This window comes from Centroberyx gerrardi, chromosome 24 (genome assembly GCF_048128805.1).
Source record: "Centroberyx gerrardi isolate f3 chromosome 24, fCenGer3.hap1.cur.20231027, whole genome shotgun sequence".
Lineage (NCBI taxonomy): Eukaryota > Metazoa > Chordata > Actinopteri > Beryciformes > Berycidae > Centroberyx > Centroberyx gerrardi.
Genome location: NC_136020.1, coordinates 11,280,137 through 11,530,652, shown reverse-complemented (window position 1 = coordinate 11,530,652; position 250,516 = coordinate 11,280,137). Strand labels below are relative to the sequence as shown.

Below are 250,516 nucleotides of genomic sequence, written 5' to 3'. Positions count from 1 at the left end.
TAATGTTTGTTTATATTTTAAGTGTGATGGAACCTAACTTGTTACAGTTCTCCACCACTTTTGCGATCTCACTACAGCCTGGCACATTGAGTTTAACCTGGTTTTAGTGTGCAGTTACTTGTTAATTGCAATTGTGGGGAGGTTAAATATTTTGTTTTTCATTCAGATTTACCTAAATGAACCTGTTGCAGTCATGTTGTATACTATAATTTAACTGGTACAAGTGACAGTGTAAGTGTTCAAGTAACTAATAGGTACATAGGTACAGTCAAATTTTTAAATAAACCTTTTTGTCCCTAGGTACAGTGACAGTAATGGGAACAGCCGGGTGCCCAGCCCTAGCCCCACCCCCAGCGTGTCAATGTCCAATCAGAGAGCGCCGCGGCCGGTGTCACTCACAGTGCCCTCGCTACCGGGCAAAGACAGCACTTCACTGTCTCACGGCAGCGCAGGCAGTCTGGTGGAGGCGGTGAGTGTGTGTGTGTGTGTGTGTGTGTGTGTGTATCAGAGCTGGGTCAAATACTATTTCCACATAATTCTCAGCATTTGGTTCATACTACTGGGAGTGTTGCAGTCCCTGATACTATAAGTGCCAGAAAGTTTAGACAGTTGCACAAAAGTATTTAGTACACCTTCAGTAATAGACAATTTACCTGAACTGCCTTCATGCAGAACCTCATCCATCCAAACACACTAAAACAAACTCTAAGAATATTTGCAAATATAACAGTCAGATTTGGTGTGTATGTATGTGTCTGCAGGGTGGAGAAGGTTACTTTCTCACTGTACACTGTTACAGATAGCAGCTTTCTTGTGTAAATTTGTATTCAGTGATTTTGTCCTAAACTCAGTAACATCCTTTAACCCTTTATCCCTCTCTCCCTCAATCCCTGCCTACATTTCTCCTTCTTTCGCTCCTTGCCCTCTTCGTGCCTCCTTTCTCTCCCTCTTTCCCTTCATTTCTGTGTATGTGCCTCTCTTGCTCCCTCCTTTCCTGTCCATCCATTCCTCTCTTTCCCTTTCTCCCCGACCCCCTCCTTCCCTCCCTCCCTCCCTCCCTCCACTCTCCAGGTGCTAATATCGGAGGGCTTGGGCCGTTTCGCCCAGGACCCGTCCTTCATCGAGGCGACCAAAGCCGAGCTGGCCGACGCCTGCGACATGACCATCGAGGAGATGGAGCACGCCGCCGACAACATCCTCAACGGCAACACCACCTCGAACGCCACCCCCAACACCTCCTCCACCTCCCAGCACAGCCCCAACGGCAACCTCCTCCCCTTCCACACAGCAGCAGCAACAAACAGGGACCGAGTGGCCGGCCTGAGTCCCAGCGAGGACGAGGGAGAGGCGGGAGGGGGCGGAGCCTCCGTCCACGGGCCCTCCTCGCTGGAGGAGCGGCAGGAGCTGCTGGGAGGAGGAGGGAGAGGGGCAGAGGAGGAGGAAGAGGGAGGGGGGAGGGAGGAGGGGCATCACAGAGGCTCGGTCGTGATTGGCGGAGGGCGGCAGAGGAACAGCGGGCTATTGGAGGACGAGGATATGGAGTGCGTGACGAGTTTGTAGGGGTCGGCTCGACGGATTTGATTGGCCGACCGGCCCCTCTGACATCATCATCAGAGACTGACACTTGTCAGCGCTGGGTGACAACGCCGTGGCTGGCTCTGTCTGTCCCCAACCCTCACACACACACACACACACACACACATTGTCTGCCTCTCTGCCAGATGTAACCTTTCTGGACAATGGCGGCCAGTGACACAAACTTAAATACCTGACCTGATTATGATGATTTTATTGGTTTATATGGGTGTGTGTGTCTGAATGTTTGGGAGTTTGCGTAGTACAGTATATCACACTATACACTATATGAGTGTATGCTTGTATGTGTGTGATCTATGATTCTCTCTATTTGTGTGTGTACGTGTGTGCTTGTGTGTGTGTTCTCCACACGTGTCTGAGTGTGTCTCTAAAGTGCCTCACAGTTTTATCATGTCCTCAAAGTGTGAAGAGCAGAGTAGTGGAGTGAAGCAAAAAAGACGAGAGAAAAGAGAGTTAAAGGAAAAATAGAACGGAAAAAACAGAAGCAGGAAGTCTGATTGTTTTTGCAGTTTGGAGAAACATGGTGTGTTTATTGTTTTCATTTCTTACTGTATGTCTACCTTGGTTTTGTTATTGTTGTTTGTCTGGCCGCCATGGAAGCCGGGTAGGGGACAGCAGACCAGCTTCGAGGGGGGGTCAGTTAAGGATTCAATTCTGACCACACCCACTCGAGGTCAAAGGTCAACTCCTCTTTCTTGGTTCACTGATGATGAAGCGCTGTATTGAGTAAACAGGGGCAAGGAAAACCCTGTTTGAAATCTCATTTCTCCTCCTCTTCCAAAGCTGGGAACCTTGGAGCACAGCCCTGCCAGCCTGGGGGTAGGCTTAAGCTGACAGACCGCCCCTAGCCAAGGGGGGAAGGATTTGAGGGACGGACCAGCAGCCACAACAGGGCTGCTGTAGGGGGGCCACTGACAGAGACACTTTCTAGCCAACGGGAAGCCGGCCAGCTCTTCATCCGCTGGCCGATAAGAAGCCGGCGAGAGACGAACTAACCTCGTCAGTCACCTTGACCCGGCTTCGCCTCCTGCACCACTTTTCCTCCGCTGGCCACGCCCACTTCCTGCACCAAACAGGAAGTGGGAGGAGCATTTGGTGGCTAAGCAGAGACAGCGAGCCCCCTTTTCTGCCTCATACCTCGCCGTTCCTCACTCCTCCCTCTCTCCTTCCTCCCTCATCTTTGGTTATTCCACCCATCCCTCTCCTTCCATCGCTGGGTTGAATTCATTTTTGCTTTTCAGCCCTCCGGGAGGCGTGCGTTGAACAGGGCGAAAGAGACGGAGGGTGGAGGACAGAAGGGGTGTAACAGATTGAAAGAAAAAAAAAGACTCCGGATCTACAAAGGATCTGTCTGTCAATCAACCTCACTTCCTTCTCCAAGACCCTCCTCTTCCTCTCAGCGTGGAATCCTATTGGATAACAACCACACACTCTCTCTACAGACCACGCCCACTATGTATTTAACAGTTCAGTATTGTGCAAAACTGGCTAGCCATGACTATTTTGTTTTATATTCATGATGTTATTGGTTTAATTTATCCTTGATTTGTTTGCACAATCGGGGTGCTGGTCCTATAAATGTATTTTTGCTCGGTTTATTTTAGGAGAATTTTAAGAAGTTTTAAGTATCGAAGCCTGTGCGAGCAGGGCGTAGTGTTTGCGTGCGAGTGTGTATACTATATTTGTGTGTGTGTGTGCGTATGTATGTGTGTGTGTCTGCGTTTTAGTACAGGATGTATGTATGAGCGTGTGAGATAGTGTGTGTATCTAAAAGGGGGTCTCTCTCTCTATCAGTATGCACCTTTTACAGATTGTATCTATTTATTTATTTATTTTTCCCAGAAGAGAAAAAAATGTGTGTGTGAGCGTGTGCGTTTGTACGTGTGTATGCCTGTATTCGAGTGCGTGGGGAATTACGTATTCTAAAAAGCAGATTTTAAGCCTAGACAGTAAATTAAGGTAGCATTATAAGTATGGTGTTGTGTGTGTGCGTGTGTGAGTGTGTGCGTGTGTGCGTGCATGTGTGTGTGTGTGTGTGTGCGTGATAATGGGCCTCCTTAACACAGGGTTACCATGGACAGGCATGCTTCCAAAGCTTTGTGTTTCCTTTAGCACGGTTTTTACTTTTTAGCCAAGCTGCAAAGTCAAAAACCACTCTATCTTCAAACATCAGTTATCACAGGAAAGTATCTTCTTTTGTCTCTATTTAGAAGTAGAGTTAGGCATAAGGTCTCCAGTGAGGTTGCGGCGGTTTACAGCGGTGATGAGTTTCGGCGTTGCAGCTCGGCCAGAAGGTAACAAGCCTTTGGCAACTGCTGCTTCTTTTTTCTTTATGGCGGATGGTCGCTCTGAGTGGTAGAAATACCGAGGTCACACTGCCATAGTGACGCTTCGTGAACGAGTCGGAGGGTGGCGCCCTGATCTACAAGCTCGGCTACAACACACTGTACACACACGATTTCACCATTTAATCAGTTCAAACTTCAAATGACCTATTAGGGCTGGTGGACAGACACTTTAAGACTTGACTGAAATAAATCTCTCCGTCTGAGGTCTGCTCACATCACAAAATGTTTTGATTTATTATCATAGTTGGAGCTAAACTGTAAGGATTTTTTGGAAGATTTCTCCAAGTTGTCAAAGACAGGCGTTGAGGGTGTATGTTGAGAGTGTATGTTTGGTTTATGTGGTAAATACACCACAACACAGATATTCCAGTTATAATTCTATTTAATTGAAAACATCTACCTGAAAACTTAAATGACGTTATTCCTACGAATGTTCCCCTTTTCATCAATATGTGACTCAGTATGTGCAAATTTTCATGAAATTGTCCAGAATCGTAGGAATAACATGTGAGTGTGAGTTTTGCTGCAGACATTTCCCAGCGCCGGGTCACGGCTGTACACAGGTCCATGGAGTATAGACTCCTGTTTTTTGGGGTATTTAGAGCGCACTCACCAGTCAGACCAATTACCTCTGTAAGATGGTGGCTCACAGTCAGCCCACCTCCACCTCCACCTCCACCTCCTCCTCCTCCTCCTCCTCCCCACAGCAGCATGCCACTGCACCACTTCTTTCCTCAGTCCGCTGCAAGGCGAGAAAGAAGACCCAGTTTCAGTCTAAACATTTAAAGGGCACCCGCTCTTGGGAATAGCAGTAGTTTTCAAACGTTGAATATTCTTTTGTAGTTGTGAAATGGGTGAATTCAGCTCACTGAGCCCGAAGGTACGGCACATTCCCTGCATGTGATATCATTTGTCAGCAAAACTCCCAAACCCGCTTATTACATTTCTGAGGGGAGTAATGGTTGATGATTGACAAGATGTGATAATTATTTGGTGAATGTGATAAATTATTGGATATAGATCACAAAACTATGAGCTTAGAGGGAACTGAAGACCTGGACACTCCCCTGGTGTAATTTGTTTTCTTTCTTTTCTCTTTTTTTTTTTTTTTTTTTTTTGGTAGATATGGCTTCCAAATAGATTTCTGACAATTTTTGTTTGATCTTTGCTCTCCATTATAATGATAAAAACTACCATGTGGACTCACTTAGGACAAGGTATGGCCACACTATATATATACAAATATACCTGCCATAGCCAAGGTGTGGTACTCAGGCCTCAGTACATTACACAGCTGTTTCACTTTGATGTTGCATCTTCCCTAAAAACCATTCACTTGGTCCTGATGACATCACTACCACATCATTGATAGCAATGCTCAATGGCCAAATTTATCAAAAGACGTGTTTAATGGAATTTTATACTGAAATCTTTCAATTCAGCTCTTATAGATGTCATGTGACACGTGACATAATATTAGCCATTGAAATTTTTTTGAAAGTGTTGCCTCCACCAATCACAGTCAGCCAAGTCAACTGAACTCTAGGATAGTACTGAAAGTTGGAAAGGAGTTCTGTAAGAAAGTCAATTTATGCCCTTACAAAGTAAAGAAACGACTTTTTAATAACCTTCTGTCTCATTTGTTAGTATGAAAAGAATCCACGTGTTATTGCTATGGCCTTGCACCGTTTTTGAGAATGAACTCTCTCTAAAATCGAAATTTAAAATCTCTGAAACGCTCTGGATTCCAATCCAGAGATACTGTCACATCAAAACACCCGCTAGTTTTCACTCTCATCTCCCGTTCACAGGGCTAAATACAAAGCTGTTGTTATTACACTACTACATTTTCAGCAGAGCAGGGTTTTGGCAGGGAAGGATATGCATGTACACACTGCCATACAGTGCATCCTGTGCCAGTAACAGACTTCTGACATTAATATGCAAACTACATGTGGACGTTGAGTGTGTATTCAGTGGCAGTGCTATTGTTTTGTGGTCATGGTCACACTGCAGGCCCAAAAAACTGTGGTTTTTACATTTTAGTCTGTTATTTTTCTTTTCCAGGAACCTTTAAGATCATAGAAAAAAACAAATGGTCACCATTTCTCCCTCAGTTACGCTGAAGTATAAGTCTACATTTTAAGAAGTCAGTTCCTCTCTCAGTATGGTAAAGGATGTATTTGTGTCTGTGCAGTGCAGGATCTGGTTTCAGTGCTGATATAGGTCTAAGGTACTCATCATTGTTTCCACACTTTGTTGGTTTAGTCAGGATTGCCTCTCAAAGTTTAAGGAACCCAGACTTTAGAAGATAGTAGACTTTCTGAGCATTAACTTTCCAATTAGGCCTATTTAAACTGATTCACTAGATCTTAAATCCCAAGTCATGATTAGAAACAGTAGCTCCAGCTAGGCACCTAAATGGTAAAGTAGTTTTTATATCCAAGTTGGAACCAGTGAGTGTTTCAACTTCCTACCAACCTATTTTGTTGATCAACCAATATTGCAGCAAGTGTGACTAAAGTGATAGTCGATTGTTGTCAATTTCGACGATGATATGATATTACAGTTTCTTCAACACTGTATTTATTTCCATCACAGGATGCTGTTTGAATCTCCCTATTTGCAGGAAGCTAATATTGAATTGCTCTGATTACTCTGAACTTTGCCAGTGTGAAGTTAAGATGGGAAGGTTTCCACAAGGTCGTATAGCAGATGGACTTTCTCAACAGTAAATTTGCCATCAAGGCTTTATGATGCATAACTGATGCTCATGAAAACATTCATAAATGTTTTACTGAAGTTATGTTGTTGGGTCTTAATGTTGTTACCACAACATTAAGACCCATTACCACCTCCAACCCTCAGAGAGTACAAAGCTGGTGAATAAGATAAATAACACACACACACACACACACACACACACACACACACACACTTACAAACATACAACACTACGTTCAGTTTATATCCTTTTCTTGTGTGTCACAGCTCCAGTTTGCAGACAGTTTGTGGCAGTTACTTGTTGTCCTTGCTAGTAGACATCCAGTTTACTTACTTTGGGGATGCAGAATTGCGCATGTGAAAGCAGCTCATACAGACAGGACACTACACACACACACACACACACACACACAAAGAGTAACCCTGTCAGTGTATGCATATCAGAGGTGCCAACCCAGGTTTAGCTGTGCGATCATACTGTGAGGCTCTGTGGTTTTTCAAAGATGCTGGTGAGAGATTCAGAGGCCTGTGGCGCCCCCATGTGGAGTGGAGCAGCATTGCAGTTTCTTTATGCTCTGTAGGTTAGCATGGACTGTGAGGTGTTGTAGTATATTATGGTGTGAGTGGGTGTGTTTCCTGCATCCCACAAGATATGCAAAAACAATGCAATAACTATGACTGTATACAAGGTTCCTGAAGTAAATATAATACTTGTGAAAAGTGAAAAAAAATCATAAAGATCTGTTTTTGTTTTTTTTTTCTGTTTGTTTTTAAAAGTAAACTCAGTGGTTTCAGCCCCAGTGAAACCTAACATACTTGAAACCAGGTGCATTGCAGTGCAGTACAGTAAAGATGTATTTATTTATCTCTCGTGCCAGAGTGTTGGATCTACATGGACAGTCAAAAGTGTGTATTGAGACAGTGAGCTGAAGTTGGTGTTTTTTCTTCTTACAGCTTGAGACAGCAGCAAAAACGACTAACTTTAACTCCCTGCCCCAGCACTTATTGGCTGTATCTTTTTCTCTCTTGTTTATTTCGAGTTACAGTTTTCTAAATGGATTGAGCTACCTGGGTGTACCATCAGTATTGCATGAGGTTCACATTTTGACATTTCAGTGTGCCAAGTTTTGCGGTTGTTTTGATCGTTTTTTTATCAGGTAAAGTATCATATCACATTTTGACATTATGACAGAGTAGCTGTTTCTAGTTTAGTGTATATAACAACTTTATTCCTTCTCTAGGGGAAGCATTTTGACTGTGGGCAGCAGTGGCAGAGCTTTGGAAGGTGATTTTGCATATCTTGTGTCCATGTGGCTCCTGGTTCATGATCTGACTTTTGACCCTGAGCGGCACAGAGCTTCTCTTTTTATGATAGTCTAGTCATAGGTTTAACAACATCAAACTGTTTTTTATTCCCCTGCTGCGCCAGCTGTGTCACAAAGGGTTACAGATCAGATTTTCTTTCCCTTCCTACATGCAGCCATAGTCTCTCTTTAGCCTTTCCTCATTTTCTCTTCAACTTCTACCCTTTCCTCTTCCTGACATGGGCAAGACAGACCAGTGGGAATGATTTGTATGTAACGGACAGGATTGAATTACTCATAATTATAAGTGTAATGTCTGTTATAATGCAGGTATACAGAGTGCACTCACTTACCAGCTGATCAGCTCAATGACAATTGACTTACACACACTTGTGAATCCCCATCCAGTCCCTACCACATAGTTTCTGTAAACCAGATATAAGCATTTATATTTTATTATTGTTAGCCTACTATGTTAGCCATGCTAACACATTTGGCTGTCTCCGCTGCCAACAGACTGCAAACTGTTAGGAACTGATAACTTTGCATTGCGACTAGGCATTAAGAGAAACTGATAGCAATGCTAGGCAGTTAGCACTCTCATGGGCCATGTGAATCTACACACACACACCCACACACACACACACTTTCTCGGCGTGTGTTGATGCTCAGATTACATTAACTCACTACCATCCTAAACAGAGCATGACACTAATTTCAAACTTTTGACACCCAGCTAGAGGGGCTTGTGGACTCTGAGTTTCAATGGATTTAAACTCTAAATTCAGTTTAGAAGATGCAGTTCAAATCAGCTGCAATTGTAACTTGACCCAGATTTAGCTGGTGCCTTGTGCTTATTTCAAACCTTGGTCATATTGCCACACCCAGGAGTCCAGCAGTGTTTAGGTTTGAAGCAGAGCTAGAGAACATTAGGCCTGATTTCTGTGTGACCGATTTCTGTCGGACGACAATCTAGTTGGCGGTTGAGGACAATGTGTTTCTGGGAGGAACAGAGCGGCTTTTTGGATTGTGTAAGGATCTTGGATGTGACGAGGTAGATGGATCCTAGAATGTTTTTGGGGGGTCGTTCAAGGTTTTTGATGGTGTTTGGCTTTCAGGGTGGTATAAGTTCTGAGGTGGTGAATTATGTATCCAAGTAACTGATAATGTTTTATGTGCATGGGTTTCACTCTCCAAGGGTATAAAGTATTGGTCCTATGTGAATGATAATATCTTTTGTCTCACCACTAGCCGATGATTGTATATTTTTATATACCGTATATAGCAAAATATATATGAATATATAGTATTTAATCCACAGAATGTTAGGATAAGGAAAAGGCAGGACACTTCTTTGGGAATGTATTTAGTGAAATGAAAATATGTTATGACTGTAAGTCAATATGAATTTATTGAACTATGTCCCACTTTACTGACTATATTTTTGGCCAAAAAGGACCAACAGGGAATAATGTAGTGACATTACTGAGGAGGAGACATTGGATATTTTAGCTGATGGCATGTAACAGATGAGCTTGTAGGACTTTTCAGAGACAGGCTTTCCAGTCCGTAAAATATGGCTGGGCTGGTCAGAACTGGCTTTTCCAAAAATCCAACCAGAATAATAGAAAGCATACTCCCTGGTGTATCTTGTCTTATCTGGTGTATCATGGTGATCATTGTTCAGTTTTTGAGAGATGGTTGTGGATGTCCAGTCTATGAGAGAGTCTGCTCTATCCATTCCACTCCTGTTGTTATGTTACCAAACATAGAAAACAATAGAGTCTCCAGATTCTGGTTGATAATCTGCCAGTTTACCAGCCACCAGCTAAATAATGGTAAGAGGGTGTTTATGTCCCACCTTGATTGCCGCTGTTCAGTTTTAAGCAACAGAGAGATCTTAGTTCTAACAAGCTATAGCAAAAGCTGCATATCAAAAGAAACTGAAACTACGCATAGATTTATGAATTGTTTTGTGTTTTGTGAGTCGGTGGAGAGAAGTTGAACTACCAGCAGCCTATCAGTGCAGGTCAGAGGCTGGACATTGTCTAATTGTAGCACTGAGAGACTCGTCTCTCTTTCACTAGTCCTACATCAGTGATACACACACACACACACACATATACACATTCACAAACACACACGCACATGTTGTTTGGGAGCTACTAAAGACATCTAACCAAAAATTCAACCTATGAAGGACTAGATCTCTCTATGCTTTGAGCCATGTAAATCATGTAGCTTCTACTTTTTCTTCCAAAAAAGGATTTGGATGACTTGAACTACATCGTTTTAGAGAATTTCTGATTGGACGCAGACAGGGAAGTAGTAGCTGGGCAGCTGGCCAATTAGATAAATTGTTCAGCATTGAGACCCAAGTTGATTTTGTCAGGCTGCATTTACGCTGCAGGCTCAAATCTGATTTTCTTCTGCTATATGGCAACTTAGTTGAATCTCAACAGCATCAAATTAAATTCCATGTGTTTTTCCATGTTTATACAGCAATGAGAGGATCAAATCATTGTTTTATCAGATAGATTTACAAATGGGACGGCTCATCAGAAGCCCTTTGTGGCACAAATCGGATCTTTTTATGGATATCTGAACAGGTTAAATTCATATTCCATGTGATTTCATCTTTACAATAAGAGGATCACATCTGAGCCACAAAGGGATAAAAACTCTGATTTTATGTCTGTGTGGAAGAAATAAGATTTGAGCTGCTCAGTATACACTCTCAAAAAGCATGTCGTTTTCAACACACATTGTAACACACATTTACATGCGTTATTAACATTTGTTGTGTTAAAAAGTAACAGAACTGTGTGTTTTCCTAAACTAGACAGCAGGACGTGTTGAAAGTGTCTCATCCTTCTTTAAGAGTGCAACTGAAGCATCACAGACTGAGAGCAGGCAGGTTGGCAGGAGTCTTGTTATTTTTCCTGTCCAGGTCGGATCACTCAAAGATTTCCTCATGTAGATCTACCATAGTTGCAACAGATGTATGTTATATTTTCTTGTAAAGTGAATTGTTTGTCGATCATCGTTTGATCCTGACAGAAATATTTTAAGATGACTATTTTGAATATAGATTTTATTTTCTTTTTTTCTAGGTAAATTCAGCATAGCCTGTTGTAGGACTCTAATTAAAGATATGAATTCCCTTTTCTGGAGAAACAAGAGCGCATCACCTCTTTGTTTTGCTGATGTACAGATATTATTTTGACGTCGACGCGTTATCGACGCTGACGAATGCATTTCGGAAATGGAAAAGGAAGTGAAAGAGGGAATCAATTATAAAAAATAAGAATACATATTACAAATGTTTTCTATTTTAGATATTCTATATAGAAAAACTATATCGACATTATAAGATATCAAATGGCAATTTGGAGTTGGATACTGCAGCCTGTAGGATGATTAACATTCAAAGAAATGATTTTCTTTTAAAAGGAAGATGCCCTGATCAGGTTTCTAGGTGCCATGCTGTGAGTTGTATTAAACTCTACATGCGCTGGCATTGTCTATTTTAGGACCGGAGGACAAAAGCCTCACTGGTTTTTACCATCAGCTGAATGCTTCCCTGCAGTTTATAGTTCACTATTGATAAGTTTCCTTTGCATGCAGATTTGCCTTTGTCTGTGTTTTGTGCCGGTGCATAAGCAGGATTTTAGGAGTAACAGAACACATGCAATGGGATTACAATAATCTAACTACAAGATGAAAGTGACTGTGGTCCGTTACATTTCATAACATAGAGACACATTACAGATACTTTTGGAAAATGAGGCATTTACTAGCTGGATTATGATCAGGTAACCAGGCAATAGATTGTGAGATGATGGATAAAAGCTTTGTTTTATTATCAGTAATCGTTGTTGACAATGCACCATGAACACAATTATTCCATTTACAGCCTGTAAACTGGAATAAATTGTTTGACATCATATCGTATGGATTTTAGAGGCAAAGTCATTCAAATGTCACTGAAAGTAATTCGATTACATCGTGAAGTTTGTGTAATCCTGTGGATTATGCTACCGATTACTATTATAAAATGGTGATCAGTAATCCGATATGTTTTGAATGTAGCCTTACCAACCCTTTGCATAAAGTACTGTACTTACTTTGCTGAAGTACCGGTTCATCGCAACACAGACTTCCTATAGGATGTTCATGCATGGAAAGTTCCATTGATGCATGCAAAGTCTTCACGCCTCACCTCTGAACTCTTGGGAAGATTTGATTTGCTCACTGCAGAGACTGCTGGTGGTGAACAGAAGGGGATAAAAGGGGCGACACTTCCCCCTCCATCCATTTTCGACACAAAAATATATTTTACATCCCCTCTGATAACTATCAAATGCATCTCCCTTTTTATATTTGAACAAATTTTCCCGGGGTGGTGAGCCCAGAAATGAACCACTTAGATGAGATGCACTTGTCCAATAGGTACATAGATATAGAAATAACAGATAGGATAGCTAGATAAAAACCCACCCGTTGTGTAGCAGCACCTACAGCAGCACCTCTCTATGTGAACATTCAGGACGACTGTTAGTTTTGTCATGCCTTCTATTTATCATTCTTTCTTCATCATTATCACTGATATGCAGAGGCGGCGATATGAATCAAAACATGTAGAGGAGATCCCTGTTTGCACATATAAGAATACCACAAGTTGGACGCATAGATCTTTGGCTCTCTTTGCCCACAGCTTGTCGATTAGCCATTGAGGAGAGGAATTTGATCCCTGCAGTTTTCAGTGTCAGCAGTCCTGTTGCTACGGACCTGGTGATTCTATACCAGCTAGAGTTTCTCATGTTTGGCAGCGTCCCGCCATTGCTGCGTATCCTCAGCCAACACTTCTCAGTTGTAGAGATGTTGCAGCAACATGGCATCTGTGGTACGAACTCTCCATCAGTGGTTCTGGCTTTACCGACTCAGCGGCTCGTCCTCCATTTTCAGTACTTTCTGCTCGGAGTGGACCGAACGTCTCTGTCTCCCTGCATCCGCTTCTTCCCTGTAGTTTTATAAAATAAGAGCTACTACATGTTGCACCATGAATGATCATTGTTTCTACGCTGTTGTCCCTCAAACAATAGGATGCTGTGTCATTCATGTTAGCGTTCTACCATATCTGAAATAACCACACTAAATATGTGGAAGTTATATTTAGACTGTTGGTTTATGTTTGGACATGTTTCGGAGTCTTTAGCAGCCCTTTGTGGAAGAAGATTAGATGTTGGAGATCTAGCTAGCTTTCCAGCGATCTCGTTTTTGACTATGATTTCTACAGACGTGAAAGATCTGAATTGAACTCTTTGCTGGCACAAATCAGATCTCCGCATGGTCATCAAAACTGGGAAAAGTTGGATTCCAAGTGGTTTCTTTCTTGTTTAGACGGCCACGAGGAGATCACAGCCATGCCACAAAGAGTTCAAAACAAAGAGGTCTTGTATGTCTGTGTAAATGCAGCTTTAATGAATGAGTTGGCCCATTTCAGAGCATCAGACTCTTAGGTAAAGAGCGGTTGTTGTGCACACTGTCAGTGTTTCTTCCAAGACTTATTTCTTGCTGGTGTGGAAAGGCCTCTTCAACAGCCTGCACGACACTAAAACTCTCCACTGAAACCAAGAGTAGACTATGTTTGATTCAACGGCAGGATACACAGCTCGTTGCGAAGGCTTTTGTGTTCCGTACCGGGTAAACTTGTTCATAGTTTTAGTTCACTACTCATGCAAAGTGTTAAAGGGCCGCTGACAGGATTGAGCTGTTGTGTTGTTGTTTTTTTCCATTGGAGAAAAGCCTGTTAATCCTCAAGTTTATTTTTTGGAGAGAGATATTCACACAGAGACCAACAACCTATTTGTTGTAATATTAGTAGTGGCGCTACTGTTAAATGTAGTATTTAATAACAGCACTATTTATGGTCAAAAAATGAACTAGAGTGTGTTATTGTGCTTATGGTAGCTTTGGAGGCAGGTGGCCATTTTGTAACTGAGTTCGTTCATATAAGCCACTTCCCCTCCGCCATGTGAGGGATTCCATTGGTTCTGAGGTTGCTAAGTGACACTGGCCCGACCTCATTTGGTTTCCTCAGTTACCTTGTCTCCTTGGTGACGACTGCATGGTCTCACGGTTGACACACCTTTTCTTCTTCTTCTTCTTCTTCTTCTTCTTCTTCTTCTTCTCTTTCTTTTTCTAAAGGAAAATCCTTTCTTTTTTCCGTTTGTTCATTCGTTTCATTTTAGATTTTAGAAAGGGAAAGAATACAAATGAAATAAATCAGAATATTAATTCAATCACTTTTCTACTCCTATTTTCAATAAAAAGTGAAATGAAAAATCAAACAAAAAGTTGATTTGTAAATAGGTGATGTACAGTTTGTATCTGTAACTTGTCAGTCTGTCATTGGTGACAGAGTCTGTCTTGCTTATAACGCACGCTACCAGTAAATAAAAAAGGAAAAAGTATATTTAGACTGTATGGTCCCTTGAAAGCAAGTTTTAAATTAATCTCTGATGTATATTCCTGTAACATTGCATTTTTATCTGAGGAATGATGTTATTAAAAAATTGCAAATAAATTGCATTTCCTACAGCTGTGGTTTTTGCTTCCCTTTTATGTCTGTAATCCATTAGAGGTTCTCTACCTGTGTAGATATTTCATGTCTGGGTGAGGGTTAATGTTAGGGTTGGGCTTAGAATCAGGTCAGGGTTAGGCTGGACATCGCTCCAGGCTGTACGTTTTTGCTGTTTTTGTAAGGAGACCATTTGTTCTTCTTTATGCTGTCAAATTTTAATTTGTCTTATTGATGTCATCTTGTGAACACGTATTCCATTGCAGTGTTAAATAGCCTACAGCCCAGTAAAGTCTGGTCATTATCTTCTTGTTAGTTCATCTTGTTAGTCTTATCTATTAGTTAGTCCATATAACACACAGGGAGGTTGCCGCCACAACTCCGTAGCAGCCTTCTCCAGAACAACTGAAGTCCGTGGGGTCTGGTTCTTCAGAGTTCCAAAAAGAGCAAAAAAATATCCATAAAACGACTCCATACAGCTTGTGCAGCATAATCCAAGTCTTAAGAAGTCAAGCAATCATACTGTGAGTCAGATATTTACACAATTATTTAGCGCAATCTTCTTTCTTTAACCACTTTAACTCTTCCTGTTCTGTTCACAGGCACAACAGGACGTGGTTATTAACTCTGAAACTGATCTGACGTCTCCACGGTGAAGTCTGATGAAATATGATTCACAGGCGTAACTTAAGACAGCAAGAGAATGTGGGAGAGAAAGTTTGTGTGTGTGACAGGCAACACCTATACCACAAATATTACCCTCACCATCAATCATTAACCAGACATCAGCTACAGCCATAGACTTGAGGCTTAAGGCTGAACAGGTTCTTTGTTCTTAGATTAGTAGATCTAATTATTTGCTGTGAAGAGGAAGAACAGAGGTGAGTAACTTCATAATTTTCATCTCATTCACTTTGCTTTTTATCAGTTATTCGCCTTAATGCCAGTTTTCTAAATATTTTGTTTTCTATTTATTTTCTATTTATTATGTTTTATTCATTTATTATTTTCAACCATTTTTTTAGCCAAACAGGTTGCTCAATAATAATAACAAGAATTCAAGTGTAGTTTAGTCATAGTCATGCAGTTTACATGTCCAGTGTACTGTGGTATGGTAATGCAGTTCAGGTTTACATGTTTTAGTGTAACTGTAGGCTATGCAACAGGCACAGAGCTAATGTGATGTCTGTCACTGAAGTAATAAAGTCGCAGGAAAGGAGGAAGTAGGAAAATGTGGCAACGCTGAAAAGACCTATTTCTGTCTGTTTGTTCCTCTTGCTTGAAAGCCTGGTATTTTTTGTGTGATCAATGAAATTATTTAATTAAACAATGTATAAGAGCCTTTCTCCAATTTTGTTTACACAGATACATAAAAATCTGATTTTTATTGTTCTTTGGCACAGGTGTGATTTCCCTGCCTAAAAAAAAAAGTGATTCCTGTTTTTCCCTGGTTAGACAGCCATGAGAAGATCTGATCTGTGCCCCAAATAGTTTAAAATCACATATTTTGTGCCTGTGTAAATCAAACCAAAAATTATCCTACACACTCGTCACCAATAGATGTATATATGTATGTTTTTAGCCTTGTTATTTTAAAATTTAAATTAAGGGGCCATCCATTTATAATGCACTGTATGCACACATACCTATTTTCATTATTGCATGAATGTAATGTCTGTCTGTTGATCTGAATCAACCCATCCAGGTAGTTCCCATGGTGACGTGGAGACAGCAGAGGAGGGTCTTCCTGGTCCTGGCTCTGCTGGTCTCTCTGATGGGAGTTGTAGTTTTCTTCACTCAGCAGCACTGGACAACAGATGAGCTGGTGAGTCACTGCAGTGGAACAGGGGAAAGGTGTATAGCTAGATTCAGGGAAACTGATTCACCAGGTCTCACCAGGAACAATAGAGTGACCAGGATCGCAAATTGCCATTGATTGTATTGGAGGAAGGGTTACAGCTGGGGGGAGGAAAGTTCTTTAAGCAAAGTTTTGATCAAACAGGAGAAAGTTGCAGTAGTGGCCCGACACACACTCATGCACATCTAATACAGGAATTGTATGTAGTGAGTAAATCACCTCAGTAATAACTTTTACCGTTCATAATATACAGACATGATCATATTTGAGGTTTTATGTTTCATTGTCACAAATAATGGTTCAAAAGTGGGTAGTAGACCACAGTTCATTGGTGTGCCGCCACCTTGGACCAAGAGCGGTTTTGAGTCCTAAAACCCGGAAGTGAGTACGCATTTTTGAGCCGTGGGTTCCCTAGGCTGAAAAGTTATTACGATTTGAATGGGGTTTTGGTTAAAAGCCTGAAAATAAGGTCTGTGGTTAAGACAAGCTTAAGAAAGATTTAACATTTCGTTCTGTGAGATAAAATAAACCATTAAACATCCCTTTCGTGAATTTTGAAGGTTTTATGCGCCCTAATACAGTAAGCTGCTAACAAATGGCTGTTTTAGAAACTGAACTGCAATGGGTTTGTCACACAATAACACGTCATAAAGCAGAATATTTACAGATTTATATTTTTTTACAATAGTAGTTTCTTAAACTGTAGGTTTTTGAATTTGCTAGCGTGCTAGCTTGCCTGAAGCTGAAGCTTTGTGTTTGTGATGTTGGAGGAATGCAACCTCTGCTGTAGTTTATTTTTTTCACAGGTTAGCCTAGCATTAGCTTTTTACTAACATGGATTAGGTTCAGGTTCAGGTTACTTTATTTGTACCCGTAGGTAGATTTGGTTTGCAGTAGAGAGTCATCCATCTTGACACACATTTTAGAAACAACACAAACAGTAGACAAACATAATAAAAGTAGGCTCAAAGTTCCAAATCACTAAACCACTAAAACTAAAAGATAAAATAAATAAATAAATAAACATCATCTGTGCAATGTTGCTACGACTTGTTAATCTGAGTGACGGCTGCTGGAACAAAGCTATTTTTATACCACTTTGTTCTGCACTTTGGGACGATAAACCTTTGTCCAGAAGGAAGAAGCTGAAATTCACTGTGCAGAGGGTGGGAGTCGTCATTTAAGATCGAGTCAGTTATCCGCTGTAACTGTCTGGTGTACAGGGACGCTGGGTTAAGCTGTGACTCACCAATCAGCCAACTAGACCATTTCACAATCTGATTCAGAGAGTTTCTGTTCTTTAAAGATAGGTTTCCAAACCATGACACCAAAGAAAAAGATAAAATCAATTCAATAAAAGCACGATAGAATAAGGTCATCATGGTTTTATCGATGTGGAAATAGGACAGTTTCCTCAAACAAAACAAACGCTGGTGCCCCTTTTTGCACACGGCTTCACAATTTTCTTCAGTGTTCAGTTTTGAGTCAATAATTGTCCCAAGATATTTGTAAAATTGCACACATTCCACTGTCTGGCCCTTAATGGATGTGACTTCATGTGTGTGGGCATGTCTTCTAAAATCAATTATCATGTCTTTTGTCTTAGATATGTTTAATTGAAGATAGGACTCCTCACACCACTTGACAAAGTCGTCGATGACCGGGCCGTGGCAGGTGTCGTTGTCCTGGAGCCGACTAACAATAACAGAGTCATCTGCATACTTTAAGATGGTCCTATTTTCACACCTGCTCTGACACATATTTGTGTAGAGGATAAATAATAGGGGCGAAAGCACACATCCTTGTGGGGAGCCAGTTGAGGCGCAAACTTGGTCGGACAGAATTCCATTTACCCTCACTCTTTGTGTCCTATTAGTTAAAAAGTCAAGGATCCAGCCCACAAGATTGTTACTCAAATCAAATTGTTCTAAAAGTTCTATATTTTAACCTGCTGGTTAAAATATGGGGTTGAATTGTGTTAAAAGCAGAGGAAAAATCAACAAATAGAAGTCTAGGATGAGACCCATTTCCCTCCAAGTGTTTAACAAGTAAGTTAAGCAAAGTGACTGTGGCATCCTCTACTCCTCTGTGTGGCCTATAAGCAAACTGCATGGGATCAAGTGCATTGATCCCATGCAGTTTTGCATTGATTGCAGTGATTACAATTATGCTTTAAAATTAATGAAAGCAGTGTTGATTTGTCAAAATTATCTCATATAACAAAATGTATGACAAGACATTGACAAGACAGGCCTGCGTTAAACACAGAGCTTATTTTTGGCATCAGTCCAAAACAACATTCAAAAACCCACTGAAGTTATAGTGCAGCTGCTGCCAGCGAACCATGGCAGAGCTGACTTCCGCACTGTTGGCCTACTGAAACTCTACTATACTCTATTGACTCTTGTGTTAATATTACTTGTGGTTAGTGGCAGTGATTGACAGACTTGACTTTTGTGTTACTCCTGATGGTGGAGGTGACTACAGGTTCTTGGGACTTGCATACCAAAAATGTCATGTGTGATGTGACAAGAAACAGCTACAGTACAATGACTGTGAGAACAACCTGCTGATGCAACATTAAAGTGCCATTAAGTAATCTATGAGCTTTATCAACCACTGGCTGTCAGAGACCAAGACTTGCAACAGCATGATTTCTGGCACAGCTTACGGTGGCCTGTGATTGACACAATTAATAAAGTCACATTTTCACAATAGAGGAGTAAGCTAGTTAACCACAGCAGAGATCTAATAAGCGGGCACATACAATCTACTGGCAGTGTTGTGGGCTTGAATCAACCCCGCCCCTCTCTCTCCTTCGTGGTCTCAGTGACTCCTCCCTCTGTTCTCCCTCTCGAAACCTCCAGTCCAGGGAGCGGTGTGGTGTGAAGGTCGGCTCCCACCCCTTCACCCCCATTCACGGCTCCAAAACATCACTGCTCAACGCCTTCCATGAGCACCGGGCGGCCAAGGCCAGCGTCCGCCTGCTCGCCATCGTGTGGCGGGAAGAGGACAAACAGCGGAGTCGCTGCGTCTTCTGCTGCCATAACGACGGCCGTCTGGTTACCGTGGCAGCAGAACGTAACACCCACCCCTCCCACTACTTCTTCCCCTACAGCACAGGGGACTTCCTGTGTCAGATACCTGACGGCTGCCGACCCAGGTACCACACACTCTCAGTTGACCTTTTTGAATACGAGCTACCTGGTGACCTGCCACACTGTCGGAAAAACATTTCTGGCTCTGTGATGGAAAGACAAGCTTTAAACAAATGATTAATGTGAGATGCTATGCCATTTGTAGTCTAGCTCTTAGTCTTCTAATGTACAGTAGGCATAACAGTAAATGCTGGCAGTAGAATAAGTGCATAAGAGGTGGAAAACGTACTCCAATCCCGCCAAATCAGCCATCTGCTATTGGCTGGTCTTTGAAATGTCACCACCTGTTTACTCTATAGAAGGTGACATCACCTGGCAAAAAGACCAGCCAATAGCAGATGGCTGATTTGGCTGGATTTGAGTACGTTTTCCACCTCTTATGCCAGGCCGGGCCAAGGCCAGTTCACTACCCTACTTTTCACCATTAGGTGTCAGGCTTCACCACAGATTTGGGTGGGGTTTGGTTACCCTTAAAGTAAAAGTAGCAATACCATAATGGAAAAATGCTTCATTAAAAGTAAAAGTTCTGCATTCAATAATTTACTTAGGTAAAAGTATAGAAGTATTAGCAGTAAAATGTACTGTCGTAGTGGATTTTCTTCTCTCTTCCACTTCAGGTTCGAGGAGCTGAACACAGAACGAATGAGAATTTCCTTTGCTTTATTCTTCAGATAACAGAGTACACGATACAACTGATTATGTGAAGGGTCTGACCAAGAATTCTCATCTTCAGGTTCTTTTCTATCTTCTAACCCCCCTTCACACAATGCTCCACCTAGAAGGATAGACTGCTTCCAAACTTTACCTAATGTGGCTCTCTAATTGGTCTAACTGTCGGAATATGGTCAGTGCGTCAATCCATCTATTGGTGATGGAAAGCACCAGCTGTTTTGTACCTCAGGGCCGAAACTAGGAGCCTTCCTCCCTAATTCCTGGATCATTTTGTCCTTGATATGAATGCTCTTCTGCGTGCAATATTGGATACAACCTCACTTTCTGGCAATAACAATCCCATTATTCTCGCTTGTCTGTGAGAAACTTACTGGCATGAGCTGGTATCAAAGGCCTCTTTCTCTCTACTCTCTTCTTACTGTGCATAGTACATGTATGTGTGCTGTCTGATCAAAGGAATGTGCAAATATATATTTCTCTTTGATTATATTGATTAAGTATATATTATGCATTGACTATAAAGATAACATTATTTCCTTCAACAGTACTTAAGTATCAAACGTAAAAGTACTCATTGTGAAGAACAGTCCCTTTCAGAGTGTTAAATTATTGATGCATTAAGCTGTGAGAAGTGTTTTAATGTTGTAGATCTAACTACTCCATATACTGTTGGGGAGTTTAAACTCTAACAATGCATCATATTTTATGAGCTTATTGTATGTTTTGCATGTAAAACCTTATTCTGCAAAGTAACTAGTAAGTACAGCCATCACATAAATGTAGTAGTGGAGTAAAAAGTATAGTAGTAGTATAGTAGTGTCATTGTTCCCCATGAGCCCTTCTACCAGCGGATGTGAATGTGTGTAACAGGGTGTGGATGGGAGATAACAGTGGTGAAGTGTCAAGATATCCTGGATAAATCACTCTTATCTTCAAGAGCAGAAAAACAAAGGAAATGTAAGAAAAGATAAAAACATTATGTGTGATGTGGGTGTGTGGCGTTTTGGTCTATTTATCCAGGTTAGGTTGACACAGAACACATGGTGCTTTTTAGTAAAGCCGTACAGTCTTACAGTTACACATGCGCACCTTAGAGATAACCAGTACATGATTGATTGATTGATTGATTGATTGATTACAGTTAAAGTAGTTTGTCAAATAGAATCCACTTTTTCTGAAACATATCTCAAATCTTTTATAAAAGTTGGGGGTTCAGCATCTAGATAGCCTAGTAGTTGAAGAAAATAAACCCAGGAACATGGTCAACCAGTCAGGGTGTTTAACAGGTGTCATTTGAAGGGCTACATATTGCTACAATTTATTTATGTGCAAACAAAGCAAAGTGCAGTAAATGTAACCAGTGATTGTTTTATTCAAATTCAGGTAAATTGATGTATTCAGTCACACTTTAGCTAAAATCTATTTTTTAAACACTTGATCTTTTGCTTTTACAATTGCAACGCCATTTCCCTGTTTTCGTGTCTGTGAACCCATATCTAAGATGAGTGTATTATAGGAAATAATGTTTTCTGACACTGAAACTTAACAGGTACGCAGGGCTGCTGTCTGAAGGCGTGGAGCAGAATGACATCACCGTCCTGCCTGTCCTGAACCAGGCTGAACGCCGCTCCAGTTTCCCTCTGAACTTCACTGTGTGCCTGTCCACCATGTTTAATCACTATGACAATGTGCTTCAGTTCATCCAGGTTAGTGACATTACATCTATTTAATGCATATTATTATACATCACACTACATGATATAAAGTTGAGCAATAACTAGCTCTTTCTTTTATTTGATTTCATATTTCCAATTTGCAGCCATTTTGTTTTAGCCGTTTGGTTTCCCTCCTAAGCATTTCGTTAAAATCAACCAAATGATTAGCCAAATAATTCGCATTTTTACATTTTTATTTCCAGGCAATGGAGCTGTATCGCCTCCTAGGGGCTCAGAGGGTCATTGTCTATAAGAGCAGCTGCTCCCCTGCCATGGAGGAGGTGCTGCGTTACTACAGCAACCAGGTACAGTAACTATAGCAACCAGAGTAGCTGTTTAGTCTCTTGAGCTTGCTATGCCACATGTGACAGTGGACACACTGACATTTCCATTAATAATCACAACCAACCATAGTCTACAGAAAACTTCAATCATTATGTTTGGAACTTCAAGTTAGAAATAATTAATTAGGAACTTGGATAGATGTGTACACCAGGACCATTAAACTTATTGTCGGTAACCCATCTGTCACAGATATATTAGTGAGTAGACTGAACACCAACTGCTGTTTATGTTCAAGTTATTTAATAACCAATTAGTCATAAAACTGAAGCTTTGAGCAGGATATGATTGGGTCTTGTCTGTGACATCATTCAGCCAGGTTTCAGATTTTGCCTCAGCCAAGCAATAGTTACCTCAGATCCTGTGTATTGGTAATAATCAAAGACTTAAGAGAAAATTGCAAGATTAGTGCCATTTTATAATGCCTTCCAGCTCTTATGGCTCTGTGGCACATGTATTAAACTCAAGGCCTCGAGCTGGATCAGCCTGCTACAGATTTGGTCCTGCCCATGTGTTTGTGCATTGACTTCTACTGATGATCGAGGCTTTTTCTACTGTTGCGTCAGAGCATCAGCTAAACGGCCTTAATGTAATGTGAAACACCGTCCCAGGTGGGTCTGGTTGAGGTGCTGTCCTGGCCGATTGACACCCACTTCAAGGTATCATCCAGCTGGCTGCCCTCCCTGTCGCCTGGTGACCTGCACTACTACGGCCAGATACCTGCCAACAACGACTGTGTGTACAGATACATGTACCAGACCAGATACCTGTTCATGCATGACGCAGACGAAGTCATACTGCCCACAGGTAGCTGTGTGTGTCTGTGTGTGTGACAGAGAGACAAACACACACTGTGTTGCACATAAGAGAGAGAGAGTGTGGGTGAGAGTGTGTTTGGGATAAAGATGGTGGTGTGCATAATAATTCCATTGTAAATTATGTTATGTTATGCTATGTTATGTTGTATTATATTGTTGTATTTCAGGTAGTGACAGCTGGGCAGAGCTCCTGTCCACACTGGAGAGCAAACATGGAGAAAACGTCAACTTCTACTTTGCCAACAACATCTTCCCTATTGAAGAAAAGGAGAAAGACAGCAGGTTAGGAAGAAAGGAGTGAATGTGTTACTGAGTGAATGAATTAATTACAACTTGTAGTACAGGCTGTAGTTGACAAAAACGTCTCCCTCCAGCAAACAAAAGGAAGCAATGAAATAACAATAATAATCATAATCATCATCATCTGAAAGAAAAGGGATAAAACAAGCGTACAAACAAACAATCAGCTATAATTGGAGATTTGTGCTGTGACTCCCTGAACACTCATATCTCCTTAAACCCCAAAATTCAGAAACCATATTGGACTCAACAAACCAACAAATTACCAATATTACGACATAAAGAGAGCAGAAACAAACAGAAAGAAAGAACATTAAAAAACCTGCTGTACCCTCCAGGTTTGATGTAGCAGAGTGGGCGGGGCTTCCTGGGGTCAACTTCCTGCTCCATGTGCTGAAGGAGCCAGGTGACGCGGGCTTCACCACAGGGAAGCTGGTGGTAAACCCCCGCAGCGTCCTGCAGATGGAGGTCCACGCCGTCCAGCTGCACAACCCAGGAGGAGGCACAGTGAAGGTCAGGAGGAGGCTGGCAGGCTGTTTGCTTCTGATTTCATAGAGTCTGGGAACAAACAATGAAAATCACAAAGAAATTGCAGTGAAAAGTTTGGTTTTGACTGACTCTTCTTTGACTAAAGTGAGAAATGTGCGCCATCCAAAGACATAAAGATGCATTTTCCATTTTGTATGTGTGTGTGTGTGTGTGTGTGTGTGTGTGTGTGCGTGTGTGTGTGTGTGTGTTCATTCAATATTTCATTTAGAATTGCTTATTTGGGTTTATTTGTGTTTGTTGGTTTACTTGCTTTCTGTTTGATTTAATTATTTTCTTATTTCTTTTTACCTTCTTTCTTATTGCAGTAATTCATTTATTTCATTTTATTCCATAGATTGGCCCAGAGCTGGGACAGCTTTACCACATGCGGCGGCAGAAGAACACGGCACTGAAGAGGAGTGATCTGGTCAGGGACGAGGGTCTGCTGAGGTTCGCCCCGCGATTGGTGGAACAAGTCAACGTTGCCCTGAGCAACATGAAGCTGCCCAGCAAAGACCTTTTGATCGGTGAACTGGAGGAGGGGAATTGAATTGCTGGGATTTCTAATCAGTCTGAAAACAAGCCAATCTCGCTTTTCTGATGTTAAATCTCAGATAACATCCCTGCCCACAGCCGACTCTCAATCCAGCCACGACTTGTTTTCCATTTACAAGTTTCAAACCTACTTGTGGTCTGAGATACTGTCAAACTTCACAGAAAGCAGAGCTCTCTCCACAAATGCAACATACACTGAATGTAGAAAACAATAGGGTCACTTCCTCTTTTCATGAAGTGCACTGATGAGGTGAATCCAGGTAAAAGCCACTATCCCTTATTGATTTCCCTTATTAAATCTATACCAATCACAAAGCGATGCAGATGAGCTACAGAAGGATTTTTAAGCTTTGAGACAAGTGAGATGTAGATTGTGCAAAAGGGGCTGCAACTCAATATCAGGAAGATGTAACTAATATTTTGTACATTCAGTGCATTTGTGCAATACAGGCATTGTATCTGTTATGCAAGAATTGCAAATCTGTCTGTGATCTCAAACCGAGATCCCAGACAGCCTCACTATTGATAGTTGAACAACTAGGTATGGTTCTACTTTTCTTCCATCAACCTCCTCCACATTGCCAGTCTGATTGACCAAATCCATCTAACAATTTGCTGATGATGTTGGAGTTTATCACTTAGCTTCAGGGAGATGCTGCAGATGTTGCAGATGCCGCAGACTACAGATGCTACAGATTACAGATTCTGCAGATTACAGATGCTGCAGATTACAGATGCTGCAGATGCTACAGATGCTGCAATGAAAATCCAGACTTCCTGCTAAACATGACTTTGACAGAGACCTGATGAAAGCCCTGTCCTACCTGGTGACGTTTTACAGTTGGCTGAGGCCCAACAACAGAATGCTTTGCACGTTGTCATATGCATGAACCTCTGGTAGATTACTTTAGTACAATTTTCTTGTTGTTTCTCTGTTGGGTCCAGTCATGCTGTTCTTCTGATGAACATATTATCTTTACTTACAGATGGAGAAAAATACTTCATATACAGGCTCTCATCTTATTCTAAATTGCAAATGCATGGGTTTTGTATTTTCCAATTAAAGAAAGTATTCAAGCCAAATGAACAAACAAAATCCTATTTTGCTGCTCAGTTAAGGTAAAAAGTGCCAATAACTCAGCTCATATCAGCTTCATGGAACAACAAAGGACTGGATTGGCTAGAAAGTACAGATCTGTTGTTTTAGGTCATCCTATGCATGTTTACCTCCAGCCACTAATAAACTGATCCACATCATCTATTGATGCTTTCATTCTTACCGTTGAATAGTATCAGCATATAAACAGTCACATCACTGAACTTTCACATTGGTTCATATCAGGAAATACATTTGGCCAGAAGTTCTTTATGTTCATTTTATATTCATTTTTTCTGTTTTCTCATTGTAAGGATCACTTATTAAAAAACCAAACTAAAAATGAACCAGTACTTAGTCAGCAATGAACAAAATTAAATCGAGTACAAATTAATAAGACAAGAAACAGAAATGAAGGCTAAACTGACAAATGAATGCAAAGGATTATTTTTGATTTGACTGTGATTTATTTGTATGATGATGATGCTGAGAGGCAGAGTGATGGGTGGTGATATTAAAGGTGGGGGGTGATGATATTGATAGTGTGGTGATGGTGATGAAAGTATTGATGCTGGTAGTCTTAGTATTGGTGGGAAGGGGTAACTGGATTATTTCCTCCTCCTCCTCCACCTCTTTTCTTCCTCCTACCCCTCTTTCTCCTCCTTTTCCTCCCTCTCCTCTTCCTGCTTCATCTCTTCTTATGATGATGTTGCTGAACAAGAATAAACAGTCAGTTTCTTTAGGAATCTAAGCAAAAATAAAAACTGGCTAAATCACCGAACGACAGCTTCACACAACTACAAGCAGCGCGTACAACTTTATTCAAGCGTTCCTGAGCCAAATGTTGTTATGTTTCATTAGCCTCACTGTCACTGCTGTAATGTCTCAACTTTGGAGACACCACTCTTGAATATTGTTCATTTTACATCTCGTGTGCCACAAAAACAGGCCGAGGAGGCGAGGCTTCACGAAAGGGGAAAGGACTTAACTTTCACATCAAGTGGACCAGAGTTTCATCTGCACCAGGGTTGTTTTGCAGAGTCTATTTACCTGGGTCGACCTTTTCACATTGACAGCTGGCCTGCGTATTTCTTGGGTCACTAGTTTCACCATCAATTAAAAGGCGGCTATGGCTACAAGCTTGGGCTCTAAACTTACAAAGCCTCACAGCTTTTCTAATGTACAAAGTTTTACTGTTTGCACCGATGTAAACCTCAAACGTACTCTAGTCCCATCTTCTGTTTTCTCTGATTCTAGTCCAGACTGAATACTAGTATTGATACTTGTTAAATAATTTTGCAGCCGACTTGCAGTAATTGTATAACCTTCAACAATATCAGCAGAGAAACCTCTAATACTGTAATTGCACGAAGACAAGATTCCTGATTTATGTAACTAAATATGTGGGCCCACTACTCAATGCTTGGTGGGATAACACTAACCCTTCAGCCCATTGTCACAGATTTAATACAGTTTATATGCTGTTTTCACTAATATGTTTATGGATTGCTTTAGATCACTTAACTGTTAAGAAATACATTATTTTTCACATAGCAGGAGTGCTTATAATTTTGCTCACAATTATGGTTCTCAAAGGAACTTAGATGTGGCATTTGGGGGAAAAGACTGGAATTACATGGCAAAACAGCACTATAATAACATAATTACATAATATCTAAAACAGAGAAATTAGCCTAAAACAAAATTCACATCTTACTAAAATGATCTAAATTCAATATTTGTAATGTAAATAGCTGGAACCCAAAGAAACCAAACCTTGGTTGAACTTTTACAACATAGAAAGCAAACAATGTTGGAGCTTTTACATTAAAATGACCTTTAATTCTTTCATTTATAAAAGTGATAACTGTTCTGCACCAGACAACTGTGTGTGTGTGTCATTAAACTACCCCACAAAGGCAAAAGGCAGTGACTTCCAGTTCTGGCCAACAATGAGATTGTCATTTTTAATTTGTTGTAGACATGCTTTATCATTTGGGAAAACATGTTGTCACCACAAAGCTGTGTGAGGGAAAATAAGGGGTTAATATTACTGTAATTGCAAAACGTAATGGAGAAACCAAAGCAAACCTGAGGAACTTCATTTGTTTTAATTTGCATTTGTTTCTAATTAACAAACACTGCAAAATTGAACATTTGTTTGTAGCGACTACAGAATACTTGACTCCAACAATCTGAGGTGGTGAACATCTCCAAAGATTTGAATGAAGGAAGAAGTTTGCTCTGATTATGCAGATCACATCCCAACAAAGGAAATTACTTCAATATTTTCCAATTGCTTTTTATTTTCTACCGGTTTTCTGCAAACATGGAAGGGTAACATCTCTGAATTTGAATGACAGCGAAAACTCCACATTATGTGTCAGGTTGGTGAGTCGTCAAATGTCTTTTCAAATTACCCTGCTGGGAGAATTCCTTGCCACAGTTCGGACACTTGAACGGTTTCACCCCGTCGTGGCAGAGCGTGTGTCTCTTGAGGCAGTTCAGAGTGAGGAAGCGCTTGGGGCACTGGGGGCAGGGGTACGGACGCTCGCCCGTGTGAGAGCGAATGTGAACGTTTAGGTGGCTCTTGCTGGAGAAACCCTTCCCGCAGTGGGTGCAGGTGTAGGGCGTCTCCCCCGTGTGAGAGCGGGTGTGCAGCAGCAGCTCTCCCGAGGACAGAAACGACTTCCCGCACGTGGTGCACAGGTAGTTCCTCTCCCCTCTGTGCATCAGCATGTGCCGTACGATGCCCACTTTGCTGAAGCGCTTCCCGCAGACCGCACACAGGTGGTTGGGGCCCTCGGCGTGCTTGCGCTCGTGCTGCTTGAGCGAATAGGTGCACAGGAATCCTCTGTTGCACTGGGCGCACGCGAATATCCGTCCTCTCTTGTGGAGCCTCTGGTGCTGGTAGTAGCCGGACTTGCTGGTGAACCCCTTCTCACACTGGCTGCAGTGGTACGGGAGGGTGTGCAGCCTCTGGTGGGTCTTCAGCTGATTCGGAAGCTCAAACACCTTTTCACACTTTGGGCATTTGGTCTCCTCCTCTGTGAAGTTCTTGTTCACTGGTCGCGTGCTCAGAAACCTCCTGTCTTCCCCCGTGGGCTCTTTCCGCTTGCGTTGCTCCTTCTTGTTTTCCGAATTGCCTTTCTTCTGTTTGCGTTCCCTCTTCTTTTCGATTGTGTCTTTCTGTTTGCGATCCCCGTTTTTCTGTGAGCCGCTTTTCCGTTTGTGTCCTTTCTTATTTTCAATGATCAAGTCTTTCTTTTTTTGCTCAGTCCTTCCACTGGCTTTTCTCACAGATTCCTTTTTCTTAAGGGGAGCTCTCGTCCGGTGCTCCCTCTGGATGTGCTCTTGGACCCTCCTCTTTATTCGGTGAGCAAATGGACACTGAGGACAGATGAATAAACTGGACAGATGACCTGGGAACAGCAGGCAGCGCAGCATGTTGGTATGACAGATCGACTGTAGTGTTCACAATATTATCCAAACAGACAGAATTATGGATGAAGACTAATGATGTCTTTGGAGAAATTACCAGTGCCCAATCATATGTTTCATATCAACATTTTCAATTGGATCATTACTTTTCTTCAGACACCCAAGCTAGCTAGTTATTTGCAGTTTTGTCTAACCTGATTTCTTTGTTGGCGACCAGTCGTCACTAGCGATGTCCGAGCTTTGACTCGAGTCTTCATCTTCTGAGTCCCGCACTGCCAGTCTCTCTTCCTCATCGTTATAATCATCATCCTCACTGTACAGCTCAGAGTATTTCTCCACTCCCAGTTCCGGAGGGAGGGCCAGTGTGGAGAGGATGATGTCTTTCCGGCTGCATGAAGGACCTATAATAGAAGAAGAAATATACATTTTACATATCTGGCTTTTAGACGATGCATTTATCCAGGAAGACTAACAATGAGTGCAACAGTAGAAAAAATCTGCCTTACTTTGTCGAAAGAAAGAAAGAAAGAAAGAAAGAAAGAAAGCACCTTGTTCCTTTACACATACATGCAACTGCATCAGTCATGACTTATTCCTTTTGTCTCGTGGCAGATCCTCCTCTGTGAGAGAAAACGATCTGCCCAGTCTCTGTGAAACTCACGGGTGCTGAGAGTCCCTAGCTGTCTGTGGTGAAGCAGCAGAGTCTTCAGGGCAAAGGGGTCAGACAGATGCCGGCCGAAATCTTCTGCTACACCGGCTGTTTCAGCCAGCCATGCTGCTGTCTGAGGCGCAGAGGGAAGACCAAAGAGATGCAGCTTGACAAGAGAGACTCCAAATTTGATTCTTCTAGTGCAGATGGTGGTGATGCAACAGAATACTAGGAATAATGGCACTATGTCGCGATTTCCACATTTAATAATCACAGAATTGGGCAATATTGAAACATTTTGTGTCATTTATTTGTGATGGAAAATAGTCAAGATGTTTATATTAGTACTATAGAAAAAAGTAAAACAAAATAATTTTGTTCACCAAACAATTGAGACATTTTACATAATAAGCAGGATTATCATTTTAGCCTTAATCGTGCAGCTCATATTAGGAAGTGAAAATGTTCAACCACAGTAAAACCAAATGAGAGATTTATTATTTTTCCCATTTTCTGACATTTCCGTCTCAGTACCTGTGTGTAGTCTGGCGCTGGCAGCAGCTGCTCCAGCCTGGACAGGAACTCAGACACCAGCTGCTGCAGCGTTTGGTCGTAGGCAGAGCCGTAGTTTGTTGGGAAAACCTCCTACAGAAACAGTCAGAGAGTCTTGGTAAACAGCAACAACACTTGGCATTTAAATTATCAGCACATGCTGCTATGGTTACCCAACAGACAGGAAACTTCACCGCTGTTGTCGATTAAAAACTGTAACTCCACTTTTGCTTCTGTCACATTTTAGTCTACCACCCACCCACATGTTTGGATCTAGTTAAAAACTGGTAGGTAAGTTTTAGGATGAATTTGGGGTCTTTAAAGGATGAGCTCCTGAAATTCATATAAATCCATTAACATCAACAATCTATCATCCTTGATTAATAAAACAGGTCTATTTTCCTACTCCTTGATCTTTTGGAGATATTCATTTCTCACAGACAGAAGAGCGAAATAGACTCACTTGGAAGAAGTATTCCTTTTCAAACGGAACATCCAGCAACTTCTGAACCAGATTAGAAAAGTTGGTGTAAGCCTTCAGGACTTCAGTGCTGGTCTGTCAAGAGGTGCAGAAAATCAGCAAGGATGGGAAAGGTTACATTTACATTACATTTCACATTTTAGGTGTTTAGCTCTTGCTTTTATCCACAGAAACTTACACACACACACACACACACACACACACACACACACACACACACACAGGAGTGTAAGGGTCAAAACCACCACCACCAACATTCAAAGTGTAATCCATTACTCATTACTACCATAATAAATAGATTAACCGATAATGAAAATAATTGTTGTATCTGTAATCTGATTGCTGTTATTTTTGTGATTAACTTTTTGGAATCAGATTACAGTAATGACATTACATATAATTACATTTGCATGACTGTGAGAGCACCTCAGATTTTCAAGTCTGTGGATCATTCCTCCATATGGAGCAGCTGTGAATGTGGAGCTTCAGATTTGTTGAGGAGACCCACCTGCCGGTGAGTGGAGCTCAGGTCAGCGCTGCAGGCTTGGATTTTATCCAGGTGGCTCTGGATGGTCTGCAGGTTGGCCAGACCGTCACTACGACACAACTCCAGAACCAGCTGCAACAGAGCAGAGGTGGGAGACTCAGCTCAGGAGAGCAGGAAACACCAGGGAAAACTGTGACTCCCATTACAGATATAAAATGATCTCCACTGCAAGAGACCAAAATTAGGAACCGACACTAAAAATACCCCCAAACGCCACTGCCTCCAACACCAAAACTACAATATATCATCCTGATGCACATGAGAGCAAATCAAGGTGGGAAGGAAAGAAAGGAAAATTAAGGTGATGCACTTAAGATTTTTTAGACAGCAAAAGATAAACATCTTAATGGAAAGTATCCCAAGAGTCATTGAGACAAAGGGATACAGTGAAGGCTGTTTCACTGCTAAAACAAACATAAAAACATTATCGATTCGTAGCCCTTGCAAGATGCACACTTTTCTCAAAGATTTCGTGTAAAAGTGAAATTTGTTACTGTGCAAAAAAATCTAACTTTATACTATTTTATCAGTGCATCCTTAAATCAATATAAGCACCACTACATTTACAAAAGGCGAATATTTGCCAGCAATATTAGTGCAGGGTTATATCTGCTTGAACCTGCAGTTAATAGTACCAGTCTCTTTCTGGCAATGCCAAGCTGCGATAGCAATATGAAACTATCGATTCGTACCATTTTGCAGTTACTTAACAGAGCTGACCGCCAGATATGTTAAAGTTGACACAGAAGCAAAAGAAAATCACATCTCAGATCAATTGCTCACCTTTGCCCTCAGTCCCAGGACGAGTTCAGCTCTCTGACTGGAGCTCAGAAGCTCTGGAACGATCTCCGTCACCACGCTGATAAACTCCACCAGCTTGTCATACTGCATCACATTGCGCTGCTGGGCTACTTGCCACATGAAAGCAGACATAAGACGCACCGGGGGAACCAGGAGATGTAGGGAGGGCAGAGGAAGAGGGGAACCTGGCAAGGAGATGGGAGACAAGATTATTACAAAAACAAATCTTAAATGGATTTCTGTTGATCAGGGAGATGGTGCATGCAATTACTACCATATTCCCATCATGTTTTTCACTTGTGGCTAAAGAAAGATTGGTAGCTGTATTTAAAAACGATTTTCATTAACAAGCTGATTAACAAGTTCTCACTCATTGTATTGTTGTACTTAAATATTCCTGTTCATTGGCACACCCTAGCCACTTGCAGACAGATTCATTGATACACTTACAAAACTTGTTGAAAATTACTGTCTACGTTGGACAATGTTTGTGTTCTGTAACAGGCTGGGAAAGGCAGTTTTACAGATTACAGTCCTTGTGCCCTGCTTTCTAACTTAGGAAAACTTGTTCCTGTTCATACCTGTCCCAGAAAGCAGAGGTGGCATATCTGAATTATGTTTTAGGGCCAATTTAACATTAATAACCTATGTGCATTGGGAGCTAGGCTCAGTAATCAGACTCGTGTCAGAGGATGGCTACAATACAAACAGCTGCCTAGGTTAGTTAGGACAACGCATTAGTTATAACGTAACGTTAGTAGCTAAATGGTTACTATTCTGTAGGCAATTTGTCCACGTCCCAAGTTTTCTCTCAAATGTACAGTAACCAAGGTAATAGTGATGCATTTTATTATCTTCTCAAACAAGGAGAACACCTGCTTGGTCTCTTGCTACCTCGAGTCTCCACCATAAATACAGCTAGCAGTTAGCCAGCTTCGTCAGTTAGCTTTTAGCTTTGTAGATAGACAAATAATTGCACAAACCTTCGCTTTTCCACACGGTTTCCATCGTATAAAAACGTCCTATACATTTAACGTAAATATCACTTATTCATCTCACAGAGTTAAAACATTCCCTCTTTGAACTGAGTAAAGGAAGAAACATTAAGAACTTCCGGGTTGGACACGGATGTTTTGTATCCCACCGTTCTTTGCGTGCTTAACTTCAAAATAAAAGTTTTGTTTTTTTCGTTGTTTTTTGCAAAAATCGCTGATCAAAATTAGCACGGGAACCTACTGATTAAAATCGTGTGGAAAATATAGATGTAGAAGAGGTACAAAGGGGGACATACTGAGAAGAATAGGAGAGGAAAGTGCACGAGAGGACAGAAGAGGAGAGAAGGAGAGCAATTAAGTGAGAGGAGATTATATTCAAATTAGCTGTATTTCACAGTAGAGGAAACCAGGTAATGTTCCCTGTAAAATCACCACGGTTACTGTCACTGTGTCCATAAGGACCACACACACACATACACACACACGCACACGCACACGCACACACACACACACACACACACACACACACACACACACACACTTCATACAAAATGGGAGGTGCATCTTTATGCCTTTAGATGGCGCACATTTCTCACTTTTGTCAGAGAAGAGAGTCAGTCAAAACCAAACTTTTCTCTGCAGTTTCAGTCTCATTCTCATTGTTTGTTTCCAGATTCTATGAAATCTCTCTGTAGACGAGCCAGATAGATAGCAGCCAGATGGCAAATGTGCACAAATCATTCTCAGATCTGGTTGAGAGTCCAAGTCCATTTCTGGAAATGGTGGATACCACATTTTAGAACAAAGCCCTTCATTTCCTAGGCTGGATAAATGCGTAACAGAAGCATTTGGATAGGTGCAATAGATTGATGTAAGTGAGAGGTTCAGGAGCGACCTACTCAACCAGCTGATGGATGATGGTTTCCCAGCTCCATCCCCTCCATCTCTGCCTTATTCCTTATCTCTCTTGCCTCCACCTCACCCTCTCTCCTTCTCCTCCTCCTCCTCCTCCTCATGTGTTTTCCTCAACTCTAACTAGGTTTCACTTTTAGCCGCCTTCCCTTTCTGGATTGTGAGAGCCTCTACTTCCTTTTCAAGTTTCTGACACAGTTCCTGGGTTTTATTTTTATCCGTCTCAGGCCTGAAGATGGTCAACTTTTCAGTCTTTATCCAGGAGCAGAAACTCCATCTTACTCTGTGTGAGCTTTTATCTTAACAATTCAGCCTTTTGCTTGTTTGATTTCTTTAAATGATTGATTTCTTCAAAGATTTCCATCACCTCATATTCTTGATTTTCTTATCCAGATGCTTTTGTTTTTCCTCCACATTCTTAGTTCAAATAATCTCATAAAGTTGGTTTTATTTCACTTTCCTCCCCTTTGTCTTTCTTTTTCAAATTCTTTGTCCTTCTCATCAAGGTATCATCTTTGCATCTCTGACTTCAGTTTAGGGTGTACACTTTATTAATCTCTCCACTCTCCCTATGCTCCTGGTCATTTCTTGGGTGGTGATGGAGAGCTGGAGGCTGAATATTGTGGGCTGCCAGCCTTTCTCTCCATCACAGAGGACAGAAACAATGGGTTGCTCTTTATTCATTTGGCTCTTCTGTGGAAAGAAAGTTGAAGTGAAAGCGTGTTGAGTACTTACCCTTATAGTCACACCTTTTCTGTTCAGACATTATGTTTTTGGTTAACTGTATCAGGCTTCTCTAACGTCCTAGCCCCTTCACCACACACTCCAATGATAGCATGATTGCAGCTTTGTGGTTGTTCTTGATTTATTTGTAATTAAAATAAAGACTGAGCTTCTCATCTCTGCTACTTAATATTCTAGAGAATAAAGATAATTTTCCAGGAGCCTGGACAGAAATGTACAATTTTCATCCTTGATTACCACAATTTAAAATTTTTTAAATTCTGATTGGTTGATTGTATGTATGCAAATTTCAGTAAACCATTAGGAGGAGAGGGCAAGTAGCAAGCGGCTAGGCCAACTTGAAATAGAACTAACCTGTTGCATATTGCATGCGCTTAAATCATAGGAATCATAAACAGAGCTTTCCAAACTTTTTCATGAAAAGGACCCCCAAATATGAGGCTTTAGACCACCAGACCAGCATTTGATAAAGGTTTTGTCCCGGCAACTCAAATCTGAGATTTTGGTTGTCTACTGCAGGTGGGATAAGAATGAAACCTCTGGTCACTTTAGGCATTCTTGCATATTCTCTCATTGTGTAAATTTCTAGTGAATAAAATAACAGTGAAATTAAACGATTCCTAATGTTGCTGGGCACCCTCGACCCCCCCCCCCCCCCCCCCCCTGAAGGACCCCTGGGGTTGTGTTTGGGAGCCAGTGCTCCAGGCGGTGTCATATGAACATGGTAAGACACGAGACAATAGTAACACACCCAGTGAGTTTACACGCCCACCTCCAGACAGCTCGGGCGGCAGCCAACTCAATCCAAGCGCAGTCAATCGCTGTCGTGTCGGCTCAAGTATTACAAGGAAACCCCCCGCTCCTGATGTGATCATCATGCTGACGTCTCTCCGGTTTTGCTTTAGCATGGATAACTTTTTTAGATAGTGCTCTGAAAGGCAGCTTACACATTTGTGCGCAAAACAAATTTGGATAATTTGAGTAACAGGTTTGGAGAGCCTACTCGTCGCCATGGGAAGAAGACGCAGAGCCGTAGCTGAGCATGACGAGGACTTCACCTTTGTCAGTCCAATTGTCAAGTACCTACTCTTCATATTTAATTTGATATTTTGGGTGAGTATTCTTCAGCCATAAAAAGAATGAGTGAAAAGCGGATCTCATACGCGTGGGAACCTTATTTTCCATTCTGTGGCCAGGTTAATCATTTATTTGTCTTGGCAGCCAGTAACCAACCCTAAACTACCTGTTGAGAATAAAAAGAAATCCAGGAGTCCAGTGACCTTTTATAGTCAGCAGTCTGTGTTTCCTATTTGTGTTAAATTGTGTCTGCTGTACCAGCTGGACTACTGCATGGTCTGATTTAGCTGTAATTAGACGGGTGTTTTACTACAAGTTCAGTGTCAAAGAAGAAGGAAGCAGGAGAAGGGAAGTGAACGCCTGGCCCGCATGCAGACCTGACACTCCAGGTGCTTGCTGCTCACACATTGGACAATAGCCAAGTTTTATCATTGGTTTGCAACACAGGAATTTGTAGTTGTGAATATATGGTTATTTTTTCATCACAGAGCGTCTATTTTTTACCGAGCTTAGAGGCTGTTTGGCTCAGTCTTGTTCACACTCATTACAATAACAATGCATAAAAGCCGTAGACTCGGTAGACAAAACTCCATTGAGTTTTTTAGGCACCATACACTGTACTTTATGCCAATCCACTTTCACCGGTCCCTTTCATGGCCTATGCAGTTGCCAAGGGACACAAAGTTTCATTGATTCATATGCTGATGGGGCCACGCAGAGTTGTGTGAGAAGTGGGCCCCCACTCCAGATAGTTTAGTTTTCTGTGGCTAAGGGAAACATGGTGCCTGTGCAGCAGATTTTACAGTTAGTGAAATATGTTACTTTTGTTCCTCAAACAAGCTTTGGTGAACACTGCAGGTTATTACAGTGGATTATTACTATACTGTGTCTCCCGTAACACTATAGGATGTTAACAACTATAAACAAATGTTAAAAAGTAACTGCAAAGCGTAGCTGCTGGTTGTAAACTATGCAAAGTTCACACCATTGGGTTTGCTTTGTGTCAGGTGCTTGGGGACCATAACCTCATCTGCTCTAAGGGGATTTTTGACTTAAAACCTTTTTAGATCAGGCCTGTTCTTGCAGATTGAGCTTTGCATTGTTGGGGTTTAGTGCAGTATGAGGAGACTTTGCCATGGAGTTATGCTTGGAGGGTTGTAATGCTTTCTGGGGCGGCAGAAACCACAAAGCAAATAACACAGAGAAACTGAGAACTACAAAATGCTGAGTTTAAACAAACTGGAGGCTGGCAGGAATGAGGAAACAAACAGAATAGGGGCAGGATGTGAGGTTTTGGGGTTTGTGCTGTGCTCTATTTTCCCCACTGCAGTACATGCTCAGTTAAAAAAAAAAGTGTTGCATTTGTTCACACAGCGTGATATCTGACACTTCATGAAGTCTGCATGTCCCATAGTCTTCTGTCTTTACTTTCACATTAACGTCTACAGTGGAACAAGTGGCACCATCTTTGAAACTAACCCGTATGAGTGCATCACAGTGTGTCCAGTCTGTGAGCGTGCCTGTTGGCCCTGTACAGACAGGATAAGACCGTGTAAAAACTTGAAGCTATTCAAGGTGGAATGTATTGTTGTCATTTTTTTTGTTGCCTCTGGCTATAGTGGGTTTTGTCAGAAAGACACACCAAAGATTCCTACATGTTTTGTGGTGCTTTTGTGATCTAGACTAAAATCCTGAGAAATGTCATGGAATTTTTTTTTGATGATTTTGTTGATTCACCACGTCTGGTGAGTTGATGCAACGATGACTCATTAACCAACAAGTATCAGTGTCAGTATCAGTTGTGTAACCGAAGCGTTACCAATGAATCAGTCTGGATCTATACAATCTATGTCTTTAACTGAGTTAGTTTTAGCTGTAGCATAACTCTTCACTAGACTGTTTACTCATTTCAAGAATAAAACGCTTGCAGACATGTAGACCACAAAGCCACAGAATCAGATTACACCCATTTCACTATCTTTCTGTCGATTATGTAACAAAAAAAACAAAAACACTGTTTGCTTCAGGTGTCTCGTCTGGTTTGTTCCAGCAGCAGTTCCCTCCCAAGAAGGTGCAGCAGCGCCTGTTGTAACTGGATCCATTTGATTTGGGGAGGGAAGAGTATTGCTGAGGGCTCCCTATTATTCTATTGAGACTGAGCTTGGATCTCCCTGAGTGGAGAGGAGTGCTGAGTGAAAAGGTCTTTTTCTAACACTGCCACAGTAAGCAGTTTGACTCCTACTGGGTCATGTTTGACAAGTTCAAGGTGGATTCTTTCTGATCTTGACTGTATATTTTAAACTTTTGCTTTGATTTGATCGGTGCTAGCATCTTTATCTTCTTTATGACTCACATTTCTGCAAATATCCAAGCATGCCTGCCTCACATTGCTGTAACTTACATATCATGATGAAGTGTTCTGGGAAAAGCCGCCACTCCCCAGACAAGTATGAACACAGAATAAATAAAGGTTTCCTAAAGTGGGAGAACTCATCATAGTGTTTTTCCACTCATTATCCCATCTGTGATATTTTGAAACACACAATACCTGCTTAAAGTGAAAATAAAAAAGTTGTCTTTTTCTTCCCTCCTTCAGTTGATCGCCCTGGTGATGGTGTCGATCGGCGTGTACGCCCGCATGACGAAGCATGCAGGTAAATGATCCTCCATTGATGGGATACAGTCATTCCTCACATTCGGTGTGAGAGGCTGGGAGTATCGAGTGTCACGACCATCCTTGTGTTGTGGCTTTGTGCTTCCATAAAGCGTCCTTCAATAGGCCGAAGCTTTCAGCAACATGCTTTCAGCAACGTGTTGTCAGCAACATGTTGTCAGCAACATGCCTTTAGCAGACCGGTAACACAACATCCAAGGTCTGCATTGTTCATGCTTTAGTCCAGAAAATGAAATGTAAGAAATGCAAAAAGGGTAAAGTAATTCCACTTGCAGGCACTGTTTGTAGCATTTGAAATTCTCTCTCTACTTAGTATGAGAGAGTCAGAGAGGCTTTAAAAAACTCCTTCATAAATGTTTTGTGTTAATGCTTCAGAGGATGAATTGTGTCCCTGAAAGAGAAGCCAGCCTGGCTCAGTTCACACCAGTCTTTACCCTCTCTGTCCCTCTTCACTTCAGAGGCAGCCTTGGCCTGTCTGTCGGTGGACCCCGCCATGCTGCTGATGATCGTGGGGGTCCTCATGTTCCTCCTCACCTTCTGTGGCTGTGTGGGCTCCCTGCGGGAAAACATCTGCCTCCTGCAGACGGTCAGTCAGCAGTCTGCAAACAATTTTTCTAGTTGTCTATTTTTTCCATTGTCTCTCTAGTGGAGGTCCGTGTCCAAGCCCTCTTAGGTTTCTTACTTTTCCTGCACGTTTCTCTAAAGTCTCATTCATTCACTGATTTATTCATTTATCCATTCACTGAGTCGCAACAGGGTCCTTTCCTTAACAGGCAGAATTCATCCTCTGAAACATTAACACTAAACAGATTAAACATTGCAGTGTTTTTGAAAGTGTACCCATCTCTCTTTTTCCACCCAGTTCTGTATCTGTCTGACGGTGATCTTCATACTCCAGCTGACTGCTGGTATCCTGGGCTTCATCTTCTCAGATAAGGTAATGTATCAATATTACTACAACAGTGAGATTCTCTTTTTTAATGGGCTTCAATAACAGTGTTTTGATCAAGACTGCAGTATTTTTGGATTTGATAAGTGAGGCTGCTTCTGATTGATTGATTGCCTGAACACAGACATGTCCATTGAAAATACCCTTGAAAAAGTTGATTCTCATTGAATAATTGAGAGGCCATACTGACCACTAAAATTTAATGTTATTTTTACATTATAAATCATAGTCCAAATTGCATATCCTGAAATACACTTACATAGGCTGGGCTTTATACAGGGTTTTTTTCTCCCAGCAGTTTAATGTAATGGTGAAACTACTAATAAATGGTTTGCTTTGGGCCCTTTTTGCTTAATAAGTATGAAGGGAGAAATGAGAGGATTGCCAAAGAGCGCCCTCTGCTGTTCTGTCTGTTGAATCAAATCAGAGTGTTTGCTCACAGACAGATTTGTTAGACTTAACTTGATTTTGTTTGTTTAAAGGCATGAAGAGCTTGAGAATGGATTGGATTTCTGGGGTTATTATAGGGCAATAACAAAGACAGCTTTATTTTAATTTGTCACCAAATCACCACAAAAGATTACCAATAGGTTGATGTGTCTTTCTCACTGATTGCACTGATTTGACAACTGTGTCTATACATACAGTCTATACATTGTATATGTTGTGTATCTTTTTATACTGAAATGACTTTTCTGTATTCTGCCAAGGCACGGGATAAAGTGAGTGAGATCATCAACAACGCCATTGTCCATTACAGAGATGACATTGATCTACAAAACCTTATTGACTTTGGTCAGAAAGAGGTATGGATTTTCTCCAAATACAGACTCTGTGTGTGTGTTTGTTTGTTTAATTGACATCCTGATATTCTAAGATTCATGTCATACTGTCGTACATATTTTACAAATACCAGAGCTGTTTTTATATTTACATATGTCTAGCATATCTTCTAATTTGCTCCTCCCCAAATGCCTATTTGTGTGCTTAGTTCAACTGCTGTGGTGGTGTGACCTACACTGACTGGTCCCACAACATGTACTTCAACTGCACCCCCGACAACCCCAGCAGAGAGCGCTGCTCTGTCCCCTTCTCCTGCTGTCTCATATCCAAAGATGAGGTCCAGCCTTTTTGTCTTCTTCAGAAAGTAGAAGTGATACTTCCAAAGTAAACATGTTGGTTTTGCTGATAGCTTGCATACAACATACTAGAGTGTGTTTGGATGGCTTCATACTCAACCGTCAGTATTTTCAAAGGAAATGTGTGTGTGTGTGTGTGTGTGTGTGTGTGTGTGTGTGTGTGTGTGTGTGTGTGTGTTGTACATGTCTATGTGCTTGTGCAGGCAGTTATCAACACCATGTGTGGGCGGAGCATGCAGGAAAAGGAATACCTCAAAGCTGGAGCCTTCATCCACACCAATGGCTGCATAGACAAGCTGGTTAACTGGATCCACAGCAACCTGTTCCTATTGGGAGGCATTGCCTTGGGGCTGGCCATACCACAGGTAGGATGTAGCAGACAACATACACACCAACACACACTTTCTGTTCACGCCTATAAGGGCAGTGGTGGCCTAAAGGTTAGAGAAGCGAGCTTGTGACCAGAAGGTCGTCGGTTCAATCCCCCGGACCGGCAGGATAAATCTGGGTGGGGAAAGTGAAAAGCAGCGCTTGCCCCTCCCTCATTACCACCACTGAGGTGCCCTTGAGCATGGCCCTTAACCCCAACCGCTCCAGTGGAGCTGCTCAGTGGCCAGCAGATCAGACTGTGGTTGTACTGATCAGCTTCCAGGTGTGAATGTGATCAGGGCGTTCCTGAAAAAGAGAGCATTGCTCTCAGTGAAACTCCCCTGAATAAAGGTTAAAAAAAAAATAAAAATAAGAGTCATATGCACTAATAAACCAAATGAAGAAGGATTACAGCTAAGTTCTGCTGCTTTAGCACCAACAAAAGCATGTTTATTTGTCCTGGAGCTCCCAGACTTCAGTCTGCACACAGTGGAGGTACCTGATTCAGCTTTACCCCAGGTTGTTCATAAACCAATCATTACATTAAGACAACTTTTCTGATGTCTTAGACTTGTCTCAGTCTTGTGATGATTTTGACTCAGACTTGTCTTTTGACTCGGACTTGTCTTGGTCTTGGCCCCTATTGGATGTTGACTCGATTTCTTGTTCTGTCTATCCAAAGATTTTCAAAAATCAGTTTTCTCCACCTGGTCCACGTTCATTAATTTTCTCCCCAGTATTACAAAAAATATTGGTCTGGTATGTAATGGTCCTCAAACTTCTTTGCACTGATTAGTCAAAATCCTGTGCTAGTTGGATGTTGAAGCTCCTGCAGACAGATCCACATATCTGTTGATCCTTATGAAGCTCCTTAAGCATTATTTTTACATTTGGAAAGAATTGTACACAGTTTATTGCCTATTTTGGTCTTGGTCTTGAATAGGATTTAACTTGCTCTGGGTCTTGGTCTCTTGGTCTCAAACTGCTTTGGTCCTGGTGTTGACTCGTACTCGACTTGACCTGGTCTTGGAACTGACTTGGACTAAGGTGGTCTTGACTAACCGCTGTTGCTGACGCCTCTGTCTTGTGCTTCCTCTTCCGCAGCTGGTTGGGATCCTCCTGTCTCAGATTCTGATCAACCAGATTAAAGACCAGATCGAGCTCCAGAACTACAACCAGTTGCACCGCTCCGACCCCTGGAACTGACCCAGACCGGATCTAACCAGATTCTGACAGACCGGACCAGAAATCTGGTGTCACCACTAGCTGTGGATAGATGAGTTGAGTCGTTCTTGCCTCTATACCACTCTTCCTGACATGAGCAGTCACTCTCCGTCCCACCTGGATTTAAAATACCAGGATTAGTGTTAAGAGCACATGGACAGACCAATAATGTTCGTTTAAATCGATGCGTGGAGGTGGAAGTGTGCACACACTGAGGAAACAGGTGGAAAAGTGAGAAGCAGCTCTGCCTGTAGGACTCTATCCCCCTCTGTTGGACATAGAGCAGGCTTGCATTTACCAAGAGGCCTTATTTTTTCATCCTTGTCTTGCTCAGACCCAAGCCTGGTGAAGAGGTGGTTTGGTGCTCAAGATCTTATCTGATCTTTAAATATGGACCGCACTATGTCTACAATAAGTCAGTTTGTTTTTCTACTGCTCCTTTCTTCACCACAGATGCTAAATGGGACTGGGAACTCATGAGTGTCTGTGCCCCTTGCTTCAGCTGCATCAATATTACAGAAGGCATTAACCAACTGACAAGGGAAAGCAACTTTCCGATATCACTTGATTTAATAAAATGAAATAAAATAAATAATCAGGCAGAATGACCTATGCATGCTCAATAATGTCGCTTCATGGCTGCTAACAGGTGTGGGAAATACTTGTGACACATTTGCTGGAATTTATTTCAGAGATGATTTGTATTTATATTCAGCGTTAAGGTTTTTCGTTACAGTGACTGTTCTCATATTCTAAAATGTATTATTTTTCACTGTAGCTGAAATACCTATTTCAAAGAAAAGGTAGACCTACATTCCTTAATATGAAGAAAGCCTTTTGGATTTTGGAGCATTGCACGTACGCAACTTGGTATCTAGTTTTTTGTATTTTCACAGGTCTACACATTAAAATAAATATTTACCTCTGGGTCCCAAAAATGCCCTGTATCCCTGTTACATAGCCTAATGATTTCAAGGTGTTTGGTTTGACAATAACTGTAACAATAATGTTTACACTGGTGATTTGACTCTCTATAACATGGCTACGAAATATGGTAGTTTGTTTTGTTACAGATCTTTGATGAAAACACCCAGTTTTTAGAATTAGAAAACCACTTTGGTGTGTGAAACCAGTAAAACATCTGTGTCAAAATGTTTCTATTTTTCTATTTTCACATACCATATGTGAGTGTGTATATGTATGTACTGTACATAATAGGTATGTATGTGTGTGCATGTATGACATGTGTAAGTTGGTTTAAATTGTTTGGACTCCCATACTGTAATTTTTGCAGCACATACAAGATGTATCCACCAATGTAATACCACAAACAAGTGAAAGCAGGTTTTTTGGAGGTTTTTTTTGGGTATGTTAGCTGTTTATAATGTAATGGGTGAAACTGAATCGAGGCATTTGAACGTACTGTCTGTTGTGAATGAAAAATGACAGTTTTATGCACAATTTATGGTTCTGTAGAGCAGTTTCTCCTGTTGTCGAGTGTGTTTTGGTGTGTGTGTGTGTGTGTGTGTGTGTGTGTGTGTGTGTGTGTGTGTGTGTGTGTGGGAGAGAGAGAGAGATTTGGCCTGGGCTGCGTTGCTCTGTGTGTGGTCCCTGGTTTTGCCTCTGACTCACTCAGGCAGCCATGTTGCTGTGGGCTTTAAGGAGGCCCAGACAGACGCACAGAGGAGGGAGCAGAGTTAACCCAGTGGCACATTCAAGACAGCAGAGGAGAAACAAAAGCATCTGCAGCCATACAAATACCTCAAGTGCACCATCCAATTAATTTGATAACAACAGCACCCCAGGGGGATTTGACGCGTTTGAAAAATGTTTCTTCTGTTGATTTGGTATCTTTACATAGAGCAGAGCATTCAAATAAACTTTACATAAACGTCAAATAATGTAACTGTGTTTGTTTTGTGTTCCATGTGTGTTATTGCCTGTGTTGGCAGTTATGCTTCTGTTAAGTATTCCTGAAGCCACCTTAACCAGGAGAGAGGAAGCCCATGTCCATTATGAATGTCCCAAAGGAAACTGATTTAACATAGTATTTGAGTTAACTGTACCCTCCATACACACACATACACCAACATCTACCACTGCTATTGTATAAATATGTAATACGTTTTTAAAACTCCATGTAAAACCATAGCCTTACAGAATCATCGCTAAAGCTTGGGATATTCCCAGTGAAGCAGTTGCAAATCAGAAAGTGGCTATGACCACCAGTTATAATCAAAAGCCATTTATCATTTCAGAAAAGACTTAATTTCTGATTTTTTTCCCCTAGAAACCCCATCCTCATTTAACTTACATCTGTTTGATACTACTTAACTATGGTGTATACTATGTATCTTCATTATAAAGATTTATGTCAGCCTAAAAAGGTGGGTCTGGTCCGCTAATAAAAAGCGGGTGAAACTGAATTTAGGTTTACATCTGGGTGTTCTGTTGTTAAGTATAGGGACAAACTGTTCTTCCCAAACTGCACCTATGAACGCTACTGGCAGCTACACTCACTTCACATGTACAGTATGTGTATGTTGTATTCAAACAGGGGTGAAAAGCACATAATAGATGGTGAAGGCAGAATGGTAAATGAGCAGCAGCAGTCAGTTTTCCCAGTGATGCACAGGAGAAACAACTTGTTTTGAGATATAATTTGGAGTTTGATTGATATTAATAAATAAGAGCTGAGTTAATGGGAGCTGTTGGCTATATATTGTTTTGGTGAGGCAGTGGTTCCCCAAATAGGGTCCGGCACCACTGGGGGTCCACAACAAAATGAGAAATATTTTAATTTCACTCCCTACAAGTTGACACAATGAAAGAATGTAAGCTATGAGAATGACAGGTATATGAGTCAGTACAACGTCATATCCAACAACAAAGTTCTTCTGAGCTGGGGTCAAATCTTATCTCACAGGGGTGTGTGATCTATTTGGGGGTCCTTGATATGAGGAGCTTTGGGAAACCCTGCTATAAGGCACATTCTTCCACTTGAAGAGGGGGATGGGAGGGGAGGTTTTGTTTCTCTGGCTCTCCCCCACCATGTGCATACCAGAGACAGAAAAAACAACCAGACACAGGACTGCAAGTCACAGGAACACAACAAACACTGCAAAAGCCTTCATCAGAAACTCCACCGGGGATCTCTGAAGCAGAAAAACTTTTTTGGACACGTAGAAAGATATAGGATCATTTATCATCTTTTTTCTGCAAGCAAAAAGGGGGCTATGGAGAAGGGGGTGGTGCAACTGAGCTAGAGATCCTATTACAGAGATCCAGACTTTTTCATGGCAAGTTTTTTGGAGGTGGGGGGAGGGCGAATCTGTAACTTTCTCGGCCTGATTTCTTTTTCATACCCAGCTTAAACGCTTCAAAGGAATACTTTGCATGGCTTTAGGTTGATTATCACTTTTTGTTTCATTCGAAGACAGTTTGGGGCAGCCGGAGTGTGGATAATGAAGGGATTCAGAAGGATCCATCAAGGGTCGGACGAGAAGTGCAAAATAAAAAAGTTTGGGAGGACTGCGTGAAAGCGTTGAAAAGCCCTACAGCTTCTCCTGACCATGTCGCGTTTGGAAACATATTTGGAAACCAAGGAAGATAACCTCTCTGGGTTTCTTGGATAGCTGGATTTTGAAGCGCTAGAATACAAAGTATCGTTTTTTTTTGGGCACCAAGTTGCACAGTTGAATCTCTCTCCCAAGATGTCTTCCCAGGGTCGGAGCCCCATTGTTGGAGTTTACGGGATGCTTTTCGTCTGGGCTGCCTGGCTCGCGGGCTGCGAGGCGGTGCTGTCTCCAAACGGGACCATATTCGATGATATCTGCAAGAAAACGACGACATGTGAGGTGCTAAAATACAACACATGTCTGGGATCGCCTTTACCTTACACACACACGTCCCTGGTCCTGGCCGAGGACTCCAGCACCCAAGAAGAGGCTTTTGAGAAGTTGACCATGTGGTCTGGTAAGCTTTTATGGGTTAAATAACGGGCTACAAGATGCTTTATCTAACACTAAGTTATCCTATAATCCTATAGGAATACTGTACAACAATCACAGACACATTATAAGTCCCAATAGGAATATTATAGTGATGCCATAGGAGGCAAAAAAAAAATACCATAAAGTTCAATAAGGTCACTAAATTCACTATAGAATATCACAGGACACACTGTAAGTCCCTATAGGAATATTATAGGAATACTAAAGTGATAATTTAGGAGATAGAAAAATACAATAAAGTGGTCTATAAGCTCACTATACATTCACTATAGAGTATCACACACATACTATAGGAATAGTATAGGATATATATACCATAGGAAATAAATGTACCACATCATATGATAAGGTACATGTCACTATTATTAGAATTTAAGAATAGAAGTCAAATAGCAATATGAACCATAACTTTTTCACTATTTAATCTGCAAAAAAAAGAAAATGTGTGGCACAGTTGGTTGATAAATGATTTATATTGGTATGTTTTTTAAATCACTAAAATAGTCTTTATAGATTGTTTATATTGCTTCATGTGATAATGAAGATAATTGGTATAACAATGGACTGTCAATGATGAGCAGTTTGGGACAGTTGGATGAGAAGTCTGAAGTTCTGTCAGGACTGTGGGAAGAGAAGCTCAACAGGAAACAGTGGTTAAAAGCCATTAAAGACAACAAAAGGAATCACTCATAGGTGTTAGCGGGCAACAATAGAAGTGTCTCACTAATAAAGGTGTTAGATATTCAGCTAAAGCTCTTTCACATGCATAAGTGCTCATTAATGGCCTGTCAGTCTGCAGCTCACTGCATCAGAGGCGTCATTATTACATCAAGCATTAAACTACAGACCCGTGTTTGATGACATTTTGTCCCATGGAGCCCCATCTGAGAAGATTTCTATTGTTGGATATTATTTAGTATAGAACTGTCTATACTGGCTACTGTGGATATGTGAAATGTGTGATCCATCCTTATGCATTCTCCCACTGTGCTCACTTCTAGGGAGTGAAATAATAGTCAATTGAAATGATTTTTCATTTTGCTGGGGAACCCCCTGGAACCCTGCTAGGCCCCCTGGAGGTCCAAGGAACCCACTTTGAGAGCCAGTGGTCAATTGTACAGTACACAAAACATTTTAGGCAACTCGGCCAACAGTACCCACAGAGCTGACTCAGCACTGTGGCTTAAATCACAAAGGAACATCTTACTGCCCTGGAAATTTTGAATACATTTTGGACCCTGTGTCTGACTTTGTTGCTGGGAACGTTGCTTCTACATTGCCCAAACAATTGCCTGGTGTATCACCACTGGATGAATCCTCATGAATACATTACAGTTATGGATATTCTAATGCTGGCTTTACACAATGCAACTTTTGTGCAATTAGTTCCAGGTTGCAAATTAAACTTACAGTTGTCTGAACATTCCAAATGATGATACAAACCATGATTTCCATTGGATGGCTTGACTGTGGAACTCCAACACAACTAAGTTGCATGGAACTGAAGTTGCATTCAAGTTGCACCATGTAAAGCCAGCCTAACAACATTTCACAAAATCCACCTTTATCAGGCCTATTCACCAAATATGTCAGGATACTAGAATATATTAAAAGTCCTTGTCCTTGCTACTATCATCCTCATATACCAGTAGTTAGATAATGGTAATGGAGAGATGATCATAATCAATCATAATCATCATCAAAATGACAAATCTATACTGTGTTGTCCCCCATCTGTCATAACTACTTTCTATGTGTCAAGATATTTAACTGTGTGTCTCTACCTTCCAGGTTTGTCGAATCATTAGATAATGATGATGATGATCGCCATGTTTTGTTGCCCATCATTCATGGCTAATTTATTCTATGTGTCAGGATATTTAACTGACTGTTTGTACTTTCCAGGTTTGCGTAATGCTCCTCGCTGTTGGTCGGTCATCCAGCCCTTGCTCTGTGCCGTCTACATGCCCAAATGTGAGAACGGGCGAGTGGAGCTGCCCAGCCAGAGTCTGTGTATGGCCACGCGTCGGCCCTGTAGCATCGTGGACCGGGAGAGAGGATGGCCCAACTTCCTCAAGTGTGAGGACAAGGACAAATTCCCCATGGGCTGCTCGGTATGCTCCAGCATGCTTCATTGTTATATAATGTCATGTGACACTTTATTGATCCATGTAGGGAAATTCTCTTGCCGCTTTCCCCCCTCTAGGCAGGTCAGAGGTCAGGGTCAGATACAGGACAGTGACTCTGGTGGGGTTCAGTGTCTTGCTCAAGGACACTTCAGCAGGGTGGATGCTTGCCAACATGGGGGACTTGAACCCGGGTCATCCCATTAAAGGATGGTCTCTCTAACCACTAGGCCACTCTGGCGCCTTTTATTAATTTGTTCATTTGTTTTGGTAGAGTAGGACTCACCAAAATTGTTTATCCATTCTATCCTCCTTTTTGTGTTGTACTGAGTTTAGGTTAGTGTTACAAGGGGGATACAAAGGCAGATCTGCATTAGATTCTTAAAGTTGTTTTTTAGAGGATGTATGCTGCCTCTAAAACATTTCTCAACAGGTACCATTACATAAACTGAGTTTATATGTTGCCCGAGGAGCTAAACCTGAATTATAAACTCACCCATCCCCTCCTGTCCTCCACAGAACGAGGTGCAGAAGCTGAAGTTCAACACATCTGGCCAGTGTGAAGCCCCCCTGGTCAAGACGGACATCCAGTCCAGTTGGTACAAGGACGTGGAGGGCTGCGGCATCCAGTGTGACAACCCCCTGTTCACTGAGGAGGAGCACTCCGACATGCACGCCTACATCGCCTACTTCGGCTCCATCACCCTCCTCTGTACCTTCTTCACTCTGGTGAGCCTTTTGACAAAACTACAATACCCATACTTCCATGTGTTCACTATTGAAAACGGTATGGTTAGGTTAGAATGTCAGGTGATTTCAATATTTAGGTATGAAGGCAATATCTCTGCTGTTACACGTCATCAATTTGTTGCGGCCTAGTCCTTACAGTCTTGAACGGATATTTAACTGCAACACATACGATCTACTTTGGTAATGATGCAGGTTCAGTCGGCTCTTTACTTGTTTTTAGTTCTTGTATATATGAAGAGATTCACTACAAAATGAGATTTGAGAAATGGGTAAATATCAAAAAGATGTGCCTTTTTTCCAAAATGGATATATATTGTTTCAGAATGACACCCTTCTCATTCAGGAGTGCACCATGGATCTATCATGGATCCTTATGTTTTTTTATTCCTCTTTTGACCACCGTCTCTCCTGTTACAGGCCACGTTTCTCGCCGACTGGAAGAACTCCAACCGCTACCCAGCCGTCATTCTCTTCTACATCAACGCCTGTTTCTTCGTGGGCAGTATCGGCTGGCTGGCCCAGTTCCTGGATGGAGCGCGCAAGGAGATTGTGTGCAAGAGTGACAACACCATGCGACTTGGGGAGCCATCGTAAGTGAGGGGGAGATTATATTACATCAGGGTTCATTTGGTTTCAACAAGTTTGAAAATGTTAATTGTTTTCTATCGCTGCCATGTCACCATTTGTTATAGAACAAATGTATGGGTCTCAGTTTTTCTGTTTATTGATTCACTGCTAAGTTTAGGATTTTAATCATTCCTTCCTTCCTTGCTTCCTTCCTTCCTTCCTTCCTGTCATGTCTCTCAGCAAATAACTTATCCTCCCTTTCTCCTTTGGTCTGGCTTGTGCTTGGGAACAAAAAAAGCCAGACAAAAGCAGGAAACTGTAGTCTCCCACTAGAAATAAATGATGATTGCCAAAAAGAAAATTAAAGCCCTGAGAAATGACTCCCCTGCCTCCTCATCCTCCGCAGGTCTTCAGAGACGCTGTCGTGTGTCACCATCTTCATCATCGTTTACTACTCCCTGATGTCGGGTGTGATCTGGTTCGTCATGCTCACCTACGCCTGGCACACGTCCTTCAAGGCCCTGGGCACCACCCACCAGCCGCTTTCTGGCCGCACCTCCTACTTCCACATGGTCACCTGGTCCGTCCCCTTCGTCCTCACTGTGGCCATCCTGGCTATCGCCGAGGTACGACGCATGGAGCTTCACACATTCTCTGAGACAGTGGGCCTGCCTTCAGAAAAAACATTGACATTTTCCTATATTTGAAGAGGGCATTCCCTCTCCTTGCTGACAAAATGTTTTCCTATCATGAGAAGAGATGAATACATACTCGAGCTTTAATACTCTGTTGTTGTTTTCAATTGGACTTTTCTCACGTCCACAGGTGGATGGAGACTCAGTGAGTGGCATCTGTTTCGTGGGCTACAAAAACTATCGATACCGCGCTGGGTTTGTGCTGGCACCCATTGGAGTGGTGCTTGTTGTCGGTGGCTACTTCCTCATTCGAGGTGAGTACCTTTTAGCTTAGCTAGAGACTAATGACATGCATACAGTAGGTAGTTTGCCTCAGTACACAGGTGTTCTACCTGCAAGTCAAGTGCCTCAGTGCCTTGGAAATTCAATTCAAACTCTGATATCCAAAGAGAACTGATTCTTTGTGATACCAGATTAGTGCTCCTTGAATATTTCAGTGTTCATCCTCACAGTCAGTCACACCAACATATTAATTATGTATATTCCTCTTTTTAGGGGTCATGACTTTGTTTTCCATTAAGAGTAACCACCCAGGACTTTTGAGCGAGAAAGCCGCCAGCAAAATCAACGAGACAATGCTGAGACTCGGTATGTTCTGTGATCTGCTTTTCACAACCCCTTCAGCCTGGAATCTTTTGACCATCAGTATGAAAGGGTTGAACTTATCATTCTTATCATGTGGTCACTCGATTTCCACGTATCATACAACAGTATTTCATAACTTCTCAGGATTTTTCTCCCTTTCTGTATGAAGATGATTGGGAGTGAAGTGTCTGAAACTTCTCATTCAAACTGTCGATCTGTTTCTCTTTGTCAGGTATATTTGGATTCCTTGCTTTTGGCTTTGTCTTCATCACCTTTGGCTGCCACTTCTACGACTTCTTCAACCAGGCCGAATGGGAGAGGAGCTTCAGAGAATATGTGCTGTAGGTTTTTTTTTCTCATATACGTTCCATTGCTCTAACAAATAATTCAGTGGCAAACAGAGCTAAGTGTGTGTAGGATCTGAACATCAAGTACACTCACTGAAGGTGGCGGAAACCATCCTTGGTTTACTATAAGGTAAAGCTTTTTGCTCCAACCCAGCCTGAACACACACACACACACACACACACACACACACACTCACACACAATCATGTCTTAATAAAAGTTTACACCTGCCTGCCTTAGAACTAATTCATGCCTAAGAACTTAAATTACAGCTCTCCCTTCAGTTCACCTTCACTATCAAGTACACAGAAATCCACAAACTGATGCTGTTGAGATTCCAAACCGCTGCTTAACCGCTCAACTTGCAGCAGTGAATGCAGCCCTATTTCCCCACTGTGTTGACACTGGCTGGACTGGAATTAATTTCACCTCAGAAATGTAAACCTCTCCTTCCTGCCCTAACAAGTAAAAGACTTGCTTATTCCACAAACCCAGCATTTGAATATACCTTGGTTGTGTGACTAGCGGGTGTGAGAGGCACATATGCCACGCTCCAGTGGTAGGCTGATCGTCTCTGTGATATTTTTGAACAGGTGCGAAGCCAATGTGACGATCGCTTCTCAGACCAACAAGCCCATCCCAGAATGCACCATTAAGAACCGGCCCAGCCTCATGGTGGAGAAAATCAACCTGTTCTCCATGTTTGGGACTGGAATCGCTATGAGTACCTGGGTGTGGACCAAAGCCACCATCCTCATCTGGAAACGCACCTGGTGCAAGTAAGAGAACATAGAATGAACATTCAGTATCATATGAACATAAAATACACAGTCTTCTTCAGCTATGGATTTTTTAGCTCTTATTCTTCTTCTTCTTCTTCATTCTGTATTTAATGAGATTAATGAGACTTTTTCCTGCCCTGCCCCTCTATCTCTTTTCGTTGCTAGTATGTCTGTTGTAGCTGCAAGCCTGTCCACCTCCATATATGGTTTTGAAGATCTGATAACAATGTGGATTTGTGCATCAGACCTGTCACTTAATGTGCCTAAAACAAATTTTCCTGTAGACTTTCTGAGGACAAAAACTGCACTGATCAAGCAAAGTTTCCATGCCAAACTCTGTGTCTGTGATAAACTATGACGAGGGATTTTCTCCCAGATCATTTGAATGTGTGGAAAAGCCTGACTGGGGCAAAAATCTGGTCAAAATCCTGTAGTGTGCAGCCAGCCTACGCAGATATGAGTGTTAACCTTAGTTCTGTAACAGCGCTCACAAGGGCTCACTGTGACTCGGATTTGACTCACAGGAATTTGTTTCCTTTCAGTGTTGAAAAAAACAGAAATTCAGCTGCTGGTAATTACAGTGTTCACTTTAGGCCTAAGAAGACTAATCCAGAGCAACTTAACATGAGGGAGCAGGTAGGGGTTCAACATCTTGCCTAAGGACACTTCAGCACATGGCTGTTGATGGCATCGAACCTGTGACTTTTCAGTTGTGTGATGGTCTCTCTAAACATTAGTTTATCAGTATCAGTCAGGCTGTTGTCTGGCTGTGCTTCTCAGAAACATTCAGCTGTTTCACCCTCCTGTTTTCCTCTAGGAATACACTATCTGAAATATCTGCAGCATATTACCGGTGGTTTCTCTTCTTGTACCCGTTAACCTACTTTATGTTCCTGTGCACAGGATTATTGGCCGTAGTGACGATGAACCCAAAAGGATAAAGAAGAGCAAGATGATTGCCAAGGCCTTCTCGAAGCGCAAGGAGCTCCACAAAGACCCGGAGAAGGAGCTGTCGTTCAGCATGCACACTGTGTCCCATGACGGCCCAGTGGGTGAGTGTTATAGGGCCAGCTTCATAGAGAAGTTGAAAATAACTCTTAGTCTGTTTTAACTTGCTTGGAATACAATGGTGATTCAGATAGAGCAGTAAGACACAGGGAAGTACACTATATTGACTTTCCAGTACTTTGCTGTATCTGTGTGAACACTCACTGTATAGTCCTGCGTAGCAACAGCCAGCCCATGTGGTGCTGAAGTAGAATAAAACAAACCATAAAAGTATTTTCAGTTCCAGTATAAGCCATGTCTGGTGTGTGTGCATAGTCCCACCCTGTGGTAAAGAACTGATACTGCAAACAATCCAATTTGGATGATTCATAGTCAACATCATTCCTCATATTACTATCTTTATCATACAATATAGCAAATGTTTCTCTACTTCACCCCCATGTTAAGCCTTTTTGGTGTTCAATGATATATTTTCAAAAGACATGGTGCCAAGTGTTCTGACGTAATTATTTACTGCTTTTGTGAACCACTGAGCAATATTTTCTCTTTGCGTTTAAGATTGGGTTGAATGGCTTTTCCATAAGCTTTTTTGTGGCCAGAAAGCTTACAGAGCAAGGGACAATTGTTATGTCTGCAGCTAAGAACTGAACGACAGATTCCTCTGCTCGTGTAAGCAGTGAGGCTGCTGTGGCTAGCGTGCTTGTTTTCCTTGGAGCGGCTCAGTGTGACTGCAGCACCGCGGGGGTGCCATTAACAGTATGTTGTATTTAAGCTATCCTTAGATGTTTCTAAATGGAGAGTTTGCGGTTTTCCTCTTCTCATTCGTAGCTGGAATCAATTTTGACTTGAATGAGGCATCCAATGACATGTCGTCGGCCTGGGCGCAGCATGTGACTAAGATGGTGGCCAGGCGAGGTGCCATCCTGCCACAGGACATCTCTGTTACCCCCACAGGGACACCAGGTGAGAGCTGGAAGCTGCCGCTGTTATGCTGCATTTACTGCCATGAATGCTGTGCAGAACACTTGAATATTAAGGCATCTTATAAATGCAAGAAAGTGCAATCTTATCTTATCTTCTCTTGTACACTTCCAAGGGAGTCTACTGGGTAAAACCCTTTCCTTCCTTCCTTCCATCTGTCTTTCCATCTTCTCTTTCAATTCTCCCCTTCTCTCCATCAGAGGACAGCAGGAACATGGATGTGTGCCATTTTCATGTTGTTAATTACCATTTCCCCCTCTTTCCTCCCCAGTGCCTCCCCCAGAGGAGAGGAACAAGCTGTGGATGGTGGAGGCCGAGATCTCACCGGAGATGATCAAGAGGAAAAAGAAGAAGAAGAAGAGGAAGAAGGAGGTGCGTCCCATGGAGGAGCTGGTGGACCACCAGGGCTACCGGCGGCGTGAGTTTGGCGCCAGCTCCGTGCCCCGCCTGCCCAAACTGCCCTGCCACCCCAGCCTGGTGGCCAACCTGAGAGACCAGCAGAGGCAACAGCACGAGCCGGAGGAGGACGTCCTGCCGGGGTCCTACCCAGATTTCCGACCCTCGCACCCCCTGCCCCGCGAGGAGAGATGCCCCTACCCGTCCTACCAGAGCAGCCGGAACCACCAGGGCCTCAGCGACCGCCCCGAGGATCTGGGCCTGGGCCCCCGCTGCCCCCCGTCGGTTCCCTCCTGGCAGCCCGGCGGATACTCTCGTTACCCCGGGCAAGTGGATCTGACCCACGTGGCACGAGTACCGGCGGGCCGGAGGGCAGGGTTCGGACCCATCCACTCCCGGACCAATCTAATGGAGGCGGAGCTTATGGATGCTGACTCGGACTTCTAAGACCGTGGCTGCATTGCATTCTGGGTGTTGCTTTGTGGTACACAGACTGTAAGCTAGAAAAAAGTGCTGGATACTTTCAAACACTTACGAAGGTGCACCCTTCCCCAATGCCCAGTGGTCAAGATGGAACCAAGCCGGTCAGTTCTGTTTGGTTTTTTTAGAAAAAGGGAAGGGCTAAAGGAAAAAATGTCACATTGTAAATAAGTTAATGAAAAAGATATTTTTTATACGTTTTATGTGTCCAATAAAGTTTCATAGGCAACTCCGTGATGACAAAACAAATGAGGCAGCTAAAATCTTCATGGCTTGAAACAATAGACATTATTCTGCAACCCCTCTATCTGTCATGTTCAGCAGCAGGAATCGTCTCGGCTCTGCTTGCCACAACATTGATCCCTTTAAGACAGCTGGTGTAGTCTGTGGCTGTCGGACAAGGTTACTCATCAGCCAAGGATGGATCACTAAATAACCGCATGTACTCTTGAACCACAGTCTAGTTGTGTTTGCAGGGGCTTTTAATGATTTGTTTTAGCCTCCTTAGGTGTCAGTTGGATTGGGATTACCTCACAGGACAATACACTGAGAGCCAGAACATTTTGAATTGTCCTAATGCAGTAAACCCCACCCATGTGATAAATCATGGTTAAAATAAACATTAAAACTACTTGCAAATACGGTTTGACCCACCACCATTTAGCCGATAATTATTTGTGTTTGTGTACAGTTAACCTGAGGTACTAGCCTTATCCCCTTTGCTCTATTAATACTAATATTTGTGTTATGTTGTTAAAAGAGATGTGGCCTGCAACCAGAAATGGCTTGTGACACACACCGGAGGCCAGGAAGTAGTAAAGAAAAATGTTTGATGTACATGAGAAAGTTATGAAAACAAAAAGCTTCACTTCCTTATTTCGCTCACACCAATTGCTTTGATTTACCTCAAACACAGCGTTCACACTAAACAGAATAACCCAAATTAATTGCATTTTTTTTTTTTTTGCCTGGCCTTCCTTTGCTTAGACATTTTTGGCATGAGCAAAGTAATAATGACATGATTTTGTTAAATCAGCCAATAATATGTCGAACTAAAATACACACTAATTATTTGTATACACTCTATTGCCTGGTGCAATAAACCAACAGCTAGTTTATTTTACCTGGAGATAAAAATATATAGCAGCTTTCATAGACTGAATTGAATGGAATGGCAGTCCTTTTTCAATGGGTTCTCCTTGTATGTTTTAGTCTGACTTTTCCCTGTGTACAATTATTTTTAAAAGGGTTATTTTTATACAGCAGTATTTCTACTTTCTGTTTTTATTCTGTTGTACATATTTAAGGTAAACTTGGCTTCATATGTGTGTCCTGTTCTGCTCAGTCCAGTTGAGTCTTTTCTGTGATGTACTTTACCCTATGATGGGGTTAAATGTTTGTTTTTCTCCCCTCAGTTTTTTTAGTATTTCCAATCTGCTTCTTGATTTCTGTCTTTCTAAATGTGTGTGTATATAGGCTGTTTATAGTTATCTCAGTAAGGTATCGTTTGTACAGATTTCTGTATCCAATCACTTGATTACTCTGCTGAGATGATAAAGAAAAGGGAAGAGTCAACTGCTATGAAAAGTCACGCTGTAAATGTACCTATGCTGTAACCAAAACTTCACCTAGTATTACCATGTCATGTTACACTCACCATGGAGCAATGATGCTGAAGTAGACTGTGATAGTCCATAGCTAACACAAATTAGTTTGTCTTAAGTGCCTACTTATTGATGTGCGATGTGTATGAGAGAGGATTATTTATGTAATTATTTAGTCTTCTTTGTTAAGCCGGCTGTACAGCACTGCTATGAAATGAACACTGTAGTATTAGAGATTCATATATTTGGAGTTTTGCACCATAAGAATAGACTATAGCTGTTATCCACCCAACAAGATGACGTTCAAAGAGTATTAAGAGATGAAATAGAGATTGCTTTGGAAATTCGATATTACCAAACTACACTTAGTAGTCATTTTTAAAATATTGAAATACATGCCCTTGGTAAAGCTGTTTACGTCTGTTTGGTTGACTGAAAACAAATCCCTCCTTGTCTTTTATGCCTTAAAAAGTAGGTATAAATTCTGTTTTTGTAAGCTGTCAAAAGAATTGATGGTCTTTTAAAGGCAGTTTGGTTTTCTCTGTCGTCTCCCAACTGTGGAAGAATAATTTCTGTCACTTTTTACTGTGCAGCTGTACTTTTGTATATGTAAATAAAAAGTAATCATACAGTTTTTGTGTCATTGTTTCTCATTTACATTATGAAATGACCTGACTGGTGACATTGATAATGTTGCAAAAAATCATCATGATTTTCTAGTTTTGGTCAATAAATCACATGACAGTCTACAGAGATACGACAAGTCACTGTAGTTATACTAAATATCCAGTAGCACTTCACACTTTTTATTGGTCTTTCTATGTTTCTTTTATTCTGTACAATCCCTTTACACTTTTTAAAACTGACAAGCATAATCACATTTTAATTTGAACATTTTAACCTTTACAAAAAATTATCAATCATCAATAATGTTCGTATAATATTCCTATGGAGACTTATGTGTCTGTGGTTCTCAGTGGTGAGTATATCAAACTTTATGGGAGCCTATTATTTTTTTTTGTATCTCCTATGGTATCACTGTAATATTCCTGTAAGATATTAAAGGCGACATAATTCATAGTTTTGTTGTGATGTTTGTATAGCATCCCTCTAAAAAATTTTATAGGATTACTATTGTTCTTTTTCGTAAGGAATTGATGGACATAAAACACACAGTGACAACAAAGTTAGTCCAAGAGTTTCTATGAAGAATTTATTTTTGCGGTTGCGGTTTTTACTGTGAGTGGATTACAAAAGGAAAGTTGGATTAAAGTTAAAATCTTGAGAAATAGATCCTAACGGTGCAGAAAAAAATCCATATTAACAAGTGAGTAGGCTATTTTTTCTCCAAAACAAAAAATCTGTCACTTGTTTCCAAGGCAAATCAAATAGTTTTTTTTTGTTTGTTTCAAGATATTTCAAGATATTGTTTCTTGAAACAATATCTTGAAATATATTGACTGGATATGAGACTAACTGACTGGTTAAGCTCGATAGTTTTTGCAGTGTAGTCGTTTTTCTTTCAATCTCCCAGCATGCCGTAGTAAACCCCCACCAATGGATGAATGGCAGACTTTATAACCGTGATGAGGCCACGCGCACAGCTGGTGCACGAGCGACACTAGCTGACAAACAGAGAAATGTCCCACAGGAAGACTAATGGGATGCCAGGTGAGCCGGAAAACCTGCGGAGGAGGTCCACGGCGGACAACACAGGTGAGACTAAAATATTCAACTTTTCTTCATGTTCTCATCAACCTTACACATGGCTTAGTGCGTTATCTCCTCTGTAAAATACTATGATAATACGTTTCCTTACTCGGGCACTTTCCCTAGGTTTCGTAGAAGCAAACAGGCGTCAGTCGGCTTGTTTATATCTTTAATTAAATTAGCTTAATCATGCTTCATCAAAATCACCTGCGTTGCGAGGGTGTCCGAGTTTACTCTGTCCGTAAATTACCTCTCACTAGGACTTTGTAGCTAATTCTCCAAGTAGGCCTAAAATGTTTTTTTTAAAAGATCATAAGCCTTTTAAAAGTCATTAAGCACACAATGTTTTTAGTATGGAGACATATAGCCTTACATGCAGGGAAGTAGTGGAGGGTAAATCCACCTTTTTATCTGTGGAATATTGTTGACCCCTCCTTTTTGGCCCGACAAAAATTTTTGACCTATATTCAGAGTATAGCCTACAACATAATTGCTTATGTGTACTGTCAAACTGATGTTAGTCATATGAGGATCGTGTCCTTTTTAAAGCAAAAGCATGAATTAATTATTTTCTGGAAATATAATGGCGTTCTGTTTATATTGGTGGTGATTTTCCTTATGATGATCACCAACCTACATGCGAGTTTGATGGTCTTTCTCATAAGGGAGAAAGCTCCCTCCCTAAAGTTTAACTCTTAGGTTTATAATTTATAATAACACAATTTCGTTGTACTTGTACACTACAATGACAATAAAAGGAAATCTTGAATCTTGAAACAATCAAACAATAGCAATGAGTTGAGCAACCACTGATCGTCCTTGTCCTTCCCTCTCCTCAGCCAGTTCCTCCTAACTCTCCACATATTATGATTTTCATGATTTAATGGCAATGTCGCACAGTGGTCCGATTTCCTGGAATTCATACGTTTTTGAGGAGATAAGGTTTTAAGGTCACTACCCAAATGGATTAAAAATGTTGTAGCAGGCGGCATCGAACAACCTTTTCCCCTGGTTTATTCCAAATTCAGTTAAATGCTTGAAAGTCACTACTCCTCAGTCTGTAAGTCAACTACCTGGAATAGAAAATCCTATCCATTGCTTTAAAGCTTTTTTTTATTTAATCTCCTTTATCAAACTTTTGCACAATGGAGAGTGACGGAGATGGAGAGTGACAGGTAAGATGGGTTGGTGGTTGTGAGTACATGGTACATACACCTTAACCCACTCACCACCCAGCATGCTTCTATTTTTGAAGGATTAAAGGGAACAGCACATTCCACCAAGTTCCATAATGCGTATGCGTTGTAATCCATTGATAATGTGATCAGTCACGACAGACAGAGCATCAGAAGGCCTGATGCTCAGTTGACAGAGGGGGGATAGGGGGAACATGTTGCATGACTGTCAGAAGGTTTTTGTTAGTCACAGACGTTTCCTCGGGACAGCTAGAGGCTCTGGATGTCAACACACACGCCTTGAGTGAAATGTGACCATTTTACTTGGGTCAGCAATGTTTGTTTTGTTTAATATGGGACACCTTGTATATAGTCCAAAACATTATGGGCCAGAAAGTGAGTTTTGAGACCTGCCGAAGTAATCGTTGAGTCATTGGTATTGCTCAACAACCCTATAAGTCATTTCGTGCCAATTTTACTTAATGCACCTTTTTAAATCTGTAACTTGGATCTGATTTATTCCAAATCAAAGGAACTCTGTTCTCCATAACATTCCCATCTTCAGAGAACCAAGCGGATCCTGAGCAGCATCAGCGGTTTTCACGGCGACCGTTCCAAAGTGACAGGCTCTGTGTCGGCCCCCACCTCCCAGACCTGGCTGTGGCAGAGACCCCTTCCCCGGACGCTTCACACCACTTCTGCCACTACACACCAAAGTGTCTCCTCGCTGTTCATAGAGGTGAGGCCGCACACAGCCAGCTCTCCTCTACATACAAAGTTAACCTCTGTCCATGGAAATCAGCTGCTGGCTTGATATTCTTCTTATAGATTCTAGTTATACACTGTAAAAAATGCCCACCTCAAGTTGTTCAGTATTGACTCCTCGTTTGTCTTAAAATGAGTGGAAAAACTCAGCCAGTGAGGTTAGATAATCACTTGTTTCCAGTACAGTTTCACTTGTTTCAGGAATTTTCTAGAAACAAGTGAAATTGTATTGGAAACAAGTGAAATTGTCTCACCCCATTTGCACCCCCTTTTTTTCCACTTGTTGAAAAATATCAGGCTCAGCTATCAGAGTCAGGCTTAAGACTTGTTTAGATGTTCTGTGAGTTATGAGCTCACAAGATCAAGGCAAATGTCATCCCATAACTTTATAAATTCCCTTGACTGAGATGATTTAAAAGAAAACTTTTTTTGAATAGTTGAACATTTGATTGTTTTTTTCATAATCAAAGATGTTTAATATGGCCGGGGTAAGCGATTATCTAGAATTATGGAATAAATGAAGATCAGTATCCCTTGCTGTTAAACACGGTTGAGTGCCTGCATAGGAACCTGGCTTGGATATTAGAGGAAAGTGTGAGAGCAGGGATCATCAACCGCTCATCTGTAGATTGTTCTATCCCAGACTCGCCCCTCTTTCTGTCATGAGGAACAGCTTTAACAGTTGTGATCTTCACAGGCGGACAGTCCGGTACCCCGGCCCGGTCCACTCTGTCCCGGTTCGGAGAAGAGGGTTGGCATGAAGGCAGCACCAAGACCACGATCAGAGCTGAGAATGAGGTGGAGGCCAACAGGGAGGCCAACAACTACAAGGTACCACTTCTGCTTAGTCCAGATTCTCCTCTACACCATATACTGTAATATCTGCTGATGAATCGACTTCTAATAGGAAACTGAACAGATTTCAATTTGATTTTCATCTATTACTAGCCTAGCATGATGGACAAGTTACATTTAACCCCAAGGAAACAGCTTTAAAATATATAAATGGTGCAGTCATTATAATTTTTATACAATTCTTATTGTCTTTTAACTGTAAGACAACATAGTTTTTAAATGTATAATATTCTGACTACATTTATCTCCCTATTCAACTTGAAGTTGTCATCGTATAAAATGGTATCAAATCATATTGTGTGTGTTCATTCTGCTTGATGTAACATAACTGATGCATACATAAACTCTTTATTCCCTTCAGTTTGGCTTCAGAAAGTGGAAGGGCAATGTGACGGAGAGGCCCATCAAGGACAGGTCGGACATTGTCAAAGAGCTTTACTCTGATCTGAACACTGTTAAGCCTCAAGCAGGTCCGTCTCTTTTCTTTCCCTCCTCTCCATTTAGTTCAGTTTCAAAGGAGACGCATACTCATTCAGACAAGAATTGCCCAAGTAATAGAATTTGATCCTTGTCTTTTAAAGATCATCTTCTCCCACCACAGTTGGATCATAGCCTAATTACATTTATTTTTGTTATTTCTCCTCTGTTTCAGGCTCTGTGATCACCTGTGGGAACATAGCTTATGTGTTTTTATTTGGATGGTGGATCTCTCTAATCTACTTCCTAATTTGTCCTGTGATGTTTCTCACAATCTGCGGTGCCCCTTATGGTAGGCATTCTTTAAAATCCTTTTAAAAACCTGCACAGCTCAAAGTATTCAGAGTTTCATCTCTGAAATGTGCAATCTGATACCGTTTTGTTTTCCCAGGGAAACTGTGTTGGAAGATGACCTGTTACTTTATGTGGCCATTTGGAAAGTCAATAGAGAAGGTAATAAGACATATGGTATCTAATACAGTATATTTTCAGCTAGTTTTTCATGACCTGGGATACCTTCAATATTTAGGTCCCACAGACAGTGAGTGTATTCATTTGCACATTAATCTGGCAGTATTATTTGGGATACTTGAGTATTCCATTAAAGAGTTGATGCATGTAACCGCCATATCCTGTTTACAATGGCTATTATAAGCGCAAATTCCAATTTTGCAGAACTAATAACTGGGATATGTTGATATCAGCTGGTAATACTGAGGCATATTAACACATTATCCTGCTTGTTGCAGTCTGTTGTGTTGCAGTTCCCATTGTAACATTTAGAATATTCTGTGTATTCATGTATACAGGGATACTTGTGATCAAGAATAAAGATTGATATAAATGGCCTATCCCAAATATACCTTCAGCTGGAATACTGAGCGCATGTGGGTCATGATTTTCTTTCTCTCCTCCTGTCCCTCGGTGTGGTCAGGCCAGCGACGCAGGGAAGAAGTGCTGTGTCAAGTTCCCAAACTGTGAGGCGATCCCCGAGGAGAGGGACACCGAGGTCAGCAAGGACCTCTCCAGGGTTAAGGAGACCACTCCCCTTCTGGTGTCTTCACCTGTCCCCATTGAGATCCCCGTCCCAGAACCCCCCTCAAAAAAATCTTCACCACACTGGGTGAGGAAATCAGAATCACTTCATTCACTTGCAATGAAATGTCTTGTGTGGCACTAGTGCAGATGGATGTTGACTTACAAAGTATCATCGCACATACCGACACATAGGACTTCACATGTAACCAGCTGGATTTGAGTCAACAGCAAAATATGATGCTAAACTGACCGGTTGTGTTTAATTAAATGGCAAGACTGCCTCTGCCTAGCACCACCTACATTGATACAGATATTAAATTCACAGTTTCGCTGAAACAGTCTTGATTGATTAATAATAATAAACTTTAGTCGTACAACACTTTAAAAAATGTTACAAAGTGCTGCACAAATGATAAACAATCAAATTACACAACCAGAAAGATTGACTATTACCCCTTTGACCCATGACCCAGGAATATTATGGTATGCTGATCTGGTGGAGGTGTCACCTCAACATGGGTAAAACACTGAGTTTTTACACAGAGCGGAGTAGAGTTTGACCGGGTCTCAACCCTCTTGACCAGGGCTTTTGAGGGTTTGACTTAACCGGGTCAACTCGTTCACACTGATGGTTGACCTGTTTATTTTCCAGATCACTAGTCTGGTGTGAAAAGTGTTTGTGGATAGTGAGAGTCATGAGAACATTAATGGATTTAAAGGGATTTCTAGTTTCTAACTCATCCTTTTTTAATTTTTTGCTGCTGTCTGTGTGTTTTGGTTCATTGTGTGGCTGTTGTCCCTGTCCCATACAGTGTCGCTTCAACACCTATGTGTGGCTGGTGCTGGGCTACCCTCTGCTGGCTGTGGTGCACTCCCTGGCCTGTGTGCTCTCCTGGCTGCTGGTCTTCACCATCCCTGTGGCCAAGATGAACGCTCGCACCCTGGGCACCATCCTCCTCATGGCACCAGAGGACGTCCAGATCCACAAACTGGAAAAGGTACATGGAAACCTCCTGAAATGTCAGTGGTTAGTAAATGTCAAGGCAAGAGAAATGACAAGTGTGCAATTATTTTCCTTTTTTATTAGCTGCACTTGTCAAACCACCAGCCCTAAAGTTTTTATACTGTCTGCTTGTCATAGCCCCCTACTTGACTATTGTAGTGTGCGACTGAAGCACTCTCTGCAGCACCCCACTTGTTCTGTCGTTGATGGCACTCTAGTTTACTATTGCAGTCTGTGGTGAACAGTCCAATAAGAAGCCAATCTAATTGGAGTGTCTGCTGTAACTTTTGTTGTTACTTAAACTTCATCAGGAAATTGCAGCCTGAGGTGTTCTTTGTTCTCTTTTGCAGACCCATGGGTGTGAGACCAGGGTGGTCCTATGCTGTTACCGAGCTTTCAATGTGTATTACTACAAATACACTGTCCAGGGAATCAACATCTTCGCTCTCAGTATCCTTGTTGGCCCGCTGGGGAACAGATGACTGGGAGGCATGTCAGTGGCTTGTAAGAAAGAAGCAAAGAGATTTAAAGGGAGAAGATCCAATCTGCTAGGCTCAGCTGTGACACCATTGGAATGCATTGCAGTAAATTGTACTCACAACATGAATCATGGGGTTGTTGTGGGGATAGTGTCTGTCTGGTCACAGATCCAAAAATGGATGGGTGTAATGCAAATGAAAAATCCATATCGGCCAATATCTCTAAATGACACACTTCTCTAATAGTTTCAGCAACAAGTGTGCAACTGGCTGCACCTCCTACAATGACCAGCAGGAGTCAGACAATCCCCCATAGTCTTGTCAAAGTCTATGTTCTTAAAAAAGCTAAGATAAACTGAAGCCATTTAGCCTCCTGCTTGAGTAATATGGCATGTTCCATCTCCAGACAGACATGATTTTGAACAAGCTCTTTGTTTCTGTCATTGTGCACTACAGATCTCCATCATGACTTATAAATTCACTGTCATCCTGGTCAGTGTTTCCTAATCTGTATTGGTCTGTCTATTGGCTGTGCTGTTGTCCTTAAGTCTGTGTTCCCTGCAGACCTGCTTCCCTTGGTGTTGGTCACTCTGATCATTGGCTACACAGACAGAGGCCACCGTTATTTCAGCGTGGAGGCAAAGTTCGCCACGGCCATCTCTTCCATCATCCCTCTCTCCTACTATATTGGCATGGGTATTGCCAGGTAAAGAGTTTTTTGTTTTGTGACATACTACTTATTAAGGAGATGGCGGTCAGATACTCTGCAAAACCTGAAATCGATATTTCATAGCATACCTCTAGTAGTTTCATGATGTATGTACTTTGAAACTACAGGAAGTTTTGACATGTTTTTTTAACCCTGACACTTGAGATGGTGAGAGGTCTGTGTAGTGCTGAGTCTGTTCTTGGTCTGTGCGTATCCCCGCAGCATTGCAGCACAGAGTAACTTTGCGGTGGGAGCGGTGGTGAATGCGACCTTTGGCTCCATCACAGAGATGACGTTCTACATCACGGCCCTGCTGCAGGGCCACCGTGCCGCCAGCAAGTGTTACGAGGAGATTGTGAAAGCTGCACTCACTGGGACCTTGCTGGGGTGCATACTGTTCATACCTGTGAGTGTCTGAGGAGGACAGACAGACAACACACACATCAGTTAACATTCAACATTAACAAGGAACATCCCAAAGTTTGTCATAGATACACAAGGACCATCCAGGTACTTATGGCACGTTCACATCATATCACATTTGCCGTAAATTTCAAGCTGCCGACAAGGAATAACCATTCACATCAGCCTCCTAGTGGTAATTACAAGGACATGAGGGATTTTTTTTTTGTAGGCTCCAACATCTTCCACTTGGGTCACAATTGCGGAAGTGTGTCAAATCAGGCGCCAATCATGGCAACTCATCCCTGAAATGGGTCAACAGATGCTCATACACATGCACTCACCTCTTGTTGACTGTGTGTGTATGTGTGTTTCTGTCGTCTGCCCAGGGTATCTGTATGATCATCGGGGGCATTAAGCACAGGGAGCAGCGATTTAACAGCCGTTCAGCAGGGGTGAGCTCAGCCTTGCTCTTCATATCCATAGGAGGTATGTATGGCAGCTCCCTTCTCACATACACACCTAAACCATAATGCCTCAATTAATAGATTCATAAAGCTTTCCACCTATCCACGTTCTGTAATACTGTCCCCAGGTGTGTTTGCTCCCACCCTCTTCTCGAAGACCTTTGGTAATCTGATGTGTGAGAGCTGCACCAACACCCCGGGCAACGTCAGCGCACCCTTCGTCTGCAAGGACTGTCACTACGACACGGTGGGTCACAACTTTCCCTGTGACTTCCAGCTTATCGGAGAGACAGCGAACGATCTTGTGTGAATCCAGAGGCAACGTGCTTCCCGAGCGTGTTGTCACAGACGAGAGCGAGCGACAAAGCAGCCTTGTTTGTTCAATGCTGGGCCTTGAACTAATTTGAGAACATGTAGTTTTATTCCAGATTTAAACGACACAATGGACTGACAGGGGACCAGCAGTCTAGAACAATAGTGCGATTCACGTGTGCCGCGTTTTCTCTCCGCTCCATTGCTTTGATGTTTGTATCGACACAGTTCAGTCGTTCCCACCATAGAGATTAAAACTTCATGGGTCCCGCAGCTGCCAGACATTCCGGTTGTTGCCAGGGAAACATGATTGTTTTATGGCTGTTGTCTTAACCTTATATAATGTATAAACCTTGGCAGTGAGCACCTGTATGATCTTCTATTTTTTCCCGTCATTCTTTGTTTTTAACAGAGTCAAACTGACCCGCATTTGGTTCTGTCCCATATTGAGTAAGTACAGCTGATACCTGCATTAGATTTGTTTTATTTTGCAGCAGATTCCCAAAGTAATTGGCTCAGCAAAATGCAGCAAAGGACCAGAACAGTGTCTCAGTAGTTATTTGATGTCTTTGTGTGTCTCCAGGCCCCTGGTGTACACCATCTCCGTCATGCTGCCTGCCGCGTATCTGATCGGCCTCATCTTCACACTGAAGACCCACTCCCACATCTATGATATCCATATCAGCGACGGCCACGGGGGCCATGGACACGGTCAGTGCCCACATGAGGGCGCCATCACCTACCACCCCAATAGTGAGGTCACTGTTGGCCATCTGGTCACGGACTACACATCCATTAATGCCAGCATTATCACCACCAGCCACTGGGGAACAGGTGTGTGTGTGGTGAGAAGCTGTGTGCATGCGGTGTTCTCATGCATGCCGGAGTGAATAAGCTGTAAGTGAAGGAACGAGTTTTGAGTTTGTGCCTGTGGCCTGCTTGTTACCTTATTGTGTTTGTGCATGCGAGTGAGAAAAGGAAAGCCATTCCCTTGCTGTGAGGTAAGTTGTAAATTTGTGCCTGTGCATGCTTGTCAGCTTTGATGGGGTGCATGTAAATATATTCTGCATGTAAGGGTGAATAACAAAGTGTGGGAACATAAAGTAAAGTTCAGACTTTCTGAATGGATGTAGGTGGAGGAGGGAGGGAGAGAGACTTTCCCAACAGTGAGGTAAGTTGTAAATTTGTGCCTGTGCTTGCTCGTCCGCTTATTGTGTGTGTGTGTGTGTTGCCAGGAGGCCACCATGTAGTCCACTGGTCCCGCTGGAGGGCTTTGGCCGTGCTGATTGTCGCCACCCTGCTGATGGCTGCCTGTGCCGACCTCACCACTGAGAACATCCAGCCCATCATAGCCCATTCCTCCGTCTCCCAGGTACTCTAAACCTGTTTAATCTTCAAAAAGGAAGGAAAAAAGATTTCATGGGCCCTCGATTCAAGACCATCTTGGCATATTAAGGAACCCTTCTATTCAAGTAGAAATTTAAAAATGCCCAAATTGGGAGTTGAGATATTCATGTAACACCAGGGAAAAGAGGTGCCTTTTTGAATACACTGTGTGCAACAAGAGGAGTAAGACGAAATACAATATTTATGTAACCTCACTACACCTGACGTGTGTAGAGAGAAAAACTGCCAAGAAAACCACCTGAGCTCAGCAGCTCATTCCTAAGGTATTTGCTAGGCTTGACAGGCTTGAGTCTTCCTCAGTCGGTGTGTTTCATTGTATTGAAAGATGTCCCTGTCCCCTCTGCTGCAGTACTTCATCGGTGTCACAGTGTTGGCCATGGTGCCCGAGCTTCCTGAGATTGTCAACGGGATCCAGTTTGCACTGCAGAACAATATCAGCCTGAGGTACGAGCCACTGAATTGCTGTCCAATTTATTATTAGTCTATGGGATTTATGGTAAGAACACAATGCTGTGTAAGTGCTTGATGAAAATCTACCAAATGCATCATGTACTTAAAAGGTATAATAGCGCAATTTACAACTTGCACATTTGTACATGTATTCTTACACATTTGTAAGTAAGTTATCTATTGTAGAGATTTTCATCTAGCACGTATTCAGCATTATTGTGTCCCTACAGTAGTTTTCCCATAGGCTAATACCAAGGTCAATACACAGGAATCAGGCCATTGTAAAGTCAAGTGTTTATGAAATTTTAACTTGTATAAATGTTTGTCTTCAGCCTTGAAGTGGGCAGTTGTATAGCTGTGCAGGTCTGCATGATTCAGATTCCCCTGCTCATCCTCTTCAACGCATTCTACGTGAGTTAAAACGTACATCAATGAAGCAGATTTTTGTAGCTTTTTATTTTTTGTGTAATGGAATTGTTTCTCTCATGACTTGGCTGACTTTTCCAGGATGTGGGATTCGTGCTCGTCTTCAGTGATATCCACCTCTGGGCCAGCATCTTCAGTGTCATTGTGGTCAACTACATCTTCATGGATGGAAAATGTGACTACTTTCAGGGTGAGTAATGATGCAGAGATTTCCCCACAGCAGAAACGGACATCATCACTTCCCAGGGACGAGCAGAGAATCCTAAATGCGTTTAGCAAAAAAGGCTGCTTTTATTAAAATGTCATACAATCAGCATTATCTCCACTTATCCATTCAAACCATGCAGATACATGAAGTAGCAAGTAAAAGAGGACATGTGCCTGTGGCCTTGTTTTGTAGTCTGGCTGATGTATAGCCCCAGTCATGATAGATACTTCCTATTGGCCACAATTATAATGCGTTCTGTTTTGTGTGCAGGTACTGCTCTGGTGGTCGTCTACCTTATCCTCTTGGCCCTCTACTTCTTCGCTCCTTCACCACGTTCTTGTTGATCTGCTGGTGAAAGTGGAATCATGAAGTCCTACAATTCCTTGCCACTATACAGAAGCCTCAGTTGATTTAATATACTGGAATATCTTCAAGTGATGTGGATTATACATTACTAGTGCCACACAAGTCATCGATCAAACTGGTCCAAGTTTTGAAATGTCTGTGGATCCCTAGATGAACTGCAGTTTGCTTCTGTGAATATAAGCTGATACTGGATGGTGTTTTTGTGTATTTAGAAACGAGATTCAGAGCACTGGCTGTGTCCTACAAAAAAGAGCCTCAAATCTTTTATTGGCAGTATTTTTGCACTTGCATTGTAATGTCAATCTGCGCTATTTATTTTTGTACTTGTGCATCATGGGAAGTGCTGAAAAAAAGATTGAATGTTTTGTAATTTGGTAAAGATGGGTATGAATTATTGTAATAGGTTGTTTACAATGGTTATATTGTAATAAATGCATCAATTTATAAAACTTGTCATTTGCTGTTGTTTTTGTGAAATAAGAATCTCAACCAGTACTCCACTACCTACACAAACTCTATTTTGTAGCTTAAAAACTTGGCTGTCTGTGAGAAGAACTGAGTTAAATTTGATCTTGATTGTTGCTGCATTTTGATTGTGCCTCTAACTTATCTCACCTGTACCTCATTGGCATTTTTTGGCTGCATTACCATAACAGAAATGGCATGCACATGTGATCAGACTCATCTAGTCAGCATTCTCAGAAAGTGGGTTTAAGTGTCTAAAAGTTGTAAGCAATCCAACAATAATCCTTTGTATGCAGCACATTTCATGCGATAATGTCAACAGAATCTAAAGAAATCAAACTTGAATTAGGATTTTCATTCCATAATATGGCATGCCAGATTATTAGACAAGCAAAGGGAAAAGTGAAACAGAAAAAGCTATTTACAGTACACTTTTATTGACTGAACTCAAACACAACATTCACATACACAGGTCAACATTTTAGTGGTCGCCTTAAAACTATTTGTCACAAAGTAAAGATTTGATGGAGTCCATATAAAACGAGGATCATGACCATGCAACTAGTAGATTGTTATGCAGAACATAAAAAAGGGGGCAAGGTAAAGAAGTAAGTGCAGGCAAATTCATGCATTCGTGGGAAGCATCATTAATCAAATTGGCAAAATCCCATCCTGACCCTGAATCCAAGGTCCCACCTGACCTCTCACACCAGATTGAAATCACTCTTTGTTCACACAAGGTGCAACAATATTTGGCATCAGTTATATATTCATGAATCAAACACCGTGTGAACTGTATTGATCACATTACCATGACACTCTGTATAAGAGAATTCAAATTGCTTTTAGGATTAATCCTCAAAAGTAAACATACTGTTGTGGTAATTCATCCTTACAGCGATATCACTACCAGTGTTCCTAGGCTTAATATGCTGCACCCTGTCCTGTAGCGCACCTCTGTCTGGCCATTCACAGGCAGTGAATTAGGATACAAAATTGCAATTTTTGCCAACAGTATGCTGACTGATTACATATAATGGTAGCATAGTTAAAAGTGACAGCAGAATGTAAATGGTTAAAACATTCACTACTGTTAGTCTTATGGGAATGGCAGAGTCATATAATACATGAAAACATTGAAATATTTTTCTAGTGAACTTCATGTCTGTTTAAACATGCAAAGATCTTTTACTGCCTAAATTGGTGATATTTCAACATCATTAAAAGTCTGGAAAAGGCACTGCATCATAGAAACAAATGTTTGTATAAGCCCGCTACTAAAGCAACTCCCCTGCAAAAGCATTAATTTCCATTTGATCAACAGAGATGGAGTAAAAGTTTGAACAGAATTAGATTAGTCTTTATTTGAATAAAAGCATTTTAAAGTAATTTTTAGGAGCACCAAATTCACAGTGATGTATGGTTTGGTTTACAAATGAGAACTGCAAGCAAACACAGGATGAAAATTAAGTTACTTGTACTGTTTTGAATAAAGCATTATTGATGCATTAGTTAGCCACCTTTGATTTTTTTTTTTTTTTTTTGCAGAAGATTCCCCAGCAGACAATAAGCTGTAACATTGTGTATCAAGGAAAATACTGGAAATGTAATGGTGCAGGATTAGGCAAAACCAGCATTTGACTTTTCTTCACACACTAATGAAGAGCATACAGGTGGAACCAGCAAATGAGACAAGCGTTATCAACCTTAAGCATTTCACTTTTTAGACTGATAAACCACTAGTCTGGTCACCAATGCTTGGACTTAATTCCAGCCTCATGGTGCATCTATTGAAAAATAAATCCCTACAAGTATGCAAGACAGAGTGTGCAAACAGCAATATCTGATGGTGAAAACACACCAAGAAACTGCTTTAGTCCTTCAAATAAATATGCATGCAGCTTTCCTTTGAAACAGCATTCTTAAAAGTGGTAAAGAAGGCTGATAAAAAAAAATGGGTGAGGAAAGAGTCTTTGTTACAAACATGACGTGGTGAAATAAAGTATTTCCAGGAGTCACAGTTTGGAGGATGGGAAGGGGGGATTCATACCTTGCTGATGCAAAGGCAACTTGTTGTAGGGGATAATGGTGGCAGGGTGGTTTGAGTAAAATCCATAAAACATTCCACATTTACTTTCTTTATAATCATCATAAGTGCAAACAAATAAGAACAAAAACAACAAAAAAGGCATCCCATTGTTTTTGGTTTTAAGGCGGGGCTACGTTAGGCGGGGGAAGGAGAGGGCATTTTCCCGAGAAATGAATCCTGTGCTGTCAGACGTCGTGTCCTCCCGTCCCGGCCCAGCCCTTCCCATCCATTCATCTGTCCCTCCTCCACTGTGCGGCCTATTTCAAGCGTTCAATGAGTTCCTGTGTGAGGCCCAGGTTGAGCAGCTGCATGGTGGGGAGTGAGGTGAGGTGGGGGAAGGCCTTGAGGAGCCTCTCCCAGCACAGCTCCAGCAGGCTGGGCACAGCCAGCCAGATCTTAAACAGAGAGCCAGTCCTCTTGTTCTCGTGGATGTTCACCACGCCGCCATGGATGTACATGCAGCCGGCCTGAAGAGGGAGGGAGGGAGGGAAAGAGGAGGGAGAGAGAGAGACAGTGATGCATACATGAGTATTACTTCAGAAATTAACAGGGGGCTCAGGGCAAAAAGTGCCCCCGATAATTATAGGAGTAACCTTTTTTGCATTTAACCCTGTTCACATTTTATTTCACTGACTTGTCAAATATTCACATGTGAATGCGATAACTGTCCCCCATGGGCCACCGTAGGCGATTTGTTGGAGCCTATGACTGAGGGATTCTTTCCAGTGCATTCTGGTCAAGAAAACTGGAGCGATTTCAAAACAAGAAAACAACCGAGCATGCAGCCTGAGACTGTAGAAAATGTTGGCACCACAACAGCCAGCAGTAGGAGAAAATGCCGACCAACACAAACCACTGCGTCAACAAAAAAAACAAACAGTATCATAAAAAACGTAATAGTCAAGAGGGGGAAGATGGACTGGTTGGGGACAGAGAGAGGAAAACAGCACCATTCTCTTCTGTAACGCCTGCTCACATGTTTCCAGCAGTGGGAAAGAAGTGGGACGTGTGGTATCATATGATTTAAGATTTTTTTTAAAAACTTACTGGCACAAATTCAGTGTTTATTTGCCAATATGCAATGCAAATGTATTATTTAATAGCTCAATAAAATTGCCCCCAAAAAGGAGCAAAATGCCCCTAAAAAAACAATCAAAATCAGATGAAGGGGGCAAAAAATGCTCTCTGAAAAAAGGTAATTTCTTCTTCTGATTGGCAATCATGTCATTTTTCTTCATTTTGCTACTAATTACAAAACATAAAAAAGGAAGAACTTTGGCTGGTCAGGACTCAGTGTCCTTGAGAAAGACTGACTTTGACCTCTGACCTCCTTGTGTAGGGAGGCAACACATTAAATTCATTAAAGAAGAAAAGGTGTACAGGAGGACTGCGAAATTAAGCCTACTATCATTTCTTAAAGAATGTCATGAGTTCAGATTTAGACTTAGATTTAATTACTTTCATTTAATTTCCTTGCTGTGTACATACTGAGGCTTGTTGCCACTGGCATGAAAACAGCCACTGGCCACGGCAATATTGCTATTCCAGACTATACATAGGCATTTGGACGGAGACACAGAGTGACCATAAAGGGTAGTGTTGCACTAACCGGGGTGACAGCAGCACAGTGGAAGTAGGCAGGCTCAGGCATCACCGCCGGTAGTTTACTCCACTGGAACGACTGCAGGTTGATCTTCCACAGATCAGCTAATATCAGCTCCCCGTTGTAGCCTCCACAGATAAAGACATCTACAACAGAGAAGAAGAAAGGGTCAGAAACATGGAGTTGTTGCCGTTAGCTGGCCAGGAATTGGCTCGTTTTAAATCAACAAAGTAATGAAGGTTTCACAGATGAGGGTGTGATACCAAAGGTCAGCGGTACTTTATCTTTGAACTAGTATAAAAACAAAGGGATAAAAGAATAGTTATAGTTATGAAGTGATAATGATAGCACAGCACTATTTGCTTGGGTACAGAAAATTCTCACCATTTCGTATTTGCACACAGCTATGACATCTTCTAGGAGCAGGATATCCTGTCAAAGTCATGGAGGTTTTAGAACAGTTTGCAATGAGAAAGCCATCAGAAGAACAACAGGCTTAACAGATCATGTGGTGCAACATACAGACCTATTTTGTCATGAGGTTTAGTTGTAATCTCCTCCCAGGAATTGGTCTCCAGATTGTAAGCATGTATCTATAAAAAACATAAGCCGGTAACAAAGACTATACTTAGCATCAGTGAAACCTCTCATCATTGTCTTACCCTCATGGCCTACCTGCACAGTAATTAGCAGTCTACATATACATGAACACTCCTACTCATTATAAGTGAGTGTTTTGCGTAGTGATCAAGATGGATTTGGCTTGTGTACAAGAAGAAACTAATGTAAATAGTAATAGACGCAGTTGATGAATATCAAATCACTGTTCAAATGACTGTAGACATTTTTGTTCCCTTTAAAATGTTCTCCATTTCATTCACTGCAATATACTTACAGACGTGCAAGGGAGGACAAATAGAACATTTAGACTAGCTATTGCTTCAGTTGTCATGAAAAATGACAATGATCAAGGTGCTCATTTTTCTCAGAGGCTTTCTTGGAACGTTCTCATCTGGCACACAAATTTGGTACTTAGTTTAATTTGATGTAAGTCTGGTGATAAGTGGTATGTTACCTTGTCCAGAGGGTAAGATGTCCAGGATGTTCCTCCTCCCAGAATGTAGATCCTCTGTCCGTCGTGTGCTATTTCATGCCTGTACCTGTGACACACACACAACACAGCACAACACCACGTCACTTCCCATCTTTAAGGAGTGGAAGGCCCATTTCTTCAGTGTTCCTACACATTTTCACTGCCACATTAAGAGCGTCAGTCTTCATACTCATATTCCACAATGCATAGCTACTCACTGAAACACAAAGAAATCTGTTTCAGGTCCTGTGTATACCTCTACTGTTGTGTCACTCGTTCATAAAAAAACACAGATCACACCACTTTTGTTGGACCATTATCAGGTGTTTGTACTAGACTGAAAAGCTCCCTAGCATGGTCTAATCCTACCGTTCCTCAGGCAGGTCGTGGGGGGGGTTGTTGGGCTTGAGGTGGATCCACTCTCTGGTGGTCAGGTCCAGCCTGTGCAGGTCTGTACTGTAGATGTAACCCGTCGTCCCTCCAAACACGTACAGGAAGCCGTTTATAATGGCCATTGCCTGGAGGAGGGAAGATAAATGGCAGTAATATGAAATGGCAGTCTAATAAATGACAGCTCTATTAAATCAGAGTTAAAACGTTGGTGTATCCAGTAACTGCATTTTGAAAACCTCATCCAAGTTATAAACAATAATGACAAGAGTCTAATTTCCATGAGAAATGATTGGAAGTGGTGTGCCCAAAAGGCCTGAAGACTCGACAGAATTACATCCTTCTATTAACCAGAAGAAAATGAGTCATTAGAGCACAGACATCTGACATTATAACCAATAAGACTGCGGATTCCTGGGGCTACCTGTCCATAGATTCTGTTGGGCTTCTTCCCCCGACAGTTGAGCAGTGACCATCGCTTGTACTTCACGTTGCAAACGTGAACGTCATTCCCGTTATTTTCACCAAAGGGGATGCCGGTGCCGCCAAAAACCAGCAGGTTGTTGCCGTGCAAAACAGCTGAAGGGACACAGGGAAAAAACATTATAGTCGTTGATGCTTTCACAGATTCACTATAATCCCTTTGTCCTATGAACTAACCAAGGCAGACCTGCACACTGAACATTGCGAGTTTAAAATTAGTGATCCCCACAGCCATCTTGGGACAAATTCTCACATATTTTAGGCTAATATGGCTATATTGATGGTATGGCCACTTTGGCACCATCACCTAAGCCTGACATGTAATGCCTTCTGTAAACAAGAGTCATCTTTTACATGCACTTAGCTGCAGTGGCTCCCTACAACTGGAATATTGCCCCCACACAGCTAAAAAAATGTACATGCAATGAAAATTCATCATCTGCAAATAACAGTTACAACTGTCCATGTATGATGATAGAAATATCCAAGTAAGAAATTATCCTGAAATTGTCCCAGAACTGCACCTTGGTTCAAATTAACCCTACCTCCCTACGTCTACAAAAAAAAAAATGTACAACACTGAATTTATTAAAATGTTCAGAACTATTGGAGATATGATGGTTCACCTGACATGGAGGCCAGCTCCGTGGGCATGTAGCCCTCTGTGCGGATCTGCTGCCAGGATCCCGTGGCAAAATGGTACCGCCAAAGCTCCCTGAACAGCGGGTAGTCCTCGTTCTCTGAGCCACCTGACTCGTCGTAGTCCGGGTTGTACCCTCCGAACACATACAGGTTCGTGTTGTCGGCGACACAGCGATGCCCGCTGCGGGCAGGAGGGGCACGATGACCTGGGGAGGGGGGAACAGCGTTACAAAGATAACAGAGAGATAACAGCAGCATGCTAACGGAGAAACTGTATGGGTAGAATATGACGGGAGCATGGAAGCATGTTTGACCACTCCTGTGTTCTGTGCTGCTATTGATCTACAGAGACTACAATAAATATACGTCATTTAAAGGCTAATTCCAAGTGTTAAGCCAGGCCAGGGAGGTGATGTCTGTGGGGCTTTGTGAATGTTTTTGACTACTCCTGAACTGGTAGCCTATTTACAACTGGAGCAGAACAATAAGAATATTTTGACAAGCTTGCAAAGGCTCATCATTTATTGAGGACAACTCAAAGATATGGAGCACATCTTTTAAAAGGGCATGCTGGGAGCACAGGGCTAACTTCCCTCTCCATTAAAGAGAGATTACAAGAGCCAAAAGACTCCTGCCTACACATGCAATCACAGAATCTCTCTTATTATTTAAAAAAAGAGTTCCTTTTGTATTCCTGATCACATCTCTGACTATGCTACAAAACTCACTCACTTACATGGGTTGGACCAATTCGATTTGCGAACCACAGATACCCTGTTACACAGCATCAAGATAAACTGGCCACATAAAACCCTGTCCTATCCCTGTCTAATACAAGCCAGTCAAAAGACACGATAAGCTCAATTGAAGTCAAAATATCTTTGGTTGTGTGTAGATTCACTCTGGACTATGAAAAGCTGGCTCAACCTGAATGAACTAGGCAAGTTTATCCAGTTTAGGGCTTTTCAGAACATTGGAATCATCCTAGCTGCCCGATTCTTTTTAAAAAGTGGTCAAAGAGGAAGCTAGGTTTGGACTTGTTCATCTCGGCCAGCTCTGGGCCCAGCTGCTCCGGTGACAGAGCTCATACTCTTGTGATAGCATTTTTTATTGCATTGTGTTCTGTACCCAGTTAGGTCTTATCAGAGAGCCTTCCATCTGCTGGTGGATGAAAAGCGCATACTGAAGAGTGACCAATAAAACCTTGGCAACGGGTCTGTCCTCCTTATAATCTATAAAGCCTATGTAGTGCAATACAAAATCAGATGCCTCTTTGACACCTTCTAAAAAGACAGCAGAGAAAGCAGCCTATTCTCAAGACACATCATACAGTGCAGTTAGTCATTTCAGTCACACTGAAGAGGCTACATTATCTGTCTCCTTATCATTTAGGCCCATTCACTGATATTCACAATATGATTAGCAAGGCTGACAGTATTACCGTGACTTATAAGGAATGTTATGCAAATAGCTGAGAATAAAACACCACCATGTGAGATGCCAAGATGTTTGGCCTTAGGGTTTAGCAGGTTTCTATCAGCATGCACAAGATGACAGAATACAGAGCACATTCAGCTGAACACTAATAATGCACCTTTGTTTAATGTACTAAGAATAGCACTGAGGCCGACCTACAATCCAGCCCCAATGTTTCAGGTAACCCCTGCATTTTTAATAATCAGGATTTATAATGGATTGGGAAAGTGTAGCAACCAAGGGGAACAGAAGGAGACAGAGCGGGGGAATGTAGCAGACCCAGCATCCACACTAATGCAAATCTGATGCCAGTAAAAGTGCAAATTAGTGAGTTAATCAACTTGGTTGTAATCTACACAATTACCATTGTCTCAATTACATGTTTTATAGTCACAATTACTTAATCAAATGGTTTAGAATCACAGTAGACCTTAATTCACTGTCACGCTGCTATCTTGGATCAGACCAGCTAAGCTACAATCGACTCTCATGTTATTATGTTGTTAATGTCATGTTAAAACTTCTGGTTGGTGAGCTGACTACAAGCTTGTGGGACTCCACCAACATGGCAGGTGCAAATTACAGTAGAATGGTAGGTTGCGAGAACACAGAAGTCATTACGAAATTTGTCTCAAGGCTGCCCTTCATACATCTCTTTCTTATGCAGGCTATACCTGGTTTCAACTCAATGCAATTTGTGACTATTAGGTATGATTATAAAAGCTCTGTTTTTAAAGGGATTGTTCAGGATTTTTAGTAGTTACCCCTATTGATCTTTAATCAAGCCACCTCCAACCCACCAGTTTTTGTTCGGCAACTGTCAATGCATTCAATGGGGTATAAGACCATCTATTTACACCTATGGTAGTGTACGGAATGGCTTGAATGAATATTAAGAGTAACAGTCTCATTTTCTCAGAATGAACACACATGAACACACACTTCTGAAAATCCTAAGTCTTTCCTTCAATAAGCAGAAGTCCAATGTTGGCAAAAAGAGAATCAGTTGCTGATCTATAAAACAAAGGCTGCCTAAAACTGAACTATAAGGCTTATTAGGGCGTCCAGTATGCCAGCCAAGTGGCAACCCAAAATGAGAAAAGTCACACACACGCAACAGCTAAGTAAATCTTCCTGTCCAGTTCTATGTCTATGCCAGTCGCAGGAACCTGAGTTGGACTATGGGAAACATAGTCAAACCACCACAATACTACCTGAAGCCCCAGTTGTGGATGGGCTTGATGTGTAACAACTGTAAGACTGAATGTGTGAAAACACAAAAACAAAACGGGATCTCAAAAAATGGATGTACTCATACTAGTGTTGGTTGGTGAACTGATAACAGGCCACAATAGAATTATCTGTATTGGAGACATTAAGATCTGATACCAAGAGCCACATGGAACATGTCAGAAATCAAAGCAAACATGATTTCCTGACTTTTTCCACACATGTTGGATTATATCTCTCAATCATTTCGGTCATATGTTTCCAAACTGCTGTCTTAGATGTAAATAATGGATAGCATCAGTAGGCTGCTTGTGTGTCAGCTGTAGAGTAATGGGAAAGTGGAGATTCCAGCAAAACTTGCAGATCTGAGAACATACCTGTCCATTTCATGCACCTTGTTTGTGGGTGAAGCTGTACCAGCATAGCTTTTCAGCCGGTAGAGTACTGGCAGTAAAAAGTATCATCTACTCAGGACATGATATGTAGAAACCCATGCTTGCTTACAGGCTGATGAACTGACAACTATCCTATTAAAAGTGTCATCCACATGTCTTTTGCTACAGCTATAAATTTATAGAAAATTGGCTACAGTAGCATGGACGCTCTCTCTCACTCACTTTTTTTTTTTGCAAACTCTATTTATATTCTGAACTGTCAAGAACCGAGCAGACTAACTTACAGTTATTCGGCCCATTTTAACCACACGCTTTCCCCACCTGAAATAGCACAGATTGTGTGGGGTCAAGCCATAAGAGTTAGCTGGCTGTATAAAAGACAACATGTTACAAATGATGAAACAGCATGTTAAACAGTTTTGCACTTTCCAAAACATCCCTTTAGCTAGGTTATGCTTGCTAACAAGCTACCAAAAGGTAGACAAGCAGGTTTTCTTGGATGTTGCTAGCTCAAGTGTCTTGCTAATCAATGTCACTAGTAAGGGCAACGTTTAAATGAATACAATGTAAAGCTGCTGTTGTGTGTGGATCCGATCTCAATCGTGCAATGATTATTTGCTTGGTTTAATGTGACAACGTTAACTTAATAGCTAGTTAGCGTAGCTAGCATGTCTTGCTAATGTTGTTGACCGACCTGCTAACGTTACACCGAGCGGCGGCCTGCCTGTCAGCCTCTCGAATTTATTCAGCTGGTCTGGACTGCGAGCACCTTCAGCGTCCGACATCGTCTCCCCGTTACAATCCAGTCCTGGGAAATGTTACATAAAATGAAAGCAAAATCTTCTAAAGTGCTGATAAAACATTATAAATCATTACTCATCTCATTCAGTTAAGGCCATTCACAAATTTTCCCCCCCGGCCGAAAATGGACCAATCAGAAGGCTTGTTATTGGTGCGTAGCGGTACGTAGCGTCAGGAGAGCTGGGCGGGGCCGTGCGTGTCTCCACAACAACAACAACAACAACACATCCCAAAGTGGGGTCCCCAGCAAACTGAAGAATAGTTTGCTCTCATATTTATTTCATTTTTGAAGATGAGGCAGTAAGAGAATGATATAGAAAATTCACTGCACTGCTCTCACCTACTACTACTTGCCTACTACCAGCCTACTCCTACTACCACCTACTACTAGTCTACTCCTCCTCCTCCTCCTCACTACTACTATTACTACTACTACTACTACTACTACTACTACTACTACTACTAATAATAATAATAATAATAATAATAATAATAATAAACAAAGTTACAAAGTGCCATGATACAAATATCAAACAATCAAGAAAGTTGATGCATTTAAAATGTTTTAGCCTTAGTGAAACTTATTTACAAAATTAAATCATACCTGTTATCTCACCAGTAGGAGAACAACTGTCCACTTTGGTTGGGAGATGATGGGTGTCATTCAGAGAAAACCTTTACTAAATGGGGACTAGAGTCTTAAACATCTCCACTTGTGGGTCCTTGGCATGAAAAGGTTAGGGAGCCCCTGCCTTACATCATTTAGTGTGAACCTCTGAGACTTGGTGTGACACGCTTCCTGGTGACACACTCCCTTGTGTTACATTTCATCTGAAATACATGAAAGTTGCTCCCTACACAGAGACACTCATTAGCTCTGTCTGACAAAAGGACTGGAGGAAAATTGCTTAATTGGCATTGGATGTGCAAAACTGACAATCAAAATGAGTGATATAATTTGATCTTTGTAAATTTAGCGTGAGCAAACTTCACACCATTATAATGAAACCCTATAAAATGTAAGATGATAATTCCCACATTTGTGGCATCATCTTGCACAAAGTAGGTCTGCACAATTAAATCACAATTCCAAAGGGAAATGTGATACGAGTTGAAGCAACAAACTCAAACTGAATTCTTATTTCAATATAGCTTGGCCAAATAAAACCAGGTCTTGCATGAGCAAAAGTTGCTTATTCTATACAATCTGCAATTTCACCCATTTATCCATGGGATACATATTAAAGTTTCATTTTATCTAATTAACTGTTTCCACCTCTGTACTAGTGAGCTGGTTTCACTTGGTAGAGATTAAATAATTAATGATAATATTGGAGAATGATCATTTGTCAACATTGTAAACACAAGGTAGGATACACTACTTGTATATCACTGGCCAGTCTACAATGCACACAAGTTTTTCAAAATGAAACATGTCAGTGATTGATGTCAGTTTTGCGGTTGGAACCTTTTTACTTTGTCATTTTGGTATATGGTCGGATGCCATTTTTTTGGTAGGAATTTTTGTTTTTTTATTTTGGGTGTACTGTGGTTGGTATGCTTGGATTTAATGTTTGTGTTTGGAACTGTTTTTTATTTTGGATGTCATTATGGTTGGATGCCATTTTGGTTATTTTGGTTGGTGTGGTTGGAACTTACTTTTTATATTGAATGTCATTTTTATGAGTTCAGGTGGGATTCAGCCCCAGGTAATCATGGACAGGGTCTCTTTTTCCCCAAAAAGTAATTTCATAGCATATTCATGGCTATATGGGCCTATGCAAGATGCCATATCTTGTAGAATGTCACTCTATATATAATTCCACGAGTTGGCCTAATTTGATACAAAACTTGTTGTTCTATAGGCTACATACCAATAGCTATTAACTATTCTGTATTTCAAAAGTGACAAATTTAGACTTTTAATTTGATAGCAAAAGCTAACTGGGTATTTTTCTGGCTATCTCTGGTTGGCATGATGCAGCTACACCCAGTCACCCTGCAGAGCAGCCCCGTCATTATACTGTAAAATCCAACTGAGCATAATAGAGGAGGGTGAAAACAATGAGCCAACAGGTTTGGCTGGTACTAGCTGGAAGCCAGTTGATGCCATTCATGAATTGAACTGAGAATGAATGGCAAATTCCAATTCAATTCCTAGAGTTGGAGTTTGAACTGCACCCAGCTCTAAGGAAACAGAATTGGAATGACAGGCAATAGAACTGAACTCTATTCAATTCCATTAAATTGAATGCCACTTCTAAGAGAGGTTGTCCTGACTGCCCAATGCGCATTGGAACGGGATGAGGATCAGCACAATATAATACTGTCTCTGGGTCAGAGAGCATGGCTCTCTCCTGGAGAAGGGTGGCATGTCAGGTGGGGTGAGAAACTAACAGAGAGCTGAGCTGCAAAGCAAAGCTCTCTATTCACCCGCCAGTCTTTGTTCTGGTCCTCTATATCCAGCTATATGGTCAGAAGCTCGGGGTAGGACAGACAGAATGAGATCATGGGAACAAGCGGCCGAAATTAGGTTTCTTCAAAGCCCCCCGCCCCCCAAAGGCAGATTGTAATTCAAAACTCAGTGAAAGTCATCATAGGTATTTGCTTTCATTTGACTCAGGGACCTTCAATTCTTATATTTACCACATCCAATCATATAATAAGCCACAGCAGATTTCTTCTGTCTGTCTCTGCATGCTGTGGTCCCCGGTCAGTGTGCTGTGGAGTGGGTCTGGTAGGTCTGGTAAAGCGGAACCCCAGTGGGCTGTGCACCGGGTTTATTTTCCAGGGGGGAGACTTTCAATTCAGAACCGATCATGGCGACTCTCGGCAGCAGTCGTGGAGATCGTCTCAGCAACTCTAACCATCAAAAGTCTTCTTTCGCCTCGCCAGAGAAAGTCCGAGAACTTCTCAATGAAGGAGTGTCTTCCGCAGACAGCAAATCTAATAGGTGCGTTTTTGAATAATCGCGTACGATTTATTTGATTTAACACGGGGTGAAGAACAACTTGCTGTTAGCTAGTTAGTTAGCCACTTAGCTTCACAGCTCTGCTACTTTAGCCGCCTCCAACCAGTGTAATCTGAAGAGGGGCAAGTCTCCACAGATCACCAGAGTTTGTAACGCAGACAGGAGTTTGCTTGCCTCTATTTCATTCTGTAGTTTGCATATGATCCGTGCCTTTTTCATTTTTTTTTTGCAATCTACCCTACAGGTTTGTTATGGTAGTGGTCGTTACATAAGCAGTTCTGCACACAGAGCCGTAAATACAGATAAAGCGGGTGGGGGGCGCAAAAGATAGAAGCATTGCATCGTGGCACTTTGTTACTAAGTTCTTGTGTACTTATGCAATTGATATTGTCCACTTTGTGCTGAGATGGAGCTGCTTTCCATTCATTCTCATTCTTCATTCTGCTGCATAAAGTTGCATTCAGACGGAGGATAACCCACTGCTTTACGGAGTTGGGAGCGTGATTACTTGAAATTCCTCTTTCCGCTAAAAACTCCAACCCCTTTCCCCTGTCACTTCATCAATAGAAGTAGGCAGGTCTGCACTAGGCAGGTCTGCACTAGGCAGGTCTGCACTAGGCAGGTCTGCACTAGGCCTTCCTGCCTAGCTGTGCAGATAGCACAGTACACAGAAAGTCAGCTGATCACAACTATTTAACCAGTCAATTGTCAAGCCAAACAGAATGCAAACTGAATGTGTTGATGTTTTATATGAATTTCAGTTTTCAAGGGGATTTGAAAGTTGTGGAACCAAACAGCATTGCTCAAGCACCTTGTGAGGCAACCAACAAAGAAGCCTTTTTCTCAAGAGTGGAGTCCTATTCAATATCCTTTACTCACTGTGACACAGCACAGACTGTCGTGTTCATTCTTAAATTGTAACAGTGCACATAACCTGTATAATAACCTGTAATGGCAACACTTGCACTATGTTCCTGTTATTTCTTATTATATAGCAGATGATATGAAACTTAAATGATCTCTGTGGGGAAAATGGGCTAAGTAATGATGAATATTATCCTATTGTTGTCTGTCTGAGTGAAACTTTCCTTAGCGCAGCACTGTTTGCGATGGGCAGGAAAGCCCCGCACGCTCTCCCCTCTGAGGTGTGCCAGATATGGCTGGATCAACGTAGGCTGTGATATGCTCAAGTGCTCCAGTTGCCAGGCTTTCCTCTGTGCATCACTGCAACCGACTTTGGACTTCGAAAAATGTGAGCAAAACCGGCTGAAAGACCAATGTCAAAGCCAGGGCAAACATTAATTTGGCAGGGCTAGGCCGATACTGTCATTGCCAAACATTAAAGGTCACCATCTCTTTTCATATAGATGAATCCCGCATTGCAGAGATATCAAGGCAGCTGCAGACGCAGCATGAGAAGTTTTGTCCTTGGCCTGACTTCCCATGTCCAGGTAAGAGCAACAGTTTTTTTTGTTGCATGCTTAAGAACAAAACATGAACTTTAATGTGATCAAGTCATTTCAGCTGGATGAAGATTTTAGTTGTGTGTGTTACACATGGTGGTTACATGTGAAGGCTGCTGTTGTTTCAGAGCGGTTCTGGCTGGTCCCTGCCTCTGAGCCCTCAGCACTGCTTACTGCCTTCTTGGATCGCTTCCAGAGCGCCTGTCTCCTTGAACAGCAGCTGCCTGCCATGAAGCCAGAGCAGCTCAAATCCATGGTGAGGCAGGAAAACAGTCTGGTTCTTCTTCTAATTCCCTTTTTGAAAATTGTCAGAAACACTTCCTCAAAACAAATAATAACAATAAACTTTATGTCACTTTTGTAAAAACAAGAGTTTACAAAGTGCTTAACAGAGCGCAATAGAAGTAAGGCACAAAAGACAAACAGTAAATTAACATCATGAAAAACAATTACTTAAAAGCAAGCCTGTAGAAATGCATCTTGAAAAAACATAACAAACTTTTATGTGTGGATGTATACAACTCTCAGAAAGACAACTGTGCACATGTAATTAGTAGTCGTTGTTTCCTTGCAGTCTTTGACTGAGGATGTCATCAGCGTTGTGCTGCAGCTGATCGAGGAAGAGCAGAAGAAACAGGGCGGCACTCCGTCTTCTGAACCTTTGGCCGTCCAGGTGGCTGCATGCATCGTTTCTCTCTGTGGCTGGGCTGCTAGGTGAGATGCAACTCCTCTTTTGTTACACTCAACTCCTCCTAAGTTTTTGTCTGGTTTTATGTAACATTTACCAATGCACATGATTTGATGACACTATCCTTTGTGCCATAATCCAAGGTAAGCATTCATACAGAAGCCCAATTCAGATGTCAAAAGAATGATGTATGTATGGTTTACTAGCTGCATATAGGAAAAGTGGAATAAAAGGACAGAGGAGGCAATTCATAAACTGATGGAAACATGGTACAAATAATACAGCATCACCCAAACATCATGCCTGATCCATGGGTCTCCTTTGTGTCTTCTCAGCCCGTCTCTGCGCGCCATGAACCTGCCCATCCTCACCTGCTCCTACTGCATGCGCAAGGTGGGCTTGTGGAACTTCTACCAGATGGAGGGAACGGGAGGCGAGGTAGACGCCTTTCCAAATACTCTAAGCCCCTCTGCCCAGACGCCGGGTCCCGCCTCAGCAGCCACACAGGAAGCCCAGGGGGACCGGTCTGCCTCCGCCTCACCCACTCCTGCCACAGCCCCCTGCCGCATGAAGCTGAGGAGCCAGGACACCAGCCGCTCTGATCAGGTGAGCCTTGAGGAAATGCAGGTTCACCATGTTCATGTACAACAATGGTCGGTGAAATCTTCAAACCAAAAACTTCTCGGCCGCATCCTCACTTCTGCTGTTGTGTCCTACAGGGTGAGGGCACGTCGTCCCCCCTGGTGCTGCGCGCCCGCAGCAGAGACTCCCCCAGCCCCAGCGAAGAGCTGCCCAGTCCCCTGACCAGGGGCAAGAGGAATGCGACCCGGGGCCGAGGACAGGGGGACAGTTCAGTGGCTGATGGGACAGCCAGCCCCCAACACACTCCCAAACGCCTGCGCCTCTCATCAGCTGGCGGTCCTGTAAGAACTGGCTGCCTTTACTGCTGTTTTTACACCTTTTATTATGATCAGTGATTTTGTGTTTGAACTCAGGGCACAACCTAGCCCCTAAATGCTTTGACAGTAATGTATATGATTTGAATGTTTGCATTCAAGACCATGCTGTTTAACCTAAATGTTCCCCCTAGTTAATCTCAAAGAGGATCTCGCGTTGCATATTTGCAGGAGCTTTTACCAACGTCCTGCTTCTCTGTTACTTCAGGACGGCCCTCTGCACCGGAATGCATTCGACCCGCTCGCCCAGCACAGAGACTGGTGCCCCTGGGTCAATGTGGGGAAAGAGAACGCTAATCCAGGAGCCATCCCCTTACTGGATGGCGACTACGCACTGCATCAGCAGGGCTGGAAGGCTGCTCTGGACCTCCTCATGCCCATGAAGAAGAACTCCAACACAGGGGAACGCAGTCCGGCACAGGCAAGTCCTAAGTTCTGATCTTGGTTTTTCAGATTTATTAGATAATGTTTCTGATACAAGAAAGCCTCCTCAGCAAGAATAATCTAATCATATCATCCTAATAAAAACTAATGTGTAGTAATACATATTCTAAATTACAAATTTGTGTGATAGTGTAAGTATATACTATACATTTTGGGCATAATGACAGACAGCTTGTGCAGATCACCCAGTTTCAACAGTACCTGTTAATGAACTAGAGCTTTAGGATCTAGTGTTTTACTCTTTCGAAGACACCCTACCATTTAGTCCTGCATCTTTCATTCTTTAAGCATTATCTGACTTTTCTCTGTTCTCTCTCCCCTTCCAGGGCCCTCATGCCAAGTCTAAAAGGGTGTTTGCTATATTCCGTCAGTGGCAGGTATCCTCTCCATCTCAGTAGACTCTGTTTCTACCCCAAGAGCGTCGCAGCACTCTGAACTGACTCATCCTCTTCTTTGTGGTACCGAGTTTGTAGAACCACCGACAAGGAGTGTCATATTGATGTTTGTCTCCCATCCCTTTAAGTCGTGTTTACAGCCAAAATGTTTCTGGAGGGAAGGGAATTTGATGGTGTGTTTAGTCAAAAGGATGATTGTCGTTTCTGTGAACAATGAAATATGTGAAGGTTGCCTGTGTGGCGTTTGGAAAACATTTGAATTCTGCTGCATGGATGGATATTGGGATGTGCACCTACCAGGGGATGTCTAGGCCTCGCATCATGTGGATTAATAGACAGATGTCACACATAGAACACATCTGAGCATATGAAATGGGCCACAGGCAAGGCATCTACTATTAACCTCACACGAAGTCTGCTTGGGGAATCCTTCACAAGATCACGAGGGTCTGGAATGGATTTCTATGAAATACAAGAGACGAGGAAACCCTGATCATGAGAACGGGCCAAATGGCTTGACACTGGAAAGGCAATGTTTACCTTCAATGTATGTTGAGTCATTTGAGGGAAGGGTAAACATTAACTTCAATTTAGCAAAAACTGTGAGGATGACCTTTTTGTGTGTACTATTTGTGCGTTTTTCTAGACTGCATTTACACATGTAACTACAGGTTGTACAACCTTTGAACTAAATTGTTAAAAGGCAATTTAGTTATGAGTCCTTTTTAGGGAAAAAAAAGTCCTTTTGGAGTGGTGGTATTTTTTTTTGTTAATGCTAATATCATAGGTATCGCAGGCAGGTAGAACCATGTGCCATGGATCTCCAAACATGCTTTGGATTACAATCCGGTTGTCTGTAAATCCATTTTGCCTTCCTGTGACTTCTCATAGCTAACACAGTCCCCTCTATCATGCATGTGCTTTCATCTCCTTAGAATATCCTAAGGGGTTTTAATAAAAAACACTTTTTTGAAAGTTTCTTTTTCACTCCGCATTTTGTTCTTCTGCATTCTTTTAAATATGAAAAATAATAAAGGATAAATTGGAAATGTTCTCTGAAATGATTGTATTGTCAATTAAAGGAATGTATTTTCAGAGGCTTGAACTAATCAGCTTGGCTCTTGATGCAAGTGTTTTGCTACTTACTGTTGCAGCTTACACAATGGCCATGACTTCTCAGAGGTTGCTCAGTGGTTTCACATTGGTGTTACTTGGGGTCACCTCATTTATTCCATTGGCAGTGGACTGTTGCCTTCCAGCACCCACTGGCAGCCATTTTGTTGTCTTTAAAACAGCATCTGCACCTCTCACTGTAGAGAGGGCTGGCAGTTACATCAAAACTATGTTCCTGAGAATTCCCCATTTTGTATAAATGACTGTTAAGCTGGCTCCACTGACTCTAGCCTCATAACTGTTGATAATAGTGAGGAGAAAAAAACATTGCTCGTATGAAAGCAGCTACGAGCCTGTCCTTGGAGCAATGGTGTATTTATAGCCACGGCTGTGCGCTTGAAAACATTCTCTTGATTAGGTCCCATTTGTATCTTGTTATACTGGAGATTTCATCTTCACTTCAGTCTGTTTCAGCTACTTAACAGTGTGAGAGAAAGGATCAACCCTAGTTCCTTCTCTTTCCTAAAAACAGATTCTACATCTACAAGTGTGATAATTTAAGTGCAGCAGAAAGTGAGTGCTGTACATGCTGAAGCTGGTGTGCCCTCCCCTCCTACTGTTGGTATGGCTGACAGAATCTGCTTTTTAAAGGACTGTCAGCGGTAGCCAGCCATTTGGGGGTCTGCCCTGCCATCCAACATCTGTGAGCGTCACGTATCCCTGGGGGAGAACAGGGGAACAGGCAAGATCTGGATTGAGCCACACAGCCACAATATTGAGAGGGTAACTTTCTGAAGTGTTCAAGTGAAAACCCTGGAAGAATGTGTCTTTCCCCACTCTCCTTTCAGTGCTTGTTGCTGTTGAAAAGGAGATCTCACAAAGGGGAAAATTATCATTAATTAATTTTCTTGGGTGTTTGAATGTTTGGGGGGTTTGCTGAGTTTATTGTACTGGCAAGATAAGGAGAGAAACAGTAGTCCATTGGATCCACAGAAAATGAAGCCCACTCTTGTCTTTTTGACCCTGTGTATGTGTAGGTTAGTAAGATAGACTGGCTTGCAGAGGGCCAGGGGCAAAGAGGTGAGACATCAAGCTGGCTAATGCAGCATTATGGAATATTCCAGCTCTAGAGATGACACAAAACACCTCATAAGAATTATCTTTTTGATGACCATTGAGAAAACACCTAAGATTTGTATTACAGTTTTAAAACAATTCTTCAAATAGACAATTGCAGTATAATTGATGTCAAATGACAACACAACAAAATATCAAAACTACAATTACACTACAAAAATGGCCATTTATGGTGACGTTTGGTCGCACATATATGACGTCGTCCGCGGAGGGATCGCAGCTTGTCAGAGCGCTGAGAGACAGTGAACAGCAGAGGTCTAACGTTAGCTCAGCTACTGATCAGGACAGAGAGGCATTGAACTGTGGAGACATTTCGCTGTAAACATTTTTGAAAGCAAATGTTAACTTTCGGATAGTACAGTTAGCTAGACTATCTAGCGTTTGAGGGGCTAGCTATCAGTTTACTTATCGGTGTTCTACGGTGGAATAGCAAAAATGTCGTCTCCAAGTCCGGGTAAAAGGCGAATGGATACCGATGTGGTGAAACTGTATCCTTTCTGAACATAAACAACAGTCTCAATCGCTGTCTAGTTAGCTATGTGCTGGTAGATTTGGAAATGTGATATGAGCAAAACATATTCTCTGATGTCTCTAATTTGCCTTGCAGGTGTTTGGTAACCCGACGTTTTTACAGCTTTAATTGTCAGTGCCTGGTATTTTATGTAAACAATATTTTGCTAGCAAAGCCTACTGTTAGCTATTTCTGTCCTGCTCAGCTCACAGCGGACCTTTAGTCGCTGATTGGGACAGTTGCATTAGCTAATCAAATCGGTCCCGTGTCCTTTCAACATTTTTCCAACTCTGTATTTTTGGTAACATTCACGTTAGCTGGCTAGCTTGCTGTGCATAGTCGAAAATGACTGCAACAGCCGATTCCCCTTTTCCTGGAATGTCTTTCATCTTGTTGCACCACGAATTTTACAGATCTGGCAGCGGTAGGCGAATTTAAAAGACATTATGGCAATTCAGTTTCTTTGTCCAGCCTGTTGTTGTCAGGGGAGTTAGTCACACTGGCCCCTTTACACGTTGACAGAGCTTGTTTACATAACGTAAGGCTAACTGAAAATGCTGCTGCCTTTGTTCTCTAAGACACATTGGCAGAAACGTTAACATTAGAGCAGTATGTATAGCGTCCTGAGGCTTGGCTTTGCTTTGTAACCTTAGTAAGGCTTTGAAATTGGGTTGTTGCATCTGCCACTTGAAATGTACCTTGTCACGCAGCTGAGCTGGCTGGCTAGTCTGCTGGTTAATTTCAACATCAAAATGGCCACCTGATCTGTGTATCTCACTGTATTTTAATGTCTGCAGGCAGATATATGGATGGGTAACTAGTATAATTTTAGAGTGTTGTATTCTGTTGTTTCATAAGTACTGAAAATGGAAAGTGACAGCAGGTGTCACGAACATGCATTGTCCTTTTCACTGTGGAATGCTCTACTTTACATGCATAATAGCCTACATCTAGTGTGTTCCCTTTTCAAGTCATTGCCATTACTGTTTACTTTTGTGTTTGGGATATTTTTTGTTCAAGTTCACTTAGGGCTGACCGAGGGAGTTCTAAAAATGAATCATAGTGACACATTTTCAATCCCTGCAATGTTCTAGAAGAGCAGTATGAACAAGTTGTTTTGTTTTTGTCCCAGCACAGTGGAAACCAGCTTAATGATTGGGTAGTCTGTTACTAGCCGGAAACCACAAGAGGGAGGGACTTAAAACAGCTGATGGGACGGCAGTAGCGCTTAGTCAAATATGGGGCTAGAACTGGGGTGGTCAAAACAAACCAAAAACAAGGCGAAGTTGGCTCAAAAAGGTCAACATAATGGTTGAAAAGTTGGAAAACCTTGACAGTTACTTTGTTTTTGAGAAACCCCTCTCTCAGTTGTTTTTACTTAAAAGTAGACCTATCCTACTTGACTTGTGCATTTTTGACCCAGTATTTCATAGTGCATAGTACTTCATACCATCACATTATAATTGGAACTGTAATGTCATTTTATTGTTAGCCTGTACTTTTGAGCCTGCATGTGGCTACAATATGTGACATACACATTGACAAGAAGGCCTCAGCCCTATATTTGTATGGCAATGGTCTGAACTCTTTGCAACATTTAATGAAATAGTCATGGAGAAGGCATTGGGAGTGCTGTGTTACACTAAGACTGTATACAGTGTCTGTCTGTGTGTCATCCACTTTCTAGCTACTATTCTGTTGTTATTTTGGCCTGCTGCCTAAGGCATTTGTGTAACGTCTGCTAGCTAGCAACAGTGCTTGTTTGAGCAAGTTTATGCTCCCCCCTACTCCACTCTACTTCCATGTAGGCTATGGCAGCCATGACAAAGTGCAGCAGACAGACAAGAGTGATTGCAACACATACACTCGCTCTCTCGTGCACACACACACACACAGCCCTGCAGCACTGGGGGTAGTCTCCTCAGCTAAACCCCCACTCTCTCCTGAAGCTCTCACTCACTGACAGGCGAGAGCAGGTTTGCTGAGTGCCACCTGCTCAGTTATGTGTGTTTAAAGCTACCATGGGTAGACAAGTGTTGAGAAAGACGGCTATGTGTGTGCACATGTGTTTGCATGTAGGTCTATAGGATGGAGATTTGACTGGGCTACATAAGTGAGCTCACTGTTGACTACTTGTTGGGTTGAGGGAAGGAGGGCTCTGGGTTACTGGCCTGGGCAGCAGTTCCTTCCTTCTGTATGTGTCCCTGGAGCAAAACTAGCAGTAACAACCTCCTCTCTGTGCTCCCTGTCCCTGCGTCTCCCCCCGGTGTAACCAAAACCCGAAACTCACACCGGCTTTTAGACAGGAGCAGCTCCTCTCTTATGGGCTGACACTGAGAGCCCTCACGCATTAATTTGCTGCGGCCACCGGAGAGCTGAGAATCTAGAGCGGGGCCCATTAGGGAATTCATGAAAATGAATGTTAGAATGACCTCGGCATGTAGTATCACTGGGTTTAAGCTTCATCCTAAGCCAGGTAGAAGGATGGCAACCTGCCTTGGACACCAAGTGTACAATCCCTATATTTGCATGGCAATGGTCTGAACTCTGCAGCATTTAATGAAGTAGTCATGGAGAAGGCATTGGAAGTGTTGTGTTACACTAAGACTGTACACACAGTGTCTATCTGTGCGTCCTCCACGCTCGCCATCTCCCGCCCCCACTTTGCAAACTTACAGTCTTAAGTGGCAAGGGACATCTTGTTTATTAGGCCAGTTCCTGCCAAACTGTAGGCCTAAACCGCCTTAAATCATATTTATTCTTTAGCGGCCTGCATACCTTTTCAATGTTGCTCTTTAGTCATGTTCTTGGACATGGTACTTAAATTTTGGAACATGATGTTCTTAGTTGAGTATGTTGTTTCCAAAAGCTTTACATTCAGGTTATTGTGTGGGGTTGACTGCAGGTATCGTGTAGGTAGTTGTGCTGTTATTCTCATTTATTCATTATAGGCCTACTCTCTTTACAAATGCTATTGAGTAGTAAGCTCCTGGAATTTGAGCACAGGTAGATTACAAAAGCCTAGGCCTATTGTGAGTGCTAACACAAGCCCTGATAGTATCTGTGACACAAGGCCTATGGATTGTAAAGCACAGAATGGGATAGAAATGGAAAACGTGTAGGATTGTCTGTACGACAGTTTGAAGATTTAGAGGCAGCTTATACAAAGAGGATTCATATAGTCTTGAAAAACCTGAAAAATGTAAGAAATTTATGTACAACTGAGTATTTTGTATATGGTGTTTCTGAGGCCATCAAAGTGATACATTTCTAAAAAGTTATCTTAGGTTTTTCATGGAAGTCTGTTGATAATTGTTTTGCTTCCCTCAACCAGTCAATTGTTGTTGACTGGTTGAACTTGACTTGCTTGTCACCTTTTAAAGGAATGCCCAAATTTCCTGATTACATTACTACTGATGTAGTTATATTTAGAGCTTGGGGCATTCAAATCAGTAATTTATCAAAAAATGCAGTGTTTCACATGGCCACTGCTAAATGTAGGTCATGGAGATTGTGCTTTACGCCATATGAAAGTCAAGGCATTTGATTATCCAAAATGTATAGGCACCCTGCAACAAGACTAAGGAGAACTAAAGAGTTATTAACATAACATCAAGGGACAGAGTGAGGGTTTGAGACTTCCTGTCAAATCAATGAACCAGCTTTGCTCAGCCCTTTGAAGCAGCACTATTGAACCATAGCCTACTTTGGTCATTGTTGAGGCCGTTTTTCTCATGAAGCTCTTATCTTTTTAATGGCGTGGGCCTGAAGACTTGAGGTGAGCGTTTGTTCATAGATGAAAGCTCATTACATCAGAGGGCATGTTGAGACATTTTTTTAATGTAAACTAAACTGCTTCTCAGCTGAGCTGTTGAGGTTTCCAGTTGCTGCCCGAAGGCCTAAAAGTGATTGGATAGCAGTTCTGTGAAGCATGGCACCAGTGAATTATATGGGAGATGGGTGGGGGGGGTTGTTGGGAGGGGTTTTGCATGCTTCATCGGGCCCAGTATCCATCATAATACCTGGCATCACCACCAGTGTATATGGCTCTTCATCCTTTTTTCCCCAAATCAGCATCTTTGGGTGAGAAGGGCATGTTGTGTATCACATCTGTACCTTTGTGTATCGCAGATTTTTTTTTAAAGGAACCTTTGATATTTTTTTCCTGAAGTGACTGTTGAAGCAGCACTTGGGTTTCGGTGAGCCTGATTTTATTTAGCTGTCCACAGCAGGGGGGTAGGCTGGTAGGGGCAATGTCCACCTCCTTCCTGCTTATTAGACCGTCCTCCCCCACTCCCTTCCCCACTACAACCCTCCACCCTCCCTGAGTGGAATACCAATCCTGGGCTTTATCTGCTCTCGGCTTGGCGTTTCGGCCCTATTGTGCGCTTGTAGCCTGACATCCGGACAGCATCAGCAGCGAAGTCTTTTGTCTTTCCCGTTTACAGGAGCCCCTGTGACCTCCACCTCCCGCTGCTGTGTCAGACCATGTCACACAGTCACAGGCAGCTAATCTGCACCCAGCTCTATTATTGCAGGGCTGAACCAACTGGACGCAGTTGACTGTAGGGAAGGAGCCAGCCAGTTCTCTGCCTGCTCCTGACTGAGAGATGGATTGAATGAATAGGAGCATGTTGAACCCGTGATGAGAATGGGGAAAGCTCTGGTCTGGTGATACAGCTGCATAAACTAACAGTATGCTATGTTATTGTGGTCTAATAGAAGGAACTTCATAGTAGTAGGTGCATACAAGCTGTCATGGTACTTGGAGGTTACAGATAATCTGCTAGCAATGGTACCACTTAGTAATTCTTACCATTTTACAGTATGTTGACAACAGATAAGTAAAGGTCACATGATGAACAAAAATATAAAATAGATGTTTAGATTTGGTTCACCAACAATCAAACATATCAAAAGTTCCTTATATAATATGTGGTTTTGATGGGATGACAATTACAGGAGACTGGTGTTTCAATGGGAATCTATGACAGGAGACGGGTGTTTAATGCAATAGGGTTTTTTTTTCTCCACTTAGCCCTGGCTAGGTAGGTATAGACCATACTGTTGACCCTGAAACCCAGATATCGCTTTCTGGTCCATGTTCATTGTGGCTCATGGTTAATATTTAATCTGTAGTAAGAAGCTCAAACACTGACTTCGGTTATCTAGGGAATTGCCCACCTACTGTACATACTGACAGTGTGGAATAATCAGGGCTAAACTAACTAATATATTGTTTTACTGTACTTCTCATGAAGCTAGATTATGGCCGGATGATTTTGGCAGAAATATGTTATTTTTCATAACGATATTTGACTGTATTTGGTTGTTCTAATACAAGGGGCACTTTATGAAAAGAACTTGAGTGTATATCAACACAAGTTCTTCTATTTTCAGGTTGTTTGCCCTTTACACTTTGCTACAAAAGAAGGAAAACTGACAGACACTGAATGTACAAAATATTAGTTACATCTTCCTAATATTGAGTTGCAGCCCCTTGTGCACAATCCACATCTCAAATGTCTCAAAGCTTAAAAATCCTTCTGTAACTCGTCTGCATCACTTTATCTCCTCCTTTGTGATTGGTATAGATTTAATAAGAAAAATCAACAAGGGATAATGGCTTTTACCTGGATTCACCTCATCAGTGCACAAAAGTTAGTGCCCCTACTATTTGTACATTCAGTGTGTATATATGAAAACAGCCAAATATATTTGGTATAAAATATAAATATGTTGTTGACAATGGTTTTGTAACAATGTATACCTTTGTGTGGATCTTTACTGTTATACTTAAAAATATGGTATATCATCCAGCCCTAACCAAGATCCTGCACTTTTTCCATTCATTTGCCCATGAATGACCATAAGGTAACCTAGTAAATTATGGGTGAGGCCCATTATAGTTGGGGGGCCCCCACCTTGATTGACAGTCCTGTTTTTCGGGGTCCAGGAGCAAGGCGTTCTGACAGTAGGAGATTTGAGGCCCTCACTGTTAATCCCACAGTGCAAACAGTGAAGCTTCCTGTACGCATGGCTGAGTTCTCTCAGAAAAACAGATGGACTGAAGTTCCTCTCTTTGTTTCGCGTGATTCTTTTTTTTTCTGGCACTGGAGAGCTCAGCCTGCCTGTGTCGCTCACGTGCACTGCTGCTCCTATGTAAAAAACCTTAAGAAGTGGCAATGGACCAGCTACACATTTGATTATATGATGGAGTATAGGCCTATCACATTGAATCCAGCCCTCTGAAATCTATCTATCTTACTATAAGCTCAGCTTCTCAAATGGTATCAGCTAATAGCCTAGATATGAAGCAAAAAGAGGCCTTATCGTGAGTGGAACCTACACTTAGTCAGTCCTATCCACACCCTATACTTGGCTCTATCTGACGATCTGCCTCTTTGTGTCTCTCGTCTGTATCAGCTTGATAGAAGCAGCCCTGTGCGTGTGTGTGTGTGTGGTTCACACTCTACTCAAAACCTAGGTTTGTCTACCACAGTGGCAGCTTTGTCAACATTCGAGTGCTGAAATTCAGTGCCCCTCTTTTTTTTTTTTTTTCTTACAACAGACAGCCAAGCTTGTTGTCGTCTCGTCTGTTTGCAGATTTGCTCATTAGACAATTGCCTGGGATTCAGGCCATTGTTTCTCCTGCCCTGGCTCAATATCAGAGTTTTCATGATCATTAATGATCATATCCTGTATACACACACACACACACACACACATGCACACACAGTGCTGTTGCTGTAAATAGACTGTTGATTTAGTGAAGGGTTGAGAGGAGGAGCAGCTCAGGGATTCATGTTTGATTGCGGTGGGTGGGCTCTCATCTCTCACCAGAGAAGACAAAGAACTCACCCTGTGCCGTACTGTACTGCTCCAGCTCCCATCCAGCGAGGTAGCCAGCAGCTAGCTTGGTATATGTAGGCCTCTCTCTAGTGGGAACCAGATCTGCATTGCAATGTGGTTATGATGTTCTTGGTTATCTGTGGAGCATTGAGCTGTTTGTTTTGTTTCATTCTCTTTTGCTTTTAGAGCAGGCGTAGAAAATGCACATATTCAGTGCAAGTGCATATTGAAATGAAAATGAAAATCATGGATTGTGAAGACAGCTTTATTCATATGCATTGTCAGCTGTTATTATAGTGTTAGTTCAAAAGGCTCATCCTAAGGTGCAGGGGCAGATGGTGTGTGTCTGTGTTTTGTGTTTTTTGTCTGTTACTCATCTCTAGATGAGGTGAGAAATGTAGTCTGTCAGTGTTTTGAATGAGAATGGGAAATGTACACAGGTTCAACACGTTAGACTGGCTATTGAAATGAATACATAGACATAAGCTTTACATAAGCTACTTCCTCTACTATTGCATTGCAAGGTAACAGACGTATATTCCAGTTGATGGCACAACCTCTCTCGTCATATCAAATGTTTCATAAAATTTCAGATGTTTACCCTTCATTTTCAAAGTGGAATGTGAAACTGAAGTATTCATAGACTTATCTTCCGTCCACCGCCCAGTGAGTGCAGTATGTACTTAGCAGCTAAAAGGCATTTACATTTGGATTTCAGTGAGTCAGACCTTTGGGGCCATATGTCCATTGATATGTAAAACATGCTGTGAGGTTTTCTTTTAGCGCAGGCCGCACACACTGGCACCCAGTCCTCCATCAGTATTCAAACACTTAATGTGTCAGGAGGAGCTGGATGCTTCCAGAACAGACAGTCTGAACTCAGCTTTACCAATCTTGAAATGTTGAAAGGAGAGGTTCATTAGTTATGATTCAACATTATGAACATATTATCTGACTACTGCAAAGGGGCATACTTTCGCTGCTATGCTTTTCTGAAATGCATCTGAATGCGTGACCCGTCCAAAGTACAGAGTGTTACCATTAAACAGCCATACATTCTTTTACAGTGTTTTGCTGTAAGGAGATGAGATCAGAGCAGGAAACTAATCTACTTGATTTCATCTAACTGACACAATGGCAAGTAGTTCCCTAAACTGACTCTTTCACCAGCCAAATATAACCTGTCAGAGAAGCTGGTAGAGTAGAGGAGATTAGCAGCCAAAATTCTCCAGCATTTGGCCCGTGGTCATTTCCCACCCAGGATAAGAATAGAATGGGGAATAGCAGCAGCCCAATGCCAAATGACAGTTTAGCAGGTTTCTGCAAGTCTCAGTATGATAAGATTACTATTTTGTGGAGGGTTATTTTATATTGTATAGAATACTCTCTACTTAGCCTAAACTTTTTTTTTAGCTATAGCCTACATTTCTTTTTGGCCTACTTCAGTTGTTGTCATCAAACTGAGCTCCAAGGCAAAACAAAAGCTATGTTGCATTTCTCAATATAGTATATATAGCCTAGGCCTTGCTACTGTAGTTTTTTGACCTTAGGAACTTGTGAGTGACCATTTGAAAATCTAAACTGCTAAAAATACAGCCTGTAGAAAACCAGCCAACTATGATGTCATATACCAGACTTTAAATTACCCACAAGGTTTATTTTCCCTTTGCTTGCTTGGGTTGTTTATTTTTCACCCAAGAAATTCTGTATTTCTTCAACTGCAGTCCAGTTCATTTACTAGTTGTGAGGAAATAAGTTAGGATGAAAGAGATGACCTTACTCTATGTGTTCTTAGTAGCAAGCACAGGTTATTTGTTTATTTTATTTGTTTATTTATTTATTTATTTATAAGGACAACACACATTAATCAACATTTCTGTAAATGTGCCAGACAGTGTTAGCCAGCTGGCTAATTTTCAACTGCAGTCCTTTTGACGAGATGTTTTAAAACCTATAAAGTGATAAAATTTACAGAACGAAGACAGCAAGACGCCATAGAGACTAGGGATGCACCGATACCGATACTGGTATCGGTATCGGTAAAAAACACCATTTCGGCACATATAGCCATGCAAGCAACACGAAGCAACAACACACAGCCAAGCAATACTGACCACGACCAACTTTTGATACATGCAGACATGCAGAGCAGCAATAACCAGTAAACATAAATATAATACAGCAATCATTATGTTGATCTTGATAAAATGTTACCAAATTATTAATAAAATACTAGTAGATATTCCATACATACCTAAGCCATGCAAAGCTGGCCGCCTGGCAACGGACATGGGACAAGTTAGCAGCAGGTTCAGATCTTGTAGATCTGTTGTTTGAAGTTTTCTGCTTAATAAAAGTACGAAGTGGTGGAGGAGCCTTGCCATTTAGGATCTTAAACATCAGGCAGGTGTCAGTGTATTTCATTAGATTTTCCCAGCTAAGGATGTCATATTTGCCAAGAATATTGCAGTGATGGGAATTATTGGGTTTTCTGTCTAACACTTTGAGAGCTTGCTTATAAAGAGAGAGAATGGGCTTCAGTGTTGTACCTTTTGCTTGAGTCCAGCTTGTCATACAGTATTGTGAGGTGATGGGCCTTGTAGCCTTTTTTGAAAATCTTGACTTGATGGCTGCAAGTCCCAAAGCCTGCTGAACCCTCCATAAAGTTTGTTGTGGACAAAGTTGCAGACACTAGATGAGGTAGTTTTTCTAGGTCTATTCATAATGTGGATCTGCATAGGTCTTTGTAACCATGAGTTGTATCAGGACTATGCTAGCCTAGTCTCTGAAGGATTAGGCCACTCCTCATGGCTAATTCATTTGTTTTGGTTCCACATAGAACAATCACATGTGCTTAATCTGTTTACAAGTACACTATTTGTGTTGTACTGGGGGCTATTAAGACCCTAGCGTCCCTGAGCTAGAGGGGACAGAGTGGAGAGCCAGCACACGTTCCTCCCCCGAGGCGTGGGCAGGAAAAAGGGGAAGTGAGAACAGCTGGTGAAGGGCTGCAGGCCTGTTACTGTCCTACCGCTCCACCTGCATTCACTTATCGGAGCGGGCCAGGCCAGTCATGGACAGCCGGGGCCCCCACGCCTCTGAGGAGAGCTGAGAACAACCAGCCCATACATTGACAGGGAAGAAACTAGGCTAAGGAGCGGTGGCTGTTACAGTGCCTGTCAGAATCAGATTTGGATCCATGAATAACTGGAAGCATTAGCGTCTTAATTATGAGAGTCCAGTACAGTGAAGGGTACCACAATTCCCAAATCAGTCAGGCAAACATGCAGTTAAACTCCTTATTACTGCACTGTAACCAAGGCAGCAACTGCCATAGCTCTGCTCTATCATCGGCCGCCACCCGTCTGTAAAGAGCACTAAGCAGACATTTGTGAACTTTGAATCCTGTGAGGCAGCCTATTAAGTGAAGCAGGTTTGATGATTAGCTACCTTTTTAGCCGTCATGTTTTTTTTCATAGTATTCCATTTTCAGCCTCTAGTTAAATAGGGCTTGCAAGACTAATGACATTTTGTCGCTGATTTCGGTTGATCTTACTTTGTAATAGCCCTGAAGACTTCTTCCGTAGCCTAGTTTTTACTTCAGTTTTCAGCCAGCGTAAAGCTTCACTAACCTGCTGGGCTGCACTCTTCTATTCAGTGAGAGCTAGAATTTACGCCTAGGTCAGATCGAAACACGGTTCATATCTTGCCCAATGAGAGCAGTTCACACTAAATGGCCGGTCTGCTGGCTGTCCTGTCTGGAATCTGTTGACACTACACGGCAGGGCAAAGTTGGGGCGTCACACACATGAAAACGAGGGATCACGCACTACCCTGATTTTGTCATTCAAAAACATTTTCCCATTCCTTCAGGACAGTTCAGTGTCACTGAAGGAATGTTCATAATAGATGTTGATACTTTATTGTGTCATGGTAGAGAAGTTTCAGTCTACATTTACATTACAACTGTATTTTGAAGTGGCAGTGTTACAAGGATAACATTGAGGAATTTTGACTTCATTCACTTAATTTGTAAATACATACTTGTATGGATTGATCCAGGCATGTCGCCATTTTATACCATTTAATGAGATTTATTCCTCCAAATAAATTTGTGTAGCAACTTATCAAGAGTGTAGCAAGTGGAGCTGCAGATCTCTACTGATGTAAACTATCTACATGAGTGGGAGTTGTTGGTGACTTCTCTTCTGGTGCATTCTCTTTTTCTTCCCCCTTGAGCTAAACTCCCATTGGATGTTGTCAGTGCCACTCAGTCAGATTTCAGTCTTGGTGAGTCTTGCACCGCTTCACACTACACGAACCTGGCCATACTGGGAGTGACAAAATCAAACACATTTTGTTGTGGGGCTCCGACTGGTCTGGGGTTATTGGGAGGGCCAGAGTCTCCAGACTTGAGCCCGTTCTCACAACAGGATAATCTGCATGACCTTAGGAGTGAGCTGGGGATGGGGGCACTCCTGTCAGTCAGGATGGTCCATTCGGGCTTTGAATCTGCATTAAAATCATCTAGTATGACCCGGCCTTAATGAGCAATAAAAGAAAGCAAACAGCGGGGAGACAAAAGCTAGTCTCACAGTATTAGGGGGAGAATGAGAGAGATGGAGAGAAGGAGAGTGTTGGAGTGGGTCAGTGGGGTTGGCTGGAGACGGCTGCAGGGAGAACGATGTTTGTTTGGCATGGAGCTGATTAAATCACGCTCTCACAGCAACTGCCTTTCTATCTCTCTCTCTCTCTCTGCCTGCTGTGGCCTGTACCCAGGATGGTTGCCGTGCTACACTAGCAGCCTGTGTTCCCAGACTGTTTAGTATAGTGGAGGTCACACACTAATCCTGCTTGGCACGGTGCAGTACGCTAATACACACGAAATCGGATGCGCACACAAACACATGCACACAGACACAGGCACACACCAGAACCTTGTGCACACCTGTAGAGATAGAGGTGTATGTATGCTGGCAGAGGCTGCCTACGAGCAAGCTCGATTACACTCACACAGCTATGCACACACATTGACCAAAATTGTATGTGCATCCAACCACATGTGTACCCGAAATCCCTTTTTTTCCTCTGTCTCTCTCTTTCAATAAGGCCCCATATCAGAGAGTGGGCATTGGGCCCATCATGTGAGGAAGAAGAAGAAAGAACAGCATTGTTGGTGGTTTGGTGGTAGGGTGCTGGTATAGAGTTTGCCGCCTGCTCCATTATTGTATTTCAGATGTAGTAGGCCTCTTTCTGCTCTTCTTTTTGCATAATGGAGTTTATGCTCTCATAAATATAAGCCTTATTTCTCTCTCTCTCTCTCTCTCTCTTTTTGGCAATGCATCTTAGTATGTGCATTTCTTTTGGTACTCAAAGCATGTGTCTCTTTTGGTGGAGGAAACCTACTCCATTGCTCTCACCCCGAGGACTGCTGCTATATTTCCTGCCTTTCATCTGCAAGGCCTTTGATTGTACATGGTGGCCAGAGTGTGTGTTTGTGTGTGTGTGTGTGTGTGTGTGTGTGTGTGTGTGTGTGTGTGTGTGTGAGAGTGAGAGAGAGGTTGATGCTTCATAGTTCCTCATCTGTAATAGAAGATTCACGCTTAAAACAGGTTACTGTTACTGTGTTTCAGTGTTTACAGTGTTTTTGTTGCCCTTACCAGGTAAATTGACAGCCAGCAAAGTTACATCATCCAATTCCTATATACTTTCAAATTTCATCTCACACCACATTATCTCTATCCAAGGCTGCACGACTGCTGAGGGCAAACACAGTTCCGCAAGTGAGAGACTTGCTGTCAGCGTGCAGTCGGCCCAATGTAGGCAGTCTCACCTCTCTGAGACAGTGTTGTATTCCCTGTTGGCAGTAGGTAGCCTAAATATTTGCCTTGCTGTTAAAGCAGACCAGTTTGTAGCCTCATCCCATTGACCAGTGAATAGACCTATCCCTTTTTTCCATTGAGAGAGGATGGAGAATTCAACCGCCCTGTGCTTACCCTCTGGCCACTAGTGCACTATTTTATGCTAACTGCTGCCTACACTGATTTCAGTCATGTATAATAGACATTCACATGTGCGCACGTACACACACACACACACACACACACACACACACACACGCAGGCCAAGTCACCATCATGGGCTGTTGCCTGCGGTCCACAGCAATGATGTCATTCACATCCACAGATCTGCCTGTGAGGCTGGATCAGCATTCACCAGGCTGAACTCTTTCTCTCATTTTCTCTGCATCACTATCTCTCTACCGCTCTTTCATCATCACTCTGTCCATGTTTCTTTCACCTCACTGTTTGTCAGCCCTCTCTGTCATCTTCTCGTGCGCTTGCTTACTCCCCTGCTTCATCGCTCTCACTGGCTGTGTGGTTGGCTGACCTTATTGTGCCCTCTCTTTTTATATTCCTCTTTCCCCCTGGCTTTGGGGTCACTGACTATTAATGACAGTGTTTCCCATGCAGACTTCTTTTCTGCACCACAATATAAGACAGGCTCACCACAAATACATTTCCCAATCTGATAAAAAAAACAAAAACACATTAACACTGACTATTAATGACAGTCCTTTTCACTGCTGAGTTCTGCAAATGACTGTAAAACCCAAGGGAAATGCTGAATGTGATCCTCTGCTAGCCTGTTGCCTAGCACTCTCCATCTCTTTGGTATTCTTTGACTTACTGCCTCTCCCTTTATTTATCCCTAATCGGCCTAGACGCTCCATACCTTAACTTGAAAAGGTTTGACTTAAAGCTGGCGGATTCAGCAGGTGGTCAGTGTGTTGTATGCTGAGAAATAAAGGGTCTAGTCTGGCCTGCTGTGTCAATTTGGTGCTTTTTAATCCGGTTTTTATGTGCCCAAGACATAGGGCTGCACCATGTTGTCTAAAAATTGTACAGCAAATTCTTTGTGCCGACAGTTGTTGTGATACATGTGGGCACAGCTTTTTCCACCCCGTCTTTTTAACTTGGAAACATGCAAAATAGATGATAAAAAATAAGATGTTAATGCACAAAAAATTCACTTTGTTGTGAACTGGAATTTGCAGTAGTCAGTATTGAGGGTTTTTGATTCATTATATCGTCCTGCTGGGAGGTTTGATCAGAGGATGGTTTTGAGCTTGCCTTCCCTCTCCCTGTCTCCCTCTTCTTTCTTTTCAATTATAGTGCATTCACTTCACCAAGTCAACAGCTACTGAAGAAATGTTCAAGTGTAGTTGACGCCACATTGTTTGACACAGTGCTGTTTATGATGAACCATCATGTTTGTTTTCCCTACTTAGCAAGCGGTTGGTCAGGACAGGATATTTTGAGCCTGGGTCAGACAGGGATAGTGGCCTGAATGGGCCAAAAGGAAAACAAGATATGTCTAGACCACACCCGAAAAGGTTTTTCACTGCATATTTTTACACTCGAGACTTTGGATTTGCATTACAAACTCAGGAATCAGGGTAACATTGACCTTAGCCCTGGGCTAAATTTGTCTAGTTCCAGAGCTAAGTTGGCACTGACTTCTCAGAGCGCACCACCAAAACTTAGCCCCAAGTGTGTTGTGAAAAGGAGGGAGGAGGGCTGTTGCCTGCCCTAGACTGAGAAAGAGGCATCTTAGAAGCTTTGGCTCCAGGACCATCACAGAGCAGAACAGGACGTAATGATACAATTCTGTATACATTTGACCAAGTCTAATATTTGGTTATATTCACATGTTCTTGAAGAGGTTGACTTGTAGACTGAAAAGGAGTTGTCCGGAACTTTTTTTATCCTATCCTAACAGTGCTGTTTACATTACAAACACTGTAAATGCAAACAAACCTTTTACTGTGTCAACATACATGTAAAACTAATGGTGAGCTGGCTAACACTGTCTGTCCCCAGAGTCTCTTCAATCCAATAAATCACGATATGAAGAAAGTCAGTGGTGGGGAAATGGCTTGTCCACAGGGAACCATATTGCTGTTACAGTTTGGGGCTTAAAATAAACATGGCTGTGTTTATGGGAGATGTAGCTATAAGGATGTGTGTGTTTGTTCTTCTGGATTGATTGGGCTCTGTGCATCAGATTATATGTGTGCGTGAAGGGATATTATTGACCTAGTGCTATCCAGATTATGACTTATCTATACTAATCCTAGGTGGGGGGATGGACAGACGAAGACTGGAGTAATGCAGCGAGTGGGGAACAAATTAACACATATCCTCGACCAAGACACTTCTGTTAGAAGTTGTTCGTTGAATTGTCCTGAAACTTCTTGGTACAGTTGAATCCTGGTTAGGTGACAATGAGTGTGTTTACATGCACATTAATATTCAGAATATGAGCCTTACCAGGTCTTAGTCAGGATATGGCGTTTACATGCAATGATCAGTAACCAGTTTTTTCATTTACCTGTATACATGGAGATAGTCTAATGTTCTATAGTTTTCCCGCTGTGTTCATTAGTGGGATGCTATTTTGATGCTTGTGACTCTATGGAAACAGTGTTTGCGCTGTTCACCAAACCCAACAATAAATAGGATGTAGTGTTTACATGCCAGAATATACCGGTTAATATCAACATATCCCAGATAGCATATTAAGGCTTTCATATTTGGGATGTGAGCTTATCCTAGTTATTGTAAGCGGGATATAGCGCCAACTCATAAACAGAAGAATATCCTGAATATGAATGAAACGCACCCAATGTAATGCAATTGCTGGCTTCTTATGATGATGAAAAAAAATGTATCTTTCTTTTGGCAAATGCAAGCCTATCTAACCACTGTTCTCAACTCAAGTTTGACACTTTCTAACAACAAAAAATTGTGTAGTCCTACAATACAACAGCTCCTGGTAAATTGGTATGTAATAAGTGTGTCCTGCTCATCAGGTTTTGTGACAATCTGCATATCTCCTCTCCCCCTCTGTGTGTTTGACTGGCTGGAGGGCTGTTTTGTCAGCTACCCTCTCTCACCCCATCATCCACTCCATCAAACAGTTGGAGGTTTACAAGCTGTAGCAGGAACTCTTTTCTGTCTTAACAGACCTGCCAAACTCCTTCAGACTGGGAGCGAGCAGCTGTTGACAGTGACTTGTATTTATTTGCTGGGTGGGAGGAATGAGTGCTTGGCTCCTCGGGCCTCCCTGTATCAATCGAGGCCAGTGGGTCAGAACATGAAGGTGTCATGACGGCATGAAAGATGGCCAGCGTCCCATAAGAGTGAATTCATTGCGGTGGGATTGGCCTCACTAAAGACAAAGACGAGAGGGTGTTGATGTTTACATCCAAGCCAAAGAGAGTGTTGGTCTTTATGCTAAAGACTGTGAGTAATGCGTGCGTGTGTGTGTGTGTGTGTGTGTGTGTGTGTGCTCACATCTACTGTTGTAGTTGTTGCTGCTATACTTAACTCTTCTTTATCCGCACAAGTTAACTAAGAGCTCATTGAATAGCCTGGGGGTGTGTTTGTGAGGAGGGTGGGGTGGGTGGATGAGTGTGTATTTGCGAGGTTGGGGTGGGGTTACGCACAGTCCTGCCACAGTCTTGCACTGTTGGCTCCTGAACACAGTTGTGTGTTGAGTGTCATCTGCACTTAAATGTGTTTAAAAGTTGATGCTTGTTGTGTGCAACTTACTTGTTCACATTATTATAATGTTAACAGTATGTGAGAAGTCAGCTGGTGCTCTACAAGGTACTCTGTCACAGCTCTTTCTTCTCTCACATGATCTCACGGTGGTCACAGGACACTAAGGCCCTGACCTTTGCACTCTTTACTATTGGTTGCTTGTAATTTTGGTGATCTAGGAGTAGGAAATGTAACTTTTTCTACTATTGCAGTCAATGTAAGCCTGTCTGGATAAGTGTGTCAGCTAAACGCCTAAAATGTAAATTAAAAAATGTCTCATTTGGCATAGGTAGCCTACCCATGTCAGTATGGCTGGTGTCAATTAGCCTGCAGCAGGATCACTGTTGATTCATCCCTTTAATAACGTATGCCCACCCCCCACTCGCTGCTGTCCTCTATCACATACAACACACACACGTTCCATCCCATCCCCCTCTTGGGGATTGCTGCCCTCTCTTACATGACCATACACACATTCCCTCACACACCAGTGATTTTCCCTTATTGGTTAGGTACACAGATGCCCTTACACGAAGGACAGAACTGGATAAGCTGCAGAATGTAAACATTATGTATATAGTCTAATGTGGATGGGGCTTTTCTTTAAGCACTGGAGTCTCCCCATTATGCGTAGGCTAGTTGGTGTTTTGCTAGCATGCTTCAGGTAAGCATTAAGTACTCCTGTTAGTGTTCATTCATTCTGCCTTGGCCTTTTTTTTGAAAGACCCTCAAGATGCCTCCTTGACTCAAACACGAGTCAGAACAGAGAAGATCCTCTTCTTTCTGACAATGACACATTTCCTGGGTGAAGCTAGGGATTCATTCTGCCCTTCGCAGATTCAGCCGGAGCTTAAAATAACCTCCAGTTTGGTTTAACCCTTTGAGGGTCAGTGCCACTGCTAATGGGATACACACTCAATCAGGATTGACAAGCCAGCTGCTACACTGTGTGGCTCGGAAAACACACATTTTTATCCTTTCTCTCGTTCTTTGTGTCTCGTGTTCTGCATTTACCGCATTCTATCAAAGTCTTTTGCACTCGTTTGATGATTCTTTCCGTCTCTGTGTCTTATTCGTGTTCACTTTTTCTCTCTCCGTGTCCCAGTCTCTCTGCTTTCTGTTTTTTATTTCCCATACTTTTTCCTCTGCTCTCATACACTGGAGGATAATCTCTGTGATGAGCTCTACGTATACTAGAGTGGGGATGGAGAATGATAAGGGCTAGGGTAGAGCATATCCACATAGCCATAATGTTGGATTTAGCCATGTGGTTCTTTGAATAAAAGAAAATACGCATGCTTGAGGGTCTGTGATTATTGTAATTATGTCTGTAACTGGAGTAGCTGCCATTTTAAATGGGCAGGAACAGAGGAAAACGCTTACCGATTATTCACCCATCTCACAGGGGAAAACATCTCCTATGGCAGATGTTTGGGGGAAATGCAAATTCTCTAAAGCTCAGCCTGTTTGGAGGTTTGGAAGTGAATCACATTAGGAAGATAAACACAAAAATGAACACAAAGTTATAAACAGTTGGGCCAGGCGCGCCTTAATATCCAGCGTTTGTTTTTATTTTCAAAGTCCCAAGATTCTTGCACCCTATTAAAATGTGTTGGGAATCTGTGTTGCTTGAGTCATGTGCAATTCAAGTGTTATTATCACTCACTCACACTGCAGATGACAGCCTAGCATCTGTACATTTGCATGGTGTCAGTTACTCAATCTTCTGGAGTGTGCTACATAGAGATAGTCAAATCCAAGCAATTTTGAAAGCCTTTCCTTGACCAATCCCATGTAGAGCGCAAGGCTGCAGCTGAATATTCTCAGCTTGCAACTGAAGTAGTCAGAAAATTGCTTTAGGTTAACAGTTTTACATTTTCAAGAAAATTATGTTCTACCGATCGCATGATAAGGGAGTTTAAAAACAAGACTGCCATCTAAGTGCAGAGAAGCGTTGCAAAAATATGAAATGGATATGAGGTTATAGATTGAATATCAAGGCTAGGCAGTTTGCAAAAGTGTTGCTGGAAATTTACCTTGGTTACACAAGATAACTCATCATTTTTTTAAATGTGGGTTAAACAGAAATTGACATCTCATTAACCTCTTACCATGTATTTAAGTTTCTAAGCAACTTTGAAAACTATTTTGGAGTTTGAGCATAAGCATATCGCAGTGAAATAACATGCACGTTTGTTGACATGCCCTGTTAGACCACTGTTCTACTGGCTGGATTATTACAGATGGATTCGCAGTTGTTTGGAAATGAGCTACTCTAGTCTGGCAGAGACATCTGAGATGATTTAATCTTGAATACGAGTGAGTTATTCCCCCTAATGTATAATCTTGCAGCATATAAACTCCGCCATTGATAAGTATTGAGATGTGAGCAACGTAAGATATTAGATTAACCACTTTATGAATGAGGTGGTTAATGGCATCAGTGGTCCCAAAGTGGGATCAGAAGCTTGATAAATACATGCCATACATGCTATTTTTCACATGTTTTATTCTCATAGGTTGGACTACAGCCAAGCTAGAGAGCATATTGTGTTTGTTAGGAGTATGGGTTATTGTGTAAATTAGCAGAACATCAGGCCCTCAGTGTGAGGACACAGCCTCTTCTGCTGAGTTGCTCAGTGGGGACCTTCGTTTCGTGCTCCCTCTCTCAAAATGCTAGCACACAAAAGTCCCAATCAGGGGTGGGCAATATGTGCAACGCTAAGCCTCAATATCTTCTTTGGCATGACTGTTTTGTTCTTGCAGAGCAAATGCAATCTAGAAAAGAGCTGAGAGAGAATGTTTCAGAGATGTGGAGATTCCTTTTTCCCTGCTTTCCCTTCCACTGTTTCCTTCTATTTTGTGTTGTTCTGATCCACTTGTGTGTGCGTGTGTGTGTGTGTGTGTGCGTGCATGCATTTTTGGGTGTGCAATCACTGAAACTTCACATTCAGAGTGGGGATGTTTGTTGTTGTGTATTTGTAGGCAGTACAGTGTCCTTCATCGGTGTGCAGAATGAATAATCCGCATGCAGCTAATGAGCATCGTTGAAGCTGATTCTTCTGAATGTTCTGCAGGAGATTGGGGGCCGGTGCAGAATCCCAGCGGAATTTCCCTGCATTGATTAGTTTTCATTATCTGTCAAAAGCGATCATTTCTCTCTTTAGTCCTCATAACTGTGTATGATGTGAAAGGGAATGAGACGGGGTTTGGGGGGGAGAGAGGGAGAGACGGAGAGGAGGTCAGATTCTGCTCTCGTCTTCGTCTTCCTTGTAACAAAGCACGCGGCGATGTGTCAGGCTGGAAACAACAGAACGTGAATTATCATTCCAGAAAGGTCAAATTGTTTTGAGACCCGAAATATTAGCCATGAATTATTTATCATTTTAGTACCACAGATCATGTAGTGTGTGTGTGTGTGTGTGTGTGTGTGTGTATGATCATATATGTACTTGTGAAGCCAAACTGCAGTTGTCCTTAACAGCCACGCAGCATTGAGAGCAAGCATGAAGTCACCATCCTCAGCGGACTCAATGAATTTGTAGTCAAGTTTTTTGGACCACCAGGAAGTAAGTGTTTCTCTTTTCTGTTCCTTTTTTTCCTGACACATAAAACAAAGTTTCCTAATTCAGTGGTGAATCCTCATTGGGCTAATGTGTCCCAGAAAGTGGCCCTAGGATCTAGGCCTGGGATATGCTTTGACCCTGGTTCCTCGGAACATGAAACATAGTAACATTTATTCGTGCGTCCTCCATTTGGGATCTCGAAAGTTCTCCTTTTCATTCCCCTTTCCTGAGCAAATAAACATTTTGAATCTATGCCTGTAAGACCAGATTCACATTACTGTAAAGGAGTAAGATGTCTGAACATATCTGAGGTCGAGTCAAACTCCCGACAGAGCGTGAAGCGACAGTGAGAGCTGTCCTGAGCAGCCAGCGGAGGAATCTCAGTCATTCTCCTGTTTGGAACATACAGAGGGCTTCACGAGGGCAGGCAGGGACATAAAGTGGATTAAAACCAGGCCCGAGGCAACGAGTGTGAAGCGGAGTGGAGCCAGGCTTGAGGGGAAGTTGGATGAGGACGACGGCCTCCTCAGCAGGAAATACTTCTTACTGACGCTGCTCACAACATCTGTTGCACCGAAGCCACTGCTACTTACACATCAATAAAGAAAGGAAGTGGGTGTTTGCCCTGTTTATGATGCCTCGACACTGTGTTCAGCGCGAGCACACTCTGTAGGAGTGTGTGTGTGTGTGTGTGTGTGTGTGTGCGTGCATATGGGAGTGTATGCGTGCTGCCGCCGTCTGTCCTCAACAAGTGTCAGTGTTTTAGTGTCTATGTGCTGTCCAGTTCCAGTACGGCACACGCAGCTCCAGTTACACACAGCTATTCTGGGAGAGCACCCCCCCCCCCCCCCCCCCCCCCCCCCCCCACTCACACACACACACACACACACACACACACAATCACATCCTCTTTGATGTCACTATATTACACCAATTGATTTGGAAGTAAAGAAGTCTGCAAAGCCCTGGGCTGAAATACATTACTGCATAGAATCAAAGAAAATGGGAGGGGTGGAGGACTGATGGTGGTGGTGGTGGTGGTGGTGGTGGTGATGGTGATGGGGGAGCAGTAGCTCATTTCTCAAGTGCCCAGCTCTCCGTTGTGTTTCTCAGCAGTGGAGAAACGAGTGAAGAAAATTGCTACAATCCTACAGTGTCCAAACCCATAGGAGTGCATAAAGGATGGAATATGATGCTGAATGGAATGAAAGTCTCCCTTCTGTCTTCAAGTGTGTTCTCTCTGTCTTTGTCTCGTCACGTCCAGCGCCGTACGAGGGAGGCGTGTGGAAGGTGCGAGTAGATCTTCCCGACAAATACCCTTTCAAATCGCCATCAATAGGTAGGGGCGCTCTCACTGTGCATGCAGGCGTACAAGCTAACATTTTCTGTTTTTACTTCACTCTTACGCTGTTCTCATCTTTGCTTTCCTTTTTTTCTTTTTTTCAGGATTCATGAATAAGATTTTTCATCCCAACATTGATGAAGCGTAAGTTGACCCCAGTCATAGTTTTGAAGTGTCAATTTTTTGATTGGGTTTCCATTATTTTGGGACTGTATAGCCAAGAACTGACAGAAAGTATTTGTCATAAACATTAGAAATCAATTTACACTATTGGTGCACAACACGAATATGAAGGCCTAGCTCACCAAAGCTCATCTAATTAGCTGCTGTCATGTCATATTGTGGAGTCTTAGTTCAACCCATTTGCCAACACAATGCATACATTCTTTATTTCATCTCTTCGCCCTCTGCTAGGGACACCCAAGGGCAGCACTCTCCCAAGGACGTATGCCTTCTTTTGTTGTTTTATTCCCCCTCACAGTTAAATAGTGAGGGGCCTTACTGGATTTAGAGGCCAGAATAGGAATCTGAACACAATAATCTCTCAGAGCCCCTCTTGAAAATGCGACATTCGCATTTGACATGTGAACATGTGTTTCACGCAGGATATATTTTGGATTGAACCTTGCCCCCCTCCCCCCCCTCCCCCCCCTAACACCCCCTTCTCCCATACCCCCAGAATAATTTTTCTTGAATCTTAATTGCATTGTCAATGGTAGTTGCAGTGGGTGTGTATAGGTGTTTAGAGGGGGCTTGTGCCGTCACCTGCTGCAATTTATCGAGCTGCCTTGGCATAGACACACACACACACTAATTCCCTCTTACCTCCCCTCCCCCTTGCCCTTCTACCTCTATTTTCTTGTCCGGTTCCCAGGTCAGGGACAGTGTGCTTAGATGTCATCAACCAGACATGGACAGCCCTTTACGGTGAGTGTGTGTGTGTGTGTGTGTGTGTGTGTATGGGGGGGAGATGGAGCATAAACACAATGCATATCATACTCTTTCCATATACTGTTTCTGTGTGATTATGTGTGAAGAAGTGGAAACGGGGCCATCGGCGCCAAAAAGGTGAACTAGTCACTGCTGGCCCCTGGCTAGCGGGTGTTGTAGCATTAGACAATGGGACAGTAGTGGCCCTAATCTACTTACTAGGGGGTGAAGTGAACACTAACGAGGTAATACCCTGAGCCAGCAAGGTCAGAAAACATTCACCCCGACAGGAATGATTTACTGTGTGTCAGCTGAGAGAGAGAGAGAGAGAGAGAGAGAGAGAGAGGGGGGGGGGGGGGGGCATGCTCTCATACTCGCAATGGCAGTGAGTGTCCTTACTGTTTCTCACCCAGTTGCTCTTCTCGCTCTCTTCTCACTGTCACTGCTTCTCTCTCGCTCTCGCTCTCGCTCTCTCTCTCTCGCTCTCCGCCTCCCCATGCCCTCCCCCCTGTACATTTCCCCATTAATTTCTCATTACAGCCCCTCCACATGGCTAAGATAGCTGTTGAGCAATATAAATGGCTTTATGGTGATATCCCTAACAGATGTTTCAGCAGCCCACCCTATTTATTTTCACTGGTATTCACAGATATGACCTGGAGGAGCATGTAAAAGCCCTAAATGGTATTTAATTAACTTGATACTAAATTAACTCACCGATTCAAGCGCTTTTATATGAAAGGGAATGGATTTTCTAATTGGACTATCATTAATGTTATCAAGTTCCCAGATCCAGAGTTCGTTCTGCAGCCATGTGAGGTAGCTTGCTCTCTTCTCCTCTAAAATCAAATCAGACCCTTTTGAGTAGCTAATCTTTCCTTTTTATTTTAGCTTTGTTTGTACTTTTGTAGAATACAGAAGGTTTAGTTTTGTGGAGTGGAATCAGGTTGGGAAAATGCATTGAGAGAATAGGCCAATCAGCCAAGCATTGTCTGCATTTGGTCTCTGCAGGCAGAGAGAACAAATGCAACTGATTAAATCATCAAAACATGATAATACAATGGACGATAGGGAAGTGTTTGTTTGCCCTACTTGAATGGACCCAACAGTGACACCCAGGAGACAGGAGCAGAATTGCAGGTTTTTCTTGTAGGCCTCAGCTTGGAGAGAAAGCAAGGCCTGCTAGCACAGAGCTAGTGAAAGGGATTAGTGTAGTCACTCTTCATCAGGCTGAGGATTTTACATTTTAAGTCTGGTACCTAGTACATATACCAAGCATCTTTGACGCCTTTGTATGGTCTTCACTGACTGACATCTGTGTAAATTGATTATGAGCATCAGCGGTGCACTGGAACAGCTTTCATTTGGCAGATTAGCAGAGGCGGCACAGTGTTTGATGAAATTAGAAATATCATTGGCAAAATATGAGGTGAGATTTTCTCCATCAGGTCCTGTCAGATTAATGGTTACGTTTGTATAGGACCAAGAAGCGGTGGTCTGGAACTAAATATCTATAACTGTTAGATTGTTATTTCACTGTCTGATTAAATGTAGTGAAGTTGGTACGAGTGATATTCTGTCGTCTTCCTCCCCAGATCTGACCAACATCTTTGAGTCGTTCCTGCCCCAGCTGCTGGCCTACCCAAACCCCATCGACCCCCTGAATGGAGACGCAGCCGCCATGTACCTCCACCGGCCAGAGGAGTACAAACAGAAAATCAAAGGTTCAGCTCGATTCCATCCTGTTTTGGTGTATTTAGATCACGTAATTTTGCAATTGGAGAATAGCGTTTACTTTGTCCAACAAAGGATTAAAAGTAGTTCTGATTAGCATATCACACCAAGCAGTTAAACTGAGAATCAGTGGGGTTTTTTGAAGATGATCTCTTTGTAGTTTAATTCCTGGAGGCACCAGTCTCTCACAGTGGTGTGACGTCTAGTCTTGGTTTACGTCCAGGATGCCTGCCCCCCTCTGCCCTTGTTTATTGTGATATTATATGCGATTGTGTTAAGGACAAAATTACATTGTACGGTAGATTTCATGTTTGTTATGGTACAGTCGTCTGTAATGGATATCACTGCTTTTGGCCATAGACTGCTCTTCCGCTCTTTGATGTCATGTACTTTTCATTGTTCGCACCTATTTTGTGTGTGTGTGTGTGTGTGTGTGTCTGTCTTTGTATCCTCTGGGTGTTTTGCTTCTCCCAGTATCCCCTGGGTGAGCTCTTTGTACTCCTCCCAACCTGTGAAGTTATGTGACGCAGCCATGCTCTCTTTCTGTCTCTCACTCACTGTCTGTTTTCTTCTTTCTTTCTCTCTCTCTCTGCTTTGTTGTCTCTCTCTCTCTCTCTCTCTCTCTCTCTCTCTCTCTCTCTCTCTCTCTCTCTCTCTCTCTCTCTCTCTCTCTCTCTCTCTCTCTCTCTCTCCGTCTTTCTTTCTCTCGCTCTCTCTCCACAGAGTACATCCAGAAATATGCAACAGAGGAGGCTCTGAAGGAGCAGGAAGAGGGGGCCGGCGACTCTTCGTCTGAAAGCTCCATGTCTGATTTCTCAGAAGACGAGGCCCAGGACATGGAGTTGTAGTGATAGGAGGGCCCCCCCCGCCCCTCCTCCCCCAGCCCGCCTCCTCCTTTAACCCCCACAGAGACTATATTTGATTTCCTAACCATGAGAAAGCAGACTTATAATATTCATATTTAAACAAGTTGATTTTTTTTTATTATTATTATTACTACTAAACAAGGATTTTTATGGATATCTAGCCTTTGGTGTATATGACAGACACCCCTCCCATTCTATAGCCGTTTCTCCCTACCCAAATGTCGCGGTTGCTTTCACACTCTGTCCCCTCCATCCCTCCCTTTTTAAGGTGTGTGTGGTCATGTAGTAGTAGCCGGGATCTCTCCCCATGAATGTCTCATTTTTGTTTTCACTCAGATTTGCTTCTTTAAAAAAATAACTGTCCATTTTTGACCTGGACCTTATTTTCCCATCGTTTTCCATCATACTGATCGATTCTGACCAAAATCTCGTCAATTGCTTCACTATAGAGCTGTTTAGGTCTTGCTTGCTTGGGTGTACAGCTCTCCAATACAGTCCTATAGAGCCAATAGACACTCAGAAAATCAACCCCAAAAGCTCCCATTGTATGTCTTTTTCAGCACATCGATCGCTCGCCCTGTAATGAGACATGTCAGTAAAAAGATGTAAATGAAAATTATCTCATGCTTTTCTTGCACACTTTAGATGCTACCTTGGCTATTGCTGTAGCACTTCTGTGTTTACTCTTTGCCAGCTGGCTGCAACTGTCTGTCTAAATGCGCCGCTGTGTAAAGTAGTGCAAAATGCATTAAACCAAAAATTAAATACATGTCATTAAAATAAGTGTCAATATGGTGAAAAAGACATGCTTTAGGGGCTTTTAGGGAGGATTTTGGGAGCATTCTTTGCCCCTATAGCACTGTATTAGAGAGTAGCACACCCAGGCAAACAAGACAAGTACCTCTATAGTGAGGCAGTTGTACAGATTTCAGTCAGAATCATTTGGTGTGATAGAAATTGGTAAGAAAATAGAGTCCAGGTTGAAAATGGCGGGGATTATGCTTTAACCATGTGATCATATTAATTTCACAGTTCATGCAGCTGGCACTGGTTTCCAGTGAGGAGGCTGCTCAAGCACGTGAGCATCAAGCTTTCTCATTGGACTGGCCAGTTTGTGGGCAGGACGGCATTCTCCTGTGCTCACATATTACACCCCTGTTATTAAAACAAATTGTTACTTGTGTGATTGGTCAGGAACAATCGTCCAGGCCGAGAGCTGAAACATTATTGGTTCAGGTGACTGTGAATTCAGTATAATAGCAACATTGAAATGGTCATACGGTTAATAAGCAAATACGAGTGAAAATGAAAATGAGCGATTCATGGTGTTGGAATCAGGCTAGCGTAGTAGCGGTCCTCCTCACATTCCGCTGTTAGCTGGAGTTGGCTCCGACGCATGCCCTTCACACTGGTCTGACCTGTGGTATGTAACCCCACTGCATCGACTGGACTCCCAGACTGCTGTCTGCCTGCCAGGATTAAAGGGGGGGAGCTCCCATCCTTTTCACATGATCACTATTTTGAAGAAGATGACAAAATAGAGCATCACACAAGTCGTCACAGTTACGCTTGTGGCAATTTTTGTTGAGGGAAATTAATTTGAAATTCATTTTGGGCATACAGATTTGACTTGCGTCATTTGCTCTTGATTCAACGTGGCGGGTTATGAAGTTTAAGTCCAAGATATGTGGAAAGAGAAGGCAATCGCAGCTTTGATTTTGACAATTTTTTCCTATTTGTTTCCTGTTGTACTTCTCACTTTTCACCTGATGGGGGATCGACACGTTTGGGGTTTTTTGTGTACAGCATCTACCTTGTACAGTGATACGACACCTCTCTTTAAAGCCTCATGAAACTCCAAGTGTTGAAACTGAAACACTGACCAAGTGTTGCTTGTTTGAGGCTAGTATGGCAGTCAAGCTACCTAGGAAACCTTGAAATGTACATCACCTTCTTTTTACTTCATAGATAGCAGTAATACTCACTGGTTGCTTTGCGGCAGATTGCGGATCCCGAGTGAGAGATTGAAAAACTGAATCGCACCTGTTGTGTCAAGGCAGATTTGGAAGAGATCATCTCACCACCTCTGATCTCAACTCCCTCATGCAGCAGTGTCTTCTGTGCCTCATCACAAAAGGAAGGTGACCATTGAAGGAGTCCCAAAAACCATGTTTCCAAAAAGCCATGAAGGTCAAAAGAAAATGGAAAAGCACAGTGTTTTTACCCAACCTCCTTTTTCTTCTCCTCTCCCTGCATTTTGACCTTGTAGAATATGTGATTTGGCATCTGAATATTTTTTTTTCTCAACATTACTCTGTACAGATTAGGGGTTCGACCTAGGGTTGAGTTGCGTTGGGCTTTACTGAGCTAACGTAGGATTGGTAGAGGCTTTTGTGGCTTGGGTTTGAAAGACATGAGTTTGGTTGTATCTTGCATAGTGATTAACTTTTTCACTCCAAAAGGTATTGCAAGGGAGGAAATCATGCTAACATTTGTTGAACTTGCTAAACTGTGTTTTTGACATGATGTCAGCTTAGTTAGTTTTTGCTGGGTGGTGACTTCAACTAAACAACACATGATATATGGCTGTATTACAGATAGACTTAGGTAGTTTGATATAATTATCTGATAAGGCATTCATTGTTCATCTGATTTTTAGTTAGCGTCTGTTGCGTGGTAAATGTAAGATACTCCATAGACATACCTGCTTGTCCTCTTCTTGCAGATTCAGAGTTGTACAGATGAGTGTGAGTGATTTCAAACTAGGGCGACATTTGACCTGTAGTGAGCCTGATAGATCTAAATGTGTGTAGAAATCAAACGTTTGGTTCAGCCCCATACAATAGATTGGATTGTCTCCAAAGGCATAAGTTAGTCAAATGCTGTACTCATAACATCACCACTTTGGAATAGGGATTACCCCGCTTTAGTTTGTTTTTAATTTCCAGTATTTAACTGAACAGTTTGACTGTTTAAAGCTGCAGGATAATCATTTCTCTCTACTGGCCCGAGGGAGATTTGGGTGTTAACTAGGTGTTAGCTTTCAACAGGATGCAGCATTTTTAATTGGTGCAGGGAGAAAATTACAAATTCAGTACAATTAACTAACTATTGTGATATTATAGACATGTGTTCTAGGCGGTATATTGCCATCTGAATGTTTTACATGTGTTCAAAGTGGCTGTGGTGTGAGGCCTGTGATCCACATCTACCCACACACAGAATGGAGCCTGCGAAGCTGTACGCAGAGTCCTGGTCTCACAATTGACTTGTGCTTTTCTCCCAAGCTGCCTATATGTGTATTTATTCATTAAAGAGAAACGCATTTCTTTTCTGTTTTTAATCTCAATCATCAAGCGCCACTGTTATAAAAAGGTGTAAGTTATGGTTCGGCTAAATTGTCACACTGAGGATAATCTGATCTTGAGTTTTTTGTTTTAAGTATTCAGATTGGAATTATTTTTTGTTTTACATTTATGCAGTATTGTACTTGAGTGCTGAAAATATACAAGTTGAGAAATGTAATAAAAAAGCACATTTGCTTATGATGCAGTGGTGCAAGAGGGAACAAATTATACTTTGGTCTTTTTCAAAAAGAGGACTCTTGTGTTTGGGTAAAATCATAGTTTTGTTTTTCAGCAGTGTGCATCCACTAGGCAATAAATTGATGATATACTCAGCTGCAGCCTGGTGTTGCTATGGTAAACATTATGGCTAACTGGTCTTTTCAGTTGCCCCCCCCCCCCCTTCCTTTTTATTCAAACTTATCCAATGGCAAGAGAAATATTTATAGCCTTTGTGTTTTTGGTTTGTTTTTAACTCTCGAGGACTAAAGAAATGTCCAATAAACCAGTGAATGAGTATGCTTCCGTTGCAACTTTGATTCTAAATTATTTTTGAAAAAGTGTGGAAAAGCCTGTTTATTCATACTTTCATTTCATTTCCTTTTGGCTTTCTTCCCTCCCCTCCTCTTCTGTTATAAGACCATAGGCTTACAGATCCGATGTCTTTACTACCCACAGTTTTAAACACTGACCCCAGTCGACCTGTGTTCACGTGTTGCGAGATCTGGGATTTCCGGGGCCCTCCACTTCTAACTGTAAACCTGCAGAGAAAGTACAGTACAGAACAGAGCCATAAGCCCCTCGACCTTCCTCACACACTCCCACCACACCCTGCTGGATACAATGAGGACGAACTGAACGGACTGCTCCACTATCCATCCAGAGAGAGGACGTCCAGGGCCCGTTCTCCCTTTTATCAGCACAGCTGCAGAGAGCCAGCACCCTAATCCCGTAGTATCACCTCCCCCCATGTGTTGGCTGTATCTCCCTGTGCACTTGCATGCTTCTGGTGTGGAGTTGAGGCTCGCTCGGTGCACACCTCCCATTCTGTCTTTGTGCTTGTGTGGATTTGTGCCCCGTGCCGGCCTACTGTTGCCACTAGGGGGCTTAGCAGGCACACACACAGCATGGAAAATGGCTGTTTTTTATAGTAATTATGTATTTGGTACCTAGTGTGTGATACTTGAGGGTTTAAAAAAAATCAAAAGGTTTATTTTTGTTTTTAAAATCCGTCCTTGGTCTTATTTTTATCTCCCTCTTTCCCCTCTCCTTCTCTCCTCCCTTTATTTTTTTTTTCTTTGCATTGTGAAGTGGGCATGCTTGTCAAAAGGACAAATGCTCTCTATTAATAGGCTTATAACCTCTTAAATAGTTGTGTATAAAATAAACTGTTATAACTTCTTTTTTAATAAAACATTAAATGTGTATAAATGGTCTTTGTCTGAGTTTGATGGTTTCGACTTGTCTTTATCTAGCTTTCTTGCAGTTTAGGGATTTTGGGCTAAAAGGAGCTTTTGTACTGAAATGCTCAATAAAGCAACATGCAGCTAAACCCAGTGATTATGAGTCTACTCTTGAGCAGCAGCAATTACTTCTACTAATCCCTCGGTTGTTCAGTGTAACAAACCAATTGTAATGTGCAAAAAAGTCATTTTATTTCATACTAGCTTTATTGGTGTAGGAGTTGTGCTTGTGCAGGAATGGTGAGAGGAGCCCAGGGTGTTTCTGTCAGGCTTGAGAAATTAACTGGTACTTGAGTCTGGAACAAAATATCTTACCCAGGGAATTAAACTTGTTTTTAAATGTATTAAATCAGTATCAAGAAGACTGACCAGGACTTATCATCCAAACAGTTGAGAGAAAACCTCTCACACTACTAGTGAATTAATGATCTGACTTATAGAGTATGGGTTACTTTCCACACCATACTAAATAAAGTAAAGGAAATATTAGATAGATTGTATATAAAAACATGTTAAGTACAGCCACTCAGACGAATCCCTCACTAGCCAAGCCTTTCCCTGTAGTAGCAGCAGTACCACAAGGTGTCAGTATGGCCTTACATTCCTCTCTCCCCGTCTGTCTACCTCCATGTCTCAGTCAGCTTATACAATATGGGCCACTGTCTCACATAGGATCCCTGTGAGTGCTGTGAAACTCGAGAATGAGGTTAGTACCCTGGGCCTTCAAGTCTGAAATGGTGGTGATGAATGACTCCACCAGTCCAGAGACACAGCACTCTATACTGAGCTTTCCTCCAGAGCCAATGCTTTATGCTATTTTCTTTGCCATGAATTCATGTAGAAGCTGTTTATTGTAGACGTATGGAATCAGGCAGCCATTTAGAGCCCCAGTTGCAATTTATATGTAACCAGGGAAGTGCTGGTAAAAGCTCAGATCAGTTCAAGTTTGGGTCAACAACCTAACCGCCTCTTAACCCTTCAGAGTGTTGGTTGGGTTTATCCAGCATTGCATAAGTCTTGTATACTTTAGTGATCCATGCCAGATTTGCTAAGCATCTGAGGTACTGACTGGGGTTTTATGTCGGAGGGGACATTGGACTTTGTCAGATTAACCTTGCTATGAGGGCAGCCTCGACATGCAATGATGGATGCAATTTCACCACTGACCCAGATGAGGGTGCCACTCCATCCTCCTCTATCCCCAACTCAAACCCCTCTGTATAATCACAGCGGGAGAAAAATAAATGCTGTGACATAAGGCTGTTTAATCCCCTCTCCTCTAAAAAAAAAAAAATGTATTCTCTCACGCAGCAATCTGCTCTCTCTTCATGCCCCTTTTCGTTTCACATAGACTTGCTCTCCGGTTTGATATTTCTCAGATTCTTTTTGAGAAATATCATCATTGCGACCTGGCCAGAAAGAGAGAGAAGGAGTGAAAGAGAGATGATCTTGGTCTTCTGCAGAAGCTTTGGTCTTGTGCAATTAATATAGTCAAAGCCAAGTCATGTTTGAGCTGTTTGGATGAATAATAATTGTATTATTGTGAGCTGAGGAAACTATTAGAATAGAATAAATGTTGAATCTGTCTGTCCCATCTAGTATCTCTCGCTCTGTCTCTGTCTCTCTCTCTCTCTCTCTCTCTCACACACACACACACACACACACACACACCTCTCTGTGTCTCTGAGTGTACATCCTGTCCCGGCCCACATGCTGCAGCGTGTCCAGATCGGAGCCCCAGAGGGTCTTCAGCCCGGCCAGGAATGTCAGTCAGGTTGTCGATCACCTGCGTCTGTCTGCCAACCGCAGGCCTGCAGAACGAGGAAGAGGATTCTGCGGAACAGAGCTGGCTCTGTGCACACACATGTAAAGCTATTTGCCTACACTGAGTCACTGTACTGCAGGCCCTGTCCTCAGTGCTGGGGACTGTGGGAATGAATCGTATAGGGCATGTGGGTGACAGCTGCCATTTTGCAGCAGCCATTTTGCATCCCTTCTGATGAGGGTTCGGTTTGATCCATCAGTGATAGCACTAATGACTGACAACTCATCTCCCTCTCTGTGCGCTCCATTTCAAGTCCCACAGTCGAGCACCATTGTTCACAGCAGACTCTTTCAGCTGCGGCAACCCACCCCTCTGTTTCCAGCCTCTCTCCCCTTCTCCTGCATCAGGGGAGGAGGAGATGGAGGGAGGGGAAGAGGAGGAGGAGATGGAGGGAGGAGAGGGAGGAGAGGAAGAGGCTATCTGTCTCTTCGCAGTCCTGACCTCCAGAAGTCCAGCAACCTGAGATCCTCAATGAAATATTTAGAGCTTCTGCTTTATCCGCAGTGCGTTGGTCAACGCAAACTGCGGGCCTCCATGACGTAATGCCAAAGCCATACAGCAGCCGTCTGATTGGTCGGTGCAGAGCAGAGTGGTCAGGTGACCTGTGCCGCTGTGGCCTTTTAAGGCATTACAATGCCCCGAGGCTCCACATTAGGCTCATGGGCTGTCTGCTGCAAGTTATGATCAATCACTATTGGCTGTGGTATTTTCCATAGCAAAGCTTTTAGCAGTGCATCTGCCTTAGGAGTGGATTCTTTAATGAAGACTCTATATAGTCCACAGTATGGTCGTCCTAGAAGAAATAGAAGTATAGGCCTACTTCTTTCACATTTTCCCACTTATCTTGTTTTATGGTATGAGGCCTCCACAGTTCCACAATGCAATGTTTCATAAATTCACGCTCAATGTGCAGCAGAAAATTTCAATGAGGGATTTTACTCTGAATGCACAAATCTTTTGGTGTTGTCTTCAGGTGGAGCTTAAAGGGGCCTTTTATTGGAATTCAACTTTTCTTCTATTTATATACATTTATGATCAAAGATGCTTAATGAAGACATTGTTAAAATCTTGTTTGAGTGGTTACATTTTAAGTTACTGCATTTTCAAAAAATCTGTCCTTTTTTCCAGGCAGTTTCAGACTAACTCCAGTCAACTCATCACAACTGGACTTGGTGTCAAGCCAGTTTACAGCATTTGAACTGACACACCCACTGACATGTCTCCACTCAGCAGGTTTGCCTCATTTGGATTAGAGGAGCTGGTGTTGTCAGCCAATCAGGGTCCGGTATTTTGACTGTTCTGCGTGTGAAGATAGAATTCAAATACGTTCAAGAAATACCCTTTTAACCAAACTACATTTATTTGCAACATTATTCTTGTCCTGAGCCATAGTAAATTTGAAAACCAAATCATGAAAACTGAACTGTATGGCATCTTTAAAGATCATTTATGTATTTTTTCCTGCTGGTTCATGAGGGTGTGGATTCCTCACTCTGCCATCCAGCATGCTGCAGCAGGACTGAGGCCTCCTGAGTTGCCACCCAGATGATGACCTCTGAACCCCCCACTCTTTTCCCTCCCTATACCTGGCTGCCGGTCAGCAGGCTGGAGCTGGCCGGTCCGTCCAGACTGAGATGCCAGCCAATCTGGGTGAAGCAACACCGACACGCAGGCTGTGTGTTGGGTTTCTCAGGCTGGGGCTGGGTGGCAGGCAGTGGGCTCGCTCAGGTTACAAGCTCTGTTTCACTGGCACAGTGGGGGAGGGGGAGGGGGAGGAGGGGGGCTGTACAATGATCCCTGGGTCTTTACTAATAGATGACCCACTGATTAACATGGCCCCCTGCAACAGGGTGCAGAGCAGGAGCAGAAGAGGCGCTGGTTTGTATGGACACAATCACAGGAGGGGAGTGTGGAGAGAGAGAGAGAGAGAGAGAGAGGGAGAGAGAGAGAGAGAGAGAGAGAGAGAGAGAGTAATATTTTGCAATTCAGATTAAAAACGGCATGTACTAACTAATTAATTAGCATGTATATAGTAGAGAATTAATTAGTGTTAAAAAACTAGTCACTGATTTTAAATTTGAGTGATATTCGTAAAATTATGATTTTTCATTCTATCTTTTCTTTATTCAGTGATTAATTGGTAATTTGTGGACTATCTGTTCACTTTTGATATAAAGGATCCCAATTAAAATTTTGGATATAAATTATGTTACACCCATATGTTTCATACAAGTTCCCAAAAATATCTATAGAATTACCTACATCACAAATGTACCACACCTATTTCAAGATTTAGTATCTATGCAAAAGCCCATCAGCGTAGTATTAGCCTTATTTCAGAATCTTTTTATGTCTATCTTCTGTGCTTTTTATTTTCCCTCAGTGATGCTGTTGCAGGAGCGGAGCTCCCTGAATAATCCTGTTCAATAATAATAATCAGAAAAAAACCCATTCCAATGTTGGATCAAACTTGCTATTTCATATCAAGAAGGCTATCATTTAAATTTTGTCCACTGAAATCAGTTCCACTTAGCCCGTTTGATTCAATATATTTTTTTTAATGTCTTATTTGATTTATTTTCTTATTTTTATTCATCTTTTTATTTTTATTTTGTCGCAATATAAGTCCAATATTAAGAATAATCCACGAATGGACCAATAATTTAAACTAGCCTGATGTGAATATTTATTTGTAGGCTAAGTTTTGATTAAACTATATTCCTATCTGTTTTGTTATTCATAAGCACTCTTCAATGTAAAATAAGCTTGTTTTGGTGCTTCATTTTTTTCAAAAGTATTGGCAACAGATTGTTTGGATTTATGATGGGACCGGGTTAAGAGGTCTTTCTCTGCATCTTCATTTTGAGATAACACTGATCCAAACCTGATCCTTTTAGCATCCTCAATAAAATGTTCCCTATTGTTAGCATTTTGCCTTTCATTTGGAGCAGTAGACTAAATCTTAGCGCATTATTATTTCATCCAGTGTCCTATCACATAGCCTGGATCCCCTGCACAGGAGCCGCGGTGCTACAAACGCACACCGTCCATCTGATCCCTCTGCTGGCAGCTGCTTCATCTGGATCCGGGCGCGACAGCACCGGGCCAAATGAGTATTTTAAATATTCATCGAGGGCTACTCATCTCCTATACACGCCCGCCTCTCACACAGATGATCCGCGGCTCGGGTTTCAGCTTTTCCAGGTGGAAACTAAGTCGAGGTTTGGAGAGCTGCGGGCTCCGGCTCTCCACGCTGACCGGCGCGACGAGTCACCGCGGATTGATTTCACTGTCGCTATTCACTGTGAAAGGAGTGTAACCAAACCCATTCACATCACCTCTAAATATTAGACGAGTTTTGTCCACCTAGTTATCTGCCTAATTATCAACAGCAGGTAAATGGACTCTGGCGGGCCATCGGAGAGGAGCATGGGTAGAAGTCGGCCTCATATATTAGGCGTCCAAAGGTGAATAGGAGCCATACCTTGGGCTCTCCCTCCAGCGGGGGCCCCTCTGGTGCTGCGCAGCTCTGCGTAAAACCCGAGGAGAGCTTTGGGCTTCGGGCTGGGCCTGTAATGGAGGATGAAGAGCCACACTGAGGCCCCCGGGGGCCCGGAGAGCTGCTGCTGCCTGCCGGGACAAGACGCGCCAGGCCTCCATCTCATCCCCACCTCAGGTTGTATGGTTTTAAGTATATAGTGTTTGGTGACAGAATATAGAACTGAAGAAAGTAGCCAAAACGCGTAGATCAAACCCCAATAAAGACCATCGGAAAGGAGAGTAACACTGTTTGATTCCGTTGGCAACCTGCTTTTCTGATGTGGCAGGCGACAAAAGTCCTACACTGCATTTCGGTGTGGCATAGCAAAGGTATTCTGCCTGCTTCGGACAGGAAATGTTACGCAATCCAGCACTGCATGGAGTAACCACCGCAGGCTTTATATATGAAATGCAGCATTTGAGTGGTTGATAATCATTGGCCATCTGGACGTGGTCATTTGATCCTGCAGCATTTCAACCCAAGAACTGCAGCCTCAACAGCATCAGCCGGCTCAAACTAATCCTGGTGGATGGGGGCTGGGAAGATGCGCCAACAGTGTATCTATATACTGGGTTTAATCTCTGGAAATGCAGCACTAGTCTATATTGTATTGATCATTAGTGAGTAGCCTAATGCTCTATATGTAGGCTGCTCCAGCAGTATTTGTTCTATTCTTTTTTTGTTCTGCTATTTGTTGGATGGAGAAAGCAAAGAACCCACCAGGGGAAATCAGAGGTCCATAAAGACCAATTAAAACTGCGGAATAGAGGAAAATAATTTTTGTCTTGGGATATAGGCCTAACCTATGTAGCAATAGTTCATTTTCCCCTAGCAGCTTTGATCTCTCTCTCTCTCTCTCTCTCTCTCTCTCTCTCTCTCTCTCTCTCTCTCTCTCTCTCTGCAGGTGGTACCAAGGTAAACTCTAATCCTCCTCCAGACATTGACCTGTACAGAAACCACGGGCCTGCAGGCCTCCGTTTGCGTGTGAAGGCCTTTTGCTTTTCCTGCAGTAAGAAGAACCTTAGTGATCCTTCCTTAAATTTTAGAAGGATACAACCATCACAGCAAATCTGCAAGCCGCTATAGGAATATTTTACCATAGATAAAAATATCATAAAATAAAATAAAGGTCACTATAAACTCACTACACATTATAAATCCATATGGGAATATTGTAGGAATATTATAGGCCTAGTTAAACAGAGAGTGAAAATACAATGAGGTCCTAAATTCACTAGCCTACTGAAAACGTTTTACGTTTTAGTTAACGCCAATGTTTTATTTCCGTTTAACCTCTTTAATGGGCCGAATTTACATTAAATGTTTAAAATGATTTATTGTGGAAATCATGCCTAATGTGAATGTCCCAACCCGAGAAAATCGTCTGTCTTGTTAGCTGGACCAATTGACTAAAGAGGGGGTTGGTCCAAATTATTCGCCAGGAAATCGTTTAATCCGGAGAGACAAAACCAATCCTCATCTGCTCAGCCTGCAACAGTCCCGGGTTAAAACAGCACCGCTCTTAAGGTGGCCTCGCCTCCAGAGAGATCCACCTTAAAGGGGAAAGACGCCCCGGCACCTGAGGCCGGGAACACCGCAGAACAGGAGACACAGAGGCGGCTTGGATTACTGCTCTGGTCCGGGGTAAGATGCTTACAAACTAATTATCTTTCCCACTGGGCAAATCCTCGGACTTGCAGCCCAAACCAGTAGAGGAAACTGGTGGAGGGAGACTGGACTGGACAGGAGGCTGTTTGGTTCCCGTTTACCACAGGCGGTGGAAAACCCTCCGCTGTCAGAAAAAAAGGTGCACGATGGAACCCTTTGAACCTTTTGGGTCTGTGCCTTTAAAGGGGTATGCTGTAGTTTTGTGACTAGGGCACATTTTACTATTTAAAAGGTCGAGGATCAATTCCCACTGCGGTCATCATGCACTTATGGTACTGAAATGCACTTGGGTCAAATTGGCCTACAAATTGTTTAAATATGCATGCAGGTCCGCCACTGTACCATTAGTAACTGTGTATTTAAAGGTAAAAAAAAAAAAAAAAAAGGCACACCGGTGTACATTTTGAAGCTGCTGGGGCTGTAACTTCATTTGGAGACTCTGCTGTAACCTGCTGTTGTCCCGCCGCACCTCTGCGGCTCTGCACCTTTAAAAAGGTAGACCGCCGCACCTTTCCTTCTGACAGTGTGGAGCTGGCCGTGCAGGTAAAAGGGAAGGCGGTTGAGTTTGGAGAGAGAGGGAACCAGTAGGAGAGAGGAGAGGAGACGAGAGCAGAAGAGAAGAGAAGAGGGCTGAAATTGACATTTGATACTCAGGAAGTTCAGGACGGGCTTGGATTTCTTTTGTTTCATTGTAATTCTGCAGTGCCGCTGCGGGCAGCGCAGACCGGAGGCTTGTGTCGGTTCAATACAACTTTAATAGTGGAAAAGCGTAATGATAATAATAGGTTAAGGACTATAATATCTGCCGGGTGCGACTTCAGTCCAGTTTGTAGCTTATCAACCTAAAATATGACGCACGACGATGGATCGAGGACGGGGTATGAACTACATTTTACATTTTTAGCTTTAGTTAGGCTGTTAGTTATAGAAGTTTTTTTTATAGATTATAAACCATCCTCAAGGAAAGCACGGAAAGCTGCGCATCAAGAGGTAGGCTGAGCAATCAGATTTCATAAAATAGGCTATTTCCCAAAATAACAAAATATGACTGTGGTTAATCCTCGATGCCATGGCTCATTCATCCTGACTAAATAGGTCTCTAGACCTAGATTTGGGGATTTGGTGAAAATAAGAACAAATTTAAATGCAACAGTCTACAGGCCTTGGTCTTGTGAATCTTATCCAATGCAGAATCGTACTTTTCTTTTTCTTTTTTTTATCATCTTCTGGCTTGTTCTATAAAGTAGCCCGATCAGGTTGAATTTGGTCGAATAAAAAAATAAATCAAAAGAAACGAATTGCAACATTACAACATTGAATTAATTTCGCTACACTTAACACTATTATTTAAACGAAGTTGTGGCCATTTTAATGTCAGTTATTCCGGATTAACGCTGCAGGTCTATTAGACGGTGGCAGGTGTAGTCTTATAAACCCATTGCACCTGCTCATGTGTTTCTACATTTTACTTCAGTAAATAGCAGGTTTTAGCAGCCTAAGCCTATAGGATGAATGCTGATTACCGTGTCTTGTAATTTTCTTTTCATTTCGACAGAAAAGAATTAAGATGAAATAACTGAACCTGCCACATAATGATTATTATCATTCTTCCCATAAGAAAAAGAACTACAGTAATCCTATAATGTATTTTAGAAGGATATATCACAGAAACTCTAAGTTCTTATTATAGGAATATTCTAGAGATGCCATTGGAGATACATTAAAAAAAAAAAAAAAAAAAGCCTATATAAAATACGATAAGGTCACTATAAACTCACTATTGAGAACCACAGACGCAGAAAGTCTCTATAGAATACTGTAGGAATATTATAGTGATAGCATAGAAGATTAAAAAACATGAAGCTTGATAAGGTCACTGTAAACTAACTATGTAGAAACCACAGACAGACTATTAGTCCCCATCGGAATATTATGGGACTATCGTAGTGTTTTTTTCAGTTGGGTTTTTCTTTATTCAGGCCTGTTCCTCTTTAAACCAGGCACGGCCAGGTCAGATATTTCAGGTCGCACGAGAACAGTCTATATAGTGGGTTTGGCTCATCCTGCAGGACTTACAGGAGTGATAAATCCTCCTGAAATAACCGTGAAGTTGAGGACTTGTAGACTCCCTATTCAGACAAATGCGATTAACTGAAGGGGCTTTGGAGTTGCCTCTGAGGTTAAATTAACGATGGCTGACCAGAGACAAAAGGCACCCCGAGGCATGCGATGTCCTTTCAACAGGATCAAATGTGTTGGTAAATTCACATGCTGCTTCATGGTGAGGGGGGAATGGTTAGTAGCTACTAAACCTAACGAAAAACCACTTTAATATTCCTATAGGGATTTATAATGCATCTGCGGTACTCAGTAGTGAGTTTCTAGTGACAAATACTTTATAGTATTTTACTTTCTTTGGTATCACTATAAAATTCCTATAGGATATTTGTATAAAATCCGTTTAAAATTGATCAATGGGTTACTATAGTTCTTTTTGAGGGGATTGATCAAATCGAGAGCCATATTTTGACATTGTCTATCGAAGATAAACATTTAATGAAAATGTATAAACTACTAAAATACAACAGTTTTTACACAGATAATATAAATTCCTAAATTATCATCGTGAAAATAAGGTCCGGCTTATATAAGGCTAATTGCAGGTGGTTTTTATATTTTGACAGCTGGCCCTGATGGCACAGCAGAACAAGAGTTTGTGTGTCATCTATTAACCAGATAATTACCCATAGAAAACGATTATTTACAGAGGGATCAAATAGAAGTAGCACAGTAGGCCTGCTAATTCTGTCAGTCATATTTGCTATAGTGGCCTTATTGTATAGAGGAACAATCATTCACTAATATATACCTAATCTCATCTCTCAGAATAAATACATAACTGGAATCTAACCAAGTAAAACATATTACTGGAGTAAACTAGAATTTTTCACCCAGAAATAATGCACTTTGTATTGCCTTTGTGTTATTGACATGGATCATGTCATGATCTTAAGTCATGACATATTGCAAAAATCCCAAAGATTTTGATTCCTTCTTAACTCATTAAGTTATGGAAAAACAAGACACAGTCAAACCTTAAAGAGCACAGGTTCTTTTCAACTTGGCTTTTTAGTGGTATTGATTTCTCCAGGAAATGGCAATGGGAGTCTTGCTCAGGGAGCCATTTGGGCGTCTGAGGAATCACTTAGTACATGGTTTGATCGCTGGAATCAATGGGAGCTCGGTGCTGCAGGGCCAGGGTGAGGGAGCTAATGGCTGAATCAAGGGTGGGGCTGCTGGGCCTGCAGGACAGGCAGCACAGAGACCAGGACCTTGTCTTCAGCGCAAAGATGCTTTTCACTACTGAAGGTTACTATTCAGCTGCAGTATCATTTGTATAGAATTATTATTTATACTGAGTCAAGAATATGATCTAAGAAGGAAAGTGGCAGGATTAGATTTTTGGTAGTTCTTGTATGATTTGCCTTGCATGCTTGTTGGTGAGACATTTGAAATGGTAAAATTGCCACAATGTCCAAATCTCAGTATGATGGCAGCCATTTTCTTGGGTGTGTAGTTTATGTAGTAGTGAGAGAAATGCCTGTGATCCACTGGCTCTCTATCAACACAAAGACATCATGTTAAATAATACTTCAGCTTCCACTGAGCTTATACATTCAGTGGGTTAGCTTCAAATGAATTAGTGCACAACAAAAGCCTGCAAGTTGGCTGTTTATTTTACTTGTGTAGAGTTGCATATTTTCATATGCTTCAAACTGGTTAAGCGACAGACAAGAGAAGAGAGATTCAAGCAGTTTAACACAAAAGGTTTTCACTGGCCATAAAACGTGAAATTAAGACATCTAAATCAATTGATCTTTTCAGTAAATATGAAATTTTGCAGAATTGGTTTAGATAAAAAGCATTTGGTTTGCTCCCCTAAAAACATCTCCTCCCCTACATTTGTCCTTTACATTTCTATTCTAATCTGTAAAGATGAAATGAGCCCAGTCTTCACTTGCTGGGTAGAGAAGGTATCCTGAGCAGGAGGTTAAGTAGCTGTGGCGCGTCGCTCATCATTCTGGCATGAAGAACATCGATGGGTCAATGTAACAACTGCTAATCTGCTCAGTGGAGCCAATTAAGAGGTCAAGTTTAGGGTGTCATTCTATAGACAGTGTCAAGGGGGGGTGGGGGGGAGAGCAGGGACGGGGCCTAAAGAGATTACCTATAAACCATAAGGGTTCTCCAGGACCACCAGTCTGTCTACCAGCCTTATGCTCAGACATCTTCTTAGACAGAGGGTGAGCATTGATGGCTTTAATAATGATTGGTTCCTCATTGTGTCTTTATATGTAATTCATACGTAGTAATTTGTTGGTAAATTGGGTGTATTTTTTTATCAGTTGCATTCAGCATTTGCCCAATGGAAAGCCATTTTAAGAATGCAGTATGAATGAAATATAGCATAATTGACTGTATTCCTGTTTTCATCAATTTGTCTTAGTGAGGATAATTGTTGAAACTCGGTCTCTTTGGTCTGGGTTTTAATTTGTCCCATTTTGCTGGGAGTGCAGGAAAATGAACCAGTGATGCTTTAGATTTAAAGTGTTTTAGTCGCCCAAACAAATCGCCAAAATCCAATAAAGATAGCAAAATGCATAAAGTCAGATGTTTGATGCAGGATGAGTAGGCAAGATCTCAGGACTTTGGCCAAGGCCTTTTTGGATTCCGGCATGCTTGTACTGTATTGCAGAATAATCTTGCAAGTCCTTCTTGCTGTGTTGTTGTGACAACTAAACTGAAAATATTCAACTGGAAGATCATTTCCATTATAGTTGAAATGACTTCATGTGTTTAGAATCGTATTACTTGCTTATTAACATGTACTAATGGCTAAATAGTTCTTGCGTATAGTTTCATTAGATTTTAAATCCTAACCATCCTTTTCCTAGAAATCTAAAGAAGGCAGTGTAGGTGATTAGCAGTAAATAATTAGACGAGGATGTTTGCTCATTCCTAGAATTGCCTGGACTTATAGTTAGTGTGGAGACACGCTAGCCTTTGACCTGTTACTCAATGGCTGGATCAATCCACTGCAGTGCGGTGCGTCCCGGGCTAAGCTGCGTCACTGCAACAGTGTGGACGTATCGATGGCCATGGACGCTCCTTTCCCCGGTCCAGATCATTTCTCCACATGCTCCCACCTCTCTTCCACTCCTCCTCTCTCTTTTTCTCTCGCTTTCTGCTCTCCTCTGTTGGGTCGGTGGTCTAGTCTGCGTAGTTTGGCTTCGCTGGGCTGACTGTCCTGACAGGCTGGCGTAGGTGTTGGGGTGATGATGACTCCTGTTCTGTGTATGGCACTGGTAGAATTCACTGTGAAAGCTCACTATCAGTGAATTACCATAGGGCCATAAACAGAGCAGAGAAAGAACCACTTGATGATGCCCGTCCATAGCGGCTTACTGTCTGTGCCTCCCTCTCCTGTCCTGTGCTTGTGGGTGGGGTGAATGTGATGTAATGGCTCTGGTGTGGTTGCATGAGCTGAGCTGCACACCTCTCTCTGGGTACTTCGACATCTCTCTGGCCTGATGTGTCTCTGTACCAACGGCTGCCCGAACCGCTCCTCTTCTTTGCCCATTTTGGCACTAGCACATTTTTGCTTCTGTATATATACTTTGAGCAATTATGTGTAGTGCCAATATAGGACAAGATAGACTTCCATCGCTCTTGTATCGCCTTGGATTGCAGTCGTCGCTGTACTAGCACCGCCTCAACATTACTTGGTGTCTGACAGTTGGGGGTTGCTCATGATTGATCCTTGCGTTTTCCTTGCTCCCCCTTGTAGGTCATTTTCTATTTCCAGTTGTCCTGCACAATGTAATCTGAACCTCATTATCTGATTGGACGAAGAGAAAATTCAATAGATGTGGACCACTTTTTAAAGACATTCTGCTGACTGTTCCTGTGCTACAGTCTCATATACCACTCTGTCTCAAACCACGGTCCAGGAAGATGCTTTCAGCAGGACAGAGCCAAACACTCCTGAGTCCAGTGAGTGCATGATAAAACAATCAGCTGGCTCTTCCCTTGTTTGTCTCTCTGTACACATTTCTGTGAAGATAACTACCCTTGCTTACCATTTCAAACTCAGATTCATGCCGTCTCATCCTAGTGAGTTCCTTGTATCAGTCTGTACAACCCACAACCAACAGTGCTTTTGATTCAGATGTGCCTGAAGTGGCCAAGCAGCTCTCTGGCGGTGTTTGGCAATGGTAGAACTCACACTGGTGAGGTAGATGGATCCGGTGGTTCTAGACTTGCCAACTACTGCCTGAGAGCGTCCACCAGCTGAGCCCAGTGCACAGGAGAAACCAGCCTTTCAGTCTCAAGAGAAGAAACCAAGTGAAGAAACCTCCAAGGGCATTTAGTCAGTGAGTGAGTGGCTGTTGGTGGTGAAGGGTGGGGTGAGACTTTGTGTTCCCCCCCTGCGCACCCCAGTCTCAAAGCTCCAGTGGCTCTTTAAAGGACATAGAACATACCAGACTGTGGTCAAACTACACTGGTTTCAACTGCACCGCATACTAGTTCATCCAGGTCTGGTGTATACTGGTATATGCATACGCTGAATGTACAAAATGTTCGGGTCACTTTGTCTTTTCATGAAGTACACTGATGAGGTGAATCCAGGTAAAAACCATTATCCCTTATTGATTTCCCTTATTAAATCTATACCAATCACAAAGGAGGAGATGTAGATAAAGAGAAGCAGATGAGTTAGAGAAGGGTTTTTAAGCTTTGAGACAGCTTTGAGATGTAGCTTGTGCAAAAGGGGCTGCAACTCAATATCAGGAAGATGTAACTAATATTTTATGCATTCAGTGTAATGTTTGGCATGACATGCCTTCTCCCCTGATGTCATGCGGTGTCTATTTGTATGGTATATTAAAAGGCCGGTATATACAAGGCGTCTTTTGGGTACCATCCCCAGAAACAAGAAACAAAATGAGACCCAAGGTCAAAAATGTTTTGAAATGATTCCTGAAACAAGAGTTTTGAATGTAATCAATGCAAAAAGCCTGTCAGCACTGCCCAAAAGGCTGTTTTGTGTGTCACTGCCTTACAGCATAGTGCGTGTTGACCTTCCTCCGACTCCAACCTGGACAACATAACCTGTTAGTGTTTATGCATTCAAAGGGCAACAGACTGATGGCTCATAGTTTATGGTTATATTATGGTGATGTGGATTCTTCTGTTGATCAGTCAATGAAGTGAACGGACAGTGATTCACCAGTGTCCAGACTTGTTCAATCTGAGACTAAAGCGTCTTATTCTACCAATTCACTTGTCATCAGGTTTGACAAGCTGCATTAGATAAGTAAGTGCAGTTCCGCAGTGTGAGCCTGCACACTCAGTGGTCAGCCCCAGGTATAAAGGGTCACCTATTCTGCCTTCACCAACCAACAGGGGGTGCCTCTCTCGGCTCCGTGGCATAATTGGCAAACCGTGTGGTGTCATCTTACCCTCCTCTTTCAATGCGGCCTTTTTCCCTTCCTCCCTTCCCAAACGTGCTTGGGGAAAAGGGTGGGGAGTGAGCGAGTCTTTCTCAGATGCCGGTTTGGTTTGCTGTAACAGTCCATCGACAGTATGGCTCGGAAAGCTGCTACATACTGAGCTCCATATATCTGGGTCAGGGTCTGTTAATGTAGGTGACAGGGGGATCTGGGGATTAAAACCTCTTTATCTGCCTTTGCATAAATCCTGCTTTATAGCCTACACTTCAGCTTTGGCTAATATGATTTGTATTGTTACTAGTTTGCCCCCCCAGGCTAGCTATATTTGATCTGCGTGGACGTTGTCACCAGACCCGTACAGAGGCTTTTTTTTGCTTTTGTATGGGTGGGCCATTAAAATAGAAAGAGAACGTAAGTGATGAGATTGTGGCGATACACAGTGAGACTAGCTGACATAAAGGAGCTCAGCTCAAGCTGTTATTCACTAGACAACTGATTCAGGTTGACTGAGCTCTGTGGTTGCGTCTCATATTGCAGAACATGTCACGCACATATGACATGCATAGTGTTATTAGCACATGCATGTGCCTGGGTTTTGATAATGTGAATGTAACTGGTGAACAGGCTTTCACTTTGTACTGTATGTGCACCTGTTGACCTGTTATTGCTCAAATGACATGTTGTTTTATCATACAAATCCACATATCTGTGATGCAAATAAATACTTTCAAAAGACCGATCCATTGTGTCAGACTCCCTGTAACGATCTTCTCTGCAGCAAAGTGCATTGTGGGATAACCCTTGTCAATGCGAGGCCTTCTCCAGATGGGCCAAGCATCTCAGGTTACACCGCATTTTTCAGCCCCCTCCACCCCCTCCACCCCCCACTCCCCCTATCCCACAGCCCCCCTGGCCCCTTTCTCCATCTCTCTCTCTCTCTCTCTCTCACACACACACACACACACACACACACACAGAGTTTCCTGGGTGGGTAGAGTCGGGCTGAGACAGTGCTGTGCCTGTGTTCTAATGCAGGCTGCAGAGCATTAGTGAAATGAGATTAAGTCTCATCGTTCTTACGCAGTGTCTGGGCTGGAGGTGGGCAGAGGTGTGAGTTGGGAAGGTGAGGATGCCATTATTAGACCGTTATGGGAGAGGCAGCTTCATCAGCAACCTGTCTGGTGATGATAAGAAACAGAACAGGCATCGGGGGAAACTCTGTATGGGGCCCAGATGTCTTCATCTAGCTTTAGATTTAACATTCTCTTTTTTGTTGTTTTTTTATGATGTATTTATATTATTTTCCACAGTGGGAGAGTAGAGAGGGAGACAGATTCAGAAGAGAAGGCTTGGTTCTAGACCAGTGGGGGCAGACGTGGTTTAATGTTGAATTTATTTTGCAAATGTTTAGCCGGTGAAAGATAGATAGAAAGTATTCATCTCTAAGAAACATCAGTTAAATTTGGTGGGTTACAGAGCCCATCTCCTTGTGTGAGGGTTCTCAACCCGTGGCTCCAACCCCACGCCAAGGACGAGGGGTAGGAGATTATCTCCTGTTGGAGCAAGCGGGGGCTTGGGCTCCAAGCAGTGTGTGCATATGTGTGTGTGTGTGTGCCCGTGTGTGTGTGTGTGTGTGTGTGTGTGCGGGGGTGTAGGGCCTGGGATGCACGTATTAAGAAACGATTAGTGGAGATTAAAGCTCTGCCCTAGAGTCTGCCTGCACGACTCCAGGCAACAAGAATGACCCATCCCTCCCTTCCCACCCTGCAGCCCCCTGTGGAGCCTGGCACTGAAGCCCAGGGTAGAGCCTCGTCCGCCGGCCGGGAGAATCAATAGCACTGCCTCCCCTCTGCCCAGTGATCTTCCTCCAATAAAGATATTGCCCCAGGACAGAGTGCGAGCAGCCACACTGCAGCCTGACTGCCTGGACTGGATGTTTTTAAAGGCATCCAATCAGGTTCAAAGTCGCTTGATGGAAGGAGTGTGAGTGCGGTGATGTAACGTGTAACACAGTGTCAGCTGCAGTGAAGCACACGCTGTCGCTCTTCAGTAGCACGGCTGCTAGGCCTAGATGGAGGCCGATGCAGGTGAACTACTCAACCAATAACAGAATGCTTATTCCACCACCAGATTTCAGCAATGACTCCAGTGTCACATGACATCTGTTTCCGGGAGCGTGTGCAGCCTGCAGCCGCTACTGCAGGCCAGGGAACCATGTGTCGAGTAACAGGAGCTCTCTGCTTCCCAGGGACCTCGTAGTTAAAAAAGGTTCTTTGACACTGTGATTCCATAATGATCATTTTAAAGAATGTGATAAAAAAAAAAGGAGAAAAGCTACATTTCACCTTGAATAATGACAGAAATTATTTTTGGTTTGAGAAAATCAATTTAAGGGGCTAATTTTGGCACAGTTTTGGCTTCAACTCTGGATTTGGCCATAAGCACAACATTCTGAGAATAACAGACACTTTCAGTTGCTTGAAGAAACTTTTATAAATGAGGCCTTAGACTTCCAGGTCCAGTCCCAAGGCTGGCACTATATGGATCTGCCCACATGCCCACATGCTGGATTGGCCCCATGCTGCAGCCCATTAGCTGATCACAGAGTGTCTGCAGGGTTCTGCAAGTTACATTTGGAGCTTTTTAAGGCCTTTTTAACGAGAAAGAAAAATGTGAACAGTGACACCTATCCCAAAATGCTATACTGTATATCCAGTTTAGGAAAAAATTGGAGAATCTACTAGGTTAAAGTGTTGTCATTTTGTCAGCCAAGGATTTAAGTTATCTTTTAAACTGCCCCATACCTATCATTTTGTGTTATCATTTTGCAAGTGTAGGTCATACTGTTTCCAAATGAGATCTCATTTTGGAAGGAAACTCTTCAAACGCAGATTGATTTCTCACTAGAAAAGTAGCGTACCAAAAAATACATTAAAAAGTATTAGTATTAGTATTTCAGTCCTTGCAAAACTTTGAATAACTCAATTGAAGGCATTGAGGGCCCATTACATCTGCACCACCTCACTGGCCAGGCTTTACATCACTTTAAAACAAGTCCTTTCCTTTTTGAACCTGTGCCATTCCGCCAGTAGAGTGGGCCGACAGCGGTGTCTAGTCACGCTAACTCAATTGAGTTCAGCTTTTAAGAAACAGCTGAAAGGTTTCACTGCACTTTGCGTAAGTGTGGCTGAGCGGATGGATGGTGCAGGGAGACAGAGATGGAGGAGGGAGAGGAGCAGGCCTGCTTCCAAGAAAGCACGCTAATAAGGCCTTGTTAATCTGGAGTGACAGTGTGACGTGCTCGTCTGCCACGCACCTACAGCACCCCACCCCACCCCGCCAGCTGCTGGGACAAAATTAAATAGACACCGACACACACCCATATACGCAAACACACGCCGCGCTCCCTGAACCTTCCTCCAGCACAAACGAGGGGTCCCATCTGAAAATAACAGGGGTCGACATAAAACAAGAGGGGAAATGGGATCTTTTCATCTGTGTGAATGCAACCTGCTTCCGCTTTAATCTGGAGGAAGAGCGGGATATACACTGACGCCTGACAGATTAAGGCCTGAACGTCTCTCTCTCTGTTCCACTCCGCAACAGAAGGGCCCCGCTAGCAAATCCCAGGCTTTAAAGCAGGGGGAGGGGCGGGCCCACACAGCTTATGATGTAATCAGGGCCCTGTCTGTCACGGCAGGAGAGGGGAGGGGTTGAGGGGGTGGGGGGGTGTAGAGGAGAGTGTGGAGGTCATTGGGGTTTGTGGAAACTACATCATTAAGGGGCTAACTGCTCAGAAATGAGGCAAAACTCAAAAAGGGAGAAGACTGAAAAGTTGTATAAAATATATTCTAATAACAAAGAGAGGGACAGTGTGATAGGTGAACAGCAGCCATTTTATTGGGATTTTTTTTAAATACAGGAGTTTGGTGAGATTCAAACCAATTGTCATGACAGCTGTGAAGTCAGATGGTTCTTGGCAAGCAACGTTTTTTTTGTCCTACGATTTGAAGAAATGTTTCACTTCCCAAATACACATTCCTGTCAATATACAACCTATTTCCCGTGACTTACAAAAGGATGCAGACCACCCGGTCCTACAAGTGACATACAAAGGAGTTCATGTTTAAAAAATAATATACCAAGGGGTGCTCCTATCCATGCACGGTAAATCAACGGACCTGGTAGACAAAATGGCCGCTTCGAGAAGCCAGCTCAGCAATCCAGCAGTATAAAACACCTTGATGTATATCCTGAGTCTTCACAAATCTTGGCATGTGCGTGGACTACAGTAAAACAGCACAGGGGAAAACCACACAACAAGACAAGTCATTCAAAGTAATATTTCGTTGGGGGAAATTTCTAATCTGAGAAATGTCTGGGAGTGTCTACAGCTTGGATGCCGCTCCATAGGCGAGGACAGTTCCAGGTGAGGAGAGGTGGAAACAGTGAAATGGAGAACAGGGATCCAGGTTATGGGAAACAAGAGAGTGATTTGTGGCTATGGCACTGAATTGGTAAATGTGTTCTACAAAAACAGAAAGGGTCAAGCGCACAGACGGTAACAAAATGTCAGGACAGTGATAGGTGCAGGGTAAAGCAGTGGTGGCTTTCCTCCCGGGCTTTTTGGTTCATCTCTATTTTAACGAAAAGGTTAATCGTAAAGAAATAAATACTAAATACTCTAACCTTTGTAACACAATTGTCAACATCACAGAGCTAAAAAAAAATAAAAAAAATGCAGCTAAATAAAAAAACAAAAAAAACAAAAAAAACCCTTCAACAAAAGCAATATCTTTACATAGTAAACACGATGCATTGATAAATCTGTCACTTTTATTTCCCCTGATGATGTACATCTAAAAATATATTTTACATTGTACACAGCGTGATGTTTTGGAGAACGGCGGGGAAAACCCCCCTGCTCCGTCCCGGGTCGCTTCAGGGGACTAAATGTCACTGCTCAAGGGTCACGACCTCCACCGCCTGGCCGTCCAGCGTGACAGTGTTATCGATGCGCGTGGCAACAGGTGCCATGGCAACCTGGACGGGCCGGTTACCCTGGGCAAGGCTGGTCACTACCGTCTGGTACATGCTGACTGGGATCTGGACCAGACCTGAGGAGAAGAGGGGGAACATGTTGGGTTTACACACACACAAAACTATCTATATACTGCCTGTACAGGCCCTTCTCACATCGTCATGGTAACAGCTTCCGTGTTGAGAAACTGGTGCATTACATCTTCCTGTTGCCAGCTCTGGCCTTCACTAAATCGCTCCACAACCTGCACAAAATGAACATTGGTGAAGTATAAAGACTTGCTGACCTGTTTTCATTGACTCCTGAACCTAAACTAGAGAAAGGCTACAAGTTCTTCACCTAAAGTTCCCTCTTCCATTATATAGGCTTCAGTTTCTCCTCGTCTGCTAGTAACCATTAGTAACCTAGTAGTAGTAGTAGTAGTAGTAGCTAGTAACCATTTTGTTGTTTTTGTTGTCTTTGTTGGATTGGTTTGTCAAGAAGTCCCAAAAAGAAATTTGCCACAGGAAGTTGTGATGCACCGGTTTCTCAACATGGAAGGTGTTACCATGACGACGTGAAAAGGGCCTAATTATGGCTAAATGCCAAACAAGGGTCAACATCAATGGACTATATTTGATTATCTCAATTATTGTAATATCGCAATATGTTTCATACAGTTGTTATTTTGTGAACAAAAACCTTCATCTTATTCAAAGCTTGTGGGTTGAGCATGCAGAACAGTTACGGGGAGTAAGAGTGCCAACAAATACTCCAACAGATACTTGAACTGCTTGTTTGCCTTCATGTGTGAGAGAGACGGCGGCCTGCAGGCGGTGGAGTCCAGGTAGTTGTGTGCGACAGGGAGGCAGCCATGTTACAGAGACGGCATTTCTGAACAATGGTCCGATTGAACCTCAGCCCCTCGCTTCCCCCGTGCCCAGCTGTGTGTGTGTGTGTGTGTGTGTGTGTGTGAGTGTGTGTGTCTCTGCCTGGGGATTACTGCTGCAGTCACGTGGGCCTCTGCCCCACCCTACAAGCTGTCACAGTGTCACAGGCAAGGCAAGAAGGTCAGAGTAGGGGATGGCGGTGGCTCATGCCTGCTTCCATTTGCTGTGAGCTAAGATGCGGTACTTTATTTGCACTTAACACACATCATCACCCGTGGAACCCTTTCAAATATATAACTAAAGACGAAGGTCTGTTGCAGCGTTCGAATAACACTTGGTAGCCGCAGTCTATGTGAATAATATGTTTTTTAAAGATGTAGAAGTGAAAAAAAGAAAAAGAAATAAATGATGCATCTTCATTATTATACATCCCATGTCAGGCCCCTTCGTCAGGTTAGCTTGTAATTGTTGGCCCTCTAACGCAGGCTCTTGCTAAGCCCACTTGCCAGTGCTTGGTGACAGGGTTAAGTTGTGCTGATGCAGGTAATTGTGCCGGCAGTGATTATGGAGGAGGGCTTAGGGAGCGGGGCATGGGCCTGGCATAGCGAGGTACGGACACAGCACAGTTACTGAGTGAAGTGCCTCACCCGGCCTCTCAAACATCATTACTAAGACATTAAGGGCCGTGCCTGGTGTGGCCGTGTGTGTATGTGTGTGTGTGTGTCTGCATGCCTGTGTCAGTGAAGGGTCTCTACACAAGCCAATCAGCGGCGTCTGGGCCAGCGCACTTCAAACGCTGCTCTCCACTCCTCTGTAGCACTATAGTGATTAGCTAAGGTCAATAGTGAGGAGCAGGACTGGCTTTGGCAGCTTCACTGGCTGTTGAAGAGAGCTACTGCAGCCGAATGCCTCGCTCATTATGGCTTGGCGAGCAAGGTTTCAAACCACAAAGGCTGCGGCTTTAGATTTAAATAACTTTAATTTACATTTGGATAATAAACTCATCATCACTGTAGTCTACTACCATGCAAATACAGACTGCCACACTCTACCTATGTTTTACCTTGTCCTTTCTTTTATGGGAGTAAAATTGTTCAGTCAATGTAGATATTTGAAGGATAACCATTTAGGCGAAGAGCATCTGCTAGGGTTAAATGCAAAGCAGTGATTGGAAACAAGAGGCCATATTGTGGTTTAATGCTAAGACTAGTCGGAGAAAAGGGTTCTGATGCCCATTTCTTCAACTGTAGATGCAATACTAGCTAATCAGCTTTGGTGCTTAAATACATGCTTCACTTCTGTGCCGTTCATCCTACTAATGCAGGGTACGGACAATGAGAGGAGGTGGTGTGTGTGTGTGTGTGTGTGTGTGTGAGAGAGAGAGAGAGAGAGCATACATACAGGGATGTACATATGCTTGTTTGAAGAAGGTCTTTATTCATGTATATGATTGTTAGTGTGTGAGTGTGCATGTGTATGGACGAGCAGGAGAACCTGGCCCAGTGCGCTGACAGCTGGCCCAGTGATTAGACCATGGACTGATAATGGAGTGGATCAAAGCTCTTTATGAGGGGCCCTTGGGGACCTGCTCATACCCCTAGGCTAGTGTACTGTGAGTGTGTGTGTGTGTGTCCCACTATAGGATGGTATTGAACAGAAGAGATCAGAAAGAAGAAAAAGATTGACAGCTTGACGATATGTGTGTGTGTGTGTATCCAGGCTGTCTGCCTATAGGTATACACTGTCCGTTTGGGCTATTACTTGATACTACCTGTCTCTTTATGTTTGTTAACCTAACAAAGTCATTAATTCTTACCATTTTACAGTATGATGACGGAGACAAAAGTCTTGACTATCATTGTGAAAGAAAAATGCTCAATAGGAGTGGGTGATTTGGCTCACAGATGATATATAAATGTGGTTTTGATGGAATCTACAAATTGGTGTGTATCCCAATAGTGTGTTTTTCCTGCTTAGTTTCACCTCTCAGTCTGTCTACCTACATTCTACATTTGGCAATCAGTCAATCATCAGTTGAGTAGCTGTGCCAGCAGGTCTGAGTCCCACCCTGCGGATACTGACCGAACATGTGCTTATAATGGCTGCTGACGCTGGCCAACAAGCATGTGAGGCTGTCATACAAACTGCAGGCTTGGGACTGGGATCCGATCCCAATAGACCGGCACTGTCACATCAGGACATGCAGGGCGCACGCAAAAGGTTGACAGCGGGGTCATGCAGCTAACGTATCATTAAAAGAAGGGAGAGTATTGCTACGAGATACACACACAAACACACACCATCTGTCACACCGGCACAGAGTAGATTAGAGTGTAACGAGCTCACCGGCCACGACACACTGGTACCGGAGTAACCAGGGAAGCTTACACCCAATAACGCAAATTAGAAATGCCATTGGTTAGTGAACACAGACAAATGCCAATTAGTAAGGATGCGGTGTTAACACGAAGCCAAATTAACTTCTTGATAAAAGCATTCGGTTGTCTGTTACTGTATTTCCCTCTGTAGTTACTCACAACAGATACAATCCTTCACAGATATTCCTAACTCTGTCTTGAATGGTAATTTGAGTCTCAAACTGCTTAAATAGGAGGAAATAGATAGATGTCCCAAAGCGAACGGTCTTCAACGTTTTATGATTTGCATATTCATCCTCTCCACCAGTTGATTTGAATACCATATAGAAAAATGATCTGGACAGGAGTTCACCATGTATCACAGTGCAAAGAAACTAGTCCAATTGATTGAGAAAAAGGAAACTGTCTCATAATGACCCAATGACATGGATTTACCAAGTACCATCAACTGGAAAAGAGTTTTGAAAGAGAAGTGCTCATCCTGATTGATTGATCCAAAGATTTGGATTATTTCCCTCTACTCTTTGGGGAATTTGGTATCGTTCTAATTCTCTCTCCCTCCTACTTTGCCAGCCATGGCTGGGATTTCATCTGTGCTATTTTGTGTCATGACAAGGTGTTTAGTAGCCCAACATGGCGGCTGTTAATGACAGTGGTTTTCCTCATAGCCACATAGTGAATTCAACAGCTAAACAAGCTGAGAAAATTGGATGAACTATCCTGTCAAAGCACTATTTCATATTGGTAGTTCATTTATGTTTTTTAACATGCATACAGGTAGTTATGGAAATCTCTTGTTTTAATCTCTTAAACCAACCTAAACCAGCACAAACTGCATTGCAATAACAGCACTGACAAATAACTGTCAGACACTGTCAGTCACAATGTCATGATGACATCCACTAAGTGAAATGTCACATGGACAACTGGGGCCTGTACTACGAAGCAGGATTTGGGGTTAGCGAGCTAGCTTTGGGTTTAACCCTGGCTTTTCGGTCTCACGAAGGTGGTTCATTTTTAACTGGGGTAGATCACCATGGTAACTTATGCTGCACGGCTAACCTGCTCCGGAGCAGGTTCAGTTCAGGGTATCGGATCAAAACGTATGAAAGGCCCGCCTTCTGACCAATCAGCTCTCTGGAAACAGGGAGTCACCATTCCTACAGGACCCCGATATGGACAAATATACAAATGAAAATCCCAATAAAAAACTGAAAACTGTTATTTTTGAATTAACAGACAGTAAGAAGTGCTGTTCGCAGGGCGACGTGTTTACAGACCAGTAGAATCACGTTGTTTTCCATGATAACTTATTATATCGGGGATATAGCAGGTAGGCTACTTAATTGACTATTATTAATGGATTAAAGTTACTGTTGCATATATTAATTGCGCTGACTTTATTTAATTGAATTCCCAACAGTGTTTGGTTCAATGTCGGCTATTCATATTCCATTACCGCAGCCCCGAAGAACAAGAGACCGACTTTATGAATAGAAAATCTTTTTACAGCCTCAATGTGTCCACAAACTATTTTCTATAACTATCTGTTCTTTCATGTGAACGCGCTCATAGCTGTTAGGTAAATCCTGGGTTGACAGAGCCAGTTGATAACCAGCTACGTGAGACCGGTTATCTGGATCCCCAACGTTAGGTTTAGTGAAGCCGGCTAACTCAAACATACGCTGACTTTGTTGAACTTGCTTCGTAGTATAGGCCCCTGGTTTTGAATATTGTTGATACCTGCACCTCTGTCTGAAACATCAAGAACTATGCAGTCATTTGCTGTCATTCATTATCTAAATACTGTGTCATGGGTGGTGTATTGACATGTGTGGTGTCTCAGTGTTCGGTGTGTTTAGCACAGTGTTATGGAGGATATGTACCTGTGGCGTCCTGTACCCCGGCCAGTGCCCCAACAGCAGCTGCCGTCTCTCCTGCCAGCACAATCTGCCCTCCGCCTTGTAGAGTGGCCTCTGCCAACGTCGCTACAGCATGGGCTGCTGCCTCACTGCAACACACACACACACACACACACACACACACACACACATACGTTAGATACAGTGTAGCGTATGTACAAATAGAGGCAAATATACATTTTATATGTACACAGTTTAGAATGAAAACACATCAAGTCTTGCATCAGTGAATGCAGACAAATCTAGCATCATGTACACATTCAACTCTTAGACACAATCTCTGCTACAAAGTTGAAAACCACACACACACACACACACACACACACACACACACACACACACACACACACACACACACACGGTCTAGTTATTAGAGAGATGTGGGGTGAAGGGGCAGGAGTGTATGAGCTATAAGAAGCTTTTCTAGTCTGGTCTTATGGAGAAGCTGTCACATCTCCCCAGTGGCCAGGTGCTAAGGGCCTAACAAAGCAGTTTCATTAACCAGATCTATCCAGCAGAATTACCACTAGCCTATTGCCACACCTTCAACTTCAGTATGAACTAATTGAATTGTTCACAGCTTAGCTGATAATCACATCTCAGATAGAAATAGAGACAGACAGATAAGGAGGGGGGAGCTGAGTGAGTGCAGACAGACAGACAGCAGAGAGTTATGGTGCATCCACATTGTGGCGGGATGCGGCGAACTCCATGTTCATTGTTCAGTAGAACGATGGAAAACTCTGCCAGCACTGGCAGAAAATGCTGCCTACTGAGCCTTGATGACTGAAGTTGCATTTTGCAAATTTTTGCCTTTTATCAGCAAAAACAAACTGGGTGTTGAGAAATCTAGCAATGCAAGACAATGCTCTAGCATTGCAGCAAAGTAGCCAACGTTAGCAGTGTTACCCAATCGATTTTATAGCCATTATTCCGTTTAGCATTAAAGATTTTGCGCCATAAAGCTATAATTCTGTATATATCTGTATTGCAGAATTTGCCATGCGAACCATATTTAATAATTTCTGCAAAATATAACCTGGTAGACAGTTTGAAATGAAATGTCAAAAATGAATCAATCAATGAACGTGAAATGGTTCAACCTCTGCAAGGAGAAGGCTTCTACAGATGTGTTTTGCAGTTCGCCATTGCAGGTGAATTTTGGGTCACAATGTGAATGCAGCAGAAGAGATAGCAAGACAGAAAGAAGCTCTTTTCCCCTCCGGAGCGAGGCAAACAGAGACAGAATGTTCCGGAGCCTGCAGAGCCGAGAGCCCAGAGTAACCAGAGGTAAACAGCAGGGGGGGGGGGGGAGGGGGGACTCAGGTGGGTGCAGGTAACAAGCCCCCCTGGGACACTCCCATACACTACTGAGATTACTGCCTTGACGTTGCTGCAGTGAAACAACAGCTAGCATCTCAATATCTCAGGGAGTCTGCTTGATGAAACATCCAGTTAAATTAAAGACTTTTTAAGACCTTTGATGGCAGTTAGAAAGGTCAACTTCTGAATGCATCTGAAAAATGTGAAAATCCAAACTGGAGACCAGGAGCCTCCAACCGTGTGCCATGGAGGGCTGAGAGTCTGCAGGTTTGTATTCCAACCAAACGCTACACCAGGTGGTTTTCACTGAGTAGCACATCTTCAACTAGAGAGGAGAACTAACCAGTGAAATTACCTGATGTAGTGTTCGGTCGGAATGAAAACCTGCGTACTCTCTCTCTCTCTGCGTACCATGGCACATGGATCTGAATACAGGTCTGTGTGACTGGGCAACAGCGCACCAACAAACATTTTTAACACCTCTAAAACTGAAGACTTGAAATGCTACATGCAACTGTATTCAAGACCTTTTAAGGCACTGAGTCTAGACTGAAGACATTTGAAGACTTTAAGGATCTGCAGACAGCCTGTTGCTGAAGTGCAATATATTGTAGCTTCACTTCTCAAGAAGCTAGCTGGTTGCAAGATGACACAAAATTATTTTGAATATAAGAGTTCAAAAGACTTGTTAGTTAGTTAGTTAGTTTTTTTAGATTTTACTTTCAGAACTTCACTGACTTAGTCACACTACTCAGCAATCAGCAAGCACTTAGCACCTTCACTAGCCTTGTTATTTTGATCAACAAAATGATGCTAGGCAGTTAGCACATGCAGATAGTTGGCTGACAACCAATTTATTGGTTGCGCACCTTGCGCCCCGCCTCTATAAAAGCTACAGGCTAATTAATTAGGTGCTGAAGCAGGGAGAGAGGTAGTTTCCCTCGAGGGCCTGCAGTGACCTGCCCCGACAGTTGTCCCACTTCCATTTGTTAGAGCTGCCTGTGCAATTATGGACTCCTACCACGCTACACAGTGTTTGCTGGCTCCGCCATTAGTAACTGAAGACCGCTGGGGATTGTGTCGGTGAAGGCTACACACAACATGCTAAATGTACACATCCAGTTTGTACGTTGTGGTGAGTGATCAGTGTTGTCATATGGACAGGTCCTTAATAATTACACTCCATAGCTATAACAACAAGGAGTCAGGAAAATGGTGGAAGCAATTCTGCAGAGACCGCTTAATGCTACCACTGATGCTTTCCTCGCCTGAGTAAAATACCATTAACTGTCCAATCTCTGTTTCACCTCTCTTACACATTGTGGGGAGGAGCAACATTTATGACCTGAGGACACGAGGCAAACAAGATCTACTCAGTATACATTATACTGGTGTATTTATGTTCTCATTAACATTCAGGGCAGGGGTCGGGCCCAAAGGGTGTCATGTGCTGTGCTTGGGTTCATCAGACTAAAACAAGCTGCTCTTAAATATACACATGCACAAAATCATGAATATTCATTCATAACATTTTCATATTATGGACACATTTCTACTCTCTCCTTCACCAAACCACCCATCTTACTAAGCCTACCTTAATGTAACACCTATTTGAAATTCTCTTTTCCAGAGAAAATTTCCGCCCAACATCCTGATCCAACCGGGAATACTTAGAATTATGCCCACTTTAAAACCCCAAATCCCCCCACAACTTGACAAATAACATCTTCCTCCCTCTCCCCTGCACCGGCATCACCTGTTGAGGGCCATGGTGACGGTGGCTCCGGGCTGGATCTCCTGGGAGGCGGCGACAGCGGCCTCAGCCAGGGACGCTACGGCCTGGGTGGCCTCTGAGGCCTGGGTGGTTTGGATGGTCATCTCCCCGCTCTGCAGGGTGGCCCAGTTCTGCTCCACCTGCGGAGGAAACGGGTGGAGAACAAAGAACAGGTAAGAAAGAGGTAAGAAGTGAAAGAGGTAAGAAAAGAGGTAAGTAAGATGCAAGAAAGAGGGAAAGAAGAGTGTGAGAGAGATGGATGTGTGACAAAGAGTAAAGAAGAGTGAAACAGGATGAGATAAAATGAGAGATGCAAGACAATTTTGTATGAACTGTAGTTGCTGCACCTTGCATGGAATGCAGCACTCTGCACTTCAAAGTCTGTACTCCATACTTTGTGCTCTTTCCATTTATACTATGCATGATAATTGTCAATGTGTTTGCAGTTTTTACATCCAATGTGTGTTTTTTTTTTTATGCCCTTCAGGCAAGACAAATTCCCTTTAGAGCAATAAAGATTCATACATTCATTCAAAAGGTAGTACAAGAAAAATAAGCCCAGGCAAGTAAGACAGAATGGCAGCAAGATAAGAGCAAGCAAAGAGGAAATTGTAAACTAGAGAGCAAGAACAAAAAACAGAAGACATGGGTGGAAAAGGCCATTTTTACACTACGTCAGATGTTTGTTGCAAAAACGGGTGCTGAGGTCCTGTCACAAACACTTGTCGTAGCCTACGGTAAGAGGGAAATGTAGCTCTGTTGCTTACAGTAATCTGTGGCAATGACGTTGTTGGTATCACACGACACATCATCTGATGAGGAGTAAAGAGAATTTCATATTTCATATTGTGTATGGTGTGAATGTGCATCACAAAATACTGTCATTCTCCACTTAAAACGTAAAATGCTCACTTCTTTAAAAAAAAAAAAGAAGAGAAATACAGGGTTTAACACTCATATTCTTCACTTCTGCAATCTGGATTCATCCATCACCATGCCTAGTATTTATACTGTAGTAATGTCACATCTATCACACTAGCAAATCCTATTTACTGCTGCTATAGCCATAGTGTAAAAACTCCATTTCACAATGCTTAGAGAAGTGGGAGAACAAGTCTGTGCTATTATCAATCACATCAACTACGATGTCCAAAACACTTTACGTATACATACAAGTAGGCAATAGTGACAATATGTGCAGTCTTCAATGTAGAAAAATGACAATTTGTTACATGTATCAATTTTAATACTTACAAGAATGGAGTAATAGTTGATTTAGGATTTACCACTACAGTTAGGATAACAAGGTGTACAGTACATATGGCACTCATTTTGAGAAAGTGTTGTGTTGCAGTATGAATTGCTGATCAAGGTGTGTGCATATGAACATACAGAGTATGTGGTGCAAAAATCTTTAGATGTGCATGTTGGTGAGTGTGTGTGTGTGTGTTTGCATTTTCTACCTCTCCATCAGTCACGGTAGAGTAGTTGACCTGTGCCACCGTCACGCCAGGCAGCTCTGAGGCATCTGCCAGGGTGGCAACCGTGTGCCCTGTGCCCACCTGAGGGAGAGGTGGGGTTCAGGAACACAGAAAACGAAGCAGAGAACATGAAAACATAAAAACAACAAAACAAAAGACCTGTCATATACACATTCTCATATAGTCTTTTTGATTTGGAAGGAAGCTCCTTGGACATTTTTACATAATGGGCAAAACGTACCTGGATGAGCGACACTGTTCCGTCAGGGTTGTTGATGGTCTGTACCACGGTCTGTGAGGGCACAAGGTGGGCGATGCCCTGGGTGGTGGTCAGGTGGTGCTGGGTGTTGGTTACCGTGGTTACCTGCTGGTCCTCAAAAGCGTACAACAGGTCCTCGCGGCCATGCTGCTTGTAGCAGTTCTTCACGATGGTCCGCAGCGCCTGCGTCCATGACACCTGGTGAGATAGAAATAGGAGTTGATACGCCAGATAATTCTACAGATTGTTTATATGGATGATTGACATAGGATATGGTACACAAAAATCAAGTGAAGCAACAACCTTGGAAGACATAACGAGCCAAATTCTCCACTTGCCCATTGGCCAAGGAAATGTTTGGCTAGTGGCTAACTAAGAAAGCTTAGAACAGAAATTTGAATAAGGTGACAACATTCAAATTTCAAAACAGTATTTCCCTATGAGGATGAATAAAGTGTCACATCATTAGATTATTATGTGTCTCACCCTCTGTTTCTGCTCCTCTGTGCGGACGTCGCTGCGGACGTTGGCCCAGGGAATGTCCTCTGGCCACCAAATTGGCTTGCAGCTCTCCTTGCCCCAGCCGGGCTTCCCTCGGCCCGTCGAGTACTTCAGCATCTCTGGGATGAACGCTCGCAGCTGGGCCTGGGGAGGGGGGAGAGACGGAGAGGGGAAAGAAGCAAGAGGTGATACAGACACCGAAATTCCAAAGTAGAGTGCTGCAGTCTTTCTGCAGTCAGTAACACACCCGCACACTAACACACACACACACACACACGCGCCCTTGAGCAGCAGGAGGTGTGTATTGATCAGGTACCTGCTGCTGGTGCTGAGGTGGTCAGGGCCCACAAATAGAAACAGGCTTTCTAAAAGGAGAACAAGCCGCTCATGTCTATTAACAGACCAATCTATGGCTGTGGCTCCAGCCTGACCTAACAGACAGACACCGCTGGAACATCAAAGGTGATCTGACACGTCTCAGTGGTCGTCAACTTATCCTACCAAAGGCTCGAATACACTCAGAACAGGTACTAATAAGGACAAGCTGGTCAATATTGTTAAAAAGAAAATCAATGTCAAACAAAAACATTTCATTAACTTATGTTATATTATGGATTTCTGTAGAAACCCAAGTCATTATTTCATTATTGTGTATTGATTGAATGAATCAGTGCTTGTCCCCTATATTTAAGTGGAGTGTACCATTCATGAACCATAAAAGTGAGGCAGACGGAGCTCTTCAGTGAAGGTCATTAGAACCAAAGATTGTAATAAGAAGACAATTGTGTGCTGATTGCTCTGTCCGCCATATTGCATGAGAGGCCTCCAGAATTTTGGGGTGAGAGGGTGGAGAGGGGTGGGGTGGGGGGTCTAATCTGAATTGGCTCTCTGCTATGGCCCACCCACCGGCTAAAATGCACGCACACACTTCAAGGTGCGAACGCAGTCGCACGCATATCCACTCACCTGCTTTGGGAAAAGTGCACGCACGTATAATTCTAGCGCACAAACACTTGCAGGACATGCACACACGCACTCACACTCACAGGCTGGGGTGGGGTTTAGTGCCAATGTCCTCAGTGTCCTGGTAATATGCAAGCATCACCGGGGGATTATATTGCACAATGAGGCACTGCAGCGTCTGCCTGCCTTGACATCACGGGCTAAATTTGGTTCCGGGAGAAATAAATCCCCCCGCCGCCACCCCCCCCCACCCCAAGCCCCCTTTTCTGACACACGCACACCACATACACACTTTCCCAGTGCATTACACTCAGAGATGGGACAAAATGGTTCTTGATAGAAAATGGATGGACAATAACTTATTACACCTGGTTTGGAAATACAAAAACTACTGGAAGCATCAATGGAGTGAAAAAACGCGAAGGGCAGTGGAGTTCACTTCAGGCAACACTGGCCTAGTGCCACAACTACTTGGATTAGCCACAGAACGAAGACATGGTAGCAACAAGATGCTCGCCTTTCCACCTGCGGCTGGTCCATGTGTAGGATGTATGTGGATGTATACGTGCAAGGGCAGATGGCCTAATTACAGTGGCTGGAGAGTTAAGTGGCATGTTGTCCTCACACCCACCACCCTACCCCCAATCCTAATCCTCCACGCGATGGTCCAATCAGCATCTAGTAAGGCAGCTATGTTACCGGGTCCCTGGCCCTGACACGGCCTGCTAGGGGGTAATTATGGGCTCAGGCTAGCCCGGGATCACCTGCTACAGCTGCTCCATATCCTGGGTTGGCCCGGGACACTGCTCGGGTCACCACACCCGGCCAGCGCAACCTCACCTGGGATAGCTCTGTCATGGACTCCCCGCAAACCCTGGATGTCTGCGTAGAAGATAACAGAGCCCGCCCCCCACGCCCATATACAGACCAGGAGAAGCTTCTTTGAAATACATTATAAGTAGCTCCCACTCCATATAAAGCCCTCCATTTCCTGCCCAATTCCAAGGGTGATCAACCTTTCCCAGAGGGATTGGACGGCATCTTGTCTAAACAAATGGCACACACATACCTCTAAAAACCCCAACCCCCACACCTTTCCACCCAGCTTGGCAGAGTTAAGTGAGGCAACAGGTTACTCCTGCTAATCTCATCCTCCAATCTACAGAAAAACAAACGGCCGGTTGCTTCCTGGTTCAAACCAACACCTGCCCTCGGAGGACCCGTCTGGCCCCGGGATTGGCTCCCGGGCTCCCGGGGCTGAGCGCGGTCTCCGAGGGCCACTGTCATGCTGACTGCTCTGATGATGATCCAATGAATGCGTCAGCAGCGCTGGGATGGCGGAGTAAACAAGCCGGCATCCCCTGGGAGGAGAGAGGGCGAGGGCTGCCACCGGTGCTAATGTTGCAGTGAGAGGCCTACCCAGAGAAATCTACTGTTCACTCCCCCTCACTGCTCCGCGGTACCACACCCTGCCTGGTAAAGAGAGACGTTAAGCTCGTTTTAAAATTCACTTGCTATCTACTTATCTGCCGTACGCCTGGACTCCATTTTTGACCTAATGGTGATGCAACTCTTCATCATCGACATGAACTCATTTTAAAGTAATGACCACTGTGTAAAAATGCATGCGCCAAACTGATCATATGACATTGGTGGCACACAAAAATAGCTAAAACCGAGCATTTGACCTTGATGCATATAGTTAGCTAAGCTCTTGCTCACACTCAATAAAAAACACAATCTCAAGGGGGGATTTTGATTTTTTGCCCACTGGTGCCCTCTGCTGGGAATGTTCACATTTTGAACATAGTATATTCACAGATTTGAATATCTACAAACTGATAGTCGTATCTTGGTGAAAATCTTTGTGGAAACCGAAGGAGGTCTATGTAGGCAAGCAGAGCTGTGAGTATAAAAGCACACCCACTTGTTTTCAAAATTTGCCTGTATTTGTCTGGTAGCCGGTGCCGATTTTCCACACCAAGCCCGACCTCACCTGGGTCATCTTGTCCACAGAGACGGGGATGCCGTCAATGGTGAGGGGGGGCAGCTCTGAGGCCAGCTCTCCCCCAGGAGGGGCGTGTTCAGCCAGGGCGTTCTCCAGGTCCTCCAGCATCATACTCTTATACTTCCTCACCTGCGACAGAGAAGGAACATACAGTATAGTTTGGATTATGGCAAGTGGAGGCGGCGCACTTAGGAGAGAATGGCGCCCAAGCAAAGAGGGGACAAGGACACGGCAAGCAACAATGCAGCAAATTCACAATCAAGGAAATCTAAATATAAATCTAAGGTGCATACTTATGAGTAAAAAGAAAAACACTTTGTAGAGGCATACACTGTGTGCAAAGGCTCTCTTTCTTTTTATAGCAACAGAACCCAAAGAAAGGAATATGAAAGACATTTTGCCATTCCTTTGCTGGGTAAAAATTATTTGACACAACTTTAAAAAACTGCAGTTGTTTGTGATGAATAAAATCAGTCCTTCTATTACAAATAAAAATATAAAATATATAACATTTATTTTTTGAAACCCATTCATTCTAGTTGAGATAATTCTTTCAAAACTGGAAGTGGCATTGCCAAGAATGCAGTAGCACACTGATGTTGCAGACATTAAGAGAGGCAAGGTCATTTCATCATGCAGCAATTAGTTAAGTGGCCGACTGTGTTCAAGACACTGAACCCGGCTGACTGTAGCACTCACCACATTCTCCAGAGGGGCGGCACCAAACACCTTGAACACAGGGTTGGGTTTGGAGGGAGAGATGCACAGCACTATGGCCTGCTGGCCCACTCTGGTGGTGTACTCATCCAGCGTGGCTCGCAGTTTCCTGTATACACACACCACCATTTACTTACCACTTCAGAATAAAAGCCACAAAATACAACACTGAGTACGAAGTGGTGCGACTAAGTTTCAGAATAAACAACAATCGCAGGTGCTGAAAATGATATTTTATGTCACTGTAGCTGCTGAAGGACTATACAATTCAGGAGAGGTTTGTTTCTAGCTCACCTGAGCAGACGAGTCTGCTGCCTCTTGCGGATGGAGGGGTTGGATTCAAAGATATGGGGCCTCTTTCTTTTCTTACCGGTTGCCACGGCAGCAGCAGCTGCCATGCCCACTGGCCCTAAGAGGAGAGAGAAACAACAGGTTTGTCTGTTCACAGCACTACAGGCTGGTAATCTGAATGAGCAACATAGTTTTAGGTTATGTTTGAATGCTGTTATTGCCCCTTTTTTGTTTTCTGTTCTAAATTGTGCTTAGAATAGTTCTCTTAAATGCTTCATCATGATTTATATGGTTATTACTCTAGTGTCTCTGCAGATAAATTTGAATTGAAAAAGTGAGGTTTAAAATGGAGCTGGACCAGAGGAGAAACTGTGGCCCATTGGCACCATTTGCCTCCATGTCAACTCAGCTTCAAAGGGAAAAGGAAATAATGTTGTCTGTTAACTGAGGAAAGAGGGGAGTACGGAACATGGACTTGAAAACTGTGTGGACAGGAGACAACGCAGTAGAGGAACACAGCCTCTGCTAAGAAGTCCACTGGCACCATCTGTTGGTCAGTTATAAGCATTACACCGACCTCACTGACCTGTTTTATCTGCAGAATAACTCGCCACAGAGATAAGATTAGAACATAATCTGTGAAAATAACTGCAGGAGGTCCAGGACTAAGGACAGAGAGTACTCACAACCCTAATTTCCCCCCCAGTGAGTGTGGCAGCTGTGATCTTGCTGCAGTGGTTTTCTTGGAATGTCATGTTTGGAAGAGATACATATCATCCCAGTTGTAGGTGCAGGATCTCTTTGGAATTGTAGAATTGAAGAAGATACACATTTTCCCCACAAGTGAAACAAAGCAACAGGTTTCTTTTGAACAGAATGAAAGAGAATAAAAATGTGCATGTATTTCATGTTTTGTGAAAAACTCCCTCGGGCAAAATATTCCACTCCCATTTGTTTGGAACAACCGAATACTCAGTTCCTCCCCGTTGGCTGGACTGACCTGCGGCGGCCAGGTGGGCGGTGACCTCGTCGGTGCCAGCTGAGTTGAGGATGTCCGTGTCGTCATAGGGATCGTCATCCGGAGAGGAAGTGGAGTCTTCTTCAGCGCTCATCATGGTTGTCTCCGTGAAGGTGGCCACATGCACCTATATACAGTATCATACAATAGTTAGTTCCGGTCGAGTCATTTGATTGGAGTGCCGATATACAGTATAACAGCACTGGGACGTTTTGCTATATGTATCACTCCGCTTTACATGTGTTTTAATATGAACAGTTTATGTGTTGCTTGGCAACACCAGAGACAAAGAAAATACAAAAATCAAAATCTGTTGTCTCAAATTACCATTACTTGATAAATATCTTATTATTATCTTTCGCCTACAACTGAATCACAGCTGTGCTGATATACAGTATAATATAATAGCACTCCCTCTCGTGTAATAACAAAAAAAAAAAATTATTAATGTTATTCTTATAATTGCAGAAACATTTAGGTAAGAGTTTATAGTTAACAAGACACGCATTTAGTAACTTCAACCACAGCAGGCTGGGAAAAACACAAGCCACCAGCCAAGTGCTGGCTGGTAGAATAGCTAAAGCGGCTAGTGAATTACGGGATTTACTAGCCACAGGTCTGTTTGTGCTAAGGAGGGTGATAGCGACGTCCTTCATCCTCCCTGGTTACAACTGTCTAGTTTTTTTGTGGTCACTATAGTTAGAAGGGAACCTGCTGGACCTGTTGGCTGACGGCGTGTGCCTCGATGGTGGTCATGTGTTCTGTCTGGTGAATGGTGTGATCCTCCATTACCTGCCACCTAGTCTAGACTGCTGGGTCCACGGTACACTGACTGAGGAGAGACAAACAGAGAGATGCAGCAGAATATAGTTACAAGAAATGTTTTGACCCCGTCTTGTCCCAGTAATATTCCACTATTTCCGTCATGCAGCGTTTTCACCACGCAAATACAGAACTCCTATGGGCAGAATTCCTGATGTGTGGACTAGATACATTTACAGATGTTTGCAGTTACCAATCTACAATTACAGCATGTACACAGGATGTGCAAAATGTGCACTGCCTAGCTGTTAATGATATCTACTATTACTGCAAGATGTGCTTGCAATCAAACAGCAACAACCAATCATACTGGTTGCACATACTCAGTCTTACAAAAATGTGTAGGGAAGCCTAACTGGAATGCCAATAAAGCTGGGTCAGATCATAATATATGGAGAGACAATGTTTCTGAAAACAGAACATGCTAGGTACCACATCTGTACAGACACTGCATCTATTTTGCCTAATTATGTAGACTTGTGTGCACAATAAAATTCATGGAACAGATGAGAGACCTTCAGACTCAAGGAATTGAAGAGAAAACCAGACAGCGGCATCATTCACACTCCCATGTTTACAGTAGGTTCTGGTGCAGCAGTGCACAATATTGGTTATGCATTGTCCTTACTACTGCCCAAAAATAGAGTAGATATGATTGTCTATCAACAGTGTGTAGATATGCCAGTTAGCAAATGCAATTTGTTCTTTCAGCCACTCTGTCATCAGTCCTTTGGGCTTATAGTCTGGGGAAACTGATAGCAGCACTACTGATCTGCCACTAGAGGGCGTCACATTGCATCATTATGAAGCTATATTTGGAGTAGCATAATTGTAACCCAAACATGTTGATGTTCATTTTTTCCCTTTATTATGTGTTCATTCATGTCTCACAACAGATGAGAAGAGAGATGACCTGTGCTTTCAAATCCTGGCAGTAAAAAAAAAATCTACTATGTAAAGCCCCTGCAATTATGAATAAAAACGAGCAGCATTCTGGATAAACTTGTTAGGGAGAGTCAAAATGCAATTGTGGTCTGAGCAGGTGCAAAAGTTTGCATGTACAATGGCAAGTTGCAACAAGCAGTCTGGTGCATCTGTGTCTGGAGAGGGCTGATACTCTGATGAAGGGGTGAAACATTCATTCATTCAAAAGGTGAAAATTAAGTGGCTCATTTATACACCAAGGTCCAACTAGACACTTTATTGTGACTTTCACATACATTATGCTTTGTCCATCTGTAAATCCACGACTCAATCTGAATAAGACAGTAAAGATAAGGATACAATGCTAAGCAAAGGACTACCTGAAAACAGCTTTTTATATGAAATTAACCCTGGGGCAGATTATCCCCAGTGGGGATAAAAGATAAATTGGCGCGGTAAATTAGAGCACTAAACTCTGAAAGGCTGCACCACTTCGGGCCTGTGGGCAGCTGATTCATTCATTACATGCATTTATATTATTATAAATTAATAACATTTAAGAAGTTTAGTCCCATTAAGACTATAATTATACATCTCTTTTTCAAGGGAGACCTGACCAGGAGCAACATCATGACAAACCATCAAAACAGTTACAACAACGCATGGAGTCAAAATCCAGTCATTAACTGCAGACAAGAGACAGGTCCATTTGCATCCCATATAACGTTACTCTGGATATCACCAGCACCAGCTACTTGGGCTGGATGCTAATCAATGCATATGACTGACAAACGGCACACGCCTGGGCCATATCCATAGTTTAACATTGCCTCCCTAAATCATTTAGTAAGCTGGCAAAGCTGCCAGTATTAAATAGGTAGTGCATTAGCTGGTGTAACGTTAACTGACTGGCCGGTTGGCTGGCAATGGTTGGCCAGCTGAGCTAAGCTAGCAATGCCCTACATTTGGCTAATTAGCTAGCTAGCTAAGCGTCTGACGGTGTAGCTTTAGTTATCTGAATGGGGTGTAACTATTATCAGAAGCAGCAATTGTTTCTTGGTGTCCGTAATCGAACATTAATTCATAGAATGTGCATTGAAAGTGAAACCCTGGAAACGCAGCAGCTAGCATGTAACGTTAATCCGCGCAATATCAGACAAACAGAGCGCAACAACAGGCCCAGCGGCCTGCGTCTCTCCCCCCGCTATTCTGCTATATCTGAGCTTGTTGTCGATACGCGCCTAGAATATGATTGCCCTAAAAAGCCCGGTATCTATCAAACCCTGCTCCAGTCAACACCTAAACAATCTGCATCTTTCACCCCAATGCTGCCGGGTTCGATGATGCGGCTGCGCCGGGGCTGAAATAGATGGAGATTGCGCGGTAGGGCACTAACCTCAGAGCGGCTGCGCTACTTCGGGCCTGCGCCGTACAGAGGGGCTGGGAGCCGAGCTCTAATGGACGACAGAGAGGAACCAGCAGGAAACACAGCACACTCAGCGCGCACACAATACTGATCTGCACCAGTGCTGCCTTCAGGTGCTCCTCCTAAACGCCAACCATTCGAGTTTCAGAAGTTGTAAATAATATTTATTGTGCATTTTGAGGTGCTTTTGGTCGGAAATATAATAGAAACACTGAACAAAAGTGCTTTTCTTGGTGGCCGTTGTTTTATTTGCTTTATTTTATTAGTTGGTACGGCTGCTTTGTACTGACGCAACAGAATGTTCAGTGCAAAGTGTACATCAGGCATGTAAACTATGTTTTAATTATTTATTTCTAATTATTATTATTATTATTATTTATTAGCCAAGGGTTGTATATTTTTTGCGGAAATATGAACTAAATCTAGGCTAAATACTATTTGAAGTTGTCTCTTCCCAAGAGGACAACGGAGGCCCTATATGTATGACAAAAATACATAACTAGAAGCTAAACAAAGACTGAAAATAGAAATACAATACTAATGATTATTTACATAAAATGTAAAACAATAACGGATAATAATAAAATACATCACTTTTACCATCAGTTGTTGGCACAGTTTCCATGCTTTCAATCCACTACACATCACATCTAGACAGCTCTGGTGTCAGAAAATTCCCACTTTTCCGGTCATAGTGTAGGCTATGTGCCACTTTGTGGGATCCAGTTGGATCATTCATCTGCCGCTCTATATAGTGTTTCATATTTCCGACAGCATTTGAAGGCCCCACAAGAGCTGCCAAACCACGCCCCTTTTCAGTTACACAGTTCTAAATTTGCCAACCTGAAGTTTTCTCTCTAATGGGTTACATCCATCAAAAGCAACAAAATAGTTTAAGGCTATTTACGCAATGACAGTAAAGGACAACAATTCTTCAAAATGTAATCAAACTGAATAGACCTGTTCAGTTACAGAATTAAGAGCATTTTTTGGTTCTGTTTTTCTGTTCTGAAGTTAATTTGTTATGCTAGTGCTTTGCTTTTGATACGTTTATTTACTGGGACATCATCACTTTGATCCTAGATCAGAACAAGCTTTCCAAGCTACCTCAATTAGCAACACCTGTGTCATATGGGCTCACTGGGCTGCTTCCCACTAGAACTGGTTGACTTCTTTAAGAGGTTAGTGGACTGTAAAATGATTTTTACATGTTTTATTTGGTGTGGTAGACCATAGCTGCATCAATTTTCCTTTTAGTATTTCTAGTCAAAAAGTTAACATTGTGCAAACAAACCATGGATAGGCCATGTTCAGTGGGGACCATCAGGCAACAAGGCTAGGCAGACCTAGCTTGACCTGTGTGGGGCAGTATGTTTAGAAGGCAGCAGCTACAGTAGGTTAGGGCAGTGAACTTGTTTTTAGCATAAACACGCAACCACTAAAAGATAAAAGCCTCCTGTTGGCCTTCAGCTCTTTGAACTGTCTAAATCTGTCTCTTTGTTTATAGGCCAAAATTTGTGCAAGGGGTGTCAGGGACAGTTGGAAAGTTAGTAACAATCTCAGCATATCACTGCCATTTGCTTACAATCTTAGCCAATTTAGGCTACTCTGTACTGTATATACTGCCTTTAAAGGGGAATACCACTCAATTTCAGCATTCATAAATCATCCCTCTCTCTTAGGTCATTTTGGTCTGTATTACAATTTACAATTTTAGTAAACATTGCTGTAAGCAAAAAAGAGGGACACCTCCCCTCTGCCCCCAAACACACATATAGACATGGGTGAAAAGTATTTGAAAGTAAATTTAGTATTTGTTTTTCCTGTGATTGACAGATTGCCTGTTACTTACTATCTTTGTACTCCAAACAGGTAAAAAGAAAGTTAAGGATTATTTGCAACTACTGATGATGCCATACTGGTGAAAAGCTCAGTGGTCAATTGCAATAACATGGAAAAACTGACTGAAGACCGAAAGGGTGAAAAGATAAGTTTCTCATGATATGGTGTAGACCTACACCTTACAGTTGAGAATGGATAGCAGCACTACTGTAGTATGAACCTTACTGGGAGTCACAAGTTTAAATGCTGTAGCACAGGACACCACAAAGGTAACATGCCTTAAGGGGGCAGCCTTGCATTACAAATCACTCTTGGAGCTCAGCCTCTCAAGTCTGTCATAACAGGAGATGGCAGTAAAGCATCGTTGATGGCGACTCTCTGCAGGTGCCCTGGCGTGTATTCAAGATGATGGATGTTTTACATTAGTGTGTGGTGACAGCAGCTTATGTTTGTGTCTCACTAAATGTCAGCAAGTATCATATTCAAAAAGCTGGCAGGAGAGCTACAGAGTGTGACTCTGCATTTTACAGCTTCCATACTGTGTAACTGACCTTCACTCCACTGTCTCACACCCTGCCTCTGTCTCCCTGTGGGACACGTGAAGAGGGGATGTCGTGTTATTATCAGTGGTGTAATGGTGGCTGTAATGCTACATGGTGCGCCCTATATGTTCAGAGAAGCAGATGGATGTTCTTCATGCCTGCTATCCACATTACTGACAGAATGCTGTTGAGGGTTTGAGAGGAATTTGTTGGTTTTGCTTTGCTGAAATCCGATTTTGGGAGAACAGTATTTTACCAGGCTTGATATTGGCATGAACTGATATAAGCAGTCATACAGAATGCCAGGATTTACCTTTTCGCATTTTGTGCATTTGGCACTTTTGGCTGATAGTGGTGACCTATTCTTGACAGATTCATGGAGGATGGATGTATTGGTATAGCAGCCTCACATCCAGATGTGTAGGTTGTTTTTGGCACAGTATTAGCCACACAGTCGGCGCTAGATTTAGTATTTTTAAGTGTCTTGCTCAAGGGCATTGCAGTGGTTGTGTAACATCTCAGTCTTGTCAGTATTTTCTCAGTGTTTTGTAGCCGACAGGTGCCGGTGTGATGCAGCCGGAGTGAAAGGCTTGAGACTGTTAATGAACCAAGGTCCTATTATTTGTTCCTTTTTCTGCTTTCTCCTCCACGGGCTATGGTTGGGTATAGATAAGGCTTACAGCCTGGGGGTCTGGAATCAATAATGTCTGTAATTGGTGAGGTGGAAGTGAGGATAATTGAAGGTAATTGTCTGGACAGTCACAAGCCTCGGAGAGAGGTCAGGACAAAGGAGAGAAGGAAGGAGAACTGGTGGGGGTGGGGTAGAACATTTCTTCCCACAACCCCTCTGTGTCTTGGTCTGTCTTACTGTTTAAAGCTGCACTAGGCAAGATTTTTATGTAAACATCTTTTATGTAAAAACCACAAAATGATGATTTCTATGGTGTTGAAATTAAAACTTTTCAAACGGTTACTTCTCGCTACCATTTGGAGCCGCCAATGTACAAAGTTGCCTTAAATGTAGACTCTGGTCTGTAGTTTATTTATCTGTTGGTCTGTTGCTGTAATTGTGTCTGTGTTAACTCTCTAGAGTTTGCCGTAAATCTTAAGTCAACCTTCATCTATGCAATATTTTTCTGAGCGACTTCCATCATCCTCAAACTGTGGCCACATTTTTTTTAAAACCTCAATGCAGTACCAGCCTGCTTCTCATTCACTCACACGTTCACAACAGTAGAACCACAGCCTTCTACTGTTGGCCACTAAGGAGCAACAGTAGTAAATAAGGGAGGGAGCAGCTTTACCCATTCAATTTCTCCGCCCAAATCCTTCCCAGTCAGTCAGGATTTAAACAGCCGACTCTCTGTCCACTCTCCTAACCACTAGGGTACTACCGCTTAAAAGCAAGCCGCTTGTTGTGAGAGATGCTGTGAAGATGTTAACAGTAACTGGATAACTGGCCTGGTGAGCATTTCTTTGATATCCATACCTGCCTTAGGTCCGTACTGTGTGCGCAGTGAACAGGTGATGTTTCAAAGAATACAAAGAATACTGATTTCTACCCATTCCTCCGAAGAAGCTTCCAAAACCCACGATGGTCTCTGAGTTCAAAGCCTGCTATCTCTCTTGGTAGTTCCCTTTTTTTTTTACCAGGCTTTTGAGGAGCAGCTAGGGTGCAGTATTCTCTGTGATCAGCAGGGGGCACTGCAGCACCACGCATTCAACCAAAACCAAACTGATGTAGAAACTTTATGGCAACTCTGCAGAGTCATGCTCGCTGAATGATATGACACATTCATTCATATTTCACTCCAAGAATAGTCGGAGATTATTTCCATCTAGGAGCTCGGAGCAAAATACGCCCAAGATGTATGCTGTGTTATCTTACTGTGGATATATCTGAAATAGAGGTATATCTTGCAGTTGAATTTACTGTCTGTTAGCCTACATCTGCATTTATTTTGTGTTACCGAATAATTTAGCGAAAGGTGCATCGCGTGAAACCAGTGAAAGCTACCAAACCATGGCATATCTGTGTTGTGTGGGACATGACCACTTGTGCGTGTGTGTGTGTGTGTCTGTGTGTGTACACTGTACAAGATACTATGTGTGTACTGTACAAAATACATTGTAGTGTTATACTCTAGGTGTGAGTTCTAAGATTGAGGAAATAGTGTTCGTTTTGCTTCAATAGAAATTGGGATACAAGAACGAGTTTCATAATAGAGAGCTGATTACATGACTGAACAGCATTTTTCCTACACACTTTATGAGAGAAGGCTTCTATGTAATGTCAGAAAGTTTTTTAGACTTTACTAAACATCATTTAGCCCACAAAGAACCTCTGATTCCTCTCTGAAGAGCATATAGAAGTCCATCCAAAGGTGTGCGATTCAGTAGAATGGGCGCAACGGTTCAATAGTCCGAATGAATAGAGAGAATTATTAGGTTTATAGATATAGGTGCATTGATAGGACATCCATCACCCACTTTGATGTAGCAGACTAGAGTTTCCAGGTGATCACACAGCTTCAAAGTGCTGCTGTCATTGGTTCAGTCAGAGCCAAAGTCACGCTGCCCCGTATAGATTCCCCTCCCCGGAGGATTCAGTGGAGGATGTTGTCACTGATGAATGCTCCTCTTAATTTAACTTGATATGGGAGCGGAAGTGCTCCTGTTGTTTCTCTGTAACCTATCATTCTATTGGAAGGGAATGTGAATAGATGGAGAACAGCAGGAGTATCTCACATAGATGGACAGCAGCGAGACGCATAGTATTGATATATCATATTTTGGCTCCATTTTTCTGTGGTAACCTGCTGCCCAGACTTATCTGCTCCTTCACTGTGTCACATTCTTCCTGTCTTTCAGTCTCACTCCGGTCTCCTGCTCTCCCTCTCTCCTTCCCACTCTCCCTCCATCTTTTCCTGCATCATTTGGCCCTTCATCAATCAGTGGTCGTTTGTGCACGAACACCAGGTGAATACATTGCAGTGCTTCAAAACAGAGTAAATGAGAGATGTTGGAGAAGAGTGAGTAGGTTATATGAGTGGGAGAGAGAGGTGTTTTCATTATACATCATCAAGTCAAGGCTCTGCCTTTATTCTCCAACTACAGCCTGTTGTCAATAGAAACAGGAGTTTAGAGAGGAAGGTAGTAAAGGAGGACAGAAAAAAGAGAAAGAAGCAAGGGGAAAGAGCAAAGGCAAGACGGAGTGAAACAACTATCAGTGTGCTGTGTCTCTATCAAGTGCCTCTGTCCTTCCCTCTTTCATACCCTGCAGGCTTTGTTCCCATGCCTAATTGGAAATGTAGCGCAGGGAATGAACCTGCTTACAGACTCATCATTACAACATTCAGCACATGCAAAAGGTATTATGCAGAGTACCAGGACAAGAGCAGTAGAAAGGAGAGAGGAGAATAGAAGCAAATGAATGCACGAGGAAGGGCAATGGAGATAAGTGGAGGGGAAAAAAAGAACATTGTTATGAATCTATATAGTTTGATAGAAAAAGAAAAATGTCACAGGTGTACCTCGGTATCTCTTCTGTGCATGGCGATTGTTGTGACCAAGATAATTGGTTACCGCTGTCTGCCCGTCTCTCTGCCATGAATGCTTGATTTCACAGCTATAGATAGAGGGGAGCGGGACACCTTGTGAAACAAACCACTAGCATTGGAGAAAGGTGACATTTCGGCTACACTGCAGGCAACGGCCACGAGAGAGAAACTAGCCAGAGACCCTGGTGGGCAGGGAAGAGGAAGAGAGGCAGAAACGACCTGTGCTGCCAGAAAAAAGGTCCATCTCTACAAATGTTTCTGTCTCCCATCCATATTTTAAGTCTTTATTGTCTGTGGCCCAGGGCTCAACGACATTGACAAAAAAATCTAATTGCGATTATTTGACAGAATATTGCAATTGCGATTTAAACTGCAATTCACATCATATGTTTTTCTTGTTATACATTTGTTTGAACTTTAAAATTGTTTAAAGAAAAGTGATTTCGTTAAAAAAAATAGATGTCAGTGTGTGCAGGATTTACTGAGTTTGAGTGTGATGAAAGGTTTTCACCAATATTGTACTTGATTCATGGACTAAAGACTACCTGCAGCACTAAAACTCCTTGTTTAGACTTGTTTAAATGAATTACAGTCTTTGCGATTTGGAAATTGCAGAAGTTCATATTGCGATTTCGATTTTTTTCGATTCATTGCTCAGCTCTACTGTGGCCACACCTGAGCTGTAGGGCCTGACATCACATCCACATCATCCTCTCAAGAGTCTGCTGACCTTGAGCAGTGCTTCGCCGACTCCCTCCACCAGTTAGGTTTTCACTTGCTCCGGGAGCCTAGTGAGCCTAGTTGGATTTCCATTTATTTTCCAGATACTCAGCATGAAATTCTATTAGTTACAAACTGTGCACTAGCACCATGACCTTAATTCTTGTCAAGCTGTAATACAAAACAAGTGGTAATAGATTCACCTGCCAGCTCCTATTTTGACTCAAATGAGCACGTTTAAATGCTTGGAAGAAGTGCATATTTTGACGCCAGTGACTCACTCTCGTCACACTTAATGGCACAGTGTTTTCTCTTTGACTTAATGAGCTTCATTAAGTCCTGACTCACCGGTCTTTGGAGTTTTGGGTCTTTTTTTATGGGGGGTTTGTTTCGATGCAAATTCAGTAACGGACACTCCTGTTTTTCTTGTTGTTATGCTGCTGGTAGAATAGGCTAGCGCTATGAAGCAGTGTTTAAGATTCTCCATGGATGTGTATACTGCATAGAGGCTTACCTTTTTCATATTCTGCTGCATATTGTCACGATATGATTCAGCACTCTCCTCTGCACTTTGCACTGACATGACGGAGCAAAACTTGGCATCAAAATTGTCTTTCTTGAATATACAGTATCTCCCAAGCCATTTGACCTACAGTCAAGTCTGCTTCACGCCAGAAGCAATGGCATTATCTCAGCCAAGATTCCCTGATGCTGATCCATTTGAAGCTGGAGAAAAAGAGCTGACGAGGAGGGAAAAGTAACTCTGTTTTTAAAGGCCAGCCACTCTGCTGTGTGTATGTGTGTGCGTGCGCTTGTGCTTGTGCTGTCCTTTCTCTAATTGACTGGCTGTGGCTACGTGTTCTGCTTCCCTAAAACCCCCATTGATCCCATGGCCGTTTCACAACAGGCTTATTGCTTTGCTGGTACCTTCCGTTCCAGCCGTCCGTAACACCTCTGAAGAGGAGTGGAGGAAGACGTGGGTTTTGTGGGTAGGGGGGGAATAGAAGGAGAAGGGCGATGAAAGAGGGAGGGAAGTGGAGGAGAGAGATGGATGGAGAAGAAAGAGAGGGAGATATTGAGGGGAGCAGAAAGTAAGCCAGAGGATGGATGTGTTGGATGGGAGGGAAGGGTGAGATGAGTGTCTATTTTGGCACTTTGTGATGCACTTTTTTCCCCCTCTCGCTCTCTCTCTCTCTCTCTGAAGGAGAGTCAATGAAAACTGTTTACATTATAGATCAAATGTGATACCATACGGACCACATTCTGCCCCGGGAACCTACTTCATACAGTGTGCAGGGATCGATACCTGCGTACATGTATTGCTGTAATGAAATGGTAAAGATTTCCAATGATAAAAGCAGTATGCAAGAAAATGTTGCTCTACCCACAGTTGACATGTATTAAAATGGAAAATGCCCCGAGTTTCTTGAATGTCAAATTCAGTGACTATAATATAGGCGCAAGTGGACTATATGAATGTTTACTCATAATTAGATGTTCTCGTCAAAAATCTGTAATTGCCTGTAGCTGTGAGCTAAGGTCACGCAATATGGTAGTTTCAAACTTGGCTGGCTTGGAATGCAAGCTTAAGCACAATTTCAAGAAAAAAACCCAACTTTATCTTTTAGTACTCCGTTAACAGAATTCACATTCTGTTTTATAGTCCTTGAAAAGCTGGAACGCAGCCAGACGCATACTAGACCTCTGAGGTCGTCTTCCTCTCTAATGTTATACGAACTTTAACCTCTCTTCCTCCAGGATTCTTCTCCTGGTCGGAGGCCGGGGTCAAGGCCATTAAACCTGGCTTAATAGGCTGCTGAGGCACACCACGCCCCACCCCATGGGTCCATGGGAGGTCCGAAGGTCCGGAGTCAGCAAAGTCGGAGTCTGGTCCTGCCAGCAACCTTCAGAGACAGTTGGGTGAGTGTGTCACTGTAGCACCTTCATCATTACAGTTATCGTCCTCATCATGTATGATACTTGCTACGCTGATCCCTAATAATGTGTAGTCACAGACTTAAAGCAACTTTGTTTATCCAATTTCGGGTTATATTTTCACTGAAGTTGAAAAAAGCTGATGTTCTCTGTTACTTAGCTAAAATAGCTAACCACATAGCTAAAGTACATAGCTAAAGTACGACCATTTATAAATCAAAAAGATGCTGAAAAACTGATTCATGCCTTTATTTCAAGCCGACTCGATTACTGTAACGCACTTTTTACTGGTCTCCCGAAAAAAACCACTGAGAGACTTCAGCTCATTCAAAACTCTGCAGCTCGGCTATTAACCAGAACCAAGAGGAGAGAGCACATTAGTCCAGCTTTAGCTGCTCTACACTGGCTTCCTGTAACATTTAGAATTGATTTTAAGGTCCTCCTTATATACAAAGCCCTTAATGGGCTAGGACCAAGCTACATTGCTAACTCCCTTGTTCACTACCTGCCTTCAAGAACACTGCGATCATCTGCTGCTGGTTTATTGGAGGTTCCCAGCAACAGCCGAAAGAAAATCGGGGATGCAGCCTTTGTCAATTACGCCCCAAAGCTATGGAACACACTACCTATATATATATATATATATATATATATATATATATATATATATATATATATATATATAGGTATATATACATATTTATATATATATATATATATATATAGGTATCAGGGAATATATATCTATATTATATATAGATATATATATATATCGATATCAGGAAAGCCAGCTCGCTAAATATTTTTAAAAGAAAGCTAAAAACTTATCTCTTCACTCTAGCCTTTAACTAGCTATGACTTTCCCGATACAGGCCTGAAACTCTTTTTATTTTATTTTATTTTTTTTGTTTTTCTCACTTTGCTTCGCACTTATGCACTGCTGCACTTCTTTTAAAATTTGTATTTTACTTGATTTTATGCATCCTATGTACTCTGTATGTACTACTGTTTTTTAACTTTATTTTTATTATTATTTTACAGTGGATTTTATTTTCCATCTTATGTTATGCATTCCTCATATTCTTACTCTTGTTATTCAGTGGGTTTTATTTTCCATCTTATGTTATGCTCATTCTATGTCTATTTTCATGTGAAGATGCATTTTATGTATTCTATTCTCCTCTATCTTATTCTCACTATCATTATCAAGTTTGATGTGAAGCACTTGGTGCATGTAATTTCTCTGTTGTAAAGCACTTTGAGCTGCATTTCTTGTATGAAAGGTGCTATACAAATAAAGTTTATTATATTATTATTATTATTATTACTTGTAGAAAATGTTTCATGACTCTCGTGCCAAGTCAAACCATTGACAATGTGTTGTAATATGTCAGAAATATTTAATTGCCTCTAAGGAAAATAAACAGGTTATTTATGAAATCTTGAAGAGTGAACAGTTTGCAAATGCAGCATTTCTGTCAGGCAATGATTATCTGTGAATTTGTGGAAGAGTGTTGACTGACTTTAGAAATGCAGTAACATTGGTTTATTTAGATCAAATGTGATCATCATTTGGAACATGCAATATGTGCAATCTGCCCCAGACAGCTATTGTATCTCTGCCCAGCTAAGACGACCATCTACACTTATCTGATATGGATGGGTACTATACTGTATTGAGAATAAATAAAGGTGTCATACCCCTTCATGAGCAGGCCTATACACCAGATGAGAGCCTTAGTAGTGGCTGTGTATTCAATTATTGGTATGTCAGTTAGCTTTGGTGTAGAGAGTTTGTTGACTGCATGTGTCTTGTATGAGTGCATGTGCCTCCCTCGACATATTAGCCTGTGTGATGTTAAAGTCAGAAATAATGACTCAAAACCTAGTTTCATGAGCTCTTTTACTCATGGTTTGTGAGTCTTTATTTTACCTTACATATACGCCTGAATTTTATTTGGGATAAACGTTGTCTTTTTTACTGTATGAGAGAGTAGCCTTGCAACACGCTCTTGCAGAGAATGCACTGCATGTGTGCATTTCTCCACCTCTCACGTTTATGGATGTGGCTGTAACCACTCTCGTGTATACAGCTTTATATTTGCATCTGTATATACACTTGACTTATGTGCCAATTGTAAAGCCATCTGCATTCATAGAACCATAACTTCACATAAGGAAGTATTGTATGGCTTGACACCTCACTCATTCTCTTTGTAGTGCACATTCATAAGTTTGACTTACAGTAGGTCATATACTGTAAATCTTCCTCTGCCACCTGTATTCTAAAAGCACTTGATCAAAACGTGTCCGAAATGCAAATGATGACAACATCCATGTGCATTGATCCCCTTCCTACATACTTAGCGCTGCAGTTTGTTCTACAGAGTCTTACTGCGAGTCAATGCATTTTTAATGTGGACTTATTTTCAACTGAATAATTTAGTGCACGGTCAGCAGCAGGGGTGATCCAGAATCCATCTGATGGGCAAAAAGAGCACAGGGGGTATATCCAACTCAGGAAGTTTGGAAGGGCATGGAAATGTATAGCACTACATGGATGTTTGACTGGACATATAGCAGGAGGCATGGCAGTATAGTCATTTGGGCAATGAGTAAAACGTCAACCATCAACTTCTCAATGGTTCTGCTTTGTTTGAGCATGAGAATCAGGCACTGATATCACATGGTCTAACACCTGGGCTGAGGACCATAACTTTAGCATTCAACTGGCTTGTGTCATCTGTTAGATGCTGTGCCACAGTGGCACTGTCAATAGGTTGTGGCTTTGGGAAGGGATGAAGGGGGGAGTGCAACACCTTTGCCATCAAAACTCATTAAATACATCCCCTTTATTACCTATAGATTTTAGACTAAATCTGATGGATAGCAATGTTTACCTCCCTACAATTCCACATGTTGGATTTGACTAAATCCCCCAATGATTATCAGAGATAACAATGTGTACATGGCGGGCGTCAGAAATGATCTTATTCAGCCTAATTTTGTGTTCTGTATGTATCTTATCTCCAAGTCTCGTAAGATAAGTGACAGAGAGCTACAGACCAAACCTATTTCAAAGCTCAACACAATAATTATCGTTGATCCAGTGATTGATCCAGGCACGGTGTGATCCTGCCTCTTAACACAACTGCTTTCAGTGCTGTGCAACTGTAATGCATGGAATAAGCTGCTACAGAATACAAACAGTGTGGGCTTGTTTATTTTCTCAGTCTGACTCAATCCCCCCGCCCAACACACACAGCCAGGACTGTATTCATTTGTTTTATTGCATTAGAGCATTATGTAAATATGTGCATTGCCAGTCTCCGGAGGGAGAGTGCACCGATGGGGCTCAATAGAGCATCCGAAGAGGGCAATTTAACGGCTAGCGATGAATGCCCTCTAACATATGTCAGCTTGTCACACACACAAGTGGACATCAACGCCATCACGGAGGAGGGTGGGTGGACCCATCTGCGGCAGGGGCAGAAGCAGGCATCCGGGGGGCTCTCTCTCTCTCATTTACCATGCTAGGGCACTGAGTACGAACAGGAGGGTTGTGAATGGGCTGTTATTAATGGGGCCTCACTCGGCGCAAGCAGGCACCCAGGGCTGCTGCTTAGTGGCGTGCCCTCACCCGACGTGAATAACAAAAGGCAGAGTGGGATCATTAGGCCCCCGGACGCCCGAGGGGCCCGCCACTTTAATCACGTTTGCGTAATGAAGGCAGCTGCTGTGAATCGCTGCTTATTCATAATGTCTCAGAAATGCAGTTGTAATGTGGTATTAATGTTGCTACTGCCCTGCCAGAGGTGGTGTGTGTGTGTGTAATTGGAGAAATTGAGATGGTGTCAGCTTTCATAACTCATAGACAATGGCCCCTGTGTTGGTTGGATATTGTGGCAATGTTATGACAAGGCCTAAGGTCATGTTAGATTGATTATCACCCTGGGATAACCAATCTTTCCACATTTTGCCGACTTGAGTGTGAGAGATGAAAATTCACTGTTCAGCAGCTGTGATAGGAGACTGGAATAGGTTGTGACATGTTAGCATATGAATTGAGGCTCACAGAATAAGATGTAATGATAAAATGAGTTAAAATGGTGAAAGTGTAAAAATGAATGGCAGTCTGCTACTGTACAAGTAGATTTGTGCTGGTACCTCACTCTTAATCTTGTGTGAGTGATTTCACCTCACCTGTTCTGTATGGAATAATCTGTTATTGCAGACATATCGTTAAAGCCCCAATGTCTTCTCCTGTGAGGGCAAAAGTCTTTCTGAATGAATTGTGCCACTTGAAAGTGTGATGAGTTGTGCAGGATCTCATCTGCCGCACATTAGCTCTAACAGACTGATGAGTAGTGTGTTGATTTTGCACTGCTGCAGCTGAGCCTTGGCCGACTCGACACCGTCTGCTTAGGGTGACTAAAAAAGTTAATGAGTGTGCCTGTGCATAAAACCAACCCCATGTCTCGCCTTGGCCCTCGTGCCACCCTGTGGAGGCTGTGTACTTAGCACCATCGCACCTCATCTCAAATGCTAAGATTTGTATCTTAATGCGTGGAGCTGGTAGCTGGGTTTGTTTGCTTTCATGTAACCCCCCCAAAGCATGTGTGATCAGGCGCCAAATGAGTGACCTTTTTCTGTTTGTCTTCCTCGGAGGGGGCTGCGCCAGCTCCAAGCGTTTTCCCCAGCTGTTGGGCTTAATGAAGTGCCATTGGCGAACAGCGTGTCACTCTCTCATCTTTTTGATGTTCTCACTACGCCTTTGTACTAGTCGGAGCGACAGTGGGCCCCTCTACATGCCAACAAGTCTCACATAATCTAAATTAAAATGGCTAATCTTGTTATTAGGCCAGCCCTGTTGGGCCACGTGCACTTCTAAGCATCCGTCTCTCCCCCTCTCCTTTTCTTTCTCTTCCCCTCTCCCTCCCTCCTTTATGTTTATCAGTGGAGCCGAATGGAGCCGGAGGGATTTGGAGCAATTGTGTGCTGCCCTTCAACAGTGTACATTAGTTTTTACACTATTGTCTTGATCACTGTCTCCTTTGAGGTCATTGCGAATCTGCTTTTTGTCCCTGCCAATGCATCTGTCTTCACACTATTGCAAGTTGGGATTGATCCCCAGAAGGAGGCTCAGTCCTGAATAAATCTTATTTCTGTTTGGTTCAAGTCAAAGTATCTCAAGTACATCTGGACTGTCAAAAGGATTGAGAGCAAAGGCCTCTGTCCCAAATCCCACCTTTTGTCTCTCCCAGGTCTGTTTAATGCAACCAGACACCGAGCGGTGTAAGGAAGCCTGCTGCATTTTCATCCAGATTTGCATTGCTATTTGCATATGCAAAGGATGAATCGTTGTTGTCATTTTAATGAAGCGGGGGGGGGGGGACTCCCTCACAGGCAAATACCACAAAAAGAGACCATTTTGATGGCAGACATGCCTTCATGATCAGCTTTAATAGGCTATTTTACTGGGGAGCTGCATCGAAGTGAAGCACATTAAGAAACAACTCAAAGTGGCTCATAAACGGCTCGGATCCTCCGACGCTCGCCGTCATCATCATCCCAGACAGATAAAAAGCATTCCATTTGTGAGTATTTTCTGCCCTAACCCCCCCCCCCCCCCCCCCCCCCCTTTTTATATTTCTGAAGTTGGGAGCGATGATGATCTGGTAAGTGCGTTAACGGATCTAAATGTTTTTTGTCTGTCTCGCTTAAAAAAAAAACGTGCCCTTGGGGAATTAGCCTGCTCTCAGCCATGGGAGATGTGGTCTCTCTATGCTCAACTCTAATTGAAGACCAGACTGAAAGGCATTCTGAGTGTTCTCTAGTCACCCTCTCCGTAAGTAATGTGAATCCATCTTCCAGAAAAATCAAAGCCTCATTTGTGTTGTTGTAAATGCCTTGGCTGTTCAGGCCCAAGATGCACCGAGCCACACTAAGGCTGAGGACGGCTGCGGTTTTCTGTTGGCCAATTATAAAGCACATATAACCATTTCTGTGCAAAGTCAACCATCACAGTGTTAGTTTATTTTTCTGGAACAATGCAACTTTGTCAACTGACTTGCCATTTCTTCACAGATTTATAGGTCTCCAAATTGGAATATTTAAGTGCTTTTCAGATTATGTTCAAGTGCTCAAAATGTAGCTTCTCCTACTTGATTGATGCATGCCTGCCTTTTAATAGCCTTTAGCAAATTATTGGACAACAGCAACGCAAACCTGATTCAGGCCAACATGCCAAAAATTCAGCATCTTTCTACACCTACTCAGAAATGCTCTATCATTCACTTCTTTCCAAGGACTGCAAATTCCACAAAAGTCCCTCGTTCTTTCTCTCTGTCTCTATGCAGAGACATGTTCCTTTGTGTTATCCTCTTCAACAATCTCTCCTCGGCTTATACAGAAGCAGCAAAAGAAGTCATGTGAATAATAAATAATGAAGCATCGCCATTTGTCAGGCCAGAGGTGGGAGAAAGCTGAGACATTGCTTGCCGCCCCCCTGCTGCTGCATCGCTGGAACAGATTTAGTTCTCAGATAGAAGCGGCTATTGGAGTGGGAGGGGGGCGATGTTGGTGAGATAGAGACTTCTAAAGAATGGAGATCCCCCTGAGGTTAATAAGATGGCTTGGTACCAATGAAGTTCTCTATCCTATAAAAGCACACCAGGAAATAAGCAGTGGAGGGCATCACCTGTTCTTTGTTTTTCATTGGCGGAGGAAAGTTAAGGTCTGTGTTTTCTGCTAATCATTCTGGGTGCGGAGCTTTAGGAGGCAATGCACCCCAGAATTTCTATATTATGTTGTTCCAGTCCCTCTTGCATCCACCCCAACCTCCTTACAATTGACCACTATGTAGTAAATGGACCAAATTGGACTGTAAGTAAGAGATGAACTAAGGGTGAATCATTAAGCGACCACTTAAACTGGCAGATTGGCTGCAATTTCCGTAGGTGTAATGCAATATATGAGAATAAGCATAGTGTGCCCTCTTCTTTCACTTTCATCTAGCCGAGCCTCAATTTTTTAGGTGTCATTACGTGGTTATGTAATAACAATCGCCTCACTGCTAAACACAGGAGAGGACGCAATACTGATCCAATTTCATGTTTCCAAATATGACCGCCTTCCATGGCAGCTAGTTAAAGTTACCATAATTACCATTACCATAGTTACCATGTGAGGAATTGCTGCACCCATTGTCAAATCTTTAATGTGTTTCCTCTGAAGGAAATAAAGCAGCATATATGTCTGGAAGAACCACAAATGTATCCTTTCATGCATATATTATTGGCAATAATCATAGACAAATGATGGTCAGATGATAACAATATTTCATACCAAGCGCGAATATTACAGTACACTTGACATTTCAGCCGGTCTCAACAGTTTAATGCAGACATTAACTGCCGGTGTTTACCAACCTGGATCATCAACCATGATAGTATGTCTGCTTTTATGAAGGTTGGAGCTGCAGAGTTTAAAAAGTCAATCTTATTATGTCCCTCAAGTCTGCTCATTTGCATTTTATAGATGCCACATTTTCATTGTCACACTGTGCTTGGGAGTTAATCTCTGCGGGGTTGGGAATGAGATGGCTACAGCAGGCTTACTTCAAAGATGGCTACCTGAATGAGGCAAGATGTCAGTTGCAAGACTGTTGAAAAATCATACTAGACCATCACTTTCCAGGTTGTACTTTCCCATAGAAAATAGACATGTGAGATCAAGGGCGAGATCAAGACATTATGATGCCACATCTCTGCCTCTGAAGTCTTTTCATGATGTCATTCCTGGGGTTAGTTACAGGAGCGGTTACCTCTGTCTGTGTGCCAGGTACATTGCTAATAATGTTTCTTTGTGTATGATATGCAGCATGCGCAAAGGAAATGATGGGCACACACAGGCAATTATACATCATTCAATCTCTGCCTCTAAAAATAGACCTTACCATCTGTTGAGCCCTTGGAATGAAGGAATCCCCATGTATGATATTTCTTTCATAAATAACACGATCCAAGAGAAGGAGGTGTTTTGTTCATTTAATAATCCAACCATGTCTTTAATTGGTAACCAAATGAGAGGCTTGACCTTTGTTTAAGCCCACTTGTGTATGTGAGTACAGAACCTGCATGCATGCTTTTCTGTGTGTGTGTGTGTGTGTGTGTGAGAGAGAGAGAGAGAGGGAGGGCATGAGAGGGACGCTAAGGTATGGAGGAGACTGAGAGGTGGAGAAATAGAGGGAGAGGGCAACTTTTCACTTGGACCCCATCCAGCCTTTATATCAGCTGTCCGTCGAGCTTTTTCAAAGGCAATTTATTTTTAGATATTTCAAAAACTCATTTGAAGGCGATTTTCAATCTGCGGCGGCAGCCCCCCCTCCCCCCCCTGGCCCCCTCCCACCTCCCTCTGCGCCAGTCGTACCCACCTCTCTTGTGGGCACCCGACGTGTCGCAGAGCCCATTCCTTGGCAGGCAGCACAGTTTTGATTTAATTCTGAGGGCCATCTGTAATCCCCTGCAGGACACAGAGGCCCGTAGCCCCACACACTACCCCTCTCCATCTCACTCTCTTTCTGCCTTTCTTTCCCTCTGCTCTCTCAGGACTCTTTCTCTCTTTTTCTTTCTTCTTCACTATTAGCAGCTCTTTCTCTCTGGCTCACTCCTCCCTCCCCCGTCCGCCCCATTGTCAACACATCTCATACATGCCGGGATAATGGCTTTGTCGAGCACCGAAGACTCAACACAGGTATCCACAGCAGAAAAGAGACATAAGGCCGAGATCCACAGCCACAACTCTGACGCACCGGTGCTAAGCATTGTTGTTTGTCGCTAAATAATGTGTCATGCTTCACTAAACGCTCCAATGAGTCATCTTCCGCCAGTGCAGATGCGGACTACACATTACCCTTTAGCTGTTTGATCATTAATGAGCATATTAACCACACCTGTCTTTACCACTTTGATGTTCCATATCAAAGCAAGAAAGCCTTATTTTTTCATGTTTATTCATTATTAATTAGTTCCTCTGCTATTGACGCTGAGGATGCTGCAGTCTGCCCAACAAGATATGACAGGCACGTAAGAGGATAGGACTATAAGAAAGCCCTACTAATTCAAAATCTCTCTCATCCAGCTTGGGAACCTTTGAACAATTACCACGTCTCTCCCTGCTTGCTGCACTCCTGAACCTAGGTTGCATTATCATTGAGTGAACAGGCTGTGGCCCTCCGGAGGCCATTCCTGGTACTGCATCTTTGTCTGAAGCCTCCCATGGGTCCCTGTGATGTTTTACAATCAGTATATCACCTTTATACCTTCCAGCACCGTGGCTAACTTGGGAAAAACTTGCCAAAACAGGAGTTTTTGGTGCTCGAAACACAAATGTCAATATTTTGAACTCGGATAGAACTCATATAAAACTTTGGAGGCACATATCTGGAACAGAAAAGTTACACTAGCTTGGTGGAAATATCTTTCCTGGACAGTGCTCTTCACAGGTCCCTATACAGGCTGATTGGAACTTACCCTGCGAGTCTCTGCCTGTCAGGGTGAAGCAGTTTGGCGGTCGGTTGACTCTGTAAGCTCTGGTCAGAGATAAGCACCTGGCTGGAGAGCTTTTCCATTTCCTCCCAAAGCACCCAATCAAGTAGTGGCTGCAACTCAGCACTAAAGAGACCTAAATACCTCCTCGCTCTTCCTCTCCCTCTCTCTTTCCTCTCTCAGATTCTTTCGGAGTCTCACCTCCTCTCTGTCTTTCCATTTCTTTCATTTTCTCCTCAAACTCTTCAAACTTCAATCAATCTCTCTCTCTCTCTCTCTCTCTCTCTCTCTCTCCTCTCTCTCTCCATCCCCTCCTACCCTCTTGTCTTGAAGAGCTTCAATTAGCCTAGCACTTCATCCAAGGCCTTTTAGAGGTCACTCTATCCCTGTCAAACGTTTTAACAATTCACCTGTGCTTAACTTTCCATTGGGTTTTTGTGGTCAGGCAATATCAAGTTTATGACAAGATGGACTAATTTAATCCCACTTGCAGAGAAATGTTATCACAGCGTGGCATATCTGTCCAGCTTTGGCTGACTGTTGAAGTGGTACTTAGGGGTCGCGACACCTCTGTGTGTATTAATTAAGAATGATAAAGGGGCCACAGCGTGTGCAGATACCATAATCCTTCATATCCTGATTCAGTCAGAAATGTCTGGTCTATGCTTTTGAATGTGTGTCCTTATTGTACCTGTATGGTGGTATTTTAACTTGACTTGAGATTCTAAGCTCAAATATATTGTAAAAGTATGTTCTTTTTATTCAATGGATGGGAGGAAAATCAAATCCCTGACATATGACAGTAGACCAATAATGATCCACTAGTTTGTTTGGTGTTTCCTGGCTTTAAGTGGTACAACATGCACTACAAGTACTGCATATGAAATGAAATCAAGTTAATAAAGGGACTTTTGTCTGTAATACATGTTTTACACTGAATGTACAACAAATTAGGGACGGTCACTCTTTTCATGAAGTACACTGATGAGGTGAATCCAGGTAAAAGCCATTATCCTTATTGATTTTCCTTATTAAATCTCTACCAATCACAAAGGAGGAGATGTAGATAGAGAAGCAGATGAGTTAGAGAATGATTTCTAAGCTTTGAGACAATTGAGATGTGGATTGTGCAAAATACCATTTGATTATTTTAAAGATATATGATCGGGCTTTATGGGTAATTGCAATGAATTTATTGAATTGAGGAATTTTCTTGCCAGGGTCATGGCAGGAGTTAAACAGGAGTTTTACCCCAAATCTTCTCTGTTTTTCTATTTTAAATGATTCATCTGCTGAATAAACCCTGGAGTCCCATATACTGAAATTAGAGTCAAGATTTTTATTGCCGTTATACGCTCCTTCACTCCTCTTTCCTAGACTGTAGTAGGTCAAGTCTTATAGATTAAAATTGAGATTTCTATGGCCTAGACTTGTCTTGGCCACTACTAAAATTTTAAACCAATCTGGACTTGGTCTTGACTCATACTCAAGTAAGATAGTCTTGACCACCATCCTGCCTTATTTTCCCCCCTTTTGCCTATTATCCCTCTCTCTTGTCATCACTCCGACCCTGACTTGTCTTCCTCTTTTCTGTCCCTTTCGCTCCTCAGTGTCGGCAGGTGATATGTGTTAAACTGCTGAATCAGCGGTGATGATGATAGGCCGGCTGGCCACTTTGTCTCCGTTGTGACCTTTGCCACTCCTTTCATGTCCATAAAAAATAACCCGAGGGTATCGGCCTCGTCATGCAATGACAACGCAGCACAGGAATACCAACGAGCTTAACCATGCTGCACGGTGTGTGTGTGTGTGAGACTTATCGTTACTGAAGCAGGTCCAATTCTGGTGTCTTTCTTTTCTTACATAGAATGAGAATTGATGATCCTCTAAATTACATGACCGTGGGACCCATTAAACTGATTCAAAATGCATTGTGTGTGTAAACATGGCTGTGTGTCAAAATAAGAATTTGTAGTTACTAAGAAGCTTACAAAGAGCTCACAAAAGCTTGCATTTGTGCTTTTCTGACTACATGCACAAGCTTATATTACAGTTGTGTGCATGTTCACACTTGCCTGTCTGCTGGTTGTTTATTGTTCTCCTCTGTACAGTAGCCAGTGGCCTTAGTTATTAATGTGTTTAAATATGTAATTCATTGAGTGCAAATGGCCTATTGGTCAAGCTGTAAGTGGCTGTGTCATCCACTAGTGCTGGAGGGGTTGTAATTCGCTCTCTGTTCGATACACACACACTCGCCCCGTGATGAACAAGCTGGGCTGGAGGATTTGCTGCAGAAGCAGGATTTTATTGTTTGTGTGCGCGTGCCAGCACACACATTTACTAGTTGATATGTAATTATGTGCAAGTGCACATCCAAACACAATCACCCATGGAATCTTTCTCAATGTTTTGAGTCATTAACCCATCATCTAAAATTGCTTACACATAGTGCTGTGCTCATACATTGGTAGTCCTTCTATCCAGACTTGATAGGCTTTTTCACAGTCAGGGTCACTCACACAGACCTGTGAGGCCCCATCACACTCTGAGCCCAGCATGATAGATGAGGGCTCTTATTGTCGAGCCCAGCTAGAAACACCCCCCCGCCATCCAAGACACACACACATACACACACTATGTTGCTGTCGCAGCATTGCATTGGCACACACTCCCATAAAGTTCCAAGGGCATCGATTCAACTCCGCTTCATTAATATGTATTGGAAATTATTTTCCACTTTGTTAAGGCAAGTCTTACTCCTCTGAAGGTTAGGTCTACTGGGTGTGTGTGTGGGCATGTGTGTGTGCATGTGTGTATAGTTTGAGCTGCACCATATACAGTAGATTTGTAGTAATAAAAGTACAGTGGGTGTTCAATTCTGGCTCAGCAGAAAGGGAAAAGGAGATTATGCTACTTGCTACTTGATAGCACGTTGATCATGTTTTCTCTATTGTTAGGAACCCAAGAACTTGGGTAATTACATTAGCATTCCTTTAGGTTTGATATTTCAGGAGTGGCTGCTGGGTCAGAAATGATGACTTCACTGACAGTGAAGCTTCATCCTAGACTGAAGATTAGTCCTCAGAAGTTTATTAAAAAACTGTAGCACCAAATTATACTGTTGTTGATATATGCCCTAAAGGAATACACTGTTTTTTGGCAAACTAATTCTTTAGCAAATAATTTTGTCGTTAATGTGTCCACCGCTTAGAGATGCTGCTGGCTTGTGCCCTCCACTGTCAGTGCGGTAAAGCATTGGCACGCAATGTAACATACTAACTATATACTGGACACCCAGAAGGGAAAGTTTTGGCAATAGAGTTAGTGTATGCTTTTAATGTATTTCATGGTGTACTTCAACTTTTATTTTGTCCCGCAAAACACCAAAACCACCATGGATTGTATTTCATTCAAGCCTGCCAAATGTGACATATGTCCAATAGCATCAATCACTCTCCCTCACTTCAAATAACACTCCTGTGATGTAGACCCAGGGCCCCTCAGCTCTCTAAGTCTTTCTCTGATTAGTGCTAAGGGGTGTGTGTGTTTGTGTGTGTGCTGGCCATTGTTTCATAATGGGGCATAATATTGGCAGCCCTGGCACAAAGCTGGCCTCGTTGGGGAGCCGGTGAGACCCGGGGCTGATTTGATTAAAGCCAGCAGATCCTTCTCTAAGGCTGCTCATTACACTGGGCAACCAGGGACCCAATGACAGGACCACTTAGCATATATAATAGCCAGGTAGCGGGAAATTAAGTGAAGAATAATTGTGTGTGTGCGTGTGTGTTTGGGGGCGGGGGGTGAGAAGTTGGAGAGAGATAAAAACTTATCTCATTGATGGATTTCATAAGAAGATTGGTCTCATGTTCAAGACTTAGCAACTATTAATGTAATTTTTCATCTTTACTTATAGTTTGCCCTTAAGGTATTATAGACCTCATGTTGATGAAATGTCAAGTGTAATTTTAATGTGGACCATGTTTAAAATATTGGCTTTGGATAGATTAATGAAGAACCACCCCCAAAATGCAATTTTCCCCCCTGGAGCAAATGAAAACACAACACCCCGCATTATGAATATACTCTCAGACCTCAAAAATTAATCCGCAGAAAACGCCACTTAATTTTTCAAAAGAGCAGGATATGTTGGCCTTTTTTAAATTGAAAATATCATAATGAAAGATTTTTACTGCAAAAGACATCACACACACACTTGTGTGCACACAACCATGGGCTTACACACAGAGAGGACGATTCTCCCTCTGCATCCTTTTAGAAATAAGAGATTTAAATGGAGGTGTCAGCACTGGGAAGATGGATAGGTCTCAGTTAATGTGTTTTTTCTCACTCGGCTAGGAATTAACTCCTCTTCTCAACTCTGGCTCACCCGGGATCGGCAGAGTAATGAACCCTAAAAGGAAAGCGCTGAGCATGTTTATCTTTTTCCCCGCGTCTCTGCAGCCAAGAACCCAAATTCCTTGACTCGACCCATGACTTATTGAGGGACTCAAAGCTCAAAGCCAATTTCACAAACATGTCCTCCATCTCCTATTTACTCATAGGTGTGCGCACTGAAGAGAGAAAAGAGGGCTTTAGTGTATGTGAGTGAGTTTGTGTTTGTGTGTGTGTGCGCGCGCCTGTGCAACAGTAGTGGGTCCTGCATTCAGTTGCGCGTGCATGGTTATGTATATATGTGCACCTGGGGGGTTTTTTGCTTGCCTCACGTAAAACAGAAGACAAAATCAAATACCTTTGGTTAGGCCTGTATCCTGTGGTCCCTTTCTCCCCAGATTGAGTCAGAGCAGACGTAAGCGTTTCCTCTCCACTGGCTGATCAGTGCAGCGATTCTCTCTGGCAATGTCTAGCTCCATACCCATCTCTTTTCTGGATGAAGGACCAGGAGAAAGTGGGAGAAAAGGAGAGAATGTGTTTGCTTCCCCCGCAGCTTGTTCTTCTTTAAACCCAGAGGCCTCGGAGAACCACCCTCTGAAAACTGAGGGCCTATCCTCTTCATCTGTGGTGGAGGAGAAGGGCCCAGCCATCGTGGGCATAACCCCAGAAGGCAGCTCCTGACTGGGCCTTTGTCCTCTGTGTCCTCCCTGCACACGGTTCTCTGTTTCCTTGCCTTCCCTCACTCTCTTAGCGTGACATCCGTGACAATTACTTTAAGCCTCAGGGAAAGGACACACAGCCAAGGATGCAAATTAAGTTTGGAATATACGTAAAGGCACACACCCTGCACACATACATGCACATACACATACACACATATGCACGCAAACATACAGTCAGATGCATGCACTGGATTTACATGCTGCTCAGGTATACTGAATATTTGGAATTTGTCCTCACTATAGTACTTTTATTTTCATGTATGAATGACATGGGGAGACAGTTGAATTGCCCATCTCTTCATCCCTCCTCTGTCAGCACACAATCTCGCACCCCTCCCCCGTTTGCGGACACATCAGATTGATATTGATGTTAATTAGTGGGCTTCTAGCTAACAAGTCGGCTCCTCAGCACTATCTAACCATCCATTAAAGTTGTGTAATGTGCCCATTGAATAATTTTTCCTTTAACAAGATAACTATCCATCAATCTTTCTCAGCTATTGAGAGGCGTGTAATGAATGGCTTCTACAGGTAACCATAAATAATGCAACATGCCTTATCAAGGGGCTTAACTCGATCAAACTGCCTGCTGTGTAACCATGCTGATTGATCCACGGTGCTGAGATTCTCTGCATGTCTTTCCAATGTGCAGCTATAGCATTTTCCTCAGCTCTATCCTGGTTGATGGACGATACAGTACATATATGGTAAGTGTCTTTTGGGCTTTTTTTGTGTGTGTGACTCTTTCTGTGGTTCTTCATTTACCAATGCTACTATTATATAGGAAGTTGTCCGTCATGCATTCACATTGTAAGCTATGGTGAATATTGAGAAGTATTTGTTAACCTTTATTTATCCAGGGCAAGTCGACTGAGGGAAAGTCAGATGAAGACAGATTTTCTACTGCTCAGTTTTTGCCACTGAGAAACTCCACTGGAGCATTTGAGGGATAGATGCCTTGCCAAAGGACAGCTCAGCAGTAGTTTTTGAGGGAGGAGAATGTGTTACTCATTCACTTTCCCCACCTACAATTTCCCAGCTGGCCTGGGCATTCAAACCAGTGACCTTTCAGCCGTAAACCCACTTCTCTAACCTCAACTGCTACTACTGCTCCTATAAAATGGTATAATTGAAAGGAGTCCTGGCAAATTTTCTGAAACATCTTATTCACTCTCTATTGAAAATTATTTCCGCCAATTGCACATAAAGGGGTCCTTAAAAATAAAACGATATCTCATACACAACCAAAGCTTTCTCATATAGTCGTTGTTCTCTTCTGTAACCCTCCTGTGGTCTGGGGATGTGCCACAGTTAATCCCACAGGATGATAGCCAGGCTCCGAGCCTCTATTTGATTATAATCCATCTCCCTCATCGAAGATCAGCCCCACTGATTGCTTTGTGCAGTGTTTGACAAGATTAAGCCCCTTTTCTCCCTTTCAGACATGAAGATTGTGTTAGATTTGATGCTTCCTATTGGAGACTAGTTTTAACTGGTGCACTAGATCTGGACAAATGAAATCATGCCAGGCCTAGTATATTTCTATTTCATGCATTGTTACTGAGCATTTAAAGGAAAATTACACCCTTGTCTAGTGTTGTAAGTGTTGTACCTTTTCGTTGTACCAACTATCCCTCAACCTGCCTCATCTGCTTCTACTTCAGTTAATGATTTCCTACATTTCCCAGAATGACTTTTGACAACCTCCAAAGAACGAGCGTGAACTTGTTGCATTTCAGCTGTGGGTTGTGCATAACCGGATTAAAGTTAGCTTGACACTGGATATTGGATATTCTGTGGATATGAATTTTTCCACCTACAATAACTTGTAAAGCAAACAAGTAAAATCACATTAATGAATATATTTGATTACTGTATGATCTCGTTGGCAGGCTGTATTCATCCCCCCAAATCCTGCACCTGATGATGCAGTCATGGGCTGAGCAGTAGCAAGAAAGACTCTTTAGTTTTCCTGGTTTCTTATCTGGTAAAGAGAACCATTAGAGGTCTTGGGGCCAAAATGAATCTTTCTTGCTACTGCTTGGCCCGTGATTGCATCATCAGGTGCAGGATTTGGGGGAGGGTTAATAGAGCCTACCTATAAGATACAGAGAGTATTAACAAGCATAATGGTGTATAGGCATGTCATATTATGACAAATACATAGAGATCAAGTTGAAAATTGGCGAAGTGGTCCTTTACACAACTGAAGAGTTTCACTCCTAAACACAATTTGGGGAAACAAAAAATAGAGAATCATCTTATTTTCACTACTTACAGTTTAAAAAGAATACAACCGGTGTTATTATATAAGGTGTTTTGCTATATGAGTATTTATATATGCATTGAGTAATTTATGACTTTAATCAACCTCTTTTACGGTAGCCTGTAATGGACAGAAATATAAAAGTCACATTTTCCCAGTGGAGATGAGTAAGCTAGTTTAATTAGATCCAGAGATCCATCAGGAATGTCTTGTGAAGAGGTTATAATACTGCTTTGTATGCTTTTTTTTGCAAATGAAATATGTTGGGGCGTCCTGGTGGTTCAGCTGTCTCAGGCACGTACCATGTAAACGCAACGTCCTGGAGCTTTGTTGCATGTCATCCCCTTTTCTCTCTCCCAGTCTTGTCTCTCTCTACTTAAAATTATCTAATAAAGGCAAAAAATGGCCCAAAAAAATGAAATATGTTGTGACGCCGGTTGCTCGCTCATGGCACCGTAATTGAAGTAATCGTTGAGTCATTGGTAGTGATCAACAACCCTATCAAACTGTCACAGATATATTATGGTCATTTTGTGCTATGGGGCAGTAAAAATATGACTTAATGCACCTTTAAAACCACAAGTAGTTAGTTGGGTAATAACTTCATAATAACACAAAGTGACTTTTACTTTAAAGTAAAATTGGTGGGTCTCAGTTTAGAATGAAACACTTGATTTGCCAATAGCAAATTTATAGAGGCTGTTGAAGGCAGGTGGTTTTGTCAGGGAGTGAAGACACAGAGTTGGTGGAAAAAAACACAGAGACAGACAACAGTAACATTTAGCTTGGCAAGCTGCGCCTAGAGCTTGAACTTTCATCCTTCAAGCTCTAACAGGATAACAATGTTGTCATAATTGGCACTCCAGTCGGCCTGCATTATGTATGCATTCACAAAAGCAACCAAGTGCATGCATGTGTGCAAACAGGAGCACACACACACACACACACACCTACGCACGCACGCACACACAAACACACACCTGTGCGTGTGCACTGAAACCCCCACTCGCATGTATACACACATAAACATATATACTGGGTTTTCTCTGGCTCAGGAAAAGGCTTTGGTGGTACTTGTGTGGGCCAGCCAACTCAATCAGTCAACCCTCTGTACATGAACTTAGACACTTGGACACAACTTTAGACATAAAGTCAGCTTCTTAATATGCTGCAATGGTGGGAACCGATCTATACCCTGCGGATAGATGTCAGCCATGCTTGTGAAAAAGGTCTAGGAAAATAGTTTACAGGTGTTTGAAAAATATACAAAAAATGAATGTTGAATTAAATGCATAAAAGAATATATGAATAATTTGGACTGTATGCAATTGATTTGACAGTTTTTGTTGATTAACTGTATGATTATGCTACCAATTGTATTTTAAGTGGTTTAATGGACTAAGTTTGGATAAATATTTAGTTGACATTAAGTGTCGAAACACTGCATATAAATTACGGGATAATAATTCAGACCTGGACACACACACACAAACACGCACGCACACACACACACACAAACACACACACATGCACGCACACACACACACACACACACACACATACACACACAGGCTCTGTGCAGGTATTTAGCAAACAGACCACCAGTTAACTGATAACTATTCTTTCCTCTTGTAAGAACATCATTTTGCAGATGAGTCTGCCATTTAATTTTAGTCCAAAGTTGACTAACATTTTTGCCTTGCTCGCATCTCGTTTTGAAGCGGTTTGTTTCGTGCATCTTGCTGAACATTGCTTGTTGTTCCACTAGCGACCAAAAATAGAACATGGGAAACTCACTGAAACTGGTGAGGAAAAACCCTAATACACACAAAAACCTTTGACCCTGTATTTTAATGGAACACTAATTTGCAGACCTAAATTGCATCCTAGTCACCAAAATGATACATTCACATTGTACGTTTTTAGCCCCGCGACAGCAGGGGCTCTATGGATCGCACTGTCGGTCAGTCGGTCAGTCGGTCAGTCGGTTGCTCTGTTCACCACTTTATGGGTCAAGTGGGTGAAAGTGTGCTGCAGGGAGTTAGACTGCAGACTCTCAGTCGGGAGACCTGAGTTCGATTCCCGGCAGGAAGAAAATTCAATGTCGTGGGGCTGTTAGACTCTTGTTGTTTACCGATTACGTTGCATTTCAAAGTATATAATAGTGTGATCTACCTAGCATAGTATCTGTGTGTGGCACTGTGGAGGTTCCTGCAGACAGCGGACTGTTTCCTGGTTATAAAATATGGCCAGTAAAGCTATAAATTTCATGTCTGTGGCACACAAATGATTCAAAAGTGTAAAAAGACATTGTATAATGTGACACTATTGACCAGATATTTTTTGTGAAGCCCCAAAGTCATTGAAGAGTTGTTGAAAGCAATGAAGGCGGCACCAGCCCCAAATTGAAACTTTGCGGAGCGTATCATTTTGGCGACTGGGTTGCAAATAGAAGCCCGCCACACTATAGTAAATAACAACCTGAAGCCCTCCTCATCTTTTTATTTAGTCTCTAGAGTTAGGACTCTTACCCTGTTCCAGTCCACTCTTCATTTCATCCTCTGCTTCCATTCCTTTATTCTAATCAGGCAGAGCATCATATTGGATTTTTGACCAGGATGGGGACTTCACATATCTATTATTATTTATTTGGGTATGTCAAATGGCTGGGGCCTCACAGAGGGAGAGAAGGCACATGGAAGCAAACGGCAAATGAAGATAAGTCTTTGTTGTGGCTTCTTCCTTCTCTCTATCACATATCTGTTGGCAGCCCTGCACTCTTAGCACCAGCTAGCTGTTTATTAAAACACACCGACAATATTCCATTCTAAAAGGGCCATTGCACTTACACACGCCCACACGTGAGAGAGCACAATACAACATTCATATAAACAAAGGAAAAAAGACACTGCCGTTACATGGCAGGAAGATGAAAGGTCTGTTGTGATATAAACTGGTGAACTTTGCTATGAGGAACAGAGTACAGAATTGCAGTTTTGGGGGTTTACTGCATATTTGTGGCCAGGGGCTATGGCTGCAGTTGCCTGGTGACTTTTTCCTCACGCCACTCCCCTCATCTCTGACCCAAAAGCCCCAGCAGTCACACAAAAGGATTGGCTGAGATTACTGTGCTACACCACATCAGAAACGACTTGCCCAGGGGCAAATTTGATTGGTTGGAACACGGTGTCCGTGGCTATTTTCCATGTGGAAGAATGGAAGCCCACAGCAATGCATCAATGGAGCAGGTTCATAATACATATTTATACCTGCGGTCTGTGGAACATTTATACCTTTACACTTTCATTTATGTCTTGCGTCTTATCTGCTCACCTCTGGCTGTGTTTCTCATTTATGTGGACAGATTAGCCTTTTGTTGTGTATTGTTACGATTATCATATTCCGCTTTCCCTGCTCACCTTTTGGAGCAAAGCTCCAGGGAATTAATGATGGAACAAGGCGGCAAGGGATGAAGAAAGCAGTGGCCCTAATAGTGCACTTTTGAAAGACTTGTTGGTTAATTTTTCTGTTCACCTAAAACTGTGTGTTTTGTTACTTCTAGATTGACTCTGAGTCAGTCTTCTAGATTGACTCTGATTATGTTAACACTGTAGCCTATGGTGATGACAAATCAAGCAAAGTTGACATATGTTAAGTAAAGCTGGTTGTGTTGTTGGACTGCAGTTTAGTGAGATTCATTTGAGTTCCTTCCATATCTTTGCTTTACTCCGTTTCTTTATCATCACATCTCTAGCCATTTTGGCTTTCATTGAAAGCATATTGCCTGCGTGTCTAGGACAATCAGTAGAATCATCTTGGCCCTGAACTGTGCTCTATGAAGTAATTTAAAACTTAATGACAAGAGGAAGGTGAACTGGGAGCCTCTTCACTCTTTGATAGAGTACCACAAGAATGATCAAAGGATGAGATAAACCATCATCATTTCATCCTATCTTGAATAAAGTCGCTGTAAAAAACAAGGGTCATTATAGGCCATTTTGAATGAATTGTAGTCATGCTCTGATAAGATCCCCGCAATTTCCTGTTGGTTCATGACCTTTGAGATGATTTGCCTCTCCGGGTGTAATTTGACTGCTAATTGGCTAGAGTTGAGGGAAGTATAATAATCAGCTGTGTAATTATTGGTCAAGTTGGATATAGAGCGATAATGCATCCTTACTGTTGCCAAGAGAACCTAGAAGGGACAGGCGTAGTGATTTGCACCGCCACAGCTTTTTTGACTGACATCAAGTCCCACAATGGCGCACAATGCTATAATGGCAATGGAAATCTTTGCAGATACAATTGCTTGCTGCCATTATGCACCAAGGCCCCCTTTTTCTTTTGTGAAGAGGACACAAAATTGCTATGCTATTATCTAACTGCTCCCCTCCTCCTCTCATCATCTCTTCTTGAATGAAGTTGCCCTGAGAGCGAGATAAGCAGGGAGTGGAGAAATAGTGAGTTGTTTTTTTTTTCTTTTCAAGATACCTGGAGAAAACTGTGTTGGCTGTCAGTGGGAGTGATAAGGGATGTGTGTGTGTGTGTGTGTGTGTGTCTGTCTGTCTGTCTGTCTGCAGAGCGGGGGAGGATGGGGAGGCGGGTGTCAGACCTATTTGGGCTGGTTCTTGAGCCAGTGATCCAGCAGAGATTGAAGGGATTTCCTGTACTGTGTGTCGCCTACACAGTCAACCCCCTCACTCCCTCTCTCACTCTGCTGTCGTTTACCTTCGTACTTGACCCTCAGCCTCTCCAAATCCTCTCCCACTCTTTTTCTTAGCATCGCTGTCTATCTTTCCCTCCCACACCATCACTCCCTCCGAGCATCATCCGTCCTTCTTCTCTCCAGACTCCTCGACTCTCCCGCTGTTTTTCTACCCTGTACTCCGCTGATTTCACTAAGTCTTTTCCCTCCTTCCATGCTTCCACCCCCCTCTCCTTCTCTTGATCCCCTTCTCCCTTTCTTTTTTCAATCCCTCTATCCACTCCCCTGGGGAGAAGTATAGGTCCGCTGAACATGGAGTGCCTGGAACAAATCAGTCCATCGATCCCTCAGATGTACCTCTCCGTCCGCCCCTCTGATCGTCAGCAGAAAACAAAGTGTTTATTAAGCGAAACCTTCCCAATCTTACTCTACCCCCCACCCCCACCTCCCTCCTCCACGCCCCTTACCACACTCATATCCTTATTGGAGAGGCTGTTTCTGGGACCTGTCCCCCCAGCTGAGCCTTGTCGCGTCTTCCAATTACATTCTCCAGAAAAGTCTACCTGTCAGGGCTAATTGCTGTATTTCTCCAGCCTCTACCTTACGCCACCCAACCCTGTCCGCCCCTCCTGCCAATTTAAATTTGGGACTCCTATTCCCAAAGACAGAGCATAGAGCGAGCTCTTTTATTTATGACGATGCGCTGCAGCAAAGTAGAGCCACAAGGAGAAGAGTGACGTGTAGTGGAGTGTTTATCAGTCATCTGCAGTCTATGGGGCTTAAAAGTGGGCCTGAATTTGGTGGGAACGATTGCATTATGGGTTCATCTGAAAGGTCTGAATTGGATTGAAATGGAAAGCAGTGCCTTCTTGCTTTGAAAATACATCACCGCTGATTAGATTATGAAGAACCGAAGGGGTGTGTGTGTGTGTGTGTGTGTGTGTGTGTGTGTGTGTGTGTGTGTGTGTGTGTGGGGGGGGGTGCTGATATGAGGGCGAAATGCAAGCAAAACGTACTAGCAGTTGAGTGGAAAGAGAAAGGGTTAGGGTTAAACACAGACAAGTAGTAGAAAGAGAAAGACAGATGGACAGCAAAGAAAAGAGAGAAATTCCTGGATCTCCTTATCTCTCCCTCGCTCTCTCTGTCTCTGGTTGAGGTAACCCCATATCGATACGGTATTAGCTGGAGTCAGAGGTTCTGCAGCGGAGCGGCCTGCCTTTACTTTGACAGACAGACAGAATGGATCCATGCTATTCCCAGCCGCGGGGCTCCCAGGCCTCGCATAATCAATCAGCCATTAATGGAGTAAGTGGCTGTGGAAGGATATTAAATGTTAATTGCTGTAAGGTATTGATCACACCCATTGATCTCCAGGATAATTGCAATCAGTGAAAACAAAGATACATTATATGAGACTAAGCCCCTTTTACCAGTAGCCAGGGCCAAACAATGATGAATGGACGTATAGATGAGATGTGCTTTTGTTGTGCACATCTCATGGTCGTGTGTCCTCTGGGGAATATTTTGCAAGAACTCCAGCTCCAACTTTTCAGTATTCAGTTGCATGGATGAGTCATCTGGTATTCTCTGGCAAATTTAAAATGACATGTTTTTTATTAATTTTGCCCATCAATCAGAGGCTGTCCTCCAATTCATTTTCTCCTGATTGGGTCTTGTTCGACGGGAGCAAGATTTTCATTATATATCTTTGCCTTTTGTAGCAGTCAAAGAGCTTTTCTTAACTGCATTCAGAGTAGGTTCTCTGCCATGCTCAATTGCAATCAAGAGGAGCACCCGAGCAGAGTAAAAACACACACGTCCCAATCTTAATCAGGTGCCGGACAGAATACAAAACATAGAACAAAGTAGAATCTGCATACTGCAAGTTGCTCCCAAGGTGTATGAGTTTATTGACACCTGTACATGTGATGTTTCTGTCTGAAGTGCAGGTATCTGCAAATGTCACACGTATAGTTTATAAATTCATCACCTTGGGAGCAACTTGCAGTGTGCGGATTGTACTTGTGTTCTAATCAAGAAGAGCGCAAAACAAAACTTCTCGGAGTGGCTAGATTTCCAAAAGACTTCAAATAAATATAGTTCCTCTTTTGGACAGCTGCACAATCAAAAAATACAAAAAAATTAAAACAGGATAGAGATGTGAGTCCAGTTCAGCAAAACAGTTAGATGTTTTATCCTCTGCAGCCAACAAGCACACGTTAGTTTTGGGATACCTTTCCTTGGACAAACTCCTGCATGTATGAGGTATCTTAGAAAAGTAGTGCTGATCAGTACCTTTTGATCCATAGTGAAGTGGTCATGTAACTACACAAGTATAATGTTATATTAATAATTGAGGGGTTTTACCTGTAATGGCTGTTAGTATTACAAAGTTATTAATTCTTACCATTTTCCCGGCCTGTTGAAAGACAACAGACACATAGCTAAAAGTTTACTTGACTTACCTTATGACAGGCTAACAAAAACACAATGCTTAGGCTTGGTTCATTGATCTAAAACTACATGATTTGACTGTAAATGCTTTTGTTCCCCTTCTTTTTCCACTTGTCTCCGCCTCCCAGTGTACTTTCTATTCTCAGAAGCTGTGTGCAGTGTGTTTGCTGGGAAAGGTTGATGTGTGTAAATGACTAGTTGGGAATAGATAGAGACAGCAGTCTCAGTCAGTTCATTATAGATTAACCCCTCAGTGGACTGTGGGGTCGATCAGAGAGCAAAACAACAATCTACAACCTCCAGTCAGTGGGGTAGAGCTGAGGGACTGGATGTTTTTACTGCATGTGCGCGCGCTTGTGTGCATGTATGTATTGTATCTAAATACGTTAATGCTTCCATCTGCACATGCTTGGTTGTGTGTGTGTGTGTGTGTTTGAGGTGCATGTAGAGGGGGGTCGGGGCTACTCCCAGGGCACCTGAGAGGAGTTGGCAGCCAGGGCGGGGTGTCCTGTCAGAATGCCTCCTGAATAATGCATGGTCTCAGAGCAGTTGGGCTCTCTAATACCACATGACTCTCAGACATCCACCAGCCCTCCCTTCTCCTCCAGGACCCCCCCAAGATCAATAACACTTAGAAGCTGCTTTATAATGAAGGAGACAGTAAAATTCCATCATCAGGCAATTAGCTGAACTCTGCCTCCCCTCCTTCATCCTCCCCTCCTCTCCCCTTTCTCTCTGGCCAGGCCAAAACACTGGGCACATCATTGTTGTTAATACCCTTTATACACCAATCAAACAGGTAATACCCAGTATTTTGCTCTGCATTCGCAATTGCAGGTTGAGTGTCCCGTGTGGATGCCATTCACACCAGACCAGCAGGTTCCTGACTAAGGGGAAGTCATTTTATTAAATGTCACTATGTTTACTACACCGCTCTACAATGCCAACTTCACTATCGCTCTTAATTATCCATAATTTCTGTTCAGCCATTTAGCTTCCATAAATAACAGAGGTTATGTGTGTTGTGTCATTATGTCATGTGCGTGTGTCAGAACTACGAGCCATGGAGGCATGGTCTTGTGAAATCCATTCACGCCAGAGCCGTTCAGGGTACAAACGGCTATTCTACCCTGATCGAGTTCAGAGTAGCCCTGCCGGTTGAGATCAAATGAGCGGATCCTTTCACACCGCTGGTTGGAAACAGGTTTTTGCTGCGGTGTGAAAGGGGCTTAAGAGTGAGTAATGTGGAGACAGGTGTGGTTTTGATGGAGTGTTTGTCGAAGCAGTTTGCCGTGTTTGAGCATCAAAAGTTAAGTAGGAAAGCTGGATGCCTCTCCATAGGTTTTTGTTTTTCTGTTGTCTGTGTGTGTGTGAGAGAGAAAATGGGAGAGAGAGAGAGAAAGAGAGAGAATGCCCACTCCCTGCGGTTTTGTCCTGTTCTTTGACATTTCCTCTCCTTCTTTCCTTGCTGCTCAAACACCTGGGGCACATGTATTTCCACTGCCCTGCGCACTCTGGCTACTATATATCAAAACCTACAGAACCCCATTACACACGTACACTATGACTGTAGGTTCATGTAACAGTAGAGGCCTATAAGTCAAGTCATGAGTCCAGGGGTTAGAGGCAGGGGTTGGGTGCATGCACACACACACACACACACACACACACACACACACACACACACCTTCCATAATGCATACCCCCCTTCGAGCACCACGCCACTCAGTCTGTGTGAATGCATATATAATGAGTTAATTGTTCACTTCTGTGTGCTGCAGCTCTGCGGACAGGCGCTGCTCTCTGCTCTACTCCGCTGGGAGGTCAGGGGTCAGGAAGCGATAATGCAGTATAAATGTACTGGCATGGGATTTGGAGTTCATTAGAGGTCCATTATAGCCTGTGAGTGACATCACTCTCTGAGAGCAGGAAGAAAGAGGGGGATGTGCGATCCGTCATAAATGCCCCGTGGTGTCTTCTATCTATGATGGATGATCTGTTGGGTCAAGGCTATGTTGTAAAAAACTTGACATTTTAGTCTAATATTAGTCTAGCCAGTTAGCGGCCCTGAATACATCCCTTTGGCAAGCAGTGAATCTGTCTTGAGCTCTCACTGGTATACATCTGCATATCGTCACAAGGCAAGTGAAACTTTATTGTCGCCAATCCCTTAGATTGCAGGGACAGCACTTCTCCTGTCTAAGACTTAGAGAAGGCTATAAACCCTTTCCATGCCCCTTCCCCAACCTCCCCAACCCCAGCCTCATTCATATTCACGATTAGCGCCAGCAAAACCCTTTGCTGTCGTCTGCAACTAACCAAATTTATTAGGCGAGCGCAAGGAGGGGAGAGTACCAGTATGGACGGTGTACCCACTTAATTTGGACCAGGGCCAACATCTCATTATTCATCTTCTTCTCTGTTTATTGGTGAAAGCTGGGGAGGGAGCAGTCGGAGAGTCATGGAGTCATCCCGGGCTGCGCGGTTCTACAGGGGATCTCTCCTCTCGCTCTCTGGGTCCTGGAGGTCAGGCTGAGCTCCGGCCCCCCTCCTTCGGTCTGGAATAATAGAATAATGGCATAATTAACTGGCAAGAAGATTTTGCCCTGGGGACGCGCTCGGCTGCTCCATTAGAAGAAGCCTGAGCCCTGGTCCTGGCTGTAATTAGGTCTCCATGGGTTCTAATTGTCCTGCAGTTTAGAGTTTAAATGGTAGCGGTATGGCAGAAGGGGATCTGCGATGAGGAACTCGGCGCGACGCTCACACACAGACAGACAGACACACAAGGTGTTCTCTGGTGTACCCTAGATCCAATTAAGGCTGTTATGGATTACAGGGAGATTGGGCCAAGTGTTTGTGTAGCAAATATGATGTATGTGGACTTCACAATGGTATGTAGCCTCATCTGTCAGATCTTTGTCTAATAAGAACAGAATAAATCTATGTTTGCCTGTGTGTTTTTGACAACACACTTGTGCACACTGCATGCAACACTAGTGAATGACGTGAACAGATGCTGAGCAGCCCATTGCCTCTCCATCACCCTCTACCACATGTGGATGCCTTGCCTGGCTCTGGCAGCGTCACACTCTCACACAACCAAAGAATGTGCGGGTATAATAGTCTATTGACGCTCCCATGCCTTAACAATGCCCTAGCCAGCTAGCTATAGCTCCACCACCCTACGCAACTGTAACTGATCTCCCATTGAGAGGAATGGCTGTACATATTGGTTTTTCATACAGCCGAATGTACTGTGCTCCACTGGATACAGAGGAGAGCTGTAGTTCATTCCCGTTTCTGATTTATTAGAATTTTCATCACCTCAATTGATCGAGGTCTTTACTCAAGGGACAAAGATGCAGACTAAATGACTATTGACTGCCAGGCATTTGAAAAATGCATTTGTCAGATCACCAGGGCTATTGATGAGGACGTATTAAAAATTGCATGTCATGGATTGATGGAGAGGAAGGAGAAAGTCCATAGAAGCAGACTACCAGTGTCTGTGTTGCTCTCTCGTTTGCACGCTCTCTCTCTCTCTCTCTCTCTCTCTCTCTCTCTCTGTCTCTCTCTCTCTCTCTAGCTCTGACTCTTATTTCCCTTTTTCTTTCTCTGTCTTTCCTCTGTCTCTCCCAGTGCCTTTGTACTAACCACTGCTGGCGCATTGCAGTAAACTAGAGGAGGTAGAGTAGTAGGGTGTGTTTTCGTGTGCGTGTGCGCGAAGGAGGTGTGCAGCGGAAGCATCGACAAGCATCCGTGGGTTTACTGTCTCCATAAATCACACTCACACACTACACACACACACACACACACACACACACCACATGCACAGACACTGACCTTTTCTCACAAGTTCATTTTTTTTTTCTCCCAGTGCCAAACGGTGAAGGCGAATCACATTGGAATGTAAATGTCACATTCATTTGTTTGGGTTAATAACGAAGTATGGGATAGGAGAACATTAACAGGAAGGTAAGAATGAAACACTGAAGGACTTTCTTGGATTTGAGGATATGTGCTGCCAGTGTTGTACTTCTGCCATCGCCTCCTTGATGAAGCAAGGAAGCAGTAATGAATACTTGAAACACGGAAAGAAAGAATGTAGATTAGTTCATTCTCCGCCAAAATCAATCTCTTTTAAAGGGCAGTATCATTAATGTTCTGCAGCAACCTGAACCATTTGAGTATGAGTTTACCGAGATCCTTTCCATTGCATTGCTGGTAGTTCAAGTCAAGTCAAGTTAATGTCCTTGCATTACAGTCTAACAGGAGAGGAGATTTGCATTTGAACGGTTTCCCTCATGTTCCTCCTTTTCTTCATGCCAACCTTGTACATTGTCTTCATTTGTGTCACATTTGAATTGGCAAATCTTATTTGAATTGTGGAGGAATCAGAATCTCAGTCATCCATAGAGAAGTGTTAGCTGTCTGGAAGCTGGAGGTACAGTTTGATGGTTGTGTTTGCTGTAGGATTTTAACATCCTCATTTCATGACTGGCTGGAGTTTATAGAGGAGATGATGAAAGGTGCAACAGTCCACCCCATCTCATATATCATGCCCTCTTTACACATACTCACTCGGTCTCTGTCTCCATCTCTCTAGTGCTGTCTTTCTCTCTCTTTCTCTTTCTCTCTGTCTATTTTATCTCTCCCAATAAGCTGGCATACCTTTCAGCTAATGCTCTGTCAAGATCATTAGTGGGTGATGGACAGCTTTTGATGTGTGTCATCATTCACCAGTAGAATGTGTGTATGCTTTACGGACTGAAGTGAATCCTCGTCAGAATGATGTAGCCTTGCAAAGGTGTGGAGTGACCTTTGACCTTTTGAGAGCAGGAAGCACAGGGGACTGGAATGATGATGGGCCTAGATGAGAGGAAATAACTTTGGGATGGGTCTGATTTTGTTTGGCCATTATTGCCATGGAGACAAATGATGGAGAAGATATGGTGTTGGGAATATGTTTGCAGAGCTTTGAAGTATATTGATGGTATTGTTTATAACTGAAAAGCCCAGTAGATAACACATACAACCGACTCTGTTGCTAGAACTGAAACGGAAAGACTTATGTCCATGTTGACACTGGTGATTATGGTGCCTATTTAATTATTTCCATGATTAACGAGGTGTCACATCTAGAACTCCTTGCTTTGCAATAAAAGCCCGTTGAGTGCAGGTGAAAAAGATTATTCCAAAAGCGCCTGAGTTTGTCCATAGGGGCCACTATCTCAGTCCTTGCCTGAGTAGGGCATAATGGTGAAGGGTTTCAATTGTACAATCCAGGTCAAGAGGACTAGTGAGAGTTAATTAGGGGACAAAGAGGAGACTTGAACCTGAGGCTGCTTATCTCAAGGGTGGGTGTGTGTGTGATGGGAGGTGCAAAGGTTAAGATACAACACTTCCTTGCAGAGGAGGGTACGATTGTGTGTGTGTATACGTCTGTGCACCTGCATATGTGTGTGTAACTATTTGTGACACCCAGTCAGCAAGCAAAATGTGTCTCAATAATGAATGGCACTGTAAACATTGAGCCAGGCCAAAACACCCCCCTGGAGACTATCCATGTTTGTGTGAGATCAGCAGAAAAAGCCCTTATCGGGCCTATTACGGGCCTTCCCCCTAGTGCGGGGATGCTACGCGCCGTGCATCCTAATGCCCTAATCTATTCTTCATTAAAGCTTAACGCAGCAGTTAACACACCCTCTGATAGCATCACACTGTGGCCCCACAGCAGCACAGACGAGGCCTGTGCTCCACTGATAAAGTTTCAAAATGCAATAGAGATGGCTAAAATATGGCTCCGAGGACCCCGCCTCAGCATGCCGGCAGAGGCGACCGCCACAGCCGCAACAGAGATACACAATCTCATTAAGAATATTGAAGTGTTTATTTTTAAGGGAGAGCCCAGTCCATGCCTCCATATTTCAGAGAGGATGTTGACGTTTGGCTGCGCCTGTCATGAGGTGCCATGTGTTCCCTGGTGGCGGATGCCATCTGGGCCGGTTTACAGCGGGCTGGTAAGTCCACAAGTGCTCAAGCAGCTGATGTTTAACTGGCACGGACTTGAACCCTCGACCAGGCGGAGCGCGTGTGGGTGGGAGCACTCCCACACCTACAGTCTGCTAAGTTGTACAGTCTCACTATGACAGATGTTGTGATATTAGTGCCAACGTTTCCAAGAAATACACGGCTACAGGGGACGTATTCATGAACGCCATGCCAAGAGTGCCTTACATGCACTCGCCAGGCTGCCGTAAAAATAAATAAATAACTAAATAAACAACTCCTAATTGGAAATGTTCATCAAGCTGTCACCCATCTCGAGTGAAGGAGTCTTTGAAAAACAGTTGGAACACAAAGTATGATGTAAATCTCAGAATGAATGAATAATGGATTATGGAGTGTGGAGTGGAAGAAAAGGGTATAATGGGATAAAAATGAAAAAAAAACAAGGGATAGAGAGAAAAGTGATTGACAATGACAGGTAAGATAATAGAGAGAGAGAGAGAGATCAAAATTCACTGGGCTCTCCTCTGCATTCAGGCAACACGCCGATTATGCACAAACCACCCTTCCAATAAAAAATGGGCTGCTGATAGCCTGCAGGCTCTGGAGTTGTTGTGTCTGCAAGCTCATAGAGCTTGGCAGCCATTTTTAGTTTGAATGGGGGACATGTTTTTCTTGTGTGAATACTTTTTCATTTTGTATTCTCCTTGTGACTCTTAAGTTTTTTCCAAATTCACATTCACAAATATGCCACTGTTATACTTGACAGTGGCAAATACTTGAAATACATGACTCAAGTAGGTCTCATCTCTCTCTCTCTCTCTCTCTCTCTCCCCCCCCCCCTCTCTCTCTCTCTCTCTGTAAATCAGCTGCTCCTCCTCTGCTTTTTATCCCACAAAACATTCACTGATGACACGATATGTGATTGGTACCGCCTCCAAGATAATGAGCACAGCTAATGCATTAAAACTCAAGTACTTGCCTCACTGTGAGTCACTGTTTCTCAGTATGAATCTCAATGAATATGAACCTGATTTGCATGTTTGTTTTCACTCTAAAGTTGAGACAATCAGTGATATTTTATCGACTTTGGTTTCTGTGCTTATTTTTACAGGCCAAAACCCATTTCAACCATGTAAACTAGCATAGTGCATTAAGTAAATTAAACATTAACAGGTACCCAACTCATCAGTCACCCCAAAAAACCAAACCCACATTTATTTATCCATATAGGGAAATCTTCTTTTCTCTTGACCCCCTCCACAGGGAGGTCAGAGGTCAGGGTCAGCTACAGAACAGAGACAAGAAAGGCAAAAGTTCTAACACTGGTGAGTCAGCTTTCACTGGACAGAGCACTTGCTACTATTTAGGAGACAGTTTGGATTTCACTCTTACATTTAGATTTGTCACCTCCTGTGTCCGTACCTGACACCAGAATTATATTTGGGAAAATGGAATGAATCCACGGTTTCTTAGTTAGGGGGGGATAAGACACTTTTCTCTGTTCCAGACCCACTTTGTGATTTGGGCAGATAAGATGGGTGTATTTTTACATAAAAATCTGCCTAGTGTAGATGTAATAAAAGGAAGTAAAAATTTGTTATTGTGAAAATTTTACCTGAAGTATGAATCTTCACCTACATCTGCAGATCTTCACATAACTCCCACAAACCTCCTATTTATGTCAGCATCTGACATAAAGAGAGGTTTGTGTTTTTGATGGATATTATTGGAAATGCATATCTACCAAAAGGTGGGACTGTTGTTTGTCACAATTCTCTGCTCTGTCTGTCATGTATTATGGCTGCTATTTGTACTTTGAAATTGTTTTTAGCTAGCTTGTTGTAGCTTGCAAAACCACCAATGTGCTGTGGGAACGCATAGAATCTGTTTCACTTGGGAGTCAAAGAATACAACTACAGTCTTCTCCTGCGGGTCACTGAACACCTTCCAGTGGAGCAGTTGGGTGTTAAGTGCCTTGCTCAAGTGCACCTCGACAAGTTGAGGAGAGTGCTAATCATTCTCACTCAGTGATCAGATTTTACTCCCTATCAAACTCTCCTAACTTTATCAGCTGAGGGGAGAATCCATCACGGTGTCGTGTTCCCATACAGCCTCAGAATCATTGATTAATGTAATCAGAGATGCAGCGTCTCGCCCCTAAATGAGTTTGAGATTGACACTCCAGTTTATTAGGCTCCATGCTGCAAACTGTGTGGACTGGAGTGTAATTAAAGCTCTCACCCTGGCAGCCTTCATAATGCTAGCAACCACTCGGTTGTAGTGCTGTGCTTAGCATTATGTTTCACACATATTCGTGTACACACACTCGTGCACACACAGGAACGAGATTGTGTTCTGCTGGCATAAACTCGGCTGCTTAATCTCAAATGTGTAATTTAGTCATTTGGGTATTGACACTGAGACCTCAGACTGTTTGATGCAAATGTAGTGGTGCTGTTGATTCAGTCCTCTGCTATCTTGGGGAGAAGCTGAGAAGAGGCGACAGGGAGGAGGAAGAGGGCAAGTGAGGTGGAGAGAAACAGACGGGCCTGGAACTGAATCCCACCAGAACCTTCTCTCCTGTTTCCCTCTCAGCTTCCTTACTCTCTCGACGAAGAAAGATACTGACGTGAACTCCCCACTCTTCTTATAAAAAAGAAAGATGAAATATGTTGTTGAAAGATGAAAAAGATGCGTGTTTTAACTAGGGCTGCAACTAATGATTATTGTCATCATCGATTAATCGATCGATTAATCACTTGGTCTATAAAATGTCAAAAATAATGACAAATGCCCATCACAAGTTACCAGAGCCCAAAGTGATTCTTAAAATTGTTTACTGAGTCTGACCAGCTGCCAAAACCCCCCCGAAGTATTCATTTTATAATGATATGAAACAGAGAAAAGCAGCAAATCTTAGCATTTGTGAAGCTGTAATGAGCAAATGTTTGGTATTTTTACTTGATAAATGACAAATGATTACTCGATTATCAAAATTATAATTGATTAATTTTCTTTCTATTGACTAATGGATTAATTGACTAATCCTTTCAGCACTAATTTCAGCACTCATTTTCAATGCCATTTCACATACTAGACAATGCTAATATACAGTACAGTGTAAACTTTCACCATGCTGGGATTTTGCAAAGCTAAAAAGGTGTACACCTCTGTAATTGATCCTTCATACTTTTGCAGACAACTGCATGTATTTGAGAATACATGATTGCTATTTATCTTTACATTTTAATGTGCCGTTATTGTATTGTATTGTAAAAAAAAAAAAAAAAAGACTGGATGTGCAATGGCCCGTGGGTGTATTTGTTGTAATAGAAAAGAAGCCTCTATTTAGCCACACTTAACACCTGTTGCTGCTTGGTTAATCATCATCATTTTGTAAACTGTGTCCTTGGCCTTGTTCCAACACCTCATACCTAGCATTCAGCGTTTTCATAAGGTGTAATGACTACACACTGAGCTTGATTAAGGGAGATATAGAGTCAACAATTAAGTACTATAGCACTGCTCACAAAACTCCCTTTATTACTCTGTTTGAATGAGTGCTGAACTACCATTTTATGTTCAATTACATCTTGGCTAAGTGGCTGTTACGACTTTCTGTTGAGCACCTTTGCATTTCTCTTCTTCCTTTCTTTCCTTATCGATTTGCCCAATTGTTATTAAAAGGAAAGTCCAGGATTTTTTTAGGCCTATCCCACTGATCACTTATCAAGTCCTCAACTTTCAGAAAGGTTTATGCCAGAGTTTTTGCTTCTGAAAATGTGGTACCAGCCTCCTGTTAAGTAATTGCTAGGCTTCTAAAAGTGCTGAACCTACCTTTTCACATGAGAGATCACTGCATTGGAAATAAGACATATGTGTACCGATGGAGTGAAATGTTTTGATGTCCAGATTCCCAATAATACAGTGCTTAGGTGCGATGCCTTCAGTAGGGGGTACCTAGAATAATCGCTCAGGGGGCTCTGTGTGCTTGAAAGCTGATTTCACTGTTAGTTGTTAAATTGCATCACACCACTCCAAGCTGAGAATATCTTGAGGCGATGGAGCTGGTGCACTTATCCCCCCCGCCAGAAAAAACATCCTATCTCCCAATTCCTAACCACCTCCATCTTTCCAACTTTATAAAGAACTCCGTCGCCTCACTCTTGTTTTGTCTCCGAGACGTGATGAATTACTGGTCGTCTGTCTCTAGATTTATGACCCTCTGTCTCGCCATGCAGCATTATGAAGTTGGGATGAGTGACACAATCTAATATTCTATACTTAAATGATGAATAATGTCACACGCCACCCACACGCAGCCCAGAGGTATCAAAGCAGTGGAATATTAAGCGTGCCCAAACTCAATTTGAAACCCACCGGTGGGAAAATGGTGTCTTAATGGGGGAGGGAGGCCATCAGAGTTGAGGCTGAGTGCTGGCTGATGGGATGTATTTTTTCTTTGTGGCACCGGGGGCGCTATCAATCGGAGATGGTGATTTGGACTTGCAATGGGGCTGACTTCGACAGCTAATCCAGTGTGGCCATTAGAGCCTGTTAAGTGGCTGGGTCTCGGTGTCACACCTTGTCCATCAGCCTCTATTTGGTGAAACATGGGCTTTCCATTCCAGAGAAGCTGCTCCCTCTGGTCCAGCAGACCCCTTTTCCCCTGCAAACCCTTTCTCCAGAGGAGGGAACCACACAATAATAGACCCACAGAATTGATGACACCCCAAATCCACAAAAGGAGACTAATACAGTCTACTCTAAATGAACGAATGGACCTGCAGCCTCAACCACCATCACCAACCCGACCCCCACCCCACCGTTAACCCCTCCCCATCCTCCCACTCCATCCAACCACTCAACCCCTGTGATAAGGGGCCGTGACCCTGCAGGGGCCCTGATTGTGTGGGGTAATTAATGCTAACCGAGACATGCTAATAAAGAGAGGAGGAATAACGGGGGACTTTAACCTCCTCATCAGATAGGAGAGGATGAGTGGCTGTGCCAGGAATGATAGCTCTCTCTTTCTCACTCACACACACACACACACACACACACACACACACACAGACACGCACACGCACACTGCCTACTTGGAATGGAAGGGACAGATAGTGTGGCCAAACAATTATGAGAAATCCATTAATATGTGTGGAGGTGGTTAGATAATTGTAAGAAACCTGGCCTGAAATGTAATCTCAGTTAATTTTCAAGGCTTCAGTGATATGGATAAATCAGTAAGATGGTGCACGGAATCAGATTTGAAGATTTTTTACACTATCAGTTGGTACTGGGCTTTGCCCTGCTTTTTCTTTGAATTGCACACCAGACTTCTCAAGGAATTGAAAGCTTTAGCCTGCATTCACACTGCGAGCAACATGATCAACAAGCCACTGGAAGTCCATTCATTTCCTTTCATGGTCAACTAGCTTGTGGGTGGAGAAAATTTTCCCACACCTGAACATTTTGTGGTCATCTGCTGTCAACAGGCAGTCCGATTTCCACACGTCCTTGTTTCCATACTGATGTGGTTTCCACTATCCACTACAGAGATGCAATCGGAGTTGCTCACAGTGTTTACATGGGTTTTGTGTTCTTCAGTAGTATTTACATCTGCCATATGCTTTGAGAACTAGGCAGGGTCTTGGATGGAAAGTGTACAATTTGGTGTAAATGCTTCATCTTGGTTCAATGCTTCATTCAGACTGAATGGTGGACCTGGGTGAAATCCAATTCCAAATATTTTGAGCATTTGAACTCTCCTTGGAGACTACTATACTACCATCTTTATTTCTCACTCCCTCTCTTCAAGATATCTATCTATACAGTAAATTCAGAGGAGGATAAGCCAGAGGGACAGTGAGAGAAGCCTGGGATATATTGGCCTCTCAGAGAGCTAGCACAGAGCTAAACGAGAGACAAATGTTAAAAGGTGCACGTTGCTTTGTTCGTGGAGAGTGAGGGACATGATGGCAATCACACCCCTGACGAAACAATTATCCCTCCTCTCACACTGCTGCCACAGCTGACACTCTGAGGCCAAGATGGGAGCCTGCGCCCCACTGTTCCACTCTCTCACCACCTCCATTTTCTCCTCTCCCCTCCCTCCCTCCCTCCCTGCCTCATTTTCTTCGTCTTTCCACCTGGCCATCACTGTAATTAGTGCTGCTGTCATTTGGTCTGACACGGGTGTGCGCACATGTACGAGAGAGAGAGAGAGAGAGAGAGAGAGAGAGAGAGAGAGAGAGAGAGAGAGAGAGAGAGAGAGAGAGAGAGAGAGAGAGAGAGAGAGAGAGAGAGAGAGAGAGAGAGAGAGAGAGAGAGAGAGAGAGAGAGAGAGAGAGAGAGAATGCTCTGTGTGTGTGGGGGAGTGGGGTGGGGTGGCAATAGGTCGACTCCCAGAGCGATCGATTCTCAATCGCCGTAGAAGCGCTTTCCTCCTGTTTTTTTGCCAATTCAACACATGATTAAAGCCGGCGGGGCAATTACCATTCATCTGGAAGGAGACAGGAAGAACAGGCCCTCAAACAAAAGTGAGAATCAATCCATTATGAGCAGCTCTCCTCCTCTCTCTCCCTCTCTCTCTACCATGTTCCTCACCTCTCTCCCTCTCCTCTTCTTTTATCTTCTTCATATCCTCCTCTTCCCCTCTCCGTCACTATGCTTTCACGTCTCTACGATCATCTGTGCTCTCTCACCATCTTCTTTACCTCCTTTTCCTTCTTCTCTCTCCCTTCAGTCCCTTCAAAGAAGCATTATTTTTTCACTCTGCCAGTGGGTCCACTACAATACCACAAATGCTTTCTCTCGCTTTCCATTATCACCCGTTTACATTATTGATCCTGTGATTTGACATCTCCGTAAAGGAACATTTCACCTGAAATAACAGCTGTGAAATGAGACGAGGAAAACAATGCTGTGTTTGTGTGTGTGGGTGTGTGTGTGTGTGTGTGTGTGTGTGAGAGAGAGAGTTACTTGTACAGTGTCAAAAAGATAATTCATCCTGATGGACATTTTGCTCATTTTCTTTTGCTACAAAATTAGGTCGAAATGACTGAATTTTTTGAGTGTGAAATCTGTACAAAGTACTCTTCTGTAACAAATTAGAATGAAAATTTATTTGTCAGTATGTATACATTTCCAAAAACTTGCGCTCAATTGTCTTACATGCACAAAATTGTTTCAACACTTCAAATATAAATTAATATTTCATATTTAGGTTACAGGTTGACATTTCAAATATATTTTCCTTTCAGAATTGTATTTTAGGGTGTATATGTGGAAAAAAAATACAGGGTTTACTTTCAGTGCTCTGCTCTATTTTTACTGTGTAAGTGATAGTAGTGATGGAAGGATGACAAATAGCATGCCACCTCTTACCTGTGAAAACTCTAGCCAATAACCTGGGTTTATAAAGATGCTACATTTGATACCATTTTTTTTTGGTTGGTACACCTAGTGTATGTAGGTTTTTATTTGCACATTTAGTTGGTATATATCCATAATAATGAAGAAAACAGTAAATGCATAGCGATTATGTTGTGCGTGTGTGTGGAGGGGGTGTTAGCTTGATTTGACCTGCTTGACATACACAGAGGGAGAGGGGGCAGCAAAGATTAGACACTTAGCTACTAGATGAAACGGCCCAGAGTAGATGTACTGATTAAAGATAAAAATAGCTAGTGGTGGTATTCAGTAATTGAAATTTCCACTTCCACAAGTTGCACTGTTTTATCAATAAGAGTCAATGCTCAACTCTTTTTGCCCTCATACATTTGTGGTGAAACTGCACTAGGCTGCTGAAAGTGAAGACCAAAAGTAATCATACAGTTAATGCTGTAAAACATTAGATGAGTGAAACAGATGTAGGCCTGGGTTTAAAGGCCTAGCTTCTTAGTACGGTTTAGTATCTCTCACAATTTTGGCAGGGAGCTACAGACATTTTATCTGCACACATTGGATAAGAGGAGGAAAACATTAATGTAGCCTTAATTGCTCACTGCAGACTAATGTAAGCCTTTGAAGAAAGGTAAGGCATGTGTGCCAGGTTTGAATAGTCTCCATATAGTGGAAATACTGCAGTATTAATGCCCTTCAGACCGTTTAAGTTTCCCTTTTAGTTTATAGCTCCTCAGGTGATCAATGTTAAAAATGCCTGTTTAGAGACTCTTTATCTCGGTGTTTCAATCTGAAATGGGACAGGGGCATTCACTCATCAGCTCTATAGTCAATGAACGGACTTCTGGTGACTTGTTCATCGTGTTGCTCGCAGTGTGAATGCAGGATCAGGGTTGTGGTAAGCTAAACTGGTGCTGTGCAGTACTGCTGCCAATAGGCTGCTGGAGTCCCAGAGTGCAGAGGGACAGCGGGCCTCTGCACCCTGGGTCCTACTGCCGTCCTGTGCGGTCGCCTAACTCTGTCTAATGGAAGGGCCGGCCGTGTCCACACTAATTCAGCTTTCTAAAGCAGACTATACCTTTAAAGGAGCTGGTGTAATATTTCCTCACAATTCAAAAAATGCAAACTGTGTAGTATCACTGAAAGATAAAGCATCGATAATGTTATGAAATGGTGACAAAAATTGAAATAGTACTTTCAAAAGATTTATTACCAATATGTACAGTAAATGCAATACATAGTTTCATTCATTTTATCCATTGCTTGTGTCACCACACTAGGGGGAAAAATGCAGGAAGTACGGTTCAAAATGTTCCTCTCCTTGATCTGCTCAGTGATTGGTCCAGTTTTCCTCACATGTGCTGGGCACAGCCTTGTTTCGTGTGATTGGTCCCATCATCAGTAATTTCCTGTGCAGCCTGTCAATACGGCACATCCAAGCTCATCCCTTGTAGATGTTTAGTTTCATTATCACACTTTGTGAGGAGACGTGGATGTTAAAGGGAAATGAGGATGTGTTCGCTCGTTGTAATTACACTTGCTTAAAGTGGGACTATCACAGGTCTAGCTCATTTATAGAGAGCGCCTGGGTCTCAGGTCATTAAACCTGGCATATAATGGTGAATTCATTAGGGCCTGATGTCTGTTCATGGCACTTTGGGGTTGAGAGTAGATGGAGATAAGGAAGGTTCTTGGTAATTGGAGTTCTTCAGAAAGCAAGGCCTCACCTATAGCTGGAGGAAATAGGATGTAAAATTATCTACCAACAGACAGCAGACACACACACAAATGCATGCGCACGCACGCACGCCTCACACACATCTATAGAGTACATTGACATACACATTCAGAAAGGTGAACTGTATATATACACACACACACACACAAATGTCAATTGAGCTTGAGGAAATTATATATTGCGAAAGCAGCGAGTGCAACAGCCCCGAAAATCAGTTCATTTATGATAATGTAAGAAATCCAATTTGCAACCGCTCCTGATGAGAAGTGATAAGCAGCGTATGTGTATATGTGTGTGTGTGTGTGTACATACACCTTTGATGGAAAGGTGACAGCTCGGCGCAATCCAAGGCCCAAGAACCCGGCTCTTTACTCCAAAATCACACAGCCGAGTCCTTGTTCATCAAAACTGAGAGGTGTAGACTCTCTTCCCCTCCGCCGCAGGAAAGCGTGACTGATTGAAGTTGATTTCCCCTCGCAGAGCTTTGCATCGCAACAGAATGGGAAGCATGCAAAGACGCTTGAGCACGCAGACGTGGCCAGGTTTATAAGTGTCAGCCCCGCCCCCCACTCTGACCCCCCTACCCCCACCCACCCACACACACACAGACACACACACACACACCCCCACACTGGCTGGACGTTTTTGTGTTCACGAAGATTGTAGAATTGTGATTACTGTATGTATTCAGGCGTGGATCCAAGTGAGCGGTCATCTGTGAATTGGTGTGTGTATGTGGGTTTCTTTGAGTTTTTCTGTTTGCGCGCACGCGTGTGTATGTGTGTGTGTGTGTAGTTGGTGGAGACATAGATGTCAGATCCTGGCCTCGGGGGTCAGATTGAGATGATGACATTTTGTGATAATGATCTCTGCTGGAGATTGACATCATCACTAGCCGACACATGCACACACACGCTCGCACACACGTGCACGCGCACACACACACACACCCAGGGATGAATGGACAACTTTCATTACCTCTGTGAACACATTACTCCATCTAGATGAGTTAATTAAGGTTTAATTACAAAGCCGACCAACGACCATAACCGTGACGGTGTTTCACGAAATACAATATTTTCATTATTGCAGCAGTATATCAATATGGGATGACATTATAGATGTACTTTTCCAAGCTTTAACTCAAACATATCTTTATGATGTTAGGGCAGTGTTTTTAATGAAATGCCTCATGAATTTAATTTAGCTAGTGCCATGTATATCCTATGATTTTATGATTGTGTTTTTATTGTTTTGTGTTGTATGTCAAGTTATTGTTGTTTTTTCTTCCATCCAGGACTGCAATGGAAATAGTTTTAAGACACTAACACTTCCTTCCTTGTGCTATCCTCTGGAGTTATACTGTATATACATGATTTTGTTTGATTTTTCATGTATTTTTCTATTTTCCAAATGAAACACAGGGTCAAAGTGTGGGTCTGGCTGATCAGACAACTTTTGGCATTCAATTCTATTCTCTTCCTACACCGGCTTGAACTGACATAAGTGATATTTATTTGAGCTTCAGCTAATGACTTTGTGTGTCTGTAAAATGTAACAATAACCACTGTTGGAAAATGCTGAGCCACCAATTTTCATTTGACCAATTTTCATGGTGTCACCTTATGGCCATACTAAACACAAAACATGTAGTAGCACACAGGATATACTCATGCTATGCATACAGCACTTCAAAAGCTGATGCAAATCATTGCCACATTTTTATTAGCATTTTTGCTGGCATCATTTGTTTCAGTGTTACTTTACCAGGGTGTCAGGCAATAAGGAAAGCTTACTCAGTACATTCAGTATTCAGTTTATTCCCTCTCTCACACACACATAATACAAAATTGGACATAAAAACCCAATAGCATTTGCACCAATGGCCACTCTTAATCTATAAGACAACCTTCTATATTTCCTAATTTTCCACATCTATTTAATTTCCCTTAAGATGCTATTCCATGTTGCTTTGTGTGCTTAATGATAGCCTCATATTATTCCCTTTGTCCATCAACAGAATTGCAAATAACCACATATTACCATAAAACAGTACATTGGCTCCATGCCCCAAAGGCCAGATAGCAATGAAATTGATTGATAATCAGCGAATGGGATCACAGAAAATAATGATCTCTGGAAATTAACGAGGCTATTGTATCAACACATTTTCTTTTCATTAGAGTCCAAAGTACCCTTTATTCTAATGAATTGCCAAGAGTGGAGAGAGTGGTTTTTAGGTGGCAGAACCCCGTTGGTCGTTAATCATATAAATGACACAGTACCAATTAAGTCCCTCAGTGCTGGGCGTTAAGGCTTTTAACTGGCCCCAGATTACCCCTGACCACTCCGCTAAGAACCTTTAATTACCGTCCTTAACAGGAGAAAGCCCGAGTCAATGAATACATCAATGTGTGGATACATTCATAGAGCCGGCTCCTCGGGTCTAATTGCTGTGATTGACTTTGAGGGGAAGATTTTTCTCCAGATTTCAGATTTCACATCAAGTGTTTACGAGAGGAGAATTATGTGTGTGTGTGTGTGTGTTCGTGCTGCATCAGAGACAAAGAGAGAGCAAGAGACAACACAGAGTGATGGAGATGAAGTCAGGCCAGAAACAAGGTAAAAAGAGAGAATTCTGGACTTATTCAGTAGGTCCTACTTTGTACTAACGGTTGAGGTGAAACAGAAGACCGCTTCAGTTCAACTGAACATTAACAATTAGGAGAGTTCTTGTGTAAAACCAATCCATAATAAGCTTGGTTGGGTTATACAACAACCGATGCTAATCGCTTTTTGTGTAAATCTCATTTGGCTGGACGGAACTAAAGCAAAGCACCGTCCAGACAATTAAATTATATGCCTGCAAAGTGAAATCATTTGTCAATTACGTTATCTTGTCGTTCCATCCAGCCAGATTTAGATTTTTGCATCGTGTTCCTCTGTTGGTGTCAGAGTGCCTGTCGTAATTGTGACGACGACTTGACGCTAGAAGAAGCTTCTCCTCATGGAGCAGAAGAGATGTCATTAATTAAAGAGAGGAAAAAGACCCTGACAAGGAAATTGAATTAATTATATGTTTAAGATCTGGGAAAATAACAAAATGTGGTAAATTTCTCTTGAGACTGCAGATATGGCCAGCTATCATAAGTCAGAAATTAAATTCAACACTGCGAGTTGCCATAAAACCATATCATCTCTTATATTTTCATGAAATGGCAAGAGAAACCATGAGGGGATTTTTCACAATTCAGCGAATATGCTGCTGGAATAAGAAGCTATATTGGGATAAAGCATTTACTGAATAAAATTTATCACCAAAAAGTAATCTTTTTACCATTGAGGAAAACTGTCATTCTTTCCCCTTGACACACATGCTTGGATTTATACAATTTATTTTAAATGGATTTCATGTCCTCTATGGTCATAAAACGTACTTAACATATATATATATATATAGGACCATGTACACCAATAATAATGAAATGTAAAGACTCCCAAATCTAAGTTAGAAGATTTTTGCACAGCAGCAATAGCCCTGCTGCTTTCTGTGTTGTGCACAATGAATGCACAGTACATTACACACACATGCACCACTATGAACTGTGGAATAGGTCAAATGACACATCCCCAGTTATACAGACTTAAACAACCAAAGCTTGTTTACAAGACTACATCTCATGAGGTGAGTTTGTTTTTCATAGGCTGTCAAAGTTCCCCTTCTTTGCCTGTGTGCAGTGAGACGATGTAATGCTATTAGCCGGCTTTTGAGTTTTTCAAGAATGCGAGAGTACTCCGGCATTCTTCCCATGATGTTTTTTCTCCCTGAGCTCGTCTTCAAGCGGCTGTGGCAGCAGCTTAATTTTCACCGCCTGCCATCGGTTAAGCCACGGCCCCGTCGCGTTCGTTGTTAACCCGCCCGTCGCTCCGTTCCAAATATGTTATTTTAAAAGAATTTGAGCAAACTATCTGAGGAGCGATGGCGTTATCGAGCCATTTCACAGCCCATTTCCTAATTGCCATCTTCGGCTCGCTCAGCTGTGCGTTTCGCCGCTCTGCATGTTGGTCCTGGTTTCTGTCATTCACAACAAATGCTGCGCTCGCTCTCCGTCTCTGTCTCTGTCTTTCTTTCTCACCACCCTCTCCACATACACACCCGTACATATGAACGCACACACGTACGCACATACTCATGAATACACGCACATGCACGCCACACACAAACACACGATGACAGGCTGCCTACCAAACTGGAACAGCTGGAATAAACACGTGAACCGGCGCACTAAGAGGCTGCAATCAAATTCTGAGCACCGCCGACACAATTGAGAAAAGGATATAACGAACAGATGGAAAGTCAGGCAGCCGACGGCGTGCCGCTTGGTATGGGCCAGACTTTGGGCTCTCCAGCTTTTAATATAGGATTAGTCGGGATGGAAATTGCCATGAATATTAAGTAGCAGGACAGTACATGGCTGTCGTGTGCCGCCTATATGACACACAGCACAGACACAAAGGCGCAGAATCACACACATAGAGACACACACACGCAGCCACACACACACCGAGCGACTGATTGGATGATTGAATGGACACTGCCCTGTAATTACAGACTCTGACAATATGTCTGCTGCCCTCCGGTCCCCAGACCCCCCCACCCCACCCCCCTCCCTCCAGCCGTCCCCGAAGCCACTGACCCGTAGGCTTGTATGTAATGACCACTGAAACGGGTCAGTCTGTCTTAGTGATGCAGCTCGGACATTACGGCGCGGTCCGTATTGTGGATCACAGTTCCAGCAGTAATGAGCGGCGTCGTGGATCACAGTCCCAGTTAATGACCTCTGCTATGGGACGAGGAGGGGGTCTGCCTTTTCTGTCATTCTGTCCGCACGTCTGTCAGCAAAACCCTGTAGGTCACGGCCTGTTTCGGGAGACCGAGTGACGGTAATAGTGCTGGCGTTTATGAAGGCATCCATTCATCCATCCATACATACACAGAGACACACACACTAACACACACACACACACCAGCCTAGTCCTGGACCCCATGTCCATTAGAGTAACACGGAGCATGGTGACCCACCCCTCCTCCCTCCCCCCCTGCCCCCCTGCCGTCCCACATATGGGGGGCTGGATGATGGCCCCTCGACTCATGATTCGCCAGGTGCCAGATGGAGGGGACACATGGAGATGATGGTCTGCCTTCCATCATCACACACACACACACACACACACACACACACACACACACACACACGGCCACACGCACAGGAACAGAGAGTGCTTTAAGTGGGTTCTTAACTAGAAAGGAATATGGAAGACTCCTCTAAATCGATCTATGGGCATATTATATTTATGTTTGTTTTTTAATGTTTATTTATGTTAGATTTATGAAGATGCGATATCACTATGTGCATGGACTAATATTATGCATTATACATTATAAGAGCAACAGCTGTGCAGTAATGGTGCAAAATTGTTGGAATTTCCTTGTTGATATAAGCAGTTACTCTGCAATCACACAACAAGCAAATGTGTTGCTGTCTTGCCATCTGGTTGATTTGTGATTAGTGCCAATGGTACAGTAGTGATAGGTGGGATACGTAGCAATGCTGGTACCTGATTGGCTGCTGATTGGCTAATATAACCCATTAGCAAAGCTGCAGACTACTTATAGGCACTGACACGTAAGAAAACCAGGCGACCATTAACATCAGCTGATTTTTCTCTGGTTGTAGAATGGACTTCCAGCATCCGTTCCTAAATTACTTACAGCGGGAATGCTTGCTTTGTCTGGGAGCATGTGTACATGCATGCTTAATATTATGAATATAAAGTGCACAATGTATTCCTTTCATTTTACCGAATTGAATGGCCTCTATTCCCGAGGGGTTTGAATTAGGAATGTTCTGTTGTACCCAGAAACAAGGTTAGCACTTACAGGTAGACATCTCTGAAAATGCCTGCATAGGTCCAATGGGAGCTGAATTTAGATGAGGCCAAACCAGCGGTAGAGCATAATCTCTCCAATTTTATTGTTTTCCCATTTCTGCATTATTTCCATGAAACACGTGCATCTCGAGGCCGTGCTCAGCGATTGAATGTGGCGAATGTAATTCCGTCAGTGCTCCCCTGGGCGTTGGGAAGGTGTTAGTGACTTGACTGACTTCAGCCTGCATGCCTTAAGGCCCTGATGGGATCTGTGCCACCCGTGTACCTCATAATCTCTCTGGAACAACACTGTCCCCCAGCACACAGTTTCTCCTGGCCACAGGAAAGGTTGCTTTCTTTTGGTCTGTGTCTGTGTTTTCTCTTGTCTGTCTTCCTGTTTGCCTGTGTGTGTGTGTGTGTGTGTGTGTGTGTGTGTCCATCTCTCTGCCTGGCATTCTTGTGTATCTGCCTGTATTTGTCTGGCTGTCTGCCTGAGTTTGGGTCCAACTCTGCCTATTTGTCTGGTTGTACAATGGACTTGTGTCTATCTCTCTCTCTCTCTTACTCTCTCCCTCCCTCCTATAAGAAGATTGGATTGGTCAGTGTTTTATATGAAGTCTATCACCGTGGCAACCAAAGCAGCTTCTTAGCGTTTCCACACCCAATTATCTCACTTCCTCAGGCATCTCGGACTCTCTGCACTTCCTCCTGTCTCCAAACATTCTCTCATTCAAGTGTACACACACACACACACACACACACACACACACGCAAATCCGCATGTGTACACACACATACACACATTCACACACATTGCAAGAGGATTGTGGGAAATCTGATAAAAATTCATGTCTGGCAAACTAACAGTTTGTCTTTGTCTGCCTCTACCTTTCGATAACAAATGTTCTCCAATATACCCAAAGTATTGAGTGCAAGTTGTGTGAAAGCACAGCAATATCTAGTTTGTACTTCCCATATTTTTAGTGCTTAGTTTGGCGTAGTCTACTGCATTCCCCAAATGCCAGCAGTCTTCTTCCTTTCCTCTTGCCGAGGCTTACACAAGCTAAACTACCCCAAAGGGAGGAAGTACAGGGTATTATTTGGCGTTTAACTCTGAAGTTTGTGTCTACTTTGTGAACTGTGAAATGTTCTTTTGTTGTGGAGGTGAATGTGAAGTAGGAAGGTCGTGTGGAAGATGAGGCATTAAGGTGGAGGATGGCGGAGAGGCTCACCAAGCAATTATAGCAAGATTAGGAGGAGATTTGAGATGGGAGAGATATTGTACTTGGATGCTCATGCACATAGGCAGACCAATCTCGCCCCCTCCCACTCACTCTCTCCCACACGCAAACACAAAGCTCTATAATTTTCTTTGGTTTACAGAAAGACACAGAGCGGCTCGTCGTTACAAAAATGCAGGGAGGCAGAAGCCAGCCAGACAGATACAAATACAGACAGACTTTCAGACAGAGATGACAGGTGAAGAAGTGTTTCCACTCCTACTCTGCGTGCTGTGTCCTGTTCGCAACAAGGCTGTGTGTATGACAGCTTGTTTGATGTTTTCCTCTGCCTCCCTCTGGGTTCACGCTGGGCTGTTCTCAAGATCATTGCCATGGGAGGATTTGGGGGAAATTGGCTGAAATTAGAATCCCTCCTATGGCAAATACACAAAATCACCGCAACAGTAGGTAGACACAGAGAGGGGGGACTAAGCTGGGGAAAAAAACACTAGCATGCACGCACAAATTAGTAGTTTGTCTTGTCGCATACAAACCACATATTATTAGATTGTCGGTGAATCAAATCCAAGCATCCATTGTGTATTTTTGGTAGCTTGTCATGATGTTAGCCACGTTAGCATTTATACATTTGGCTGTCTTTTGTGTCAACAGACTCTAAAATGGCAAGAATAACCTTGATAAAGAGAGAAGAGTACCAGCGCTAGTCCTACAAGTATCTGGATGGCCCATGTATGCTTATAGTAGCAGACAAAACAAAACGCTGCCAGATAGAAGTGTCACACCAAGCACGATTGCTAACCTCTGCCAGTGCCAGTTTGACCTTTTTACCTACGGTCCATTTGTCAGCGCCCCTCACTCACACACACCACACACCTCCGCTGTGTGCGGTGAGAAATGGCTACATTAGCTCATACCCCCACCCATTAGTCAATCAAAGGGTTAATGACATGTCACCGAGAAAGGTTCTGCCTTGGTTGGCACACATGACTCGCAGCAACCCAACCCTTAATCTAACCCACTTAAATATGCATGAGCCCTCCCACCGGGATTTTAATGGCCCTTAGTTCCTCCCCCATCTAAACCAACCCCCCGCCCCTGTTTGACAAATGAGAAAGTGCACCTTGAGTTACCAAGACGACACTTCCCATCAAGGTTTTGTGAAATAGACCATTGAGAGAGATACTTGTCAAAACTGTCTCTCAGCTGCTGCCAGCACACCTCTCCTGACCCTAATATTCATAATGAACTCCTGTGTTTGCCAGTATGTAAATATCACCCTAGTGAAATTGATGGTCTCTATAATCAGGAGCTGTGTCTTACCGCATATTACCTGACGGGGGCAATTGGCCACCTTGTATCTGTGCACTGGCAGTCTGGCTACCTGCCCTAACCATGCATTCATGAGCAAATATATGCATGTATGTACAGGTAAATGTGGTATATGTATGTATGGATTCAGATTGAGAAAAAACTTTATTGGCAGAAATCAAGTAGTATTGAGTGTTGCCAAAGCATATTACATTGGTAAAGGATAAAATAAGGTACAATACAGATGAATATAGGAATTATAGGAAATATATGAATTAAAAATAAAAATAAAAATATAGAAATTCCTAATTATAAAAGCTATTTTAAAGACTGTTCATAGTTTAACTGCTACAATTGACATGGTGTGGAATCTACTGAAATGTATGAGTCTCTTGTGGTCAAAATCATCTACAAGGTTTCATCTGTGATTCATCTTTTCAAAGGAAAGCTTGTTGAATCAGGCACTGACATTGTACTTGGCGGTATAACCTCGCTTCGATTGGAAGAGGTTTTGCTAACATAGACTAGCCTTCAAAGTCAAATCACAGATTTTCCTCTGACTGAAGGCAGGCAATTATTTTAAATGGTTGTGAAGTCACTTCTCTTGCTTTGATTGAATCACTATGATCAATAATCATATATATTCAAAAGCCTCTTGAATCCCTCTGCCTCTCCCTCCCTCCCTCCTTACTTACTCCTTCTCCTCTTTCAGCCCTCCTTCAATGTCTCTCTCTCTCTCTCTCTCTCTCTCTCTCTCTCTCTCTCCCTCGTCCCTAATGACCTGTGAGCATATTGCTGTCTAAAGGCATTTCTCTGACCATTTCCGGATCAATCGTGAACATATGGATATCCTGGGGATGACAGATGCATGGCCACTCAAGTTATTGTAAACACGCCAATAATATCAATGATGGGAGGCTAAACAGCAGAGGTTGCTGGGATTCATTCTAAACATGTCAATAATGTTTATTTAAGAGACTGAACTCGGCACTGTACGGCCCAGCGATCCTCCGCAGATCCATTTCGATGCATAGAATGTATGTGCAATCGAGGTTATGTAATTTGAGCGTAAAGTGAGTGGTTTGCCCTTGCCGTTTCAATTTTCGCATTGACCTCACACAGATCCCCACTAGAATTATAATGGCAAAAGTGGGATGGTAACAGTGCTACAGTGTAGGGGACAAGTCTCATTGCACCAGGGAAACAAGGTCATCCACTAACCTTCCGTCACCAGACACACAACATGGACTCAGAGGGAAAGACCGCCATTACCGGCTCCCAGAAGAGGGTATCAACTCAAGTCCCAGTGGGCAGGCATGCAAACACACACATGTGCAAGCGGTCCACAGATGGACGAGTTCTCTCTGTCACCAACACACACACACGCAGTTACACGCATGTACACACTCTTCTCAACCCCTCCGACCTCACCTCAATTAGTGGGAGACATCTTTGTTTGGGGTGCCGTGCCAAATTAGCATGGTTCACCACAGAGCAAGTGCTCGGTTAAATTCATTTATCAAAAGGGCTTGGGACAATGCTCCGTGTCACACCATTAGGACTGCAATCTCTCTCATCATCTCTCTGGCTCATTTTATGAAGCCATTTGACAGTTGTGAGCGAGGGGGGGGGGGGAGGGAGGGAGCAGGGGAGGGAGCAGGAATAGGGAGCGATGGAGGGAAGGTGACAGCATGTGAAACAGAATGCTAGAGGGAGGATGCATGAGGAGAGAAGGGGACGTTGAGAGGGACGATGGCCGAAACAGAACAATTCTGTTCGAGGAAGGCAAGACTGTAAGAAAGAGTGAGTGGCAGGATTAAAAAAAAGTGACAGGTGAAAGAAGAGAGAATGAATCTTTGAAGGACAGATGAATGAGGAAGGAAGGAAGCAAGGAAAGGAAAGAGGAGTCTCAGTACCTAATATCGAGACCCGTTTCAGTCAGTATTGACAGATGTGTGGGGAGTGTATTGGCTGCCTGACTCTCTATCACACCTTCCCCATGAGAATGCAGCTTAATAGGCCTTTGTGTACACACACTGCCTATAGAGGCCACTGCAGCCTTCAACATGCATCAAATATTCAAAGCATCCCCTGTTCTCAAGACACACACACACACACACACACACACATACTTTTCTCACAGCCCCAAAGCCATAAATGTTAATATAGAGAGCTGGCCCGTCTCCCTCTCTCTTAGTCTCTCTTTGTCGCTGTCTCTGTCTCTGTTGTGCTCCCTCCCTTTTGTAAGGAAATTGTTTATCTAAATTGCCAGAGGATATTGTGAATCATTTTTCAAAACGTTATCATTTGTTATTTTTCACACGGTGTGCAAATTGATGCAGGGATTGGCGAGGGAGGAAGGTGGAGGGAGGGGGGGGGGGGGGACCATCGGACCATCAATCACTGCAAAGTAGCCCTCAATGACAACTAGAAGGTCTCTGACACTTTTTGACTGACTTGATTGATGTGTTTTTGAAGTGCGGGGGAGACGGTGTCAAACTTCCTTTCTGGCACAGAACGCATAGATCACACATCACATCGCAGCGCTCAGCCGGGATCAGCGATATGCTTTTTAAAAAAAAAGTGGGCCGGATCAAAGTCACCAGTCAGTTGTTTCCCAATCAAAGAAAGGGCACGCTATCAGAATTGTGAATGGTTTTGTTGGAACACCTTGGGGGTCAATTTGCACAACAATTCGTATTATCGGAAATGGCTTTTAAGTCTTTACTGCCATGTCTCTGTAATTTTGTTAGAACTGGTGTTGACATTTGCAAGGGTTGGGATGGGGTGGGGTGGGGGGGTTACATCTAAGTGAGTAATGACTTACTCCTCATAATGATTGTCACTAACTGAGCTTCTGCATTGTTCGTCTTGACTGGCACTTGCTTGTATCAGCTTTGCCAAAGTGAAATATGGTTTATAGTTGAGCTAGGTACATTGCAGTAATTTAGTCATACGCCTTACATTGTATGGATGTGGTTGACTTGGAATGTTCCACTTTCTTCCTCAATTATGAGTCAACTCTTGCTTTCACAGTGGGTTACCTTGGCAGAAAGTGGAAAAGGGACCTGTTGTTGCGAGTGTGTAGAGTGACAGTACGTGGTCTAGTCATAATGTCAGGTTGTCTGCCAGTATGTGCTGCACCCCACTGTTAACACACAAACTCTGTTGTGCCATAGCAGTGGCATTCAACACCAGTTGGCTTCTATGCTAGTTCAGTTTGGGTTTGACAGCTAATCAGGTGTATCTTCAGATTGTCAATCATCTTTACCCTTTGATTGAGCTTTATTTTTTTTAGGTTTACGTGGGAGTCCAAACTGGGTTTTTTAATCAGGAAAAAAAAACAACTTGGAAAATAAGGTGCATAAACAAAGTAATGCAAGAATCAACCATTATTCAGCAAGTACACTACCACTTTCTGGGTGCTGGGGTGGAGGGGTGGGGTGAATACATTATTGGATTGAGAGAACTTCTTGGTATGTGAATGTACCATGCACAAACGTAGAGTTGGCTGTGTGACTTATACCACACTGTATCTACCTTATTCATAGTATTCCCATGATGTCACATGCATTTCCTACCAATATGGCGCTTTACAATACACACAGCTCATTGTCTGTGTTTGTCATTTGATTGGAATCACCTGTTAATTTATTAAAATCACCTGTTATTTTCCTACCAACATGGCCGTGTGGTGATGTAACAGAATACTATGAATACGAGACTAATGCGCTAAGCACTACGCACAAACAAACCAACGAATCAACTACCGGACTGCTATCATGGACAAATCTGAGTATAAACATCACAGTTAGATAACTTAACATTGCCTACACATGCTGTAAGCAGATTTCATGCAGATGCATTTTTTGGCCAGTTTCTAATATGCTTATATGCTTTAGAATTTGTAGTCTGTAATGGATGCAATGTAAAATGTAGCAAAGTATAATACTTTAGTCGAAACATACTTAAATAAAAGTAAAATTCTTGTTTTCAAAAAGTACAAGTACATAAAGTGAATGCAACAATACAGCATTTGCCCATAGTTTGTGTAATATAATCGTATCAAAGATGTTAATAAGAGACTTTTATTAGGATTATACTTGATATTTTTTATACATTCAGTGTCTGAATGTAGAAAATATTAGGGACATTATCCTGATATTGAGTTGCAGCCCCTTTTGCACAATCCAACTGTCTCAAAGCTAAAAAAAAAAAAAATCCTTCTCTAGCTCATCTGCTTCTCTTTATCTACATCTCCTCCTTTGTGGTTGGTATAGATTTAATCAGGGAAATCAATAAAGGATAATGGCTTTTACTTACCCTCATAAGTGCACGTCATGAAATGAGTAAGTGATCCTAATATTTGTACATTGATTCCTTATTATTAGTTTTTCAGAACAGGAAAAAATAAGGTGCTTTGCATGAGTATCACTTTGAGGTCCATTAGAGTCTTTAGCTTAAGATACTTTTTATTGGTTGTTAAAACCATGCCAGCATACTGCAGAATTTCAGTTTCCTCCAGCTGAGTACGTGCCAGAAGTCCTGAGAATAGGATAAGTCATGTTATTTCTTCCCTCCTCAAGCTATTTTCTCTGGGTGCTCTATTTCAGCCCATTCTCTCTCTCAGCGTAAAGGGTGGCAAGGCAAGGTGACATTTGAAAAGTGCATTTCCCTCTCTGCTCTGTGGCAGCCGGCCCGCAGTGCTTGTCAATCTGTTCCTTTTCCTTACAGACAGCCCCCCTCCATCTGTACACTGACACAACGTGCACGCACAAACACACACACACACACACACACGCCTCCTCCCAGTCCATTGAGAATGATGTCCCTGGTTGCCGCTGGGTGTGTGTGTGTTGGTGGCAGACAGGAGTGCGACCTCTGAACCTCTAAGCCTCACTCTGGCTGGCCACGGTGCGACCTGAGGGCCCATTAAAAGTCAACCCTAACACCAGATCTGTCACATACACTCCTGTGACAAGGTGCGGGACACAGCGCTGTCACCTCCCCATGACAGGTTGTCAACACGGGTGTCAAGATGATCGATTAGCAGATCGAGTCCCGAAGCCTTGCCCTGCTTGCTCTCTCCTCTCTGGACTGCTTCGAGAGCGCTAATTTATATTTCCTCATGCAAAAGCAGCAGGACTGTTTATCTCCCTGGCGACAAAGTTTTTGTGCACATTCGGCAAAGCTAATTGCTTGGCTCATTAGCTGTGTGTGTGTTTCTCTCTCTCGGAGCAGTGGGGGAGCAACATTTTATATTATCTTATTACAGTGAGATGTTTTACAGTGAGAATGGTGATCTCCCAACCTGGGGCATAAAGCGGCCCGTCTCTTAAGTGCTTTGGAAAGCCCTGTGTGATCTGTTCATTCCCCTCATGCATTTTTAATGGCCATTGAAGAGAATGCTTGTTTTCCACCTCGCCGCCAAAATGGTGGCGGCGAGGTAAACAGATGGATACTGACAGTGAGCGAGCTTTTCACGCCGAGTGTCTCGCTCCGCCATATTTCCTCCCTGACAGAATACGGCAAGGCTTCACCCAGCTGTTTTTTGGGGATTTTTTTTTCCTTTCCTGCGGGCAGCCAGTAAAGTAAATGCCAGACATTATAGGAATTTATGTAGCACAGAAATGGGAGGAAATACAAGTATGAGGCTGACAGCTTTTCTACTGCAGTCACAAATAATGGGGCTCTGCTATGAGTTTGTTGCAGTTGGCGGTTCAGACAGCTCAGGTTTTTATTGCTGCAGCCGCCTTTTATCAAGAGGAGTTGGTTTTAAACTTAAATGTTTTATAACTTGAAAAGAAACAACCTCCCTTATCTGTCTCGCTCTTCCTCTCTCCCCATCCCCTCTCTGCTTTGCACTCCAGTTCTTTGTCACATCCTCGTATTTCTATTCATTACCAAAACTAAGATGATTTCTTTAAAAAAACGTGCTGTCGGAAAGATGACATTCGCTGGTAGAAGCACCTAGACGTAACCCATTTTCACCCTGTCAGACACCTTTGAGCTTCCTCAGTGGAACTTCGACTTTAACAGGCACACATTGCTGCGGCATAACCGTTCCTAAACCGTTTTTATTGCGACTTTAAATAGACACATAAACAACCGATTCATTAATCACCTCTCTGCCGATGGCTTCGGATAAGCGGAGAGAGTTTGTGTTCAAGGACCCGGTGAAGGTCGCCGTGTGCTGATCTGTGATTGCTGTGTAAATCGATTACGGCGACACCCCCCTCACAGGATGCTGTCAGAGAGCCAGGCCAGCTCCCCGCAGTGTTTTAGAGCAATGGGCTATATGTAAGAGAGGGAATTGGATATCGAATATTACACGCACGCGCGCGCACACACACACAGACACACACACACAGACACACACACACAGACACACACACACACACACACACACACACACACACACATATTTCACTCCATTCCACTGTCTCAAACCAACACACATGCAAACAAGTGTAGGTATACACACATCTAGTCACGAAGCATTGTTTAGTACATTTCCCATGATGCCACTCTGAAATCTAGAGAGAAATATTCACAGAAGCACATCGATCAATTCTTGCCTTCATTATAGTACCAACAGGCTGTTTCAGGCTGACCTGAGCATGCAGTAGTGTTGCGAAATTGGGCTGTCTGAACCGTAATAATGGCATTTTAGTAATAGAGCTGAAAATTAATTGAAAAAAATCGAAATCGCATGAACTTCTGCAATTTCCAAATTGCAGTGGCTGCAATTAATTGCTTAAGAGAGAGAGGCGTCCAAAATGGATTTCTAAACAAGGTGTTTTAGTGCTGCAGGTAATCTTTGGTCCATGAATCAAATACAATATTGGTGAAAACCTTTCATCATACTCTATTTTCTTTTAACAAAATCACTTTTCTTTAAACAATTTCAAAGTTCTAAAAATGTATGACAAGAAAAACGTATGTAATATGAAACGATTATATATTATTATTATATTATTATTCCTGAGCCGCAGCATGTGTGTTCAGTGGGCTGCGGCACGGTGGAATCTCCTCAGCACCGCTCTGTAATCTTTTCCCTTACCAGCTCACTTCCCGTTCTTCCCACCTGTTGATGGAGGCCCGGGAGCGCGGAGCAGACAGAGACGTGTAGTTCTGGCCAATCCGGGCAGACAAGACGGAACGTTGATGGATCACCGCGGCGCCCCGCTGACAGCCGCAGGACCGCTCTGACCAGGTGTCCACCTACGACAGCCTGTCAGCGCCGGGCAGCGTGTGGAAGAGAGAGAGGGAGAGAGAGAGAGAGAGAGAGAGAGCCGGGGAGGAAGTTGAAAGGGTGAGGGATGTAACGGGCGAAGGGAGAAAATGAAGGCTAGAGTGAAAGAGAGAGGTATTTAGAGGGACAACAAGAGCAATGGGCAGAGAGAGGGGAAGAGAAAGGGAGAGCGGGGCGATGTGAAGTTGCGTTCAGCCTTTTGAGGAGGGATGTGGTTGTTTTTGTCAGCTCCTGCAGGCTGAGGGTTATCTGTCTCCCCCAGCTGTGCCATCCAGCTGTCACCTACTGCTGCTGCACCGCTTTGCCCTGGCATCCTGGCACACAGCTTCCCCTGCCCACCATTATCTTTGTGTGCGTGCGTGTGTGTGTGTGTGTGTACTTCACATTCGTCAGTCTTTATGCATGCAGATTATTAGAATGGAAATGAGCAAGTTCAAGTTATTTATGCAGTGTGATCCTGTGTGAGAGTCATTCCATGCCCTTGCACCCCATCCTCAAGGCACTTAATTTAATCATCTATCTATCTCTCAGTCTGTCTGTCTGTCTGTCTGTCTCTCTCTCTCTCTCTCTGTCTCTCTGTCTGTCTCTCTTCTCTCTCTCTCTGTCTCTCTGTCTGTCTCTCTTCTCTCTCTCTCTGTCTCTCTTCTGTCTGTCTCTCTTCTCTCTGTCTCTCTGTCTGTCTCTCTGTCTGTCTGTCTCTCTGTCTCTCTGTCTCTCTGTCTGTCTGTCTCTCTGTCTCTCTGTCTCTCTGTCTGTCTCTCTTCTCTCTGTCTCTCTGTTTGTCTGTCTCTCTGTCTCTCTGTCTCTCTGTCTCTCTGTCTCTCTGTCTGTCTCTCTGTCTCTCTGTCTGTCTCTCTGTCTGTCTGTCTGTCTCCTTTAATTAATCAAGTCGGTCCCTGCAAGATGAGAAATTTCTTTTCAAGGCAGCCTTGGAATCTCTCTCCAGTCATTTCCCTGTGGAAGCCATGCGCCTCCTCTAGACACCAGCCCAATCTGTAGTCCCCGCCACCCCTCCCGCCACCCCCCGCCCCCATCCCCCCCCACCCCCCCCCGGTAAGAGCCTCAATTACCCAGAGCCTATCACTGCAAACAGCCACTTTGCAGCCAACCACCTGTGACTTGGACTGTGGGAAGCTTTGGCTGCGGCATGGCTGCGTAGAGGGAGAACAGCCAAAGCCTTGGGCTGGCCAGCCAACCATTGATTAAGGGAATCAGTATTGATTAAGGGAGCAGGGGACATCTGGAATGGACCAATTTATGTCCCCGCATCAATTATTCAAATGGCTGCAGTTGAATTGGATTAGAGGACGATCTTCCTGCCATCGTCTCTAACCCTCTACAATCTGTACCCTCTCAGCAGGTCTTCACAAGTCTCTGACATGTAACTTCGCTTCAAACGCACGCTTTTCTAGTTTGCCGCATGGGCTTTTAGCATATAGGAGCGATCACTGTTCTGTCTCTAATTCAGTTTTGCTGAATAAGGCGCATTGGGACAGTGCTAAGTCTGTTTAGCCCCAGTAAGACCTGATCACTGGCGAAGGCCTAGCCGATTGAAGGCCCACACTGTGTTGTCAGATTTGTTTGTTTCTCAGTTTGCCCTTCTGTCTCTGTGTTGACATCTTGAAGGCTTGAAAGCAGCACATGGACTGGCATGGCACAGCCTGCTAAAGTCTGGGCCAAGGGGTTATTCATATTCATAATGTTGGTATTGGAGATGCTGTGAAAACGTGTTCGTGTGGTTTTGTGTGCGCTTGAGAGGGGGGGTGTTTGTGTTTATGTGTGCGTGAGCGTGCCTGGCCGCATGCTGCTTTGTGTACCAGGCAGCCGGCCCACAGGGACGCGCCGGTGGAGGCCCCAGCTGATGGGCTCCTGTCCATTGTAGACTTTCTAACAGGGTGGGAATGACCAGTGTGACAGAGCCAGGGACAAAAGCCCACAGGTGGCTGACTATGATAGAGAACTGTCTTTTGTCTGCTGCCGCACTGGAACAACTCAGAGAAACACTGATTCCTTTGACAATGTTGAGGACTGAGGAATTTTTAATTGAGGGCAGTGTTGGGCTCTTTACTCAAACTAATTTATTAGTCATTATTTGTTCATTTGTTATTTCAAAATACTAATATACTCATTTCAAAAGTGATTTTATAAGTTATTAATTCACTCATTACACTACTCATTATGTGACTTTTCTGTTCCACCCCCAAAGTTGGTGCTTGCATCCTGCCTTAGCCTCTAAAATTTGGATAACTCAATTACCTCTGCTGTGAATGATCAGGGAAACCAAATAGTGTTGATGTCCAATGTTGGGGTCATTCTTTGGCTGGATAAAAATCATAGTAGTGGGAATACTTCTACCTAGAACGAGTAAACCTTTCTGCCATTTGTCATCTAAGCTAGCTAAGTGTGTGCCCATATCAACTGAGAGGATGACTAATCATGATGAAAATGAATTAGGTGTTGGGGTGGGATAAAGTTTTGGATAATGCAACTTCAATTTGATGTTTAGAAATGGCAATTTGTTGCACTTATTGTTACGGAGTAGCACATGAAATGGTCATCAAAAAATATGTAAACACTGAGTAATGATTGAAGGTGCAGTGTATTTTTCCAGAGAAGTGCTACAAATGTGAAAAGACGAGCAGATAGGAATATAGAATTTTAGATTTTGTTGATGTTTTGGTGATGGTTTAGAATTGTAATGGGTTGTTATAGCTTGAGGAGGTACAGTAACGCATGCCACAACTGTCACATCATGCCATTACAGTGTTGAGCCGCAGGAATTACAGGCTGAGAACCATTTCAGCTGAGGCGCTTCCCGTTCCCGTGGCTTTTACATGTGTTTTCCTGTGCATGCAGCAGAGGGATTTTTGGAATCCTACCTGTCCGCTCCACAGTCATAATCCATTATCAACAGGAGGACGGCGTTGGAGATGTAAGATGACAATAAAGCAATAATAAATTCAATGTAGTTCTCAACCAGATAATCAATTTGCTGTGTTGCAGCGGCGCACGCGGCTCTGGGTAATTCGTGTTTCGGTGAGAGCATATGGTGCTGGTGCCCAGGGAACAAATGTGCAGTTTAGAATGAATTGCATGGTCGTTATTGATTAGGAGCTGAAATGGTGAAGATTTGTGAAGCCCATAAAGGAGAGCCATGGTCTAGCCTTCAGAGCTGGTAGGCACAGAAGTGTGTGTGTGGTGGGGAGGAGGGGGAGATCGATGGCAATGCTTAGCGTGACGGGACGGCTCTTAGACCCCATCCCAGGAAGTTGATTTGTCAGGTGCTGGTGATGGGGGTGCAGTTGGAGGGCAGGTTCCAGAGGTGTGGTTTTTGGGAACACTCATGTATTACAAAAGGTTTTTGAAAGCAAACAGGACTCACCATTTACACCAGTTGGCATAAGAACATTGGCCTCCCATACAGTCACCTGGATGTAATGTTTGGACACTGTAACAGTAGGGCAAGACACTTGAATCCCTACCAGCTCCAGGGTCGCTGCTCTGTAGCTGACCTTTGACCTCCCTGTGAAGGGGTGAGAAGAATTTCCCTACACGGATCAACAAAACAAAAAATAGAAGTATCGCACACATTGTTCTTGCCACTGACTTGGCTCCAACAGCGTTAACTTGCACACCCATGCCCAACTTGAAGGTTAGTTCGGTGTTCAAAGTGTTTGTTCTGAACCTCTTGACAGACTTCACTCTCTGTCTCTGTCCGTCTTCTCTCTCCATCTGTAGTGTATAGGGTTTTTTGGCTGTAACATTCAGTCTGCCTGCATTCTTTGCCACTCTATTCCTGCCGCCTCCAGCACCGGCTCTGGTGTCTCACCACAAATGTTTACCAAAACAGAGCAGACGGAGGAGAATGGACTGATATCGGTAATTGCTCCCATCTGCTCACATGCAGTTGTCAATATCTCTCTCAGTCCGCTACTGAAATTAGACCCGTCAACCAGTGTCCAAGATGCGCTCTTATCATCCAACCAGCCAGGCAGCCAGGCAGACAGTCGGCAGACCAGCCAGTTGTCCACATGACAGGGAGCTGCACCAGAAATCCCACTCCAAAATCCCACTTAAATCATAGGCATGTAGCAACATCTTTCAATAATAATCTTTACTGAGGAGAGTGGGCAGCTGAGATTAGTGAAAAATGTACTTAAGATCGTAAGATTTCATTGCAAAAAAAATTATTTCCACACAGTTGTAAATTATTGCAGCGTGCACAAGTGACCGTCATAACTGAGCCGGTAGCAGAAGCTAACGGCTTAAAAACACCCTGTGGTGTGGGCGGTGAAAGATGAGTCGACTTGATGCTGCAACCTTTTGAAAAATCTAACGAGCAAAGGAGAGAGATGATAAAGGAAGATGCAAGCTTTTAGCACCTTTTGCAGCTTGACACCTCTAAGTCCCAGACAAAATCCACCTCCTCCCTCCGCTCTCAACTTTATGCTCCAGAGAGTCACTGAAGGGGGAAAAAAAACATCACAGACATGAGACAAGCCAGGACCATTAGCCAGGCCAAGCTATTACTAACTTGAAAGTGTTTTCTATACCCCAAGATAACTGAGCTGTGTGTGCAGTCATTGTAAATGATGGATACCATGCAATGTACTTGTGCAGTTTCTATTTGCGCGTCTATTTGCAGTTGTGTACGCAGAATGTCACTTTCTGCAATTCTTCAACACAAGTTTCCCCTTGAAGTTGCCACTCAAAGCGTTGTTTCCTCTGAGAAGTATTGCTTTCTCTATGAGAAAACTTTGAGAAACTGCTTGATAGAAGGATATTAATCTTTTGAATTACAGTGTTGACAGTAAATCTAATAGTCTCCGCCATCAAATCTTGTCTTGGAAGAGAACCACGTTAAAGCCGAGGCGGCGGGGGGTTTGGCTGTGGGTTCAAATCCCCGGTGCAGCAGATTCAGCGCTATCGATTACCCAATCCCATAACCCCACATGCCCCCCAACACTGATTGCCTCCAATGACCCAAACTCCTCTCTTCTCCTCCTCGTCACTCCACCTCCAAGTGGATGGACCCTCTAATCCCTCTTATTCTTTTCTTTTTTTCTCCATGGCCACATCACATCAGTGTGGGTGGATGCGATGGCAGGGTGGGGGGTTGGGGTGAGGGGGTGCAGCGGTCATGGGAGTGTGAAAAACCACCCGCGGTGCGAAGCAATCATAGCTGGGTCTCTATCATCTCACCCCCCCTCCCCAGCTTCCTCCCTCCAACCTCTCTCAACCCGTCACCCTTTAGACTTTCCTCTCTTCTCCCTTTCATTATTCCCAGCTCACTAGTCAGAAAGCCGCGGTGACACTCGGCGGCCCTGCCTCTGCCTCTCTCTCTTTTTCTCACCCATTACTCCCAGTTCAGTGGTTGGTATATGGAGGGTGACACTGGGCCAATTCAATCTCGCGTCCCCTTCACCCACTCGGCTAGACGGAGTGACGCAGGCTCCCCCCTCCCCTCCCTGCGGGCTCAGCCTGCGGCGGGTCGTCGCTCTGTTTTCTACACTTCCACACCTCCCCTGCCCTCCTCGGCTACAAAGAACTTTCTATTCCCTCGCCTGTAACTCCTATCCTCCTCCCCATCTTTTATTTAGTTTACCTCTGACTTACCTCTGATGCTTTGCTGTGCAGCTGTATTTGTACCATTTGTGAGAAACGCATCTGTGGAATCTGTGTGTTTCGTCCTGCTTAAACTAAGCTGATGAACCTTTAGACACTACACTGGAGTATCTATTTTGACTGCATTTGATGAGACAATTCAAAATGATGTATGTATATATACTGTGCAGTATACCGTAATTTATACCAGTTGTGTGTTTACTGAAGCATCAGGGAGACCTTGCCCCAGGCTTTGTAGACTAAGACAACGTCTGCCTAGAGCCGGGGATTTCCCTCTTCCACATCCTAAATGGCTTCAAGTCTGGTAGATTGGTTTCAATCACAAGTGTACAGATTCAACTAATCCTTCCAGCGCTGCTGTTTCCTAATTAATTTGGCAGTTGATGTTTGCTGTAAGTTGCTGTATTTCCCATCATTATACTGATTTGGGATACATTAAGCCTTAACACCTCTCGTTAAAACAGTAAAGCTTTTCGGGGCGCTCCGGTGGCTCAGCCGGTAAAGCGTGTACCATTAAGGCTAATCGCAGCGGCACGGGTTCAAGTCTGGCCCTTTGCTGCATGTCATCCCCTCTGTCTGCCCTGTCTCTACTGTCTCTACTGTGACTGTCAAATAAAGCAGAAATGCAAAAAATAAAAAATCTTAGAACTGAAAAGCTTTTCTAACCTGCATTCTGACTTTGTGCCATGATTTACTCCACAGAACAATGGATTTTACCATTTTTAAGCATCAGTTAAGCGGCATTTGCATCACTTGGAGTAGAGGTAGGTTGACTTGACTGGGCTTCTTGGAGCAAAACACACTGAGAGCTCCAAACCCAGTGAGCCAGCCTTTCTCATTAATCGATAATTTCACTAGCAACCAGTTTCTAACATGTCCACTCTATCTTCCAAGTTGAAATTACAAGTTTTAAAAATTGGGAAGACATATATAAGATTACCTCTGTATGATGTAAATGCAGCATTAGAATAAATGAATGAATTGCTGTTACGCCTTGCTCACAGTGTGACATTTGGATTGGCGTTAGCTCCTGTTTGGTCATGTGAGCTGCTCTCATGGGGATAGGAGTCAGAAGAAACTTCTTAAACAACTTGTGCTTGTAGGACATTAGGAGTATATTGGATAAGGCTTCTATAGGTGGCGACAGCTGACATATTTAAATAATTGAAAATCTAATAACTGCAGCTCGACAGAGACAGTCCGTCCCTAAAAACGTATTCCAAGGACGTATTTCAAGTTTTGTGACTCAACAGTTCATATATTTGACATCTTGTTTTACATGAGGGCGCCATGGGAGTGCTAAATGATTACGATGTTGTGTGTGTAAGTAAAATCAGAGTCAGTAATGTGAAGATGGACACGCCTTTGATTTAAATATCCAATACCTCAAATGTGCATCTTGCAGGAGTGTCCTGATCAGCGGAGTGGAGCACGCGTCAAGGTCTGCATCCCATATTACTTACATAGTAAAATTTTGTGTTCCGTGTAAGAATTTCCTACTGATAATATTTAATTTCATACTTTGATCGCCTGTAGTGTTCGTTTTTACCTGCTGTTCTACTGCAAGCAGCATCATTCAGTAGTGGCTGTTGTCATTAATCATTCAGCCTCCAGCAAGGCTGCCGTCTGCAAACTGACATAAAAAGCAAAAACAGTCATGAAGTGCTTGGTTTCATAATAAAGTTTATTCTATATTACAAATAGTATTTTGTTCTTGACTGCAAAATAGGAATGCATTATATTTACATACACAGGTATACAATTAATTATAACAAAGTTAGAGAAGCTCGCCTTATATCCCCCAGGTTTCGTTTTTATCTCCCGATAAGATACTCTTTTTATCTCTCAAATATGGTCTAGTAAAAGTCTTTTCTAGCATGTTTCTGTAACACCTGCTATAACACTGAGCTAGGAGGACGTTTTTAGTTCCTACAAAACGTTTGAAGGTGGAAACTTTATCTGTGCTCTTGGCAACACAAGGCAGTTACAGTGGGACAGCCTTTGTTGCAGGAGGGATGGGGGCAAGGGGAAATGAAAGACAGGATGTTACACTGGGGGGCAGATTCACAACGACAGTCCGGGACGCTTACCTTGTGTTAGTAATTAACACAGGGCCAGGAGGGGAAACTTTGGGTATCTAGACACAGTTTACATTGGCTACATGAATGAAAGTGGTTCATCTAAATTCTCTAAGATAAGGGGTCTCAATAATACAGATCTTGCAATGTTAAGTCATAGTGTCAGTCTTACGCGGATAATCCATCAATTTTCTTCAAGGCTAAATCAACCTCGATTCCGTCTCATTTTCCAATATCAGGTATGAATGTGGTTAAAATGTTGACTACATACTGTAACACGTCCAGAAAGCATCTTGTGAATGTACCCCCTCCAAGTTGAAGCAACAGACATTCATCATACTGTACAGCTCTGCTCAGATAATCCCATAGACAATGAGTGGGGTATCTCAACATACATTTGACACAAAGGCTAAGAAACATAAACAGTCATTTGAAAATAAAGTCTACCATCAAGCTTAATGTGCCTCTCGTTCAAGAAATCTGTGTTTATCTGTAAAAATCACATTTAGAAATTGTTAATTTCTAAATGTCCCTTCTCATTTTCTGAGCACGAGGCTAAAAGAGATTGTTATATTTGTATTCTGTGACACACATGGTGGCAAATTGATGCAGTCAAACCTACATCAGGTCTTTTGTTGCTTTTTATAAGTTTTGACAAACCAAATCTTTGTGTGTTTTTCTTATGTGTTTTTCTCTTTGTTTGATACTTGAAAACAAGGCTCTGTCACTCCAAAAGTTTCTCTATGCACTAGGCTCATCTGATGGGGGAAAATTTAAACAAACATCCAAATCAAATTTAAACTATTATGGTTTCAGGTGCTGCAGTCAGCAAAGGAAAATCGAATTAATCTAGCTCAGAAGACAACACTCAAAACAAGATGTAATAGCAGCAAAGACAGAGCAAGACTCTAACTGCATATTCTGTCTACCGAAACTAAAACCAATGAGTAGACACAGCAATCATGAAACATTGTGATGGCTTGTAATGTAGGACGCAGTAACAGGGACCAGAAAGATGGACATACTGTATGAATGAAAAATATGGGTTGTGGTTTTTATGCTAGATCAATCCATAATACTAAAAAGAACAGTTGGCTTGTGAATCACTTCAAAGTCCCTAGTAGTAGTAGATAAATATCTTTGATTGCAAGGCAGTTCCATTTCATAACATCCAAATAGGTCGACATGCAAGGGTATATAATATCTGTTTTTAAAGGTACCTCTTCTTTATTTAGCATCTAACACTTCACAAAAAACATGGGCATGAGGCTCTGCAGTAGGGGGTGAACTGGATAAAGGTTCCACCTTAAACGAAAGTTATAGTTTTTATAACATGAACAATCCACTTTTTCCATCTTGATTCTTCCAAGCAAAAGAAAGATAAAAGAACACATCCACATCATCATTGCAAGGCTTAATTTTCTCTTATTTTTCCTTTTTTTTAATAAGTTTCTTAAATTGTTTACATTTTACATGCGCTTAAAAAGCCAATAAAGGACCCAAGGTGGACCTAGGGCGGTCTTCACACATTCACATCACCACATGGGGCACGTTGTCAAGGCAAAAGAAAGGGCAGAGGTCAAAAGGAAAGGAGGGCGCCTCCATCGTCTCTCTATCGCTCTCTCCCATCGTGGGGGTTCACATCCAACAAGTCTCGTCTACTTTTAATGTCTGTCATTTCCTGTTTATCCTGCCATGATGCTCACTTACTTGTTCTCTTCCTGCTCTGCTTTTTCAGATTTTTTTTTTTTTTTTTTTTTGAGGCTCGGAGAAGGCCGCCCCCTGCCGCCACTGAGGACAACTACACTAATACAGACAAGAGCGCCTCAACAGTTACACACTCAGAGTTGGGGTTTTGCCGTACGCAACTAGCTACCATCTCCAACGCTTGTGCAAAACAAAAAAAAACTGGAAAGTCGGGAGCCGGACAGAAGGGTGAACGGTGTGCCGAGAGCCGGAAAGACCCGGGACGACGGAGAGAGGAGGATCAGACCGCCTCGCCTCGCCCGCAGAGCCTCTCACCTCGACACACTGAGGTCAGAAAAATCACACAGGTTTTAAAGTTCCAGTCAGGATTTAGTTTTTTTGTCATAGGGGTGGTTGTCTTTTACAAAGTCCTTTTTTGTCAGTTCCTCAGTGGCACTTTTCAAATTTCATTTTTGACTGTTTTGAAAATTTCAAGCTCCTTTGGTTTTTGGCTGACCAACTAAGTCCATCTTGTTTGATTTCTCCACACAAAAGTCTTTTAAGCAAGAAAATCCTGTGAAAGAAGTGCTATTCTCTCACAGCAGAGCCCCGTTAGGTCGCAGCCAGCCGTCTCTGGCTACGCTGTGTTGAATCGTTTCTCTTGATATTTTCAACAAACAGGCTGTGTCTTTCCCAGTACATTTCAGTCAGCTCTCCCCTTTACCTTTTTCCGGGGGTTGACGTAGATGTCTGGACAGTCAGGGTCTTGGGCAGCTGCTGATTGTGTGTGTGTGTGTGTATCTGTGCATGTGTGTGTGCTTTGATAGACCGTCGCAGTGACGACACAAGATTGGAAGAGGCTAGAGCCAGACAATGACTGCTCCTGGTGTTCGGATTAGCAGTCAAAAAACACTGCCTTCCAGAGTTGGTTGTGTGCTTCTCACAGAGGATCCAACTTGGGTCGGGGCCTCCAGTTTTATTTGCCTAATAAGTTAATTTTGCAGTAGCCACATAAGCCAGATGGAAGCAGAAATCATGAGCATTTTCTTTGAATTAAATGTAAGGTGGGCAGGGAAAATGTGCGAATGTTGCAAGGGGGTATAGGTTGGGGAGGCTCTGGTTTCTAAAGTTTAAGTGTCAGTCACGTTTCAATAAAGGAAAGGATCCAAGAAGCACTAACCCTTCCCTACCCCCATCAGTCTATATCTTAAATACAACTCCAGCTACATTGAAAGAACACGGGAACATTCTAGGTTTGCCTGGACTCTCCCCAAATTTCGCAGATATGTATGCTTTACTCGTAGGTACAGTGTAAACTTGGCAAACCATCCTTGCATTCATTTTCTTCGGAGGTGTTCATTTGGCTTGCAGTCCTCGTTTTTGATGTTTCCTTTTGATTCCGTATATTGAATATAGCACTACAATAAACTGGACTCTAGAGATGGTTTTGTTTTTAACTATCCTATTTCAAAAAAAGTTCTCAACAAAATGGACACCCAACATTGTGGTTTTCAAAGACTTTATCTATCAGTGTAAATTCTTGAAGGCAACATAAAAATGTTTTTTTTTTCCTCTCTCTTCCTCCGATAGGGGGGGAGTTAAAGTATGCCAATATGGCCAGCTTTCAAGCAACCACCCCTCGGAGCTCTCCCTGTGGTGAAGCTGAGGGCTCTCCTGCGTTGCATCGTGGGAGACGCGGTCCTCAGCCCCAAACCACCCCTCGGATCAACTAGTCTATGCAGCAGAGCGGATGAGGAAAACAAAACGCTCGTTGGGGAAGAGGAAGCAGAAAAAAGGTCAAGGAGGAAGTCATCATCTTTGAAAGGAGGAAGGAGGAGGGAGGAAGTCACATGATGAGAAAGATGGGGACAGGTCTTCGCTCAGGCACGGCTCGGTTTCTGACGGGGTCTCTTCCCAGTGCGCCCTGGGAAGTGCGGTCCTCAGCTCTCCAGACTCATGAAGGCCACCACCTGCTCCAGCTTGAAGGCCAGTCTCTGTTTCCTGGCTGCATCGTCCTGCTCCAGCGCACACACAATCTGCCGACGGGACAGTGAGGTAAACACAGACACACAAACACATTACTGGACGTCCTCAGTCTGCCAAAAAATGCAATCAATATTTTCTGTTCATAGTAGAGCATGTATATCACAATGTGGCTAGTCTAGTATGCTATTAGGCTACTCAAATATGTAGCCAACCCTAGAAACAACTAACCTACCTTTCCAGAAATGTTCGTCAATAGGTCTAAAACATTAATTCTTAGCTAATAATGATAGTGATGTCTTGTCTAGGAGTGTGTGTGGGCTACAGCGCTACATACCTCCTCAGCATATTTGCCCACATAGGAGTAGATCTCACTGAGAGAGCTCATGCTGTTGAACTCGTTCATGTGCATCCGTGACTGTTCTGCCAGATAGGCATTCATGTCCTGGTCACTGATTGCCTGCATCTTGCTGATGTCTGAGTAGTACCTATTGAAAGTGAGAGGGAGGAAGAGACAGACAGCATAAACAGTTATTAGGAATGTGTTTACTGCTGAAAACACTGTTAGAAAAAAATGGTAAATGGCTTGGGCGATGGAATATAACCAATGCCGTTTTAGACTTAGGAATTGCGAGTCTTTACATAGCGCTGCCGTTTTCCTTAGAGCTCATTTACTCTCATCTTCCCCTGATGAGTGCAGGAATATACTTAACAGATGCATGTAGGAAAGAGTCAACAAGTGCCTTGTAGAGTGAAAATAGCTGAAATGGAGCCCTTGTAGACATTGACAGGCTTGAGCCCTCACCCTTGAATGCCATCACAGATGACACAGACACACACGTGTCTTGGTTGCATTCGGGTAAAGGCAATCAGTCACTGTCAGCAGCAGCTGTGTTGCCCCCATCAACTGCTTTAATTAAAACTGGTTATTTACATATTAAATTCCTGTAGCTCCAACCGTTCGAGGACAGGCCCGGTATTCAGCTGGATAATTCTGTGTGTGTGTGTGAGAGAGACAGTATGTGCCAGGAAACAGCCTTTAGAGCAATGGAAGAGGCAGGTGGGTGTTGTGCATAGCCTTTGCACAGAGAGGTCACACACACACACACGCACACACCTCAACACCTGTTCAGTGCTGGAGGGCACTGGTGGGGAGTAGCTGGCAGGGGATTGTTAGTGAAGAGAACAGGTGTGCCTGGGCGCCGAGGAAAAAAGTTACGATTTTATTCTCCAAAATAACATCCTAAGCTTTGAAAACCTGGTGAGTGGTTGTTTTCAACCTCATTACAACATTTAGTTGGCCCGAGAGACAGCCTAGCACTTGCTAAACTGTACTTCACTAAAAAATATTGGAATGTACCAGTTATCTCCATCTATGCTTTCTTCGTTACAGGCAATATCTCTGACACTAAGGCAGATTTTGACAAAACTTTGTTTGAGAGACAAATGTTTCTATTGAGATCCTGCATTCACAAACTGGTCACAGCTTATGTCTCAATTTGAGCTGCTGGCAAGAGATTTCATACATATATGTTTGTCACTGGGAGACGAGGTCATCATTAAGACCAACAGTATAAACCCCTCCCATTATATTTTCCTGTAGGTTTGTTGGGATGGGTAACGACACAGTACATTTAGATGTTTATGCACTGAAAGGGGAATTCCACCAAAACTGACTTTTAGGTAGCTATTGTGTAAAAGTAGACATCCTTCAGCCATCTCAGGAAACAGTTTGATGTCATAAAATTGCATTTTCTTTTATCTTAGCTGCTTGCAATTCAAAACACAAACACACAAAAAATGGGAAATTTTGCCAAATAATAACCTAATAGTCTTTTGGTGGAATCCCCCATTAATTAATTTCCAAAATTCCGCAAAAACATGTAATACTGGTCTTTTTTTTCTTCTTTTTTTTCTCTCAGTCAAAATGTTCATGGAGCCTTTTCTACCACTGAAGAACAAGGGGATTGAGTCATGTAAGTAGAAACCCCATTTCACAATAATACAGCATAAGCTCTCTTTTGAAAAAGGTTATAAAACTTTAGATTAGCCAATGTGCTGATCCATATGCGACCACTCTGGTAAACAAATAATGTTGTGACAGCTGTGATGAATTTGTCATTGTCTGGGGACCATCAACTCCCACATCAAATACTAGGCAACTGTCAATATCTCACTAGCCCGCTTCACTTCACAGCCCCAAATTAATAACATCAACATACTGTAGCAAGTCAAAAAGCTCTGTGGGATATCATGGATCTGCCTGACTGCCATATCTCACACATTAAATATGATCCCCCCCATCTATGTTTGAGCAAAACTGCTGAATACGCAAGGTACCTGTTCGGTTGTTCGGCATATCTATTTGATTTTCATTTATCAACATCTCACATGGTTTCCTCTGTGGATCGACTGTGCAGCCTAGTCACAACTCAATCTGGATAAGCATTACTAGGTTTACTCTGCGTCTCGGAGGAGCAGCACTGGACTAGCGGAGACACGCTGTGACAAAACCCACGTTTCCATTAGCTTGCTCCCCAGCTCCGACTAGACTAAACCGCAAGTGCTAGCCTGATTATTAAGATGTAGCATGGAGGAGAGATCAAAGTACAGCACGTCTTTTGTCCCCCTGCAGTATTTCCTCACTTTTCCTTTTTCTTTGTCTTCACTCAGACGCTGCAGTCTGCCTCTTCTAAATCCTTTCCCTGGCATGACTGTTATTTGGGCACGGCTGGATAGCACAGAGTGAAGCAGCACTAGATCCACCCATAGTCATTACTATGTTACTCAGGCTTTTCCAACTGACTAATACAGTTCCACTGTTGGGTGTTCACTCTGACAGTATTGCTCCCTCAAACTAGGGACCAAGGGATGATAATCATACACTTTTACTGAAAACCCAGAGTATGCACATGGTTATTTTCACTAAATAATCATGGTTGATACTTGGACTGCAGTTAATGCTATGACATCTGCAACTGCAGATGAAATGTTGCCCGACATATTGCCATTTGAAAAACTGACAATTTGTCCTGATGGTGGTGCTATTCAGCATGACCAAATGTGGTCTGCCGCACTCTGGGGCCCCTTGCGAACAGGTAGGGCTAAGTGAAGTTTGGATGGTCTAGCATTAAGCATTTAGGACAGGTGTGTCTCTGCCAAATAGTTACAAGTATCAAAATTCTGTGTCAGAAATCTGTTAAATTTGGTTTCTCTGTGTAGGACTTACAAACTCTGAGGTACAGATTGTTTTAGGGCAGAAAAAAAGAAGATTCTTAACAAAAACAATAGGGTTTCAGCCCTATTAGTGGGATACAAAAGCACTCAGCTTCCAGGAAATTTACCAAGAGCATCTGGTTGGTTTGTGTGTATCAATTGCTGTCAACAGAGGAACTCATTTTTCCATGTTTAGAGAGCCATGGGGGAAAAAAAAGAGTTGGCAGTGTAAATCCAGCCAATTTGTCAGACAAAATGATTGCCATGAAGACATCAATGTAGCTAATAGAAAGAATTCTGCACTGCCAAAAATGTCCATATTAATGCGTTTAGTCATAACCTGTCTCACAGCTGGCTTTGTGTGTAGGGCTACGAGACACGAATACTAAACTAAAGAATTGGTCTGGATCTCAAAACTATGATCAAAAACATGAGTACCGTGACAGTGAGTTACAGCTGGTCTTTGTTTGGACACTAAAGCCCTATTTGGACATGATTGTTTTTTAGGACAATGCATTTAACGAAAGACATCTGTAATGCCCAATTCACACAGGATAAAGGCCAATGTCCACTGGCTCTGGTGCGTGTGTGTTTGTAAGAGGGTCCGGAAAAAAATAGACCAGAAGCGGAAAAAGAACGGACAGAGGCATATGTGCAGAATATGCCACGTTGCTCTCGTCTGGCTCTGGCACTGTGTCTGCGTCTGGTGGACACTGGCCTTAAGAGATCTCTGTAACAAGTCTCCAAAATTACAGATATGAGAATGTGTCTATTCCATTTATGCGTTGTCATCATACCAAAAATGTTACATGCGTTATACATAACTACCACAATTGATGTTGACGTGCTCGAACAGAAACAATACAGCATGGCTGCAAGAGCAAAGAAAAGTCGCAACTAGACCAGAGTTGAGACTTTGGGTCTGATCTCAGTTTGGGGTGAACACCGCTTTCCAGAGCAATTTGAGCAGATGGTCCGGGGCTGAGGAAATTACAATATTTGCCAACAATTTTGGGCATTTTACATGAGGTAAAAGAGGATGGGAATTTTCCTGGTGTGGGTGCGCACAGTCCGTAAAAATTGCTGACATGGCAGATTCAGACAGGACTAAAATTACAGACGTGCTGCTGTAATGATTACATTAACCCACATCCCCCTGTAAAACTAATTCCATCCAAATAGGGATTTAGACTCATCATGAATTGATAGTCTTGATATTTTAACTTGTACTCATCTTTTGATGTGAGTCAATGGCAAAAACACTAACTTTGGTCCTCTGTCCCAATATGTAAGGCTGAATCACCATCATGGCCCTGGAGTGCCAGTACCGGATGAGGATTGCACAACGCAAGTCTGCAAGTATGCAGACTTGGAGGATGAGAGCTCCAGAGGCTTTTCAGAGCACTGGGTGCACAGCATGCATTTTCCTGGGCATCACAGGCGTGAACAAGAGGAAGGCCCTTTGGACTATATATGCGAACTGGACACAAGACCGGGGCAAGGCCAATGGGGTGAGGAGATCTGCTGTTGAAAGATTCTTCTGAGAAGTAGCAAAATCAAGTGGCCATTACCACCTCTTCAGTTTATTTACTTCATTGCTTTACAGTAGAAATGACATCCACCACCAGGGACCATGTATGTGTGTCTATAAACGTATGATTAACAACTTATCACCCTGCCAATCTCCCATGGCTGCCAGGCTCCGTCAACCTCAGTCTCCACTAATGCCAACTGACACACACACATATACATGTCATTATCTCATATGCCTCAGACATAAGCAAATTGCATCCAGTGCTACAGGGACTAAAATGATGTGAAAGGAGAATACCACTGAATGTCAGTTTTGAAAATTTGATGCCCTAAATCACTCTGGTCTGGAATAGTGGGCACTGACTTCAGTTTGCTACCCTCTAATCTGTGATGCCACGCTGATATGCACCTTAGAAAATGAACCGGAAAATATAGAAAAGCTGACTCGCACTATCCAGGAAGATTTTGTTGGGATCAGGTATATTTTCTAGCCTGAAACTGGTAGCATTACTAAACTTCGATAAATATTGCGCTATATGAATTCACATCATCTGTGAATTATGTGGTATCCAGAGCCACACAAGGTAGCAACCACAACTTCCCACCTTCCAGTAGCCAAACCCATCCATGTATAAATCATCTGGAGGACCCTCACGGTTCCCTCACACTTATTAGTGTTTCATAGAAGAACACACACCTACAGCACACACACACAGGACTGATGAATACGGTCCTTCGCCTAAAGCTCCTCATTTGGTTCCACCCATCTAAGCAGCGCACATATATTCTTGTCCTGAGGCCTAGCCTAGTGCCACAGCTACCAACACATAAATACTTCTGAGCCGCTTCGCAGTACCCCATCTTTTATTCAGCACCTCTTCCCCTCCCCTGCTGACAAATAAATTTAATAAAACTCTCATTTTAACAAATTACCAGCCACTACTGCCTGCTACTCTCCAAAACTCTTTCTCTCTCGCTTGCACGCACACACACACACACACACACACACACACACACACACACACACACTTCTGCACCCTACCAACACACTGACTTCTCTGTAGCTCTCATGCCCTGGGCGCTCCCATCCATTCCCACTGTGTTGTAATTTGGATTGTGCTTCATGGCCCATAGATCACAATGCCATAGTCGCATTGTGTGTATGTGTTGGAATGAAACATGGCTAATGCAGGCTTTCTGACGTTTTCGCTCACATATGAACCCCCCCACACACTTTTCCCCTCTCCATCCATCCAGCAGTGGTTCTCACCTTTCCACCCAGCTTTTGACACACACACACACACACACACACACATATATACTTTTTCTCTGGAGCTCACCTCTCCACCCAGCTCTTGTAGCTGGGGATGTCCTTGGCGTAAAGCAGCTTGTTGGAGGGCGAGTCCTTCCCCAGGCGGTGTTCTGAAGTGGAGCAGGAGTCCATGAAGGTCTGGGCCACCACAGACAGACAGGCGTCCGTGATGCTGCTCTTATGGATGTCAAAAACAAACTGGGGGTTCTTGATCACGTTCACCCAGAAACGCAGAGGTAGGCTGCAGGGAGGTAGACAGAAAGCAAAGAGAAGTTTAGAGCCAAACTATTGAGGATTATACAGGTTGAGCACCAACTTTTCCTTGATTGCAGAAGAATGGTATTTTGATGCAATGCCACCAATGTCCATCCACATGAGTTTTCCTGAAATTCATCTCAAGTCTTAATATTGTCATTTTGAAAAAAATAACATGCAAACAGGATGGGATCATTTCACTTGTTTTACCATAACTGAACTTGTATCTCACCCTATAAGCAGAATTTGATTTGTTTAAGACCTAATGAGACTAAATTACTTACTAAGACATTTTTACAGCATGGTAATGTACTGAATTGTGCAATGCTTCCTCTTGCTTTTACACAGATTGCACAGTTCCATCTCAGTGACAGAATAGTCAAACAGCCATGTAAACAGAAGAACAAAGAGCCATCTAAACTGAGAGTAAAACAACAGTCTGCGTCCAGTGTAAGTGCTTTGAGATTAAGTCCCTAAATGCCGTTTTTATATTTGCTACAGCCAGCCAGGCAGTAGACATGGACATATTATATTAGGCGCCAGAAGGGGGACGAGGATTCATTCACTTTGCAAAGCTAGTACACGGGCCCCGCTGTTGCCGATGTGCTCTATTTGATGTGTGTGCTCAATTCAATAAAGCCTTTATCTTTAAAAGCAGGTGGTGGCCGGCTCTCATTTTTTCCAGCGGTGTGCAGGGGTCCTCGCTGGGGGCCTCACACTGACACAGTTCATATTGCCTTGTTTGTGCAAGTGGGTCCTATTTTGTGCCTGTCCAGAATAATAAAAATATACAAGTCTGTTTATTTGCCAGGCTTGTTTCTGCCAAAATGAATGGAGATAGGGCCGGGTTTATCTGTGTGCTGCAATGAAAGGGCTCAGGTGGTATTAAGAAAGAGCTGAGTGTTACTTGGTGTTACTTGGGTCTCTCTATCTTTACTGTTCTCTGGGCAGCACACTTTTAGCTGATGCGGTGAAAATCACACAGGGAAGACATCTGCAGTCCGGCCCGCGTGAGAGTTAGTGCGTGTGCCACGACATCAAAGGATGAGAGAAAAATCTACAAATGCAATCATTTAAACACCACCAGTCCTCCCCCTGACATCCCACTAAGCATTTATCCTACCTCAACCACCCACAAAGCCATTCAGATGTACAATCTGACAAAAGAGGATTTGGAGAAAGAGGAGGGAAAAACTCTGCGTTATGACTTCCAAATTAATCTAAGCAAAGAATCTAGTGGGATTAGGAGCAGGGATCAAAGGGATATTAACACCGCTGCTGTCGCCTTGATTGTTGACGATTTGGCCCAGCTGCCCTGTGCTTTGAGGTGACACGAAAATAATGAGGATCCCGACATGATTTTATGCATCACCATAATGACATCTATACATTGCCTATCATGTAGAAAATAGGCAGAGCACAGAATTGTCTCCCCTGTCTGCTGTTAACTCACACGGAGCAGTTTTTGGAATCTGGATGACGATGATGATGATAGGTCCTTTTGGTCAGGGATTAGGTTTAATATCAGCTGCCAAGATCAAGGGCATCTCTCATCCTAGAGGAATTAAACTGCCTGACTCGGAAATAGCCCTTTCATTAAAGGACTTTTCCACTGTCCGTTGATTTAGGACTACAATGAAGTGCAGTCAGTTTAAACCTATTCAAGAGAACTGTGTGATACAGTAAAAATGCAGCAAGTGCACCCACTGCTCCAATAGGAAGCAGTTGTAAATATAAGAAACTGCTGCTGGCTTTATCTACTTACAGTTAAGTATTATTTGGTACATCGCATACTTCAGAGTACACACTATATACTTTGGTAGTCCACTTCAATGGAGTGACCAGTACCGGAGAGTGTTAGCCTGGCTAAAGATCAACTCAGCTAATCCTCGTTTATCCAAATAGGAAAGATTAACACTCAATATTGACGAAACTCACTAATCGTATAGCAGCAAAACAAACATCTACTGCAATCTCTGGTTACAATTTGCAGGGCCTAGCTGCACAGATTCCCAGCAAGACTGGCACTGTATTGCACTGCAGTATCAGAAATCTCTATATCCTTGGTTTCCCAACCTTAGAAGCGCTAGTGATGTCAGTTACAATTGGAGTGTGATGGGTTTACGTGATTACAGCAGATAGGTGTGTGTATCTGCACGCCGAAGAGAAAGAGTGCTGCCTTGCATGAAAGAAAGAGAAAGGGAGAGCAAGAGAGAGTGTGCATGTGTGTTGGTATGTGTGTGCCAGATTTGCTCGAGACTGCAATAATTAAAATTCTGTCTGGTGGAGCAGGACAAACACACAAGACAGACAGACACACACACACACACCAAACAGAAGAGAGAGGATGAGAGGGAGACGTTGACACACTGCCGTTAATCCAAAAGATACCATCTGGAGCTGCTCTAGGAGCCAGTGACTCATACACACACACCCCACAAAAATACACATTACAACTTCCACATTCACACAGACACACTTTAAAAACACACAATGGAGAAACTACATTTTAACAGAATTTCAACTTGAATTTCAACATTCACACTGACACATACTGTACATGTCAAAAACCTTGATACACACCCACACAAGCAGTATCTTGATAATGTAGGGAGCAAATAAAGAGAATAAGCGGCTCTAGTGTTAACCCTGTGCTGAGGGATGAGCTTGGACCATAAGGGGTCACAGATAATTTCCGAGGCTAGAATAAATCCTGGATGCCAGCTTTAGGTCTCTTTCAGGTCTCAGGCTGCGTGGACAATACTACAAAACTATCAACTACTATAGAAAAATTAGAACATGTTTTCACATGTTCAGATGTTCAACATTGTGTTCAGATGTGACAGAGAGCAAAACTGTTCAAATTCTCTAAAAAATGCTTCCTTACCCTTGCAACTATTCATTAATTACCCAAGGGCAGGGAAAGGTAGGGCTTAGAGAATTCAAACACAAACATATGAAATATCCGAGAACCCACAGCAACGCATCCTGATTGTGTCTTTAAAAAAAGCCCATTTCACAGCTGTGGCCTTCTCTCTAATCTCAGTTTGGATTATGCCTCTCCCTCTCTTCATAAAGCTTCTGAGAAGAGAAAAACTGATCTGGGATCCACGGTTAGTGGGTCATATCACTATAAATATCACAAGGACATGAGAAGCAAACTGCACTCCTAAGATACTTTATTAAATATGGGCCATGGCATTACAGGCTGTGGGATAATATAGCCTGAGGTGGACGTCACGCCACTACAACTGGGGAGGTGGAGCTCTGGTGGCGGGGAAAGCCTTTAAAGGGGGGGGCGGGGGTGGGGGGATAGTGGTCTCGGCTGCTGTGGTGGGTTGAAGTTAATGGTGTGTATGATGACGATGGGCTTGGTAGGTTTAATGGGATAGGGGCCCAGCGTGGGAGGGGCACTAGCATTATCATTCTGTACCATCATACTAAATGAAGGCTTTTGTTGCAGTCAAGATTGCAGTGTTTTGAGACGATTAGAGGGTTATGGGTATGCACACACAGCGAGGAGGGAGAAGACAGAGGCATATGTGCATCCCACACAGAGAGGATATCTGCGGTGGCATCAGCACAAACTGTTGTGTGCAGTGTAAGTGGCTTTGTGTGCGAGTGTGTGTGTGTGTTATGATAAATTGCTATTCATCACAGCCCTCTAGTGAGAGCCCATTCCATTAAAAGTCTAATGCAAGAGCGACCCACTGCGCTCTCAGAAAACACTTAACACACACCGCAAATGGCCCAATAACGCCGACGCGGGAAAGGAACAAAATTAGGACCATAAAGTAAAGTAAATAATATTTCTCCCCCTTCCCTCGCCTCCCCCCCATCCATCCGCCCCTCCATCTCTCTCTCTATCCATCCCTTGACACACATCAATTTCATCCTCCCATCTCCATGGTCCTCTGGGCCTGGGCTGAGTGATGCATGCTGGGACCTTGGCAGAGGCCAGGAGGCTAATGAGATATTAGTGTGCGTTTAACTCCCACAGAGTTCACTTCCCTTTCTCCTTCCTCCACCTTTCCATCTCTCTCTTCACCCCAGTCTGGTCCACTGTTGGTTATTTAACCCCTACCCACCTCTTAAGGCGGGTTGACACAGGTCAATATGGTCTAAATTAATCAGCGGATTTTAATTTAGAAGTCTACTTCCTTCACCTGGAAACGTGCATTTGTCACTATGGTGATTTCCACGGTGACAGGCGTTTTTTGGCCCTGTTACCCGTGATAATAGATGAAGAGTCTTGGCAGCCAATTGGATTAGCCCCTTGTGGTTGGCTTTAATGAAGATTACACACCCCTGTGGTTAATGGATATTAGGAAGGGGAGAGGCGTGTGGTGAAGCTTGGCACAGACAGAGGGCAATGCCAGGGCAATGCCACGGGAAATGTGCCAAGACCTTTCTTATTGTGTGTACACTACATTAGACAGAAGTGCAGATGGAAAAGGCCGCGGCTGGGGCATCAGGCACCACACTGCAGGGAAAAAAGCAGGTAATGGTGTGTGTATGTGCAAGTGAGTGTGTTGCGTGATTAATCATCTGTGGGTCTGTCAAAGTGCCAAGCATCTGTCTCACCGGTTCCTTAAGCGTTCATGACTGGATCCTCCCACTATGTCTTTTGCATACACATGTGCAAGCCCGTGTGTGTGTGTGTCCGTCTGCAGGTATGAGCACATTCACGCACTAAAACCACTCAACTCACCAGTTGCTCTTCCATGTGTGTCGGACGTGCGGGTCGTGGATGTTGTGTTTGTCGGCCTGCTCGTCCAGGAAGTCGAACATGTACTTGATGGCCAGTGGCAGGGCGCTGCCTCGATGGGCCGTGCTGAAGATGGTCTCAAACAGGTCGTCCACAAACTTCTGTAACGTGCCCTGCGGAGGAGGAAGGGCGGAGATGCAAAAAAGATTATGTAAAGCTCTAATCCAGGATTTTTTTCACTTAATCGTAAACGACTTAAAATAATAATCCCCAACTTTTTCATGTAAATATATGTCTGTTTTGCTACCCTCTAGTGATTCTTTGTTTGTTTGGAATAAATATAAGAAGGTAGAAAAAATATGAGGTCTACATTAAGTGTCTTTATTATTACAGTATGTTGGGCCAGTGCCTACATTGAGAGCAAAACACCAAAGGAATGACAGTTTATCAGAAGAAAAACAAGAATCTTGCAGATTATCACTCTAAGAATACTCTTAAAACTTATGTTTTGTTTGGTCACCTCCTGTCAGTCCTTAATGACAAAATGTGTTGTCAGGTGGGCTAGTATAATGTTTTCACTATATACCATGATAACAAAACACAGTAATGACCCCACTGCCTATTTCTAATACCATGATTACTGACTGTTTCTAACGTTAACATGAATACACTGCAATAAAGTATAGTTTTACTTTGCATGGCTCTCCCATCACATGCTCACACTCCCAAACCCAGAGCAGCAGGTTCATGGGTGACAGTGAAAGACTCCCCATTGCAGGGAGAGAGCCGTAGGCCTATGGTGTTGTATCATCATATGTATGTGGGAATATTTAAACGGTGCATTAATTTTAAAAAAAGTTTTTACAATGCAAAATATGAGGTGATATGGCAAAATCTCACTGCAATACATACAGATACATACGGCAATAAAACTGTTGACTGGGATATTTTTGGCGTAGATTATCATACCATTAAAAGTTGCTATCTATCCATGCCTACTGTAGTCAGCATTCATATACTTGTACACTTTCCTGTGTGCGTGTGCGTGCGTGTTTATGCATTCTGCAGGGCATGTCACTTTATTTTGTCCGCTATCTCCGATGTTGTTTCTGTGTCTGGCTCCTATCTTGAAGCCCTGGCCCCTAAATCTGCTGGCAGCTTTGATGGGGGAAATTGTTATTTCACAGCTGACTTTTAATAATATGTGGGAACAGGAGGCGCATCTCCTAAGCCTCTTTGTGCTGGCGGATTAGCTCCCACACTGCACCATTGACCCTAATTTGATTTAATGTTGGCGACTTTAAGGAGGAGGAGAGAGAAGAGAGACAGAGAGAGAGAGAGAGAGAGAGAGAGAGAATCTAATCCTCTTGTAACGAATGAGCTGATGGGATGCACAGGAAAAAGGCGACAGCGAGGGATGGAAATGAAACGATAGAGGTTTCCTATCAGTAAAGAAGGCCATTGAGTGTGGCAGATGAGGTGTGTACAGGCGTCGGCAAATAAAAATCCCATTTGGGTCGGAGCGGGTGACCGAGGGGAGAGGTAGAATCTGAGTGGGAGGAGAGAATCCTGTTAGTCCGACAATCACGGCTATAATTCTAATGCGGCCCACATCCCCGACAGCTTATCGCTCTCCTATGAAGATGAAAACACATATCTCTATTTCAAGTCCGTGTGCCATCAAGGTGACAGCCTGCATTAGGCGGCGGGGGGGAGGGGCTAACATTTTGCGTGCGTAGATATTCAAACCTGTGCCTGTGTCTGTCTACCAGGCCGTGACATTTCACATCACCCTGTGTGTCAGTGGGGGGTTTTGCTTCAACATCGTCATCATCACAGCGCTCTCTTGTTCCCTGGCGGAGCGGAGGCTGCCGCAGTAAAATCGCCCCGCGACCGTCTACCCTGTCATTAGACTGCACTCTAAACACAATGTGTCATCTAGATGCAGTGACACCGACCCAAGATGTCTGACTCCACGTCGAAATGAGAGGAAAGCAAACAATCAGAATGAGAGTTGGGGCGGCGTTGAAAGAGAGACAGAGACAAATAGACGGATAGAGAGAGAGAGAGAGACCAAGGATGAGGGAGAGATGGACACACACACACACACACACACACACACACACAAACCCTTGGGTGTGGAAGAAGTGAGAGGGGGGAAAAATGCAATCAAGCCCTCTGCCTCTCCGCCCTCCACACACACCAACACACCCGGTACCCACGCTCCGTCAGAGTGACACTGATGGAGCTAATATGAGAGACGTCAGCGGCGTTGCCAGGGAGAGGTATTTATTGGCAAGGTGAAAGCCAAACGCAGTCAATTACACTGCCTGTCTGCCCAATCATTTCTCACCAAGAGAGATGGCCAGCCAAGATAAACTGGTTATTCCACAAAAACAATCCATCTGGAAAGATGGTGCGCTGTCTGTAGTCGGCAGCCACCTTCCTGCACTCTGGACTGGGATAATGGCAGGGAAATAGAGCATCTCAGAGAGGCCGAGAGGTGACACACGCACGCCTGTGAGAGCGCGTGCGGGCGGGTATATGTGACTGTGTGTGTGTATCAGTGTGTGTGTGTGTGGTCAGCCGATGATGTGTTTGAGTATCGCAGAATGACAGATTTTGAGTTGTTTGTATATTAGAAAGCAGCAGTGATTAGTGATACGTGTTTGGCACATGTGCTTCATGGAGAGTGTTGCCACATTCTTCGAGAAATGACAGATGGTTTTTATTGTCCTGCATCCTATTCCTCTGCCTGTGTAGAGGTGTGTGTGTGTGTGTGGCATTGCATTTAAGACTCAAGCCACTTAGTATTTACATTATAGAAACTACAAGAACAGAACTGAGCAGGGTGTTTTCTGTGTGAACTGCTAAACAAAGGCAGACCGTGGATCAAAAGCCAAACTGAAATGTTCCCTAATCAAAAAATTACAGCCTCAACATTCTCAGATCTTGGCCCTCCTTTTTTTTACCTTCCCTGTGCGTCTCTTTTTGTGTTTTTGATAGAAAGGATGTCTTGATGAAAAAAAGCAGGAGAAGGCGCTTTAGGAGTGGATTGTTAATTTGCATTCAGCTGTCAGATCAAAGTCACATTTCCCTCCAAACCAAATTAACTTTTTTTTCTTTCTTCCTGGAGGCTATCGTCACCAAGGCACATTCAAAGAGACTCAATTTTATAGCCATTTCTATTTTTGCCTGATAATATCTCTTTTTAATACAGAAACACCTTCACCAGCTTCGCAGGTCTTTTCTTCTTTAGCCTTTTTGATATGCTGCAGTGTCAACGCAACAGTAATGAAAAGAGAAAACAAACAAAAATATCTGCATATTTTCTCTTCCCCACCTGAGGGGATAGAGGAATACATTTGAATAATCTTTTCCACAGGGATGACTCATCCAAAGCAAACATGAATATCTAAATAAAGTGCGGGTGTACTGAGTCATGGTAACGCAGGGTGAAGGTTATATGACCTTTTAGCCTTTCAGCTGCTGAGCTGCACAGAGATAAAGAAACGATTTTCCATACAGTCAAAAGCACAAGTATGGGGATAGTGAGCTAAACTCTTGCTGTTGAATCATATGAAATAGTTTTTTCACAGCAAAATATGAATGCAACATGAGAACTTCTTCTTTTAAACCAAAATGTTAACAGCAAAAAAGCCACTTTAAAGTGTTTGTCCCAATACTTATGATTTTGAATGCTCAGTAGCTTGACATAGGGTGGGTGACACCACTTTTTGGAGATAAGAGAATTATTTTATTCATCAAGACTGTTGAGGCAAGTTGAGTTGCACTGGAAACCAATAAAACCATCATCACATTTTCTAATGATTCTATTGTCATGTGTTTAAAGGGGAAAAAATGTTAAAATGCCCCAGCGCCCATGAATGAATAAATGTCCTCAGATCTCGGTCTCACCTTGGTGGCCAGCAGTCGTGTCAGGTAGATCTCGGAGACCATCTTGCTGCCGCGGTCGCCCTCCTTCTGGTCTCCGTGCTCGTGGTTCTTCACCAGGTGCCAGACCTTGACCCCGCTCTCCAGGTCAGGAGTGATCATAGGAGTGCGGGAGCGCAGGCTGTCGGGGCTTCCGGTGTACTTGATCATGTTCTCTGTGAGGAGAAACAACACAGTAGTTAGATGTACTGCTGACACAGTACTGACGTAAATTAAAAAGCCGGAAGACCACAAACTTCAGTCGGAAAAGCAGTTATTTATGCTTTTTCCTTCAAAGGCCCTATCTTTTTATAACTTACATCAGTTTGTTACTTACTATGACATATACCATCAATTTCCATGAAGATTTATGTCAGCCTGAAAAGACCTGTAAACTCTATTCTGCAAATAAAAAGTTAAAACTAAAAACCGAGTGTATTTGGGTTTACCCTGCTGCCTGCGTCAGAAACATAAGAGTCTAATTGTCACAGAGAGAATATAATCACACAGATGACACCAGAAGAAACCACACAGCCAAAACTTAATCAGTGCAGATATGACAGCAAGAGTGCGAGGTAAACACGGAGAAAAGAAAGCTAACATCAAAGCAACAATCGCAAAGGCAAAGGCAGCAAAGGCAAAGCAACAAATGAGAAAAAAGTATGAAAGAGATAAGTCCATTGTGTAACAAATACCAAAGAAGCAAGCAACAAAGCAAAGCCTTGAGCCTGCGTTTCACTGGCAGCGTACATTTTTTTGGGGGGGGGTTTGCGGCTTATTTCCAATTTACAGCTCTGGGAGATTGGATATGAAACTTTCAGAGAGCGCGCACGGTTAATTTTTCATGGCTGCTTCTTCTCCCAGGGATAAGACATGGCATCGCAGGCCGACACAAAATCGAACAGGTGTCAGGCGAGATGAAATATGCATGGCCCACCCAATGGCCGGAGTGGCGATGACATTTCCAAACACACGGCTCAATGAATGTTTACACAGTGTGAAAAAAATTGATCAGTGGGTGCGGTTTAGGGAGAAGAGAGAGAGGGGAGAAAAAAAAAACAAACTAAGAGTGTTATTCACCATGACAGAAATCAATCTGTCCGGAGAGAAAAGCGGCGGGAGTGCGGAGAGGGGAGAGCTGGGGAAAAAGAGACAGCTGGAGACACCAGATACAGAGATTGTGTGTGCATATTGACCGCTCCAATTTGACCATAAACAACTGGAATCATTTTGTGTGTATACATGTGTGTGTTTCTGTATCTTAGTTAGCTCCCAATGCTATTCAGTGAGCAATATTTCACCCTAGCTGTGTAATAAGAAAAACAAAGCCTGACATGTTTTGAGAAGTATGAACCTCCCTACTGCAGAGTAACAGGCAGTTTTGGGGTGGAGGGGCTGGCTTGTTGTGGCGGCAGTATTTTTTAAATAAAGGAGAGTGAGCAGTCCACTCACATTTCCTATTTTTAAGTTACTGACAGAGTTGGGAAGTGGAGTAGGGGAGGCACAGGAGGGAAAGTGGTGGTGGGATTGGATCCTAAGCCAGCTGGGGCTCATGTGCAGACTTAATCACTCATGTACTGGGGCACACAGAGGAGGTGGTATTTTTCAGGTGTATTTTTTCCTGTCTTTGGCTCCTGATGGAAACTTTTCATCAAAGAACATCAAAGGTGCAAGTTTCCCCTCTTGCTCTAACCCAACATGTTGTACGGTGTTTGTCTTAGTCTTTGTACTTTTTCCACAACTTCTTTGTCTCTTTCCAACTCTCACTTTCTCTCCCGCTCCACGCGCCCTCCCTCTCTTTTGCCGCTATATTAAATTCAGACTCGTCTCTTTCTCCACTATTTGGCCATTGTGCTCAGGGAGAGTTCAAAGTCACTCTCAAGCACCACACCAGTTGTGAAGTGGATCACACTTGCGTTTGAAGTCGATCCCTGCAAAAGAAGAGCGGAGCGAGATATTCCCGGCATTCTCCCTCCCCTTTCTCTTTCGCCACTCACCTTGTCCTATCTGGTCTAATTTGGAGCCGTGGAGGCGAGGTGAGACGGTATGGAGATGAGGCGATGCTAATAATGTGGCACCACATTTGATGTGTCTGAAGTGTTTGTGGCCAGCGAGGCTGGCCCTTTGATCAGCTACTGACTTGATGGTTTCTCTGGTTCAAGGAGACGCGGAGCAGACGGACAGGCGGACAAACCGATGGCACATGGAAGGATGAGAAGACGCGCTCTCCAGTCTCAAGAGGCCAGATAAAAGTGGAAAGAGTCTATTTGGTCTCTTGTTATCCTTTGGAAATCTTCCCTTTGTACTATAAATTGTGTCTTGTCCATCTAGGTCCCTGCTGTCCAGCTCATACTAGTCAGCAGATGTTCAAACTTAGGGGTGTATGGGGGCACACACTGCTGCTGGACTGGATTTCTACCAGTGTGTGTGGTATAAGAAGGCGTTGGGAAGGCGGTTTTCTGACAGACTCAACTGAAGCATGACAATGTACGCATGCGATCAGACTTACCATATTTACTGGCGGAAGTTCGAGACACAGTGGAGTTGTTGACAGAATTGTAGGCTGTCACTTGCTTGGGGACCAGGGCCACCACTGAATTATCAGGTACCTGCAAAACACACACACACACACACACACACACACACACACACACATTATTTTAATTACCGTCCAAAACAATACAGCCAAAAGCATTTTCCAGACGCAAGTATTCCCTGTATGCACAGCCATAACACAACCACTCAGTGAAGCCATAGATCATTGTATTGATGTCATTTTCTATATTTCTCTCCATCTATTCTAGTTTTATATGTATAAACAGGGAGAATATCTTATTACCCTGTGTGCTCCATTCAGCCCACACAAACATATGATGAGTGACAGGGGGAGGGCGAGTTTGCCAGGGCATCATGTCGGCCTGCGTGAGAGGGACGTCCCACACTCTCTATTCAATAATACCTTTTCTCTAGGGCCAGGGTAGTGCGTGTGTGTGTGTGTGTGTTTATACAGTATGCGTGTGTGTGAAAGTGTGAAGAATATCGCATGGTGTGTGTATGTGTGTGCGTCTATGTGGTCTATGTGTAAGTAAGTGTGTGTAAATGACTGAATGAGTCAGACACGCGCCCCGCCCTCCCCAGTCAGCCAAACAGGATTCAATTAACACAACTGGGATGGAGGCTGTCCCAGCCGTGCCACTTACACACACACACACACACACACACACACACTCACACACCTATTCTGCATAATCTGACTACCCGCGCCTCAGGCTAAGGCAGGGTTAATTGAAGTGATCTCTATGATAGTGTGGGTGGATGGGACGGGGAATAGGGGCCAGGGGCATTGTGTGTATGTGTGTGTGTTTGTGTGTGTGTGTGTGTGTACGTAAGTCTGGGCCTTATTGGATTGTAACATTATTTCACGCAGTCACTCAACCTGCTCCGTATGCATAATATGTTTATATCATTGTAAGGGGGAGGCCTACAGGGCAGACCTTGGTTATTCCTTTGTGGGGAACCCCAAACCCCCCTACGCCCCAAAGCATGCTCCCTGATCACTAATC

The 250,516-nt window shown here is 42.9% G+C and overlaps 11 protein-coding genes across 16 annotated transcripts in view; 7 read left to right on the top strand and 4 right to left on the bottom strand.

Moving 5' to 3' along the window:
* cacna1c (calcium channel, voltage-dependent, L type, alpha 1C subunit) overlaps positions 1 to 1,560 on the top strand; it is a 205,541-nt gene extending 203,981 nt beyond the window's left edge. The window contains exons 53-54 of the mRNA XM_078281956.1: positions 301 to 469; positions 1,072 to 1,560. Coding sequence (XP_078138082.1) covers positions 301 to 469; positions 1,072 to 1,560 — 658 coding nt within the window. The remainder of the gene's footprint in view (positions 1 to 300; positions 470 to 1,071) is intronic.
* A 17,402-nt stretch (positions 1,561 to 18,962) lies between these two features.
* LOC139924828 (uncharacterized) lies at positions 18,963 to 25,748 on the top strand. The gene is made up of 8 exons (XM_078282243.1): positions 18,963 to 18,968; positions 19,194 to 19,576; positions 21,793 to 21,949; positions 22,162 to 22,263; positions 22,912 to 23,107; positions 23,286 to 23,400; positions 23,757 to 23,931; positions 24,302 to 25,748. Exons 1-8 carry the CDS (start codon positions 18,963 to 18,965, stop codon positions 24,494 to 24,496), a joined length of 1,329 nt encoding a protein of 442 aa, XP_078138369.1. The 3' UTR covers positions 24,497 to 25,748.
* A 1,866-nt stretch (positions 25,749 to 27,614) lies between these two features.
* LOC139924827 (uncharacterized) lies at positions 27,615 to 33,184 on the bottom strand. Of its 3 annotated transcripts, XM_071916014.2 has the most exons (8): positions 33,052 to 33,184; positions 32,051 to 32,253; positions 31,229 to 31,339; positions 30,703 to 30,795; positions 30,222 to 30,332; positions 29,700 to 29,820; positions 29,233 to 29,439; positions 27,615 to 29,019 (listed from the first exon to the last, which is right to left on the bottom strand). In XM_071916014.2, the coding sequence occupies exons 1-8, from the start codon at positions 33,074 to 33,076 to the stop codon at positions 27,974 to 27,976; spliced, it is 1,917 nt and encodes a 638-aa protein (XP_071772115.1). In that variant the 5' UTR covers positions 33,077 to 33,184; the 3' UTR covers positions 27,615 to 27,973. The 3 variants fall into 3 exon arrangements, with proteins under 3 accessions (XP_071772115.1, XP_071772116.1, XP_078137991.1); XM_071916015.2 differs by lacking the exon at positions 31,229 to 31,339 and having other exon boundaries at positions 27,616 to 29,019; XM_078281865.1 differs by lacking the exons at positions 32,051 to 32,253; positions 33,052 to 33,184 and having other exon boundaries at positions 27,617 to 29,019; positions 31,125 to 31,305.
* Positions 33,185 to 35,552: 2,368 nt separating this feature from the next.
* On the top strand, positions 35,553 to 44,046 carry tspan33a (tetraspanin 33a). The gene is made up of 8 exons (XM_071916010.2): positions 35,553 to 35,832; positions 38,393 to 38,450; positions 38,929 to 39,056; positions 39,333 to 39,407; positions 40,130 to 40,225; positions 40,411 to 40,539; positions 40,762 to 40,923; positions 42,032 to 44,046. The coding sequence occupies exons 1-8, from the start codon at positions 35,731 to 35,733 to the stop codon at positions 42,131 to 42,133; spliced, it is 852 nt and encodes a 283-aa protein (XP_071772111.1). The 5' UTR covers positions 35,553 to 35,730; the 3' UTR covers positions 42,134 to 44,046.
* A 1,436-nt stretch (positions 44,047 to 45,482) lies between these two features.
* On the top strand, positions 45,483 to 57,106 carry smo (smoothened, frizzled class receptor). Its single transcript, XM_071916009.2, has 12 exons — positions 45,483 to 46,126; positions 48,070 to 48,278; positions 48,810 to 49,019; positions 49,458 to 49,630; positions 50,014 to 50,233; positions 50,433 to 50,556; positions 50,798 to 50,890; positions 51,120 to 51,228; positions 51,828 to 52,013; positions 52,920 to 53,068; positions 53,853 to 53,987; positions 54,277 to 57,106. The coding sequence occupies exons 1-12, from the start codon at positions 45,865 to 45,867 to the stop codon at positions 54,846 to 54,848; spliced, it is 2,442 nt and encodes an 813-aa protein (XP_071772110.1). The 5' UTR covers positions 45,483 to 45,864; the 3' UTR covers positions 54,849 to 57,106.
* A 1,019-nt stretch (positions 57,107 to 58,125) lies between these two features.
* On the top strand, positions 58,126 to 68,824 carry cax1 (cation/H+ exchanger protein 1). The gene is made up of 20 exons (XM_071916013.2): positions 58,126 to 58,201; positions 59,936 to 60,109; positions 60,833 to 60,966; positions 61,352 to 61,460; positions 61,643 to 61,759; positions 61,859 to 61,920; positions 62,402 to 62,590; positions 63,318 to 63,503; positions 63,859 to 63,958; positions 64,552 to 64,693; positions 64,919 to 65,102; positions 65,488 to 65,587; positions 65,694 to 65,812; positions 66,290 to 66,327; positions 66,461 to 66,588; positions 67,113 to 67,249; positions 67,634 to 67,728; positions 68,067 to 68,145; positions 68,242 to 68,350; positions 68,639 to 68,824. The coding sequence occupies exons 1-20, from the start codon at positions 58,126 to 58,128 to the stop codon at positions 68,710 to 68,712; spliced, it is 2,352 nt and encodes a 783-aa protein (XP_071772114.1). The 3' UTR covers positions 68,713 to 68,824.
* An 810-nt stretch (positions 68,825 to 69,634) lies between these two features.
* On the bottom strand, positions 69,635 to 79,513 carry klhdc10 (kelch domain containing 10). Its single transcript, XM_071916011.2, has 9 exons — positions 79,295 to 79,513; positions 75,484 to 75,705; positions 74,799 to 74,953; positions 74,354 to 74,502; positions 73,967 to 74,051; positions 73,418 to 73,484; positions 73,276 to 73,323; positions 72,898 to 73,037; positions 69,635 to 71,755 (listed from the first exon to the last, which is right to left on the bottom strand). Exons 1-9 carry the CDS (start codon positions 79,383 to 79,385, stop codon positions 71,546 to 71,548), a joined length of 1,167 nt encoding a protein of 388 aa, XP_071772112.1. The 5' UTR covers positions 79,386 to 79,513; the 3' UTR covers positions 69,635 to 71,545.
* A 2,707-nt stretch (positions 79,514 to 82,220) lies between these two features.
* On the top strand, positions 82,221 to 87,350 carry zc3hc1 (zinc finger, C3HC-type containing 1). Its single transcript, XM_071916012.2, has 10 exons — positions 82,221 to 82,354; positions 83,134 to 83,236; positions 83,474 to 83,624; positions 83,740 to 83,823; positions 83,964 to 84,091; positions 84,410 to 84,549; positions 84,859 to 85,129; positions 85,243 to 85,446; positions 85,688 to 85,900; positions 86,250 to 87,350. Exons 1-10 carry the CDS (start codon positions 82,221 to 82,223, stop codon positions 86,319 to 86,321), a joined length of 1,500 nt encoding a protein of 499 aa, XP_071772113.1. The 3' UTR covers positions 86,322 to 87,350.
* A 1,461-nt stretch (positions 87,351 to 88,811) lies between these two features.
* Positions 88,812 to 114,363, top strand: ube2h (ubiquitin-conjugating enzyme E2H (UBC8 homolog, yeast)). Its single transcript, XM_071916008.2, has 7 exons — positions 88,812 to 89,056; positions 109,032 to 109,108; positions 110,370 to 110,444; positions 110,552 to 110,591; positions 111,322 to 111,374; positions 112,973 to 113,101; positions 113,835 to 114,363. The coding sequence occupies exons 1-7, from the start codon at positions 89,004 to 89,006 to the stop codon at positions 113,957 to 113,959; spliced, it is 552 nt and encodes a 183-aa protein (XP_071772109.1). The 5' UTR covers positions 88,812 to 89,003; the 3' UTR covers positions 113,960 to 114,363.
* Positions 114,364 to 137,209: 22,846 nt separating this feature from the next.
* On the bottom strand, positions 137,210 to 157,092 carry nrf1 (nuclear respiratory factor 1). 4 transcript variants are annotated; one of them, XM_071916006.2, is made up of 13 exons: positions 157,020 to 157,092; positions 154,589 to 154,709; positions 153,860 to 154,004; positions 152,863 to 152,977; positions 152,551 to 152,677; positions 151,840 to 151,980; positions 148,866 to 149,024; positions 148,362 to 148,577; positions 148,103 to 148,201; positions 147,407 to 147,451; positions 146,622 to 146,779; positions 143,507 to 143,631; positions 137,210 to 138,449 (listed from the first exon to the last, which is right to left on the bottom strand). In XM_071916006.2, exons 2-13 carry the CDS (start codon positions 154,664 to 154,666, stop codon positions 138,289 to 138,291), a joined length of 1,569 nt encoding a protein of 522 aa, XP_071772107.1. In that variant the 5' UTR covers positions 154,667 to 154,709; positions 157,020 to 157,092; the 3' UTR covers positions 137,210 to 138,288. The 4 variants fall into 4 exon arrangements, with proteins under 4 accessions (XP_071772107.1, XP_078138244.1, XP_078138243.1 ...); XM_078282118.1 differs by having other exon boundaries at positions 154,598 to 154,709; XM_078282117.1 differs by lacking the exon at positions 157,020 to 157,092 and adding an exon at positions 156,923 to 156,969.
* A 74,318-nt stretch (positions 157,093 to 231,410) lies between these two features.
* Positions 231,411 to 250,516, bottom strand: part of plxna4 (plexin A4) — a 251,739-nt gene continuing 232,633 nt past the window's right edge. The window contains exons 27-32 of the mRNA XM_071916007.2: positions 249,463 to 249,562; positions 246,939 to 247,129; positions 243,024 to 243,193; positions 238,086 to 238,298; positions 232,334 to 232,484; positions 231,411 to 232,049 (exon numbers count right to left, since the gene is read on the bottom strand). Coding sequence (XP_071772108.1) covers positions 231,954 to 232,049; positions 232,334 to 232,484; positions 238,086 to 238,298; positions 243,024 to 243,193; positions 246,939 to 247,129; positions 249,463 to 249,562 — 921 coding nt within the window. The 3' untranslated portion in view covers positions 231,411 to 231,953. The remainder of the gene's footprint in view (positions 232,050 to 232,333; positions 232,485 to 238,085; positions 238,299 to 243,023; positions 243,194 to 246,938; positions 247,130 to 249,462; positions 249,563 to 250,516) is intronic.

What these genes read in the sequence shown, in the direction of transcription:
- LOC139924828 (XM_078282243.1), top strand. An exon ending in CGAAGTCATACTGCCCACAG is followed by an intron (nt 23,108 to 23,285) that starts GTAGCTGTGTGT and finishes GTTGTATTTCAG; the next exon opens with GTAGTGACAGCTGGGCAGAG. An exon ending in GAAAAGGAGAAAGACAGCAG is followed by an intron (nt 23,401 to 23,756) that starts GTTAGGAAGAAA and finishes TGTACCCTCCAG; the next exon opens with GTTTGATGTAGCAGAGTGGG.
- LOC139924827 (XM_071916014.2), bottom strand. Translation starts at nt 33,076, where the DNA reads ATGGAAACCGTGTGGAAAAGCGAAG. An exon ending in AAAAGGAATACTTCTTCCAA is followed by an intron (nt 30,333 to 30,702) that starts GTGAGTCTATTT and finishes CTGTTTCTGTAG; the next exon opens with GAGGTTTTCCCAACAAACTA. An exon ending in GTCGCCAACAAAGAAATCAG is followed by an intron (nt 29,020 to 29,232) that starts GTTAGACAAAAC and finishes TGCTGTTCCCAG; the next exon opens with GTCATCTGTCCAGTTTATTC.
- tspan33a (XM_071916010.2), top strand. Translation starts at nt 35,731, where the DNA reads ATGGGAAGAAGACGCAGAGCCGTAGCTGAGCATGACGAGGACTTCACC. An exon ending in ACATCTGCCTCCTGCAGACG is followed by an intron (nt 39,057 to 39,332) that starts GTCAGTCAGCAG and finishes TTTTCCACCCAG; the next exon opens with TTCTGTATCTGTCTGACGGT. An exon ending in TGGGGCTGGCCATACCACAG is followed by an intron (nt 40,924 to 42,031) that starts GTAGGATGTAGC and finishes CCTCTTCCGCAG; the next exon opens with CTGGTTGGGATCCTCCTGTC.
- smo (XM_071916009.2), top strand. Translation starts at nt 45,865, where the DNA reads ATGTCTTCCCAGGGTCGGAGCCCCATTGTTGGAGTTTACGGGATGCTT. An exon ending in CGAGACAATGCTGAGACTCG is followed by an intron (nt 50,891 to 51,119) that starts GTATGTTCTGTG and finishes TCTCTTTGTCAG; the next exon opens with GTATATTTGGATTCCTTGCT. An exon ending in TGGAAACGCACCTGGTGCAA is followed by an intron (nt 52,014 to 52,919) that starts GTAAGAGAACAT and finishes TCCTGTGCACAG; the next exon opens with GATTATTGGCCGTAGTGACG.
- cax1 (XM_071916013.2), top strand. Translation starts at nt 58,126, where the DNA reads ATGTCCCACAGGAAGACTAATGGGATGCCAGGTGAGCCGGAAAACCTG. An exon ending in AATCTGCGGTGCCCCTTATG is followed by an intron (nt 61,760 to 61,858) that starts GTAGGCATTCTT and finishes TTGTTTTCCCAG; the next exon opens with GGAAACTGTGTTGGAAGATG. An exon ending in AATCAACATCTTCGCTCTCA is followed by an intron (nt 63,959 to 64,551) that starts GTATCCTTGTTG and finishes TGTTCCCTGCAG; the next exon opens with ACCTGCTTCCCTTGGTGTTG.
- klhdc10 (XM_071916011.2), bottom strand. Translation starts at nt 79,385, where the DNA reads ATGTCGGACGCTGAAGGTGCTCGCAGTCCAGACCAGCTGAATAAATTC. An exon ending in GCTCGGTGTAACGTTAGCAG is followed by an intron (nt 75,706 to 79,294) that starts GTCGGTCAACAA and finishes CCCCCTCCCCAG; the next exon opens with GTCATCGTGCCCCTCCTGCC. An exon ending in CACGACCTGCCTGAGGAACG is followed by an intron (nt 74,052 to 74,353) that starts GTAGGATTAGAC and finishes TGTGTGTCACAG; the next exon opens with GTACAGGCATGAAATAGCAC.
- zc3hc1 (XM_071916012.2), top strand. Translation starts at nt 82,221, where the DNA reads ATGGCGACTCTCGGCAGCAGTCGTGGAGATCGTCTCAGCAACTCTAAC. An exon ending in CAGAGCAGCTCAAATCCATG is followed by an intron (nt 84,092 to 84,409) that starts GTGAGGCAGGAA and finishes GTTTCCTTGCAG; the next exon opens with TCTTTGACTGAGGATGTCAT. An exon ending in ACACCAGCCGCTCTGATCAG is followed by an intron (nt 85,130 to 85,242) that starts GTGAGCCTTGAG and finishes TGTGTCCTACAG; the next exon opens with GGTGAGGGCACGTCGTCCCC.
- ube2h (XM_071916008.2), top strand. Translation starts at nt 89,004, where the DNA reads ATGTCGTCTCCAAGTCCGGGTAAAAGGCGAATGGATACCGATGTGGTG. An exon ending in GACATGGACAGCCCTTTACG is followed by an intron (nt 111,375 to 112,972) that starts GTGAGTGTGTGT and finishes CTTCCTCCCCAG; the next exon opens with ATCTGACCAACATCTTTGAG. An exon ending in GTACAAACAGAAAATCAAAG is followed by an intron (nt 113,102 to 113,834) that starts GTTCAGCTCGAT and finishes CTCTCTCCACAG; the next exon opens with AGTACATCCAGAAATATGCA.
- nrf1 (XM_071916006.2), bottom strand. Translation starts at nt 154,666, where the DNA reads ATGGAGGATCACACCATTCACCAGACAGAACACATGACCACCATCGAG. An exon ending in CGCCCACCTGGCCGCCGCAG is followed by an intron (nt 152,978 to 153,859) that starts GTCAGTCCAGCC and finishes CTCTCCTCTTAG; the next exon opens with GGCCAGTGGGCATGGCAGCT. An exon ending in GTCACCATGGCCCTCAACAG is followed by an intron (nt 143,632 to 146,621) that starts GTGATGCCGGTG and finishes TGTGTGTTGCAG; the next exon opens with TGAGGCAGCAGCCCATGCTG.